Source organism: Lygodium microphyllum, chromosome 5, assembly GCF_053477565.2.
Source record: "Lygodium microphyllum isolate KBCC chromosome 5, Lygodium_microphyllum_v1.1.10, whole genome shotgun sequence".
Lineage (NCBI taxonomy): Eukaryota > Viridiplantae > Streptophyta > Polypodiopsida > Schizaeales > Lygodiaceae > Lygodium > Lygodium microphyllum.
Genome location: NC_141139.1, coordinates 139085006 through 139373363, shown reverse-complemented (window position 1 = coordinate 139373363; position 288358 = coordinate 139085006). Strand labels below are relative to the sequence as shown.

Below are 288358 nucleotides of genomic sequence, written 5' to 3'. Positions count from 1 at the left end.
TCAACTCTGTTTAGTAAATCTTACCATCCTCAAACTAATGGTAAAACGGAGCGAGTCAACTAAGTCATCGAGGATATGCTAAGGGCACACTACTGCCGTGAACCAAAAAGGTGGATTCAATACACCACTGATTGAGTTTGCCTACAATGCTTCTTACCAACAAAGCATTCAGATGACCCCTTTCCAAGCATTGTATGGGCATGACTGTCGAAGTCCTTTAAACTTCTCAAGTCCAACCTTGAGGGTTGAAGCTTCAAGGCAGATGCTGGAAGAGATGGATGACCAAATGAAGTCAATAAGATAGGACATCCAAGCCGCCAAGGATAGACATAAAGCATACGTGGATTTGAAACATCGAGATAGAACCTTCGAGGAAGGAGACATGGTCTTCATTCACGTACGCCCAAAGAAGAGTTCCCTATCCTTAGGAGATTGCAAGAAGCTAAGTCCAAGGTATTGTGGACCATACAAGATCCTCAAGTGCCTAGGACCCAATGCTTATAGACTACAACTCCCTGAGAACCTAAAGGTTCATAATGTATTCCATATCAGCCTACTAAATAAGTATGTACCTAATCCTAGCCATGTACTTGATGACCAACAAGTTGTAATGCCTAGCCAAGGAGTCCTTGAGCTACGTCCTGACAGGATCTTAGATGTTAGGGAGAGACAATTGAGATCTAGAACCTTGAGAGAATGCATCGTCCAGTGGAAAGATTATCCCGAGGAGGATGCCACTTGGATGGAGGAAAGTACTCTCAACCAATAATACCCCAGTTCTTCTCGAGATGAGGACATCTCGATTCCTCCAAGGGGGAGAGAATGTAATATTTTCACTTAAAAATATTACTAAACCCAACTTTCCGCACACCATGTAAAACTCGTGCCAAGAAGACCATGTATTGCATGGATTAGAATGACCTATCCATTTTAGGCCAAGAGGGCCAGTTAGTTTGCAGTGAAATGTGCTATTTCTTTAGGCCAAGAGGGCCATATGTCTGTTTGGTGTAGGTACGTTTAATGGTGTTCTGTTTTAGTGATTGCATCATATAGGTTGATGAAGTCACTGGAGGGAGCCTTGGCTACAAAGGAGCCTCTTGTGGCCATTCTAGGTGGTTTCATCCCCTTTCCGAGTTTTTTTGCCTTAAGCAAATAACGATACATATGTGAGGGTGCTTTCTTCTTATTTGATTGGGGACGACAATCAAGGCATAAAGTCCCACATTTAGGTTGGTATGTCTGTGGGAGGTCTGAGTAGTCATTGCCTCCTGCAAAGGCATTGTCAAGCACTGAAAGATCTATTTTCGATGGGAGTTCTAGTGACCCTGTTTTATTGACCTGCTAGGCAGCTGATCTAGGAGTTCCTATTAGTGTGAGGTAGTTAGAGAAGCCTACTAAAAATACCCAAAATGAAAAACCCTAAATATCTGAAAAATTATACGAATATACGGAGGTGTGTAAAAAGGGGTTTTAACCCCTAAAACAATAAAATAGAAAAGAAAGAAAAATATTTGAGCAGTTGTTCATTTCCTCACGAAGGCCTGGTAGGTTCCTAGGGACGAGACAAGACCCGGTGCCGATACCTTGTCTTCCTAGGGGTGGCAACTAGCTGAAAAGCAAAGGAATAAGAATAAGAGAAGGTTGGAGAAAAAATAAAAGTGCGTGTTAGAAAAGGATTAAGTGTTTCCTCACAAGGGCTTAGTAGGTTCTTGGGTACTGAGACAAGTCCTGAGGCCGATGACTTGTTCTCCTTGGGTCACTACGCTCAGGTCCCTCCTTTTTACATGCCCGAGTATGGAAAAGAAAAGCCTGAAGGGACAATGTGCTAAAAGAAAATATTTCTTGATCAAGCTATAGGTCCTCACCTCATAGGAGCTCCTAGTTAAGTTGTCCTGAGTTAGAAAGATACTTCAAACCACCACTTAGGATGACCTCTTTGATAGTTGTTTTTAGCTTGGCCGTGTTAGAGCAACACGTTAATGACTAGCTCTGGCCTCTTTCTCTTGGTACGTCCTACACTTAAATCCTGTAAATAAAAATATGTACCAATTTTAACTTGGATTAACAGTTTGTGCTAGGCCTACTCCTTGTGGATTTCATGCCTTGGTTTTGTCAAGGGGTAGGGTGAGAGCTGTGAGGTGTTTTGTTGTGTATCTATTTTGTATAAGCTTGATGCTCTTTGTGGTTATGTTTATGTGCTGATTCATTCATGGGATTCGAAGGGTTGAGTCACCCTATCCCGTGGTTGCCAATGACAAATGATTTTTGACACCGAGAAGTGCTAAAAAATAGCCAAAATTTTCAAATTTTAGGAAAAAAATAGACTTTGTCGAAGGTGGCAGCTACAATCGGTATGATTTTAAGCGGAAAAGCCCCAAAAGTGCTTTAAAGATCCAGCGAGCTACGGTTTGGGAGTTTATATAATTTCTCGGCATGTTAAATGAGACTCCTGGAAGTGGGAGACTCCAAGACGGACTGCCAGAGATTTCCAGACCTCAAATCAGACGCGGGATAGTCGAATAGTAGTGTCCGAGAGGCGTCAAAGAGCCAATTTTCATGAAAAATCAAATGGTGTCGGATGGCTGAGCTAGAGTTTTCCTAGATGCATTTCAACATCACGAATCCAACACAAGTTTCGGTTCATCAATCGGAACCCATTTGACCCTCATTTAATTCCCGGCAAGGTTCGGCGTTATAAAGCAGCTACCGAATTGGAAAGCCATAAAGTGCATCGGAGAGGCTAGCTTGATGGACTTCGACGCCACGAAGTCGCTTGTCCAGTCGGATTGCAAATCGAAGTTTGTTTGAGCCTTTAAAATCGAAAAATCCACTTGCGAGATAGTGTGAACACAAAAAGATTAACATGTTATTTTAATGTTTTAAACCTTAGGCTTCATAAAAGCCTTGAAACTAATGCAAAAGCTATCGAATAGAGAGGGAAATGTCAATGCGTCTCCTCATTTTTTCTCGATGCCTCTTCGATTCCAACCCGTTTGGAGAGAGAGGGAGGGAGATTCTCGATCAGGGCAGGGAGAGGAAAAGGATGGCCGCAAGCTTGCCCGTTTTAGTGGAGGATTTCAAAATCTCATTTTTTAGTATTTCTCTCTTCTCCCTTTCTCTCCGCTTAAGTGGTAGTTCATGCCCATGAAGAAGAATGAAGACCGATTGAAGGATGCTTGTCCGGCATAGTATCGGATCACTCCTGGATCGATGGAGGGCTAGAGTTGGCCTCAGTTTGCCCTATTTTTTTAATCACAATGTGTGATTTATTGCTTTTTATACACTAAACCATGACAAAACAACCTCTATATACCTATGCAACAAAGCAAAACTTAAACAGTGAGGGAGAGTAGGATTTTGTGCAACAGTTTGAGATTGAAATAATACAAATTCTAATTTTTTTTTCTATGCATAGCATTTAGGAAATGGCCTATTTGGAAATTATAGATCTAGTAGCACAAGGTTTGCCTTGGTACTAGATTCTTGCAACGAAGCATATACGTATTAGTTGGAATACATGGAAAGACTGTTTGCGTACTAGCACATAGGTTGATTTCAAAACATAACTATTTGTGCACCATGAGACATCCACTATTGCATTGATCATACATGTGGTATCAACTCCTGGAAATGCATAGCAATTGTTTGAATTATAGTTGACCCATGCTTGAGAGGAATCTCTGACCCACGCTGGAGAGGGTGAGATTCCCGTTGCTGTAGGTTAGCTACTTGTTTCTTGGGGGAGATTATTAGTGAGGAAACATGGTATCTCTTAGATCTTGTTGACAAAAAGAGGAGTCTTGTGTGAATGTGTTTATATGTAAAAGCAACACATCAAGGGGCCAATCCCCAAGATGTAGGAGAGCTGCAACGGAGCCACGACAATCAGCTAGTGGGGTGCCTCATGTGTCTATGATACATGGCACGTATTGCCAATATGTGTGGGATACCCCTTTGAGGAGTTTTGGGGAAGGTGCCGTTGCACTCTTATTCAGCTACAAATGCAATATTAGATATATCTAGTGTGCATTTAGTTATTACAGACGCTACTGACCCCCGAGGCCGGGTGGTGTTGGAGGTGTCTGTTGTATGCATGAGGTCCGGCTAGTGCCATAGCTAGTGCTGGCCCATTTTTGGTCCCATCAAGTAGCATACCCAGTAACATCAGCCTTGTTTGGGCTAGATTGAAGACCTACAAAAAAATTTGTTTTTTACTTCAGCCCTCCCTTGGCACTCATTGGCATCTTGAAAACACTTCATTTGGCACTTGGGAACACCCCCTTGATGCTCAGCATTGGTGGTTTATCATTGGAATGGATTTATGGACTATCTTAGTCTAGGACTGTTTTCCATAGTCCACAGGTAGCCATAAACAATGTTACATCACCACGTTATGTTTATGCTTGGATAGCATTGATATTTGATGCCCGGTTGTCTGAATGGTCTTGAATAGTCCCTGAATGATAGGAAAATGTATGCCTTTTGATTGGCCATCATTTGGAGTTGATTTAATGGCCTAAAATACTCAATTTTACATAGTAAATCACTATTGTACACTCTAGGACTGAAGCTTATTTAGTCACTTTATGCTGTGCCTATTGGTCAAGGTGCTTCCCGAATGTTTCATATGACTATTAGGATGCAAATGAAGGTTGGAAAATTCTTTGGATGGTTCTCGAATGTATTTTGAGCCTTCTTTGAGCTTAGTATTAGTTGACATTTACTTGACATTGGTCTACAGGGGCATGCTTTGTGGCAGAGGTTATACCTATAGTCTATGTATGACCCGTTGGTACATGCTTGATGCTTATGTTACATACACATGCTAGTTACATTGTTTGGACTTGAATGCAACTAGAGCTTCATTTGGGCTTGACTTTGGATATTTTGGAGCTTATTTTGGTCTTGCTCTGGCTCATCACAGATTGATTGGGATTTTCTTCATGACATTGGATTCTATCATTGGATACTTGACCGCTCATATGCTTTGGATGTCTTACTGATGTATAATCTTGGATATCCGTCATTGGTGCTCTTACATGCTTTGTTTGAGCTTATTTGCTTGATACTTACAGCTTTTGTACCAGCGGTAGCATCTTTGTACACTTATCAAACATTGAGTAGTGTGGGTTGTGCATATTAAGATTTTGGATCTTTGAGATCGGGATCTCCTCGTGGATGATGTATGGTTCATGTGCCTTGGTTCGTGTAGATGTACTTGGGCTGATTCGGCTTTGTATTCACTGAGCAGACACTAACTTTTGTCAGTTCTTGTCAATGGTATGTACATTTTGCCCTGTTGATTGGGGGGTGTACCGACTTTACTGACGGACTTTGTTTGACATGCTTGGGTGTTGGCTCATGTCAAATTGATTGTTACATGCTTCTTTATGCCTGCTTGATGCTGGTTTTGCATTGACAATCAGTGATTGACTTTGAATGTTGGGTTTGCCTACTGTCAGCTCTCATTGTACACTATTGTCATAAATTACAGCAAGCATATATCTCCAAATTATCATGTATTTTTCATGCTGAATCATCCTGGTTTGATGTAATTTTGATGGTACTTGGTGGGAAAAATCATTAAATACTCGTTTCTTGCCATTTTTCCTTGGTTTTGGTGTTTTTTTAAAATCATTTTTTGCAATTTACAGCAAGTAGGTTTGAACTATCTGCACTATTTCAGCTTGCAGTATTGCATCTTCTTCCACTGGCAGTGCTATCTTAAACATCACTAAGCTTGATGGTATGAATTATTCCTATTGGAAGAGCCAAGTTTGGCAGGTATTGGTGCAAAAATTGTAGATAAAGCCACTAAGGTTGAGTGGAGAGTAGCCTAAAGGTATGATTAATGATGAATGGATGGAGCTTGATGAGTTATGCAAGTCCACCCTCATCTTGTCTCTCATTGTAAACAGGTGCATTACAATGTGGTGAGGAAGCAAAGAGTGCTTGGTAGCTTTGGAATAAGATCAAGAACCTCTATGACAAGTAAAGTCGTGCAAGTCAAATGTATTGGCTAAAATAGCTTATGGATCTCTACATGAAAGAGAATGTGACCATGTCAGCTCATCTGAGCTAGTTTCATGCTATTCTTAAGAACTTGGTTTCACAGGGCATTGATTTCAAAGACGATGTCACTTCGTTGTTCTTGCTTGGAACTCTTAATGAGTCTTGGGATTTATTCCGCACTGCCTTATGTGCTTCTGCCACTACTCTGAAGTTATTTGATGTTGAGAGCTCTCTTCTGTAGGAAGAGATAAACCATAAGAATTTGGATGCCTCTCATGTGTCTCATGCTTTGACAGTTAGAGATTGACATGATGGAAATGCAAAGAATGACCGTGGTAATGGCTGTGGAAGGGATTTGCAAAAATCTCAATCCAAGTCGCGTGGCAAGTTGCACAGTAAGTCTCATGGGAGAAATGCAAATCTGACTTGTCATCATTGTGGGAAGAAAGGCCATAGTGTCATGAATTGTGTAATGAAAGGTGCAAAGAAAAGGGGAAAGGGAAAGTGCAAGAAAAGTCTATTGATCAAGGAGCATAGTACCTACTAAGTCAAGTGTTAAAATTGAAGAGATCAATGTTATGCATCCCAAGGATAGTGATGGAGATTATATCCTTCCAGCAGCTTCATCCAGTACTTCACAGATGACAGAGATATACTCTATGTATGCACAATGCTAGCTCTTGGACTCAGGTGTGTCTTTTCATGTGACACCTTGTCGAGAGTGGTTCCATTCATACCGTTTAGTTTCGGGTTCTGTGCACTTGGGTGATGACAGGTCTCTTGAGATTGTTGGCATTGGTGATGTTAGGCTGTAGTTTCCTTCTGGCACCAGTTTTGTTATGCACGATGTACAACATGTACCTACATTGACACGTAGTCTCATGTTCGCTGGTGGACAGCTTGATGACGTAGGATATCATGCATCTTTTGGAGACTCTGCATGGGAGATTACTCGTGGCACGCTTATGCTTGCGAGAGGTGCCAAGGCTGGCACCCTCTACCCCTTAGTTGTTTCTAGATCTATAGTTGATCATGCTTTGTCTCTGGGGTCTTTACCTCATGTATCTCTTTGGCATGCCCGTTTGGGGCACATATCCGTTAAGGGAATGAAAATGCTTTTGCAATACTTACTGCCCCTTGACTATTCTCATTTTGATTCTTGTGATCAATCTCTTCATGGCTGGCAAACTAGGTCTATGCATAAGAAGTCTGGTATGCCATGCTTGAGTGAGCCCTTGATTTTGGTTTTTTATTTGGCTCATTATGATGTCTTTGGGCCCATGCCCTATCAGCCTATGGGTTGTGCGAAGTATTTTGTTACTTTCATAGATGATTTTTCACGTAAAGTATGGGCTTATCCCATAAAGCAGAAGTCCGATGTATTGGAAATTTTCAAATATGGCTTGCTTTTGCAGAAAACTAGTTTGGGCATAGGCTAAAATGCCTAAGGACAGATAATTGGGGTGAGTATATCTCACGTGCTTTTGAGTAGTTATGTGATGAGAGGGATATTAAGCGTTAGTTGACTGCCCCCTACACCCCTTCCCAGAATGGTAGAACTGAGCAAATAAATAGGACCATCCAGGAGAGGGTTCGTAGTATGCTTAGCTATGCAGGCCTACCCCAGCACTTTTGGGCTAAGGCAGTTACGACTCGTGTATATCATTAATAGATCGCCCTATAGTACCATTGCTTTCCAGGTTGCAGAGGAGGTATGGACAGGAAATTCTCCCTCTTATGTGCATTTATGTGTCTTTCGATGTGAGGCATTTTTCCATGTGCCTAAGGAGGACAAGCATAAGAAGCTAGATCCTAAGAGTGTTAAATGCATATTCCTTGGCTACGAACATGTAGGAGAAATGGGTTATTTTCTATGAACATGTAGGAGAGATGGCTACAAACATGTAGGAGAGATGGATTACTGTCTATGGGATCCGTAGGCGTGGAAAGTCATCCACAGCCATGATGTAGTCTTCTATGAAGACAAGATGCATAGACAGCCTGAGAAGATAGTGGAGATAACACAGGGTTATATTTCAAGAGGAGCCACGATCTCCCTTACAGCTAGTTGGACAGCCTACAACAACAGTAGGTACTCATGGCCAGGGTGTTGGACAGAATGTTGGGCAAGCAATAGAGCCTATAGTGCAGCATTCTACTAGAGATAGATGCCTAGATTTCAACCCTTGATGAATTATTTCTTGGTTATAGATGCAAGAGAGCCTTTCACTTATGATGAGGCTATGCGCAGGGGTGACTGTCACTCCTAGGAGAGGGATATGCAGTCCGAGATAGACTCCTTGCATAAGAATGAGACTTGGGATTTGGTTTCCTTGCCTAGCGGTAGGAAGGCTCTACCATGTAAATGGGTGTACAAGTTAAAGAGTATCCCTGGACACCCCAGGCTGGCTTATAAGGCAAGACTTGTTGCTAAGGGTTTTAAACAGGAGCATGGAGTTGGCTTTGATGAAGTTTTTTCTCATGTGGTTAAGTTGACCACGCTTCGCTTGGTTTTGGTCTTAGTCACATAGCTTGACTTGGACCAAATGGATCTCAAGATAACATTTTTACATGGGGATTTGCATGATGAGATTTACATAGAGTAGCCTAAGGGCTTTACAGAGCCTGGCAGGGAGCACCTAGTGTGCAGGTTGAAGAAAAGACTTTATGGCTTGAAGCAGGCATCTAGGGAATGATACCATAAGTTTGATGCTTTTATGCACTCACAGGGCTACAGTTGTAGTGCTATGGATCCGTGCTTGTACACAAAGAAAGCTCGTGATGGATCTTTGCTTATTTTGGTACTCTATGTGGATGACATGCTATTAGCAGGGAAAGCTCATGATGAGCTAGATGCTCTTAAGGCTCAACTCAAGAAGAGCTTTGAGATGAAGGATTTGGGACAATCCTCTCACATACTTGGTATACCCATTAGACACAACAGGCATCAAGGACTCCTCTACTTCTCACAGAGGAAGTACATTCATAAAGTTCTTGAGCACTTTCACATGCAGGACGTGAAGCCTATTGGCTGTCCATTGCCTTCTTATGTGAAGGTACCATAGGCTGATTGTCCACAGAGATAGCAGATGAGCAGAGGGCTAAGATGGCCAAGATTCCCTATGTATCCGTAGTGGGTAGTCTTATGTATGCCATCATAGCCACTCATCCAGATATTGCCTTTGCAATTAGTGTTGTGGCACACTATATGGCTACACCTGGCAAGAAGCATTGGAATGCCGTGAAGGGTATCATGAGGTGCCTAAAGGGCACTTTAGATATGTGCATATACTATGGCAGCAAGGATACATGAGTTGTGGGCTACACTGACTCTAATTATGGAGGACATGCAGATAGTAGGAAGTTCACTTCTAGCTATGTATTCACATTTGTTGGAGGTACTATCTCTTGGATGTTCAAGGTGCAGAAGTGTACGACTCTTTCCACCACTGAGGCTGATTATGTTGCAGCCAACCACTGAGGCTTGCAAGCAGGCCATATGGTTAGGCCATTTGGTTCATGACCTTGGTATTGGTACTATCCCTATACTGTATTCGAATTCTATGAGTGCTATTCAGTTAACCAAGAATTCGGTCTTCCATCCGAAGACAAAACACATTGAGGTGAGGTATCACTTCATATGTGGGGTCGTTGAGGACAAGTTTTTTGACCTTGTCAAGATCTTGAGACCAGCATCCTACAGATTTTGTCACCAAGAGCCTCTCTACAGAGTGCTTCACCTTCCTCAGGAGATTGATGGGCATGGGATGAGATGACATCTTTCCTCATCCTGTTGTACATGTGTACATGTTGTACTATCTTTTCTTTTTCTTTTCGCTCCTCATTAGGGCAGATGCTCCTTTGAGTGGGAGGTTGTTGGGGGTAAAGGCACCTCTACCTAGCCGCCCATGTATTACTACACTAATAGTACCCAAGCAGCATGCACACTCTGCAATAGGCGGCGGTGGGCGCCATCACTATCACTTTATTTTTATTCTTTTAGTGACATATAAATAAAGGGAAGGCTAGTCACACATTGTGACTGTTGGAGTTCCCACATTGTGAGTCTCTCTCTCTCTCTTGCTCTTGCTCTTGCTCTCCCGCCATAGCTCTCCTATGCAAGCTTCAATCCTTCTCACCTTTCAAGAGCCATACATTGACATGCGCACATCTACTGCTAGGGAAAACCCATAGAAGCATGCATAGTCAAGGAATACTAATGAGTGTTGGTTTCGTAACATGACCTAATACTAGAGTTTCTTTGGCCTAAGTTTTATCTATAACAAGACCAATAACTGCAAGTCTAATTGAAGGCTCTTTTCTTCACCTAAAACAATTTTCTAGAGGCTTTTTCCAATAAGGATGTTAGCTACATCAAACATTCATATTGGTAGTGTTTTTGTCCACCTTCTCAATAATTAGATATTACCACTATTCTTAATTGTTATAACAAAATTGAGTACCAAACAACAAGCAATTCTCTTGCAACCTTTGACAAGATATGCATAGTAATAAACTAGGAAACCTTTTTCATTGATTGCTCAATAATAAATATAATATGTATCTTTTCTAAAGCTAAACCTTGGGTTTCCTTCTTGACAAACACTGCAGAATGTACAGATTTGAAATTTGTAACATGTGCACTTGAGAACCACTCCCACAATTAAAGTTACACTATACCCTAAAACTATTGTCCATAACTTCTTTTTAGAGCTAAAATGGGGTTCAAAATAGCCTCAGATGGCCAAGACCACAATGGAGTAGCTCTAAGGGATGCCTTATATAATATAGACTATTTTTCTTAGACACTAAATTTCATAGCAATCTAAGATTTTTGCTCTACCCTGCTTATGGTGCCTCCATAGGCACTATCCATGGAAAAGATGGAGAGGATATGAGGACTTCTTTTACCAATTGCTTATTTGGTTGAATTCTTGCTTCTTCTCCTTCACTTCACCCTTCAAAACTATCATCTCTCAATGGCGCTATTGAGATATCATGTCAGAACCACATAGTAATGAGGATCAAAATGAGTACTAACATAATTAGTGTAAACATGCAAACCCATCTAACCAGATGGTCCATCATCAATTTTTGCACATGTTGAGCTCGCCATCTCAACATCCTTTCTAGTACAAGACCTCTAAGTTTGAGGTGTTTCTTTCATCCTTTGATTAATTATAAGAGTACCAGATCTCCTTGGTTAAAGGATCTCTATTATGCATGCCTATCATCCAAGTTGAGTGAGGCATTGGACCCAAGCTTTGAGACTTTTCCATCATTCTTATGCTATAATCTAAAGGCTAGGGATGATAGACTGAAAACTAGAAGCATACTATTAGCTCCATGAGTGAATCTAAATGGTGTTTATCTTTTAGTTATCTTAGAAGATATTTGATATGTCCATAAAGTTGTTATAAGCTTTTTATCCCAATATAATGAAAATAAAATTAATTAGTAGTGTGTGTATCAAAATATACATCAATATATTCCAGCATGAGTATCCATGCTAATAATAGGTTTTATACCAAAAATCAAACCGATGTGCATATATGTGTATACTTTTTCTATCGTGGATACATCATAAATCTTTGGGAGTACCATCCGCATCGCTTTTAGTGTGTATCTTGCTTATTAGGTCATGTTTGATGTAGATGGTAGCTCAAAGAGCTTCTATTACAAACTTTTGAGATTGCCTATTAGTGCTTAATTCCATACGTATGTTAGACCTACAAGAAAAACGTTTAGGTTCTAGTAGTTGTCATTCATGTAAATGTGGCTTGTGTAAATAACTTACAACTAACTATACTAGTAGATAGAGGTATGGAAAAAAAAACATACACTTGCACATAGAGGATCTCTACCTTAGTAACCATTGTAAAAATTACACGGCGCAGCGAACAGAATCTGAGAAAGAGATAGAGACAGAGAGTACACAACAGATAAGAGGAGAATTAGAAAATTTCTTTAGCTTCAAACAACCGATACAGAGATGGCTTTGTCCACTCGTGCACTTCCACAGTGAAGCTTAGATGGCGATCTAAACAGACGATAAGTGAAGAGCTTAAGGCTAGCTGGAACAACTCTGACTAGGTGAAAGATAGATGATCGATGGCTATGAAGGGGTTTAGCTTTTATAGCCCATGAAGGCGGTTAGGTGGGCATGACCAACCTACCGTATGAGCCTCCACTAGTCAGCCAGGGAATATTCCAACGAATATTCCCTTTACCGACCGTCGGACTAGGGGCGCTGCCCCCAAACCCCCACTAGGGGGGTCGCTGGCCCCCTTGGGACCCTCCAGCTAAGGGCCGCTTCCACGGCCCCCGGACCCCAAAATAGGGGCCCCTTTTAACTCCCTTACCCCGTAACTCGATGCAATGTGCCTCGAGTTGCTACCAGCTTAATTACTCAGTCCAACCTAAGATTGGACCCACAATGGTCACCTTTTTGCCATCCAATCACATATACCTCATTTGATATACAAGTCAGAACTCAACCAATGTCCGGGCTTACATTTGGCTTCTTCTCATAATGGGGGCCTTACAACTTTGAGCACCATGAATCATTGGTGGCACCTTATGAGGGTGGGCATTGAGCATATCCAACACCCCCCTTAATGTCCACCCATAGGTGAACTATCTCCTCGACCCAATGCCGAGTCTCTGAAGATGAACTTGAAGCAAATCCTTTGTAAGTGCTTTGGTGAAGATATCCCCTCCATTCTCCTTTGTTGGATAGTAGACCAATTCCACTATCCCATCCTCCATCAAATCACTCCCATAGTGATGTTGGATCTCTATACGTTTGGTGCGTGCATCAAACACTGGATTTTTTGCAATGACAATGCAACTCTGATTGTCACATCTCAGCACAGTTGGTTCTTGATCCTGCACTCCCATATACCATAGGATCATTCTCAACCATACTACTTCACATGCAGCAAAACAAGTTGCATTGTACTCTCTTCAGTAGAAGACAATGCCACTGTTGGCTACTTCTTACTAATCCAAGAGAAAATTCCTGAACCCAAAGAGAAACAATATTTAGAAACTAACTTCTTGGAATCACTGTCTCCTGCCCAATCTAAGTCACAATTCCCCACAAGAGAAGTTCCAAAACTGTATGTGGTACCATAGTCAAGAGTTTCCTTCAAGTATCTGAGCACCCGCATCCTAGTCAAGAGTTTCCTCCTGCACCTCCCAATGTCTACCAGTGTTGATGTATCCTCAATGGATAACTTTGCATTCACCTTCATAGGTGTAGCTATCTCCTTGCACTCGGTCATGCCAAATGCCTTCAAGATCTTCCATGCATACTTCTTCTGAGAGATGAAGATCTTTCCTGGCTCTTGCCAGACTTCAATTCCCAAAAAATAGTATAGTAAGCCTAGGTCTGTCATTTCAAACTCAGAACTCAAAGCCTTTTGAGTTTGGTTGATCATATCTTCATAGTCACCTCTGTAATAAGAAGGCCGTCCACATATAGGACAATCACTAGAGACTATTCATCATCCCTGTAAACATACAAGTTAGCATCTGAGGCACATCTTTTGAAGTTTAAGCTTAAAAAGAACTTATCTATCTGCTCGTACCATGCTCTAGGGGCTTGTTTCAGCCCATACAATGCCTTCTTCAGCTTACACATTTTGTTCTCAAAATGGGGTGCCTCAAACCATGGTGGCTAAGCCACGTACACCTCCTCCTTGAGGTCACCATTTAAGAACGTTGACTTAAAATCCATTTGGTAAACTGGCCATTACTTGTGGGTGGCCACTGCAAGTACTGTGCGAATAGTGGTCATTTTGGCAGTTGGGGCAAATGACTCTTGAAAATCAAACCCTTCAACTTGTGAAAATCCTTGTGCAACATGTCTAGCTTTGTACTTTTCTAAGGTACCATCAGTCTTGTACTTTACCTTCCAGAGCCACTTGGTGCCAATAACCTTCCGCTTTGCTGGCCGGTCCACTAGCTCCCAAGTGTCATTCTTCATTATGCTGTCATACTCGGCTTGCATAATTTCCTTCCATGATGGATCTGCAAGTGCTTCTTCTAAGTCAGTTGGCTGCTTTACTTCTCTCATAATCTCAACCATCAAGGCCATATTGACTATGTGAGCAGAAGCCCTCCTTTGCTTCTCTATTCTCTGAGACCTCCTTGGTCCGTCTGCCTTCTCCTTGACAGATGTGGGCATGGGATTATTGTGGTCATAGATTTGCTTCACCCAACATGGAAATGGATTTTCTGGTGGGGTGATGTCAGGTTGGTGAACTTTTTCCTCATCATCTAAAGATGATGCTTTCTCCTCCTTAAGGATAGGGATAGCTCTCGGGACAGGTTCATAGTGGACTATTTCTTCGCTTGATGATAAAGTGGAAGAACTTGCCTTCTCCTCCTCCACTGTATGTAGTTGCTCCTTGAACACCACATCACGGCTCGCGATGATCTTCTGTGCCTCTTGGTCATATAATTTGTAAGCCTTCTGCTTGTTACTATAACCCAAGAAGATACATTTTCTATTTTTGGGTTGTAACTTGTTTCTCTTCTCATTTGGAATATGTGCATAACATTCACATCCAAAAATTCTAAAGTGTGAGACAAATGGTTTCTTACCAGTGTAAGCCTCATAACATGTTTTTCCCTTGAGAGCCTTTGTGTAGCTCCGATTTAAAATGTAGACTGCAGTATTAATAACTTCAGCCCAAAAATGGTTAGGCAATCCCTTGCCCTTTAGCATATATCTTGCCATCTCCACAATGGTGCAATTCCTGGGTTCCACAACACCATTCTACTGAGGTGTGCGAGGCGTTGTCAATTGACGCTTAATCCCTTTGCTCTTGCAAAAGTCTTCAAACTCCTTTGAGTTGAACTCACCACCACCATCTGTTCTAAATTTCTTCACACTTTTCCCTGTTTCATTCTCAACAAGTGTTATCCATTCTTTAAACTTACCAAAAGATTGAGCCTTATCATGAAGTACACCCACATCTTTCTACTGTAGTCGTCGACAATCAACATAAAATAAGAAGATCCCCCCAAGGCCCGTGTAGGCATCTTTCCGCACAAGTCAGCATGCACCAACTCTAGAGAAGCTTGTGCTCTATTCTTGCTTTCTTGTGGAAATGCCTTTCTCTGTTGCTTGCCCATCATACAAGCTTCACATGATTCCTTCAATTCAATCATTGCAGGTAGGTGAGCAACTATACCTTGCTTGTGCATCTCCTTCAACACTAGAAATCCAATGTGTCCAAACCTTTCATGCCAAAGCTTAGTTGTGTCCCCCTCCAACGATGGCTGTAAGAGTACTTAGCTTATATAAGTTGTTCCTTCTTTCTCCTTTGCCAACAACTTTGCCATCACTGTCAAGAATTTCTGCACTTGTCTTCTTGAACCTCACTTCATGACCAAGATCAATTATGGCAGCAAACTGATAACAAATTTCTCCTACTTTCGGGAACATACAACACATTTGAAAGCTTTTTCACATCACCATTTGCAGTAACACATGAAATAGTACCTATGCCTACAGCAAGGCATTTTGCATCATTTCCAACCGTCACTGTGATGGATTCTTGTAGAGGTTGCATAGAACTGTATAGACCTTTCTTGTTGTCGGAGGCCCCACTATCCAACACCCATGAGTTAGTGGTAGATTCTTCTTGCGTCGAGGAGCACATCTCCTCAATGGTCGTCATGAATAACTCCAACTCTGCTTCAGCCGTCTTGGCTGTCTCTTTCCCTTTACTTTTAAGGGTGCCATTCTTTTCATCTGCCTTCTTGATATGACAATCTACGATTATATGTCCTTTCTTCTTGCAGTAGAAGGACTCTCCTTGAAACTTCTTCTTACCGCCCTTCTTCTTTTTGTCACCATCATTTTTGGTGGAGGAACCACCTTTGCCTTTTGTATTGGCAAAGAATACAACATCTCCATTGTTGCTTCCTTCTTCGGCTTTCAGCCTCAACTCCCCCCTCCAACAATAATGCACAAAACTCCTCAAAACTCAAAGCTTGAGGTCTCACCTGAGTATTAAGGGTAGTTACTAGTCCATCAAACTTTTGTGGACAAATCTAAAGACACCTCCAAGCTAGCTCCTTACTAGTCTTTTGTATCCTAGCACCAGCCATCTGGTCATTCAGATTCTTAATCCGAGTGATGAATGCTTCAGCTATCTCTCCTTCAGCAAACTTCTCCGCTGCTAGTTGATTCTCCAAGTTTTGAATCCTTTTTTGGTTTCGCGTTTCATACTGACTCCTCAATACATTCCAAGCCTCTAATGCTTTGGTTGTATACTGAATCAAAGTCAGAACATGGTCAAAATAGCTTGCAACTAAGGTACACAATGCATTTTCATTCATTCATTTCCAAGCTCGTAGAAGATCTGCATTCGAAGAAATCATCACACTAGGATTTGATGGGTCAGGGGTAGGCTGTGGTTCTACATCAATCCCCAGCACAGTCTCCAAAAGATCATAAGAATCAAGGATAGTTGTAATTTTGAACATCCACAAGGTATAGTTGTTGAGATATCGAGCTCCACTCGTGATACGCTAGGGTGACCGTTGTGTATTTATGTCACCGACTTGTCAGTTGCAGACGCGGTTGGTACACCGCCCGTGAATAATAGCTACATGATAGCTATCCTTATCTACTCTAGTTCGTGGCTCAGTTAGTATGCCACCTTAGTTAGTTGAGTTTGGTTTGAGACCCATATTTAGGGTTCTTCTATTTCTTTGTAAGTGAGTTCTTTTGGCTTACACAACTAAGAAGAGGAAAGACGCGGTTGGTACACCGCCGTGAATAATAGCTACATGATAGCTATCCTTATCTACTCTAGTTTGCGGCTCAGTTAGTATGCCACCTTAGTTAGTTGAGTTTGGTTTGAGACCCATATTTAGGGTTCTTCTATTTCTTTGTAAGTGAGTTCTTTTGGCTTACACAACTAAGAAGAGGAAAACTGTTTTCAGCCTCCACCCTTGTGTGTCTTCCCCCATTGTGCAAGCAAGAAAGCTTCAAGCGAGACTCCTTCCTTCTCTCCCACAATCTTGACATGGTATCAGAGCCTTGTTCGTGGTAAGGAGCTCAAGAAAGCAAGCCAAGCTCGCGGAGTTTTGGTAAGAGGAGCAGTGTTGCTTTCATTTTCTATTTTGGGAGCAAATCTCTGCAGGTAGCGCAGCCGGAAATTGCAGGAGTGCATTGTCTCAGGTTGAGACGCCCTTCGCGATGAAGCAAGAGGGCAGTATATGCTGCGGGCGATAAAGCCCTCGGAGACCTTGTTTTTTTGATTTGAGGCCATTTCAGGGCCTGTTTCACAAACGGAAGTTTTCTGCACGCACTTAGGAAAAGGCTCAGTTTTATGTTGTGCAGCCACTGTTCTACAGGTCGGTGAAAAGTTACTGTAGAAATTGCATCGTATGCTTGTGCGCAGAGACATTGGGAGTTTCAGAATCATCCTTGGTTCTTGTTTATGCAAAATCGTCACTAGGAAGTGACTGTGTGGTCAAATACCACTTTCGCCAGTTTTGCAGATTTGCCCTTGTGAGGGTGAAGCTGTGTTTTTTGGCAGTGACAGAATTTCTTGCAGTATTCTGTAATGGCGTCTGATTCTCTTTCACAGATTGTCACTGAAAAGCTTGACAAGAATAACTTCCAGGCATGGAAGTTTAGAATGACGAATTTCCTTATGGGAAAAGGATATTGGGAATTTGTTGCAGGAAATGAAGAAGAACCAGTTCTTCCTGATGTTCCCAATCAACAGCAAATGCAGGCATTCAAAGCATGACATGAGAGAGCCAGGAAAGTTATGTATTGGCTGTCTATCAGCATTTCAGACTCTATGATTGTGCATATTCAGGATGCAAGTACGCCAAAGGAGGCATGGGATACTCTGTCAAAGATGTATAGCACAAATACGCAAGCCAGGAAAATGCAGCTCAAGCAAGAGTTGCACAATGTGCAAAGAGAAAATATGAGCATCAATGACTACCACATGAAGGTGAAGAAGATTGCAGATACACTTGCTTCCATTGGGTCGCCAGTGGAAGATGATGATTTAGTTTCTGTGACCTTGAATGGTCTAGGAAAGGATTATGCACAGTTTCGGACATCCATTTCAGTTCGTGAAAGATTTCCTGATTTTGAGGAGTTGATTGCTCTTCTAATTTCTGAGGAACAGAGAAATGGTGGTGCATCTTCTTCAGGAGGAACTTCAAAAGAAGCTGTCTTCTACTCAAATGCTGGAAGAGGTAGAGGCAGAGGTAGAGGAGGCCGATTTGGAGGCCGTGGCAGAAATCAGAATATGCAGCAGACTCAAGAAAACGAGTCCTATGGAGGAGGACGTGGTAACTCTAGAGGCAGGGGGAGCCAAAGAGGTCGTGGTGGATGGCAAAGAGGCCAAAATGCAAACAGTAATGTTGAATGCTACTACTGTGGTAAAATGGGTCATATGGCTAAAGACTGCTATAAAAAGCAGAATGACATCATGAATGGAAAACTGCAACAAGGGAATTATGCATCTTCTAGTAGACAGGGTGATGACAGAAATGAGCACTTGTTTATGGTGCAGCACATGAACAATTCTGTGACAAGTGCAGAAGAAAGCAATGATGTATGGTATGTTGACTCAGGTGCATCAAACCACATGACAGGTCATGCAGAATGGATGGAGGATGCAAGGAAAATGAAAAAACCAGGATTTGTGGAGACTGGTGATGATACTGCACATCCTATTGTGCAGATTGGAAAAATTCCCTTGTCTATGCAGGATGGGAAAAAGAAATACCTGTCCGATGTATTTCATGTCCCGAATATCACCAAGAATCTGGCTTCTGTTGGTCAAATGGTTGAACAGGGCTTGCAGGTCAGATTTAATCCTCATGGATGCTTTGTTGAGGATATGAAAAATAAAGGTCGCTTGATAGCAAAAGGAAAGAAGAAGGGTAGAATGTTTACATTGGATGCAGACATGTCTGAATTGAGTGCAGCAATGTTTGCACATGGGACCGGTGTAGTTGCAGATATTGATATCTGGCATAAACGCATTGGTCATGTTAATGTACAGTGACTTAAATCAATGCAGGCCCAAAATATTGTTGCAGGTTTGCCAAAATTCAAGGTTGCAGAAATGCATAAGGTATGTGAAGCCTGTCAGTTTGGAAAACAGGCAAGGAAACCATTTCCTAGACATGTTCAAGAGAGTGAAAAGCCATTGGAATTAATCCACTCTGATGTGTGGACTACTAAAGCTGCATCTCTTGGAGGCTATCATTATTTTGTCACTTTTATTGATGACTATAGCAGAAAATTTTGGGTGTATTTTATGAAAAAGAAAAGTGAAGTTTTTGGGCATTTCAAAACCCTTAAAGCTATGGCTGAAAAAGAAACAGGTCTGCAAATAAAATGCCTAAGGTCAGATGGAGGGGGAGAGTACCTCTCAAATGAGTTTGCAAAGTTCTTGCAGGAGCATGGCATAAAGCAGCAATATTCATGCAGTTATACCCCACAACAAAATGGAATTGCAGAAAGGAAAAACAGGCATATTGGAGAGGTATCTCGTGCCATGCTCAATGAAAAAGACTTGCCAGATTTTTATTGGGCTGAAGCAGTGGCTACAGCAGTCTACATAATGAACAGGACTCCCACTGCAGTAATACATGGAATGACTCCAGAGGAGAGGTATACTGGTAGGAAACCAGATATTTCTCATTTGAAAATTTTTGGTTGCATTGCCTATGTACATGTGCCAGATGAGCTGAGATCCAAGTTGGATCCAAAAGCTGAGAAGTGCATCTTTATTGGTTATTCTCTGCAGCAAAAAGGGTATAGATGCTATAACCCTTCTACTCGTAAGTTTACAGTGAGCAGAGATGTTGTTTTTGATGAGATGAGTAGCTGGTATAAACCAGTAAATGTGATTGATGATGTAGATGCACAAAATGGTAATGCTGCACAAAATTCACAGCAGCAGTAACAAAATATTAGTGGACCTGGAGCGTCCTCTAGTAGTGGTTCACATTCTTCGCCATGGACAGGCAGATTGAGATCAGGAGAATCTTCTCAAGGCAGTGCAAATAGTGGTATGCAAGTGTCACGAAAAGGAAAAGAGAAGGTAGATCAGCCCATGTTTGATGTGAATGCAGGTCACTCTTATGTAGATGGTGAATCCAGTGGCTCAGAACAGAGCATTGATGATGAGTTGGGTATTCCTTCTATTGTTACACCTGGAGTAAGGAAGACCAGGGATGTTTTGAGAGCACCTGGGAGTGAACCTACTTTGCGCAGGTCTACGAGAGCTAGGTATCCTGTGGATAGGCTGAAATATGATGGATTTACAGCCATTCACTATGCATATATGGTTAAAGTGATACAAGAACCAGAACCCACTTCTTTTGAGGAAGCCATGGGAAAAGAAAAATGGGAGAAAGCCATGGATGAAGAAATGGATGCCTTGGAAGAAAATGCTACATGGGAATTGGTACCTTTGCCTAAAGGTAAAAATGCAATTGGCTGTAAGTGGGTTTATAAGGTGAAGCACAATGCAGATGGTTCTGTGAACAGATACAAGGCAAGATTAGTAGTCAAGGGGTATGCACAAACATATGGCATTGACTATGAAGAAACATTCAGTCCAGTTGCAAGGATGGCAACTGTAAGAGCAGTCATTGCTATGGCTGCATCAAAGGGATGGTCTTTACATCAGATGGATGTAAAGAATGCCTTCTTGCATGGTGATTTGCAAGAAGAGGTCTATATGGAGCAGCCACCAGGTTATGTGCATGCTGTTCATCCTGAGTTTGTTTGCAGGTTGAAGAAAGCCTTGTATGGCTTGAAGCAAGCACCTAGAGCATGGTCTGACAAGATAGGACAATATCTTGTCACTATTGGCTTTTCAGATTTCCAAGGCAGATTTCTCACTTTATGTGAGAAAAACAGAGAAAGGTATTATGCTACTTGTCATTTATGTTGATGATTTGATTATGACAGGTGACAGTGATGAAGATATCCTTCATGTGAAAATGCTATTGAAGCAGAAGTTTGAGATGAAGGATTTGGGAGAGCTGCGTTATTTCTTGGGCATTGAGGTGATTAGATCACCAAGTGGGATACAGCTCTTGCAGAGGCAGTATGGATTGGACATGCTGTCCAAATATGGGATGACAGGCTGTAAGCCTATTTCAGTTCCTTTGGAGCAGAATGTGAAGCTGAGCACAGATACATGTGAGCTTCTAGAAGACCCTACTATGTACAGACGCATAGTAGGAAGTTTGATTTATATGACTATTACCAGGCCAGATTTGAGCTATGCTGTTGGATTGGTAAGTCAGTTTATGCAGGCTCCAAGGAAACCACATTTGGATGCGGCTAGACGCATACTCAGGTATGTGAAGTCCACATTGCAGTATGGACTATTTTATGAGACTGGGGTTCAGATACAGTTGCATGGATACACTGATGCTGATTGGGCTGGTAGTATTTCTGATAGACGATCTACCAGTGGATATGTGTTCTCTTTTGGGAGTGCTGCAGTCACTTGGAGCAGCAAGAAATAGCCTACAGTTGCCTTGTCGAGCACAGAGGCTGAGTACAGGGGTGCAGTAATGGCTGCATGTGAGGTAGCTTGGTTGCGTAAGCTACTTTATGATATGCATCAGTCTACAGATGGGCCAGTTGTCATTTATTGTGACAACATGAGTAGTATACACTTGGCAAATAACCCAGTCTATCATGCTAGAATAAAGCACATTGAGGTGCACTATCACTATGTGCGAGAGAGGGTTTTACTAGGTCTTATTGATCTAGTTTATGTCAGCACAGAGGATCAGGTAGCTGACATATTCACGAAGGCATTGGGCGCAGAGAAGCTGCGCAAGTTCAGAGACCTGCTTGGTATGCAGGAATTGGGATTGAGCTCGAGGGGGAGTGTTGAGATATCGAGCTCCACTCGTGATATGCCAGGGTGACTGTTGTGTATTTATGTCACCGACTTGTCAGTTGCAGACGCGGTTGGTACACCGCCCGTGAATAATAGCTACATGATAGCTATCCTTATCTACTCTAGTTCGTGGCTCAGTTAGTATGCCACCTTAGTTAGTTGAGTTTGGTTTGAGACCCATATTTAGGGTTCTTCTATTTCTTTGTAAGTGAGTTCTTTTGGCTTACACAACTAAGAAGAGGAAAACTGTTTTCAGCCTCCACCCTTGTGTGTCTTCCCCCATTGTGCAAGCAAGAAAGCTTCAAGCGAGACTCCTTCCTTCTCTCCCACAATCTTGACAATAGTTTGTACCATCTACCTTTCCTTCATTGAAGGTTGGTCGAGGAATCCTCAGTGTTTGAATAGTTGGTACAGCATCACCACCTCCTGCACCGCTTCCTGATGCGCCAGAACCACTTCTAAAAGACAACATTGTTCCTCTTTGCTATTGAAGCCTTTGTCTCTTGCACACTCTTCGATCTGTAGAGCCCCTTGGGCTCTGATACCATGTAAAAATTACACGGCGCAATGAACAAAATCTAAGAAAGAGATAGAGATAGAGAGTACACAACAGATAAGAGAATAATTAGAAAATTTCTTTAGCTCCAAACAACTGATACAGAGATGGCTCTATCCATTCATGCACTTCCACAACGAAGCTTAGATGGCGATCTAGACAGAAGGTAGGTGAAGAGCTTCAGGCTAGATGGAACAACTCTAACTGGGTGAAAGATAGATGATCGATAGCTGTGAAGGGGTTTAGCTTTTATAGCCCGTGAAGGTGGTTAGGTCAACATGACCGACCTACCATATGAGCCTCCACTAGTCGGCCAAGGAATATTCTAAGGAATAGGGGCCCCTTTTAACTCCCTTACCCCACAACTTGATGCATTGTGCCTCGAGTTGCTACCAGCTTAACTACTTAGTCCAACCTAAAGATTAGATCCACAATGGCCACCTTTTTGCCATCCAATCACATATACCTCATCTGATATACAAGTCAGGACTCAACCAATGTCCGGGCTCACATTTGGCTTCTCCTCATAATGGGGGCCTTACAACTTTGAGCACCATGGATCATTGGTGGCACCTTATGAGGGTGGGGCATTGAGCATATCTAATAACCATGTTATTGTATGTCACTACAATAACATCTTCATAATTTTCATGTTTTACCCAATTATTTAGTTAAAAGTGATAGAGAGAGGTATTCCATTGATTCCACTCTTGAGAAAACAAGATATAGTAGTTTTCCATTAGTAAAACATTGGCCATTATGATGCTTTGAGGTTATAGTAGATTATATTTTCTACACACTATCGAACACTTTGTGGGGATTGCCACATGTCACCCTCTCATCTTTTACAAAACATGGCTCCATCCCCATGCATACTTGTACAAGTGGTCCGTTTGCACTTACCAATCCATAGTTTAGGTTCTCTTGTGAGTTATATTAGGTTTTTTGTGAAACAGGCCCTCTTGAAAATGAGGACAACTACAAAAGGCTAGCCATGGTCTCTCTCTCTTTAGCCATCTCTCTCATGTTGCACAAATAGTACTCTATGTGCATGTGTGTGTGCGAGCGTGTGCATGTGCATGTGCATGTGCATTTGTGCATGTGTGTGTGTGTGTGTGTTCTCTCCTTGGAGTCTATTTCCTTGTTGATACGTTGTAAAACTTTGTGGATACTCCCCTCATCCCTTATAGTGTGACGGTACCTCACCCATCAAATCATGCTTGATCTAGATGGTAGCTCAAAGAACTTCTATTGTAAACTTTCAAGATTGCCTATTAGTGCTTGATTCCATAAGTATGTCACACCTACAAGAAAAACATTTAGATTCTAGTAGTCACCATTCATGCAAATGTGACTCGTGCAAAGAACTTGCAACTAGCTATACTAGTTGATAGAGGTAGGAAATATGGCACCTCTCACGTCCTACAAAACATGGCTTCACCCCCATGTGTGCCTATCCAACTGGTCCGTTTTCACCTATCAACCCAAATTCAAACTCTCTTGCATTCTTATAGGTCCATTGTAAAGCATGTCCTCCTAGAAATGAGGCCACCCATGGTTTCTCTAGCTATCGCTCTCTCATGTCACAAGAATAGTTCTCTCTCTCTCTCTCTCTCTCTCTCTCTATATATATATATATATATATATATATATATATATATATATATATATATATATATATATATATATATATATATATATATATATATATATATATATATATATATATATGACACTACAATATATAGACCTAATACGAATGCTTACAGTGATTGAATTATTCATGGAAAAATTGCCCCCATCATCACTATTTGTATCAATATTAGCATCACTAGAGATCCATCCGACTATTTGTATCACTATTAACATTAAATAGCAATGCTAATAGCGATGCAAGTAGAGATGTATATAGCGATGGTTGTAGTAAATTTACGATGCTAAAAGCAATGGATGTAGAGTAAATTTCTAATACAGATAGCAATAATTCTAGAGGAAAAACAAAATTGGGTGGTAGGGTATGTAACCTTGCCACCTTCTAGTTGCATATACTAAATATTCTCACACAATTCATTTACCAATGTAACACACAATGTAAATTATGACTCACCAAAAATAAGAAATTGAATGATTACAAAAGCTAGATACAATCAATTTGAAAAAGTATATATGGAGCACAAGGTAAAAAACAAGAGGGATACTCCATAAATTCAAGCTCATCTGAATGCAACCAACCATCCAAAGGAGCATATAATATAACCAAAACTCAATCCAAAGTAGGCAATATATCAAAAAAAGTAAAAATTAGAAACATTAAAGATGCTTGACTTACTGGACTGTCGTGCACATATAACTTGTCTATAAGTGCAAACAAACTATTTCTTACTACATATCCTGCAATAGAATAAGGGAAGGTAGGTCATATATTGTGATTGTTGGAGTTCCTATATATTGGCCTCTCTCTTCTTGCTTGAACCTCCATAGCTCTTGATCCCTTCTTGATTCCACTCATACTTCCACCTTTTGCTCCATTTTCTAACTAGTATTAGAGCAGGCACTCAAGGAGCTTCATCATCACTTGCTTTAACCCAAGAAGAAGAGCTTCACTTCAACATTTCATGGAAAAATCTTTTTCTTACTCCAACTTATTCCAAACTTGTTTGAGACTTTTTGAGGGAGTGTTTGGGAATTGTTAAGGGCCCCATAGTGCCTCAATCCATTAGCCACATTAGTAAAAGCTCGAGGATAGCTAGCATGATTTATGCCGAATGACTTGGCTATTCTTGTTGCTCCCATTCAGCTTCCAACAATCATCTCTGACTCCCAACTTTTTTTGATAGTGCTTCAGATACTCTGCATGCTTATATGGATACTTTAGATACTCCACATGAACATATGGATACTTGGCATTAATCTATGTGTTTGATATGCTTACGATGCACTTTGAGCTTTGCATTGGAGCTCCATTGGACATATTTGGGCGTTGGACATTTTCTTCAATGATTATTTACTTGTAGCTTGAAGACATACTGGATGTATATACTCCCAAATATATTTATGAAGTACTTGGGCTTCCATGTGTCATGATGTTGTAAAAACCTTCAAGAAGGGCTTCATATGTCAAGCACTTTTCTCAGAAACTCTATTTATACTAAATAAGGTGGAAAACAACTCCCCTTAGATAGGGCAATGATGGCAAATAGAGGTATGGGAGCAATTACATATAGCAATAAATCAAAAACATAATATGCAAGGTTAATGTACTACATCAATGTGTTGTATGATGAGAAACATTAAAATTTCCACTATGAGCTTCTAAGTGCTAATGGATTATCCTTAAATTAGTGTGAAGCCAAATATTGTCATCAGCCATGGCTTGAGAATCAAGGAAAATTAGGGTGGCATCCTATGGTCAACTTGGATATAATGTAACCCCTATTTAACATGCATGAACTTAGAGAAGGACTTGTGGTAAATTTTGGGAGATGCTATATGTGTAAAGGTAGCTTGTGTTTTTGGAGGGATCAACATGCTTTCAAGAGGCTCATATTGTAGCCTACATATTGGTAGATATTATAGTAATGTTGAGAAGTTGACAATCAACATGTTTGAGGAGCAAGAGCTATGTTTGTTGGGGAACTATATGAGCTTCGTAGAAGACCATCATCAACATGAGAGAGATAAGCTTTGTAGTGTATATCTCTATGGAAATCAGGACAATCATCTTCTGCAATGAGCCAGGCAACGTGTATGGACTATTTTTCAAGTTGTGATTCTTGGAATGATTGTTGCAAATTTTTATGAATAAATGTGGAAGAAGAAAATTTCTTCAAGGAGTCCCTAGTAGAGTGGTCCATTTGCTCCATGACTTCCTTGGTTTGGGTATTGGATTGAACCATCTTCTCAACCACTTGATCTAATTTTGTAACAAGATCATTATGTCTAATGGAATGCCTAGTTTCATGATGACAAAGTGTGGCATTTAGCATGCTATATGTATCATATTCATGCGATTTCTCTTAATCATGATGTGGCCCAAGTATCACTTCACATCCTCCTTTGATTTGTTGATGGACATCCTCATTGGCTTTGTTCTTTCCTTTTCTTCCAACAATTCTACTCACTATCAACCAAGTATACCTTGTGTCACAAACATGGCTATAACTTTTTACCATGATAAGGAAATGAGGAGATTTTTGGTTTAAAATGAAGCTAACAAATAGCTCTTTGAGATGGGCTATCACACTTACTTTAGAATTGAATCATAATAGTTTGATAATATTCTCTCTACTATGCATAATACACCAACACCTTGTAAATTTATCATGTTGGCCTCTCAAGCACCTATGGGTTCAAAGTAAGATCTCTAAATCTTGTATCAACCTCAATATTACCTATAGGTAATGAATACCATCAACAAGCACTTGTATAAGCCCTATAAAAACTCTGAGATATCCCACAACATTTGTAACCAAGTGAATAATACTACCAAAATGACCTCTAGTACCTTGTTTCTATGTAATAATCTATAAGCAACCTGTAGATGGATTGGAATAACCTAAAGCACCTTTAAATGACTGAAAATCTACCACAATAAATATCCAAGTATCATGTTACTCCTATAAGTTCTTGTACCCTACTAATAAAGGCCAAAAGAGCCTAGAAATAACTTATAATCCATGTAATCTAGTTAATAAAGGCCATATTTGAATGCTCTTCACCTAAAATCTTCAAGTCTTCAATTTCTCCACTTGTGGTACCTGTGTGAGAAATAACCTACTGGGATGGCCTTTTTACATGAGCTTTGAATCACTAAAAGGAGGGTAAAGTTTCTCCCAAGTTGGTTGAACATCTATCTTTTATTGTATTTTTCTCTCTCTATTAACTAGAGATTAATAAAGTTCTCCAATTTTATACCCTTCTATTTCCTTCCCCTCCCATCTCTCTCTTTCCATCTCCCTTTCCCTCATTCACTACTTCCAAAACCTCTCTCTCTCTCTTTCTTCCCTTGCCTCATTCCCTTTCATTTCCCTATCTCTCTCTCTCCTCTCTCTATTTCTCTCTCCCTATCTATTTCTTTCTCTCTCCCCCCATCTATCTCTCTCTCTTTCTATTTTTCTATTTCCTCTCTCTCAGGCACACTCTTTCTCTATTTCTCTACCCCTCCCCTTTCTCTCTATTTCTCTCTCTTTCTTCCTCTCTCTCTCTCTCTCTCTCTCTCTCTCTCTCTCTCTCTCTCTATTTCTCTCTCTCCCTCTACCTCTCTATCTATTTATCTATCTATCTCTGTTTATCTCTCTCTCTCTCTCTCTCTCTCTCTCTCTCTCTCTCTCTCTCTCTCTTTCTCTCTCTTTGTTTTTTTACACACACACACACACACACACACACACACACATTGCTCCTTCTCTCTTTCTATTTCTCCCTCGCTCTCCATTTCTCGTCTTCCCTCTCTCTTTCAATTTCTCCCTCTCCCTCTCCCTCTCCCCCTCTCTCTATCTATTTATCTCACCATCTTCATCTCCTTTCCTTCTCTCATTCCAATAGCGATGCTATATTGCAGAAAAAAAGTTCCAAATGCAAAGCATGGTTGTTTTATCATTATAAATGAGCATGAAGAAATAAAGAAAGAGGGAGAGAGCATGAATGAGAGAGAGAGAGAGAGAGAGAGGCATCCATGAAGAAGGAGAAGATGACCGCAAAAGAGAAGAAGAAAAAAAGGACGAGAAAGGACACAAAGGAGTGCTTCTTTAAGCTTTGAGGTAGGTCTTTTCCTCTCTTCTTTCTTTATTTTTCTTCATGCATTGTTCTTTAGAGAGGGAGGAGAAAGAGAGAGGGAAAAGGGGATGGAGCTGGAGAAAGGAATAAATATAGGGTTATGACTTTATTTTATTTTTTCTTTATTTTTTTGGCATTATGCTTGTGAGGACTTATATATTTATGTTTGCTTTAAGAACATGATTAGTAGATTATGATGATGCAACTATGTATATAAAAATAAGGACGAACATTAGCTTTGATAATGTTGAGATGTTAAGTAGAACTCATAGGATACATGAAAATTTTGTATATTCACAATTTTTATATAGCTATATCTACTTTATTTAACAAAAGAGAGAAATTTTACATAGATAAAAACATAAAAGAACATGTTTTTGATTACATCTTAATGCAAATGATTTTGGAATTTAGTTGTGGTTTGTAAAAAATGAATATGCTTGCTTCTTCAATATAGATATCTCATATTCTTTGCCTTTTGTTATGAAAAGATTTCAACCATGTGAAAAATTTTAAGTATTTGTCTCTTATTATCTCTAGAATGTGTGTGTGTGTGTGTGTGTGTGTGTGTGTGTGTGTGATGATGGTCTCCCACAAAGCTCATATAGTTCCCCAACAAACATAGCTCTTGCTCCTCAAGCACACTAATTTTTAGCTTCTCAATGTCGCTATAATATCTAACAATATGTAGGTTACAACATGAGCCTCCTAAAAGCATGGTGATCCCTCCAAACACACAAGCCACCTTCACAAAGATAGCATCTCCCAAAATTCACCCCAAGTCCTTCTCTAAGTTCATGCAAGTTAAATAGGGATTATAGCATATCCAACTAGACCATAGGATGCCACCTTACTCTTCCTTGATTCTCAAGCCAAGATTGCCAAAAACATTTCATTTCACACTAATTTTAGGATAATACCTTAGCACTTAGAATCTCATAGTGAAACCTCAAAGTGGAAATTTCAATGTTGCTCACCATATAACACATTGATGATGTAGTATACTAGCATTGTATATGATGTTTTTGATTTATTGCTATATGTACTTGCTTCCATACCTCTATTTGCAATCATTGCCCTACCTAAGAGGAGTTTTTTCCCCCTTATTTATTATAAATAGAGTTTGCAAGTAAATACTTCATATATATAGCCCTACCCCAAGGTTTTTACAAGTGAATGCACAGCGTCATGACACATGGAAGCTCAAGTCCTTCATAAATATATTTGGAAGTATATATAGCCAATATGTCTTCAAGCTACAAGTAAATAATCATTGAAGAAAATTTCAAAGCCTAAATATGTCCAACGGAGCTCAAATGCAAAGCTCAAAGTGCATCGTAAGCATATCCAAACACATAGATTAATGCCAAGTATCCATATGTTCATGTAGAGTACCTAGAGCATCCATGTAAGCATGTAGAGTATCTGAAGCAATCTCGAAACAAGTTGGGAGTTGGAGATGATTGCTGGAAGTTGAATGGGAGCAGCAAGAATAGCCAATTCATTTTGCATAAATCGTGCTAGCTATCCTGGGGCTTTTATTGATGTAGCTACTAGATTGAGGCATAATGGGACCCTTACCAACATTCCCTCGAAAAGGCTTTAACAAGTTTGGAATAAGCTAGAATAAGAAAAAGATTCATGGGACTAATGCATACCTTAGGAATGCCTACCATGAAATCTTGAAGTAAAGCTCTTCTTCTTGGATTGAAGCAAGTGATGACGAAACTCCTTAAGTACTTGTTCTAATACCATTTAAAAATGGAGCACAAGGTTGAAATACGAGTGAAACCAAGAAGGGAGCATCAACTATGGAGGTTCAAGCAAAAAGAGAGAGAATAGTATATGGGAACTCCAATGATCACAATATATGACCTACCTTCCCTTATTCTATTGCATCATATGTAGAAAGCAATAGTTTGATTGCACTTATAGACAAGTTATGTGTGCAAAACAGTCCGGTAAGTCAAGCCTCTTTAGTGTTTCTAATCTTTACTTCTAAATGATGCAATGTCTACTCTGGATTGGTTTTTGGTTATATTAAAGGCTCCTTTCCCGATTGCATTGGAACAAGCTTGAATTGATGGATCACCCCTCTCTATTTTGACCTTACGCTCCATACATACTTTTCAAATTGATTTTATCTAGCTTTTGTAATCAATGGATTTCTTCTTTTTGCTGAGTCATGATGTACATTGTGTGTTACATTGGTAAATGAATTATGTGAGAATATTTAGTCTATGTGGCTAGGAGGTGGCAAGGTTGCATGCCTTGCCCCCCAATTTTGTTTTTCCTTTGTAATTGTTTGTGTTGGAAATTTACTCTATAAAATTATTGCTATTAGCATCGTAAATTTATTACAAATATCACTATATATGTCGCTATAATCATCGCTATTAGTGTTGCTATTTAATGCTAATAACAATGCAAATAGTGATGGATATCTAGCAATGCTAATATCAATGCAAATAGTGCTGATTGAAATATTTTTATCTATGAATAATTCCATTACTTTAAACATTGGTATTAGGGCTATATATTGTAGTGACACACACACACACACACACACACACACACACACACACACACACACACACACACACACACACACACACACACACACACACACACACACACACACACACACACACACACACACACACACACACACACACACACACACACACACACACACACACACACACACACACACACACACACACACACACACACACACACACACACACACACACACAACTATTCTTGTAGCATGAGAGAGAGATGGCTAGAGAATTACCATGGGTGGCCTCATTTCTAGGAGGATATGTTTCACAATGGACCTAGGACAAGTCAAGAGTCTAAATTCTGGGTTGATAGGTGCAAATGAACCAGTTGGATAGGCACACATGGGGGTGCATCCATGTTTTGCAGGAGGTGAGAGCTAACATGTAGCAATCCCCACAAAGCATTGGATAGTGTGTAGACAAGATAACCTACCATAACCTCAACACATCATCACAATAGTTAATATTTTACTAATGCAAAACTATTATATGTTGTTTGTTCAAGGGTGGAATCAATGAAATAAAATAGCTTGGATATGGGATAAAATAGCTCCATGTGGGCTATGGCTTCCAATTTGGTTACCTTAAGTTTAATATTGACTATGAATTTAAGGCCACTTTCTTGCTATGCACTTTTCTTGAAAGTTGGAATACACTCAGAACAAATATGAGCAACTCAAATGCGATGCTTATGTACTCTGATGTGGAAAGCTCTTTGCTTATGGAAGAGTTGAATCACCAAAATATTTCACCAAAACAAGTCATCCAATGCATTGGATATTAGAGGCAAGTCTCAACAAAAGGGAAAATCTGGCAATAAAGGATGTAGTAAATCTCATGGGAAAGATGTTGAGTGCGACCATTGTGGTGAAAGGACACTTTAAGTGGAGAAAGGGAAAGGCAAGGGTAAAAAGATTGATGATAACAAGGATGAGAAGAAGGACAGCTAGTCTGCAAAGAATAGCAATGTCAAGATAGAGGATGTCAATGTGGTTAGCCCCATGAGAGAAGTGGTAGTAGTGATGTACTCTTTGTCTCTTCTTGCTTTAGTACACACTCATTGGTCTCACAGATTCTGATGGTGACATGCATACTTCGATCTTGGATTCGGGTGCTTCTTTTCATGTCACACCCCATTGTGAGTGATTCTCTGACTGCAATGGTGGCAAACATGGTGTTGTCGGACAACTATGCATGTGATATTGCAAGCGGCTGGCACTGCATAGTTGAAATTTCAGCATGGTTTAGTGTTTACCCTCCATCATGTGAGGCATGTACCCTAGATCAAGAAGAGCTTGATAATCACAGGGCATCTAGATGACGAGGACTATCACATTACTTTTGGAGATGGAAAATGGAAGATATGTAAGGGATCTAGAATAGTTGCTTGTTGTTCTAAGAGTGATAACCTCTATCCATTGCATGTATCTAGTGCATGTGACCTTGCCATTACCGAGTAGCCAAGTGTTTCCTTGCAACATGGTTAGTTGGGACAAAAGAGTCAAACTAGAATGGAAGTGTTTTCTCCTTTGGATTACTTGTCGTGTTTGAGATATGCTCATTTTTTACCATTGTGATCATTCTGTCGATGGTAAACATGCTAAAACATCACATAAGAAGTCTCTTTTATTGAAATCTTCTCCTTTAGAGTTGGTACATTTAGATGTATGTCAAATTCCAGAGGGTTGTCTCTAGGGGGAAATAAGTACTTTATCACTTTTGTTGATGATGCTGCATGCAAAGCCTGGGTGTATCCTATCCATCATAAGGATAAGGCTTTGGATAAATTTAAGAAATTATTGGCATTGGCAAAAAATATGACATGTAAGACACTCAAGCGTCTTTGCTCTGAAAATGGTGGAAAACACATGTCTAAAATCTTTCAGGACTTTTGTGACAGTAAAGGGATAAAGAGGGAACTCATTGCCCCTCATAATCCGCCCCAAAATGGAGTCATAGAGCATATGAATTGGACCATTTAGGAATAGGTCGGCACTATGCTGTCTCATGTTGCATTACCCCATGGTTTTTGAGCAAAAGCTATTATGATAGCCATTCATTTGATTAATTAGTCTCCGAACAGGTCTTTAGGGGGGAGAGTTCCTCAAGAAGTGTGGTTGAGAAAGCAATCTTCGTATGCTCATCTGAGAGTATTTGGTTATGAGGTATTTGTGCATATCCATAAGGAAGAATGTAGCAAACTTGAGTCAAAGTCCTATAAATGTATTTTCCCAGGATATGGTGATGAGGATGAAATGGTGATGAGGACTCCAAGAAAAGAAAAGTAGTACACATCAATGATGTTATCTTCTGAGAAGATCACATGCACAAACAACCTGAAAAGATAGAGGAGGTCAGAAGGGTTGTTTCCAAAAAGATGTACTGATTGGATAACAAAGAATGCCCACTGGACAATTGCAAATACGTGATGTAAATAACCTTGAAAATGTAGAAAATAATGTTGGAAATGATCAACAAGAAATTGCCCATAATGTCCCACATTCTCAGTATGATAACACGCAGAATAGTTGGAACTAATAAGACAACATGTTGAAATTTCAGGACATAGATTGAGACCCGACCTTCAAGGCAGCCATATAGATTTCTTATTGGTGCTCAATATGTTGTAGATTATGTCATGTTGACTAATTCTGGTGAACCGTTATGCTTCAAGGAAGCACAACACAAATGGCATTAGGCTATGCTATCAGAGATGGAATCTATTGAAAAGAATGGTACTTGGGACTTGGTGCATTTGCCTAAAGGGCACAAGATACTGCCATGAATATGGGTTTATAAGATAAAAGTCACTTATGGTTCCTCGCCAAAGTACAAAAAATAGCTTGTTGCAAAAGGGTACAAGCAAGAACATGGGATTGATTTTGATAAAATCCTTTGTCCTGTAGTCATAATGACTACTTTGCGGACCATCTTGGGCTTGGTTGCATTTGAGGATATGAAACTCATGCAGATAGATGTAAAGACTCCATTCTTACGTGATGTTGATCTACATGAGGACATCTATATGTAGTAGCCAAAGGGTAAACTCAAAATGGTATGTAAACTCAAAATGAGTTTGTATGGGCTGAAACAAGCACCTCAAGAGTGGCATCACAAGTTTGATACATTTATGCAGTCTCAAAGCTACAAATCAAGTCAAATGGATCACTCTATGTACACAAAGAAGAGAGCAGATGGCAGCCTGATTCTCTTAGTTTTGTATGTGGATAACATGATGATTGCAAGGAGGGATGTCAATGCCTTGAACACCCTGAAGCAAAGCCTACATAGCAGTTTTGACATGAAGAATATTGGTGAGGAGAATCATATCCTTGGATGCAGATACTTAGGGATAGATCAAAGGGCCTTCTCTATCTGTCATAGCAGGAGTATGTATCCAAGATTTGGCGGTACTTCAATATGGAGGGGCGAAAAGCGATTGGTTTTCCATTGCCTCAATATGTGAAACTCGGTGCAGAGGAAAACCCTACATCTGATGATAAAAAGACCAAAGTGGCCAAGATTTTGTATGCTTTGGCTATTGGCAACTTGATGTATACTATGGTTGCTACATGTCTTGAAATTGCATTTGCGGTGGGAGTGGTTAGCAATACACGGCGCACACCTTAGCAAGAGGCATTAGGAAGCAATGAATGGTATCATGAAATACCTTAAGGGCACAAAGGATTTTTGCATCTACTTGGGGAAGTAGAAGGCATATGTGGTTGGCTTTACGAATGCAAACTATGCTGGTCATTCAGACTACATGAAGTCTACTTCAAGGTATGTATTCACTTCACAAGAGAAGCAATCTCGTGGATATCTAGGCTATAGAAGTATATTGCATTCTCTACTACAAAGGCACAGTGTGTGACTACCCAACTAAGGTGTGCAAGGAGGCTTAATGGCTCTCACGTCTGGTGGGAGAGCTTGGCATTACAAAGGTTCTTGTTCTCCCTTGTGATAGTCAAAGTGCTATCATATTATCATGAAATCCTGTCTTTCATGCAAAGACAAAACACATATAGGTGAAGTAACATTTCATCAGAGAGGTACTTGGAAACAAGAGCATTGAACTTGTCAAGGTACATATAGATGATAACCCTGCAAACGTTCTCATGAAGGGTCTTCCAGCAAAGCAATTTGCTCATTGCTACTAGATAATGGGAGTTGGATAGGTATGAGTTTTCATCCTTGTATATACTTAGACTTGGTTGATTCTTTCACTACCTTCAAGCACATTGCCTTTAGGTGGGAGGTTGTTGGGAATAAAGGGCCACTATGCCCGCACCCATAGAACAAAAGATAATTGTGTCTATGTCTCTCTCTCAACCTGCATCTCCATTGATACACCTATGCATGCACCTGCATTGGGTGTGAATGTCCCTTTACAAGACATTGTTCTATATACCCATATGAAATGAATAAGTGATAAACATTGAAGTACCCAAAATATAATTATGTCTATGTCTCTCTTTGCATCTCCATTCATACACCTTTGAAGCTCCATCAAAGATAAGTCTACAATCCTCTAATTGAACCAGAGGGTTTCTTTGATTCAGTTACCTCTTATAGCCCTCTTATAGGTCTCTAACCAATTTTTCTCCTAATCCAAAAGCTGGAACTTCAAGATTTGGAGGTTTACATCTAGTTCAACAATTTTTGAAATGATGGACCTCAAGGTTTTTTAGGTACCTTTGAGGATCCTCCCCTAGTTTTCCATGAAAATTAAGAAACAAGTTTCCATCTTGTCTAGACAAGTGTGACAATTTTTCTACACTAAGTATCACTTCACAACACTCCTGAGACTGCACTTGTCCAAATAATGTAGTTGGTTTATACTTGACTTCTACAAGAAAGACTAGCAACAAAATCTGAAGTCTCATGGAGTTAATACTCTATTAATCAAATCTCAAAGGATTGACTCATGTATGCCTCTATAGCCCTTCTTAATGGTTGGGTTCTAATATTACTTCTCATTTTTGAAACTTTGTATTTCATAACAAAAGTTTGGATGGCATTACTACATAATGTCATGAGCATGCATCCTCTTTCTCAAAGCAGAAAAGTTTCTAGTGTGTCAATTTAAGGCATTTTTCTCTCTTTCATGGATCTTTTTTAAATTATGGTTGAAGGATTATCAAACAACAACATCTAGAGCTAACAACACAAGCTCTCAACATAAATTATTGACTTTAAAGCATAAAAAAGAACCATATTCATCAGGACATGTTTTTACAAGTTCAACAACTCTCAAACATCTTATCCATTTTACAAGAAGAACCATATTCATCTGGACATGCTTTACAAGTTCAACAACTCTCAAACTTCATACCCATCTTAAGTCTATAAACATCAAGAATTCAAGTGATGTATTCATAATTTTTTTCCATAGAAAAGATCCCACATTCCATCTTTAGTAATATATAAGTGAAGGTATCCACAAGTCTAAGAAAGGTATACTTGAGATTATCATAACCTTAGCAAATCTCCTAGTTTTGAGAAACTCTGTGTAATCTAACTTAGTCACAAAATAAATAAGAACTCATAGAATCTCAATGTTTATCCAAGGATTATATGAGGAAGCTTTAAAAACTTAGGACTTGTTAAAAGTAAAAGTCAACATGGGAGCCCTACTTTATCCTTGAGCATGACAACAAGGTTGCAAAGGACACCACTTATATAATCTTTAGCTTGCAAGTAGGGAATTATTCTATAGCACATAGCACATAGAAACTAATAATATCGAACATTCCCATGGGTATCAATAAGCATCTAGATTATGTTTCATCATGCCTATCTCAATTGTAACACATAGGGCCTTTATCACATGAATGCATCTATTTATCAAGGATTGAATACCATAAGCTAGGGAGTATTTTGTATGTTCAAAAAATCCAAATTTTATCATGACTTTAATTCCCACCAAGCACAAAGAAACTTGATGTTTGGAGCTTCTCTTGTATGGATTTACAACACAATTAAGAGCCGTTGTATGAAAAATATACAATAGCTCTTAATAATCAACCTATTGCCAACTAGAGCATGTTGTTGACCCTTCCCAAGACATTGAATCCCACTCTAATACCAACTATTGGATTTAAGGTTGCAAAAGTGCAAGTACACATCTTGGAGAAGAAGCTTCAAAGAAAACAGCGCAAAGTGTATTGAGAGGTATCATTAGACAATATTTAAAAGATGAGGTATGCCCTGGAAATGAATAGGTATATATTCAAGGTCAAGTGAAAAATACCTCCAGAGGAAAAAAATGCACTAATTGTCCTTATTGTGTTTACACATATTGCTACCAAAATATTGCAACATCTATTCTACATGCCTTATTGATCCTCTTTCCATTATCTATTACATGTATGTATGTTTGTGTGTGTGTGTGTGTGTGTATGTGTGTGTGACACATAGAGAGAGAGAGAGAGAGAGAGTTTTAAATCATGTATTTATCTTAAAATAAGGTAATAAAATAAATATGCAAGTAGCATGGATACAAGTCCTAGTGCTTGCTCCTCATTCATTGAAAGAGAAAGTAAATAAGAGAGGTGGTGATGATAGTGATGTTCATTATTGTTGTGGTGGTGGTTGGCACATATATGTGTGCATACATGTACACACACACACACAGACACTTACATTTTAAAGAAAGAATGTATTTATCTTATAATAATCTAATAAAATAAACATGTAATTAGCATGGACAAGATTTTGAATGCTTGCAACTCATGGATGAGAAAGAGCGACCAAGGGGGTGGTAGTAGCAATGGTGTTTCCACCAACTACTTATTGTGATAGTCGTGGTGGTGGTGCACATGCGTGCGCACACACACACATACATACAAATACAATGGGAGGAGGGGGGAGGGAGAGAGGGAGGGAGAAAGCATGTATAAGGAAGGTAGTGAGAATGATGATAAGGTAGTAGTAGTGGTGGTAGTGAGGCAACAAAGGTGTTACTGATGATGGTGGCCATGTTGGAACGAGTGGAATATATGAAATAAATAATGGTGGGTTGTTATAAAAGTTTTCTCCCACTCTAGTTGAAAAAGCTCACTTCTTGCCCCTTCCTAAAAAAATGGCTCTCTTCATTTGTCATGGAGTCAAAGAAGTAACTCCCCTTGTGCCTACACCAAATGCTAAATTTTGATGAGAACTGATAGACTTCGAAGGTCAAAGAGGATATAGAAGAAAAAAAACACATTGTAAAAAAAAGGTGAAGTAAAGTGTACCACATAGTGCACACATGTAAAGTCTGGGTTGTATGGTGCTACATGGAGACACACATGGAAAGTGTGAGGGATTGTTGATGGAGCATATACTCCTTTATGTATATGACCAATTTATATAATCATAGATAAGAGAACATTTGAGTGGACATCACTACAAGGATACAGAGGCATAGCGATAACGCTTTCTGACGCAAAATAACGATGTCGCTATTTGCGTCGATGCAAATAGCGACACAAATAGCGACGTTGCTCAGATGAAAAAACGCGGATTGAAACTCGAGCATGTTATTTTGCGTGAATGAACAAAAGGGAGAGCGAACTCCATCTTGCATTTGAGAGGGAGAGGAAGAGAAAGAGAGAAAGAGGGAGAATGAAAGCTTCTCACCACTGCCGCCATCGTTTGTGAAGAAGAGGAGGAAGTGTACGGAGGGCGAAGAGGAGCTGCCGTCGTGAAGAGGAGCCGCCGAATCCATTCTTAGGTCTTTGTGGTGAGTGCATTGTTCCATCTTGCTTTGTTTTTATTTTTTCTCATTTTTTAAATTTTTTTTTGTTAAAAATTAAATGTATTTGAGAGAGAAAGAGAGGAAATGAAAGAGAGAGAGAGGAAATGAGAGAGGAAGAGAAAGAGAGAAAAGGAAAGAAGGAACAAGAGAGAGTTGGAGAAAACATTAAACATAATAGGGAAAGAGAGAAAGAGAGGGAGAGGGAGGAAGGGAGGGAGAGAGAGGAGGGAGAGATTATTGTTATTATTGATGTTGTTTTATTTCTTCTTTTATTTATTTATTGTTTGTTGTTGCTGTGATAGTGGTAGTAGTGGTAGTGGTAGTGGTAGTGATAATGGTAGTGGTACTGGTAGCGGTAGTGGTAGTTGTTATTTAATTTCTTATTTTCTTGTTTGTTATTATTGTGATAGTCGTAGTAGTAGTGATAGTAGTGGTTGTTATTTAATTTCTTCTTTTTTTGTTTGTTATTGTTGTGGTAGTCGTAGTCGTGATTGTAGTAGTAGTACTAGTAGTAGTAATAATAGTTTTCTTATTTGTTGTTGTAGTAGCAGCAGTAGGTTTTTTTTTCCTTGTTTATTGTTGTTTAGTTTTCTTGTTTGTTATTTTGTTATTGTAGTAGTAGTAGTAGTAGTTTTTTCTTCTTTTCTTGTTTATTGTAGTGGTAGTGGTAGTGGTTTGTTGTTGTGGTAGTCGTAGTCGTCGTAGTTGTCATAGTCGTGGTTGTAGTAGTAGTAGTGGTCGTGGTGGTGGTAGTTTTCTTGTTTGTTGTTGTTATTGTTGTTGTAGTAGTAGTTTTTTTTCTTTTCTTGTTTATTGTTATTTAGCTTTCTTGTTTGTTGTTGTTGTTGTAGTAGTGGTAGTAGTAGTAGTTTTTTTTGTTGTTGTTGTTGTTTTTTCTTCTTTTCTTGTTTATTGTAGTGGTAGTGGTAGTGGTTTGTTGTTTGTTGTTTGTTATGGTAGTCGTAGTCGTCATAGTCGTGGTTGTAGTAGTACTAGTAGTGGTAGTGGTAGTGGTAGTGGTAGTGGTAGTGGTGGTGGTGGTGGTGGTTTTCTTATTTGTTGTTGTTGTTATTGTTGTTGTTGTAGTAGTAGTAGTTTTTTTTCTTTTCTTGTTTATTGTTGTTTAGTTTTCTTGTTTGTTGTTGTTGTTGTTGTTGTTGTAGTAGTAGTGGTAGTAGTAGTAGTTTTTTCTTCTTTTCTTGTTTGTAGTAGTAGTAGTAGTAGTAGTAGTAGTAGCTATTGTTGTTTTTTTAATCTTCTTTTCTTGTTTATTGTAGTAGTAGTAGTAGTAGTAGTTATTGTTGTTGTTTTCTCTTCTTTTCTTGTTTATTGTAGTGGTAGTGGTAGTAGGAGAGAGAGAGATATGTTTTGTTAAAGGAAATGAGAGAGGGAGAGGAAGAGAAAAAGAAAGAAGGAACGGCAGAGAGGGAATAAACATACAACATAATAAAGAAAGAGAAAAAGAAAGAGAGATGAAAGGAGAGAAGAGAATGAATGGATAAAAAACAAAGAGAGTGGTGGCGAGGTCTAGTGAGGTTCGGTGCAATACCACGAGACGGGGAAACACTCCGATATACGTTAATTTGTGGGTGGGTGGAGACTTTACATACGTTAATTTTGCTGAGTTATAATAGAAGAAATCCCTTCTCAAACAATTTAAGAAAGAAAAAAAGAATGATAACAAAAACAAGTTGTTTGTCGTAACGTAGGCCAAATGGAAAATGATGAAGATCGCGAGGCGTATCTTAATCAGCGTGTCCCATGTCCTTCCTCTCAATGTAAGCTGGCAATTAGACGAAAACGTCGATTGTCTATAGAACACGTACGACACTTGGGCGAGTTTCTATCTGAGATCATTGATTAGGCAATCTCAGATTTTGAGCAAACGGTAAGAAAAGTGTATATCAATCATGCATTGTATTCGCAAGCTAATTGAATACCATATACAAAAACATTGGGTGTGGGTGGTAAATTTTATATCCAGGGAGATGACGTCTCATTCCAAGGAGGAGTACACCCTTTGCGGCCAGTTAGAAGAGTTTGTGGGCGTGCGATGGATGGAGTGCCTGAGCCAATCCACCACTTGGAATATACTACCCAATCTATACCATCAATACCAGAGGAGACAGGTAGCCTTCCAGACTTACCTACAATCTTGGAGCCTAAGATGATAGAGGTGATGATCGATGCATTGATGCCCATGGATGTCGAGACTTCTGATCCGCTTAGAGAGGAAGCATCCACACCATTATATGATGGGTGCCCAGTATCTCGCCTGAAGACACTGCTTGCACTTCTAAGTGTGCAAGCAAAATACGGGTGGAGCGATGCGAGTGTGACCGAGTTGTTCAAGTACCTTATACATACGCCTTGTTGATTTCTTTTCGGCACTATCATTAAAAACATTTGTGCTTTTTCAAGGTGTTTTATGATATTTTTTCAGGTTATTGAAGTAAACACAATATTAGTGAGTTTGGGAATCTCCTAATTCCTATTTTTTGAATACTAAAAAGGCAGCACTCGGATAACATCCCCATAAGTTTCTCAAAACCCTATGATGTGACCTATCATTAGAAAAAGCTTGAAAAATGGAATCTATTGAGCTATAGAGCGCTTGATTTGGAGTTATAGTATCCAAGTTATGACAAATCCAAAGATTTGACCACGTGTTCCAAACTTATGGAAAATTTCTATATTCCCCAATATGGTATTAGTATCATATATTACCACTTGCAAATAGCATGCCTGAGTCTCATGATGATGCGCAACATGTTTTATGAAAGCTTGGCATGGACTACAATAGCATCCATGCATATATCAACGATTGCATACGAGGGGGAATATGAGACTATGGAGATATGTCCAAAGTGTGGTGCTCACAGGTATCGACAGGACTTGCAAGGGAAAACCATCCCTCAAAATTTTCTTAGACACTTTTCGCTTATCCCCTGCATAAACCACATGTTTTTACGTCCGGCATGGTAAGCATGACAACGTGGCATGTGCAGAATAGGTCCATAGATGGAGTTCAACGAATATCAGTGGATTCACACGCATCAAGCCACATTGACTCTACCTTCCAAAGCTTTGCCCGAGAGCCAAGAAATCTTCGGCTCGGTCTTACTATGGATGGCGTGAATCCATTCGGTCTATGCTCAACTTCTTACAGTGTGTAGTCTATAGTCCTTGTCAACTACAATATTCCTTCATGGCTTTCTACGAAGAAAGGACATCTCATCCTTAGCTTGCTCGTTTCCGACCGCTACAAAGTCAAAAATATGGACGTGTATCTTCATTCATTAGTCGATGAGCTTAAGATTTTGTGGAAGGAGGGGATCACCATGCAAGATATGAGCAAGTGCGATGGTTGATGGTCCGCCAATATTCGAGTCACTCTCATGTGGACCATGCATGACTTTCCAGGATTCAAAGAGTGCTCAAGTAAGTAGGCTTCCGTTCTAGTTGGTAATATCTATCATAGCTCATTCAAGTTTGTATTTGGGACAGGTCTGGTTACCTCAGGCTATCATGCATGTCCATTGTATAGGCCATAGTTAGACTCCCGAAGGTCACAAACCATGAAGAAGATGGCATATCAAGGACACGCTGCTTTCTTGCCAAAGGGTCATGAACTCAGGGAAGGTTTTCTTACACAACCTCTAGCACATATGAATGCCCAAAGCTAGAACGAGCTGAAAATGGTCCACACGGAGTCACATCCAAATGGAATGCGACGGTTCTCAGTTTTCTACAAGTTGTCATATTGGACCCACTTACAAATCAACCACTTATTGGATCCCATGCATATTTTCAAGAACGTAGGCAGCTTGTTATGGGACCACATCAAAGGAAAGAGAGACACTGTAGAGGCATGAATGGATTTGAAGGAGGTAGGTAAGATGAATGTGCTTTGGTAGTCGAGTGCTGATGGTCGCTTGCAACTACCTCACGCTCCTTGGCACATTGTGAAGCAAATAGTCAAGTCTATTCGCACTTCGACGGGTATGATGTGTTCTCTTAAGTTTGCATTTTTTAAAGACGACCAATTATTAGGGCTAAAATCCCATGATTTGCATAAGATATGTCAGGTTTGCACTACGAATGGATTATAAGTGGCTTGTGTATTTTGTTATTTGGAGTGTAGTCGTTCACAATGTTTCCTCATTTGTGGCAGTTTGTACTACCGATCGCGATCACATGATGTCTTACTCCAGAAATACGTGGGGCGATTTACAAGTTGTCGACTTTAGTGCAATGGATCTCATAGAAGGAGATTAAGACGATCTAGATACAGTGAACCCGCAGTCTCGGCTCTAGATACAGGTGCTACTCCTTGCTCTCATGGCGGTTCGAGAGAGCGCGGCTCAGGTGATTGCTGTGGAGATACCGACGTAGTGTCTTTGTCTCGTCGTTCTGTTGGAGTTGCGTCAGCTCCGGGATTTCTCACACCTGTGGGGACGTATACTCTATCACTTCGGCTTTTGCTCAGTCGTCTGCAGGTGGCACCCCTGTGGGTATTACTCCGAGAGATACTACCCCGATAGGTACACCAAACGTACAGGGGTCTCCTGGATATGCCTAAGAGCGTGGTCGTAGATGGGAGAGGACCCATCTTAGGCATACCCGAGACGGGTATGCCTACCTTGTAGATGATAGGTCAGGAGCCATCATCATGAATGATGAGGGGAGGAGGGTGATGGCTCGCATGAGAGAGTTTTGCCAACAAGTTTTTCGACCCAACACGTCTTGGATTATTGGAAGAACATATGGGAGGGGAGCAAGGACTACATAGTAGCATCCTTGCATGAGGAGTTTTCGATACTAGCCGCAGCAGATAGGTTTTCTACGGGCTGAATGATGCAGTGCATGCTTGCATACATGTCACACAGACGATCGGACACACGCAAGGCACTCAAGAGTGGGGCTTCAAAGTTCGAGTGGCTAGACGCGCGGACGACTGGCGCCGGCTTAGGGAGAAGGCTACAGATTCTCTAGGACATTGGAGACAGCAGCGTGAGGCGGCGAGGGCACGCCTAGAGGCTGGAGTGATCCATCATCTTGGGAGTGGCCACCACAGGACATATCTGGAGACTTTATAAGTTTTTCTTTTATTATGCTTGCTTATTTTTTTGCAATATCCTTGTATTGACAATCGTGTTTCTAACAGTTGTATTTTGTTTTCTTTGCAGCATTCCATTACAAACCGCGATCCCACCAGCCTTGAGACTCGATATAGAGAGAGGTATGATCTCACTACATTAATGATCGACCGATTGTATGGACGCAGCGGCCCTATAAGTCACTCATCTTTATTGTCCGTAGTTACTAAGTTTAATTAAAATACATTATTGTATGGTGGATTGATGTGTAGTTTTTTTTTTTGCAGAGTCCATTCGATGCTCCTTTGTGGCGAGACGAGGTTTCGGATGGTGAGGATCTATAGCTCGCCCTTGGATCCCTAGAGCTCACATACTCTTCTTTTTTGGTCACATGATTTATGTAGACATTTTCTATATAGTAGTAGTATCTTGCCATGATTGTACCGGTCACTTTCATTACGCGATTATGTATTTATTTCATGTATCAATGTTATGATTTAAGTACAATTTGCCTTTATTTACACGAGCATTATACACATTACTGAAACTATTTTGTATAGCCCAAATAAATCACATAGTGTTATATGTGCTGCCCTACCACAAATTTTTTTCCCTGTTACCGTCGCTATTAGTGTCACAAATTTACTGCACGCGTCGCTATTAGTGTCATTATCAGCGTCGCTATTAGCGTCGTTATCAGTGTCACTATTTACGTCACTATTAGCGTCGCAAATTTACTATACGCGTCGCTCTATTAGCATCGCAAAGCGTCGTTATTAGCGTCGCTATTTGCATCGGTATCGCTACCATCTCTATTAGCATCGTAAATTTACTGCACGCGTCACTATTAGCGTCGCAAAGCACTGTTATCAGCGTCGCTATTTGTGTCTGTATTAGCTGCACGTGTCGCTATTAGCGTCACAAAGTACAGTTATCAGCGTCGCTTTGCGACGCTAATAGCGACGCGTGCAGTAAATTTACGACGCTAATAGCAATGCTAATAGCGACGCTAATAATGGTACTTTGCGATACTAATAGCGACGCACACAGTAAATTTGCGACGCTAATAGCGACGATAACAGGGAAAAAAATTTGTGGCCGGACAGCACATATAACACTATGTGATTTATTTGGGCCATACAAAATAGTTTCAGTAATATGTACAATGCTCGTGTAAATAAATGCAAAGTGTACTTAAATCATAACACTGATACATAAAATAAATACATGATCGCGTAATGAAAGCGACCGGTACAATCATGGCAAGAGCAGGATGAGGTTTCAGATGGCGAGGATCTATAGCTCGCTCTTGGATCCCTGAAGCTCACATACTTTTCTTTTTTGGTCACGTAATCTATGTAGTAGTAGTATTTTGCCATGATTGTACCGGCTGCTTTCATTATGCGATCCACTACAACAAAAAGACCTCTTAGACGCACTTTTAGACGAGATTTTTAAATATAGAGAAAATCTTACGAGTGCGTCTATCCGCCCGTCTATTTGCGCGTCTATAGATTTGCGTCTATAATCGCATGTATAAAGAAATTTACACGCAAAAATAGACGCACAACAGACGCACATATACACGCGTGAATAAAAGCGCATTAAAAAATCAAAATTGTTATTTATTTAATTTATTGTGTGCGTCTACTGGCGCGTCTATCGGCCAAATTAGACGGGCATATAGACACGCCTGTAGACGCACTTTTACAAGCACCCATAGATACGAACGAAAAATAAAAAATCTCAATTTTTTAAAAAATATATATAAATTTTTTAAAAATTTTGAATTATCTAGCGAGTGTTTAAGCGCGTGTACTCTATATTTTAGACGCGCTTATGAACGCGCGTTTTCTGCAATTTAGACGCGCGGATAGACGTGCAAAACAGAATTGGAAAAAAAACCCCTCTCCCATACATCAGATTGTGCATTTGGAAAAAAGACAATGGATCTAAAAGCACGAGAATTGAAAATAAAAGTCTATGTATTCATTATAGATCAAAAGCATTTACATGGAGAGTTTAAGTGCTTGCGACCTAAAGCATGGCCGCAAGCAGTAGGCTCAAAGATGGATAATACATATATATACAAGAAAACAAGACCATAGAGGAGGTATGGTGCTCCTCTACGAATCTGAAGAAGAAACATCTTCGCTAGTACCACAATGGCTACTAGCGTTGCTATCCCTCTCCTCGCTATGCTCCACATCCGGGTTTGCCTACACATACAAAAGATCAAGGTTGCTTACGTAGACATGATGGAGAAAAAGTTATAATTAGCTATACTTTTAATAGGAAAGTAAGAGAAACATACCTCCTCTGGCTATCGAACCTCATAGAAGTGAAGCCATGTGGCTGTGCGGTTATGGCCTCGATGGTAACCTACCTCTCTAGGAGTAAGTATCCTACCAACGATAGTAGTCTGCAAAACAATCATGATATATACAAACAATTATGAGACACAATGTATTAGAACAAATTATATAAAAAATTGAAAGAAATATAAATTTTAAAAAACTAGAAATCAAAATATACTTACAAACTCTGCCTCCCATGACTCTCTGCCGCCCGATCCGTAATGCGACGATCCCATGGTTTCCATTTGGATGCGTCGCGCCTCTGCGTGCTGGCGACTCTTCACTTTCTCTGCTGCTTTCTTCTTGGCTTTCTTTCACTCTATGCGGTGGCACATAGATGGTTGGCTATAGGCTCCACGTCTCTCCTCCTGCCTCCACAGTAAGTCCCTGGTGTATGTCATGAGGTGGGATCTTTTGTTGTGAAGCAAATCCCTCACTTTTGTGCATCCCCAATCATCCGAGAATCGCTGACCCTCAAGATTTGGGTACCTCCTATGGATTGCCCTCAACACCTTCTACCACAAGCCACTTTTCTGATTTTTGAAGTAGACGAAACAATCTTTATACGTTGCATGCACGACGCTCCTCATGTATGCCATTACATCCCTTCCTTCATCATCATGGAAGATGCCACCAGTATCTGTAACTCTATAGTATTAGCGTACATGCTCATCTACGTGATCTACTGGTGAGGGTGATCGCTCGCCACCTCCTAGGCAATCCCCACACAAGCCTCGTCCCCCCCCTCGACTCTCCCTCCTCCCTCTCTGTCGACTACCCTCTGCCTCGCTAGATGCACGTGCTTCTGCAGATGCATGTGCGTCGGCTAACGCTTGTGCTTCAACCGATGCATGTACAAGTGCTGCACGTGGAGTACCTGCAATTGGAGTTTGGGAAGTAGTGCCAGGCAAAGACGTCAGAGGCGTTCCAGACATGACGCTGAATGTCTCGTCTGCTGTGGGAGAGCAGCCAAAGTGTCTGGTTATCTCTCCCATGAAGTCTTCCTTACTAGGAAAACCTCCAAAAAATGTATTGACCCCCCTGCCGAACAAGGCCATTCATGCGATCCAAATCCGAGTCATTGCTAGATGAACCAGGATGCGGTATCTGTAAAAAAAACACAGGAAAAAGATAAATTTATTTGTATACAAAAAATCATATATTACCTTCATCCACACCTAAACATTTTCAAAGAGCCATAATCCTTGATCCAATCCAACATTAATTATGAAAAATCATTCAGTGAGCCTAGAATCATTATGTAAGAGAAAACTTTTGATGCTCATACATTTTCATTTTCTTCAAGTGTATTTTGCAAGCACTTACTAAGGTCCATTTAAGTAAAACAAAGGTGTGAAAATCCCATAGAAAAAATACATGGATGCTCATGGCACTTGAAAGTGCTAATAATCTAGCTTTCTTTAGACATTGAGCATAAAACTTAAGTGCTAATGCTTCTCATAAATAAGAAAATTGATAAACACAAACATGGGATTGGTCACATTTATCATTACAAAAATATATTGTTTAGGTAATGAAAATTATTTTTTATCAGAGCTGGCATTGGCGCGTGTATAACCGCGTCTAAAATGCAGGATAGACGTACTCTCAGACGCGTCCTTAAAGTCAACCCTCTGTCCAGAGCGCGTCTATATCCGCATCTAAGATGCAGTATAGATGCGCTGTCAGACGCAGTTTCTAGGTCAATGCTTCTGGCGCGCGCATGTATCCTCGTGTGTAGACTGCAGAATACACGCGCCTGGAGATGCGACTGTGAAGTCAAAGCCTCTGTGCAGAGTGCGTGTATTCTCGCATCTTCGACGGAGAATACACGCGCTCTGAGACGCACCCTCAGACGCAATGAGAGAAAACATTTCTTCGCGTCTATCCCTACGTCTGCATTGAAATGTAGACGCGCTCAGTCGGCTGATTTCAGTCCGACTAACTACCATTCATGATTTACAAAATGCAATACATAATGCAATTAGAAATCCTAATACATAGAGAGAGAGAGAGAGAGAGAGAGAGAGAGAGAAAGAGAGAGAGAGAGAGAGAGAGAAAGAGGACTCACCTTGGGTGTTTGGTGTGGCAGGTGGTGGCGCTTCTTCCTACTCCTTCTTCCTCTCCTTGGTAAGTAACTCTCCCTTGATGCTTGCTTGTTGCTTGTTATCTTTTCCCTTTGCTTCTTCTTCCTCTTGTTATCCTCTCTCTTGTTCTCTCTTTCTTCCTCTCCTTGGCTTTCCTTTTTTCCTTCTTTTGTGTTTGAAATGAAAAAAGATGTGAGTCATAAGGAGGTGAGGCATGAAGAGACTGTATGTCGGCTAGACTCGAGCTTCAGAACCGCAAAAAATGCAGGAAAGGAAAGGCGCTGTTTGAAAATAAATGATTTAAGTATGTTTTGAATTTTGATGTGTGCGTCTATTTTGGCGTGTATATGTGCATCTAAGTTTACGTAAACGCGCGTATAGACACGAACTTAGACGCGCAAATAGACGCTAATTTAGACGCGTACGTAAACATAGATATAGATGCGCATTTAGGTTTTATCATAATTTTTTGTTTTTAAGATAAGTTTGATAGTGAATTCTTATCATAAGTTTTAATGTATTTATGATGAGTTTTGTGTATTTAAAATTGAGATCTTAGAATAATTAATACGTCAGCTTGAAGTTTTTATGTAAATATATGAATGATAAATATTTTGATGTTGTCATGAATTAGGTTTAATCATGTCGTCGTCATTACCTAGTGCGGTGCATGCTGATGAGTCAACGAGCACATCCTCAAGTGATGATGAAATATTACGTCTTCATAATCGAGATGCATGGCTACGACGAAAAATTAAATGCATGTGCGATCGTTGTCGAGGGTGTATTTTTCGAGCACGTCGAGTTGCAATGTCACACCTCAGCTTGTATGGAGAATGGGACCGAGAAAAATCACCGGTATTCATTGTTTTTTTAAACACTGAGATTGCTAGTCTATGTTACTCAATATATATCAACGTACATGAAACTTCCTTTTGTGGTTGAGCAGGATGCAGTGCCACATCCTCAGATGCTCCCTCCCGGACGTCGAGAGGCTGCAAAATGTCGACGTGAGGAGGCAGAGTCTTCAAGAAGAGTGGAGACTGACGACCATGATAGTAGCTCTCATGAAATGCTCCATCAAGTCGTAGAGGATGCGATTTTGGACAACATGGTACACCATCTATTTTCGCAACCGGTTGAGGGAGAAGGTCACTCTACGAAGCCAGATGATCCACTATACGTAGCGTCATCTACTCCGTTGTATGAAGGTTGTATGTACTCCGTTTTTCGTGCGTCCCTCGAGATACTTAACTTGCAAACAATTTATGGATGGAGTAATGTCAGTTTGGATGCGTTATTGAAGAATGTATCAATTCAGTTTGGCTTATGAATCATAATATAAATTGTTCTATTTTGAAATCAGACAGAAATATATGTTGGTGACTTTTTAGCTCACTTTTAAAAATATATGTAGGTTATTATCACAAATGTTTCCAAAAGGAAATAAATTGCCAACTAAGAGAGAGCAAGCAAGACATTACTTGACATCTCTGGGAGGCCTCGATTATGTCAAGATCCATGCATGTATCAATGATTGTGTCTTATTTCGTGGGATTCATGAGTTCGCACGAGAGTGTCATGTTTGTGGCGAATCAAGATACAAAGTGGAGATAAAGTCAATGGATGTGTCTCGTAAGGTTTTGCGACATTTTCCGATTGTTCCACGTATAAAACTTATGTTCAAGTGTAAGTCTATTGGAAAGCTCATGTCATGGCATGCTAGTCATCGTTCAAGTGATGGAAAATGGAGGATCCCTGCAGACACATCGGCATGGCAATATATAGATAATTTGTGGCCCATTTTCAAAGAAGAGCCAAGAAATTTGAGATTTGGTTTAGGTATGAATGGGATCAATCCATTTGGTATCAAAAGCACATCATACAGTGTATGGCCAGTGGTATTGGTGAACTATAATATTCCTCCATCCATGGCAATTAAAAAGGGACATGTAATGTTGTCCCTTCTGATTCCTGAAAAGCACAAGGTAAAAAACATGGACATTTACTTAGAGCCTTTGATTGAATAGTTAGAAATGTTATGGGAAGGTATTGAGGTGTAAGATACAAGCACATCTGCATCATCTAGAGATTTTACATTGAAGGCCATGTTGTTGTGGACCATGCATGACTTTCCAGGATAGGGAAAGTGTTCAGGTACATGTATATAACTCTATATTTGAAATTCACGACTTGAATCAATTACATTTTATTAATTCACTTGTTTGTTCAGGTTTAACCACATCACGATATCATACATGTCCTGTTTGCGGTCCCTCTCTAGTTTTCTCTAGGCCGGCACGTTTAAAGAAGGTTATCTATGACAATCATCATCGATTTCTTCATATTGATTATCCCAAATATGTTCTCCCTACTAATGGAATGACTCCACAATCTCTAACCATTCGAGATTGGAAGGAGAGATGGATTAATGCCGACAGCCACCCTCCACTCGGCATGAGTCGGTAAAAAGTGTATTTCTCTCGATTGACTTTAAAGTATTTAGCATGATGAGTTGTTTACATAATATATTGTTTGTTTGTTAGGTTCTCTATATTTTTTCGTCTTCCGTACTGGACTGAACTCAAGATCAATCACCTGTTGGACCCCGTGCACATATTCAAAAATGTTGTATCTACATTATGGGATCACTTGATAGGGGCTCGTGATTCAGTCAATGTAAGGGAGGATTTACGAAACATTGGTCGCATGAGACGAGCCTGGCCACGCATTGGACCCAGAGGAAAGATTGAGCTACCCCATGCACCTTGGATGTTGTTAAATAACGAGGAAAAAATAGTGAAGGAACAAAAGCAACTATCTGGTTTCAAGTCCCACGATTAGCACAAAATGATTCAAGTAAGAGTATCTCTAACCATGAATATAGTAATTAGTGGAGTAACTATGTGTAAACTTTAGGGTATTATGACTTTTTTCTCAACTAATCATTTGATCTATGAATATTGTTTACATTTAGTTCGTACTTCCTACTAGCATATCCCATTGTGTATCCAAAGATGTACATGATATTATTTACAAGATGGGAGAGCTTGTGAGGTGTGTATACATTGTATTTTTTCATTATATATCTTTGAATTTCTACAGAAAAATAAATAATTTTCAAATACATCCTGATAGTTACGTGAGCTCGAAGGAAATTGATCCAAACACATTGCAAGATGCTCGAGTATTATCTGTTGAGGTGGTTTGTTTGGTGGAGGAAATTTTTTCTCGATCAATTTTGACTACTCAATTACATTTACTCGTACATTTGATTAATGAGATCGTACATTTGATTAATGAGATCGCACTTTGTGGGGCAGTTCTGCAAGGTGGATGTTTTTTCTTGAGCGTTTCATGAAAACCTTGAAAGATTTTGTGAGGCAAAAAGCACGGCCTGAGAGAAGCATGACTGAGGGTTGGTTAGTGCAACCATCCCTTGTTTATATCTTTGAATATCTTACTGAAGTGGACCCCTCTCAACCACGACTATAGAAAGATGATGAAGACTTGAGGATGACCTCTATAATACCTCAACGAAAAGGAATGAGTAAAATGCTAATAAAAGAAGAACTTCGTAGGTTAAATAGTTTTTGTGTGCTCAATAGTGATGTAATGAGCAAATGGGTGACACTATATAATGAAGCAAGGGCAAGAAGAAAAAGCGAAAGGCAAGCATTTCGCACCAGATATGGACGTAATGTCTCATTTTCAGATCATCTAAATGCACTCCCATGTCATATTGATATAGATTGGTTACATGAGGAAATGGAGAGAATGAAAAAAGAGGAGGAAATTAATATATCTCAAGAAGAGTGGGAATATGCACGAGGTTGCTTATCAAAGGTGAGATATACTATCAATTAATTTGTTTCTATAAGTTATATTTTATATAAATAATTGACATGTTTGATCTTAATCTTTTACTACTAGTGCACATTATTCAATGCTATTTGGTGTGAGGGTAAACATCTTCGAACTCAACATATAGATGAAAATAGAAATACCCAAGATTGTGGTGTCCTTTTTCTCTACGAGGATGCCAATGGTACCATGGAAGGTTATTGTGGCTTGATCCAAGATATTCTGAAGCTTGACTTCAGACGATTCTTTATATATGTACTAGATGTGAAGTGGTTTAAAGAAGTGATAATAAATGGTGAGCATTGCACAATCAGACGTCATCCAAGTGGTTTTGTAATCATTGACTCTACAAAATTTCACCAAAACAAGAATGACACATTAGTACTACCTCAACAATGCGAGCAGGTATATATGCAAAAGCTAATTTTTTAATATGTATACATGTGATACATATACACAATATAATAAGTATTTAAGTTTCTTGCTTTTATTTTTCAAATACAAGTTGTGTATCATCCAATGGTAAACAATAACCGATGGTGGTATGTCATCTCTATATCTAATCGTTCAAAACCAATATATAGTAATATTACCGACATGGAGATAGCAATTAATGATGATGTACATGATGACACCATAATGGATGATATGCGTGATATAGTACAAGATGAACCTCGCGAGGATGTTCAAGGAAATGCAGAAGAAGACAATAATGTGATTGTCGATGATATTGATGAAGTTATTGAGCAATACATCAACACATCTGATAGTGGGATAGACTTATTTGTTTCATTACCTCTTGGTAACATAGACCTAGAAGTAGATAGTTTAGCAAGGGTTGATCTCATTAAAGATGAGATGGATCATTCACTGTAACATACTTAATTTGCTTAATGATTCAATGTGTATTCTTAATTCTATGGTTTTTATCATGCGCACACATGCATACTCAAGAATCAATAGTTAAGTTTAAAGCTAAATTGAATTTTCTATAATAAAAAGGAAGTATTTTTTATCATCTTCAAGTAGAGAAATTACGAGATACATATTGCAATGCTTGCTACTAATTGTATAATAAGGTTTCTGTCACTTGCCGCTAATTACTTATATCAGGCTTGTCAACTGGAGGAACTGCCATTCATTAGAGAGCAATGCAAAAACTTGCGCGTCTAACATGTGCGTCTATGCCTCGTTTCTGTCGTAGTGATCATGTATTTACTTCATGTATTAGTGTTATGATTTAAGTACACTTTGCCTTTATTTATACGAGCATTGTACACATTACTAAAACTATTTTGTATGGCCCAAATAAAGCACATATGCGTGAAATTGAAGAGAACATAACTATCAGACACAATTTTGAGATGTACAGGAACTGAACACGTTGAAGGGTCATCTTTCCAATATCAGCCATCAGTGAAGGGGTGGATCAAAGACCAGCAAAGAGACGCAGATGCAGTCCAGCGCTGCTAATGGAGACGTGAGCTAGAGACCTGGCAGGCAATGGATTAGAAGCATCAGGAAGAAGTCGCCTTGCTCCTCTCACACTCCTTGTGTTGGGGCTCCAGAGTTGGAAGATATTGTCTAGGGATATAAGCCTGAGCATACATGGTGACGGAGATCATGAAGTTGGAGGCTCAAAACTGCAGCCAACAGTGAGGCAGCTCGATAGCTGCACTGATGTTAGTGGCACAGGTTGTGAAGAAAGCCAGAGAGATTAATAATGGAGCTGAAGCTGCAGCGAAGGACATCAGAAGCACAGATGAGAATCATTCAGTAACTGGTTTTGAAGAGAGCCATTTTTTAGTTGAGCGACCTGGAAGCAGCAAGGCGACGGCTGGTTGCACTTGTAAGCTGGTGGTTCTTGAAGAAATGGAAGTAAGCAAGTTGCATGGTGCTTCTATGGAATCTGTCTGCTGCTCAACCTCTACTCACTGGTCCGATCGTTCCAAGTACTTGGGCGCATTCTCTACCCAGAACTCATCCTCCTTGACGGGTGCAGAATTCTCAAGAGACTATGGTTAGGATACTGCACGTCTCTCTACGGATCTGGAGGCCTTTGGGAAGAATCATGCAGTGGAAATGACCCGTGAGAGGTGGGCAATGCTGTAGGACGCATCGATATGCGCCATAACCCAAAGCTTCTGGCCAAGAACGATGTGGAATCAGCATATGTTGTGTGATCAGAAGACTGACATGTGATAAAGAGAGAGACGGAGAGATGCTAAGCTGCCACCTCTTTAAATGATAAACACTTCTTAGTTTTTTGTGAAAATAAAACTTGTGTAAGTAGTCATTCACACCGCATAAACCATAGCCACCTTGTATTCATACCCGATCATATATGCTTGAAAGCATGCAATTGTCTTCACCCACAGTGAGGATACTCTTACCAAGCTACCTAGAGGTTCAAAATGAATGTATGTGCATGTGTGTCTTACTAGAGTCTATTCGAGACAAGGCACATGAATTGGCTTGTGTGGGGTTCTCTACTCGAGATTGAGATCTCCAAAAGGACTTGTGAATGTGTGGTGTGTGCACATGGTTGTTGCACATGTGGGTTTGTCATACCTTTCTAATTGAACATTGCAATTGTTCAAAAGAATGGGGTAGGTTCACCCCAAGCAAGTGGTGCTCAAATGAACGTTGGTACATGCACATGAAGCATACATATGGCAGACTAGATGTCTCTAGTTATGTAAACACTCCACTATAGCATTGAGGGGGAGGAGATATTGAGAGGTAGCAATTGTGGTTGTGCAATACTACACTTGATGGGTGAAAAGATAAAAAATAGCACCTCACTTAAGAGTGGGTGTTGAGAATGTAAGCTCGACATGTATGTATATGTGTATGAAAGCACTCTATGTTAATATTGTACAGGGCATCAATATGGATGAGAGATGTGGAGTAAAGTGTGCCACACATGGCACACATGTAAAGTGTCAATTGTATGGTGTCACATAGGACACACATGGAAAGTGTAAGGGATCATTGATGGAGCATCTCCTCCTTTATATATGTAACAAGTTTATACAATGATAGATAAGAGAACATTTGAGCATGCATATTGTGTATCTCCTCCATCTTTAGCCATGGAGTTCCTTGACATCTATTACAATCCATTATAATTATGTGACAATCATTTTGTACACACCATGATTAACCCCACATTGGGATTGTTAACAATGCTTACTCCAGAGAACAAGGTTTGTAGGCTAAGGAAGGCACTATATGATGGGTTTTCTCAAAGCATTAAGTTTATTGATGCTCAGTTGTATGTGCCTATTTGAAAAAAGAAAAATATTCATTGAAAAGTTAAACTATATCAATGATAATAAGCACCTACAAAAATACGAGAGTATACACATGGCATCCACATTTGGCTACATGAATATCAATATTATCAAGCAAGGGAATCTGAACTAAAAATAGAAGTACATATGTTGATTAGCACCACTCAAACTATTAGCCAACAAAACTAGCTTTGAAAATTGATGTACATGGTAATTAACACTAATAACACTACCAACCTAGAGGTATATGGTAACAATTACAACTTGTCATATTATAGACTAACTCATGAACTCAAAGACATATAATATCTTGACTAAGTACTTCATATCAACACATTTATAGCACAAACATCCAACTCGCCAACAGACACTTGTACATTGATGTTAATCATAACATATGCCTAGAATATATCAAATCTTATTTGACTCTTACACACTAGTTTGATTTTAGAAAATACTACATATTTAGAATATTATGAAGTTCTAAAAAGTAATCACTATTGTATACATCTCACATATGCTAATAGGAAGCAAACCTTTGCCCATAGCTAACAGAAGGTTTGCAAAATAAGGATAAATTACATTGGTTGCAATATTGCAAAAAATTAGTTATTTGTAATACTTGGATGGTTTTCTATAGGTTGCAAAATTTAATACAAAATAAAACATTGCAACAAGTATTATGATGTATTGTTTGACCCTAATAGTAAATAGTGAAGCATAATAATAAGATATGACAAAAGTGAACATTGCGTAGGATAACACCTAGCCTGAAAGTATTGTAAAATTGAGTGGAGATAAACACACATGGTTTTTACAAGGTTTCTCCTTAGGATTACTCCTAAAGTACTTTGTCATAAAAGCCAATATTTATTCTCATAAGGTGATTTTACATATTGTGAGTGACCTGCAAAGTTATGAGGCAAATATGAATATTGTAACAAAAGCTCTGGATGTTCTTATTTCCAATCAAAATGACCACAATCAACCAAAAGATAATATTGTGAAGCATATGGTTAATGCTATATGATCATTAAGGATAATTGGATCAATAGAATTCTATATTGAGGCTCATACTACATGATTAAGGATCAATTTTGATGCTCTTACATGTATTGCCAATACTCCATGATCAAGCATAACTCTATAGGTAAGAAATGAAAAAAATGTGATTGTAACAACGTAGAGAATTTTTCATATAATGATTTTCATATCACTTTTGGCAATTACAATTTTATAATATCAAGATAAGCTATTAAAGAATTACACATGTATACAAAAGCAGGTTTTAAAGCCCTATAAGAACCATATTTTGAGAATCAAATTGGTATGTGAGGGATATGGTAATACCTAAATCTATTTTTATAATGAACCTCCTTGCTAATATACCCAAATACCATCTCAAGGAATAGGGAGGTGGTTGATGTGTAGAGGCCTTGGATGCTTATTGACTAGTTTAGAGAGGCATTTGCCATTAGAATGGAACCTCCATTGGCCCAAGGCTTGAAATAGCCAAGGATCTAGTGAGACTAACAAATAGAATTATTTATACCTTATTTTCTAATAAGAGTCGCTTAGGTATGCCAATATTCTACAAGTTAAGAGTCTCCCCTTTAGCCTTCACAAAAAATAAAGTTATATGGAAAGAGCCACCTATTGACACGGCTTGAATATTATGAAATTTCAATTATGCATTATTTACATATAATGCAAGTAGTGGATTCACTTTTATCTTGTAACATATTTCTTCATTGTTGATGGAAATCATCATGCATGGTAAATTATAATGCATGCACAAAGAATTTTCATTCATTCTTTGTTTGCATATTTTGTAATGGATAACAATTCATTATTTACAATTCATTTGTTATAAGCTCCTCCTTTTCACATTCCTAGTCATAGGGGCTCACGTTCTATAAATATCATTCGCTAATACACTGTCCTTTAATCCAACTTTAGGTAACTAGATAATGCATAGCACTCTAGGAGGTCCTCTAAAGTTTTGGCCAAAACAACTACTGAATGCAACAGGCCAATAACTAGAACTATCAACTATTCTTTGTATCAATCATTTTATTTTTTGCTTTCTTCCATGTGAAGGTTTCAAATGGATTTCTAGTTTACCTCCATTAATGTCTATAGAGATTTAAATATATGACCTACCTTGTGGATCTCAATTACATTTACATATACCCTTACTAAAGCTATTCATTTTTCTCCATAGATTCATTCTCTAAGATACTTTCCCATGACATTGTTAATTACATGACAAACAAAACTCATTGATATAATTGGGGATTTCAACAAATCTCTTCATGTTGTTAGGGATCTCAATGTGAAAAAAAATTGTCAAGTTCCAAAGTCTTAATCATTTGTATCCAAACCTTTATTAATGTTCAGTGTAAGCTATCCAAGGACTCCGTGATCTTGTGGGTATTCATTCTATTTATTTTAGACATAAAAGAGTATAGCATCATGATTCCAAAATTCCATCCTTTACTTTTTATTTTTTAAATCAACAAAAAAGTGTTTTTTTAGAATTATGGATTTGTGTTTCTATCATATGCACCAATTTAGCTTAACCAACTTAATGGCCTGGTTAGTCATACTTCATCAAATTCCTTAGAAAATTTACACAATGTCTTCTTTACTATTATAATGACTTCCTCATGGCCCATTGCAAATCTTCTAGAGACATGACTAAGGGTTCCGACTTTATTAGCTAAAATATTATAATATTATGCAATAAATTTGAAATTATAACTTCTAGAGCTCTTTACTTTTTCAAATCCCAACAAGGCTAGTTAATCAAGTAATCAAAATTTTCAAAATGCAATAGAAATTTAAAGAAGAGTAAACCACACACACCTCAAGGGATGATTTAAGAAAAATGAAAATTAAAAAGAAGAATAGGCTCAATGTTGCATTTGGAGATGTACAAGATATGGACTTAGCTTTATCTTCAATTGAAACTCACCTTTCCTTCTCCTTCGCAACATAGTGTGAAATTGAGTATTTACATTGGCATAGTCTAGATGTGGGAAAAATAAAAGTGAAAAATGAGAGAGAGGAACCTTCTATATATTGTTTCTAGCCATTGGCCAATATATTTATCAAGCAATCAAAACATCCTACACCCATTTTTTGGGTTGATTTAAGACTCAAAGTTAGCAACTTAGGCAATATTTCACTCTCAGAAAACTACCTTCCAAGTTACTTGGTTAATTGTCCATAATGGGGTTGATTTTTCTATCATTTCTATCCATATCTTGAAAATTTGTTTTTGAGTATGCATATTTCTCATAAGGTATTGTTAAATAGTCTAAAGATCACTTAGGAGTGTTCCCTAATCTCTTGTAATTATTTTGATTTGTTGGGATTTAAAGTAAGTCTAGTTTATTATTTAATATCTAAAAAATTAAAAACAATTTATTTGTAACACATCATTCAATAATTATTCAAAGTTAACAACCCTAGAGTTTCTATGGCTTAAAATTTGAATGTAATTTTCAAAATGATTTTCCAAGTAATTAGTTGAGTTAACAATTCTATCCCTACATGAAAATTTTTCATCTTTAAAAAAATTCTTCTCAACCAAATCATAGTTTTAGAAGTTTGTAGATTAAGACTCAATCATAACTTTGTCCTTCAAGGGTAATATCAAGATTATTTAGTTCATGGTGTATAATTTTGTATTTAAGGAAACAAAGACGTGCCTTATAAAATGAGTGGTCAATTCTTTAGAAAAGCAAGGAACTTAAATTTTTTGTTTAGGTGAATTGAAGCTTTGATAGATATGGATAATTGACCATGAAAGTATAAACTTTGCCCTTTAAAAGTAGAGCCACTATATTCACTTCCTCTTGAAAAAACACAAGATGTCATCATTTTGTCAAGGACAGAGGGTAGTGATTCTTTAAGCGAATCTTCAAGTTGTCATGAGGCCTCATTGAGTCAATCATAGTAAATCTCTTCCACTTTTTTAAGGAACTCTAAAAAATTCTCAATTTCTCAATTTTCTCTATTCAATAGTAATGATTTGATTAGAATCTTACTCTAGTGCACCTTGCAATGGCATTACTATTTCGTTGTCTTTAGATCCACAAGAGTCCACATTACCAAGGAATTGACTTTTTGGTTGATGACATAGTCCACATTACCTAGGACTTAATTTCTTGAATCTTCGCAATGTTAAAGAGCTCTTTTAGTTCATAACATGGAGCAAAGGATGTTACTTAGAAGAGTTCAAAATACAAATTTTGATCAATAAATTTGACAATATTGAATGCCCATAATTGCCCTTCCTAATACTACAAATGACTTTGCATATATTTACTATGACTGGCTTAGATACTTCTATCTTGATCTATGAGTCACAAGGTTTAAAGGGGTGTTGCATTTTTCTCCATTTATGTCATTTTGCAAGACATGAAATATATTCTTTATTGATGGATTTAGTGGATATGATTATGCTTGGATGGCTTTGAAGCATTGACCCAAGACAATTTATCATAGCACGAGAGTCATGCTTTGATCTAAAGAATGTGCCTTCATCTTTTCAATGTGACATGTAGGAGATCTTTGGCCCTCAAATTAGGGATTTCATGAAGGTATTTCTTGATGACTTTAGTGTGTCTCGGTGGATCATTCTGGATTTGCAACATCTCCACTTGTGCCTAGCTAGGTGTTGGGAGGCCCCTCTTAGTCCTAATCTAATGAAGAGTGTGTTTGTTATCAAAGGGAAAATGCTCCCAGGACACATCATTTCTCAAGTTAGTAATGCGGTGGATCTATAAAAGGTGTTTTCCTTACAAAGGTGGAGGTGTTAGGCCAATCCAAATGTTGTTCTAAGATTTCTAAGTCAAGTGAGATAGCACTGTTGATATCATTGACTTTTGGAGCATATCACAATTCTATTAAATTGTGTGGCATGTGTACCTAAGGTAGATTTTACTTGGAAAATTTAGTTGGGATGCAAATTGTGATATTGCCTTTCATCAAGTGCACTTGATATTGTCTAAGGCCTATTTTGATTCTCCTTGACTGGAACAAGGAGTTCTCCGCTTCTACTCTCATTAACAACTATTAAATAAATGCAATGCCCTTTAAATAGGGCTATCTAAAATAATATATACATCACCTTTATAATGTTGGTATGTCATTTAGCAAACCAACATATGCATCCATTGACCAATGCCATGACTGCTTCAGGCTGTGATCTTTCAGTTATGAAAAGATAGAGTATGTGACTTATACCATCTCACGAAAGTCATTTTTACATTTAAGAGGGTTTAAGCCTCTAGTATTTAGGGTTTATAATTATTGATGATTTTGTTGCATTAACTTATGATTTAATCTTCTTAAAATAGCTCCAAAATGCAATTAATGAAAAGTTATTACAATATAAATGGATTATTTTTTACATTAGGACAAATGTACCCCCAATCCTCTGTAAACAAGAGTCTCCTTATGTACCTAGAGGTCACAAAAAGTAATAACATATTAGTTGTTCAATGACATGACATAATGAAGTGATTATCGAGAGGGGGTCGGAACAGTAAGGGGAAGAAGGAGGGTGAGGGGAGAGTGCAAAATTCAAGTCTCACACTCTCCCCTAGGTCTCTTCCTTGCATTGAAGTGGGATTGGATTGAGAAGCTTGAAAATTTTCAAGAAAGAAGGCCTATATGTGAACTAGAGCTTAAGCTTGACTTTTATTGTCGATTCGAGTAGCTTACTAAGGGATGGATGGAGTAATAGGGGATACATGGAGACTATGATATCGAATTGTCTACTCAACTATTGGGGGGATGAACACACCCACATGGATGGTAAGATGCTCATTTCACAACACGACACTAATTTAGGTTTGAAGGTGGTTTATTTTGAGAGGCATGACTAGATTGCATCCTTAACTCATCACTAATTTGTAACAATTTATCTTTGGAAAGGAGAATAACAAGTTCCCATAGGTGCATAGTTTTTAATGGTCCAAACATGTTGAACATATTCATATAAAAAATTTACTTGGATGTAATATCTATGTTTTTCTTGTCATAAAAAAGATACTAAGAAACATCCTATGGTTTGAAATAGGATGATTGCATAGTACTAAAAAGAAATGAGCATGTAACGAAGTTATAATATATTTGAAAAGCATGTCGAATACTCTGTTCTATAAAAGCTTTCAAATTTAGATGTTGTAAATACCTCTTGTATGGAGTCAAGAATGTTTTGATCAACATAGGCACCCACCAAAAGATTGTGTGCTTTCATTGATATTATAGTTTTGTAAGCCTACATACAAAAAATAGAAAGGTCTTTGTATTTTTGTTGTTTAAAAAAACAAGTGCAAGAACAAGTTGTCAATGGGAATGAATAGCACCATCAAATTTTTATCTACCATAATGCACAAAAGGAACATTCAATTCAAACACACCAAGGATGTGCATGTCCATCATATAAGCATTAAGAATTATCAACTCACCACCTTTTTCTTTTCCAATAGAAACTCCATTGTTCCACATATTTTCGTGACATGCGATAATCTCAATCAAATAATAATTTTGAAGGACAATAGCATTGCCAATCAATTCCCTCTTCACCCAAACCAAACTTTCTAGCGATCAACTTTAAGATTTGAGCTCTTTCTTGCACTATATATATCATGATATGTGCTTTGATCAACATAACTTATTTGGAAGGATCTTTGTGTTGTAACTTAGAAGCATCAAGCTCTCATATCATGAACATGGATACCTTCAAAGGTCTAAGAACCATAAAAACAAAGGTGCCCTTGAATTTTTAATGTGATGATCTTTATCAGTTATACTTGAAACCTATTTTAAATCATGAAATAAGGATAAATAGAGAATGTCTTTCAACAATAACAACAAGGTTACGTTGGAATACCGTGTTTCTTTTTAAACTTGCCACATTTTCTCGAAGAAACAGATAGGTTTGATAAAGTACAAGTTGAAGCAAGTTAGTTTTTGAAAACTATCACTGTATTCTCTAAGGAGATCAACATAGTAAATATTATTTTTGAAGGGAGAAAAGTGGAAGGGAAAGATAATTAACCATTGGTTTGAACTTAGGATTGAAAAGGGTGTCAGATATACTCAATGACCCATGGTGCTTTAAGTCGCAAGGCCCCCCATTATGAGGAGAAGCCATGTGTGAGCACGGACATTCGATGGGTCTAAACTTGTATGTCAAATAAAGTCTATGTGACCAAATGGCAAAAAGATTACCTTTGTGGATCTAGTCTTTGGGTTAGATAGAGTAGTTATGCTAATAGCAACTCGAGGCACAATGCATCGAGTTGCAGGGTGTGGGAGTTATTAGGGGGTCCTATTTTGGGGTTTCATGGCCCCTAGCTGGGGGGTCTTAGGGGGGTCAACGGCCCATCAAATGAAGGTCCGGAGAGGTAGCACTGTTGGCCCGCGATGGTAAAGGGAATATTTTCTGAAATATTCCTTGGCCAACTAGGGAAGGTTCATAATATAGTTGAAAATACCAACCAAACTACCTTCTTAGGCTAAAAAATGAAGACTCCTCTAAATCCACCGTCAATCTATCTTTCACCCAGTTAGAGTTCTTCTAGCTACCCTTAAGCTCTTCGCCTATCCTCTGTTTGGATCGCCATCTAAGCTTCACAATGAAAGTGCACGGGTGGACAGAGCCATCTTTGTATCAGTTTGTTTGAAATTAAAGCAATCCCTCTTCTTCTCATATTTGCTACATATTCTTTACTCCTTGCTTTGATTATGTCTATTGTGCCATGTAATTTCTACAATGACAATAGGCCTAATGTGGTACACATGGTATCAATTTGCTTATAGATTATAGTTTTTTGCAAGGTTTTCTATTTGGTCAAACTTTTTGACAACTTCAATCACATTGTCAATGCGAAGCTTGATAAGAATATTTATCATGCATGGAGGTTTAGGATTAAAAATTTCTTCAAGGGTAAAGATGTTTGGAATTACATTGAAGGAGACATGGTACTAGCACCTAAATTTCTTGTAGGAAATGCTACTATAGAACAGGTAAAAGCTAAGAAAGATTGGGAGCACACACAGAGTAAAGTCATTTATTGGTTGTCTGTCAATGTCACAAATAGCATAATGGGCTATTTGGAAAAATTTAAAACTCTCCTTTCTATTGCATAGAAGAATTTCTTAAGGCTATTCAAAGTAAATACAAAGGCCAGAAAGTTACAACTCAAGACAAAGATGAACCAAGTGAAAGTGAGAGCTTTTCCATTAATGATAGTTGGACCTCAAATACACCCCCACAACCTCATGAGAATGGATGTCAAGGATATGCTGGCCTATTTAGCTTTCGCAGTCAAGTAATTGCCCCTCTAGGACTCCAAGCATAGGAGCCACACTATGGTGACACACTAGGGCCTCTCTTTAAGCCTAACAATATCATCTACTACACATATGCATGTCACTACTTCATCATTTCTCCCATGCCTTTAGGTATTGTATCAAGACTTAGCTCTAGGGTGCACCACTTTTTCAAGCCTTGTTTTCTTGCAATACAAACTTCCATATTTCTTCCTCAATCCCCAAAACCCCGCTAGTCCTCTTGCTTGGTTGCCTCACTGCACTCAGTCATGAAGCAAACGAGTGTGACTCATTCTACAACATTGAATTAACATACCATGTGATGAGCTAAGTCTATGTATGTGATGAGCTACTCTTGTACTGTTGCAATGCCATATAAGCAAACATAACACTTAAAGTGTCTCTACTACCTTGTACTATGTAGGCATAACCATCCCTATTTTTACATTATCTTTTTTTAACATCATATTTTCTTTACTTTTTTTCTTACATTTTCATGTACTTAGTCTTGTAAATCTTCTCCATTCATACATATCAATACGTTTTGTGATGTGCTCTCTCTAATCTATTTTATCCCAAGGGAAGATCATTACTATCAAATTTGCATGCTTTTTCGAATTCTGATTGGGTTGGTGCTACAACTCTCGTTTATCCAAAAGTGGTTTTTTATTCATGCTCAGTAGCTCATGCATATCTTTATCAAGTAAGAAGCAGCTCACTATGGCCGCTTCTAATTTGAAGCTACGTACACAACAACTTTCATAACTAGAATTAAGTGTGTTTGCCTCAAACCCCTTTTAGTTAATTTGGGAGTTGGACAATCATGTGCCACCAGCATCTTCAATTGATTGTTAGAGTACATTGATAGATGCATAGAACCCAATGTTCCATGCTCGTACTAAGCACATTGAGGTTCTTCCGCAGTGGCCCATGGTCCTACCTGCGAGTTGCGGAGCGCGGAGAGTTCCCACTACCTCTAAAGGTGGGGATCTTCGTGGTTCGTAAGTCAAGGAGGGGCAAGATCCACCTACTAGCACCACCGGATGGACCAAACTACACCTTTTTCCTTCAATCATCTTACTCAGAGGAGTGGACAACTGCACAGATTGAGGAGGTTTTGAAGAGTCAGGTGGCCGATCACATCTCCCAGTGGATGGGTGATGAAGGATTAGCATTGTTTGCACAACAGTGGCTAGGTTGCATGATGGACATTAACTAGTGGGCTGGCGCTGAGGTCCCACACTTGAGCATTATCTTTCGAGCCCCTCCAAAGTGGAGAGCTCCAAGGGACATGATCGAGTGGCCCCCGACACAGGCGGCCTGCTTCTACCAATGTACAGAGTCGCGATTTTCAGCATGGCTGATAGATGCATTGATAGTGCCACCTAGAGCATCTATCACCCCTATTGTCCGGCTGAGGGCCACCATGGGGGACTGGATTTTACCATCTAGAACGGCGGCAAAGTGCACTTGCATGCCTCACAATCTCTTCTCCTCATCTGTAGCATCTACACCATACAGATGCCTATTCGGTCAGTCACAGGTTTCCCCATGAGCTTACATCTTGCATCCTGAAATGTGAACAGTCTCAACTACAGTGGGGCACATGGCTCCAAGAAGTTGATTGTTCGGTAGAAGTTGCAGCCTGCCCTTGTCGGACGGATCGACATCTTGCTTCTACAGGAGCATAAGCTCACTCTCGCCCAGGCTCAACAGGTAGGCAAGGTACTTTCGGGCAGCTCGCACGCTTACTGGGAGCACACCATAGGGGCCCATGGTAGGAGTGGAGGCATATGCACCTCTATTGGCCCGAGTCTCACCACTTGTGTACGAGACCACGCGACGATAGTGGCAGGAAGGGTTCTATGGATCAGATTGGATATTGGGGACTCGTGTATTGGAGTCCTCAATGTCTATGCCCCTACGGAGGTTAGGGCTCGCAGCAGGTTTTGGGTGGAGATTGAAGTTGGACTCCCACTGGTGGACTCCTGGATTGTTGGAGGAGACTTCAACAACCTGGAGGCTTTGGAGGACCAGCAGGGCAGAGGAAGAAACTACCAGGGCATGGCTGGGGAGGAGCAGGAGGCATGGGAGGTCTTTTTGCTTGCAGTCGGAGCACGTGATGCCTGGAAAGACCCTGCCTTCCACAGGAGAGCGAGGTCATTGGACTTCTCCTAGGGATATAGGTGGCTAGGTGGAGCCATGCAGGAGCGGTTGGACAGGTTTTATATGGGAGAGTGGGGAGGCTCTCGTGGAGGCCAGATTGACAGGCACCACGTTATCCTACTGAGGGCTTTCCAGGAGATCTTCACCTCAAGACAGATGCCAGGGAGTCACCTCAGGACAGATGCCAGGGAGTCTCTCGGCAGAAGGCGAGGGGAGGAGTTTCGGCTGGAGAGATCGGTTCGACAGGGCTGTCCCTTGGCCCCATACTTGTTCCTACTCTTTGGAGAGGCGATGTCTCACTTCCTTAGGTCACGTGTGAGCGGATTATGCGACCTCCGACTTCCCGTGAGAGAGGGGACTGAGTTGTTAAACTCAGAGTACGCAGATGACACAGGCCTCTACATAGAGGACGATGAGGTGATGCTGGAGAGAATGAGGCTGGCTCTTGACATGTTCTGCGTTGCAGTGGGAGCGAAAATCAACTGGCGAAAGTCAATTGGTTTCCTCACAGACCCAAACTCCAACACGGGGCGTCCACTTAGGATTTAGATGGGTGAGCCAGTGCAGACCGTCTGATACCTAGGGTTCCAGGTGGAACTCGACATCACTCCTACCCATCAGTTTCTTCATGTCCTTGATTCTATTTGGAGGAAACTGACCTACTAAAGCACGGTTCGCCTCTCACTAGCCGGTCGAGCCCTGGTGGTTAACCAAGTCCTCCTAGCGACGGCCTGGTACATCGCCTCGTGTTGGTGCTTCTCATCATGCGTAGAGCAACTTCGCCGCCTAGTGCGGAATTTCCTTTGGTCTCGGTCTGATGGCTCCAGGGACTCTAAGGCCAAGGTGGTGTGGGCAACCATCATACGACATCGATCAGAGGAAGGGCTTGGGATCATAGACCCAAAGTATCAGAGTATGGCCCTCTTGGGCAAGCTAGTTGTCCGCAGTCTCACACCAGGTGAGCAGACACAGAAGATCTTACTGCAGGAGGGCCTTCAAGACTATAAACCGAGGCTTGGTGGTGAGTGGAGGCCGTCCCTGAGATGGATCTTCACGTCAGCCCAAATCACCCCCTCGAGATCACCTTTCCTTCGTAGCCTACTCCGCGTGTGGCAGGGCCTCCATAAGGCCCTAATCCAGAGCCCCCGAGGTTGCCAGGAGGGAATAGACCGTTAGCCCGGTGATCTGGAACCTCTAGGTCAAAGATCGGGAAGGGGCACAGTTAGGTGAGCGCCCCCACATCCAGTGGACTGGGTAGGAGGTCGGCTTGGCTTGTTCCATTAGGACATGGCAGGAGGTGTATAGGATGGCGGACGAGGAGGTGCTGCAGTGAGTATCAGGTTGCCCGAGAGGAGTGGAGTTGAGGAGAAGAGAGATAGACGCAGCAATATCTCCGGAGTGGCTTGCCCCCCCTCATATGAGAGCCGATAGAGCCCGAGGAGGTATGGGCAGCTAGATTCTCTCCAGCAGGCATCCCCCTTCAGGTGGCAGGTAGAGTGGGTGGCACCCCGCAGGGAATCTTCTTCACCGTTTAGGAGGGGGGACGTCTGGCCCTTGGTAGAGGGCATTAAGATGAGGGGATTGCCACCCTTTCATGGAGGAGGATTCGGGTGGTGGGTCTTTAGGGGAAGACTTGGCGACTGGACTGCTATGTTTTCTGGAAGGAGCTCAAGGAGTGGCGCCTTTGGATCTGGGAGGGCAGACCACTTGATGAGCTGGAGTGGAATCTAGGAGAATGGCTATGGCCGGCCTCTACAGTCGCCAAAAAGCCACCCAGGTTCCTAGAATACACTTCCAAGATTGGCAAACATGTACTGATGTAGGAGGATATGGACTGGCCGCCGTCACATAGTAGGCACTAGGCGGAGCACAGCATCACGAAGCCCTTCCAATGGACCTTCTGGTGCCGCCTATGGGATAGCTGGAGGCCGAGGAGGGTGTCGTATTTTTTATGGCTAGTGGCACATGGAGGCTTGGCAGTGAGAAGCTGGCTTGCCAAGATGTAGGAGGGAGGTTGTAAGCGCTACACACAGCAGCTTCTGGAAACCCCAAAGCACTGCCTTTGGTCTTGTGAGGAGGTGCAGCTCATGTGGAGAGGAGCATGCCGTATCCTTCGACGTGTAGCACCCAGCCTAAGATATATCTCATGGGGAGCTTTCTGTTGGCAGGCAGTCAGCTAGGGCCGTCACCTTTTGTATGAGGCCAGGATGTAGGACACGATATTCATAATCGAGGCAAGGTCATGCACAATGGTCGGTCTAGAGGCTCTACCCATCCGCCAGGTATTGGAGCCCACAGCAGACCGCTTGGAGGTATGGGAGATCATAGGGAGTCTTACTAGATGGCATATTTGGAAGGCGCGATGACAGGCGGCTTTCAGCGGAGAGAGACTTTCAACACATGCGACCTTAGCAGAGCTATGGACCTCCATCATCCATTCCCTCCGCAGCCGATGGGATCAGGTGCAGGGCGAGTTCAGGGCTCATCAGGAGCTCCGTGGTCACTTCATGCATACCTGGGGCGGCCAGGGTTTGTTCTTTGTGATGCAGGCAGGTAGCCCCATTTGGCAATATATCCCCCCCTGTCAAGAATCGCGTGGTGGAGGGGGTTGCTCAAGATGCTGCGCCGAACACACACAGAATGCACAAGGAGAAGCTCACTCAAGAGACAAGAAGAGAGATGGAGGCCAAAAAACGTTTTCTTGCTGGTTTCTTCTTCTTCTTCCACACACTTTACAATGTACACAAAGTATAGATAAGATACAACATAAAAGGAAAGTGACCTACTAAGTCAAACAATGTATAACCGACTACACTAGTCGACTGGCGCTATAACTATGCCAGCTGTAAATAGGTGTAACGACCTGAATATAATAAGTAATGAGTTAGTGGCCATGTGAGATGCATAATGACCACCGACGTGCTAAGTGTAGACGTGTTGATCCATCTAACCAGGCGGTCCATCGTCCATGTCCACATGTGTTGAGCTTGCCATCTCAACACTCCCCCTCAAGCTCAACTGCATCTCTGCAACTCCAAGTAAGCTTCGAAACTTTTGAAGCTTCTCTGTACCCAATGCCTTCGTGAAGATGTCAGCTATCTGATCCTATGTGCTGACATACACCAAGTCAATCTCACCTGCTAGTACCTTCTCTCTCACAAAATGGTAGTGTACCTCAATATGTTTGTTCCTGGCATGGAACACAGGGTTCCTAGCCAACTGTATACTGCTCATGTTGTCACAATAAATGACAACTGGACCTTCCACCTGGACATCCAAATCAGCCAATAGCTTTTGCAGCCATACTACCTCACATGCTGCAACAGCAGCACCTCTATACTCAGCCTTTGTACTCGACAAAGCAACTGTAGATTGCTTTTTGCTGCTCCATGCAACTGCTGCACTACCAAGAGAGAACATGTATCCGCTGATAGATCTTCTATCAGACATACTACCAGCCCAATCTACATCTGTGTATCCAAACACCTGTACATCTGTACCTGCCTCATAGAAAAGTCCATAATGTAATGTGGACTTCACATATCTCAATATGCGTCTGACTGCATCCAAATGTGGCTTTCTAGGTACTTGCATAAACTGACTCACAAGACCAACAGCGTAGCTCAAGTCTGGCCTTGTAATGGTCATGTAGATCAAACTCCCCACTATCCTCCTGAACATAGTAGGGTCTTCTATCTCATCCCCAACATCAGCACTTAGCTTTACATTCTGCTCCAACGGGACTGAAAGTGGTTTGCGTGGAGTCATACCATACTTGGACAACATATCCAAGCCATATTGTCTTTGGGACAGCCATATACCATCATCACATCTGATCACCTCAATGCCAAGGAAGTACCTTAGCTCACCTAAATCCTTCATCTCAAACTTCATCTTCAAATAGCCCTTGACTTCAGCAATCCCACTATCACTATCACTTGTAATAATCAAGTCATCCACATAGATGACTATGATGACCAAACCTGCATCTCCCTTTCTCACATAAAGTGAGTGATCAGCATCAGAAATATAAAAGCCAATATTAACAAGATACTCTCTAATCTTGTCAGACCATGCTCTAGGTGCTTGCTTGAGCCCATAGAGTGCCTTCTTCAACCTGCACACATACGTGGGATGCTCTAAATCTTCATAACCTGCTGGCTGATCCATATACACTTCTTCCTGCAAATCACCATGCAAGAAGGCATTCTTTACATCCATTTGCTGCAACCTCCAACCTTTGGCTGCTGCCAAAGCAATCACACATCTGACAGTTGTCATCCTAGCAACTGGACTGAAGGTTTCATCATAATCTATGCCATATGTCTAGGCATAGCCTTTTGCAACCAGCCTAGCTTTGTACCTGCTAATAGAACCATCTGCATTGTGCTTAATCTTATAAACCCACTTACATCCAATAGCTTTCTTTCCCTTCGGCAATGATACTAGATCCCAAGTCTTATTGGCCTCTAATGCAGCCATCTTCTCATCCATTGCTGCATCCCAATGAGCATGACCAACAGCCTCCTCAAAACATGTGGGCTCAACATCCTCAACTAGTTTCACCATATAAGCATAATGGTGAGCTGCATAACCTTCAAAACCAAATCTTTTAACAGGTTATCTCACCCTGCTAGACCTGCGTACCACTGGATCACTCAATGGAGTCTTTGCATTAACGCGTGCTCTCTGCACACCTAGAGTCCTCACTGAAGGAATGCCAAGCTCATCAGAGCCATTGGAGTCTCCATCAAGAAATGCATCAATGCCTTCTGACACTTTATTCTTTCCTTTGTCTTTACCTATAGTGCTACTAGATGCACCCGAAGATGTAGAGGTACTCCTTAGTCTGATCCCAGACCAAGGACTACGAGATGATGTCTCTGGTCTACTAAGAGTTCGTGATTCTTGCTTTTCAGCTTGCACATGAGTTTCATGATCATCATCATCATCCAATGCATCACCACTAGATGCATACCAACTGCTCATTTCATCAAAGATGACATCCCTGCTCACTCTGAACTTACATGTGACAGGGTTGTAACAGCGATACCCTTTCTGCTCTAAAGAGTATCCAATAAAGACACACTTTTCAGCCTTTGGATCCAGTTTCTTCTGCAACTCATCTGGCACATGAACATACGCAATGCAGCCAAACACTTTCAAGTGTGAAACATCAGGCTTCTTACCTGTAAAACATTCTTCGGAGGTCATACCATGAACTGCAGCTGTGGGAGTTCTGTTCATAATATAAACAGCAGTATGAACAGCCTCAGACAAAAAATGCTTAGGCATATTCTTTTCAGCCATCAAGGCGCGTGCAACTTCTGCAATATGCCTGTTTTTCCTTTCTGCAACCCCATTTTGCTGTGGGGTATACCTGCATATGAACTGTCTCTTTATCCCATGAGACCTCAGAAAATCACTGAACTCATTAGAGAGGTACTCTCCCCCTCCATCTGACCTCAAGCACTTTACTTTCAAGCCTGTTTCTCTTTCAACTGCAACCTTGAAAGTTCTAAAGTGCTCAAAAGCTTCACTCTTTTCCTTCATAAAATATACCCACAGCTTTCTAGAACAATCATCAATGAATGTGACGAAGTATGAACTATCTCCAAGAGATACATTTTGTGTAGGCCCCCAAATGTCTGTATGCACAACATCAAGGATATTTCTGCTTACATCTTTGTCATGTGAAAAGGGTTGTTTTGCCTGCTTACCAAACTGACATGCTTCACATACCTTCTGAAATTCTGCAACTTTAAATGTAGGCAATCATGTAACCAACCCTTTGGACTGCATTAATTTCAGCCTTTGTATATTTGGATGTCCAATGCGTTTGTGCCAAATTTCAATGTCTGCAACAACATCTTTTCCTTTGGCATACATAGCAGCATTCATAGTAGGAATTCCAGCATCTAGAGTGAATATACGTCCAACTCTACTTCCCTTTGCTACCAATCTGCACTTGTCATTGAAGTCTTCTACAAAGCAGCCCTTTGCATTAAATCTGACTTGCAGCCCTTGCTCTACCATTTGACCGACTGACACCAAGTTCTTTGTAATAGATGACACATGTAATACATCTGAGAGACTCTTTGTCTTACTATCATGCAAGGACAGGGGAACTTTTCCAATGTGTGAAATTGGGTGGCATGAGTCATCACCCGTCTGCACATAACCTGCATTCTGCAAATCCTGCATCTCTCCAAACCATTCTGCATGGCTGGTCATATGATTGGATGCACCTGAATCAACATACCAAACATCTTCATGTGTTCCCTTTCCTGTAATAGCATTCAGCATATGCTGCATAACGAACAAACGTTCATTTTTGTCTTCATTCTGTCGTGAAGACGATGCATAGTTTCCTTGCTGCAACTTACCACTGCGGATATCATCTTTCTTAGCATAACATTGGGTTGCAATATGACCTGTTTTGCCACAGTAGTGGCACACAATACCAGAGTTGTTAGAACCTTTGTTCTGCCATCCACCTCTTCCTCTAAAGCTCCCCCTGCCTCTAAAGTTACCACGACCTCCTGAAACCTGCATATCGCCAAATTGCTGATTCAATCTATTTTACTGGTTATCACTACCACATCCTGTACCACGGCCTCTTGAAGAGAACCTACCACGTCCCCTTCCTGAACTGGAGTAGAAAGCCTAGACCTGTTCACCACTTCTTTCAGATGTCTCACTCTGCATGTTGATTTCTTCAGTGATCATTAGAGAGACCAACTCATCGAAATCTGGAAATGGCTTTCTGATATATACGGAAGTTACAAAAGACTTCCAAGCCTTTTCATTGTTAAGTCCACCCAAGGTAGACGACACCAAATCATCATCATCGGGCATTGCATCAATCGCTGCCAATGCATCTGCAATGCTCCTTACCTTCAATGCATACTCATTGATAGACATCTTCCCTTTCTTTAATGTATTCAACTCTTGCTTGAGTTGAATCTTTCGTGCCTTTGTATTTACAGAAAACATACTTTCAAGTATGGTCCAAGCTGCATATGAATTCTCTGCATTTCTAATGTGTCCCAGCATATTATTGTCAATTACTGCAGACAACCAATACATGACCTTTTTATCCTTTGCATTCCATTCCTTCCGTGCCTTTGTCTTTTCTGCAGTTGGAGGATCACTCATCTCCGGCTCCTTTTATTCACCTGAAACGAACTCGTAGAGGCCTTTTCCAATAAGGAAGTTCGTGACACGGAACTTCCATGAAGGATAGTTGTTCTTGTCGAGCTTCTCAATGATGGAGCTTCCACTGTTCTCTGCCATTATCACAAAATTAATACCAACAGCAAGCAAATCTTCTGCAACCCTGGACCTGTAGTGCACCGCAATACACCAAACATCCTTTTTAACTGTCTGCTCAACAATACATGCAATCTGCAACCTGTTTGCAGATATACCTTGTGTTTACTCACTGGTAAACACCTTTGAACTTATAGATCTGAAATCTGTAACCTGCGCACCCACTTTCGGTCAATACAGTCGAAGTCACAGCGTACCCTGAAACTACTGTCCGCAACCTTGCGGCTCTAAAACGGGCCCTGAAACGCCCTCAAATGCCCAAAATAACTGCGGGAAAGTCCTAAAGGGCTTGTCTGCAGAATACACAACGCTCTTCACGCACACCAAATCTCACTGCAATCTGAGATTTTTGCTCTGCTCTGCTTCCGGTGCCTCCACAGGCACTATCCAAGAGAAAGAGTTGAAGGATGGGAGAGCTTCTTACCCGTGGCTTGCTTGCTCGAACCTTGCTTCTTCTCCTTTGCTTCAACCTTCGAAATCAGCCTCTCTCAATGGCGCGGCTCTGATACCATGTCAAGAATCGCGTGGTGGAGGGGGTTGCTCAAGATGCTGCGCCGAACACACAGAATGCACAAGGAGAAGCTCACTCAAGAGACAAGAAGAGAGATGGAGGCCAAAAAACGTTTTCTTGCTGGTTTTTTCTTCTTCTTCCACACACTTTACAATGTACACAAAGTATATATAAGATACAACATAAAAGGAAAGTGACCTACTAAGTCAAACAATGCATAACCGACTACACTAGTCGACTGGCGCTATAACTATGCCAGTTGTAAATAGGTGTAACGACCTGAATATAATAAGTAATGAGTCAGTGGCCATGTGAGATGCATAATGACCACCGACGTGCTAAGTGTAGACGTGTGGACCCATCTAACCAAGCGGTCCATCATCCATGTCCACATGTGTTGAGCTTGCCATCTCAACACCCCCCCCATGGCTTCTTTTCCCCCATCCCCCCTAGACTGCCTTGAGAGGCTTGTATACATGACGTACTGGTGACTTTACTTCAGCTCCAGCTAGTGTGTTGAGCATGAACACTGTTGTAATCAGCTTTTTGAGTAATATAATCAGCCACATTTTACTTGCAAAAAAAAAAGAAGGGATACTCATCTAGGATTCCTCCTAGTCATGTACTCATATTTAGGGGTGAACTCATGAGGCACTTATTAGAATAAACTATGTAGCACACACTTGGTCAATGACACCTTGACATGTAGGATAGATAAAAAATGCATTGTCCTATTTGGATGTCCTCCCATAATCATGGGATTTAGGCTATGCAACTATATAGGTGAAAAGGAAATGGTGTTGAATTTGATTTTTATTATTTGTATTGTCATTGTTTTGATACTATTCTTTCATGTTGTCTTGTTTCTTGGGAGGTATAACACAAGCATTTTGCATGGATATGACAAGCTACCTCACCTATCTGATGGTCGCCAATGATATGATTACTTCTGTCATTACTTTTAAATCTCTCATGTGCACTAATGGGTAACTTTGATGATTCCATGTGCAATTTGGCAAAATATTAATGTACCAAAAGTTTGTATTGTTGAGCCCCAAGACTCTAATTGAAGGTGAAGAGGTTAGAAAAAAGAAAAACTTTCATGTGATTTTATCTAAGGTTTTTAAACCTTCATGAGCCTTTATAAGGCTATAGTATGCTTGAACTATATGTGATGCTTCATATTTTTTATATATAATGTTTTTGAAATGCATGGCACCAAAAATGTCTAAAATAGTTTATTTTGCTATTTTAGATGTTTTGACAATGTTTCATGTTGCATGAAATTTTTACAATGTGAATCTCTCAAGCCTTAGTTTCTTGATTTGGAAATAAGGTCCGAAACTACATATGTGAAGATGTATCCTTACAACACTTTCCTTGCATCCCTAATATCTACCCATCGAGATCACTAAGTGATTCCTTACAACACTTACCTTGCATCCCAAATATTTGTTGATCAATATACACCCTTAAACACCAAACAATTGACTAAATTTTATTCATCTATAAGTGTTGCCATTAGCCCCTCAAAGGCTTCAAGAGTGAGCCAAACAAGTGCAAAAAATTATTACAACCAACCCACCAACAATCACTTAACACATTATACCACTCTAGAACTAGAACCTTGGTGGCTTCTGAGTTTTTCTTGTTGGGGGTGGGGGTGTTCTCGAAACAGTTTCCAATGGTTTTAGGCAAAAACTAGAAACCCCTCGGTGTCATGTGGAGTGGTTTTTTGTTTTTGGTGAAAACCCTATGCCCTCTAGAGAAAATAGCTCAAGTTGTTTCTTAGTAGTAAACCACATTTTATTTTAGGAAAGGTCTAGAATTAAAAACTTAGTCAAACCTTATTCTAGATTAAGGTCCCTTTTTCTCTTTGTTTTAATATATGAGTTTTCCAAGCCACCCATCATGTGAACAAAAGAGGTACCCTGAAAAACCACAAACCACTCAAAAATTTGAATTCAAAGAAACCCCCTCTCATATGAACAAAGGAGTTTTCTTGGAAACTAAAAACCACTCAAAAACCTAGTTTTGAAGAGGCCCCCTTATAAAATCAACTCCCATGCCCTCCCACCAGCTGAACTATTGGATATCTCTATGGAATTGTATGAGAAACCCAAGTACTAGAGACCATGGATGCTCCTCATCTATTCTTCTTAATAGTGAAAGAACGTCCTACAGGTTGTGTCTCTGAATCGCTCAATCCTAGACCATCCTCTCCAACAAAAGTTACTATTTCCAAGACATGGAGTTGGGAATTTATTTTCTTCCACAGTAAGGCCCACTGTAACATGTCAACCTATTCCCATGGAGATTTATTGAAGGAAAATAACATGCCTATGAAAACTAAGAAGACAGAAAGAACCTAATCAACAATGATCAACTTATTTTGCAAGGCTCAAGGTCACCCAGGACTATCTCCGTAGCCCAAACTCCTACATCCAAACAAATGTTACAAGGTTGCAATGTTGATCCCCGTAAGTATGAAATGTTCATCTCAGTCAAATCTCTTGAAGTTATACCTCCTCATCCAAGAGTAGACAAGGATGATCCCTTCCTCTTTAGAATGCTTGTGTTGTCATATGCAAGCATTTGCTCTCAACGTTGTTGGAGCGTTTGGGGTTGAAAGTCTACTGCAGGGGTAAGAGACTGTAGGGTGAAGGGGAATTCAGGGAGAGAAGTAGATGGAAGAGAAGGGGTTCAAAGAAATAGAAGATGTAGAAGAATACTCACAGAGATGAAGCTTGACAATTTATTTCTACATCTTGAGAAGATAAATCTCTTGTAGACAAAAGCGTGCATAAAACAATACATTCCTCTATGCTGCTCAAACAACTAATCTGATGCTTCCATTGGCTCCAAAAAGGGGGGAAATACTAGGACACCTGACCAGAATTCTGTTAGATCACTCCTTCTTCAACTCCCAGTTCGGACTGTTGTTTATTGCCTGAAAACTACGATCGCACGTCGAGTGATTTCGTCAATCTTTCTTTTTACATAAAATTCTGCCAAAATGGTTGAAAGCTACTTGCTTTCTTTTACATGTCAACTTATTCCAGAAGTTGTCTCCAGATTTTGGATATTTACAAGAGATAATATCTAAAATATCAAAAATTAGCTAAACTTGTCTAAAAATCTAGTATTTTTAAACCATCTACACTACGAACACTGACATTAATGACTAATATGGCATTGGCTCTCTCGATCAATAAGAAAGCTGAACTCTAGAGGTTTTCACACTATGTCCGCGTAGCGCCACGGTGTCCAATGTCTTCATATTCTACTTTTTATTCCATATTCTCATGTTTATGCTGAGCAAACTCTTGAATGGCTTCATACGTCTCTAAAGTGTCAACATAAATAACCTCCTTTTTACCATGTTTTCAACATTAATTGTTGCAAAAATTTCAACCACTATATCAACAACAACCAACCCTGAAAACAGTCCTGAAATACCTTCATTTGCAACCATCAAACCATATGTCTTCAGCTCTTTTTCAGTCCATCCTACAAATTTCTTTTCAGCCTTGCACATGGCTGAAATATTCTTAAAACTACCAAGATTACATGCTAGCCATTCCTGCAATCCAGACACAAACAGTTTTCCCCTTTCTTGGAGGAATAATTATCTTCCTAGAGTCACTGCCATAGCCTCCACTTATAGTAGTGCTGTCTAAAAACCCTTAAACTCTAGTGCATTAGGTCGCATGGGATAATTGCGCAGCCTATCCCGATTGTGGGGATGATTCACACAAACAGTGAGAAACTTGACTGCCTTTGTATTGTCTTTACTCCAAACCCGAGCATATGAAGAACCATCTTCCAAGGCTTTTGTTTCTAACCTTGATTCTGAAATATAGGGCTGCCCCAAAATCACTAATAACTACAAGAATCGTGCACAAAAAAATGATATTCATCTCTAACATCTCCAATAGTCACGAGTACATTTAAACAAGCCACATAAAGATCCCCTCACGAATCTACATCAATCGGCCAACCTGCATTCTCATACAAGCTACATGCCATAGCATTGATTTCGGAACCATGATCCAAGAGAGCTATGCAAGGCATCTCTCTTTCTCCCACTTTAACAATTGTCTCTTTTGTAGCACGAGCCCAATGCGTTCATGAATAATGACTGCTTGGAATAAATTGAGCATCTTCTTCATATGCTTGTTGATGGACATTCCCATTATACATAGCCTTCTCTCTATGCTTGGTGCTTCCCATAATACTATTTTCAGCCACAAGCTTGCTATCTATACTTCCATTTAGCCCATTTTCAACATTAGCCTATTCCAAAACAGCATTACATGCATCATCATATTCCCTCTGAAAATATTTCTCTCTGTCTTTGTCAACTTGCATCAATGCTTCGTGCTATGCATTTAGATGGGCTTGAAGAGGAAGGACTGGTAGTGTCTTCATCTCTTCTTCTCTTTTCTTCCACAAGAGCTTCTTGATTATGAACCTCAGTCAAATAAGCATAGGCTGAAAATGAATCCTCTAGTGCACTCCATCCAGTTCTCCCTCGTATACAGTGACTTGCATCAGCCAATTCAAACTTTACTATTATTTCCCTTTCCATACAATCTAATGCTTGCATCCAAACGCAATATTTTGCTTCAACCATGCCTCCTTTACGAGCTTCATTAGTCCTTTCAATTCTCAACCCATATGTGGCTGCATCTATGGCAACAAATGATGTCCTTGCAGCCTTATCTTTCAACCTCTTCTGCATGCCACCATTTCCAAAATTTGACTCTATTGGAAGACCAGTTTTTGTTGCATGTATTTCGCCATCTTTCCAAAAGACTAATCTTTTTGCTTCCGCTTCACGGTAGGCTGTACAATCTTGCTTTTCATGCTGTAAACTATCACACCAAATGCATCTCCTCTTGTATCCTTCTCTATACGGCCTTTAGATTGTTGCTCGAGCCTTCTCTTCTACCTTACTATCCAACTTTTCGACCTTTGCTTAGATTTATGTTAGATTCAACCTCAAATCACGCATGTCTTTGATTAATTCATCCACATCATCACCTTTAAGAGCTGGACCAATAAGTATAGCTGGCTGCTCCACCATAGCTACAAGCGCCTTGGCTGCAATTTCAATCCCCTTCTAAGAGTTGGTAGGTGTGGTGCATGTACCCCATCTGAATTTCATCCGCTCTCTCTTTACCAATATATGCATTGTCTCAGTTACATTAGCCCAATCTGATTTCAGTCCCGTTTCAGAAGATGCATATTCTAAATGATTAGTCAACTTCTCTTGCAAAATAAGATCTACAACCTTAAAAAACAAATCAATTTTCTAACTCTCCAATGATTGCTACTCATTGGCATCCAATTGCGCATACCGAATTTCAAATTCATGAAGCAAAGCTATATCAGTCAATCCTTTATTGAGCTTTTCAATCCAATCTATAAATTTTATGACTCTCTCATGATTGCTGCTCATCGGCATCTAATTGTACATACCGACTTTCAAATTCACGGAGCAAAGCTATAGCAGCGAACCCTTTATTGAGCTTTTCAATCCAATCTATAAATGTCTTTTTAGTTACTAATCTTGCATCTTCCAAGAAAAACTCTTTTCTCAAAGCTTTCTTAAAAGCTGCCCAATTAGCATCTCTTCTATGTAACTCATCAATCCGATCATGCAATGCATGCATGGCCGAATGGGAGAAATACCGACTCCATGCATACTGCGGTATCTCATGAAACATATTTTCTTCATACAACCGAATGAAGATTGAAACATTTTGACCTTTAAACTACTTCAATTCATGTCCTACTGCCTGCAATGCATTCACAGATAAGGAATCAATTCGTTATACTTCATGCTGAGTTTGCATCTATTGTTGTAACAATAATTGTTGCTGTTGTTGTTGCTGCAACAAAGTAATCATCTATTATAAAGCATCATCACTACTTGAACATGTAGAATCTCCCATATTTACACACATGTTGTCGCCTTTCATGTCGAGTTCACCACTTTCAGAGTGTTTAGGGTCGAAAGTCTATCGCAGGAATAAGAGACAGTAGGGTGAGGGGGATTTATGGAGAGGAGTAGACGAAAGAGAAGGGGTTCAAAGAAATAGAAGATGTAGAAGAATACTCACAAAAGTGAAGCCTAATAATTTATGTTTGCATCCTAAGAAGATAAATCTCTTATAGACAAAAACGTGCATAAAACAATGTCTTCCTCTATGCAGCTCAAACCGCTAATCTGGTGTTTTCATTGGCTCCAAAAGGAGAGTAAAATACTAGGATACAAATCACTCCTTCATCTCCTAGTTCTCGGAGTACTATTTACTACTTGAAAACTGCAATCACGCGTCGCACGATTTCGCAATCCTTCTTTTTACATAAAATCCTCCCAAAATGATTGAAAGCTACCTACTTTCTTTTACATGTCATCTTATTCTTGAAGTTATCTCGAGCTTTTGGATATTTACAAGAGATAATATCTAAATTATCAAAAATTGACTAAACTTATCCAAAAATCTAGTATTTTTGAACCATCTACACTACGAACACTGACATTAATGACTAGTATCGCATTGGCTCTCTAGATCAATAAGAAAGCCACTCTAGAGTTTGTCACACTGTGTCCATGTAGCGCCATGACAACATGCAAATGCCTTAGAAGTGATTGTTCTCTCACTCTACAAGGCACACAATGGTCTCGTTTTTTTCCAGTTGAATTTGGGGCATTAAAATAAAACTTACAAGGCTATCTCAACTCTTGGACATCCTCCAACCTTCCATACTAAACAACACAAGTCCTTTTTTTTAATTGGGTAGCTCCTTTATTTGATTGAGTATATATAACCCATCCAAGAGCCCCCCAGCAAGGGTGTATGCTTCATCACCTATCCAATTTTAATATCCTTGGAGTATAATCATATTTAATAATATATAGATAAAGATGACTACATGGATAATATTTTGATAAAGACAAGATATAAGGAGCAGTTGATTGTTACACATCAAATTTTGCAAGATGATTCACTGGTGCAAATAGTTCTATGTTGTCTTTCTAATTCTTGTCAGGATTTTATATCTATTCTTTTTTTGATGATGAAAGAAAATTCAAATGCTTTGTCATTAGGTGAACTAATTTTCATTTTATTGCAAAAAGAATAATCTTGATAAAACAAATCCATTATGCACGTTGTAAGTAAAGTTTTTGTGGCTAGTTAAGAAAGTGGAGAAAATTTTGCATTTTCTACTAGCAAAAATTTACAGATGTTGCTCAAACAAAGAAGGCTAATAACATTAAGACAAAATAATAGTAAAATCTATTATTGGTATTATAAGGCAAAAGTTCACGTCATTCAAGATTATCCTAGATTAGCTACAAAGAGGATAAGAAGAAAAGTACTAGTATGGTTTGTTGAAGATGCTTTTCATTCCAAGTCACAATTTACAAATGTTGTGAAAGATATAGAGTAGGCATTTAGTACACGATGCAATTATGACCCTTCTTTACATGGTTTGTGTATATTTTTGTGGATTCACATTTATGGTACTTTATCAATGGTGTTACTATGCATATTACTTATTTACACAATTTTTGCACTTCTCTTGAATTTGCCCCTACGGGCATGTGCCCATAATTTCTCTTATCTTATGAAAGGAGTTGAAAAACTTGTATTGATTGATGCTTTAAATGGCAATATATTCACACTAAAAGATGCTTTGTATGTATCAAAGATCAAGAAGAATTTGCTTGGCTTGATCATGAAGTTTGTTTATGTGGCACATGTATAATTCATGATCTCCCTTGTGGCGATACAATTATTGCATTTGGTCTATTGTGTCATGTACTATACAAGCTCAATAATTATAGTAAATATGTGAAAGATATATCATATGCAATTGAACATTAATAAATTATTTCAAATGAAAAAGTTTGGTATGCAAGTTTTTTGCTACTTTGTTTTGCCTATAGAAATATAATGTGATGTCTTTGTTTCTACTCTTAAACCATATATAGCTCAATGTGGGATAAAATACTGATATACAATGTTGTATATAACACAAAAAAATGGTGTAACTAGAAGTAATAATAGATATCTCATGTAGATAATTCGATGCATGATTAAAATTTAAGCTTTGCCATATAGTTTGTTACTTGAGAGTTGTATACAATTTATACACTTAGTAGGTGTCCCATTGTATACACTTAATAGGTGTCCCACGAAGGCATTGAAGTCTATCACTTCATATGAGGCTTAATATTATAAAAAGCCATTCGTTTCTCATTTTTGTGTTTTTAATTTACCTAGCTTATGCATTAATACTAGTGGACAATTCAAAAAGTTGGACAATCAGGCTGTAAAATGCATCTTTGATGATTACAATACGGAAAGCAAATATCATAAGTTATGTAACCCAAAACCTAAGTGTACTTTGGTCAACCATGATGTTATCTTTGTGGAAGATGCTATTTCGCCTTTAGTTTCTTATACAAAAGAGACAAATGTGTGCTTACAAGATATCTCTGACATTTTATTGCCTCTTTTCACTCCTTTCCCTTGAATGGTGCATAGTCACATGTAGCACCAAAATGATATAGTTTTCCAAACTACATAGAATTCTCATGAATCTAAAGACCAATCTATTTCTAATGCAAATGTGAATGACATATTTCTTGATGAAAGCGTAGAGATTGAGTAGTCTAGGACTATGCCAAAATGATTGCTCGAAACATTGTGTAAACGAAGCTAGATGCTTCTTTATTTAGCCACACTTGTTCCGGCTTTCATGGTGCCGGCACATCACCTTCATGTCTACTATATAAGGTGCTCCTAGTTGGACTATTTTGGAAACCGTGTAGTCAAGTATACATGTAACTTCTCATACCAAGCCCAAGCTACTTGCTTTAGACCACACAATCTCCTTTCCCAGACTCCGATTTGATATTTGCTACAATACTTGTGCATTTGGAACCAGCTTTTGCTTCATGCTTGGTAGCTTATGCATATCATGGTTGAGCAAGAAGCAACCCACTATGGCCACTTCTAGTTATGAAACTGAGTACACACCACTTCCATAACTACAAATGACTTGTATGTTCTTTGGGTGTTAAACAATTATCTGTTACCATCATCTTCAATTTAGTCAAAGCACATTAGTAGATGCACGAAATCCATTGTTCAATACTCGTACTAAGCATATTGAGGTGCATTATCATTATGTCAAGGAGAGACTCTCTGTAACAAGAGAGATAAGCTTCATGTACCAACACACAATAAGCTTGCAAATCCTTTCACAAAGGCTTGGCCTCGTGAGAAGTTCGAAGCTTTTTGCAAAGCTTCTGGCTTAATCCCCTTTATGGATTGATCATAGTTCACATGACGTGGCATTTCCCTATACATGAGCACTAGCTCTTATTCAACACATCACTCCCATGGGGGATTTATCAATGATTTATTCCTACATTTTCATAGTGATATGTGTGAATACACTTACAACCACCGAGAGCTTTTTTCCCTCTCTAAAAGGTTATTTTCTCCTTGCCTTATATATATTCACTTTAGGATATACATAGTCTTGAAAATTGTCTCCATTGATACCTCTCAATACACCTTGTTTTCTGCTCTCTCGAGCTTCTTTTTCTTCAAGCTGTACATCTATTCTTACACCTCTAAATCCATCACCCTCCTAGAGACATGCCTCTTTGGGATACACAATGCTAGAGCATACCTTGCCTTTTGAAACATATCAAAGCTTGGGAAATCGATAAGACAATATGTCTAAAGAACCATGGTCTCAAAAGAAAATCTTACGAATCATGCCTATCATAAAATACAAGGTTCTAAGAGGAGACCACCTTATTCTTCATATAGATTTTCATTGGGAGACAATGTGTTGTTGAGATCCTAAGGAGCGATTATATTGGGCCAAGTTAAGAGCCTCCATGTATGAAAGTTCGTAGTTTGTGGAAGGAAGCAATCCCTAAGTGGCATTGGAAGCAAAGACCTTGATATAAGGGCCATTTCTTTACATGAAAACATGAATTAAAGACTACACATTGTGAATCCAAGGATAAAGAGCCATTAGATGAAATAAAGTGAGTCTATGTGGAAGCTTCTTTTTTTCAATCCCAAGACTATAATTATAGTTGAATAGATAAAAGGACAAAAAAAAAGATTCATGCAATTTTATCTAAGGTTTTTAAACCTTCACGAGCCTTTGTAAGGCTATAATGTACTTGAGCTATATGTGATGCTTCATATTTTATATATATGAATTTTTGAAGTTCATGACATAAAAAATGTCTCTAATAGTTTAATTTGTTGTTTCAAAATTTTAAACAAAGTTTCATGTTGCATGAACATTTTTGGCAATTACATGTAAAGCTGTCGAGCTTTTAATTTTGTAATTTGGGGGAAAGTTTTAAAGCTACTTATGTGAAAGTCCTCTCAAACTCACAAGTCACTAAGGTATATCCTTACAACACTTGCCTTGCATCTCAAATATTTGCCAAGATGTATCCTTACAACACTTGCATTGCATCTCAAATATCTACCCATTGGTAGGAAAGGTCCCAAAATAAGACCTTACTCAAACCTTATTTTGGGTTAAGATCCCAATGTTTGTATATTTTAATATGTGAGATTTTCAAGCTACCCCTCATGTGAACAAAAGAGGTTCCTAGGAAACTAGAGCAATATAAAAAGTGGTTTCCAAGAAATCCCCTCACAAGAACAGCTCCCATGCCCTCCCACTAGTTGAACTATTGAATACCTCCACAGAATTCTATGAAGAATTGAAGCAACAGAGACCATGGATGCTCCTCATCTATTCCCCTTAGCCACCAAAGGCTCATCCTGTTGGCCTTGTCTCTGATTGAATCAAGCCCTAGACCATCCTCTACTCTAACAGGAGTTACTAGCTTCTAAGAGATGGAGTGGGCAATTGGTTTTCTTTCAAAGGACCAAAGGAAGGCCCAAAGTAACCTGTCAACCTATTCCCATGGAAATTTGTTGAAGGGAAATACCGCGGCTATGGAGACTAAGGAGGCAAAAGGACCCAATCTAACATGATCAACTTACGTGTGCAAGGCTCAAGGGCACCTTGAACTACTTCTATAGCTCACACTTGAGCTTCTCCTACATCGAAAGGAGCCTTGCATGGTTGTAATATTGATATCCAAAAGTTTAAAATGTTTGTCTTGACCAATTCCCTTGAGGTTATACCTCCTCAACCATGTTTCCTTCTCATCCTCACCATTGATATAAGAAGAAACTTAGCCTCCACCAAGCCTCAAAGTCTCACAAATACAACAGAAACTTCCATCAGAGCACACAAGGAAGACTCCTTGTGTGCATTGTCATTTGCAAGCATTTGCTTTAAGCATTATGTCACTTACCAAGGGTGGTTGTCCTTTGAGTCTTTAGGGCATGCAGTGGTCTCCTTTTTCTTTTGAATTCAAGGAATTGAAGTACTCCTAAGGCTATCTCGATCTTGTCCACATCAAAGAGCTCCAAGACTCTTGGACACCCTCAAACTTTCCATATCAAACAAGACAAAGGACTACATATGCATCAACATCCACACTTTCATCTTAATCATGCACTAGTACGTATGAAACACACAACTCGAGGAGAAAAACCATTTTCTCTAGTATTGAGGGAATGGATATCCTCTATGAGCAATAAAATCTTGGAGAGAATGCCACTTCCTCTTTACTAAGAGTTGAGTCGGGGTACATTTGTTGAGTTGTCAACTTGATGTATTAACAACTAATGATATGTGCTATCCATCAATGGAGACAAAAAAGTGAGATCCCAAAACAAGGCCTAGTTTCCCCATTGAAAGGCCCATAGAATTACATGGAAGAATGGGGCAGTCTTTCACAATCGGAACCCGCCCATCTCAGCTTAGAGGCCTAATAATAGAAAGGGTCGGTGCTTTTAGTGACTGGCCTTTTCGGTCACACATGTCAATATGGGGCATGTACGCCTTAATGTACCTTGAGAAACTGCAAATCAACAATGTCAAGGGCTTGCATGCATCCAAGTAGATCGGTAGCTTTATCATGGATGCTTGCAGAATTTTGATGGGGTTTTATAAGCAAGCAAATGCTTATATTCGTGGTCCATATGATCGACTTCTTGTCCACTGATGGAGCCTTTCTTTTTATACAAGGCCATGAGTGAAGGTCTCTTACAAAAGAGAGAGAGTAAGTTTGCACAGACTGTGCATTACCTCAGTACTCCTCTTTTACATTCCCTATCTATGTTTAGCTTTTGCAAGATGTGCATAATATGTGGGGTGGCTGGTTGAGTACTTTTGACTCAGCTAGCAGATTTTCTAGTTCTTAGCTCAAAAGTTAACAACATGTGAAACTTAATGTCTGGTTCAGCATAACAGAACATGCTTACGAGTTTCATGTTTCCTTGTTTGTAATAGAATTCGATCAGCAATGCATATAGATCTCCAATTTGTAGAGCTGCCTGGAGTATTTCAAGCAGCTGAGTTCAAATGCTATTATTTCCAAAGTTTTCATGATTGATATCTCATGTTTACATGGTTGAATAAGGCTAATAGATTTTACCTGCCCAGTCCTGTCTTCCAAGCTCAACTCAGAAAGTAGTTGAGTACATGCAGAAATCATCCCGTTTGGGTCAGTTTTTGCCAGCCTTCTTGCCTGAAAGTCCAAATTGGTAACATCTTCACTTCTTTTCATTAAAAATGTCAAGTTTATGCTGGAATACTCTGTGCAATGGCCATAGCCAGCAGCACTGTAAGGGACAATATGAATAGCTGAGAGATGTACAAAACCCAAGAGAGAATATGACTTGAATGATAATCTGATTCTTTATGTGCAATCCACAAGCGCAATGACCCCTAGCAAAAAGGTAAAACCCTGTGGAGTCTGCATATTTCCTACACCAGAGCTCTCAGCACTGGACACTCATTAAAGATGGGATATTAGTAACAGTATCCCTTCCTAGCATATATTGGACTGCTGGATATCACACGTCATTGATCCTGGCCCATACCACCAGCAAAATACTGTGTCAAGTATCTATCTTACTATTGTCCATACGTTGGGGGACTTACAGGGATCTTCTGATCCAGCAGCAGCCCACAGACAGTCTTTTCATAAGCTCTCCACTGTACACATACTGCAACTGATCCCTGTAGTTGCTACATCAAGGGGGGACTTACAGGGAGCTTCTGATCCAGAAGCAACCCACAGACAATCTTTTCATAAGCTCTCCACTGTACACATACTGCAACTGATCCCTGTAGTTGCTACATCAAGGCTACTAAATGGCAGTACTCAGGATTATGAATCTAGGATGTGGTGTCTAGGCATAGAGATCACACTCAAGAAGGATGAATGATCAAGTAATCGACCTGCTACAAATTTGGGGCTTCAGTGGATGACTTTTCAGGCAGGGCTAGAGCCTCATGAGACATGACCTATACAAAACATCAGCATGAGGACCAATGGATTTCCTCATGTGACACGAGCACCACTTATCAGCAGAGAGGATATTCTGTGCATGCATTGTGTCTATGCCTAGTTTTCTAGCACACCTTGGTGATACGAATGAATGTGTGCTTCCACAATCAATTGAAAATATTCTGCCCAAGTGCCACAAAGATTGGGGCATCCCGATTTAGGTAGTGTAGGACTAGGGCACCCTGATTCTAGGGAGAGTCATGTGGGTCTTAGTGAGAATGGATAATGCACTCATTATCATGCTGGTCATTTATACCCCAAATGCCAGAGCCATGAGATTTTCTATTTTTTATTTTTTTTGCAAATAAAAAGTGGCTAATTATATTACTTCAGAAAAACCTTTGAATACAAGGAAGTGCTCGTGCTCAACAAACTAGTTGGAGCTGATGCCATGGACCGGGAGGGTAACGCCATTTGGGGCTGCCTGAGTGCATCTCGAAAAACAGGTCTTGGCCGTCCCAAGTGCGCATGAAATGACAACGGAGCTCCTGACGAGCCTTAGACTCGCCCTGCACCTGATCCCATCGGCCATGGAGGAGTGGATGATGGAGGTCCAAAGCCTTGATAAGGTCGTCTGTATTGAAAGTTTCTCTCCGCCAAAAACCTCATGACACCGTGCCTTCTAGATATGCCATCCAATAAGACTCCCTATGATCTCCCATACTTTAGAACGGTCTGTTGTGGGCTCCAATACTTGGCGGATGGGTAGAGCCTCCAAACTGACCACTGCGCACGACCCTGCCTCGATAATGAATATCGTGTCTTGCATCCCGGCCTCATAAGAAGGTGACAGCCCTAGCTGACAGCCTGCCAACAAAAAGCTCCCCAAGAGATACATCCAAGGTTGGGGGCCATGCGGCGAAGGATGTGGCATGCTCCTCTCTACACTAGTTGTGCCGCCTTGCACGACCAAAGGTAGTGTTTTGGGTTTTCCAGAGGCTGCTGTGTGTAGTGCTTACAACCTCCTTCCTGCATCTGGCAAGCCAACTTCCCACCGCCAAGTCTCCATGTGCCACCAGCCATAAGAAATATGATACCCTCCTCGGTCTCGACCTATCCCATAGGTAGCGCCAGAAGGTCCGTCGGAAAGACTCTATGATGCCGTGGCTCTGCCCAGTACCTACTACGCGACGGCATCCAATCCATATCGTCCTGCATCAGTACGTGTTTGCCAATCCTGGCAGTGTATTCCAGGAGCCTCGGTGGCTTCTTGGCAACTGCAGTGGCCGGCCATAGCCACTCGGCTCGATCCCACTCCAGCTCATCAAGTGGCTTGCCCTCCCAGATCCAAAGGTGCCACTCCCTAAACTCCTCCCAGAAGACAAAAGGGTCCAGCCACCATGTCTTCCCCTGAAGGCCAATCACTCAGTTCCTCCTTCATGAAAGAACAATCTCCTCATCCTGCTGCGCCTTGTCAAGAGCCAGACGCCCCCCCTCCTGCACGGTGAAGGTCCCAGGTGGAGCGCCGCCCACTCTACCTGCCGCCTCGAGGGCTGCTGGTGAAAACCTAGCAGTCCATACCTCGCCGGGCTCTATCAGCTCTCATATCAAAGGAGCAAGCCATTCCTCAGGTATTGCTGCATTTATCTCCCTTTTTCTTAGCTCCACTCCTCTCTGGCAGCCTAATACTCGTTTTGCAGCACCTCCTCCTCCACCAACCTGTACACCTTCTGCCATGTCTTGATGGTACGAGCCGGGCCAGCCTCCAACCTAGCCCACTGGATGTAGGGGCACTCACCAATCTGTGTCCCATCCTGATCTTTGACCTGGGGGTTCCAGATCACCGGCTGACAGTCTATTTCCTCCTGGCAGCCTGGGGAGCTTTGGATTAGGGCCTTACGGAGGCCCTGCCACACGCGGAGCAAGCTGTGTAGGAAAGGTGATCTTGGGGTGGGGGGGGGGGGGGGTGATCTGGGCTGACGTGAAGATCCATCTCAGGGACGGCCTCCACTCATCATCGAGCCTCGGTCTACACTCCTGAAGACCCTCCTGCAATAGGACCTTCTAGGTCTGCCCTCTTGGTGTGAGGCCACGAACAACTAGCTTGCCCAAGAGGGCCATACTCTCATACTCTAGGTCTATGATCCCGAGCCCTCCCTCTGATCGATGCCGTATGATGGTCACCCGCGCCACCTTGTGTCAAAAGATGATATACCAGTGAGAGTAGGGTTTGCGGGGAGGAACACGGAGTAAACTTGACAAACATGGAGAAGAGAAGAGAAGAGAGAAGAAATTGTGATGGATGGAACGATGAAGATTTGAATCATGGAGTGAATGTGATACAAGGGAATAAGGGTGCCGTAGCACAAGGAAGATGATGAAGACAGGCACGAACCACGAACCGCAATGTCGTCCTGAAGGGGTGTGAGGGTAGTGGAGAGGCTGGAGAGAAGAGGTGACAGACTGAATAAATCAGCCGTAAGGAATGAATGAGAGAGTGGCCTAAAAATAGGCACAATCAGTCTAGAATGGTGCCCCTTTTTGGGGCTGCAAACCCTAAATGCAAAATGCAGAAACACAAAGACGCAAACTACAGGTGAAGGGTGAAGGATTTCTCAACATCCCCTCTCAAGTCCAAAAAGGGGAACAAGAGAAGAGTGAGGTGGAGATGCAATGCTACATGCTAAAGAATGCGCATGCAGCAGGTGCCACTTGGACAATGTCTCTCATGGGAAAATTGTTCACTTGCCCAAGTGCCCTAGTACAAAGATAATGAAAACATGCAATGTATAGGAGGAATATCAGACTTTGAGTGGTGCCAAGAACCATAAGGATATGCCTGTACTCGATCTCTGGAGGTGGCTCCATGCTAACCAAGTGACCAAGGTAAGAAGAGAAGAGAAGGAAGAAGTTGTAGAGGATCCCTAATCCAAGATTTCCACTGGAAAGGGAACCTGCAATAAAGAACAGTAGACAAAGTGAATTGGAGAGCCCGAAACTCAACCTTCGGAGAGAAGCCACTAGCTGCGTGCATCCATGCTAGAAGGAATACGAAGGCCTCGTTACCAAGTTGCGGTTGAACCTCCGAGGTCTCGATCTAGATAGTACCTGAAGATCCTGGGTATCAGTAGAAGAGATGATTGGTCGAAGACAACCACCCCAAGAAAGTAGAGGATGGGTGAAGAACTTCATGTGGAGTGGGTCCCCCCTCTGAGTTGGGAGGTGGAGAGGCCCCCACTGAAGTCCAAGAAGTAGATGCCCCCTCTGAGAGCAAAGAAATAACATCCCCCTCTGAAGTAGATAAGGAATCCAAAAACTCATGGATCACGAACTCCGAAATGTCTGATGACAAAGGAAGTGCTGCCGGTGGTGCCTAAGAAGGTATCTGGGATGCCGAAGAGCTCCGAGAGGTGGCCTCTCGACCCTGAGTAGGCAAGGGTGAAAGGTGGTGCTCAAATTGAGCAAGAGGTGGGCAACAGTCATTGTTGTCTCTCAATGGAGAAGACTGGGTAGCTGAAGAAGAGAAAGGAGTCGAGCAACCACAGTCTCTCGAAGGAGCGGATTGGCGAGGAGACGGTATTAAACAATCACTGTCTCTCGATGGAGCGGACGGCAAAGCCATAGGTCGTGGAGGCCACTGTACGTGAAAATAAGTGGGAAAAGACTGCCGCTGGCATTGCGACAATCTCCAGGAGGTCGTAGCACCAATCAATCCTCCATGTGCTCGAAAGGACTTGGTGCACATCGGATGCGTCTTATTGCCTTGAGTATAGTACTCTGATAGCCGATGTAGAATGATCTCTGTGGCCAAGAAAGGAGAGGTGGCATAAGGAGTGCCTGGTGGAAGATGCATATACTCCGGGGGGGTGGGGAGCAAAGGTCAATGTCGACAAGCATCGGTGGTATATTCGGTGATGCCACAGTAGGAGCACCCAGTAGTCTAGTCATCTGTTGGTAAAGAAGCCATGGATACCAGTGTGCCTTGCTAAAGAAGGAAGAGGTTAGCCACCATGAACCACGAACCGCAATGTCCGCCTCAAGGGGTGGGAGGGTAGTGGAAGGGCTGGAAGTGAGCTGCGAGTGGGAGGAGGATGCGAGCAGGACAGCTTGCAGGAGAGAGAAAGACTACGAGTAGAAAAACGCAAGTGAGGAGAGAGAAAGACTAAAAATGCAAGCAAGATAGCTTGCAGGAGAGAGAAATACTAAAAACGTAGACAGCAGGTGAGAGAAAGACTAAAAACGCAAGCAGGACAATCTGCAGGAGACAAAAAGACTAAAATCGCAGAAAAAAGCAGCAGCAGTAATCAATATGCTGAAATCAGCTCCGAACACTGTGTGATAGGCTGAAAACAGGCGCCAGACTGTTGTAGACAGTAATGGCCAGCTTAGACTCTGATGTCCTCCGCGTTTGGGGTGTGGGCAGCAAGCTGAAAACACCTGAAACCTGCAAAAACGAGATTTTGATGCAACGGAAGAAGAGAAGTGAAAGCAGAACCCACCACTGGTCTTTGTAGTCATTGGAGTGGAGGATCTTTGCCAGTGTTTGAGAAAAACCGGCTGTGATACCATGTCAAAAGATAACATACCAACAAGACAGTAGGGTTTGCGGGGAGGAACACGGAGTGAACTCCGCAAACATGGAGAAGAGAAGAGAAGAGAGAAGAAACTGTGATGAATGGAATGATGAAGATTTGAATCATGGAGTAAATGTGATACAAGGGAACAAGGGTGCCGTAGCACAAGGAAGATGATAAAGACAGCCATGAACCACGGACCACAATGTTCTCCTGAAGGGGTGTGAGGGTAGTGAAGAGGTTGGAGAGAAGAGGCGATGGACTGAATGAATCAGCCGTAAGAAATGAATAAGAGAGTGGCCTATAAATAGGCACAGTCAATTTAGAATGGTGCCCCTTTTTGGGGCTACAAATCCTAAACGTAAAACGCAAAAACGCAAAAACACAAACTGCAGGTGAAGGATGAAGGGTTTCTCAACACCTTGGCTCTGGAATCCGTGGAGTCATTTGACCCAGACCAAAGGAAGTTCCGCACTAGGCGGCGAAGCTTCACTGCATAGAATGAGGAGAAGCACCAACACGAGGTGATGTACGAGGCCGTCGCTAGGAGGACCTGGTTAACCACCACGGCTCGACCTGGTAGTGAGAGGCGAGCCGTGCTCCAATAGATCAGCTTCCTCCAAATAGAATCGAGGACTGGAAGAAATTACTGGGCAGGAGTGATGTCGAGTCCCACCTGGAACCCTAGATAACGGACGGTTTGCCCTCTGCTCACCTATCTAAATCCTAGGTGGACGTCCCACTCCGTGCTAGAGTCCAGGTCTATGAGGAAACCAATTGACTTTCGCCGGTTGATTTTTTCTCTCGCTACAGACCAGAACATCTTAAGAGTCAGCCTCACTCTCTCCAGCATCAACTCATCGTCCTCTATGTAGTGTTCTATCATTTGCATACTCTGAGTCTAGCAACTCAGTCTCCTCCCTCACGGAAGTCGAAGGCCGCGTAATCCGCTCACTCGAGACCTGAGAAAATGAGACATTGCCTCTGCAAAGAGTAGGAACACGTACGGGGCCAGGGTGCAGCCCTGCCGGACCGATCTCTCCTCGCCTACCACCTAAGAGAATCCTGTTGGTGGCTGATCTGTAAAGTGCGGAGACCCCGCAAATCCAAGCCTGTGGGAAACCCAACCTCACCATGGTGCCCTCTAGGAAATCCCAATCCACCCTGTCATAAGCTTTCTCGAAATCCAAGAGTAGTACGGCCAGTCTCTGCCCACTGTACTGAGCCCACTCTGTCACCTCAAAGAAGGTGAATACATTGTCCAGGATGCTGCTATCCTGAACAAAGCCTGTCTGTGTGTCATGGATAATGTCTAGAAGCACAGGGCGTAGTCGCCTACCAATCATCTTTGCCAGTGCCTTGTAGGCCACTGACAATAATGTGAGATGGACGGATCGAGGTGCAGCTGAGATTCAGTAGACAGTGTGAGAGTGAGAGACAGAGTGAAGCACGACACCCAAGAGAATAGACTGAAAGAGTGTAACCAGAAAAGTACAAAGTACAACCCTTAAACCTTAGGGTTGTAGGGGGTGTTCACACCCGACACACACTAAGTGCCCATAAGTGTGTAACATAAGCACATAAGTACATACGACAATAAGACCATAAGTCTGGGGGAAAAAACCTCTCCTACCGAGAGTAAAAAGTGCCCCAGTGTCCTATTGATCACTGACACTCCCATATGAGCGTAGGCGTAAGTGAGGCGTGAGTCAAATACCCAACAAACCCCCCTGGAGTGAAGAGTGATCAAGAGTATAAGGATCATCCGCCACCAAAGGATATCAAATTTAAAGCATCGCGAAACGTGTATCATAATCACCAGCCCAATCAGAATCACTATAAGCATGTAACTGCAGTGGTCCCCCCTTGGCATAAAGCAACCCAAGAGATCGAGTACCTTGCAAGTAGCGAAAAACACGCTTGACAGCTTGCCAATCTGACATACATGGCTGATGCATATACCTGCTCAAAGCTGAAACTGCAAACTGTATGTCCGGCCTAGTGTTGCATAGATAGATAAGACATCCAACTGCAGGAGCATATGTATGTATATCAAACAAATCACTGTCATCATGTAATGACAGTTTCAGTCCAGGTTCCATGGGGGTACAAACTGGCTTGCAATCCTGTAAGCCAAACTTCTCAAGAAGCTGCCCAATATACCTTGACTGTGATAGCCCAATACCTCGAGCATCATGTATGAACTGGATGCCCAAGTAGTAATGCAAAACTCCCAAGTCAGACATGTCAAAAGTTTGCTGCAAATTTTGTTTGAATGCTGAAATCTGATCAGCATGTGTTCCAGTGAGCAAAAGGTCATCAACATAAAGACATATAATCAGCATAGATCCCCCTTCTTTACATACGTAAAGGGTAGACTCAGATGAGCTGTTTAAAAACCCCTGACCAAGCAAGAAAGCATCTATTTTTGCATACCAAGCTCTAGGAGCTTGTTTCAAACCATATAGTGCCTTTTTGAGCTTGCATACCAAATGTTCTGAGCCTTCAACTGCAAAACCAATGGATTGCTGTACATAAACTTCCTCCTGAAGTTCCCCATGTAAAAATGCAGTCTTGATATCTAGCTGATGCACTGTCCAACCATAATGTGCAGCCAAAGCAATCATAAACCTGATGGTCGTCATACGGGAAGTAGGAGCAAATGTCTCCTCATAATCAATGCCCTTTTTCTGTGCATAGCCTTTAGCTACAAGCCGTGCTTTGTATTTATCAATGGATCCATCTGCTTTCCTTTTCAGTTTGTAGACCCATTTCGTTCCAATGGCTTTCTTTCCAAATGGCAAGGACACCAAATCCCAAGTTTGATTCTTAGTAATAGAATCTAATTCAACTTGCATAGCTGCCATCCACTGCACACTGTATTGTGCATCCTCATAACATTCAGGCTCTTCATTATCAAAAGTACTTGCTGCCATAATAAACTCCATGGTATGTGCTGAATCATGCAAACGAGTTTGCCTTCTAGTACGACCAGCCATGGGTGCATCCAAAGGACTATCTTGCATAGTCTGCAAATACCATCTAGGTAGCTGTCTAGCATCCTGACTGTGTGCAAGCTCTTGCTGAATTTCAGTTTCAGCATGATGCTGAATATTCTGATCAGCCAAAATTTCTGCACTTTCCATAGGAGCAGCTGGCTGGACATTAGGTTCATTTTCTGAAGCTCCAGCTGAATCACCAAAAGTAATGGGCAGCAGCCCTTCAAAAACATCACGGGCAGCCTGATATGTGTCCAAACCAGTCAAGGATAATTCTGATTTTTCATCAAAAACATCCCTGCTGACAAAAACCTTCTTTGTAACGGGATCATAGAGTCTGTAGCCTTTGCTCTCATTGCTATATCCCATAAAAATGCACTTAACAGCCTTGTTGTCCAACTTTTTTCTAAGTACCTGTGGAATATGGGCATAGGCAAGACACCCCAAGGTACGAAAGTGACCAACAGAAGGTTTACGGTTGTTCCAAGCCTCAAAAGGTGTGATGGTCTTCAAGGCTTTGGTAGGGCATCTGTTCAAAATATGGCAAGCACACATGACTGCTTCCATCCAAAAACTATGAGGCAAGCTTTTTGCCTTTAGCATACATCTGGCCATCTCCATGAGTGACCGATTCTTCCTCTCTGCTACCCCATTCTACTGTGGAGTATAGGCTGTAGTATACTGATGGACTATGCCTTTGTGCTGCAAAAAGGAATTCAGCATAGAGGACATGTATTCCCCCCCTCGGTCCGAACGGAGAGCCTTAATCTTGCATCCAGATTGATTTTCAACAACAAGTGCACGGAAAGCCAAAAATGCATCATACACTTCTGACTTCTTTTTCAAACAGTAGACCCAGCAAAAACGTGTAAAGTCATCAATGAATGTCACAAAATAATAACAACTGCCCAATGACATGGTTTGCATAGGCCCACAAACATCTGAATGCACCAACTGCAATCTGGTTGTTGCTCTGAAAGCAACATCACGAGGAAATGAGAAACGATGCATTTTCCCTAAAATGCATCCCTCGCATAAGTGCTCAGGAGGTCTCTCCATAACTCCGCCTGTATCATAGCAGGAGTAAGAGTGGATGTCAAGTATGCCGACTGATCTATTGAAAGAGCATCCAACTCATATAAACCATGACACAAAGATCCTGTCAAGACCAAAGTCATGCGTTCTTTATCTCTAACCATGCAACCGTCATCATCAAATGTGACCTGCAAACCACAACGTGCCAAAGAAGAAATAGAAAGCAAATTCTTCTTGATTCCAGGCACAAACAAAGCATCCTGCATATAAACTCCAGTCATTGCTACAACAAACCAGTTTTCAATCAGCCAATGATCTCACTGTTTCGTCTCTTCAAACATTCTAACTTTGCTTATTAGCGCTTTGCCTTAAGTTGCTTTGAGAAACTATGGCAATTGTGTGCAAAAAAACTCTCCTGTAAGCTCTAGCACAAATTTTCATCTTTACATGCGATGCTCTTGTCCATGTGGACAAGTAGAAGAGACAAAGCAAACTCCACTCCAAGTTGAGGAAGCTTATCTTCATGGGCTATAGTAGGACCACAAAATTTTATGAGCTATACGACCCAAAGACACGAAAGATTGAGGAGGTAAGCAGGACCACGAAAGGTTAGACCCCACTCCACCCAACCCCAAGAAACCCACTCCTCCACAACATGGCACACACCCTCTCTCCCTTCCCAAAAACCCCGTTCCATCCAACCCCCAAGAACCCCACTCCGCCCAACCCCAAAAAACCCCACATTGCGCCACGACATGGCACACCATCCCCCTCCCTCCCAAAAATCCCGCTTCACCTAATCCCAAAAAACCTCAGTCCCCTATCACAACATGGCACGTCGTTCCCCCCTTTCAAAAAACCTTGCTTCGCACAACCCCCCAAAACTTATCTTACTCCTCCACGATATGGCACACACACCCTCTCCTAAAAACTGCGGTGGAATCGCTACACCCAACCTCCACTCTGCAAAGGCACCACCCATCCAATCCCCCACCATGACATGGCACAGGCTCTCTCTCCCTTTCCAAAAACCTTTCACCACCCAACCACGAAAAACCCCACACTGCCCCACGACATGGCACACCCTCTCCCCCCCCCCTTTCCAAGAATCTCGCTCCGTCCAACCCCAAAAGACCTCGCTTTCCCACCACCATATGGCACATTTTCCCACCTGCCCCCGCTAAAAAAACCTGCTTCGCCCAACCCCAAAAAACCCCACTTCCCCACAATGTGGCACACACACCCTCTCTCCCAAAAACTGCAGCACAACCTCTATACCCAACCTCCACTCCGCCACGACATGGTGCACACACACACACACACACACACACACACACACACACACACATCCATGTCTCCTCCCAACTCTCTTTTCTAAAAAACACCGCTTCTTTCTACGTAAAAAACCCACTCTCCTAGGAGGATATGCACACCTTCCCCCCTCTTCCCAAGAACCCCTCTCCACCCAAACACAAAAAACCTCACACTGTGCCACGACATGGCACACCACCCCCCTCGTTCCCAAAAGGCCCCGCTCCACCCAATCCCCAAAAACCCCACTCCCATACCACAACATGGGACGTCGTCCCAACTTCAAAAAATCCCGCTTCACCCAACCCCAAAAACCCCACTCCCCCACGATATGGCACACACACCCTCTCCCAAAATCGGCAGCACAACCCCTACACCCAACCTCAAAATAAGTAGATGATGGTAATGAAGAAAAAACGATACTGGACCTAATGATTCTTAACTACTGTATAATCTTGCAAATGATAGAATGAGGGAGGCTAATTTACTAGATCCAAGAGCGTATGCTCTGATACCATGTTATACTTTTAGGTATCCACACAAGTTGAGCTCGACAACATGGCTATGGCGGATGATAACAAAGTGTGCTCATGGTGTGTGGATGAAAGAAATATGTATGTCTGGAGAGAAAAGAAAGAAAGATAGACACAAGCTAAATGAAAAGTAGAAGAATGATAATCATATTGATCTAATGTGTCTTGTTATAAAGAGAATGAGCCTCTTATATAGGCTGATACAAGAATCTTTTGCTAACCTCATTGATGACCTCACAACACATAAAGTAGGTTCACCTAACATTCTCTCATGGGTGTAAATACATCTCCCTTTCTCCACCAAACACAGGGGCATTCATATGAGCCTAGTTGAAAAGCCTATTTATAACAGGATGGAGCGGGGTTCTTAGGGAAGTTGTGCCATGTCGTGGGAGAGTGGGTTTTTTTGGGGTTGGGTGGAGCACGGTTTTTGAGAAAAGAGAGTTGGGAGGAGAGAGGGATGTGTATATATGCCATGTTGTGGTGGAGTAGAGGTTGGGTATAGGGGTTGTGCCATGGTTTTTGGGAGAGAGGGTGCGTGTGCTATATCTTGGGGCAGTGGGTTTTTTTGGGATTGGGCAAAGCAGGGTTTTTTGAACAGGGGAGGGGGGTTGACATACCATGATGTGGTGGGGGATTCGGGTTTATTGTGGTTAGGTGGAGCGGGGTTTTGGGGAAGGAGGGGGGATGGTGTGCCATCTATGGCGTGATATGTAGGGTTTTTTGGGGTTGGGTGAAAGGGGGTTTTTGGAAAGTTGTGGGAGGTCCACTGCTTGTCTTAGAGCATAATGAGTGAACTAGAGAGGTGGGAGCCAATGGACACACCCTCTCTCCCTTCTCAAACCCCGCCTGATGATGTCCCTCGATGGTGTCTGTCAGTAGGAGATGTAGTGTCTAAGGTGGCAGTGGCCGGGGGGTAAGCTATATTGAAAAAGTCTGTAACTGTTCTCTGGAGGGGTGGACGTGGCTGGGATTGGCTCCGATCCCGTAACAATGCTACTCTGCGCCGTTGGAGCTCCAATAAGGAAAGACCCAGACATCTTTGGTCCTCATAGTCCATCACCTGTCTCAATGGTCCAAAGCCCTCCTTAAAGAGGCAGTGGTAGTGGCCTCGGATATCATAGTATACAGCACATCTACAAATGTAGTGTTCCTCAGTCTCTGGCTCCCATCCACAAGGCTGGCACATCCTCTCATTTGCCACAACATGGCTCCATCGACCTGTCTCAATCATTAGCTGATGTGATGAGGTGCGGATCTGTCCAATTGCAACTCGAAGCCCATGAGAGAGTTGAGCATCCATATACCTCGGCCTCACTATGAAACCATCATGGGAAAGCTGTAAGAAGTGACACTGGTATTGTGCCATCTTCGTGCCTAATGGGAAAGGGGGCTTGGACCAAGTCCTCTCTGTCTCCACTTTAGTGATATCTGCTCTGATCACTCTGTTCAACTCTAAACGGCTGAGACTCAAAGTGGGACAATCAAAGCTGTAATCAAACGGTGGCAATCTGTCTATATTCATGCCATGCAAGTTCAGCCACGTGCTCATATGTGCGTACCGACACTGTCTATCTCCCTCTGCTGCAAGCTGTCTTACAGACTCCAAAGCTAGCCTAGGGTCTCGATCTTTAGGTAGCTGCCATATCCTCTGCAAGAAAGTGATTGCCTGGAATAGTGCCTCCACTACCATGGGTGCTGCATTTTCACGAGCTCTCCTTTCGTTTTGTCTATAGTAAAAGTTTTCAGGCTTCAAGAATCATCCTAAATCCAAGAAACAAGATTTCGGTAGGTAAATCCCACCATCTGGGCATAGTAGCAACTGGTAGAATGCATACAAGATGGAAAATGCCCTATATGTGGCTTATTTTGTATTTCAGCCCTGTTATGACAGTTTAATGCCCCAGCGCACTCCCCATACGCACCCCAGGGAGGAGAGTCACCATACCTACCACTATATGAGGACATCATGCACTACTCTAGCATCGGAGATATACTGCTGATGACTGGAGACTTCAATGCACGCACGGCACAGAGACAGACCCCCTTCTATGAGAGTGAGGACCACATGTATAGAGAGATAGCACCGGAGGAGATAGGGCTCAGCCGAACATCACAGGACATAGCCGAATGCACTGAATATGGTGACCACTTACTAGCGCTGGGGGGGGGGGGGCACATGGATTAGCGGTCCTCAATGGCCTGGACAGGTGGCCAGGATCGAACACCCTCACATGCTTCCCACACAAGCACGCATCCAAACACACAGGAAGGGGGACATGAGGTGAACACATACAAAGACTGGGAGCGAGCATAGTGGATTATGTCCTAGGACCCTTATCCCTTATCCCGGACATACAGTCCTTCCGAATATCACCCTGGCCACTAGTAGTAGCAGCCGACCATGCTTATCTACAGTTCAACATCGTCTGTAAATACGATACAGCCCCCCCAATGAGCACCCCCCTAGATTCCCCAACTACCACTTCACCAGATTGACTGCGAACGCCTACTCTGACCACCTATACTGGAGCCTGCAGGAACTCGACCCCTATATACCCCTGGACGAGATTACAGCCCAGTTGGCTGGAACACTTTACACCTCGGCTGCCATGTACTTTCCCCATACATCCCCCCCACCCCACCCCTCTGAGCAGGACTGTCCCCCAGAATAGCTGGTATGATGCAGAGTTCAAGGAAACCCGACTTCGCCTTCAACAGGATGAAGCACAGGGGACACACACACACAAACAGGCACGCTTGGTCTTCCGCCGCCTAGTGCGACGAAAAAAAGAGCCTATCTATCTTGGTTGGAGCACGAGTTCTACCAGCTATTCTTAGGACAGGACAACAAGGAGGCGTGAAAGGCATTCCAAGAGCCCCGAGCCCAGACGCCCATCACCTCGCCAACTACATGGCACACATACGCTACCTCTCTGTACCAGGTACAAGGACAGCCCCAGCTACCCCGACCAGCAGAGGATAGACCCAAGTCCACACTCTTCAGTACAGAGCGATTACGCGACGCCGTCGATAGACTACTTTATGGGCGAGCCCAGGATCATGATGGCCTCGTAGCAGAGCATGTGACCCATGCCAGGGACGTGCTCGCCCCCCTTCTAGCTCACTTGTTCAAGAGGGCCATGTGTGAGGACTTCCCTGCCAGCTGGTCAGCCAACACAATAGTACCTATCTTGAAGGCAGGAGACCCCACAGACCCTACAAATAATAGGACGGTTATGGTCGGCCATGCCCTAGCCAAACTATACGGGTCTATCCTAGAACATAAGCTGAGCAAATGGGCAGAGACACACCATCACCGAGCGCCCGGGCAAGCTGGGTTCAAAAGGGGATACTTCACCCTCGACCACATCCTCACACTCAGGGCCATCATCGAGGAGGGCAGGGCAAACGAAAGGCCGGTGTACTGCTGCTTCGTGGATTTCCGCAAGGCCTTCGACACCGTACCATGAGCTAGGCTCATGAAACGGCTACAAGAACTAAAGGTCCCGACGGAAATGCAATGGGGGATATTGGCCTTGTACGAATCTGTCACACAGGACGAGTTCGAACACGAGGGGGGCTGTCTGAGGAGATAACCAGCACCATCGGAGTAAAGCAGGGGTGCCCACTCTCTCCCATCCTCTTCGGCCTTTACATTGATGAGATATCGGGATACATGGATGGATGGGAAGTTCTCGTCTTCTTCGCTTGCGGGAGCACATCAACAAACTGAGACAGCTTTAGATGCAGATTTAGAATGCGGGGAAGCCGATTCCCTCCGAAGACATGGCGATTACTTTACTGTCCCAGTTGCCGCCCACGATTCGGTGCCTTTTATTCCGCTCTTATTGCTTCAAGGCGGGAGTCGACTCTTCGGTGGGAAGAGTTAGTTCCTATGGTCTTGGACCAAGAGGAACAATTGAAGGGACAGAATGCTTCCAAATCGGAAGCATTGACAGGTCAAGCCTCTTAGAAGAAGGGGTCAGCTACTTTTCTACACTTAGCAGTCGTTGAGGACTCTACACCGAAGGCTTCTGATGCTGTGATGACGGCCCCCAAGGCTCGAGAGTGGATCGTGGACAGTGGTGCCTCACGACACATGCCTCCTTCTACTGTTGGTGTTGCCGATTTGTGATCTTTGCATGGCAGATTCTCATAGGAGACAGCTCTTCAGTGTCTATTGTTGCACGGGGTGAGATGCAGCTGATTCCAAATGGACATGGTGGTACCCATACTTCCGAAATGTTGCATGTGCCAGGTTTAGGGTATCATTTACTTTCGGTACATAAGATTTGTTCTCTTGGTCTTTTGGTGGAGTTTGACAATGATGCTGTACGGGTACTTGATTGTGGATCGAGGAAGGTTCTCTCTTCAGGGTATGAGGAGAACGGCATCTACAAATTGAAGTCTTTTTCTGCACTTACCTCTCTTCTTCTTACCTCTCAGACTACATCCGAGCTATGGCATGCTCGGTTTGGCCACCTGAACTATGATTATCTTCAGAGGGCGTTGCGTGGACAGCTTGTTCGAGGGTTGCTGGACATAGTGGTGAGCTAGAAGCCATGTGTCTCTTGCATTCGTGGGAAGCAGCATAGGGATGAGATTCCCAACAAAGCTTTGCGGCGGTCTACTTCACCCGATGGAGCTTGTATCTACGGATCTTTGTGGCCCTATGAGGAACGACTCCTTGAAGGGGAGCTCGTACTTCATGTTGATCGTAGATGACTCCAACAGGATGACTTGGGCCTATTTCTTGCAGCTGAAGTCAGAGGCTTTCTCCCACTTCAAGGATTGGCTTGTCTTTGAGGAGAACCGGTCGGGTCGGCAATTGAAGACCTTGCGATCCGACAAGGGTGGTGAATTTGTTTCTAATGAGTTTGCTCGTTTTTGTGCAGATAGAGGCATTCACTAGGAGTTTGCTAATACCAACACTCCTCAAGAAAATGGCATCCTTGAACGGAAGAACCGAAGTGTGATCGAGATGGCACGCACCATGATGGAGCACCGAGACACACACCTCAGTTTCTGTGGACCGAGGTTGTGGCTACAACAATCCACATCCTAAATCAATCCCCCACTTCGGCCGTTGACGGGATGACACCTTTTGAGGCTTACTTTGGGACTATGCCTGATGTTTCTTATTTCAGGGTTTTTGGGTGTGACGCATATGTGCACATCCCCAAGACTCAGTGTGACAAATTTGAAGCGGCTTCCCGAAGGCAGGTGTTCGTTGGCTAGGTTATCCCCTGTATGATCCTGTGAAGCGGGATGTCTACACGAGCCGAGATGTGCGGTTTGTGGAAGGTCCGGCCACAGCAGGGGGTGAGGAGCACCCCGTACTTGGAGATCCAGGGGAGAGTTGGGCAGTTCCTTTGGAGCCTGAGTCTCTTGATGATGATTCTTCGTCAGACACAAAGGCTACTCTTCCACCGGCCTCCCTGGAGGCGCTACCACCGGTGGATCTTCCAGAGTCTTCAGCAGATGGCGAGCGACGAGAGATCCGGCCTCCTCCTGGTCAGGCCCGTGACACACTCCGAGATTCAGGGATCGAGGGGGTCCCTGAGGAGTGGGAACCGCATGATGGACCGCGGAGGTCACGGAGGCACGAGGCACATACTACGGAGCTTGTTTGCTCTAACTATTGTTTGATGACCCGTGTTATGCAGGATCGAGAGCCCACCTCCGTGAAGGAGGCTTTGGAGTCAGACCATTGGTGGAAAGCTATGGAAGCCGAGCTGGAGGCTATCGAGAGGAATGGCACTTGGTACCTTGTGCCTCGTCCCTCTCATAAGAAGGTGATTGGTGTCAAGTGGGTCTACAAGACCAAGTACCTTAGCGATGGCTCTTTGGACAAGCACAAGGGCCACCAGGCGGAGAATAGAGCCATCAATGGCTGTGAGCTGAATCTCCCCAATACCACGAACAGGGTATGATGCATTATTGGCACACTGTACTGATTTCCCAACGGGAGGTGCACTAACTAAAGCAAACAAATCTCTGCGAGATGTAATATGCCTAGAAGCACCACTGTCAAAGAACCAAGTGTCAGCATCCTCTGTAGAGCTAAGTGCTCTATCGGCCCAAGAGATGTCATAACTGCAAGTGTAAAAACAATAGTCCCTGTCCACAACAAAGGACGCGGACTCACTAGCAGTGGAAGGAGTAGTAGAAACAGACATTCCTGACTCCTTCTTCTCTTTGGCAATACGCTTCCTGTACTCAATGATATAGTGGCCGGGTTACAATCGTGACATTTTCCTTTTTTAGCTTGCGTCCCCCCTTGTGTCTGATTCTGCAATGTGCCCGAAGTGCGAGAACTCTGTGGAGCATTTTTCACCTTGCTGTTTTTGCCTTTCTGTCTTGCCACAAAAGCCTGCTCAGAGACTATAGCATCCATACCACTATTTTTTCTTGTTTGCTCCTCCTCTAGAAGCAAACTAACCAGCTGAATAAAAGTGAGTGGGTGCTCAGCAATCCTCATGGTGAGATTCAATGCAGTATGAAAAGACAAGTACGAAGGAGGTAAGGAATTCAAGGTGGTGGATATCAACTGTGCATCCGAAAAATACTCATCTACATTCATGAGCTGCTCTCTCAAGTCCTGAATCTTATTTAAGTGATCCTGCATATAATCACCCTCATGCATCTTCAAAGTTTCCAACTCTTTCTTCAAGAAAGAGATCCGAGTCTCATTCTTTCCTGCAAACATATGCTCCAAAGTCAACCATGCGTCTCGTGAAGAAGATGCCGAACGAATGTGAGGGATGATGGACCGCTGAACTGCCAGAGCAATCAGCGACAAGGCCTGTGCATCACATGTATCCCAAGCTTTTTAAGCTGCAGTTCTTGGAGAAAGTGGCTGAGGTGGAGCGGGCTAAGGTCCCCGTTGTCCACGTGCGCCATGGGGAGGAGGAGTAACGGGAGCTACAACTCCCAGTCGAGTTTCCTCTCCACTGACATAATCCCATAAATTCTTGACCACTAATACATTCTTCATCATGAATGACCATAGCAAATAATTGTTTCCGTCCAATCTGTCTTCCTTGGATACATACGTAAAGACATCACCTCCCTGATTTGCCATGATGACAAATTTCCAAAGACAAAATGAGCAATGTTAAAGCAGTATGGACTGGAAATCTGCAAATTTTCAGAAATTGCAGCAAACACACTTCTGCAATTAATGTGCAAGGGCGTACGCTATAAAAAACTGTCTTTTAATGCACGCTTCCCAAGGTGCACACAGTGCTCAGCAACACTGTTATATCAAAATCCCCAAAATTTTTGCCAAAATGTTTGTCAAAACAGTCTTTTTGTGACTGTATCAGCAGTTCATATGCAACTGTCCTCAAAATACACAAAAGCCCCAAAATTTCTAATGATCCAGTCCAGAAATTTGCATCAAATTTATCGCATGTATCCTGTGCTGTGCCTGCTGCGTATGAACCTCCTCTTCCAGAACTTTGTTCTGGGCTAAAATTAAAAATTTTTGTTTAAAATGTACCTGACGTGGAGCAGGCTGACGTGCTGGTCAGACGGTGTGGGCGGACTGCTGGTTGCTGGTCAGACGTAGGCGACAGTGCTGACGTGTAGCGGGCAGGCGGCGCAGGAAACGGGTAGCCCTGGCGTTTGACGACGTCGAGCCCTGACGTCTGATGATGTGGAGCCCTGGCGTCTGACGGCGAGGAGGCTGGCGACTGACGAGCGGGAAGCTGTCGACTGACCGTGCTGGCGACTGACGAGCGGGAGGCGACGTCTGAACTTGCGCGCTGGCAGACGGACAGGCGCAGAGACAGGTGGCGTGCCACAGGCAGGCGGCCACAGACAGGCTGCGCTTGGATACCACAGGCGGTGCTAGCGAGCCAAATGTGAGATGGACGGATCGAGGTGCAGCTGAGATTCAGTAGACAGTGTGAGAGTGAGAGACAGAGTGAAGCACGACACCAAGAGAATAGACTGAAAGAGTGTAACCAGAAAAGTACAAAGTACAATCCTTAAACCTTAGGGTTGTAGGGGGTGTTCACACCCGACACACACTAAGTGCCCATAAGTGTGTAACATAAGCACATAAGTACATACGACAATAAGACCATAAGTTTGGGGGGAAAAACCTCTCCTACCGAGAGTAAAAAGTGCCCCAGTGTCCTACTGATCACCGACACTCCCATATGAGCGTAGGCGTAAGTGAAGCGTGAGTCAAATACCCAACAAATAAGGTGATCGCTCTCCACTAGGAAAGCTCCAACCGGTCTCCCCCTTTGGGGAGAAAACTGATAAGGCCTGTCGAGAGACTCCCTAGCATCTGTCGTCTTGAAGTGAAAAATCTCCTGGAATGCCATCAGTGGAGGGTCCTTCACCACCTCCCAATAGGTAGTGAAGAAACCCTTAGATAGGCCATTGTCTCTCGGGAATTTCTGCCCGTCCTGTGTATGGAAGGCCTCCTCTAGTTCCTTCTCTGTGAAGGGGGCTAGGAGGGAGCATCCCATTTCCTCTGTGACAAGGGACGGGATGTTATCCCAGACCTGTTGTCTACATCGTTGTCCTTTGGCTGAGGCTGTCTCCTGCTAGAACAGGTGCCTGTAGTAGTCGGTGGCAATCTCCATCACCTCATTTGGGCTAGAACGAGTCCTCCCATACTGATCTCGAAGGCTGCGTATCTGTTCTCTTGAGGTGCGAGGCTGGTGCACCTGGAAAAACTCCCTGCAAATTGTGTCCCCTTTCCGCGCCCAAAAAACTGCTGAGGTGCGGAAAGAGAACTCCGAGCACCTCCCCTCAATGCAAGCAATGAATGCTCGCGCGCACACCTCTTGTGCATGGGGGTGGGATCCCCTAGTACCTCCTGTAATAATCTCTACATGGCTGCAAGGTCCCGCCAAAGTGCTCTCTCCTCCTCCCAGCTTTGTTGCCTGACCTGTATGGCTGCCTCTTGGCAGATACTGCTCGACTCGGCTAGGACCTCTACAACCTCCTCTACGATCCGGTTCCTTCTGCCCCGCTCCATAGTCCAATCTGCTCAATCTGTCTTGCCACCTCCTCTCTCCTATAGATCGAGTTCGGGATCCGATAGGATCGTGCGTCAAGGGCAGATGCTAGAGGATCAAGTGTCAGGAGAACCGAGCAATGATCAAACAACGTAGTGCCCGCAAACTGCCCAATCTGGCCTCTATGAGAGCATCCCCACTCTCCCACATAAAACCTGTCCAACCGCTCCAACAAGACTTCACCTAGCCGTTTGTATCCCCAAGAGAAATCCAGCGACCTTTACCTCCTTTGGAAGGCAGGATCTCTTTTTTGTTTCCCAAGTGAAATGTGGCTGATTATATTACTCAGAAAAACTGATTACGACGGAGTGCTCATGCTCAATAGACTTATTGGAGCTGATGAAAGTCACAAGTAATCATGTATACAAGCCTCTCAAGGCGGTCTGGGGGGGATGGGAGTAAGAAGCCATGGAGGGGGGATATATCGTTAGATATGCAACTTGTTCTCTAATGGGAGAGAAAGGAGGGTCCCATACACGAGTATGGTTTTTTGTGAGAGTTTGTCGAACCTTGTGAGAGTTTTAGATGCTGCTAAGATGACGCGTTGTGTATCGAATATTAAAGAGGTATGAAGTGATTATTTGTTTCTGGACTTAAGATTTCATGTTTGAATGTTTATGTATACTCTACCTAGTGTCTATCTTCGATGTCTTTTTAGAGCTACAAGAGGCATTGTTGGTCGGTTTGGATTCGTATGTGGGTTTTGTAGTGTTCGTAAAACATAAAAAGTTTTTGTTTTGAGTTGTTTGTCAACAAAGTCCATTTCCTACCATTACTCCTTAATGTCTCATTATCGAGTAGTGAGTGAGGCTTTTTTTCGATCACTGCTCGTTTAACAGCAGCAATGAATTCAAAGTAGTAGATATCAACTACGCATTTGAGTAATACTCATCTACATTCATAAAGTCTTGAATTTTATTGAGATAATCTTGCATAGAATCACCTTCATCCATCTCCACAGTCTCAAGCTCTTTCTTAAAAAAAAAGATGCATGTCTCATTTTTTCCAGCAAGCATCTGCTCAAGGATCAACCATGCTTCTTGTGAAGAAGTTGCAGACCGAATGCAGGGGATGATAGACCATTGAATTGCCAATGCAATCAACGACAATGCCTAAGCATCCCATGTGTCCCATGCCTTTTGTGTTGTTGATCTCTAGGAAAGTGGCTGAGCTAGAGCAAGCTAAATAGGCTGAGCAGGTTGAGTTTCCCTTTGTCCACATCCTCTTGGAGGAGGTGTAGCAGGAGCCATAAGTCCAGGCCTTACTTCTTCACCATTGACATAATCCCAAAGATTCTTTGCAATCAACACATTTTTCATCATAAAAGACCATAGAATAGTTCTTGCCATCCAACCTATCCTCCTTGGGTACGTAAGTAAATACATCACCTTCGTGATTAGCCATGGTAAATGTCACTGATCAAGAAGCACAAGAGCAATACTTCAAGCTAGACTAATTTCGAAATCTCAGAATTTTCACAAATTACAGCAAGCACTTTGCTGTGATTAGCAAATCTAATCACATTTTGTCAAAAATTGTCTAAAGTGCACACTGTCCAAAGCATAAACAATGCTCATCAACACAAAAATTGCAAAAGCCCCAAAATTTTTCTTGTCCCTAAATATACAAATTCATTCTATTTCAGACTGTCACTGATGTCGTGTTCCAATGATTGAGCTGACAACAAAGCCCCAAATTTTTTATTCAAAACGCACAAAATCTCTATAAGAAATGTGTCCCAGACACTTGCAAGAGAAGAGAGATGCTGCTTGGACACAAGCTCTTTCCAGTAAATGAAACCTGAATTAGAAAATGAGAGAATTTTATTTTACCTTCAATTAAGCAACTAGAGGTCAAGCTAGAGTGGGGAGCACAGCTGGTGGATTTGGCGAGTACTGGTGGGCCTATGGCGACCGCCACTGGTGGCGCATTGCTCATACGACAGGAGGTGGAGAAACTGCAGGGCACTTGCTTATGTGGCACAGAGCAGAGGAAGGGCAGGTGCCTACAGCGTTGGTGGTGCCTCCAAAATGGGGTGTAGGGAGCAGTGGCAGATAGGCAGCGCTGCCTAGACTGGCGGCACAAATAGAGGGCTGGCACAGGCTGAGGGGCTAGGCGTTGGAAGTGTAGGTGAGTGAGGCGAGGTAGATTGGCTGATGAGCTAGAGCTGCTGGTGCCGGCAGCAGCTCTGCAAAGGGAGTAGGAGCTACGAGCTGATGGACAATGGCTGAGGAGCTCAACTAGAGATGGTAGCCACTGGTTGAGCTGAGCTAAGGGCCAACTCTCATACCAAATGTGAGAGGTGGAGAATGCACAAAGATTGAAGCTCAAGCTCAACTGAGAATACAATTCATAGTGAAGAGAGTATATGCACAACACCCAATGCAATAATTTGAAGTGTGTGTGATGCAAGTACAACGTACAACCCTTAAACCTTAGGGTCGCTAGAGTGTGTTCACACCCGAAAGTTGTAAAACATGACAAGTACCCAATTTTGTAACACAAGTACATAAAATAAAAGAGAATAAATTTGGGGGGGGAAACCTCTCATAAGGAGAGTAAAAGGTGCCCCAATGTCCTACAAAGGATCACTGACACTCCTCTGTGAGCATAGGTGTAAGTCAAACCTAACAATTTGGGGCACCAAAATTAGAATTCGGTATGCGCAACACAATAACTCTCTAAAATTGCTTTTCTTTTTAAAATAAAAAGATTTCTTCATTAATTAAGCATGTTTTGAGACTGTTTAAGTTAGACTAATGCAATTTTAGCTCAGCAGTAACAAACAATTTCCAGGCCTTCTCACTATTAAGACTATCAAAAGTAGATAAAACCAAATCATCGTAATCAAACATTGCATTAATAGTTGCCAAGGCATTTGCAATACTCCTCACCTTCAAAACATACTCATTTATAGATATCTTTCCTTTCTTCAAAGTATTCAACTTAAGTACGAGTTAAATCTTCCGTGTCATTGTATTTACTAAACATATTCTCGAAGGTTGTCCAAGCTGCATGCAAACTTTTTTCATTTTTTATATGCCCTAGCATAGTGTTATATACATAGCCAATACATTACCCTTTCGTTTTTTACATTCCATTCTTTCCATGCCTTTAATTCTTCTGTAGTTGCAAGATCACTTAGCTCTAGTTCCTTTTCTTCACTTGAAACAAACTCAAAGAGGCCTTTTCCAATAAGGAAGTTTGCCACATGAAACTTCCATGATGGATAGTTTTTGTTATCTAGCTTCTCAACAACAGCATTTCCACTATTCTCAGTCATTATGACACAAGTGAGTACCAAACAGCAAGCAAAACTTCTACAACCCTTTACAAGATGTCCATAACAATAAACCGGATAGCCTTTTTCACAAACTACTCAATAATACATACAATCTACAATCTATTTACAAATAAACCTTGTGTTTACTTCTTGACAAACACCTCAAAACCTACAGATTTGAAATTTGTAACCTATACACCAAAGAACGGCCGACACAACTGAAATTACACTATGCCTTGAAACTGATGTCTGCAACCCTACGGAGCTAAAATGGGGCCCAGAATGGCCAAAAACACAGTGGGATAGCGAATACAATATACATCATTCTGCTTACACACCAAATCTCATAACAATTTGAGATTTTTGCTATGCCCTACTTCCGGTGTCTCCATATGTACTATCCAAGAGAAAGAGAGAGAGAATGTGACAGCTTCTTACCGATTGCTTGCTTACTTGAATCCTTTACTTCAGCCTTCAAAACCAACTTCTGTCAGTGATACTACTCTGATACCATGTCACAAATCGCGTGGTGGGGAGACTTGCTTGAGCTACTACGTCAAACACACACAATACGCACAAGAGAAAGCTCACTCAAGAACGCAAGAAAAGAGATGGAGGCCAAAATGTTTTCTTGTTAGTTTTTCTTCTTTCTCCCTCACACAATACAATGAATACAAAGTATAAATAAGATACAATATTTAAAAAAAGTGACCTATAAAGTCAAAGAGTGCGTTACTAGCTATACTAATCAACTAGCATTATAACTATGCCAACTATAGGTAGGTGTAACAAACCAAATATAATAAGTGATAAGTAAGTGGCCATGTGAAGATCATAATGACCACCAATATGCTAAGTGTAGATATACGGACCCATCTATCCAAGCGTTGCATCATCAATTTTTGCACATGTTTAGCTTGCCATCTCAACAATGTAGAGGCCTAGCATGTATATATGAGAATTTTCAAGAGAGCAACTCCTTTCTCGTCATTGGCCACCACTTGACTATGATTCCCACTCCAAACTACTCACAGACGCACTAGACTAGGGACATTGTCACAAATGGGAGCTGATTGCTAGCATTATTTCCTGGTACACATGGATTGCAAGGTGTAGCCATGCCATAGACCTGTAGGACATATTTGCTGCAAAGACTCTCTCAAGCATTTGGATAGAGATCATCCATACTCTACTTGGAAGATGGAAGAGGCTATAGGATTTTCTTAGAGAGGGATGAGGCAGAGGAGAGATGCCTACTTGCGGATCTTGGACTCTAGCACCTTTCACCTAGCCCCTCAAATGGTTTGGCATTGTTGCCCACCAGATTGGTTATTTACATAACCATTCTATTTATGTAGTTAGCCACTCTACACAAAGTCCTTTACACTTTGTATTTTACCTCATGGGGTAGATCAATAAACCCAAGAATGATAGTTCCAACTTGCATCAAACATAGTTTCTGTATATTAGCTGCGTCAACATCTTACAGGTCAAGGATTTATTTTTCTCCCTTAAACTATTGCGTCTTTTTGCATGGAGAAGACATGAACTAGTGTATTTAAATTTACACACAATTTGAAACTTGTCGGAGCATTTCTTCCCTCTATGTTAAGTTGAAAGTTTTACCTGCACAAAACGCTCCACCTCTTCAATGCGCACCTTCATGGAGCTCATTTTAACATCACAACGAGGGCTTCTTCCCTTTGTTAGAAACTTCCATGCCTCCTTCATCGCTCCTAAAGCCTGCCCAAGACAATGCAATGAGATGGCTTTAGCTAGAGTCCTGATCAAAACAGTGAAATATTCAAATGGTAAGATATCACCTTCTCATAGTCTCTAAATCCATCTATCTCAACCTTTGCACAGGCTTCATAAAATGATGCTAACAATTCCATTTCTCCTGCTTTGGTATACATCTGAAAAAGACAATGAAAGAGGCGAACATTATCTTTATGATGTGGGGCAAAAATGTCAAGCCAGTTATATCATTACCAGAAAATGCTCTGGCCAACTAAACAACACTGAGAAGCCATACTTGAACAATTCTCCCCATGATATTTGCATCATTAGGCCAGTTTAACGTTTGCAAGTAGCTGGCTGCCAGAACATACAGTTGCTTTTGCCTGCGCAATGTTTAATTCCATTCCATCATTCACTGGTTTCTCTCCAAAATAAATAAGCTTGGTTACTGTGTAAAATATTACTTATAAAAGCATATGAAGATAGTACTAAGACTGCAACAGTTGATTCAAACTTGCGATACTTCAAACAGACATTATTGTGATAGACCAGCATACATATTGTAATTGTAGCAAACATGGGTCAATGGAATAAGAAATATGGTATAGGAAAAAACCATCTTTACTCCAAAAATGCCAAGAATGAACACCACAGGTTGAATGTATCAAAACAATTGGTTTATGCATAGATTTATGTTGTTTAAGACATGGACAAATGCGCTCATTTCAGCTATTGTCACCCAATCTCATCATTAAAAAGAAATAGCCTGCCATATCACTCACTTTGTTTGCTCTCAGCCAAAATGGTGAACTAGGATAGCCTTATCAGACCCGAAGGTCTCAGTGAGTTTCTCCTCCTACACCACCTGGCACACAAGCACATTCTGATGTTACTTGGTGACCCAGGAATGTATCCTCTTTGTATGGCTCATTTGCACATGGCAGAGACCAGTAGTTGGCAGTTCTTTGGCACTAGAAGCACATGTGGAATACTTGGTGACCCAGGAAGGTATCCTCTTTCTATGGCTCATTTGCACATGGCAGACTAGTAGTTGGCAGTTGGTTGGCACAAGACAGGGCTCTCAGATTTGTCCACAAGAACAATTGGAGACTTTGAAGCACTCTCCTTAGGTCCCTACATCAACCAGCAGGCAGACACATTCTGATGAAGGGTGATGATGAGTGGACCCTCACTACAAGCTGGCATTGATGGAGTAGAACATTACTGGGCCTTTCTAGAAGCTCATGTGGAACATTCAACAGCAAACAAAGACGTCCTTTTCATATGGCTCATTTGCACAATGGTGGACTAGCAGTATGCACTAAATTGGCACAAGACAAGGCTTGTCAGACATGTCCATGACAGTGATTGGAGACTCTAAAGCATGTCTCTTGGTATGTGCAAAAGGCATCCCAGTTAGTCTGGAGGGGGGCATGCAGGATTCTTCATTGTGCAAAGCCAAGCTTGGGGTGTATTACCTTGGGGCCTTTTTGGCAGCAGTTGGTAAGCCAAGCATATCATTACTAGTGTTACCAAATACATTTCATTTTGTTTTGTGTTTTGAGGTTTCAAGGTTTCATTTTGTTGGCTATATTGAGGTTTTGAAAAATATTAGTTAAAAATTAAGGTTGTCACATATTAGTTATATTAGAGGAAGAAAATAGATCCATAAATGAAAATGGTCATTCCATCTAGATCCTGGAGTCAAACCCATTTCATGTACCCATTTAGAATTAGCATTCATGATTTCCAAATCGTGAACAAGTAATGGAGAAGGAGGAGCATATAGGGGAGGAGGAGGTGATGGTGCACATGAGGAGGATGTGGATAAAATGTGGGCTGTAAAAGAAAAACAGCTTGCACTTTTTTTAAAAACCCTACATATTTTTTCCATTTCGCAACACTTGTGTAAAATGAAACAAAACTTTTCTGGCTTTCAAGGTTTCATGAATTTGGTTACTATTAGAGTCATTACTTCATAAGGCTGAAATGCAGACCTCTTTATTTTTGAGGTTGGTCTTATCATATCATCAATTAAGAGGTCTTGCCGGACTGGCAGGTCATGCAACATTTAGCCTCCTAGTCAAAGATTTAGGAGCTTATACAGGGAGCCTTAAAGAATGGAGAACTTGGAAGTCCTGTTTTCCATTGACCTTGTGAAGAGTGCTCTTCTGTGTACACCAACCTTGCAAGTTCGTCTTCCATCATCCACTCAATTCAAGAATGCAGAGAGCAGTTTCAGGGCGATGGGCACAACTAGCAAGAGCTCAAACAACAACACACACACACACACACACACACCCCCCTGCCACCCCCTGCTTTTCGTAAATCATACTGTGATTGTTGGAGTTCCTACATCTTGTGTCTCTCTCTCTTGCTTGCTCTTGCTCCTTCAACGCTCAACTACAGAAAATTGGTAATAAGCTAAGGTGGTTAGAAGTTAGAGGTGGCGCTTCTCACTAGTGGGACATGGAGGGAGATGAAAGAAAAATGTAAGATGGGATTTCAAACTTGAAGACAAATCCTTCGACCTCTAAGGCATTGGAGGTTTAGATATTGAGCTTTATATGTACTTTTGAGGATGCACATGATCTTTGGTTCATGCAAGATTTATGTTTCCTAAGATCCTTTTGATCACACCTAGTATACTTTCTTACAAGGGTTTGTAGGGTATCGTACATTCATGCCAAAGACCATAAATATTTACCATTCATGCTAGTTTTAATGCGGAGATGTTCTTAATGAATGGTCTGGGTGCCTTGATGTATCACTATGGTGGATTAAAGAGTTTTTTTGAAAGATGCTGACTTGATATACAAGTCTCGATGCTTAAGGCTTCTCTATTCTAGACAACTTTTACTATCCTTGCTTGCTTTGATATTATGGTATCTTGATGTTTTGATTGTTCATGGGATTGAGATATCCCATTAGTGTGTGGTAGTCTTCTTTCATTGGGAAAGGTTTGGAACTCTTCAATACAACAAAGTAGTGAAAGAGGTTGAAGGAATCAACTTGTTCTTGTTTGCCACATCAGATATAGTGGTACTCTTTGAATCTTAGATCATTGTGTTTTCTTGGGTGGTTGGGTGCATCTTTAGGGTAGATTTTGTTAGTTGCCTTGAATTTATACATTGCTCGAAGTTACTTGAGAAAGTACTGTGGCCAGAACCTACATCTATTTGAGCTTAGCACCACCAGAACACATTTACTGGTGTTGCTTGTCTCTTCTCATTGGGTTGTGTCTAGGGTTTGCCCCATTCACTGCTCGCATGACAACGATATAAAATTTCATCATCTTGGACATGAGGTCACACAACAACCTGCTGTGGCGGACTATAAATTTTATCATCTTGGACATGAGGTCACACCACAAGCTGCTGTTTCATGCTCCACGTTTACTCCATCTCTGAGGTTCGGACCTTCTTGTGGCCAGTCTTATTGCTTGGCATATCATAAATACCTATTCCCAGGCAATGATTCATAACCAGGATATATCTTTATTGGGCCACAGGGACAAGATACAGGCTGCATAACGTCATACCATGGAGCATTCTAGGGCCTTCCTTGCTGCCTGAACCCAAGCCCCTTTCCAGGGAGCATGATTTTGGGAGTAATGTCCCGCACAATGGTGATATCATCATATTCTATGGTCTTTTGATTTTATATATACTGGTTATTTCTTAGACTGTCTTGCCTTATGACAGGACTTATATTAGGAAAGTAAGAACAAAGAGTGTGCAACTCTTGATGTCTTTCCTCCGAGAAAATTAAACATTCTTTTAACACTCCGCAGAACAAAGTATCCCACAGCAAAAAGAAAAATACAAAGAAGTCTTGTAAGGGACTTCCATATCAAGTATTATGTAACAAGGGGAGGCCTATTCCAAAGCTTGAATAAACAAGGGGAGGTCTATTCCAAAGCTTGAGTAATATGTAACAAGGGAAGGTCTATTCCAAAGCTTGAATAAACAGGCAGTCAGGAGGCCTATACTGCCAGACCATGTGGGTCTGCAAAAGAAAAAAAGTGCCAGAATCCCATGTCCTGAGAAAGCATCTCTCCTCCTCATAGTCTTCAAATGACCCTGTATTCCCTCCCATCTCCTCTGGAGAGTATGCACAATCTCTGTCCAGACCCCGGAGAGATGTCCAAAAAATCAACAGCCTAGCTACATCTGGCTGTCCATATATACCAAGCAATAATGATAGCTATGAGCTCCCATCTTTGACAATGCCCTTGAATCCACACTGTCTATGAAAAATTTGGTATGATAATCCTGCTCACAAGCTTCCCTGGAATTAGATAGGCATGAGAACCCTGCACATCCTCATATCCACAAGGTGTGGGCCTTTGTCTGTGACACAAGCAACCGTCCCCCACAGCAATCAGAGTCTACAGTGCCATGAAACACCATCCTAAATGCTCTCCTCCAGATCTCCTGAACCCTTGGGCAATCACATATGCAATGCCTCTGAGTCTCCCCATGCTCTGCACATCTAGTGCAAGGGACAAGATCTCTACAATAGCCATGAATCACCTGCTAAAATGTGTCTCAATATTATCTTATGGGACTCTTGATATCAAAAACTTGATGTAACCATATTTCCCCAAAGTGTAAACTTTGTAAGAAGAAAACAAAGGGATCGTTACAAGATGAAGTGTGCGAGGAATTAACGTTATGAAAGTGATCACTACAAGTGTGGAGAGTGCAATGAACAAGATTATTTGTCATGTAGGAAGAAGGAAGCGTTGGTTCTACAAGTCTCTCAAGTGGACAACTTCTCTAAGTTCATTATTGTACCTACTTGTAACAAACAGCATGTGATAATCAAGGTCCTGTCCTTATCACAACTTTGTATCAAGGGGGGTGGTTGTATAGTTGTGTGTCCAATGTATACCATGTTCAATGGAGTCTTACTATGGATACATTGGAGGTGGGGTGTTGAGGTCTAGAACATATTTCATGTATAACGATAGAAAATCATTGCACATGTGACAAGCCTTCAAGAGAATAAAAACCCTGATTCCTAACTCTAACCCTAGGCTTTAACTCTTCATTGAACCTTGCTTGTGTCTTATCATTCCAAGTTTTCAAGCTGGGTAGCTCATCTGCAAGAGGTGAAGTGGTTCATAGTAATTCATATGCATTTCCCCACAAGTCCAGCGCTCCCTTATTGCCTCCTATGCTCTGTTCATTTTACCCATATTATACAACCAAAATATCAACTTATTGTGATTATCAATGTTCCTATGATCAGGATATAATATTGTGAGATGAGACTCATTTCTTTTAACATAAATGTATTTCTTTAACTCACAAGTATGTTTATCTTTCTAGTACCTTGAAGCATTTGCAAAAAGAATAATCTTTTCAGTGTCCCCTGATTTCATCAAAGCCTGCAGAAGAACAGTATTTCATGGTTACCCGATGGTTGAACAGATGAAAGATATTCATCCTCAGATGCTAAAAAATTGTCAGTCATATTGTAGATGATGCTGACCCTCAAATGAAACAAGGGATGTCAACAAAAATCTGTCTCACAAAATTATTATGTTGTTCAAAAGACAAATATACAGCAAACATTCTTGCTAAAACTATCAAACGAAAATCGCTACATATTTCAGGACAGACTAGTATTACAGTTTCCTTCAAGGAATCTTGCATCAAAAACACAAAGTCCTAAGCCAAATATTAGCAGTTTACATAAACTTACACATTTAATGAAGTGCTTTCATAGATGCTACCTTGGTCAAGATTAAGTACAACATTAACATTTGCGTTTGGAAGAACAAGTCAATAGTAGTTCATATTAGTCAGCTTCCTTGCACAAAAGCATCTACAGCCATCCTTGGTTCAACATCCTACTAGCATGGGAAGAAGTAGCTTGGATGCCCCTTATTTTTAACTCTGTCCACTCTATTTGTAGAAGTCCAATGTGGGAATAATAATAAAGTAATGACCAAAAATGAGAAAGGATCAACTTCCCTAAAAATCCTGATATCCACATGCAGAGCCTTTGTCCATGACCCAAGCTATTGTCCCCAAGTCACTATCATAATCTCAGTTGTGCCATGCAAGACCACATAGAGGGCTCTTCTCCGCACCTCCTGGGCCTTGTGGGAGTCCCACAAGCAGTGACTTGGTCTCTATTCTCTACATTTGATGCAGTCTACTGGGAGTCCACCAGCAGAAAGCCATGTGCCAACAGCCAAGCTCCTATGTACAACTGACCATAGGAGGAATGTGTTTCTTTCTAGGTCTACAGCTGTCATCCAATCTCCTCCAAAACTTAGCCTAGAAGGCCAAAGAAACGCCCCCATCTATACAAATGCTGGGTAGCAGGTGGCATTCCTTTGATCCTACTCATCTGCATACTGCTCCCCATTCTAGTGGTATGTCCAAAAAGGGGCATTAGTAGGGTCTTTCCTGAAAGATATTTCTCCATACCACACTCATGGATCCCACTTTAACCTCTACAGAGACCTCTTGTGATAGGCCAAGTGTCTCCATTCATCCATTGTGCAGGTAACCAGACCTAGATTTGCGTATCATCTCCTATCATTGTGAATAACCACCCTGATCCTCAGACAAGAATATCCTGTATACTTTGACTGATCCAAGTCACTTTTCACAAGGCTGCCAATATCCTCTACTACAACAGTAAAAACTATATCTGCTGGCACTGAGATAGACCTTCTTGGTCATCTACTTGTAGCTGTGGTGTGTGGCAAAGTGATGACTTCTTGTATATAGGGATGTAGCCAGCTACACTATCAGCTCGTCAAGGGAATATGAGGGGTGAAATCAAAGAGTGTAATAAACTTGGCTACAACATATGGCAAATGTCTCTCCAATAAAGTGGTAGCATGGGTGGCAAGGTAATGACTTCAGTCAATCGCAAAGTGATTCTCCAGAAATTGGCTATACCACTTGTCCACAGTGTCCTCTAGGGTAGAGGGGAAGAGTATGAGAAAAGTATCCTCCCTATCTACCCCTCTACTTTGACATAAACTGGAACTGGCAGAAATAGTCTTTAGGATCTTCAATGGCTAGCCCCTTGAAGGGGGGTAGCTTTATATTTATTCTACCTAATACCTTTTGAAGAGGCTCAAGGGCATCACTGGCTTCCATGCCCATGCTAGTCATTTCAGTCTTGCTTATGTTTTGGTGCAGAGGAGAGCTTCGCAGGACTTGATGCCTTTAAAAACTTGAACAGGAGTTTCAAGAGTGGAAATGGAAGTTAGCTAGAAGGATTTACCAGAGCAGCCTATAGGCATACACTTGGGAACTTCAAAAGATTAGCAACTTGCACAGCCGTCCCACTGTGATCGCCAAATTGTAGAGCAGCCATCATGTCAATGTAGGTATGCAGTGTGAGGGGTTTCTTATAGTATGCTCGCTTTGCAACAATCAATGTATATGCCTCATAATTCCTTGATATTTCTTGTGAATGCTAATGTGAATAGGACTGAAGGGAGAAGGCCTATTAAAAGAGAGGAGAGAACACTAGGAAGGGAAAGGGAAGTCCAAGGGGAAGAGGGAGAATGTTGCAGAGAATTCAGACAGAGTAGTGTGGATGCAAGAAGTCTGAAGACAGAGAACTCTGGGGAAGAGGAGAAGTCATGCAGAGAGTCTGGAGACAGGGGAAGACGAAAAGTCTGGTGGAGAAATCTAGAGGCAAGAAGTCTAGAGACAGAGAAGTCTGGGGAGAGGAGAGATTGGGGATCTGGAGAGGAGACCAGAGAGAGAAGTAAAATCTAGAGATAGAGGTCCAAGTCTGGAGAGAAGTGTAGAAGCAGAGAGGTGAAGTCTAGAGACAGAGGTCTAAGTCTAGAGTGAAGTATAGAGGTAGAGAGGTCTCAAGATGAGAGGTTGAAGACAGAAGTATGGAGGAAAGAGGAGAGAGAGAAAGAGAAGCATTGGGAGAAGAGAGGCAAGATCAAAGTTTGGCAACAAGGACGAAGACAAAAGAAGTCTTGGAGAGAAGAGGGGAGAGAAAGAGAAGCCTCTGGAGGAAAGAGAAGAGACCAAGAGAAGTCTAAAGAGAAGAGAGAGAAGTTTGGAGACGAGTGTTAGAGTGAGATGGTTACGCCTAGAGTGGAGAGAGACAAAAGTACACAGATTTACAAAGAGCACACTTCTATTGACACAATATGATTGCTTCATACAATAGTCACCTCCAGTCTCTTTTTACAGCTGAAGAGGGGAGGGCAAAAGATCTTCATACAATATCTAGAGACCTTGGAGTTGTGGGAGGAGATATTCTCCTTGAATATTATGTTGAACTCATTGAGGTGGGAGGCAATATTGGTACCCTCATGCATCTCCAACTCAAACATTCACATTCATGGCATAATTGGTTGGGAATCGCCGGTAGATGCATATTGAGTGTATGTATATTTAGCAAAGGTACAAAACACGGATGTACTTGTGGAAGAAAAAAGAAAAAGAGATGAAGATATTGCAGGGACATCTAAAAGAATGACAAGAAGAAGTATGGATCAGCCTAAAGCTGCAAATCAGCCACCTCCCGAGCATGTTATGGAAGAGGTTAGTCAAAAGCAAAAAAAGGATAACAAACAAGTGGGAAAAAAGAAGGGCAAGCAGCCAGGATATAAGTTGCAATCTGACATTGAGACAGCCACAGATCTTAAGAAGGTTCTTGAAGAACGGATCTTAAACGAAACGGTCCGTACGGTATGATCCATACGGTACCGTACGGTACGATTTCGTACGATAAAACTGGTCTCTTTCAGCCACCTGGCCTGCGCGTGCTCTTTCCGCATTTCCTGCGCCCCCGCGTCCCGCATTTTGCACTTTTCCTACACTTTGTGCTTTTTGGGGGTGGGAAGCCTTGGATACCTCACCTCACCCCCCTTTTCCAAATTCCAGCCATCATCCATGCAAAACTTAATGCTTCTCTTTGGATTCCTTCCAGGCTCCAGCTTGCAGCCCTCTCTTTAGACTTTGGATTCCTTCTCTCTTTAGACTTTGACTGTTTGAACTTTGAACTTTGACCCTTCTCTCATCTACAAAAGGTGCTCCTCTCCTCCATGCTTCCACACCAATTCAGCAAGCACTTATAAGTTGCCATTCTCATCTTCCTCTTTCCCGCACCCTATCAAAGCATTTGCCATTCTCAAAGAGTCAAATTTCATCTCCCATCCCCTCTATCCCATACCCTATCAAAGCATTTGCCATTCTCATCTCCCATTCCCTCTCTCTCACTATTGCTCTTCAACTTTACCCCAACCCTCGGGCCTCTCGAGTCTCCCTCCCTTTCAACTTTCAAGACTCAAGTTTCAACTTTCAAGAGTCGAGAGTCGAGACTCAAGCATCTCTCTCTCTCTCTCTCTCTCTCTCTCTGGCCTCTTATTCGTCATCGGCACCATGACTCCTGAGAAGCACGAGGCCTTCAATTTGCATGCGACACAAAGGAGTCCAACTCCCACCATTGGACATGCAAGTATTGTGGAAAGTGCTATACAAGTGGTGCAACTCGGCTTTTCCAACATCTTTCCAAGAGGGGGAGGCAAGTTGCTCCATGCAAGGAGATCCCTCCAAACATTGCGGAGGAGATTCTTGCCAAGATGAGAGGGGGATCCACAAGAGGAGGAGGAAGTGGCTTATCGACACCAACTCCTATGCCTACTAACGAGGAAGAATCCAATGTGGGCGTATCTTCAACCGATGCAGGAGAGGCCTCTACCATTGGTGGTGGGGGCTCCACATCCGCATCCGGCTCCGGCAAAAGACAAAAAGTGGATGCTCATGCGGTGCCGGAGAGACAATCATCTCTCTCTCAAGCACCCGGTCATGTGCGTGGATCGGTTGCCTTCCTTAGAGAAAGACAACGACTTGTGGACATTGAAATTGCACGCACGGTGATTAAGTGCAATCTTGCATTCAATGTCCTAAAGCAAGAGCAATGGAAGAAGATGGTAAAAGCAATTGCCAATGTGGGTCCATGTGAAGGATGGACCGGTGTCACATACAACGGCATGAGAACAAGAAAGATTGATGAAGAGAAGGAGAGGATTGATAGAGCCCTTGATCCTATTCGGGCCGTATGGATAAAATATGGTTGCTCCATTCTCACCAACGGATGGAGTGATCGTAAGAAACAGGGCATCACCAACATACTCGTCTCATGTCCACTCGGCACTTACTTTTTGCGGGCCATCGATACCGGCAAGAGGGGGAGAAAAACGATGGGCGCATTCATCTACCGCCACATTCGACAAGCTATCATTGAGGTATACATTGCAATTTGCGTTTTAAATTTGTTTCACTTTCTTTCATTATGATAATATCATGATTCATAATTGAAATTTGATTTATACATAACTTGTAATTTGTAAATTGTAGTTGTAGGTGGGCCCCTCAAATGTAGTGCAAGTTGTTACCGACAATGCATTGAATTGTCGGCGCATGGGCCGTTTGCTTGAGGCCGAGTTCCCTACCATTGTGTGGACTCCATGTGTAAGTCATTGTTTGGACTTGCTCATGGAGGACATTGGGAAGCTCAAGTGGGTGAAGAGGGTAGTCCGTAAAGCTACATCAATTGTCACATTCTTCACGGTAAAGGTAAAGGTGCTTGCGATGTATCGTGAGCATAGCACACTTGAGTTTAAGAAGTCTTCTTCAACTCGCTTTGCTTACATGTGGTTATTGCCGGAGCGCCTTTATGAGGTGCGGTCCACCTTGCGCCAAACAATGGTGTCCACTCTATGGAATGAGTGGGATGAGCATAAGACAGAGGAGGCCAAAGCTATGTAACGCTTGTGCCTTAATGAGCAGTTTTGGCAAAAAGTCCATGCCGTTATCATTGTTGTGACTCCCTTTTATAGAGTGTTACGTATGAGTGATTGCGAGGGGTCCACTTCTAATTCACTTCTTTAGAGCGGCAATGGCGGAGGCATGTGCTTGTACAGTGATCACAGAGACACAGCATGCACATGTTTTAGAGATAGCAGAGAGGAGATGGGCATAGATGCGTAAGCCCATCTATGGTTTTACCGCATTGGTACATCCAGCCTACAAGTCACCGGTGATCATGGATGATAGAGAGTTTCGTTCAGAACAGCTTGCTTATTTGACTTCTCGTGTGGTCCCTGTTAATGACCACAATGCAGTGCTAGAGGAGCTAGGATGCTATGCATATCAGAGAGGGCATGTGGCTTTTGCTTCTCCCACTTGTTGGAAAAGAGAGTCACTTGTGAAGCCTTTATTTTGGTGGCAAAACTTTGGATACGCACTGGAGACCCTTCAGCCCTTAGCCATGAGGGTCCTTGCCTAGGATTGCTCTTCGGGTGCATGTGAGAGAAACTGGAGTACCTATTCTCTCATTCACAAAAAGATTCGTAATCGTCTTAACACACGACAATTAGAGCGGCCAGTCTATTGCCGCACTAACTTACGCATGACGAGGGCTATGATGAGCATGGGTAGTCCGAAGCAAGTAAAGTTTAAACACTTAACCATAACATTTAAAATTTGTTGTTTTAACTTTAGACTTTGAACTTTGAAGTTTAAACTTTATACTTTACAATTTAGACTTTAGCATTTAGCATTTACAATGAATCATGATCAATCTTACGTGCATCATTGCATTGATGATTGTGTAGGTAAATGTTGATACATTCAAGTTGACGGGCGACACTCTTTCGAGTGTACATAAGGAGGTGGACGAGGAGGAGGAGATGATTTTTACAGAGCTCTATAGAGAGCTTATAGCAGCAAATACTCGTGACACTCGCAGTCAGCGTGCTCATGGACGAGGAGTTCGACTAGGCGGTAGCAGGGGCATGGTCATTCGATGCCCTCCATCATCGATGAGGGGTGGTTCGAGTGGCTTGCAAACATATGTAGGGCGGGGCTCTAGCAGTCACATCCTGTGCCTCATGATGACATCCCCCCCTTGCCTACACAGTCACCATCTAGGGAGCCATCATTTGATGATGATGGTAACCTCATCAGTGAGGATGAGTATGAGTCTGTCTCATCATCAGATGTCGAGGAGTCATCTTTAGACTCTCTTGATGAGCACTCAGATGGTTCTGATGATGATGATGATGATGATGATAGTGATGCCTCATCATAGAGATGCAATCTAATAGTGGACTTAGCCAATGTATCCAACTCCTTCTAGTCCTCTTCAAACATATTTGCAAGTTTTGTATCTATACTTCTTATTGGCTTCAATTGCTTCTTTTGTATTATGACATCGTTTTCTCTTTCTGCCAACCATCGAATTTTATGATGTTATAGAGTTCCCTATCCACTACAGATGCTAAAGCCATTCACAAACAACTACGAAGTAGAAGAGCACAAAAACTTTTATCAAAAAAATTGCGCCAATGATTGGCAAAATTTTTGTAGCAACTACTCAATATATCCTGAACCGATAATAAGCCAAATGAACCAATGATGAGCAATAAGGCATATAATAATGTCTAGCAGCTATGCAAATCAATGCATAGAATCAACACACTATATCACTGTTTCAATGAGTCTTCATGAACATAACTGTACATTACATGGGAACACCACACATGAGCTCTTTTGTATAGCATGAAAAAGCTTTGAGTTGTATTTCACAATTGTATGCAATAGCAAGTGTTCGAGTTGTCTTCACTTTGTATATAGTGCAAGGATAATATTTTATCATGTACAAGGTAGTTTAGTGGTTTACTTTTTGTTGCTATGCTTGGTGACTTATGATTTTTCTCCAAATAGATTTTTGACTTTTCTCTAGACTAGACTTTTTCTAGAGACTTCTTGGACCTTGTGAAGGCTTTGGATTGAGGCTAGCTTGGACCGACCTCAAAGACTGGCCCACCAGAGATTTTTCCTCAAAAAATTCTGTTTGGAGACTTTCTGAATAGACTAGACCTACTCTATAAGGGCTCCCCTGACCTAAAGATTTTTTGGGCGACAAAGACACCTTAAGAACAGTTGTCATTATTTCAACTTTAGATGGTAAGCTAAAGTTTGATATGTGGTGGGTAGTTTAATGGTTAAAGAGATATGTAGGAAATCCATGGACCAATGCACAAATGGTTAGGCATTGGCAACTCGCGAAAAAAAAGAGAAAAAACAATGTAAAGGCAAGAACTAGGATCAAGAGTGGTCACGAAGAAAATCCAACTCCGAGAAAGACATTGAAAGCTTCCATTGTGGTAAAAGATGTCATATCAAGGAGGACTCCTATAAATGGAAGCGAAAGCACAAACATAAGAAGGATGACAAGGATGCTGACAAGAAAGAGGGCAAAGGCAAAGTGAAGGTTGAGGAAGTGATTGCACTAACTACACATGAAGATGATGCTAAAGTGTTGTTTACGTCTAGTCTTTGTTAAAATATTGAGAATGCATGCTAAGGTGGATCACTGATGAGCAAATAGACAATCATAATGAGGCATAAGTAATGACAAAGAAGAACAATTGATATTATCCCAGCATAATGCAAGTACAACTCAATGATAATGATAGATGAAATGAGTATGGGGATGAGTGCCTTTTATAGGCTTACAATAGGTGGTATTGGTTGAAGTTCCCCATGTAAAAAAGCAGTTTTAATATCCAACTAATGCACACTCCATCCATAATGGGCAGCCAAAGCAACCATAGACCTGATGGTCGTCATGTGGGAAGTAGGAGCAAATGTCTCCTCAGAGTCAATGCCTTTCTTTTGTGCATAGCCTTTAGCTACAAGCCTTGCCTTGTATTTTCAATGGATCCATCTGCATTCCGTTTCAGCTTGTAGACCCATTTTATTCCAATGGCTTTCTTCCCAAAGGGAAAAGACACTAAATCCCACGTTTGATTCTTAGTGATAGAATCCAATTCAACTTGCATTGCTGCCATCCAATGCACACTCTGTTTTGCATCCTCAAAACATTCAAGCTCCTCATCATCAAGGGTGCTTGCTGCCATAATAAACTCCATGGTATGTGCAGTATCATGCATACGAGCTTTTCTTCTAGTACGACCGGCCATGGGTGCATCCAGATGACTATCTTTCACAGTCTGTAAATACCATCTAGGCATTTGTCTTGCCTCCTGACTGTGCATAAGCTCTTGCTAAATTTCAGTTTGAGCACTTTGCTAAATATTCAGATCAGCCAATGGCTGATTTTTTTCATTTTCCAATGGAGCAATTGGCTGAACATTGAGTTCACTTGCTGAAACTCTAGCTGAATCACCAAATGTAATGACCAGCAGCCCTTCAAATACATCATGGGCAGCCTGATATGTATCTAAACCAGCAAGGAACAATTTCTGATTTTTCATCAAATAATGCATCCCTACTGACAAACACCTTTTAAGAGACAAGATCATAGAGTCTGTAGCCTTTGCTTTCACTACTGTATTCCAAAAAAATGCATTTGACAGCCTTGTTATCCAACTTTTTTCTGAGTACCTGTGGAATGTGTGCATATGCAAGGCACCCAAAGGTACAAAAGTGTCCAACAGAAGGTTTTCGGCTATTCCAAGCCTCAAAAGGTATAATTTTCTTCAATGCTTTGGTGGGGCATCTATTCAAAACATAGCAAGCACACATAACAGCTTCCATCCAAAAACTGTGTGGCAAGCTCTTTGCTTTCATGGCCATCTCCATGAGTGATCGATTTTTCCTCTCTGCAACCCCATTCTGCTGTGGAGTATAAGCAATAGTATACCGATGGACAATGCCCTTCTACTTCAAAAAAGAATTCAACATAGAGGACATGTATTTCCCCCCTCCGTCCAAACGGAGAGTCTTAATTTTACAACTAGACTCGTTTTCAACAAGTGCAACAAAAGCCAAGAATGCATCATACACTTCTGACTTTTTGACCAAAGAGTAGACCCAGCAAAATTGAGTAAAGTCATCAATAAAAGTCACAAAATAGTAACATCCTCCCAATGACTTTGTCTATATAGGCCCACATACATCTGAATGCACTAACTGCAACCTGACTGTTGCTCTAAAAGCAACATTGCGGGGAAACGAAAAACGATGCATTTTTCCCAAAATACATCCTTCGCACAAGTGCTCAGGAGGTCTCTCCAATATAGGTAATCCATCTAGCATATGTGTACGTTGTAAGAGGATCAAGCTGCCAAAGTTCACATGCCCCATCCTAGCATGCCATAACTCTACCTGTATCATAGTAAGAGTAAGAGTGGATGCCAAGTATACTGACTGATCAACTGAAAGAGCATCCAACTCATATAGCCCATGACATAAAGTGCTTGTCAAGACCAAAGTCATGTGTTCTTTGTCTCTCACCATGCATCTGTCATCCTTAAATGTGACCTGCAATCCACAACGTGCCAAAGAAGAAATAGAGAGCAAATTCTTCTTTATGCTTGGCACAAACAAAGCATCCGGTAGGTGGAGAATAGAGCATCCACCTATTGTGAAGGCATTGGCAAAAGCATGTGGAGAGAAGGTAAAAGAGTGGCCACGATTGCTCCCTTACGCTTTGTGGGCTGACAGAACAACTCATAGTGCTATTACAGGATATATGCCTGCAGAATTGATGTATGGTCAAAAACTTATCATGCCAATAGAAGAGATGACAGTCACATGGAGTTTGCTACCTTGGGAGGAGGAGTTGAATCGAGAGGAGTTGTTGACCTTGCACATTAGACAATTGGAAAGGAAGTCAGAAGACATAGAGGCAGCAGTTGCAAAATTAAGGGCAGCAAGGATACAGAACAAGAAACGGTTTGACAAAAAACATAGACTAAGACCAAGAACCATTCAAGATGGGGATTGGGTATTGGTTAATGATAGCAGTTTAGACAACCAGCATGGTGCCATGCGTAAAGTTTCCAAAATATGGTTTCGACCCTATGTGATAAGCCATGTGTTTGATAATGCTACTTATGCATTAAATGAACTGGATGGGACAGCCATAAAACTTTTGGTAGCATGGAAAATGATCAAATTATTCAAGAGGCGGGAATCTACTACCTACGAGTTGCCAGAATTGGAAGAAAATGGTGGCCATGATACAGGGGATAGCCAGGAAGATATGGAACATAAAGAAGCAAAGGATATGGTTATAGAGGATGAGGAAGACTCAGAATCCGGTGACAACTAGGATTTTGGCACATACCAGAGGATGTGCAGGTTCAGAGGGGGTGGATGTCATGATGCTATGCAGACATAGTGTGAAAAAGCATGGAATGCATCATCATTCAACTTCTTTATTGATCTAGAGAGTCAATGTGAGCTGTGAGCACAATCTCCCCAATACCTCTAACAGGGTATGATGCATTTTTGGCACACCGTATAGACTTGCCAACTGGAGCTGCACCAACAGAAGCAAATAAATCTCTACGAGATGTAATATGCCTAGAAGCACCACTCTCAAAAAACCAAGTGCTTGCATCCTCAGTAGAGCTCAATGCTCGATCAACCCAAGAAGTGTCATAACTACATGTGTAAAAGCAATAGTCCCTGTCTGCAACAAAGAACACGGACTCAGTAGCAGTAGAAGGAGCATTAGAAACAAACATTCTTGACTCCTACTTGGCAATGCGCTTTCTGCACTCAATGATGTAGTGGCCTAGCTTCTTACAATAATGGCATTTTTCCTTTTTGGCTTGCGTGCCCCCTTGTTTTTTACTTGCCTATGATGTGCGAGAAGTCCCAAAACTCTGTGGAGCATTCTTTACTTGGCTACCTTTGCCCTTCTGTCTAGCCATAAAAGCCTGCTCAGAGCCTATGGCATCCACACCACTATTTCGTCTCGTTTGCTCCTCCTCTAGAAGCAAACTGACTAACTGAAGAAAAGTGATCGGCTATGCGGCAAGCTATGCGGCAATCCTCATGGTGAGGTTTAAGGCTGTACGAGAGGCGGCGCTTCAGACAAACGGGTGGGCAGCGCTCAGCAGGCGAGCGGCTCTCTAACGACAGACAGGGGGTTCTTAGGTGACGAGCGGGCGTGGCTAGAGGCAGCGAGTTTGGCGGGCGTTCAGTCTGGCGAGTGGTGCTGCCAAGACAAGGCCAGGTAGGTGCAGGACGAAGTGCTGCACGACAGGGGGCACTGGTCAAGCTGCTGTAGTATAGGAGGCAGGTCGAGCTGCTGCAGGACAGGGCGCATATGTGGTGGTCTTGGGGCTGTGGCGACAGGGAGTAGAATTGGACTTGAGCACAAGACTCAACTAAGCTGAACAGAGCCAATGCTCTGATACCAAATGTGAGATGAAGATAGGATCGAAGCTCAGGACAGAAATCAGTAGATAGTACGAGAGTGAAGCACGACACCCAATGCAATAGACAAAAAGAGTGTGTAGTGAAAGTACAAGGTACAACCCTTAAACCTTAGGATTGCAGGGGGTGTTCACACCCGAACACGATAAGTGCTCGTAAGTGTGTGACATAAGCACATACGAAATAAGACCATAAGTCTGGGGAAAAAAAACCTCTCCTACCGAGAGTAAAAAGTGCCCCAATGTCCTACTGATCACCGACACTCCTATGTGAGTGTAGGCATAAGTGAGGCGTAAGTGAAATACCCAACAATTTCAGCAACAGAAAAGTTGAGCACAAGTGCCAAGAAGCACTAGGTGATTAGTATCAAGAGATACTAAGTGACTAGTATTCCCTTTGAACTTGAAATCTTCAAAGATATTTGAGGCCTTTAAGATCTTGCAGGTCCAAGTCTTCCCCTCCTTGATTTGATGCTGGAGTAGCACAAAAACTCAGATTTGATCAGAGGCAAAGCTGATTGTGTCAGATGACACAATGACAAGAGTCACTAGATCAGTGTCAAGAGACACTATGCTTGACTATGCTTCAATCTTGCCAAAAAAAAAAACACCGAGATCTCCCCCCCTCAATGATCTATTGTGAGAATGTATGCCAAATCCAATGATATTTGAGTGGTAACACTGTGGCTTGAGTGGCAGAGGAGAAAAATGAAGTGAAATAGAAGCTTGAAGTTGAAAGAGCTATGGCTTCTCTGTTAGGGTTACAACAAGCGACTGATTTTTTGCTGATTGCAGCACGTATAGGTGATTATATAGCAAGAGATTTGATGGGGAGGTAGATTAGATAGTAGGCTTCAAAATCCCTATGGAAATCGTCAGCATTGTTGCATGCATGGACTGCGCAGGCTATATAAACGGACTACAAGCGCGAACAGGTAGCGACTATGAAAACACGCAATACTGGAGAGGAGAGACACCAATGTCACACTGTAAAGTGATAGGAAGGAGTGCCCTGAGTCAAGGAAGAGTTCCCCAGAAGAAAGTACGAGCTAGAAGGGCTTGGTTTGAAAGATTCAAGCCCTCCATTGAAGGTGGATGGCTATGGAGGTAGGTGAGAGATTCATGGGAAAGTGGAGGGAGCCAGAAATGCAAATTAGAATGACCCAATCAATGGCCTAATGACTCATTAGCTTAAAACCCGCTTTGATACCATGTTAAAATATTGAGAATGCATGCTAAGGTGGATCATTGATGAGCAAATAGATAATCATAATGAGGCATAAGTAATGACAAAGAAGAACAACTGATATTATCCAAGCATAATGCAAGTACAACTGAATGATAATGATAGATGAAATGAGTATGGGGATGAGTGCCTTTTATAGGCTTACAGTAGGTGGTATTGGTAGGTAGAAAAAGGTGGAAAGTAACCATGGTATTCACCAACTGTGGTTTTAATCAACCATGCATACATGACCTTGTCTAAGGCTTTATTTGCAATGTATTTCTTTTCCTTGTTGTTCCTTACAAAGAGGCTATAGTGGATGTGATTGCACATTTCTCAACGATTTTCCTACAGATGTGAATCAAAACTGGATACTTCTGGTGCCTATTTTCGTTTAGCTTCTCATAGGCACTCGTTCTATTCACATGACAATAGCAGACATGGATCTTTTCACCTTGTCAAAAATGGCACCAGCTATGGAGGAGAGACAAATGAGAGACAATGACAGTGAGTGAGGTGAAGCAAGAGAGTATACTTGCTGAACTAAAAGATTCAATCATAGTTAGATTCAAACACATATGATTCAGCATATCCTTTAGTCTCTTGGGTTGTCTACAAAGTACTATGATGTAGTATGAGTCATGACATTTTGTGATCTTAATGGGCTAATTATAATATTAAAATTCATATAAGCCCCTTGTAAAATTTCAATGTTTTTGTGCTTGTTTATTGAAGTGTAAGCTTTGTTGGAATGTTTACAAATCATATTAGGGTTCCACTTATCATTCTTATACGTTTCTAGTTTTTTAAGAAAAAAATTAGGGCACCATATGATTCAGCCCACGGGTCTCAATCATACTTTCATCCGTAACGTATATTATCAACTATGGATTCAATGAAAATACAACTCCAGTTTAGGTCATAGGTTGACCTATCCAACCTTCCACGAACTAGCTAGAGTTTGGTTTACTTACTCTAGACCCTAGTATCAGTACTTAAATGTCCTAAAACACTCGCTGTACACACACTACATTGACACTTTAATAGGTGTTCACAACACACGAATTACATGAGTACTACCTAGAATTGGCAAATTCTAACACCCTCCTACAATGCCAATGTGATGAAGTACAAGGATGATTAATCACCAAAGGGACAATAAGTTCAAGGACATTCGAAAAGCTTCAAACTTCTCACATGGTGATGCTTTGGTGAAAATGTCTGCAACATTGTCCTGTGTGGATACGTACATCAAGTTGATCTCTCCTACATAGTATCTCTCTCTGATATAATGGTAATGCATCTCAATGTGTTTCATGTGAGCATGAAACAAATGATTTCATGCCACTGCAATAGCACTCTGACTATCAAAAAGAATGGGTGTAGGACCCCTCTAATAATATATCTAGATCAGCCAACAATCTACATGGCCATACACATTCCATTGTTGTTGTAAAGACTGCCCTATTCTTAGCCTCACAAGATGAGGTAGCCAATCTAGGTTGTTTCTTACTTACCTATGAAATGCATGAATGGCCCAAAAACAAAAAATGTCCACTACTAAATTGCCTAGCATCTAAGATAAATAAGATAGCCAACGACCTGGCTGTAAATTGCAACATCATGCGTCTCTTCACCATCATGCATAGACAGCTTTAGACCTGGCTCCATAGGAATGCACATAGGTTTGCAATCTCGCATGTATAACCCATGTAAAAGCTTGTCCACATACTGTGACAATGACATGATGATGCCATGCTGATTTTGGGTGAATTGAATCCCCAAATAGTAGTGTAGGCAGCACATATCAGACATAGCAAATGCATGTTTCAATTCAGACTTGAAATCTACAATTTTATCCTCTTTAGTTCCATCGAGCAGCATATCATCAACATAAACAATGATAACCAGAGTCCCTCCCTTCATTCTTAATGTATAGAGTGGGAGCAGTTGGAAACATCAAGTGCTTGCTGTTCGAGAGTATGTAGTGCACCAACAGCTTGCTGTAATATGTCTACCTGGCCATTTACAGCAGCCACGGACTCCAAAGAAAGTGATAGAAGACCCTCAAAGACATCACCAATGCCATTGGTGGATGGCATCTCAAATTGATAATGTGAGAATTTAGCATTTTCAGTAAATATAGCATTCCAACTGACAAATATTTATTTTGCGTGTGAATCGTACAAACAATAGCCCTTGCTCTCCCAACTATAGCCAATAAAAATTCATTTTACAGCTTTGTCATCAAGCTTTCGACAAAGTTCCGTTGGAACATGTACATATGCTATGCATCCAAACACTCGAAATAATCAACCTTTGGTTTCTTGCCATGCCATGCTTCAAATGGTCAGATCGTCTTTAGCGCTTTGATGGATGCATGATTTCAGACATGATTTACACAATAAAGGCCTTCAAGCCAAAATTTGTGTAGCATCCCTTTGCTCTTAAGCATACAATGAGTCATCTCCATGAGTGTCTAATTCTTCCTTTCAGCAATACCATTTTGTTGAGGTGTCGTTCTAATAGTGGCTTGATGCGTAATGCCATTTTCAAGCAAAAATGTCTCAAAAGCACAAGACATGTATTCCCCCTATCTATCCATGTGAAGTGTTTGCACTTTCAAGCCAATTTCAGCCTCAAGCTTTGCAACAAGATGTTTAAAATACATAAACACATTAATTTTTCCTTTCGGCCCATACACCCATGTATACCGAAAGTAATCATTAATAAAAGTGACAAAATAAAGATGATCGCTAGGTGCACGTGTTCTCATGGGAGCATAAACATCTAAGTGTACAAGCTGCATTTTCCAAACAACATGTACTGAGCTATCCTTCTTTTTTCTTTTTTGCAAGTTAAATGTGGCTAAATATATTACTCGGACGGCTGATTACAACAACGGAATGCTCATGCTCAAGAGACTAGTTGGAGCTGATGCAAATCACAAATACATCATGTATACAAGCCTCTCAAGGCGGTCTGGGGGGGATGGGGGCAAGAAGCCATGGAGGGGGGGTGTAGCGCAATTTGGGGCTGCCTGCCTGCATCATGAAGAACAGGTCCTAGCCACCCCAGGTGCGAGTCTCGCCTTGCACCTAGTCCCACTAGCCGGAGGGAGTGGATGATTGAAGTTCAAAGCTCTGCCAAAGTCGCATATACTGAAAGGCACTCCCCGCCAAAAACCTCCTAACAGTGTGCCTTCCAGATGTACCATCCTGTAAGACTCCCTACGATCTCCCATACCTCTGAGCGGTCTGCTCTCGTTGTGTACTCCAAGAACCTCAGTGGTTTCTTGGCGACCACAGTGGCCAGTCATAGCCACTCTCCAAGGTCCCACTCCAGCTCATCAAGTGGCCTACTCTCCCATATCCAGAGGCGCCACTCCCACGACTCCTCCCAGAACACATAAGGGTCCAAACGCCAGGTCTTTCCCTGGAGACCAACCACACGAATCCTCCTTCAAGGAAGAACAACGATCTCCTCATCCTGCTGCCCTCTGTCAAGGACCAAACACCCCCCATCCTACACGGTGAAGAAAATCTTGTGTAGGGGGCACCGCCCACTCTACCTATCACCTATAGGGGGATTCTTGCCGGTGAGAATCTAGCGGCCCACACCTCGCCAGGCTCCAGCGGCTCTCGGATCCAGGGGTCAAGCCACTCCTGAGGGATCGTAGAGTCAATCTCCCTTCTCCTCAACTCAACTCCTGGCTGACAACCTGATGCCTACTGCAACACCTCCTGATCCACCATCTTGTACACCTCCCACCACGTCCTGATAGTACAAGCAAGACCAACCTCCCATCCAACCCACTGGATGTGGAGGCACTCGCCAACCTGTATTCCGTCGCAATCTCTGACCTGGGGGTTCCAGACCACCGGCTGGTGGTCTATCTTCTCTTGACATCTTGGGGGCTTTTGAATTAAGGCCTTGCGGAGGCCTTGCCACGCATGAAGTAGACTGCAAAGGAAGGAGGTTCTGGGTGGCATGATCTAGGCAGTCGTGAAGATCCATCTCAAGGATGGCCTCCAGTCACCACCAAGCCTCAATCTGCACTCCTAGAGACCCTCCTACAGAAGGACCTTTCAGGCTTGCCCTCCCTGGTGTGAGCTCACAGACTATTAGCTTGCCCAAAAGGACCGGGCTCTGAAACTCTAGGTCTATGATTCCAAGCCCTCCCTCAAACCAATACTAGATGATGGTCGCCCACGCCACCTTGGCCCGAGAGTCCCTGGAACAGTCTAAGCCGGGCCCAGAGGAAGTTTCGCACTAGGCGGCAAAGCTGAACCACACAAGACGAGAAGCATCAACACAAGACAATGTACCAAGTCGTTGTTAGGAGGACCTGGTTGACTACCAAGGGCCCGCTAAGAAGAGGCAAATAGTATTCTAGTAGGTCAGCTCTTGCCTGATAGAGTCGAGAACTAGAAGAAACTACTGCGGGCAGGAGTGATGTCGAGTTCCACTTGGAACCCTAGGTATCCGACGGTCTGTTCCCTACACACCTATCCGAACCCCAAGTGGACGTCCCACTCCGTACTAGTATCCGGGTTTGTAAGAAAACCAACCAACTTTTACCAGTTAATTTTCGCTCCCACTACAGTGCAAAACACCTCTAGAGCTAGTCTCACTCTCTCCAACATCAGCACATCATCCTCCATATAAAGGGTAGTATTATTTGCATATTCTAAATCAAGCAGCTCCGTCTCCTCCCTCACCAGAAGTCGAAGGCTAGGTAGCCTGCTCACATGTGAACGGAGGAAGTAGGACATCGCCTCTGCAAAGAGTAAGAACAGAGATACGGGGCAAGAGGGCAGCTCTGCCCCGAATAGATCTCTCGAGACGAAACTCCTCCCCCCTCCTGCCACCTATGAGAACCCTCCTAGTGGCTGATCTATAGAGTGCAGAGATCCCGCAAATCCATGCCTGGGGGAAACCCAACCTCACCATGGTGCCCTCTAAGAAGTCCCAGTCAACCCTATCATAGGCCTTCTCGAAGTCCACGAGTAGTAGAGCCAAACCTTGGCCACTGTGCTGGGCCCACTCGGTCGCCTCGAAGAAGATCAAAACATTGTCTAGGATACTTCTATCCTGGACAAAACCTGTCTGCATGTCATGAATAATGTTTGGAAGAATGGGGCAAAGTCGCCTACCGATTATCTTGGCCAGTGCCTTATAGGCCACTAACAAGAAGGTGATCGGTCTCCACTAGGATAGCTCCAACCGGTCTCCCCCTTTGGGGAAGAGGCTGACAAGACCTACCGATAGACCCCTAGGCATCCGCCCTCAACTGAAAATCTCCTAAAAGGCTAGCAGGAGGAGGTCCTTCACCACCTCGTAGTGGAAAGTCTCTGCTAATTCCTTCTTTATGAAGGGTTCTAGGAGGGAGTGACCCATCTCCTCTGTGACGAGGGACGAAATGCGGTCCCAAACCTACTGTCTACAATGCTATCCCCTAGCCGAGCTTGCCTCCTGCTTAAAAGGGTATATGTAGTAGTCAGTGGCAATCTCCATCACCTCATCTGGACTAGAGCGAATCCTCCCATACTGATCACGGAGGCTACGAATCTGGTCTCTACTGCCTCTTGTGGCAGATCTTGCTCGACTCCGCTAAGACCTCTCCAACTTCCTCTGCAATCTGGTCTCTCCTGTCCCACTCCCTAGTCCAGAGCTGCTCAATCTGCCTCCTCGCCTCCTCCGACAAGATCACATATCGAGGGCTAAAGCTGGGGCATCGAGTGTGAGGAGAATTGGGCAGTGGTTAGACAAGGTGGTGCCAACCAGCTACCCTACCTGGCCTCCTTGAGAGCACCCCCACTCTCCCACATAAAACTGGTCCAACCGCTCCAAAAGAGCTCTGCCCACCCGCCTCTACCCCCAAGAGAAGTCTAGCAACCTCTCCCTCCTGTGAAAAGTTGAGTCCCGCCAGGCATCACATACTCCTACCACCAAGAGGAAGGCCTCCATGCCTGCTGCTCCTCCCCTGCCATAACCCTGGTAGTCTCTGCCTCTACTCTACTGGTCCTCTAGGGTTTCCAGGTTGTTGAAATGTCCTCCAACAATCTAGGAGTCCACCTCTAGAAATCCTGCTGCAATCTCCATCCAAAACATGTTGCGTGCCCTAACCTCCGTAGGAGCGTAGACATTGAGGACTCCAAGGCATGAGTCTCCCATGTCTAGTCTGATCCATAGGACCCTCCCTTCTACTATCGTCCCGTGGTCACGTACACAAGCGGTAAGCCTCGGGCAAATAGAAGTGCATACGCCTCCACTGCTGTCATGGGCTCTGAAAGAGTACTCCTAGTAGGTGTGTGAGCTGCCTCAAAGTACCTTCCCTACCTGTTGGACCTGGGCAAGCGTGAGCTTGTGCTCCGGCAGAAGTAAGATGTTGATCCGTCTGGCAAGGGCAAGCTACAACTCCTGCCAAACAATCAACTTCCTGGAACAAGGTGCCCCACTATAGTGGAGGTTGTTCACATTCCAAGATGCTAGATGTTAACTCGTGGGGAAGCCTGTGACTGATCAAACAAGCATCTATTCGGTGTGGAAGCTAGTGATAAAGAAGAAGAGTTGTGGGGCATGCGCATGTGCTTTGCCGCAAGCTTGGAAGGTGAACTCCATTCCCCCATGGTGGCTGTCGAGCAGACCATTGGGTTAATAGATGCTCTAGGTGGTACCACCAGGGCATCTATCAGCTAGGCTGAAAGGCGTGACTCTATACACTGGTAGAAGCGGGCAGCCTGTGCGAGGGGCCACTCAATCACGCCCATCCGTTCTCTCCATTGTGCAGGGGCTCGAAAAATAATGGTTAGATGTGGGAGCTCACGGCTCTAGCCCACCAATTAATTTCCATCATGCACCCTGGCCACTACTAGGAAAAGATTGCTAGTCCTCCTCCTCCCATCCACTCGGAGATGTGATCTGCAACCTGCCCCTTCACTTCTTTATCTATCTATGTCATCATCCATTCGCATGAATGAGAGGTCTGAAGGAAGAAGGCATAGTTTGATCCATCCATTGGTGCTAGTAAATGGACCTTGCCACTCCTTGACTTGCAAACCATGAAGATCCCCTCCTCCATAGATAGTGGAAACTCTTCATGCCCCGCAACTCTCAAGTTGGGGGGGGGGGGGGGGGGGGGCGGGCGGCCAGGGCTAGGTGGCCCTGGAAGGGGGGTTTATGGGATGGGGTTGGGGGGTGGGGGGGGATCCCTAAGGAGGGGGTGGGTGTGGGGACTGTGGGATCTCTGGTGGGGGGGTCCGTGACACCTCCGTGGGCGATGGAGGTGGAGGTCTGTGATCCTGCTAGGTGGGATGAGCTGGGGGGTGCTTTGCCAAGGGGCCGTCACATGCCCTCCTGCTCTTTGCTATTGTGACTGAGTCTGAGCGACTGAACAAGGCCCCCCCTGCCATCTCCCTCTCTGTCATCACTGGACCCGTGTAAAACCGTCAGCATCCACCTGCGGGCCTCGATGGAGCCGCCTTGGCTCCGAAGCATGTACAATCTACTATCTGATGCCCAAAGTCAAGGCGTCGCAGGCACTACCCTGGCTGCCTAGTCACAATAACCTACTCCATGAAGGAGTGTCTGCCTGCCTCAATCTCCAGAAACTTTGGTATGTTCTTTGTAACTTTCACAGCCACCCATACCTTCGGGACTCCTACGGCTGTCACTACATCTGCGAAGGAGGCAGGCATCATTGTGTCGAAGACCCGTCCAAATTCCACTAACTGGCAATACTCTACCGCCAGTCCGGGGAATAGAAGGGTGACTAGGTGTCTGAGAAACCTATTGTGGAGCGCGAATTCCTCCACTGTAAAGCCACTGTACCAGGGAACCACATAAATGAACCCCTTCATGGAAGGCATAAGGTGAGCTATCCACTAGCTCAGGGGCCATGTCCGCAGAGGTGAGTCGACCAACCATGAAGATCCCTTGACCCATGAGAACTGCCTTCGTGATCTGCACTGTGACAATGCATAGCATGGAGTGAATCCAATCCCGAAGCTGGGTCCTGAATGTGGGGAGAAGATTGTTGTTTCTTTCAGTTGCACCTCTGTGGCCCAGACAGCTGAGAGCTATTCCTCAAAGAGGACGATGTGCAAGGTGTTTGGACTTAGGGGCACTCGCAAAATGCACCAACGTCCACAGGTTTCTATTGCGCATCCCTGCTGAGGACCTACTGATCAAGCTACTTTACTATGGGGAGGGGGGGGATGTTGCTACAGATGGGAGGGAGCAACTAGGGGGGGGTAGTCAAGGGAACGAGGAGATATCGTGTTGTACGTGGAGGGTTGGGGGGGGGGGGGGGGAGGGGGGGGGGGGGGCAGGCGAGGAGGGAGAGATGTTGTTTCCTGGTGGTGAAGAATGCATTGGACGCCACAGATGACGGCCTCAATAGATTGGAGTTGTGCCGAGGGGGAGGGGGGCCCGGCAGGCCGGTGGTCGAAAGATGGAGATGGGTGATAGTGCGGGGGAGGTACCAGGGCAAGGGGAGCGGTAACGCAAAGGAGACCACTAGCAGGAGGGTAACCGGGGGAGGTAGCGCAATGGAAAGGGTGTCTGGTAGGAGGGAGAGGCGTAGCATGCCACGGGAGGGGGAACATGCGAGAGGAGCGGGGGGCGCGATGGCAGCTCAACAACGTGACAGGCATGAAAAAGTGTCCTGTATTGCACTATCCTTCTTGAAAGCAGACCTGTGCATTTTGCCTAAAATATATCCCTTACATGCATGGGCAGATGGGGTGTAACGTACCGCCTGTCCACGCACGCTTTTAGCGGTCCATCGAGACACAAATCTAAGCGATGTTGCCCGGCACTCCCATGGAATGTTACGGGGTTTGTCACCTAGGGTTTCTCGTGTCCACCTCGCAACGAAACAATCGCGGCCCAACGTACTGTAATCGAACTAAAATTAGGATTCCTAGTCGACAACGTCTCCTAACAACATTCTAGCGCCGGGACTTGGATATCCTACTTTACGCAAAGGTACCTAAGCCAAAGCAAATCCATGCCACAGATGGTTTAAAGAGAATGGAAAACGAGAGGGATGCGCTGCTCAACCTCTCTGCTCATAGGGCATAGTCCCTTTCCGGTCCTCTAAAATGGCATGAATCGGGTCCTAACCGAACAATACCTAAAGGTCGTACAACTGTAGAATCTTGCTTCAATCCAACATCCATTTAAGGCTCTTATGGTGCGTGACCAAAGAGAACTTGTTACCAAGCAAATAGTATCGCCAAAGTTTGAGAGCATGAATAACTGCTAGTAGTTCCAGGTCATGGGTGGCGTAATCCCTTTCATGGGTTTTTAGCTTCCTCGAGAAATAGGCTATAGAATGGCCTTCTTCCATTAGTACGTAGCCTAGTGCAAGTGAGGTAGCATCCCTGACAACTTCAAATTCCTTGCTCAAGTCAGGGAGTTTTAGAATCGGTGCTGTCACTAAGTTATGCTTGAGTTGATCAAAATTTGATTGTTCGGTGGACATCCACACTATGGCAACCTACTTTTTCAGCAAATTTGTGAGGGGTGCTGCAATTAATGTAGATCCTGTACCAACCTGTTAATCCAAGAAAGCTACGCACTTCTTTAACTGTAGTTGGTGAAGGCCAATCTTGGACATCCTCAACCTTTGTAGGATCTACAGAGATTCCTTCATTTGACACAATAAATCCAAGATATTTGATCTGCCTCTTGATGAAGACACACTTTTTCTTCTTAGCATAGAGCTTATGAGTCCTTATGGTCTCAAGGACGATTCGAACTTAGGATTCATGATCCTCCTCTTCCTTGGAATAAACCAAGGTATCATCAAAGAAGACAAGTACAAAATCATCGAGATATGGTCTAAAAATGTCCTGCATTAGCCTGTTAAAGGTGACAGGGGCATTAGTCAATCCAAAAGACATTACTGTGAATTCAAAATGACCATATCTGGTGTTAAATGCCGTCTTAGGAATATCCTCTTCCTTGACGCGGATTTGATAGTATCTTGACCTCAAGTCAATCTTGGAGAATATTTTTGCTCCCTGCAATCGATCAAGTAACTTGTCTATCCTTGGGATAGGATATTTATTATTGATGGTTACTTGGTTCGGGCCTCTATAATCGATGCAAAGGCAAAGTGTACCATCCTTCTTCTTTTGGAACAAGACTGGAGCCCCCCAAGGAGAACTGCTGGGGCGTATGTATCCTTGGTCCAATAGCTATTTGAGTTGTTCCTTTAACTCAATAGCTTCAGGAATGGACATCTTGTAGGGCCTTTTTGGGACTGGTGCAACTCCTGGTATTATCTTAATCTTATGATCCACTTCCCTAGGCGGTGATATTTCTATCAATTCTTCTGGGAATACATCCGCATACTGTTTTAGCCATGATGGTTCTTCATTGGAGTCCTCTACCTATTCTGGTTTGTTTCGCTTGATCAAATAGATGGGTAATCCTTTTCTTATTCCCTGAGCTATTTGCGTTGCCATAGCTAGCTGGATCTTTGGTTTACCTGCTTCTCCTGTAACCTGCTCACCCTTAGGATTCCGAAAGGAGACTTGACCCCTTCCGCAATGGATGTGAGCATCATTGGTGATTAGCCAATCCATCCCAAGCAAGCACTCATAGACTCCTAGATTCATTACCCTGAACTTAACGGATGTGGGCTCATTTCCGAGTAGGAGTTCCACCTTAGCAATTTGTCTAGTGCAAGTGATTTCTTACCCATTCGCTAGTTCGACAAGCAAAGTAGGTGCAACTACAATGGCTATCCCTAACCTTCTTGCACAAGCTAGTGAAATGAAAGAATGAGTGTTGCCGCAGTCAATCAGGGTTTTGAATTTCTTACCTTGGTAATCCGATGGTGTTTGGATCACTGAGAATTGGCGGTTCAGTCCTTTTTTATGGAGAGCTGCACGAACAGATGCCCTCTCAATCTCAACTTCCATGGACGGGTCTTCTTCTTCGTTGATTCCCTTAGTGGAGATATTGGAAGTTTTTTCCCTTCCCATTGCTGCACGACCACGGCCACAGGTAGCTCTAGCTTGGCCACATAATTTTCCTTGATGACAATCTCGCCAAGTTTGGGGCATTCCCTTTTGAAGTGCCGAAGTTCATTGCAGTGAAAACATCGCAAGCTTTGGTCACTTCTTTAAGTGGGGACAAAGTCACTAATAGCATTTGCTCTCGGCTTCTTCCGTTGGCCTTGACTCTGTCCTTGCACCCTTTTAAATTGAGCTTTCAACATCCCTGGATTCTCGTCTTTGTGAGACCAGGGTCTATTATTCCTGGACTTTGGCAACTTCTTGGGTGATAGGTCCCGCTCTTATCAATGCATCTTGTAAATCCGAAGGACACGTTGATTCCAACCGAGTGTTCATTGGTGGATTCAGCCCATCACAGAACTTCGAGACTTGTTTGGGAATACTCATTGTCGAGGCGTATTTCAACAAGGAGACAAATCTCGAGTAGTACACTTCTAGAGACAAGCCCAACTGTTTTAACTTGAAGAACTCATTCATCTTCTGAGTTTTGAATGCAGGTGGCATGTGCCTTCTCTGCACTACTTCCTTTAGCTTATCCCAAGTATTGTGCTTTCCGTGACTGCTTGGCCTTTACACCATTGCTTCCACCAGAGCCTAGCTTTGCCGGTAAGTTTGAGCTTGGCAATCATAGCCTGGTTTACAGGTGTTGTTCCTGCTGTACTGAAGTAATCCTCCATGGATTCAATCCATACTTTGGCATCAACTTCAACAGTCTTCCCTTTTCCATCAAATTCTCGTAGTTTAATCTGTTTGAGAAGAAACTTCTTATCTTCTACCTCCGCTGGGCTTAGTGCGGACACAAGATTCTGGTTCTACGCTTGGGGTTGTATCTGGTTTTCAATTAAAACCTTCGCATAAAGATTGCCTTTACATATCTCTTCACAACTTATCTCAATGCGTAGATTATTTTTCATCAATACTATGCAACAAATCAAATGAACATAAAATTCATATTTGTCCATAAAGAAGCATAAGTCTCAAGTACAATTATTCGGGAATAGATAGAAATTGGCTGGAATGATTTTATTTTTTTTCAAGAAATACATCCATGCCACGTTAATAGTTCCCTATTGGATTCAGACACAAGGACAGAATAGTAATATGGATTATGGAAATGGATTCTCAGGAAGCGGTAAGTCATGGGAAGTTCAGGAAATCCCCGTTTTTGATAGCCATGATGTTCGTTTCGCCCCATTACTTTAATTCTGTCTGCTGGCAAGACTTTCACCACCTCCTCATAGATATAGCGAGTCTGTTCTGCTTGCCGGCACCCGATGTGTAGGATCGAGCTCACACGTGTCTCATGGAAGATGAATAACTTGATGATCTTCAAGTCCTCCAACCATTTTAGCCTCTTCAGATTGTTTTACAAATAGGCGAGTCAGTTGGCATCTATGTAGCAGTAACCCGCGCTCCAAGTCTCTTGATTCCTCTCAACCTCAATCTAGCTCAATGTCAGATTCATCTCCCAACTCTACTCTCACTGAAGCTTTCCACATACAACGCTGAAGGATTGTAGAGTCGATCTAGGATCCCCATCATGTCGGATCGTATGCCATAACTTGAAGAGTTCATAGCTATCCTGAACATTATATGAAATACGAGGAATCTACTCCATGCCTCATAGGTCTAGAAGCAGTCACAATCCACGAGTGAGAGAAAAAAAAATTCTTCCTAGTGAAAACATCACTTCACTCTTCCCGAATTATTCCTATCCTGATTGTTTTATTCGTTCGTTTGCTTTGATACCAACTGTAACGTGCGGCCTATCGATTGTCCAAGCACGTTTTTAGCAATCCATCGAGAGAGGAATTTAAGAGACGATGTACGGCAATCCCATGGAATGTTACAGGGTTTGTCACCTAGGGTTTCTCAAGTCCGCCTTGCAACAAAACGTTCGTGGTCGAACCTACTGAGATCGACCTGAAATTAGGGTTCCTAGTGGACAAGGTCTCCTAACAGCATTCTAGCGCCGGAACTTGGATATTCTACTTTACGCAAAGGTACCCAAGCCGAAGCAAACCCATGCCGCACTTGGTTCAAAGAAAATGGGAAATGAGAGGGATGCACCGCTCAACCTCTCTACCCGCAGGGCATAGTTCCATTCCGATCCTCTTAACACGGCATGAATCGGGTTCTAAACTGACAATACCTAAAGGTCGTATAACTATTGAGCCTTGTAAGAAGCCTCTGAGTCCTCTAAGACCACCCTTCCATAGAACGAACCCGTTCGGGGTAATGTCCATCCCCTTCCCTCAATAGACATTCTTTAGTTATCTAATTAGGTCCTATCACATTTATGTGTGACATTTAAAATCAGTTTCCTTAATTAAGTCTTTTAGGGAATAGGGTTCGTTCGCATAACTTATGACACTGACACGAAAACAGTTCAGATAGGTTCCTCGAAAGTAAACTTTATATTAGCATTTCAACTGAGATACAAGTCTTGTCCAAAAAGGAAAATTCCCACAATTCGTGAGAATGCGTCTTATTTCCTCCAAGTTTTCGCCCTTGCACTAGTAACACGGCCTCGAGAATCCATCTTGAGTCACGTAGATTGTTTGAGTAGGATCCAAAGGCAGGAAATTTACAGCTAGAGCCCCCCCTGCATCGAAGCATCCTCCTACATTCAAACTAACCCACGGAGAGACCTCTCGTGGCGGGTTCAGTCCACGTCCCCGTCACAGTTATTTAGAACCCCCTTGGATAGGGTTGGCGGCCAGCTAGAGGGTAGTCTAGCGCGCCCTCCATGCATTCAACCTGATTTATTATTCCAATTTCTTTTGTGAGTTTAAGGTCATACAATCCTTTCATAAAGGGCGTTCCTAAATTTACAACCACAATCAATAATGAAGGCGAGTGCTCAGGACATCTGCTAAGCTGGAGTTCCTATTTTTTAACGCTTCGCATTCACCCCTTTTTGGGATTTTTCATGCCTTAATATCAACTTCCATAACCTTCTAAGGAATAGAGAATACCCTCATTCCGACCTCAATCCTATGTGATAGGAGTGAGCAATTACGTTATTAGATTTGTATCGGATGGTAGTTCCCCTAATTTGCTAACCCTTTAGTCCGGGGTTCTTATCTTAAGGTCACAGGTCTTAGATGAATCAAACTAGGATTTCAACTCGTCAGTTGGTAACCCTTTTCCCACCTTACAACTTTATCGAGGTTTCTAAGTTTACCCTAGGGTATCATTCCCTCAAGATAATATGAAGTTTTGTTCATTCCTCTCGCAAGTCAAGAGTAAACTAAGCCCTTTTGCACTCCTTAAATAGTTGCGAGCATCAAACGTCACGTGACAAATGGTCGTTCTTTCTTGTGGATAGACATTCAAGCTTTCTTGTATTGGCTTCGAGTTGTATCATATTTTAAAAATGGTATCTCCAAGGGTGTTTTGAACTCATCGCGGCTAGTTGTTAGGATAGAGACCAAAGAGCGTGTTTACTTGACTCTAAGTCAATATATAATCATAACAATAATTTGACTTATTTACAATTAAATCCTAACTGAGTCGAATTAAACCCTCGCCTTTCTTATCATATAGGGTTTCATTTATCAAACTGCCTCTTGCAATTAAGCGTAGCAATTCACATCCACATCTTAAATCTATCTTTTAAGATGAATCCCTATTACGTAGTGCAATCCAAACTTTCCATGATGCCACGCAAATCCAAATGCAAGTCTTTCCTAAGTTGATGATGCAGTGCGGAGTTTTCATTCTTGGAAATTCATCTCAATGAACTTATGCAATTCACAAATTGTGACTTATATATTTTCTTTATGCGAGGTACATGAGCCTAATACTCAGCTTAGTACTGCAACAACCCCTAAATGCTTAATCGATTCATGGCAAATCATTGTCATTAAGCCTTTACAACTACCTTTCCAGTTAAGCAATTTGCGCGATGCAAAAGTATGATTTATTTTTTCGATGATTATGGTTTAGTATTCCCTTCATAGGGCTAGACATTGTAATGGTACCTGGTTTTGGAGTGTCGAATTAGCGTTTAGACCCAAAAACCCATTCGTGTTAGTAGTGATATCCTTGCCCAATCCTCCTTTCGTGGTTGCGGCTTTTCCGGTTACTTGGGAGAGTTTGCGCTTCAGGGCCATTTCGGAGCTTGGAATGCGGCCCTCCTCTTCTCCGAGAGCACTCCTTTGTGCCCAAGTTTCCTACGCTTTCTTGACTTCCGCAACCTTCTACCACGTAGAGGGGTAGCTAATGGAGAGATAACGGGAATCACAAGGGAGAGAGGGTAGTTGTAGCCTCTTCTCAAGAGAGGGAAGGAAGGAGATTTCCTAAGCCCTCTCTCTCTCTCTCTCTCTCTCTTTCACAAGTTGGCAGCGGGGGGGGGGAATGCTGTGCTAAGGGGTCCTTAACTTCACAGAACCCCCAGATTACCCGTTGCTCTGTGGCTATTAAGGGGAAGGAAGGAATGGGGGGGGGGGGGGGGGGGGTGTTGGAGGTGGCACACGTGTGCCACCCCCACCCATCAAAATCGTCATCATGTCCTCGACAGCTCCACCACCGCCACGTCATCTCCCCCTTGTCACGTTGATATGTTGTCATTACGACTATCTTTCAACTGCAGCCCCCCCTCTGTCCGCCAGAGAGGGGGGTTTCACACGGCAGGATATTACATGGGGTCTCCATTGGAGACAATGCATCTACCATTTGACACCGTTGAAGGGTCATTAGATTGCCAACACTCATGTCCATAGCCGGCATGCCATAGCTCTGCATTTTGCATTACGGACAAAAGAGTATTAATTGTCAGAGCACCATAAGACCATCTATCATACGTATCCAACAAAAAGATAGTCTTTGTCTTTGACAATGCATTTTTCATCTTCACAGATGAGTTAAAAGCCATGCTTATTGAAAGCAAATATAGACAACAAACTTTTTGTGATGCTAGGCATAAACAAAACATCTAGAAGCATGAAATCGGAACCATCTATAGCAGTAATCATGATTGAACCAATGCCACATACATCATAAGTGTTGTTGTTCACATGTAACACACTTCCCTGCAAGTGCTGAATCAAAGATGTAAAGATACACTTCCTAGAAGTGATATTCCTCCATGCCCCGCTGTCAAAATACCATGTATGTTGCATTTCAACAACATTAAATGCTGAATCAGCCATTGAAGAATCAAAATTGCATGAAAGAAATGCATAGTCCTTCACAAAGTTGCCTAAAACATCACCAATAGAAGATTTTTTGGCTGATGTCTTTTTGACAACCAAACTGGAGTCTTTTTTTTTTGCTAATTGCTTCTTGTATTCATTAATACAATGACCAAGCTTCTTGCAATAATGACATTTCCCCTTTTTCTTGGACTTTTTTGTGTCTTGGGCAGCCTTATTTGAGGGCTGTCCCACATCACCCTTTAGTTGATTTCTGTTTGGCTTTCCCTTTGCCTTTGTACTTTGAAAGCATAGCCACATCACCTGTACGGAATGCAACATTCTTCCGAGTTTGTTCCTCTTGCAGCAAGAGCTTTCCAATTCAACAGATGTAAGGGGCTACTACCCTCCTCCTTCAAAGAGAACATCAATGAGGTGTGAAATCCAAGATACCACTAAAAAAATGATTTCATCCTCAATGACCTCATCAACATCAAGCAACTGCTCATGCAAATCTTGTATGTGTGTGAGGTAATTTGTCATATTGTCACCCTCATCCATATTTACATGAGCCAGCTCTCTACGGAGATAAGATATCCTCACTTCATTACATACTGCAAACATATGCTCTAGCACATCCCAAGTTTCTTTTGAGGTCTTACAAGACCAAGAATGCAGAATAATAGCTCTTCTTAATGAGAATGCAATCAAAGCTAGGGTCTGTGCATCCTTCAAGTCCCACCTCCGTTAATCCTCTGTAGGGGGGGAAGGGGAAAAAAAGCAAGCATCTCAATTCCTCTACAGAGGGATCTCTCTATATGGACTCCCTTAGGTTCCACTATATATAGAGTATATCCAACGATCCATCATGCATATCACTTGACTAGGTTTAAGTAGCCAATTCTTATCACAATAAACTAGTACTCTAGTCCTTTGGTGATAGCATCTTGCAAGCTTTAACTAATCCAAATCCTCTCTCATGAGTCGGCCATTCTCTTGCATAGAAAAAGTAAAGATGCTCTACGCTGGTAGTACTGCATGAAGAACATCTCCTTTGGTAAAGAGATTGAGTAAGGTTTATAAAGTGTCTATACCTATCCCCCACTCCAATGCTCATGGCCACTTGAATACCCTTGAGACTTTGTCTCTAAATACTACCTACTAAAATCTAGAAAAGTGAACCACTATCCCATTGTAGAAGCTACGTCAATAGAGAACATCCCTCATGAGAGATGTATCCTTTATCCAATGGTGCAGCCTATTGTCCTCAAGATATGGTTGAAGAGAAGAGACTATCTCATCTTCTCTTCAACTTTGTGCTACCACCCTAATCAGTCTATCCAATATCATGAAGTTTCTAATGTCCTGTATCAAAGCAACTTACCCTATTAGGTGGTCAATTATGCTAGCTCCTCTTTTAATATTCAATCAAGTGAGAGCATCTAAGTTTGACTACCTTGCTGAAACATTATAAATAACCATCCTGTGTACTTTCCTAGGCCAAAATCTATGTCTTAGAGAGTTGTCATCCCTTGCACTAGCATTTCTCAGGTTACCATGGGTGCAATCAGTTCTCTCGAAGGTACTCTTGGAGGGCATTATTCATTGGGTATCTCACCCTCTGCAACATTCATTGAGTATAGATTTCTGCACTCTTATGTCTCTTTTCTCTCTCCCTTTCTCTCATGTTCATTTTCTTTCAATCTTGTCCATATGCTTCCGCATTTCCGCACTGTGACATGGTATCAGAACAATGTAGAAGGGCTGATTGATCATTGGAAGGACTTGATCGGGAGGATTCTTCACGACAAAAGTTTGGGTTTTCAGTCTTTGGAGGCCTCTCTTTTCTTCCTCAGGAAAGCCTCTCTTTTCTTCCTCATCCTCTCAGAGCTGCCCTGCAACCTCTCCCATCTCCCATGGAGAGTATAGACTATCTCTATCGTCCAAATCCTCAATAAAGATTCCCCAGTGGGTATATCCTGAAGATCAATGACCTAGCTAGATCTCGTAGTCCATATGTACCAAGCTATAATGCTGGAAATCAGCTCCCATCTGCGACAATGTCCCTGAGTCCATTGTGTCTGTGAGTAGTCTGGGGTAGGGATCTTGCTCAGATGCTGCTCCTCATAGCCGCGAGCTGGACCTCTATCTGTGACCCAAGCTGCAGCCCCCCATGTCGCCACTATGGACTCTGTTGTACCATGGAATACTATCCTAAGAGCTCTCCTCCAAATCTCTTGGGCTCTAGGACAATCCCAGAGGCAATGTCTCTGTGTCTCCTCTCCAAATGTAAATCTTTTGCGAGCTTGGAAACGAAGAAACACAAATACATTGTGTGCCTTAGTTGTTCTAATAGTATTTTGGCCTTGATTCACCACAACTAAGGCATCAGAGGCTTGGAACCCTTGCTAGGGGGTCTCAAGGGGGTGAGCACCCACCCATGGCCCCAACTATAAAGGGAATATTCCCTTTACAATATTTTGACCTTGATTTAATATACAACTAAGACATCAAAGGCTTGGAATCCTGGTTGGGGAGTCTCAAGGGGGCTACCCGTGGCCCCAACTGTAAACCTTGATTCAACATGTAACTAAGGCATCAAAGGCTTGGAACCCTAGTTGGGGAGTCTTAGGGGGGGCTATCCGTGGTCCTGACTGTAAAGTGGAATATTCCCCCACCGACAAGAAAAGGTTCATAATATGGTCGAACATACCAACCAGACTACCTTTCTAGGCTATAAAAGAAAGACCTCTCTAAAGCCATTGTTAATCTAACTTTCATCCATTCAGATTTCTTCCAGCTACCCTTAAGCTCTTCACCTATCATCTGCCTGCATCACCATCTAAGCTTCACATTGGAAGTTCCCAAGTGGACAGATCCATCTTTGTATCATCTCCTTTGAAATAAAAGTAGTTTCTGTTCTTCTCATATTTGTTGCATGCTCTCTACTACTTGCTCAGACTCTGCCGTGTAATATCTACATGGTATCAAAGCCAAGGGGGCTCTAAGGAGTGAAGAGTACTTGAGAGGCAAGGGCTTCAATGGCGAAGAGAAGAAATGGCATTTGCTACATCAAGTAGCAGTGCTCGCGTATGAGGTGATGGTGCTACTGTACTAACAATTCAAACATTGAGGATTTGTCCACTAACCTTCAGCAAAGGCAAGTTAGATGGTACAATCTACACTTTGTGGAAGTTTAAAATTAGAACTATCCTTCATTCTTATGAACTTCTGAAGAATATGTTGGGGACTAACCCAAAACCACAACACATCCCTAACCCATCAAATTCAGGTGTCATGATTTCTCCAAATGCAAATCTTCTGTGAGCTTGGAAATAAAGGAACACAGATGCATTGAGTGCCGTATTTACAAGCTAATTTGATAGTGTTTTGACCTTGATTCAACATAGGATGTCTCGCCTTGTGATGCATAGCGTGAACCAGCTTCTGAAAAATAGCATATTGCAATAAAATATCCCTCTGTGTATGTGTGCATAGTCTAACATATATATACGGCCTCTTGAGTTTCCATCCTTTTGGAGTATTAAGAGTACAGCCACAAGCTCTTCCATTAAAAATATTGCCACTCCTCCGAAACCTCCGGTAACCCTTGTGGTCCTTGGTTATGGAAAAAATTGAAACTCCGATCTATATCCATGCACCGCTATGAGTCTACTATGTGTGCATTGGTGTGTCTCTCTATATAAGGCAATGTCCTTATCCTTGAAGATGTCTTCCAAGTAGCTTGTATCAAGTCATTGGCTCCCGTAACAGTTTCATATAAAGATCTTTCAAGATCGCATAGGTTGTGTACTATCATGTGGTCCTATGCTCCATAATGATGAGCTTCCCATCTCTATACATAGTCCATTGTATTGCCTCCTTCCTTTCTACATGTGTGGCATTTATTCCTTCCTTTGTGCCACCTAAACCGATGTAAGATCTTGCCTAAGTAAACATTTTCCCCTTTTTTTCACAAGAAAATTCTATTGCTAACACCTTGGAGAAAAACCCAAGGCAAAATACAAAGTACAAGAACTTTGTAAAGAGTAACTAGGTAAATCACAAATAGAATGGTTGTGTGAACAATCAATTCGGTGGGCTAAAACACCAAACCATCTAAGGGGCAGTGTGGAGGAAAGTGCCAGAGTTCCATATTCAACTTTTTCCCCTTTTAGACCACCCTCTTGAATTTAAAAATATATAATTTTTTCCAATGTACAAATTTAGTGGTGTCCTTGTCCACTCACCATGTACTCGATATCGATGCCTCTCTAGCACCAATCCTTGAAGATAGTGAGTTTGTGTCTTCTTGGGGGACTGCCTCTCTCTTCCCAAATCCTGACCTATGACCCTTACATGTAGGGATCTACTTCTTCTAACCACACCACTTCCTATTAATAACACCTTCGAGAAAACCTGAAGTGGGATATTAAGTACAAGAAACTCTATAAACAGTAACCAAGTATATCACAAATACAATGTTTGTGTAAACAACCAATCTGATGGGCTATAATACCAAACCACCAGGGGGAGTGATATAGTATGAAAGAAAGTGCCAAAGTCTCATGTCTGTAACAAGGAGACCTCTTCTCTTCCTCATCCTCTAAGAGCTACGCCACATCCTCTCCCATCTCCTTTGGAGAGTGTGGATTGGTAACTTGATGCCTCTTATACATCTAGAACTGTCTCTCAACTCTACTACAAATAACAACAAGAAGGGAGCTAGTGGCCAAACATGCCTAAATGTTGAATTGATGTCCTCCCACTCCATCAGGGTCATAATCTAGCTATTTTGAGAAGTGAAGATTCATTATTGCTCTAACCCACTCCTTTGGAAATCCAATCCTCCGCATGGTGCCCCCAAGAACTCCTTATCCTCTTGGTCGTATGCCTTCTCAAAGTTGAGAAGGCACACGATAAGGTCTTGGTTGTTCCTGGATTGGGACCAAGCAATGGAATCCTAGAAAGTGAAGATGTTGTCCAAGCTAGTACGTTCTTGGAAAAAACATGTCTGGATGGGGTGCATAATATCTAACATCAATGGGGCTAATCTGAGAGTAATCATCTTTGCAAGGAACTTATAGATAGTTCCAAGCAAAGTGATCAATCTTCATTGTGTGATCTTCGATCTCTCTCCACTTCCTTTGGAAATGAGGTGAATCAACCCCTCAAAAAGTCTCTTTCGAATACCCCCTAATGCCACAATCTCCTGAAAAGCTGAGATGAGGCCTATGCTGATAAGATCCCAATAGCTCAAAAAGGACTTATCTAGTCCATCTTCTCCTAGACACTTGCTTGAGGGCAGTGGTTGAAGTGCCTTCTCTAGCTCCTCTGTCAAATTGAAAAGGACTCCTTGAAAAGGAACTGATCTCTTGTAGCCTCTCATCCAAGTCACTAGTTTATCATCCCACTAAGAAGGGTCTAGACCTCAAAATCTATGTGACTGTCTCTCTAAGATCATCCTCATTGAATAGTGCTCTAGAATCCCAACACTAAAGTGAGGTCCTCCAAATCTCTCAAAGATAAGTAGCTGAATCGGTGAGTTGTTCGAGATGGTCATGCCATGTATGATGCTTGTTCGGCCAACCTTGTCATAGGCCAAAATCATTGAATCGGTCGATTATAAAGAAAGTCCTAGCCCCTACTACCGTGTCTCTCCTAGAGAACTATAGCAAGCTTGTGGACTTTCCAAACTCTTCTGTGAACCATAGATCCTGACCTCTTATTTGAAATAAGAGCTCCTCCAAGGAAATCTAGTCTCCTCCTCTAATAGTGTCTATGCTTGTGCCTCTCCTATCCTGTAGAGCTGCCACCACCATATTAAAGTCATCTCGTACTATCTATGGTAAAAACTCAGTGTAGTCCAAAACCATCTCCTATCTCGTTGACCATTTGCAGCATAAATGACCAATACACTAATAAGCAGCAACTTCACTCTTATAGAGACCCACATGGCTCTCCCTAGAATCACGATACCCAAATGTCATACCAACTAGGTCCATTTCTCCCCAAGATGCATACTCCATCCCCTGTGACTCCCATAGTTGCTACCAAGTAAGCATGGTTGTGGCCTGTAGCATCGAGATATCCTCTCTGTTGAGGGATGGTGCTCCTGCAACATGAGAAAATCAATGGATCCTCCCACTAATTCTCTTTGCAAATCCTACCTCATCAAGCTCCATCCTTGCCTCATGTGTTGTCCTCCACATTTGCGTACATTCCATGAGATAATTCTCATGGGTTGCGTTTAAGCCTCTTAGACTAGCATGGCTCTATAGCCCACACCTGTCTCCATTGCCTCCTAGTATACACTCTCTCATGCATCCTCTTTGCTAGCTCTCTTGAAGCATTTAATGAGGAGAAGTTCTCAAGAGTATGTGTCTAAGTCCTCTACCTCTTGCTCACTCTCGCGAGTCCTGGGTCTCGGATCCCTCATTTGTTGGGTCTCGGGTACCTAAGATAGGATCAACTTTGAATCTCTCCTAGTGAGGAGAGAGTCTAGGAGATGGGGGTGCATGTGTAACCTATTGCATCCTTTGCGGGGTTGTTGTGTCATTGCCTCTGTGGGTTGTGTCACATCTGTTTGCACTGCTACTACAATCAGGGGCTATGGATCTTTGGCTCCTAGGTAACTAGGGGAATGTCTATGGTAGGAGACTAATGGGACATTGTACAAGCTCACCGTCTGAGATCCTTGACCACTCTCTAGCTCATACTCTCTATGCTAGTCCTCAAGACATGGAAGTTTCAGGGGCAGCACTCACTTTGCGTATTACTGCATTGAGCATCATACATATTCATTCATTCAGTATTCATATTCAATGTTCATTGTCTCTAAGTTACCCTAACCCTAATTGTGTTCTTTATCAATTTGTGCTTTGTCATATGATCACGTTTCTTATCTGTAGACCAGTATTTCTTTACAAGGATTAGCGTGGTAACTTGTCTGGGCTCATGGATCTGCTCCATCTAATGCAGCTAATCATCTGGAATAGACTATCCACTACAATGGGGAGTGCTGCAAACTCTACTCTAATGATCTCCTTTGCCACTTAGGATTTACTAGGAATAATCTTGCAGATCATAAGGATCTGAAGTCCCTCCATTTGTCATCAATCATCAATCGAAGGCTAGGAGCCTATGTATGTGTTGCATACATCATTGTTTGGGCAACTAATGTATCAAAAAGCCATCCTTTGTGTAGGGATCCTAAAAATGGATTTAATGATATAATTGATCCATTTTTGCAAAAGCAGCATACCCTTACATGCCCTATGATGTCTGTCTCAGGGAAAACTAACTCTGCAAGTAAAATCCATTCCCAAGTATACATAAAGACCTTGTCACCTCCACTTGGTTGTCTCTATATGTAATCACTCTCTCTCAAGACCATGATCGAGGAGGATGTAAAACATTTGAATCAGAGCCATCATTACGGGACATCGAAGACTCACCACCAAGCACATCAGTTGAGTGGCTAGGGACCGCATCATAGCTGACATCATCCATAGATCTTGAGATCAACTACAACTTATAGCCTCTAGCATAGCAGCACTAGTGTTAGATTAGGACGACTTTTTCATTCTATGGATGAGATGACACTAGGCATGCTTGTTACTCTAGCATTGTCACTCATTGTACATTTATTTGGAGCATTTTTTTATAGGCCACTTATTTTATTGTTATATTCACTATACAGATGAGATGACATTAAACATGGATGTACCCTAGATATTGTCTCATGGGCCACATTGGCCATATATAGACGTTAGCATATCTTTCTTTCTTTCTTTCTTTCTTTCTTTCTTTCTTTCTTCCTTCCTTTCTTTCTATCTAGAAAACAACCTTCATGTGTGAACGACCATGACCCTGGTTTTTCAAAGTTTCACTGAGAGCCCTCTCTAAACCATCAAGTGTATCCATGTGATGTTGTAATCCTCCTCTGTGGGTTATATGTCAAGATAATGTCATCGGAATTCATGTCTACCATGGGTTTTGGAGCTCAAAGAATGGCGAATGTCATTGATAAAATCAGCGACAATGGAGTTGCTTGCACAATGCTGAATGGGGAAGTTTCTAAACAAATTGATCATTTTCCCTTAGATAGGGATGCCCTCTTAGCCTTGTGATGTTTCTTTTCTCATATAATAAGGTGTGGCCAATTATATTGCTCTGAACAAAGAAGTCAAATATATACAAGGCCTCTCAAGGCAATTTAGGGGAGGAGCCCTTTGGTGTTTGCATTGGTGACTCATCAGATGTTATTGTTGGTGCATAAGCTTGCAAGAAATGGTGGGCTATTTATGATCCTTAAGGTAAAGAACCTCAATTGTCAACAAATCAATTGCATTTGTGGGGATTGTTGGATTTAGCATCAACTCCATATATTAATGCCCAAAAGTCTCTTTGCCTATGATACAAGGAAAGACTTGACTAATATCAATTGGCTAGGTACAATGTTTTCAAATGTTGCAATTATTAGGCATTTGGGCATGTGGTTCCTAAAACTTTGTAGGATTGAATCAGTTCATGTAGTTAATTATTCTCTCTGTTCTTGGGCTCTTCTATAGCCAAACACAAAAGATTTAGTGTGTTAGCAAGTCTAGAGACATGGAATATCATTGGTTTCAAGGCTTTGGTGAATCAAATGAGGAGTCTATCATACTCCCTCTAAAAGGCGGCATGATCATCACAAAGATCGGAGATCAAAGCCCTATTCTGAATAGGAAACCTCTCTTGCCAAGTTACATAGAATGAAGCAGCCATCTCCTCCCCCCTCTCTTCATGTCTCCCATAGGACCCATCCTTCTAGCCCTAGGATGCCTATGATGGCACCATCAGAGTAGATGCCCATTCTTCCTTCTTTTCCCAAAGAAGACCAGCTAGATGGATCAAATTATTTGCTTTGGTCTTACAAGGTGGAGTGTATTCTTGACACCTTCGATCTTTGGGAGTTTGCTACCCACTCTATTTTGCATCCCATTGAGGATCCTCCACAAAGGCTTTCACAGTAGGTACCAAAGGGGAGAAGAAGAAGGAGAAATCTAAGGCCAAGCACAAGAAGGAGAAACAAGAGAGTTTTTCAAGATCTGACATAGATTTAGAGAAGCCTAAATGCCCACACTGTGGGATTGGGAGACATCTTGAGGAGAAATGTTGGAAGAAGCACCCTCACCTTCGTCCAAGAGAGAAGGATGGAGCTAAATCATTTGAATCTTTCTCCACCTCTACACTAGCCATTACCCGTGAGTCTATGTTCCTTCATATCCATGCGCTAGTGGAGCCTTCTTCAATGAATGCCACACCTTTTGAGAGGCCTTGGCCTATTGACAGCAGTGTTTTAAGTCATATGACTCCACAAGGAGATTTGCTACACGATCTTCATCCATTTGCCATTGTTGGTGACATTTGTTTGGTGCCTATTAGTGGTGTTGGCACTTTGCCATTATTTCCAACCCATTCCTCGAGCTCCATTTTGGAAGTCCTACATGTTCCAGACTTGGGCTTTCCAATCCATCTCTATTCACAACCTTCTTACTAGACTTGATACCCAAGTTGTCTTCACTGAGCAAGTCGTTTTTGTTGAGAATTCTTTTACACAAGCTGTTTTAGCAACAAGTTGCTAGGAGAGAGGGCTTTACAAGCTCCATTCCCCTTCCCTTTTGCAAAGTCCTGAAAAAAAATTGTCTATTGCTACACCAATTCCCGGTTGTGCACCATCTATTCCACAGTTTCCATCCCATCCCCCACTATTTCCTCCAATGGTTCCCTCATACCTCCATCGCTTTTAGAGGGGAACGATATGAGTGATGCGGCTGTGGACTTCCTAGTCCCTAGTGTTTCAAAGGCGGCTCCCCGGGATCATGAGGAGCTTCTTCATCAGCAGTCTACATCGACAAAATTCATTGGCATTGGCACTCTTCTTGTAACCCTCGGATCCTCATCTTCTTCGGCCTGGGTGTTAATAGTCATGTTTATCATGCACTATCATCTCGTACCTATGAACCTAAACTTGAGTTGGACAAGCAGGAACATTAGGAGCTCTAGCATGTCTGTCATGTGCTTTGACAGAGGAGGCAACTCTATTTAGAGCATGCACTTCTTTTCTTAGTCAGGTTAGTGTGCATTTTCGGGCACCAATCAGCTTGTGCAGCCCCTACAAATTGGGATTTTCTGTGTGTGTCTCTATGGGCATTTTCCCCCTGCCACATCAGCATTTTCTGCTGCTGGTCATCCATGACACATTTAGCAGGTCAGCTGGCTGGTCGGCCAGTTTAGAGGCATTTCAGCTATATATAGGTGGTCCCACTTTGGGGCAGATCATTCATTCTTCTTCCTCTTCTGCAGGTGCACACTTGGAGTTTGGCATACGTCTCCATCTTTGGCAGGGGCTGCTGGCTGCATTCTCCATCTCCGTCTCCCTCACCATCTCCTATGCTATCATCATTTTCTAGCTTGATCTAGTGTCCTCACAGATGCTATTGTGTGCATGCACGGACTGATCAGTCCATCATTTTATTCAACATTCTTTCCAGATTCAGTGCAGATTTCCCTTCCATTCCTGTACAGTAATGGATAATTGTCTCTCTTTGCCGCTACATTCACCTTTTTGTAATTCACGCACACTCCAATCTTCCCATTCTTCTTCAAGGCAATTACGATGGGTGATACCCACTCCATGTGCTCAATCATGTAAATGAATCCAGTATTCAACAGCTTGTCTATTTTGTCCTTCATAGCATGAGCATGCTTTGGACTCATTGCATGCAGTGGTCTTTGTTTGACTCGCGTTGTGTTAGGGGTCATAGGAATGTTGTGAGTCACAATACTCGGATCGATTCCTTTCAGCTCTTCTAAGGACCAAGCGAATACATCTACATATTCTCATAAGAGATTAATGAGATTGGCCTCCTCTTACTCAGTTAAGTCATCGACCATGTACACGGGTCAAGGCTTGTCCCCTTCCCTTGCCAAGTTGACTTCCTTAACTTCAGCATGTCCTTCAATGGATTCACTAACCTATCCACTTTTCTCTTCTCCCTTTCTCTCTGTGTTGTGTTTCTCTTCCATTGCATACCCTCACACCACTCAGCATCCATCACATTTTATGTAGCTCTTTCACATACTCCAATATTAGGACTATGACACAATTGGACTATGTGAGATGCCTTTATTTTTCAGGCCAAAAGTAGATTGAAGGAATACAATCAACTGTTGCAAGGCAAGCTACTTTGGCAAGTGTCTTCATATGTCACTATTGGTATTTTAACCATGGAGTATGATGGCCCTTGGATTGGGGCTCTTTCTTTAGTTCCTCTTGAGTTTTAAGTCCTTGTTCTTTGTGATGAGGCACACCCTTCATCTTAGCATGCTTATGTAAAAAATTAATACATAATCAATAAATTTCCCCTAGATGGGTAACTAAAAAGCAAGCAAAGTTTGGTCATGCAAGAATAGTAAAGGTAAGTGCAGCAACACTCTTAAACATGAAGTCAAAGATTCCTTGCTAGGGTACAGCCTTTGTCTAAAGCGATTCTAATAGATGGTCTGTCTATCAGTGATGATATTGTGACACTGTAAGATTCATCATGGTGGATGTGCTTCTTTTACCACATCTAATAAGACTGCCCCTCAGCTTTTCATTTTATGCCAATGGCCAATCATGTGTGGGGTTTTATGTCCCAAGTGTGCACTTTTGTGATTCACCAACAAATCACCAATTGTTCTTGGATGTTGGTAAGATGCTATCAACCACCAATTAGCACTCTTGGGATACATCAACAAATCACCAATTGTTCTTGGATGTTGGTAAAATGCTATCAACTACCAGTTTGCACCTGAATATCCCCATCTTTTCCACTTCCTTCCTGAACAAAATTCAGCATGTGTGTTCATTCCACCAGTTTCCATGTGGCATAGTAGATGTATATAAAGATTACTTTCTGGCAAAAATATCCCTTTGTACGTGTCAATATTTTTAACAATTCAACAACCTTCATGAAAAAAGCATAGAGAAAACCTTTTGTGAATTTGATTCTTTTTTCTCATACATTAAATATTACCCAAATGAAAGAATCCTTAAGTAAATACCAAATAAAGGAGGAGAGAGAGACCTTCATGGCTTTGACTTTGTCCCCAGCTTGAATGTATATTTTACATGCAAGGTGATAAGATCCTTGTACCTCACAAAATTCTCCTAGACCATTCAAGAACTGTTTTGAGTCCTCCGAATTTTCCTTTAAGATGTGCTTTGAGAACAACTCCATCATCTTTTCCGTGATAGTCACATTTTGAGTCATGCACTGTTCAGCATGAAAACCAAGTAAGAAAAGAGAGTTTTGCAGTAAGATATTGTCTTTTGGGAAACACAATAGGAACTGTGACTTCTTGGTAGCTAAATTATAGATTGAAAGAACATTATGCATAAAAGAAAAATGCTATTTATAGTTCCCCTATTTTTATATTCAACCACATCATTCTTCTATGTTTTCTTTCTTTAAAGGAAAGAGCATTGTAACAATAAGTCCCCTCAACACAATGTGTCCTAAGGCAAAGTACAAAACTAACCCAGCATCCTTGTTCAATCATGAAGCAAAGCTTAAAGGTAGAACAGTCAAACTGCAGGAACAAAGAGGCACCCTAATTTACACAAGAAGCTGAGCTCTTTAAACAGAAAGCAGAGCTCATAGGGGTGCAAAACCTACCCCTTTAGGACGAAAAAACCAGCTTTTGGGGTTTTGGGTGGGGTGGGTAGTTTTTGCGCTGAAGGTTTAGACATTTCACTCTCCTCGACACATCCTCATGCCACTGCATTTCAAGGTATCATAGTGACAGGAAACGGCTGGAACGGCCCCCCGGCACGCAGAATCACCGTCCCCGGCATGTTTCCGGCTCGGACCGCGTTTCCAAAAAATGGAACGTTCCCTGTCCCGTCGCGTTCCCTGCTGCGTTCCCTGTCTGAAACGGGACAGGGAACGCCACGTGGCAAGTGACCTGCGCCCAGTTTTCGCCCGCGCCCAGTTTTCGTTTTCGCCCTGTTCTGTTTCGTTCCGCCTGCTCCTGCCTGCATCCCGTCTGCTCCCGCCTGCTCCCGCGTGCACCCGCCTGGCCCATTTCTCCTGCTCCCGCCTCAGCCTGGCCCAGTTCTCCTGCCCCTAGGCCCAGCCACCTTCTTCCTTCTCTTCCCTCTCTTCCATTCTTTCTCTTCTTTCTCCTCCCACCTCCAACCTCTTCCTTCTCTTCCTTCTTTTTCTTTCTCTTCTTATTCTTTCTTCTCTTCCTTCTCTTCTTCCTTCTACCTTCTCTTCACTTCTCCCTTCTCTTCTTTCTTCTTCCATGAATCTTCTTCTTCTTCTCCCTTCTCTCCCTTTCCCTTCTCTCTCGACTCTTGAGTGAGTCTTGACTCTTGAGCCTTCTCCCTTCTCTCGAGCCTTCAATAATCAATTTTCAGCCTTCAAATTTTCCTTCTCTCGACTCAGCCTGAAATCATAAATGGCTTCATCTTCCCGCCCTGCTCGTCGGGTTGGTGGTCGAGGAAGAAGGTCTGATGATTGGTCATGGTGGGAAGAAGTAAATGCTGACCGCCCTTTGAGTGGTGGAGGATCTCGACCATGGACTTGCAAGCTTTGCCCATACAAGCGAACTAGTGGAGCAAACAAGGTAATCCATTGAGCCGAGCACTTGTATTTCATATTTTTATTGATTTTAATTTTTCAAAGTTACTTAAATATTAGAATATTCAATATGGACTACCAATTGCCACTTGTTCCATTTTAAATTTTAATATTTATGCATAATCAGGTCCGAGCTCATCTCCTACATGAGCCAAATTCAGAGGTGCAGTTTTGTCCAAATGTGACCTTGGAGAAGCAAAGGGAGCTTCGTGACCGTGTAGCAGGTCAACAAGCTTATCTTGCATCTAGACCACGACGTGTTGCAGTTGACCCTGCAACTTTTGTGACACCATCCCCATCAGATGTATCTAGAGCAGGGTCAGTATCAGGAAGTGCTACCTCCACACCTACTACAGGTATTGCATCGGCCATGGCATCAACAACGCCACATGTTGCACGTAGACAAAGCACACTTAATGCTAGTTGGGATCCCAAGAAGAAGGAAGAGGTGGATACATCAGTGGCACGCTTTTTTTATCATGACCACATTCAATTTCGTGCAGCCAGGTCAGAGTATTTTAAATTGATGTGCAAGAAGATTGGTGAGTATGGCCCTTCGTATGTACCTCCATCATCAGAGACCTTACGCACCACTTTGCTCGACAAGGAAAAGCGCCTTATTGAGCAAGCAGCAGTGACTAGAAAGAGCATGTGGGCTAAAAATGGAGTTTCCTTGATTGCTGATGGTTGGAGTGATACACGCAAGCAATCCATTCATGGTATGGTTGCTTATTCTCGTGGGGAAATGTATTTTATATCTTCACATGATGCATCGAGGACAGGAAAGTCAGCAAATGTACTTGCAGCAGAGTGGGTTACAGGTGTTGAGCTTATTGGCCCAGAGCATGTTGTGGGATTTGTTGCAGATGGAGAGCCTGCAAATAGGGCAGCAGGTGCTATTATTCAGGGATATTATCCACATATCACAGTTTCATATTGTATGGCTCATTGCTTGAACAACCTACTAAAGGATATTGGTAACCTGTCATGGATTGCACCTGTCATAGAGCAAGGAGCTCAAATGGTTAGCTTTGTTTTGAATCACCAATTTCTTCGCCATCACTTTTCTTTGCGGTCGAAGAAGACACTTTTAAAATACTCTGATACCAGATTTGCCTTTAACTTCTTGATGCTAGGCAGGTTAAGAGAATGCAGTGGTGCCTTGAGGCAGTTATTTCTTAGTGATGAGTTTACCTCATCAACATTGGCAGATACTCCTACAGGTATCTTATGCTTGGAGAAAGCAAATAACTCCACTTTTTGGGATGATGTAAAGCTGATAGATGCTATGGTATCACCCATTGTACATTTATTGAGGGTTATGGATGCTATGCAACCTTGCATTGGCAAGGTATATGAGGCTATGGACAGGTTGAATGAAAAGTTGCAGGAGTTGGCACCAAATGATGAGGCGTATGAGAAAATACACCATTTAGTTGTGACGACGTGGAACTCCTATAGCTCACCCATGCATGCAACTGCATTTATTGTGGATCCTGAGTTCCAGGGCAAGGGTCAAGAGAATGACAGTGAGGTTATGGATGCATGGAGACTTATATTGTCTCGTCTAGTGCCTGATCATGGCACTAGACGAAAGATCAGAGATCAGCTTTCATGTTATAGGACCTTTCGGGGTTCTTTTGGTTGTGGGGATGCACAGGAGGATCGCTGTAAGATTGGGGCAGCTTTGTGGTGGGAGGACTATGGTTCGGATGGTCCTGAGTTGCAGCAACTAGCCATCCGTATTTTGAGTCAGTCAATTAGCTCCTCTTGTTTGGAGCAATTGTGGAGTACCTACGCTCACATTGCTTCAAAGAAGAGGAACCGTCTTGGTGTGGAGAGGGCAAACGATCTAGTATTCGTTAGTGCTAATTTGAGGATGTTATGTAACAGTATGACAACAAAGCGTGATCCATTCACAGAGTGGGAGATGCAGCAAGAAGAGGAGACACATGCTGATGTTGAGGGAGATGCAGCAATTCATGGTACACATGATGATGAGGCTGGCACTTCAGGAGTGGCTAGAGCAGCCTCAGAGCCCCATCATGATCTTTGATTTAGCTTACTTATCACGAGTCTCATGATACATGACACATTTACATTATATATGATATTATGATCATTGATGACACTGTGACACTTGGGTTGTTGACAGTTGTGCCATGTCGATATTATACTTGTACTTGAGTCTTGCAGTCTTGCAGTTGCCCTTTGGGCTATTTTGGCATGTGGCATGCCGCATTTTGCTTTAGTCTAGAGATTAGACTTTATATTTGCAGTCTTTTTTGGGGCAATGAGCATGTTCTTTCAAAGATTAGACTTCAATTTCATATTTGTAATCTTTTAAGTTTTTTGACAATGGTACCATAGGCATGCTCTTTTAGCTTAGACTTTTAAGTTTAGTTCATTGTTCATTGTTTTATCATTTATGATTTTTGGCATATGTATTATGGATTTTATTATTTATAATTGAATAGCTTACCTCTTGAGCCTTGTAAGTTGCAATTCAATTTCTAATGAGTAGTTTTAGAATAATGCATGATATCTTAAAGTTAAAACTCAAAATGATTTGTCCTTGTGGATTATATACCTTGGTTTTAAGTTTTAACACTCCAGACTCCCAGAGTCCACATGGATTATCAGTGAAATATTAATTTTTTTTCATGAATTTTGATTTTTTAAATGCCGTTCCCGTTCCCACGTCCCCGTTCCCTAGGTTTGGCGTTCCCGTCTCCGTCCCCGTTCCCGTTCCCCGTTCCCGTTCCCCGTTTCATGTTTCTATACAAGGTATGCTTGTCCACATGTGTGGGTTCTATAGACACTGGATATTATGCCACTGCATAATATCCCAAGTTGGAGTTTCAAGGTATGCTTGTCCACATGTATGGGTTCTACAGACACTGGATATATGATTGGGATATAAGGCAGAGATGCGATATGAGGATGTCCTGCATGCAAATCTCTATTTCAAGCGCAACGGAATATACAATTGCTTTTGGGATAAAATCTATTTCCAACTCTGCTCTCTTACATTGTGTCACCTCCATATGCTTATCCCTTGTGTTCCATTTTTGTCAATGCACTCACACTAGTCAATGTTAGAGAGTCAAGTTGGAGATAGAATTTAGCCCAAGTCTCTGCATGTTGTGAGTACATGCTCCTCTACCTATTGAATACATTGAGATACCTCCATATGCTTTTCTCTTGTGCTCCACTTGTCAATGTACTCACAACAGGGAGAGAAAAATGTCGTGCAGTGGCTCAATTATAAAAAGAAATATCATCACAAGACAATCAAGCTCCATCATAGGATGAGAATTAGGTTGCCACAACAGTAGGAGGTGAAGAAACGATGCAGGGTTGCTACATGAAAGAATCACACAACTCAAGGTGTCTTCAGAGACATTCATCGCGATCAGCACCCATTTGGGAGCTATTTGCAGCAGCAATTCATGATCATTTTGTGGCAATCTGATCATAGCACTTTCATGACAACCCAATGCATCAATCAGCATTCATCATTTCACGTTTGTATGATATAGCAAATTGCACGTCATGCCACAATTTGATGTAGCAGATTACTAGCAATTGGCATGGTTTTGGGAATACAATGTTAGTAGAAAGGTGCATAAAAATTAGGAATTGTGGTTATAATGTCCCCATTACTTAGTTAATAAACAATGTGCGTATACATTCCAAAAATTGATTTATGTTGAAAAACAAAATTGCACATTTTTAAAACTAGCTCTAAGTATGAAGATAATTGTTATTATTAATGAGGTATTATATGCTAGTTCATGGAAGGAAAGCTTGGGAAACCCTCCCAAGACAAGCTTATTAAAACTATATTTGTAGTATAGAACAACAAAAAGAACTAGCCTAGTGGATAGTCACTTGGCAGTTAAGTGCACTTGGGTGACGACACTGCCAGGATGGGTGACCTCCCGAGAAGCTTTTCCTACAACTAGTGGGAGCTTCTCACGCACAGCTAACAACGCCAACAAAGCCTTCATAGCCTGTTGCCAAGTATGCCAAGGCCAAGATGCCAAGGTCTATGCCTTGGTCGCCGCCTTAGCCGTGAGCCTTGAAGTGATGCCCGCCCGACGCTAAAAAGAAAGTGTTCCCTCTTTCCCCCTCCCCCCCCCCCCCCCCCCCGATTACTATATAAAAAGGGGTAGAGTGTCACATTAGAACAAACAACCCTTGCAAAAGTCTTTCTGTTGTTGACGCAACAAAGCTCTGTTGCAATCAGCCGAGCCTCTCTCTCCACACCTACGCGAAAGCGCTACTCAAATACATCAAGCTTCTTCCATGGCTCCCAAGAGACGTCGAGATACTAAGGGAGGTCATGCTCGGAGAGCTCCCCAACGCAAGGAAGTGGCCCCTGCAAAGAGAACTCAACACAAAGTTGAAGCACAAGCAGAAGTTATCCCTAAATCCATTCAACCTGAAGGACCGGTTATTCCAAAACAAACCGAGGTTGCGGCCATAACCCATAATCATGACGGATGGCCGAATGGAGATAATCAAGCTTAGTACATTAAAAAATGATTACTTTTAAGCTATCTACAATTTTCTAAATTTTCTATTGTTTTTTTGCATCTTACGATAAAATGAGGGATAAGTCAGTAACGTTAGAAAAACCCATAGGATAAGTCTGTTACATAGATTACGATTAGTTAGAACGTACTTAAACTTACAAAAGCATGTTAGTTTTTTTTTTCCCAAGAAAAGAGAACTCTATTAATAACACCTCGGAGAAAGTCTCCCTAAGGTAAATACAAAGTACAAGAAACTCTATGAAGAGTAACTAAGTACATCACAGATACAATGGTTGTGTAAACAATTAAACTGGTGGGCTAAAGTGCCAGACCATGTGAGGGGTAGTGTGAAAGGTGTCTGAATCCCAAATCCTCATGAAAGCCTCTATTTTCTTCCTCATCCTCTCAGAGCTGCCCTGCAACCCCTCCCATCTCCCACGGAGAGTATGGACTATCTCTGTCGTCCAAATCCTCGATAAAGACTTCCCAGTGGGTATATCCTGAAGATCAATGACATAGCTACATCTCACAGCTCATATGTACCAAGCTATAATGCTGGAAATCAGCTCCCATCTGTGACAATGTCCCTAAGTCCACTGTGTTTGTGAGTAGTCTAGGGTAGGGATCTTGCTCAGATGCTGTCCAATGATGAGAAAAGAAATGCTCCCCTGAGTGTCTTCATAGCCGCAAGCTGGACCTCTGTTTGTGACCCAAGCTGCAGCCCCCCATGTTGCCACCATGGACTCTGCCGTAGCATGGAATACTATCCTAAGAGCTCTCCTCCAAATCTCTTGTGCTCTAGGGCAGTCCCAGAGGTAATGTCTTTGTGTCTCCTCTGGCTCACCACATCACACGCAAGCCACTAGGTCTCTGCCATATCCAAGCCAAGTGTCAACTGCTAAACTCCTATGGGCTAGAAGCCATAGAAAGAGAGATATCTTCCTGGGCCTGAAGCTATCATGTAGCCGCCTCCAAAAGTCGTATAGAAACTCATCCAAGACTCCCTCTCTATGCCAATGAGGGATGGCTGCAAGCTGTGATCTAATCTTGCTCATCTGTATCCTCCGTCCCAATCTTAGTGTAGCCAAAGAAGGGGATGTCGGATGGCCTATCAAGGAAGGATCCCTCCACACCCACTCTCCTGGATCCCACTCAAGTCTCTGTAGAGGCCTCCTCTGGTATGCCCAATATCTCCATCCATCTATAAGACAAGAGGTTGGGTCTAGGTCTATGTGCCATTTTCTTTGAAAGTGTGCCACTACTCTGATTCTCTGCCTCGAGCAGCCACTAAGTGTTGTAAGGTCAAGGTCCTCTCGCTGGAGACGGCCATCCTCCTCAACTGTGAAAGTGAATGTCCTATCTCTGCTAGATGCAATGACTGCTAGAAGGATATTCCCCCCTAGAGAAAAGACCAATCCAAGTCTGAGAGAAAGCTGTTTCAGTTTGCCAATCCGGTGGAACCCCTTCCATCATGGCCTCAATCATAGCCCTAGCTCCCCTAAGACCATGTAATCTCTGCTTTTGGGTCTCGTGTGGTAACTCCTAAAATGCAAACCACTCCCCCACTGATGTAGCGACCTATAAAGAGAATCTCCCCCATGATAAGTGTGTCCGCTGCCCAATGGTGTGGCCTGACTCTTATCTCAAATAATGATTAAAGAGAAGAGGCTGTCTCCTCTTCTCTTCAATAGTAGTCGAGGGGAGCTGGTGGAGCCCTGGAGATACAGATCTCCAAGCTCTAATAATGGCAGCTGCAAATCTGACCTCGAAGCTCCTCCCTAAATCTCTGGTGCTGATCTCCTGAAATATCCAGTGAATGTTGGGCTGCCATGGTCCTCCATGTATAGGTGTCAAGTCCTCTAGCCTCCCCATCAGAATTTTTTTTCCAGGGCTCCTCTCTTGGAAGCAGACCCCTAACAATGAGCTTAACCAATAAGGATTTGCTCTAACTATCTAGGTCTATGATCCCCAATCCTCCTCTGGATCTAGGCTATATGATGACATCCCTAGCCACCTTTGCTCTGGCTGGACTCCCATCTCCTCCTAACCAAATGAAGTTCCTGATGAGGCGTTTCACCTAGCCAATACACGACCTAGAGAATGCCCAACAAGAAGTGATATACCACATGGTTGCAAGAAGAACTTGCTTGGCAACCACTACTCTTCCTGCCAACGAGAGTCTCCTCGAGCTCCAATGCAAAAGCTTCTGTCTGATGCTCAAAAGAAGGGGTGCCAACTGCTGCTCTGAGGTAATGTCAATCCCCACATGGCATTCGAGATATCTCACAGCGGTCCTGCAGGGAACCCATGTGAAATCCTCATGTGGTCGCCACTCTGGCTGTCTGGTGTCGCATATCCAAAATCCAAAGGATTTGTGCCAATTAATTAGTGCTCGTGATGCTCTGCAAAATGTCTCCATGGCTGTTACAAAGGCTCTAAAGTTGCCCTCATTCCCATCCAAGTAAACCGATGTATCATCAGCAAACTCCACATCAAGAAGCTCCTCAAATTCAAGGATGGGTAGCCTGATGCCTCTGATACCTGTAGATCTGTCTCTCAAGAAGGAACTCATGGCCTCTGCTACAAATAGAAACAAGAATGGAGCAAGTGGACATCCCTGTCTAACTAATCTATGGATGCTGAATCTATCTCCTCTTGCCCCTCCAATCATGACCTGGCTATGTGCTGAAGAACACTACACCCTTGACCCCTTGCTCTGGAAAGCCCATCCTCAGCATTGTGCCCTCCAGGAACTCCCAATCCACGTGATCATATGCCTTCTCAAAGTCCAGAAGGAGCACAATAAGGTCTTGCCTCCTGGATCTAGCCAAAGCTGTGGTCTCCCAGAAGGTGAAGATGTTGTCCAGAGTCTCTCTGGCATAGTCCCTGATGCTATAATCTCCTAAAAGGCTGAGTGAAGGCCTTTTTTTATAAGATCCCAGTAGATCACAAAGAAGGATTTATCTAGTCCATCTTCCCTTGGACACTTGCCTAAGGGTAGTGCCTGAAGTGCCTCCTCCAACTCCTCTCTAAAATGGGCCATCAGATTTATGCTCATCTTGTCTGTAACTACCCTCTGCGAGCTCTACCAAACTACTTCTCTATCTCTCTCATATTCAGGGGATCTAGAGGTGGATCCTAGTAGGGATATATAGTATTGTGTGGCCACCTATCTCGCCTCTAGAGGGCCCTCTGCAATGGATCCATCAGCTCTCCTGAGTCTCCGAACACCCTATCTAGAGTGTTTAGGCACTGTGGTGCGGAAAAAATCCCTATTAACCCTGTCCCTAGATTGAGTCCAAAAAGAGGCTCTCGCATGAAATATGTACTCTGATCTAGCTTCCTTCATGGAATCAATCTCTACCCTTGTGGTATGCATCCTCTCAACTATCCATCTACATCCTGGCCGTCTCTCCTCCTCCCTCTATAAGGCAACCAATGATGCCCTAGCAGCTCTTTCCTTCTCTAGAAGGCTCTGTCTCCTCCTTGTGGCCTCCTCTCTGAAGAGGGAACTAATCTCCTATAGGCTCTCATCTAAGTCACTAGCTGCCCGTCCGGCTGAGAAGGGTCGAGATCTCCAACACTGTGTGACTGTTTCTCTAAGATCATCCTCATAAAACAAGTGCTCTAGAATCCTGACACTGGAATGGGGTCCCCCTACTCTCTCAAGAAGAAGTATCTCAATCGGTGAGTGGTCTGAGAGGGTCGTGCCAAGTATGATACCTGTAAGGCCGCCTCTGTCACAGGCCCAATCATCCACATAAAATCGATCAATCTTGGAGAAAGTCCTGGCTCCTATCACCCTGTCTCTCCTAGAGAACTGAAGTGAGCCTATGGTCCTGCCAAACTCTACTGTGAACCATGGGTCGTGGCCTCTAATCTGAAATAAGAACTCCTCCCAAGCAGCTTGCTCTCCTCCCCTAATGATTTCTGTGCATCTGCCTCTCCTGTCCTCAAGAGCCTCCATCATGTTAAAGTCACCCCCTACCATCCAGTGATCAACCTATGGTAGAGACTGATTGAGGGTGGTCCAAAATTGTCTCCTGGTTCGTTGGCCATTTGGGGCATAAATGGCCAACAAACCAATGAGTGCCTCCTCCACTCTCACCGAGACCCAAAGTCACCCTGGAATGAGATTACCCCAGCCTTGTACCGACTGAGTCCACTGCTCCCCAACACATATACATACTCCAGTCTGTATCTCGATAGCACCTACAGCTACTGCCCAGTAAGTGTGACTCTGACCTAGCAATAGCTTCCCACAACATCGGGATATTCTATCTGCTGAAAGATGGTGCTCCTATAACATAAGAATCAATGGATCCTCCTACTAGAGCTCTGTGCAATCCTGTCGCATGAGGCTCCGGCCCTGCCTAAAGTGACGACCTCCAAAGCCTTGTACATTCCATGAGAGTATCCTCATGGAGTGTGTCTCAACCTCTCGAACCGGCGTGGCTGTACAGCCAATGCCTGTCTCTTCTACCTCCTAGTATATACCCGATCATGTATCCTCTCCGCTATCTCTGCTGCGGGGTGTAATGGGGGGAAGTCCTCAGAGTAGGCATCTGAGTCCTCTACCTTCTGCTCACTGTCCTGGGCTATCACGGCCTCCTCTACCTGCTGTGTGTCAGGTACCTAAGATGGGCTAAGCTCGGGAAGCTCAACCTGATGGAGCAATGGTCTAGGGGACAGAGACGTATCTGAAGCCTGTTGTAGCTCCTGAGAAGCTACTGATGTCGCTGCCTCTATGGGCTGAATCACATCCATCTGCAGTGCTGCCCCTATCAATGGCTGTGGGACCTCTAGCTCTTGGGCATCCATAAAAGCGTCTATGGGAGCACTAGGGGGCTGCAATGGCTCTGCATGAGTTGACGGCCTGAGGTCCCTGATCACTCTCCACCGTCTCGGCTCTAGGCCCTCGTGCCTCTGCCTCTCATCAGCCCGCTCTCTTTGTTGGCGTTGTCTCCTCCTCTGTCTAGCCTTGCGCCATCTCTAGCGCTCTGCATCACTCCTCTGACGCGTCTCAGGTCTACCACCTCCCTCATCCCTGAAGGAGGTCCGACGTCGCCGTGTCCTAGGGCATTCAACTGCAAGATGTCCAATCATCCTGCAAGCAAAGCACTGACCAGGTAGGCCTGTATAAGAGACTGGCTAGATAAGAAAGCCCCCATGAATGGAGGGAATTCTAATATTCTAGGGAAGGCATTGCAAAGACTCTGTGGGTATTATCACTCGGACCGATGGGTATCTATGTGGGCCTTCTGAGACTACGTCAACAAAAGTCCTATCCCTCTGTATGACGTGGCCAAATGCACTGTCAATCTCAAAAAGGTATGGCGTAAAATACTCATCAAGGCCAGGAAAAGAGATGGTGATGGCAGTGCCATCTCCAAGCAATGAATAGTCTCGGCCCTCGATCCATCTATCAAAAGTATGCTACTGAGGTCCTGACATCAAGCAGGATGGTAGCAAGCACTGCCTCCATCTACTCGGGTGAGATGAAGTGGAGTCTGAAGCATCCCTTTCCAAGGGGCACCACTTGCGTGATCCTGGCTAGGGTGCCGGTAAGAGCAGACTAGATGGAGTCCTTAAGATTGTGGATAGGCGGACAATCTCCAACCATTCTGCAAGCCAAGGATGATACTTCTATGGTTGTCACTCTCTCCCTGAGTGCCAGCTCTGTGTCCGAAGCAAAGCGGATCAGTGGGAAGGCATCGGCTGAGTGTATGCGTAGGGCTGCACTGGAACCCCTTGGGGATGGTGGAGGACCGGCTGCAATCTCGGGCGATACGCTAGCTCCATGTGTCAATGGTGCGGGTGCTTCCTGATCTGTTGGCGCACGGTATAGCCGTTGGTCTGCCTGTTGGGGTTGTGCAAGGGAAGGGGAGATGGATGTTGCTTGTGCAAGGAATCTTACGAAGGTTGCAAGGGTGGATGATGAGGTTGAGGAAGTATCCATGGGGGTTGTTGTGCCAACAATCTAGTCCCCCCTGCAATTCTGCACAGAAGAAGTCGTTTGCTGGGCCGAGGGCGGTGTGTACCCTGGCAGGGCAACCAGACAGGAGGGGCACAGGGCAAACAGGACACGTGCAGCAAGAAGGGGCGCAGGCACAGCAACATCAAGGTAGTTCTTGCAGGTTGTGCCTTGTCATTGACGTCCTTCTCTCAGGTGCATGCTCTCTCTCTGATGTGGGCACTCTGCAGACAACAGAAGACTGTAGGTGCACAGATAAGGGGTGTAGCTACGGCATGCAAACAAGAAGCGTGGGGTTTGTGGCATTCAGGAAGAGGACGAAAGCAGTTAAGCATTACTGATTCTAAACGACTTTACAAGAGCTCTGTCGTATCTACGTCATTACTGAAGCCTACGCTTCTTGGTAAGGAAGCTGGAATAGAGATCACACCTAACAATCCAAACCCTAATCCGCAGGTCTAATGCTTGACACCTAATGGGATGCTAACACTTGATGCTCACTTGATGCCTGATGCGTGACGGGATGCCGACGCCTGACTCCTGACACTTGATGCATGACGCCTCTTTTGCCTCTTCTTTCTGTATAGTATCACAAACTTCTACATTATCCAATCAAAAGCATGTTAGTATTATCAATTGCTTTTTAGGAAAGAACACGGGAATTGATGAGAGGGATAGATTCTATGCATTGCATACATTGACAAGTGTATTAAAAATGTCTTATGGTTATGATTGCTTTTGGATTTATGAATGATGAATTATGGCTCTTATGATTTCATGCTTGCACAAACAGACGAATTATGGATTGTGGTGGTTCGGGACGTTGGGGTCCCCAACCCAATGCTCCCTAACACTCTGCGGAGTGTGGAAAAGCTCACCTTGGGTGGGGGTCCTATGCTTCCAAGGGAGGTAGGTGTTTTTGGTATTTGATTTCCAAATTGTTTGTTATGTGCTAAAGATTGAGTTTAACGAATCCAGTTTAACTGAGTAATAAAAGAAAGTTGTTTTTTATATGTCCAAACAGTGTGGTAGTATACCTTGCTAATTAGAAAACTAAAGCAAACCCAATCAAGGAAAGTGGGAGGCTTCAATCCTAAGAATCGAACGCCTATGGCTGGGTGAACCCGATAAGTCGGGTAACTTTCCAACACTGGATAGAGTTGATTAAATCGTGACCCTCCCAATCTCGGTAGGATTAGTTACCAAGTTTAACACCGTTTTAGGGGGCCGGAGCTGAGATTTTACCTTATGGGTAGGGGGTTCGAGTTACACTCTCCCCCCGTCTCTCACTCTCGTTGAAACAAGTGTGGTGTTAGCCTCACTCCTGCCTTTCATTGATTACAAAGTGGCCTTTCTTAGGTGGGTGTTAGACTATTGTTAGGGGTGACTTGTCCACACTTCCCTTGTGAAGTAGAACTAAGATTCCCATGTTCAACTAAGTCCGAGGTTTCCCATGGGGAGATGAGATGGTGATGTGCATGAATTTCGCTCCACTACTAAGAGGACTCCTCCAAGTCTATTGGAGGGGGCACCTCACAGTAGTGAAAACCAGTTAAAGAGGGCTAGCAGCTTGTGCTGCATGTTTTGTTTTTCATATTTTTTTATTTTTTTCCTTTTGGGGTGTTTTTTTTCACATTTTTTTTCATTTTCCCAAAAATAAAAACTACAAAAACTACAAGATCCCACATTATAAGGAAAAAAAGGAGCTGTGAGGGGGCACATAGGGGGAGGGGAGGAAGAACCATGGGACGACATCTCCTTATCTATTTGCTCTAGGGTAGATGCCAAGGCTAATGAAATAGCTCCCTGAAAGTGACAATCTTGTCCACGATGCTACGCTCTTGAACAAAACATGTCTAGGTGGGGTGTATAATATCTAGCATCAATAGAGCAAATCTGAGACTAATCGCCTTTGCAAAGATCTTATAGGTAGTTCCAAGCAAAGTGATTAATCTCCATTGTGTGATCTCCACTTTATCTCCACTTCCTTTGGAAATGAGGTGAATCAATCCCTTGGAAGGTCTCTTTGGCATAATGCTTGATGCCATAAGCTCCTAGAAAGCTGAGATGAGGCCTGCACTGATAAGATGCTAGTAGCTCAAAAAGGACTTATCCAGTCCATCTTCTCATGGACACTTGCTTGAGGTCAGTGCCAAATTTTCCTTCTCCATCTCCTCCTCTATAAAATGGGTCAATAAGTATCTGCTCATCCTGTCCATAGCCACTCTTCCAGTTCTTTGCCATAGCAGGGACTAGACATTTACTTTTGTGGTTGAGAAGGATGGTTGTCTCTCGTGACAGACCATGACAAATAGCATTCATTGGATACTCTAGATAGAAGATCAAAGTGGTGGCACACTTCAAGAGGAAGTGGCACATTGACCAAGACCCAACTACCTATCTTGTAGATAGATGAAGACATGGGGCTTATCAAAGGAGGCCTCTATAGAGATTGTGGGATCTATAGAGATTGTGGCCTCTATAGAGATTGTAGGATGAGGAAGAGAAGAGGGACTTTCTTGGGGACATGAAACTCAAGCACTTTCTTCCATACCACCCCTCATATGGTCTCGCATTATAGCCCAGCGAATTGGTTGATCACACAATCATTGAATTAGTGATGTTAAATTGTACTTTGTATTTTACGCAGGTCTTTCGCCAAGGTGTTATTAATAGATAATTCTTTTCTTGAAAAAAACAAGGCTAACAAAATAACCACTCTAGCAAGTTGTAATTGTTGAGTGTTGAAATGACTTGTTTTTTGGCTGATTTTTGTTGTTTTTGAGAGCTGAATGGTTGCTTTTATGGGATGATTGGTTGATTTGGAAGTGGATTGAGAGTGTTTTGGATGATATTGATTGTGTTTTGGAAGTTCATGATGTTTGTTGATGGTTCTGTGATGTTCTGATAGGTTCTGAATGGTTCTGTATACCTTCTGTTTTGTTCTGTTTTGGTCTGTTTTGTTCTGATTGTCTTCTGTAAGGAGGGAAGGAGTATTGATTGATGAAGAATGAGATATTGTGAAAGCTTATTGAGTGTTTTGTGAGAGTTTGGAATGGATTGAGAATGAGTTATGTAGTTTTGATAACCTTCTGTAGGTCTTCTGTAGAGCTTCTGCTTCTGTTCTGCTTCTGTTCTGTTCTGTACTGTCTCTGTTCTGGTACTGTTCTGTAGACTGTTCTGTATGCTTTTGTAAGTGTTCTGTGGAATGTATGTGTGACTTTTGGGAAAGTTTTCTAGCCTTGGAAAGAGGTGAATACAAGTGCAAAAGAGCTGAAAGAAGTGGAAGAAGTAGCTGCTGAAGACTCAAGTGAAGACTAGAGTGAAGTGACAGTAGTGAGCTGTGAAGAGACACTGTAGTGGCTCTGGTGACTCTTCATATCAGACATACCTCTTGGGAGGGGTATCCACGACCTAAGAGTGATTATTGAGAGTAATTTTGAGAGATTGTAGTGAGGATATGAGGTATTATTGATGGAGTGAGAGAGAGAGTCAGATATAGCCAATTCTACTCAAACAGAGTGATTGTATATGAGAGATTGAGAGAGAAGACTATGAAAATATTGAAGATGAATACTATGTGATGTATTTCCATTCAAAGATGGTGTACTTCTTTGCTTTCTTTGTTCTATTGATGGATTTTATGAAGATATTGAAGAATATGGTTGATTCTATTAAAAACCGTGGGAGATTTACATGATGCTGTATGAAGATTTGTTGTGCCTGGTGTTCTTTTCTTCATTGTGATCCTATGAAACATGATAAACAAGCTTGTTGATGTTACAAGATAGATTTTCTTGCAAGAGAATTCCCTTTTCCTTTGTGTTCCTCTCGGGGCTCCATGTTTTTGGTGTGCAGCCGGGGAAACTTGCCATGAACAAGCACCAAAAGAGGTTGAAAATGAAGGAAATGGCATTGCCAAGAAGAGAAGAATTCAATGGATGTTTGTAAAGTTCCTTCTTCCACTGAAGAGTTGGAATTTCTCATAATCAAAGCCACTTTTCACAAGAAGTTCATCCCACAATGGCGGAAACACATCACCATCATGATGCATGCTCTATGTGGTGGACAGTTTCCTCTTCCTATTGAAGCAGCAGAAACTTGCATCTTGGTGGCAAACTGTTTGGGAACAAACTGAAGAGCAGAAACAGAGAGAATGAACATCCATGGAAGATTTGGCATTCATTGAGAAGTTTCCAGACAACATCAAGTGGGAGATTGTGAAGAAGCTTCAGGAGTCTTGGTCTGTAGAGGTTCACAGGGACAAGAAGGAAAAGAGTTGGAATTTGTTCGTGGATGCTCAACAGCAAGATACATGGGATGCTTGGTGTACTGATAATCTTCTGTTTGTTCAATTAGCAACCCACTGGAAGTTGGTAGACAGAGTGTTTTTCACAACATACACTGTTGAAACCATCAGAAGCTGGCATTACTATGATGATGGCACCACCACAATGCTCAGACGTATGCATTTTGACACCTTCAGAACCGAATACCTTCCCCTGTGTAGTGGCATGAAAGCAGAATTCAGGGACGTTGAAAAGAAAGAAGTAGAAGAAATGTTGGCAAGAGAGTCCTCAAGAGACTGAAGCCTTCTGTTAACCCTCTATGGAGCACTAACAACATAGTGGAGCCAACCCCCTGATGAATGACGCAATAAAAAGGCAAGCGTTAGAACGAGTCCAGAGGTACGTGAGAAGAGAGAAAGTAAAAATCAAGGCTGAGAACGAGCTAGTAGCAGAAGCCGCCTTTGACGCCCTTGCGGAACTCTTTACAGAAGTCCCAATGGCACATCAAGTCCTTCCTCCTCCTGCTGGAGGTCCACTTCCAAGCCAGATCCGTCCTGGAAATATTGATGACAGACCAGCGAATGTAGTCCCATTGCCAGTTTTTAAGGGAGAGTACAATGAAGACCCCGATCTTCATGTAGCAGAGTTTATGGTAGCGTGTGTGGCTAACAATGCCAGAACCCCTGAGCATTGGTTAGCAATATTCCCCGCCACTTTCAAGGGCGCGGCGTTTCAGTGGTATGAGAGACAAGCAGCAGGAACTTTTGGCACATGGGACGACCTGAAGTTGGCCTTCCTTACTAAATTCAGGCGTGAAGGTTTTGAAGAGCGGATGAGAGAGGAATTCATGAACCTAAGTCAGTCCTCTGGAGAAAGAGTAGAAGCCTATGTCTCACGAATGGAATCCATCCTGAAGAGATGGACTAACCATAATCTAGATGATGGCATTCAAAAGGGGGTATTTCTCAGAGGATTACAACCAGAAGTCCGTAAGTTTGTGGAGCTGCAAAGACCAGCCACCCTGCAAGCTGCAACAGAAGGTGCAAGACTGTACGATAAAGTGGAAGCTAGATTGGCGATGAATACAGGAAGAGGAGTCCTACCTCCTCAGGTGCCAGGAATGATGTACCCACCAAATGCAGTTCCAGGGACTGTTCCCTATCCCTATCAACAGATGCCCCCGGTATCACAATACAGTGCACCAAATCCACAGTGGCCACAATCCATGCCTCAAATGATGGCTCAACCACAACAACAATGGTCCCAACCAGTTTCCTCAATGCCAAATCAGCAGCAACAGTGGAACCCTACCAACTGGAGCCAACAGTCAACAGTTCAAACAGGAGCTCTGAATCAGAACCAGAACAGAGACCCCTCTGTACCAGCCCAACCCGTTTATGCAGTAATTACAGAGACTCCTCAAAACCCTCCTGCCAGTACGTCAGGAGGAGAAAGCTTAAAGGATTATTTATCCAATTCAGTTGCAAACATAAAAAAGGAGTTGATGGATGTGATTACAGAGCAGCTACAGACGTTGAAAGTGAATACCGCAAGCATATCCAATGTTGCGGGAGCAGGAAGAGATGTGATGCGGTCAAATACTTGGTGTGGTAAGTGTCATCAAGCAGGCCATTTAGCCACTGAATGTACACGAAAACCAACTATCCCTGGAGCCTTTTGTTCCTACTGTTTGCGGAAGAACCATACAGAGGACATTTGCTCTCTGAAGGAGATGCATGATAGGAGAAGAAAGGAAGAAGACGCAAGATTCAACCTGCTGGAATCCAAAATGACCACACAAGATATTGGACCCAAGCCTAGAGAGTTTGGTCCTAATTTCGGATCCAGAAGATTTCCCTCTCAAAGTTACAGAGGAAGACAGTCTGGCGGTGGTCAGAGATCAGAAGTGGAGTGTTACAGATGCGGAGAAAAGGGCCACATCTCACCAAATTGTCCAAATCCTCGAAGGTCAGTGGATTACAAGCCCTTATGCAGTCGATGCAAAGGAGAAGGCCACACTGCAAAAGACTGTCCAAGCCCAGCCCCAGCGAAAAACAGTGCTACTGATAGTCCGTCCAAGGCCCAAGAGCCTACCTCCAATTTAGTGGAATTGGAAGTTGCTGCCATCACGCGTGCAAAGCAGAAGGAACCACCTATCCAGAAAGAAAATAACCCTCCTGCCAGAACAGTGAAGTTCAATCTTCCACCAGAAGAACAGAACAGAACAGAGCCTAACAGTGCCGTACAGAGCACTACAGTGCCACAGAGAGTTACAGAGACAGTTACAGAGGCAGGACCAGAGGTCCAGGATACAGAAGAGGAGGAAGTGCCACAAGTGGCAGAAGAAGCTCCTGTAATTCCTCTGATGGAAGAAAGAGGGAAAATGAAAATGGGTGTTGCCCCATTCCCTAATCGATTAGAAAAGCCAGTGGATCCTATTAAGGAATACGATCTGGTCAGAGATCTAGATACCTTTAGACCAAACCTTACATTCCGACAATTATTGATGTTGTCTCCCAGTTGCCGGAAAAGGTTCAAAAGTATACTGACAAAAAGACGTGGTTTAAGGATTGCTCCCTCAACAGTAACAAAGTCCAACAAGGCTCCAGAGCCTGTAAAAGAAGTGGACGTGGCTAATGCTTTTCTAGATCCGGGTACTCTAGAGACTGGCGTACGGATAGAAGGTTGCTTTATTTCAAATGCACTGATTGATGGAGGCTCATCAGTGAACATTATGACGGATGTGACAATGAAGGATCTAGGCTTACAAGGTGTGCAACCCACCCAATGGCTCATCAGACTGGCGGATCAGAGTAGAATCAAGCCTTTGGGCATTCTTCCATATGTGAAGACTACAGTGGCTGGAAAAGATTATTGGCTGACCTATCTGGTGGTGAAGCCAAACTCTTATGGTACATCCTATCCTCTGTTACTGGGCAGACCATGGCTTTTTGAAGCCCGAGCAAGGACGGATTGGTTCAAAGGAACTTTGACCTTGGGTAGAGGAACCAACAAAGTGGTGCTGAAACTGTATGGTTCTCAAAAAGGACATGGATCCACCTCCTTGGAATTATCTTCTGACTCCCCTAATGAGGTTGCAGATGGAACGTCAGCAGACGAAGATGTTGTCAAACAGATCCTTCCCAAGAAAACAATGGCACATTCTTTAACAGTGGATACTGTAAGCCGACTTCCAAAAGATGCAAAGCCATTATCAATGGGTGAATACTTCCTGCCTGAACCAGAAATGACTTCGGAAATCACTTCTGACAGTGAGATAGAAGCATGGATGTACTGCTCTCCCTGTTACATGGTCACAGCAGAAGCTGAAGCAGAGACAGAGGCAGGACAGGAACCAGAGAATCTATTCTTCTGTTACAGAGCTCCTACAGAAGCAGAAGCAGAAGCAGAAGCAGAGACAGAGACAGAAGGGGTTGGGTTTGATATGGACGAAGAAGATTATGAAAGTGAGCCAGAAGAGTCTATCCCACCTGAAGAGGATACATTTGAGGAAGAAGTTCCAGAAGCATCAGAAGCTGATGAGCTCATACTATGGGACAGAATGATGATGGTACCATTTGGTCTGGTACATGGATCTTCTATGCAAAACCTTTATAAGAAATGGATTAAGAAGAGCAAGCCGTCTTTTAGCAGTGGCTCCTGCCGTCCTAACCCATCCTTGCCAAAGAAAGATAATGATGATGCACCGTGCCAACAAGCACCAGTCCCACAAACCCAACAGGCATCAGAGGGTCCCTGTTATGTGACGTTCTTGGATGTGTCATCATCAGAAGATGAGTCTTCAAGCCAAGAGGTAATTAATTTTGAAACCAAACCCGAAACAGCGCTAATCCCATTCCAATATCTTAAAGAGCAACCTAAGTCTCCACCAAAAGAAGAAATTGGTTCTAGTGGAACATCAGAAGAGGATACCATTCCCTTGAAGGAGTCGGATCTCTACCCAGAAGCAGTCCGCGGGACCTTTATCCGTGAAGTAGAAGGTGAAAGGTAGTTAACCTTTGTGGATGCAGAAGGCACTGAACGCCACTTGAAGGTGGGTAGCAGTCTCCCAGAAGAGGAGTTGTCAACCTTGTACAACTTGTTGAAAGAAAATTTGGACGTGTTTGCATGGTCCTACAAAGACCTAAAGGGGATTGATCCCACAATATGTCAACATCATATTGACTTGGAGCCTGATGCCAAGCCAGTACGGCAACGACAGAGGCGAATGAATCCGAATTATTCCACATTGGTGAAAGTGGAGCTGCTCAAGCTTCTAGAAGCCGAGTTCATCTATCCAGTGGCAAATAGTGAATGGGTTTCACCCATCGTGGTTGTACCCAAGAAGAATGGCAAATTGCGAATATGTGTGGATTTTCGAAAGCTTAATTCCAAGACAAAGAAGGATCACTTTCCAATCCCTTTCACAGACCAACTGTCGGACACAGTGGCAGGACATGAGCTTTATTCCCTTCTGGATGGATTCAGTGGATACAACCAAGTCCAAATCGTAGAAGAAGACCAATCCAAAACAACCTTCACCACAGAATGGGGGACCTACGCTTACCGAGTGATGCCATTTGGGCTCTGCAATGCCCCTGCTACTTTCCAACGAGTCATGATGGCTGCATTTCAAAATCATCTGCACGACTTTATTGAGGTATATTTGGATGACTTCTGTGTCTATAGTTTGATCAGTGAACACTGGGGACATTTGGAACAATGCTTTGACCGATGCCGGGAGTATGGGATTTCCCTCAACCCCGACAAATGCATCTTTGGGGTCTCTTCTGGAGTCCTGTTGGACCACATTGTCTCTGCACAAGGGATATCAACAGACCCTGCAAAGATCGAAAAGATCGCAGCTCTGACAGCACCCACCAACCTCAAACAGTTGAGGGGATTCCTAGGCCATGTGGGTTACTACAGAAGGTTCATAGCCCATTTTGCGACAAAGGCAACTTCCTTGCACAAGCTCCTGAGGAAAGATGCAGAGTTTACTTGGACGGAAGAATGTGACAAAGCCTTTTACACTCTGAAGCAGTGTTTGATAGAAGCACCCATTCTGCAACCTCCTGATTGGACGAAAGAGTTCCATGTACACACTGATGCATCAATTGAAGGCTTAGGTGCTGTCCTCTGCCAAAAGGGCTCCTCAAAGTTAGATTAACCGATCTATTATGCAAGCCGAAAAGTCACTGATAGGGAACGAAACTATACAGTGACAGAGCTGGAGTGCTTGGCAATGGTATTTGCCCTAGAGAAGTTTCGCCATTACCTCCTATCTACCCACTTTAAATTTTATGTGGATCATGAGGCCCTGTCCTTCTTGATGAACAAAGCAGATGTGAAAGGACGAATGATGAGATGACTCCTTTTATTCCAGGAGTTCGACTTTGAGGTGATTACTAAGCCTGGTCGTTCTCATGTTCTGGCTGATCATCTGTCGCGTATCCCACAAACTGCAGACGAGGAGCAGGATGATCCAGACCTCCCTGATGCTTCCCTATTCTTGGTAGAAACTGTCACTCCCTGGTATGCAGACATTGCCAATCTGCTGGCAACCCAACAGTACCCTCCTGGTATCTCTAGTCGGGAAAGGAAAAAGCTCATGCTAGAATCAGCCCCCTACACCCTGCTAGGCAGTGCACTGTACAAGAAGGGCAAAGATGAAGTGCTCAGAAGATGTGTTGCAGGAGATGAGATTGGGATTGTTCTGAAGGCTTGCCACGACGAGCCATGTGGAGGTCACTTTGCAGGAGAAGCTACAGCCAGGAAGGCTCTGCTAGCGGGATATTGGTGGCCTACCATCCACAAAGATTCCTATGATTACTGTAAAAGATGTGATGCTTGTCAAAGAATGGGGAAACCCACCAAGTCAAGTGCCATGCCATTGCAACCTATCCTTCCGTTGAAGCCGTTTGAGAAGTGGGGCATTGACTTCGTAGGTCCAATCGATCCTCCTACCAGAAGGAAACAGAACCGATACATCCTCGTATGTACGGATTATGTCACAAAGTGGTGTGAAGCTAAAGCCCTAAAGCGGGACGATGGTAACAGCGTGGCCCTATTCATGTACGAGAATATCATCACCCGTTTTGGCAGTCCCTTAGAGCTGGTAAGTGACAGAGGCACTCATTTCCTCAACAAAGTCATGGAAGAGTTGACAGAGTTGTATAAGATCCGCCATCGCAAGTCCACTCCTTATTACCCCAGAGCCAACGGCCAAGTCGAAGTCACCAATCGCATCCTCTGCTCGATTCTGACAAGAACAATTGCCGCACATCGTCGTGATTGGGATGATCGACTTACAGAGGCCCTCTGGGCGTACAGAACCTCCCATAAAGCAGCAACGGGACAGACACCTTTCCACTTGGTGTATGGAACAGAAGCTATTTTTCCTGTTGAACTAGAATTACCCTCTTTGAGAGTGGCTATCAAAGAGCGTTTGGGAGATGATGATTCACTGCAACACCGTCTCCTGCACTTGGAATGTTTGGATGAAATTCGTCGGATGGCTCTACAGTGCATGGAAGCCACGCAAGCTCGACGTAAGGCTTACCATGACAGTTTCATCAAGCACAAGGAGTTCAAAGAAGGTGATTTGGTCCTAGCCTATGATTCACAATTTGGCAAGTTTCCTGGCAAGCTCCAACAGCGGTGGATGGGCCCCTATAAGGTACTTGCAGTCAACCCTAATGGTTCTGTCCAAGTGCAGACCGTTGATGCCTCTGATGATCCCTTTCTGATTAATGGATATCGCTTGAAGAAGTACTTCCCTCCTTGGGGATCTTGACAATTACGGCCACTTGATCTTTTCCCTCGTTGGCGCGGCACTGTACTTGTTATAATGCTACTTCTGATAGCCGTTCTTCAATCACTCCTGATGAAGTGGACGCAACCCTCTATCCCCTCAAACCCCCCTTCCAGCCTTGATCTCTTATCCTCTATTTTCCACCAGCGACAATGGCAAGGTGGGTTCTGACACATGGTCTTTCTACCATTCCCTTGTTCAATTTGAAGAAAAGAGAAAAAGAAAAAAAAAAACAAAACATATCGGTCATGGGAGAAAAGGACTTAGATCCCTGTCATGCCGACCTATCCTTCGAGAAAAGGTGGAAACACCCTCGGGAATAGGGAAAAAAGAAAAGAAGAAAAAAAAAACAAGAAAAAAAAAACAAACAAACAAATCTGTTATGAGAGAAAAGGAAGCAATTCCCTGTCATAGCAGGCCTCGTTCCAAGAAAAGGTGATAAACACCCTTGGGCGGGAAGCTGGCTGTGGAAAAGGTGGTAACACCCAGCAGTCCAGAAAGTGGATTCATTAATTGATATCCCTAGGATCCAATTCCGATGCTGCCTCCCTTGGTACGCTGTGTCATGGGTCTCTTTGCAAAGTGACTAACTGTCCTCTAGCAGACGACATGTTCCTTTCATTAATTGATATCCCTAGGATCCAATTCCGATGCTGCCTCCCTTGGTACGCTGTGTCATGGGTCTCTTTGCAAAGTGACTAACTGTCCTCTAGCAGACGACATGTTCCTATCCAACACAATGTTCGATTTGATGGCTACCTCCCTGGGTACGCCTCTTCAACAATTGATGACACGATCTTCATCGACAACCCCTTGAGTGATGTGAGCTTTCATCCTAACCGGATGGGGAAGTGAGTATAGGCTGCCCCTCTGTATCTATCAACAGAGAGTGAGACAGAGGGTGGGGCGAGAGACCAGTCTTTTCCCTTCAAATCAAATGAGAGGTGAGAAGTGTGAATGAAGTGTTGCACGCACGGGATGGGCCTCTCAAAGCACAAAGCACGATTTGTTTCTGTGCACTACACCATAAGGCTCCCTGGCCTTCCTTCTCGCACCGTATGCCGGCACAGGGCGGGATGCACTGTTGCACCATCAACTGCGCACAAGGCATACACCCTTTACACAAGTGATTGTGAGGATTACATCAATGGGTTTTAGGAAAAGGCTGCCCTCCTGTAATTATCAACAGAGCGTGAGACAGAGGGTGGGTTGAGTGTGACTGGAGTTTCTTCAATCAATTACCAAGAGGTGAGATTGAGAGACGTTACGACACTTGGAGTCAGGTATGTTCCCGTTTCCCTATGTACCCACGGGATGGGTCTTTACCGTCAACACAAAACACATCACCCTGTTCTGTACACTGCACTGTAAGGCTCCCTTGCCTTCCTCCTTGCACCTTTGCCAGACGGGTTGGACGCACTAATGCACCATCAACTGTGCACCCTGGCATACTCCTTCCGCACCATTTCTCCCTTGTCGATTCCTAAACCGGGTATGAGATATGGGTTTTAATCATTCTTCCTCAAGTGATATCAGTCATGGGGCGAGTGACTGTTCTTTCATTCCAATTGAGTGACTGTGAGTTGAGTGTAGTATCCCTCATCGTCGACGAATTTCCTGCGATTCCTTCCATCAGTTACCTCCCTGGGTGCTGCCGCTTGGTCCCTGCCATGACGAACGTGTGCCGAGAAGATGCCTTGGTCCCTCCAGCGCCGACAACCACACTGGACGTGCCGTGGATACTCAACCTTGATTCTTGATGAAACGGGCCAAGTTTTTCTAACCCTACAACTTCTGTTTCTTCGTGACGGTCATGTTTTAAGTGTGGGGAAGTTAGTGGATGGTCTGTGGCATGGTCCTAGGTCCCTGTTGCTCGGTTAACCCTATCCGTTAAGGTCTTAAGTGTGGGCACGCGTCCCTGCGCGTCTACATTGCATACTCATCTGCATATGCCTTATCTTGCTCATGCATGTATACCATGACTTGCTTTTACCCTCCTGGGGTCCCTTCCCACCCACCCGGTTATGTTCCACCCACCCTTGGGGCTATTCCCTTGCAGTTTTCCTTCATTCCCTGATTTTGCGGTTCTGTCCTGTGAATGCATCCTACGTTCATCAAAGTCCCAATCCAACCTTATAGCCCTGTTCCTCTCTTTGAACTGATCATTTTTCCTTTTTACCTACCCCTGTTCCGGTGCACAGTTTTTGAGTTATTAATTTTTGAAGCATTTTATGCAATTTAGCCGGTTTTCCATGTGAACGCGCTTTTCTTGCTTCGGAACCGTGATCTGATGTCATAGCCCTGACAACCGCTTTTCCCCTAACATTTTTCCTTTTTATTCTGCATCATTCCGATACACGGTTTGTCCGTTATTAATTTTCCAGTTTTTTAAGACTTTTTCGTGTGTATTTTTGACATCTTTCCATGTGAACCTGCCCTATTTGCATCGGAATTCCAATTTGATTTGACAACCGTGTCCCCTGTGCCTTCCCCTACCTTTTTCCTTTTTCCTCCACCCTTTTTCGACTTCTGGATTTTTACTTATTAATTTTTAAATGAGTTTTCGGGAGTATTTTTGGAGTTTTTCACATGTGAACCCCTCCTATTCCCGCCGGAACTGCGGTTTAACGTGATAACCCTGTGCCACTCCTTTCTGTGGACATTTTTCCTTCTTACTGCATGTCATTCCGGTGAATGGTTTGTCCGATATTAATTTCCGATCCCATTTTCGGGTTTGTTTTTTGGGTTTTTCCCATGTGAACGCATCTTACCTTAGTCGGAATTATGTTTTGACGTGATAGGATTGTCGGGCACATCTTTCTGCACAGTTTTTCTTTTTTCTGTACTTCATTCCGATGCACGGATCTTTCGATATTAATTTTTAAATTGCGTTTTTTATTTGTTTTTTGTGTTTTTTGCACGTGACCGCCCTTTATCCCTCCCGGAACCCCCGTCCCGTATTTTGCTTGTTTCCCCCCTGTCGTCCTACCCACTTTTCGTTTTTACGATATTTCGTTTTGACGTCCGGATTGGGAGTTATTAATTTTTCTTTATTTTTCCGTTTTTCTCGCGCTCGTTTTGCGCGTGAACGCGCCCTTTTTCGATTTTACGAATCTCCACGCGCCTCGGTCGTGTCCGTGAAACCCGTACCGTCTTCCCGGTGCCATTTCAATCCCGTCACGGCAAATTTTTTTACCCCGTCCCGCGCATGTGCGCGGGACGGGGGTACCTACCCTTGTCCCCATCCTGCCCACCCCCTGTCCCTACCCTTCCCCCCCACCTGCCCACCCCATGGCCCCTCCCATGGGCCCCCCCACCCTTCCCCCCCAACTGCCCATCCCTTCCCCCCAACCGCCCTTCCCCCACTCGTTCTCTCTCCCTTTCTTTCCCTTCTTCTCCCTCCACTCCTTCTCCTCCCCCCACTCCTTCTCCTCCTCCCTGCGTCCCCCCCACTCCTTCTTCCTCCACCGTCTCTTCCCTCCTCCCTGCATTCCCCCCACTCCTTCTCCTCCTCCCTACGTCCCCCCCACTCCTTCTCCTCCCCCCACTCCTTCTCCTCCTCCCTGCGTTCCCCCCACCCCTTCTCCTCCCCCCAGTCCGCCGTCTCCGCCCGCGGCCTTCCACAGCGCCCGCCCGCAGCCTTCTCCAGCGCCCGCCCGCGGCCTCTACCTCCTCCACCCTCGCCTCCTCCAGCGGTTTCCTCCCCCTCTACGACCTCCTCCAGCGGCTTCCTCCCCCTCCAGCGGCCTCCTCCAGCGGCCTCCTCCACCCTCGCCTCCTCCAGCGGCTTCCTCCCCCTCTACCACCTCCGCCCGCGGCTGCCTCTACCCCCTCCACCCTCCACCCTCCACCCTCCTCCTCCTCCTCCTCCTCCTCCCCCACCCACCACCTCCACCTCCAACCCACCTCCTAGTTAGTTCTTAACTCTAGTTAGTTAGAATTAACTCTAGTATGGTTAATTAACCCCCCATTAACTGCACCATGGTTACTAAAACCCCCACCATTTAACCCGAGTTAGTAATAACCTAACCTTAGTTAGTCATTACCTAACCCTAGTTAGTTATTCATTAACTATACTTAGTCCCACTAACCTAACTAAGGTTAGTTCCCTACCCACTAACCTCCCTAGGGTTAGTTTACCCCTACCCACTAACCTAACCCCTAGTTAGTTTACACCCTACTAACTTAACCATGATTAGTTGACTACCCCCACTAACTTACCCACAGTTAGTTGACCCTCCCGCTAACTTAACCAAACTCAGTTAACCCCCCCACCCATTGACCCTAGTTACTTTAACCCCCTAACCTAGTTACCGTAGTTAGCTTTGACCTAACTAACCAGCCTTAACTAACCAAACTTGGTTAGACTTTGACCTAACAACCCTGACTAGACTAACCACCCTAGACTAACCTAACTTACCTACATTCCCTAGCCTACACTAACTCAGACTAACCTATTCAACATTGACTAAACTAACTAGACTTAGGTAGACTAACCTGACTTAATTGACTTATGTTTAATTGACTTATGTGATTAATGTGATTTAGGTGACTTAATTAATCACTACATTAATTTTTCTATAAAAAATTTTCAGAAAAATTTCTAAATATTCCTTTTGCCAGTTGTCAATTTTTGGAAATTTGTCTGCTGGAAATTGTCTACCCTATAATTTCTGAAAATTTCACATTTCCTAAATTTACCCCTAAATTGCCAATAAATATAGAAAATTCATTTAAAAAATTGTATAAAATCCTTCAAAAATTCTAAAAACATTCTAAAAATTTCCCCTCACCTCCCTTGCTCATTTTCCATTTATTCAAACATAAAAAATCACAACTAAAAATTAAAAAAAATAAAAAATAAAAAACCCACACAAACCAACTTAACACATTTGCTAAGGTGTTGTCATTGTTGTTTCACCAGTGTTCTTTACTTTTCCTTTACTGGAACTCTTCCGTGCGCATTCTTGCATTACATACATACTCCTTCCAGGTATTTATTTTATGTGCTTTATTTTTATTTTCCCCCTTAATCACAAATTAATTGTTAAAATGAACCCTTTAATTCACCCATAGTTTCCACGCGCATTCGCGCTAAACACACATACTTTTTAAATTAAAATCAACCAGTCGTTCACTTAGCACGCGCTACGTGCGCTACAGAGGCACTTTAAATTTTTAATTCAAAAAGAACCAGCCGTCACATGAGCACGCGCTGGCAAAAAAAGTGCTCCACATCACCTTAAATTGTAATCAATGAATTGCATTTAGAGACCCAGTCGGGAATCGAAGTCCGGGAATCGCATAACTGCACCGTTTAACCTAATAATTGGTAATTAAATTTATAATAAGAAACCGCCGTTTTCTTGTTAAGGTTTATCACCTAATAAAAATTCACCCATTTTTAATAATTGATTAAAATCAACCCTTCATTAAATTAATTCCCCCCTCACTGCACTTAATTCCCCTTTTTAATGAAGCGTTTCGTGGGATGGGTATACACAGTTCTTAGTGTTATTTTCCATGGTCCAGTCTTGGTTCTATCACAGATGTCGTATTGATATGTGTCGGATATGGTATGGTTTTGGTTTCCTGTCTTAGTTACGGTTACGGGTACGGTATGCAGTTTTTTTTCTTTTATTGCCTATTACGGGTTCAGGGTGTTTGTCTGATGTATCACATGAAGCTTTCGGTCGCATTTGTCTCAAGGTCATGTCAAATTTTTTCTAGGATGTGGTTTGCTTGGGGTTAGTAGGTCGAGTCACGTTTTGATTGGTAATTCTCTTATCCTTGGTTTTTGTCTGTTGCTTTGCAGGCATTCTCTTTGATTGTCTGTGTTTGTGGTGTGTGTGTAACCATCTGAATGGCGCCTTCTCATGCTCCTCCCTCTATCCAGTACCTCCCATTAGTTAGTAGGGATTACTCGTCCCTACTTACTTTTGAGCCTCTCACGAAGGCAGGACTTGCTGCTTTTGTGGCCACTCCTTTTCCATTACTTCCAGAGGATCCGTCCTTATGTGATGAGTTCCTGGCCTCTTAGAGCAAGAAGACAGAAGTAGTCCAAGGCATGTCTATGACATTGACGTCTCGAGGCTTAGGGAAGGCTCTGTCTTTACCCTTCAAAGGAGAACCTTTTGTGACCACTCGTCAGCTCTTCTCTAATGAAGAGATTCTCAAACTGTTGCAGAAGCAGACAAGGGAAGTCCTTGATGTTAAAAAAGTGATAAACTCTTCAGGAGTTTCGTTTTCTATGATCACTGATCCCGTATGGAAGACAATGTGTCAGTTCCTTCAGGACAGGTTCATGCCTGCCAAAACCAAAAACATGGAGCCCCGAGAGGAACACCAAGGAAAAGGGAATTCTCTTGTAAGAAAATCTATCTTATAACATCAACAAGCTTGTTTATCATGTTTCATATGATCACAATGAAGAAAAGAACACCAGGCACAACAAATCTTCATGCAGCATCATGTAGATCTCCCACGGTTTTTAATAGAATCAACCATATTCTTCAATATCTTCACAAAATCCATCAATAGAACAAAGAAAACAAAGAAGTACACCATCTTAGAATGGAAATACATCACATAGTATTCATCTTCAATATCTTCATAGTCTTCTCTCTCAATCTCTCATATACAATCACTTTGTTTGAGTAGAATTGGCTATCTCTGACTCTCTCTCTCTCACTCCATCAATAATACATCATATCCTCACTACAATCTCTCAAAATTACACTCAATAATCACTCTTAGGTCGTGGATACCCCTCCCAAGAGGTATGTCTGATATGAAGGGTCACCAGAGCCACTACAGTGTCTCTTCACAGCTCACTACTGTCACTTCACTCTAGTTTTCTCTTGAGTCTTCAGCAGCTACTTCTTCCACTTCTTTCAGCTCTTTTGCACTTGTATTCACCTTTTTCCAAGGCTAGAAAACTTTCCCAAAGTCACACATACATTTCACAGAACACTTACAGAAGCATACAGAACAGTACCAGAACAGGGACAGTACAGAATAGAACAGAAGCAGAACAGAAGCAGAAGCTCTACAGAAGATCTACAGAAGGTTACAGAAGGTTATCAAAACCTCGTAACTCACTCTCAAACCATTCCAAACTCTCACAAAACATTCAATAAGTTTTCACAATATCTCATTCTTCATCAATCAATACTCCTTCCCTCCTTACAGAAGACAATCAGAACAAAACAGACCAAAACAGAACAAAACAGAAGGTATACAGAACCATTCAGAACCTATCAGAACATCACAGAACCACCAACAAACATCATGATATTCCAAAACACAATCAATTAGGGTTAATTTAGGGTTAGTTGAACCTAGTTAGGTTAGTTAGGTTTGAACTAACTAAGGTTAGTTTAGGTTAAACTAGTGAGGGTTAGTGACTAATCGTAGGCAGTTAGGGTTAGTGGTGGTGGTGGGGAGAGGAGGTGGTGGTGGCGGCAGATTCGGCGGCGGCAGCGTAGGCGAGAGCTGCGGCGGCGAATCCGAGGCGATGGCGAAGACTGCTGCTGGAGACGCGACGGCCTGGAGCGACGGCGGCGTCTGCGCTGGAGGCGGGGAGACTGGAGGATACAGGGCGGGCAGAGGCGTAGAGGAGGGAGACAGAAGGGCGGGAGGGCGGCGCTGGCGGGAGGCAGAAGGGCGGGGGGAAGGGGGAGAAGCACGGCGGGGGCTAGCGCTGCTGGCGGGGGGCAGGAGGGCGGGGGGTTAGGGAGGAAGGCGGAGACGGGCTGGGGGAAGACGGGGAGGAGCAGGAGGGCGGGGGGGTAGGGAGGCAGAAGGGCGGGGGCGCGCTGCTGGCGGGAGGAGGACGACGAGGAGGGAGGGTGCGGCTGGCGGGAGGAGGAAGGGAGGGAGGGTGCTGCTGGCGGGAGAAGGGAGACGAGGAGGGAGGGTGCTGCTGGCGGGAGGAGGACGACGAGGAGGAAGGGTGCTGCTGGCGGGAGGAGGAAGGGAGGGAGGGTGCTGCTGGCGGGAGGAGGGAGACGAGGAGGGAGGGTGCAGGAGGATAGAGAGAGAGAGAGAGAGAGAGAGATGGATGGGCGGTTGGGGGAAAGGGGTGGGCAGTTAGGAGAAAGGGATGGGGAGTTAGGGGAAAGGGGTGGGGAGTTAGGGGAAAGAGGTGGGGGGGCCATGGGTTGGGCAGGTGGGGGAAAGGGTAGGGGGCAAGAGGGTAAGGGGTGGGTAGGGACACGGGCGCGTACCCCCGTCCCGTGCATGTGCGCAGGGCGGGGTAAAAAAATTTACCGTGACGGGATTGAAATGACGCTGGGATGACGGGACGGGTTATGCGGACACGACCGGGGTGCGTGGAGACTCGTAAAATCGAAAAAGAGCGCGTTCATGCGCAAAACGGGCGCGAGAAAAACGTAAAAATAAAGAAAAATTATTAACTCCCAATCCGGACGTCAAAACGACATAGCGTAAAAACAAAAAGTGGACAGGACAACAGAGGGAAAACAAGAAAAATATATGAAGGAGGTTCCGGGAGGGGTAAAGGCGGTCACGTGCAAAAAACACAAAAAACGAACCAAAAAACGCAATTAAAAATTAATAGCGAAAAATTCGTGCATCGGAATGAGGTGCAGACAAAAGGAAAACTGGGCAAAAAGATGTGCCCGACAATCCTATCATATCAAAACATAATTCCGACTGAGAGAAGACGCGTTCACATGGGAAAAACCCAAAAAATAAATCCAAAAATGGGATTGGAAATTAATATCGGACGAACCGTTTACCGGAATAACATGCAGTAAGAAGGAAAAATGTCCGCAGAAAGGAGTGGCACAGGGTGATCACGTTAAAACGCAGTTCCGGCGGAAATAGGAGGGGTTCACATGTGAAAAACTCCAAAAATACTCCCGAAAACTTATTTAAAAATTAATAAGTAAAAATCCGGAAGTCGAAAAAGGGTGGAGGAAAAAGGAAAAAGGTAGGGGAAGGCACAGGGGACATGGCTGTCAAATCAAATTGGAATTCCGATACAAACAGGGTAGGTTCACATGGAAAAATGTCAAAAATACACACGAAAAAGTCGTGAAAACCCGGAAAATTAATAACGGACAAACCATGTATCGAAATGATGTGGAATAAAAAGGAAAAATGTTAGGGAAAAAGCGCTAGTCAGGGCTATGACATCAGAGCATGATTCGGAAGCAAGAAAAGCGCGTTCACATGGAAAACCGTCTAAATTGCGTAAAATGCTTCAAAAATTAATAACTCAAAGACCGTGCACCGGAACAGGGGTAGGTAAAAAGAAAAAATGATCAGTTCAATGGGGGGAATAGGGCTATGAGGTTGGATGAGGACTTTGGTGAACGTAGGGTGCATTCACATGGAAAAATCTCAAAATCAGGGAATGAAGGAAAACTGCAGGGGAATAGCCCCAAGGGTGGGTGGAACATAAACGGGTGGGTGGAAAGGGATCCCATTAGGGTAAAAGCAAGTCATGGCATACATGCATGAACAGGTTAAGGCATATGCAGAGGGGTATGCAACATAGACGCGCAGGGACGCGTCCCCACACTTAAGACCTTAACGGATAGGGTTAACCGAGCAACAAGGACCTAGGACCACGCCACAGACCATCCACTAACTTCCCCACACTTAAAACATGACCATCACTAAGAAACAGAAGTTGTAGGGTTAGAAAAACTTGGCCCGTTTCGTCAAGAATCAAGGTTGAGTATCGATGGCACGTCCAGTGTTGTTGTCGGTGCTGGAGGGACCAAGGCATCTTTACAGCACACGTCCGTCATGGCAGGGACCACGCCGCAGCATCCAGGGAGGTAGCTGATGGAAGGAATCGCAGGAAATTCGTCGATGATGATGAGGGATACTACACTCAACTCACAGTCACTCAATTGGAATGAAAGATCAATCACTCGCCCCATGAATAATATCACTTGAGGAAGAATGATTAAAACCCATAACTCATACCCGGTTGAGGAATCAACAAGGGGGAAATAGTGCAAAAAGAGTATACCAGGGTGCACACTTGATGGTGCATTAGTGCATCCAACCCGTCTGGCATAGGTGCAAGGAGGAAGGCAAGGGAGCCTTACAGTGCAGTGTACAGAACAGGGTAATGTGTCTTGTGATGATGGCAAAAACCCATCCCGTGGGTGCATAGGGAAAGTGGAACATACCTGACTCCAAGTGTCGTAACGTCCCTCAATCTCACCTCTCGGTAATTGATTAAAGAAACTCCAGTCACACTCATCCCACCCTCTGTCTCACGCTCTGTTGAGAGATACAAGAGGGCAGCCTTTTCCTGAAACCCATTGATGTAATCCTCACAGTCACTTGTGCAAAGATTGTATGCCTTGTGCGCAGTTGATGGTGCAACAGTGCATCCCGCCCTGTGTCGGCATATGGTGCAAGAAGGAAGGCAAGGGAGCCTTATGGTGCAGTGCACAGAAACAAATTGTGCTTTGTGCATTGAGAGGCCCATCCCGTGCGTGCAACACTTTATTCACACTTCTCACCTCTCATTTGATTTGAAGGGAAAAGATTGGTATCTCGACCCACCCTCTGTCTCACTCTCTGTTGATAGATACAGAGAGCAACCCATACGCACTTCCCCATCCGGTTAGGATGAAAGCTCACATCACTCAAGGGGTTGTCGATGAAGATCGCGTCATCAGTTGTTGAAGAGGCGTACCCAGGGAGGTAGCCATCAAATCGAACGTTGTGTTGGATAGGAACATGTCGTCTGCTAGAGGACAGTTAGTCACTTTGCAAAGAGACCCAGGACACAGCGTACCAAGGGAGGCAGCTTCGGAATTGGATCCGAGGGATATCAATCAATGAATCCACTTTCTGGACTGCTGGGTGTTACCACATTTTCCACAGCCAGCTTCTCACCCAAGGGTGTTTATCACCTTTTCTTGGAACGAGGCCTGCTATGACAGGGAATTGCTTCCTTTTCTCTCATAACAGATTTGTTTATTTGTTTTTTTTTCTTTCTTCTTTGGTTTTTTTTTTCTTTTTCTTATTTTCCCCTATTCCCGAGGGTGTTTCCACCTTTTCTCGAAGAATAGGTCGGCATGACAGGGACCTTAGTCCTTTTCTCCCATGACCGATATGTTTTGTTTTGTTTTTTTCTCTTTTTGTTTTTCTGCAAATTGAGCAAGGGAATGGTAGAAAAACCATGTGTCAAGACCAACCTCGCCACTGTCGCTGGTGGAAAATAGAGGATAAGAAATCAAGACTAGAAGGGGGTTTGGAGGGGACAGAGGGTTGCACCCTCTTCATCAGAAGTGATTGAAGAACGGCTATCAAAAGTAGCATCATAACAAGTACAGTGCCGCGCCAACGAGGGAAAGGATCAAGTGTCCGTAATTGTCAAGATCCCAAAGGAGGGAAGTACTTCTTCAGGCGATATCCATTAATCAGAAAGGGATCATCAGAGGCATCAACGGTCTGCACTTGAACAGAACCATTAGGGTTGACTGCAAGTACCTTATAGGGGCCCATCCACCGCTGTTGGAGCTTGCCAGGAAACTTGCCAAAGCGTGAATCATAGGCTAGGACCAAATCACCTTCTTTGAACTCCTTGTGCTTGATGAAACTATCATGGTAAGCCTTACGTCGAACTTGCGTGGCTTCCATGCACTGTAGAGCCATCCTGCGAATTTCGTCCAAACATTCCAAGTGCAGGAGACGGCGTTGCAGTGAATCATCATCCCCCAAACGCTCTTTGATAGCCACTCTCAAAGAGGGTAGTTCCAATTCAACAGGAAAAACAGCTTCTGTACCATACACCAGCTGGAAAGGTGTCTGTCCCGTTGCTGCTTTATGGGAGGTTCTGTGCGCCCAGAGGGCCTCTATAAGTCGATCATCCCAATCACGACGATGTGCGGCGATTGTTCTTGTCAGAATCGAGCAGAGGATGCGATTGGTGACTTCGACTTGGCCGTTAGCTCTGGGGTAATAAGGAGTAGACTTGCGATGGCGGATCTTATACAACTCTGTCAACTCTTCCATGACTTTGTTAAGGAAATGAGTGCCTCTGTCACTTACCAGCTCTAAGGGACTGCCAAAACGGGTGATGATATTCTCGTACATGAACAGGGCCACGCTGTTACCACCGTCCCGCTTTAGGGCTTTAGCTTCACACCACTTTGTGACATAATCCGTACATACGAGGATGTATCTGTTCTGTTTCCTTCTGGTGGGAGGGTCGATCGGACCTACGAAGTCAATGCCCCACTTCTCAAACGGCTTCAAAGGAAGGATAGGTTGCAATGGCATGGCACTTGTCCTCGTGGGTTTCCCCATTCTTTGACAAGCATCACATCTTTTACAGTAATCATAGGAATCTTTGTGAATTGGAAAAGGCCACCAATAACCTGCTAGCAGAGCCTTCCTGGCCGTAGCTTCTCCTGCAAAGTGACCTCCACATGGCTCGTCGTGGCAAGCCTTCAGAACAATCCCAATCTCATCTCCTGCAACACATCTTCTGAGTACTTCATCTTTGCCTTTCTTGTACAGTGCACCGCCTAGCAGGGTGTATGGGGCTGATTCTAACATGAGCTTCTTCCTTTCCCGACTAGAAATACCAGGAGGGTACTGTTGGGTTGCCAGCAGATTGGCAATGTCCGCATACCAGGGAGTGACAGTTTCTACCAAGAATAGGGAAGCATCAGGGAGGTCTGGATCATCCTACTCCTCGTCTGCAGTTTGTGGGATACGCGACAGATGATCAGCCAGAACATGGGAACGACCAGGCTTAGTAATCACCTCAAAGTCGAACTCCTGGAATAAAAGAAGCCATCTCATCAATCGTCCTTTCACATCTGCTTTGTTCATCAAGAAGGACAGGGCCTCATGATCCACATAAAATTTAAAGTGGGTGGATAGGAGATAGTGGCGAAACTTCTCCAGGGCAAACACCATTGCCAAGCACTCCAGCTCTGTCACTGTATAGTTCCGTTCCCTATCAGTGACTTTTCGGCTTGCATAATAGATCGGTTGATCCAACTTTGAGGAGCCCTTTTGGCAGAGGACAGTACCTAAGCCTTCAATTGATGCATCAGTGTGTACATGGAACTCTTTCGTCCAATCAGGAGGTTGCAGAATGGGTGCCTCTATCAGACACTGCTTCAGAGTGTGGAAGGCTTTGTCACATTCGTCCATCCAAGTAAACTCTGCATCTTTCCTCAGAAGCTTGTGCAAGGAAGTTGCCTTTGTTGCAAAATGGGCTATAAACCTTCTGTAGTAACCCACATGGCCTAAGAATCCCCTCAACTGTTTGAGGTTTATGGGTGCTGCCAGAGCTGCGATCTTTTCAATCTTTGCAGGGTCTGTTGATATCCCTTATGCAGAGACAATGTGGCCCAACAGAACTCCAGAAGAGACCCCAAAGATGCATTTGTCGGGGTTGAGGGAAATCCCATACTCCCGGCATCGATCAAAGCATTGCTCCAAATGTCCCCAGTGTTCACTGATCAAACTATAGACACAGAAGTCATCCAAATATACCTCAATAAAGTCATGCAGATGATTTTGAAATGCGGCCATCATGACTCGTTGGAAAGTAGCAGGGGCATTGCAAAGCCCAAATGGCATCACTCGGTAAGCGTAGGTCCCCCATTCTGTGGTGAAGGTTGTTTTGGATTGGTCTTCTTCTGCGATTTGGACTTGGTTGTATCCACTAAATCCATCCAGAAGGGAATAAAGCTCATGTCCTGCCACTGTGTCCAACAGTTGGTCTGTGAAAGGGATAGGAAAATGATCCTTCTTCGTCTTGGAATTAAGCTTTCGGAAATCCACACATATTCGCAATTTTCCATTCTTCTTGGGTACAACCACGATGGGTGAAACCCATTCACTATTTACCACTGGATAGATGAACTCGGCTTCCAGAAGCTTCAGCAGCTCCGCTTTCACCAATGTGGAATAATTCGGGTTCATTCGCCTCTGTCGTTGCCGTACTGGCTTGGCATCAGGCTCCAAGTCAATATGATGTTGACATATTGTGGGATCAATCCCCTTTAGGTCTTTGTAAGACCATGCAAACACATCCAAATTTTCTTTCAACAAATTGTACAAGGTTGACAACTCCTCTTCTGGGAGACTGCTACCCACCTTCAAGTGGCGTTCAGTGCCTTCTGAATCCACAAAGGTTAACTGCCTTTCACCTTCTACTTCACGAATGAAGGTCCCACAGACTGCTTCTGGATACAGATCCGACTCCTTCAAGGGAGTGATGTCCTCTTCTGATGTCCCACTAGAACCAACTTCTTCTTTTGGTGGAGACTTAGGTTGCTTCTTAAGATGTTGAAATGGGATAAGAGCCGTTTCGGGTTTGGTTTCAAAATTAATTACCTCTTGGCTTGAAGACTCATCTTCTGATGATACATCCAGGAACGTCACATAACAGGGACCCTCTGATGCTTGTTGGGATAGTTGGATTGGTGCTTGTTGGCACGGTGCATCATCATCATCTTTCTTTGGCAAGGATGGGTTAGGACGGCAGGAGCCACACTTAAAAGACGGCTTGCTCTTCTTAATCCATTTCTTATAAAGGTTTTGCATATGAGAAGATCCATTTACCAGACCAAATGGTACCATCGCCATTCTGTCCCACAGCATGAGCTCGTCTGCTTCTGGAACTTCTTCCTCGAATGTATCCTCTTCAGGTGGGATAGATTCTTCTGGCTCACTTTCATAATCTTCTTCGTCCATATCATATCCATCCTCTTCTGTCTCTGTCTCTGCTTCTGCTTCTGCTTCTGCTTCTGCTTCTGTCTCTGTCTCTGCTTCTGCTTCTGCTTCTGTAGGAGCTCTGTAACAGAAGAACAGATTCTCTGTTTCCTCTCCTGCCTCTGTCTCTGCTTCTGCTTCTGCTGTGACCATGTAACAGGGAGAGCAGTACATCCATGCTTCTATCTCACTGTCAGAAGTGATTTCCAAAGTCATTTCTGGTTCAGGCAGGAAGTATTCACCCATTGATAATGGCTTTGCATCTTTTGGAAGTCGGCTTACAGTATCCACTGTTAAAGAATGTGCCATTGTTTTCTTGGGAAGGATCTGTTTGACAGCATCTTCGTCTGCTGACGTTCCATCTGCAACCTCATTAGGGGAGTCAGAAGATAATTCCAAGGAGGTGGATCCATGTCCTTTTTGAGAACCATACAGTTTCAGCACCACTTTGTTGGGTCCTCTACCCAAGGTCAAAGTTCCTTTGAACCAATCCGTCCTTGCTCGGGCTTCAAAAAGCCATGGTCTGCCCAGTAACAGAGGATAGGATGTGCCATAAGAGTTTGGCTTCACCACCAGATAGGTTAGCCAATAATCTTTTCCAGCCACTGTAGTCTTCACATATGGAAGAATGCCCAAAGGCTTGATTCTACTCTGATCCGCCAGTCTGATGAGCCATTGGGTGGGTTGCACACCTTGTAGGCCTAGATCCTTCATCGTCACATCCGTCATAATGTTCACTGATGAGCCTCCATCAATTAGTGCATTTGCAATGAAGCAGCCTTCTATCCACACACCAGTCTCTGGAGTACCCGGATCTAGGAAAGCATTAGCCACATCCACTTCTTTTACAGGCTCTGGAGCCTTGTTGGACTTTGTCACTGTTGAGGGAGCAATCCTTAAGCCACGTCTTCTTGTCAGTATACTTTTGAACCTTTTCCGGCAACTGGGAGACAACATCAATAATTGTCGAAATGTGAGGTTTGGTCTAAAGGTATCTAGATCTCTAACCAGATCGTATTCCTTAATAGGATCCACTGGCTTTTCTAATCGGTTAGGGAATGGGGCAACACCCATTTTCATTTTCCCTCTTTTTTCCAACAGAGGAATTACAGGAGCTTCTTCTGCCACTTGTGGCACTTCCTCCTCTTCTGTATCCTGGACCTCTGGTCCTGTCTCTGTAACTCTCTGTGGCACTGTAGGGCTCTGTACGGCACTGTTAGGCTCTGTTCTGTTCTGTTCTTCTGGTGGAAGATTGAACTTCACTGTTCTGGCAGGAGGGTTATTTTCTTTCTGGATAGGTGGTTCCTTCTGCTTTGCACGCGTGATGGCAGCAACTTCCAATTCCACCAAATTGGAGGTAGGCTCTTGGGCCTTGGCTGGACTATCAGTAGCACTGTTTTTCACTGGGGCTGGGCTTGGGCAGTCTTTTGCAGTGTGGCCTTCTCCTTTGCATCGACTGCATAAGGGCTTGTAATCCACTGACCTTCGAGGATTTGGACAATTTGGTGAGATGTGTCCCTTTTCCCCGCATCTGTAACACTCCACTTCTGATCTCTGACCACCGCCAGACTGTCTTCCTCTGTAACTTTGGGAAGGAAATCTTCTGGGTCCGAAATTAGGACCAAACTCTCTAGGCTTGGGTCCAATATCTTGTGTTGTCATTTTGGATTCCAGCAAGTTAAATCTTGCGTCTTCTTCCTTCCTTCTCCTATCATGCATCTCCTTCAGGGAGCAAATGTCCTCTGTATGATTCTTCCGCAAACAGTAGGAACAGAAGGCTCCAGGAATGGTTGGTTTCCGTGTACATTCAGTGGCTAAATGGCCTGCTTGATGACACTTACCACACCAAGTGTTTGACCGCATCACATCTCTTCCTGCTCCTGCAACGTTCGATATACTTGTGGTATTCACTTTCAACGTCTGTAGTTGTTCTGTAATCACATCCATCAACTCCTTTTTGATGTTTGCAACTGAGTTGGATAAATAATCCTTCAAGCTTTCTCCTCCGGACGTACTGGCAGAAGGGTTTTGAGGAGTTTCTGTAATCACTGCATAAACGGGTTGGGCTGGTACAGAGGGGTCTCTGTTCTGGTTCTGATTCAGTGCTCCTGTTTGAACTGTTGGCTGTTGGCTCCAGTTGGTAGGGTTCCACTGTTGCTGCTGATTTGGCATTGAGGAAATTGGTTGGGACCACTGTTGTTGTGGTTGAGCCATCATTTGAGGCATGGATTGTGGCCACTGTGGATTTGGTGCACTGTACTGTGATACCGGGGGCATCTGTTGGTAGGAATAGAGAACAGTCCCTGGAACTGCATTTGGTGGGTACATCATTCCTGGCATCAGAGGAGGTAAGACTCCTCTTCCTGTATTCATCGCCAATCTAGCTTCCACTTCATCGTACAGTCTTGCACCTTCTGTTGCAGCTTGCAGTGTGGCTGGTCTTTGCAGCTCCACAAACTTACGAACTTCTGGTTGTAATCCTCTGAGAAACACTCCCTTCTGAATGCCATCATCTAGATTATGGTTAGTCCATCTCTTCAGGATGGATTCCATTCGTGAGACATAAGCTTCTACTCTTTCTCCAGAGGACTGACTTAGGTTCATAAATTCCTCTCTCATCCGCTCTTCAAAACCTTCACGCCTGAATTTAGTAAGGAAGGCCAACTTCAGGTCGTCCCATGTGCCAAAAGTTCCTGCTGCTTGTCTCTCATACCACTGAAACGCCGCGCCCTTGAAAGTGGCGGGGAATATTGCTAACCAATGCTCAGGGGTTCTGGCATTGTTAGCCACACATGCTACCATAAACTCTGCTACATGAAGATCGGGGTCTTCATTGTACTCTCCCTTAAAAACTGGCAATGGGACTACATTCGCTGGTCTGTCATCAATATTTCCAGGACGGATCTGGCTTGGAAGTGGACCTCCAGCAGGAGGAGGAAGGGCTTGATGTGCCATTGGGACTTCTGCAAAGAGTTCCGCAAGGGCGTCAAAGGCGGCTTCTGCTGCGAGCTCGCTCTCGGCTCTGATTCTTGCTTTCTCTCTTCTCACGTACCTCTGGACTCGTTCCAACGCTTGCCTTTTTATTGCATCATTCATCAGGGGGTTGACTCCACTATGTTGTTAGTGCTCCACAGAGGGTTAACAGAAGGCTTCAGTCTCTGTAGGACTCTCTTGCCAACATTTCTTCTACTTCTTTCTTTTCAACGTCCCTGAATTCTGCTTTCATGCCACTACACAGAGGAAGGTATTCGGTTCTGAAGGTGTCAAAATGCATACGTCTGAGCATTGTGGTGGTACCATCATCATAGTAATGCCAGCTTCTGATGGTTTCAATAGTGTATGTTGTGAAAAACACTCTGTCTACCAACTTCCAGTGGGTTGCTAATTGAACAAACAGAAGATTATCAGTACACCAAGCATCCCATGTATCTTGCTGTTGAGCATCCACGAACAAATTCCAACTCTTTTCCTTCTTGTCTTTGTGAACCTCTACAGACCAAGACTCCTGAAGCTTCTTCACAATCTCCCACTTGATGTTGTCTGGAAACTTCTCAATGAATGCCAAATCTTCCATGGATGTTCATTCTCTCTGTTTCTGCTCTTCAGTTTGTTCCCAAACAGTTTGCCACCAAGATGCAAGTTTCTGCTGCTTCAATAGGAAGAGGAAACTGTCCACCACATAGAGCATGCATCATGATGGTGATGTGTTTCCGCCATTGTGGGATGAACTTCTTGTGGAAAGTGGCTTTGATTATGAGAAATTCCAACTCTTCATTGGAAGAAGGAACTTTACAAACATCCATTGAATTCTTCTCTTCTTGGCAATGCCATTTCCTTCATTTTCAGCCTCTTTTGGTGCTTGTTGATGGCAAGTTTCCCCGGCTGCGCACCAAAAACATGGAGCCCCGAGAGGAACACCAAGGAAAAGGGAATTCTCTTGCAAGAAAATCTATCTTATAACATCAACAAGCTTGTTTATCATGTTTCATATGATCACAATGAAGAAAAGAACACCAGGCACAACAAATCTTCATGCAGCATCATGTAGATCTCCCACGGTTTTTAATAGAATCAACCATATTCTTCAATATCTTCACAAAATCCATCAATAGAACAAAGAAAACAAAGAAGTACACCATCTTAGAATGGAAATACATCACATAGTATTCATCTTCAATATCTTCATAGTCTTCTCTCTCAATCTCTCATATACAATCACTCTGTTTGAGTAGAATTGCCTATCTCTGACTCTCTCTCTCACTCCATCAATAATACCTCATATCCTCATTACAATCTCTCAAAATTACTCTCAATAATCACTCTTAGGTCGTGGATACCCCTCCCAAGAGGTATGTCTGATATGAAGGGTCACCAGAGCCACTACAGTGTCTCTTCACAGCTCACTACTGTCACTTCACTCTAGTCTTCACTTCAGTCTTCAGCAGCTACTTCTTCCAGTTCTTTCAGCTCTTTTGCACTTGTATTCACCTCTTTTCAAGGCTAGAAAACTTTCCCAAAGTCACACATACATTCCACAGAACACTTACAGAAGCATACAAAACAGTCTACAGAACAGTACCAGAACAGAGACAGTACAGAACAGAACAGAAACAGAACAGTCTACAGAAGCTCTACAGAAGACCTACAGAAGGTTATCAAAACTACATAACTCATTCTCAACCCATTCCAAACTCTCACAAAACATTCAATAAGCTTTCACAATATCTCATTCTTCATCAATCAATACTCCTTCCCTCCTTACAGAAGACAATCAGAACAAAACAGACCAAAACAGAACAAAACAGAAGGTATACAGAACCAATCAGAACCTATCAGAACATCACAGAACCACCAACAAACATCATGATCTTCCAAAACACAATCAATATCATCCAAAACATTCTCAATCCACTTCCAAATCAATCAATCATCTCATAAAATCAACCATTCAGCTCTCAAAAACAACAAAAATCAGCCAAAAAACAAGTCATTTCAACACTCAACATGAGATTGTAGTGAGGATATGAGGTATTATTGATGGAGTGAGAGAGAGAGTCAGATATAGCCAATTCTACTCAAACAGAGTGATTGTATATGAGAGATTGAGAGAGAAGACTATGAAGATATTGAAGATGAATACTATGTGATGTATTTCCATTCAAAGATGGTGTACTTCTTTGCTTTCTTTGTTCTATTGATGGATTTTATGAAGATATTGAAGAATATGGTTAATTCTATTAAAAACCGTGGGAGATTTACATGATGTTGTATGAAGATTTGTTGTGCCTGGTGTTCTTTTCTTCATTGTGATCCTATGAAACATGATAAACAAGCTTGTTGATGTTACAAGATAGATTTTCTTGCAAGAGAATTCCCTTTTCCTTGGTGTTCCTCTCGGGGCTCCAGTAATACAAAATCACATGATAATCCCAGGCTAAATGAGAGTGAATGATCTTCATCCAAATGCTCAAAAGGATGGTGTCTGTCCTATTTTCTCCATTTGTTTTTCATTTATACAATCATCATTTGACTAGGGACCAAGGCAACACTATGGGCTCATTGTGTAAAAGCTAAATATCCGTGGAGGCAGAGACCATGCTTGCATATGAGCGAGCCTGATAATATGTATTTAAGTGAGTCGGGGTACAACTTACAAGTATGATTGATCCATCAGTTTGTTTTGTAAAATAGTTGTGTTTGAGTACACTGCATGTGCATGTGGCTAATCAGTCGATTCATTTTGTAAAAACGTGTTGAATGAAACAACTTAAACCAATAATGTTCTAGGTTGCCCTCGAATAAATCTTAGCTTCTACCTATTTTTTGTTGAGCTAAAAATGCATTAGCTTGACTTAACCAGCCCCAAAACATACTTAATTAATGAAGACAACCTTTTGTTTTAAAAAGAAACGTGATCCTAGAGAGTTACTGTGTCCCACATGCAAAACCCTAATTTGGGTGTCCCAAACTTTCTATAAATATGCATGCAGCCCACCACTCTCCCTCAATCTCGTTTTCGCAAGTTTTAAGAGCCATAACTCTGTTGCCCACACCTAGTTCGCGGAGGACATCGCGATCAGACCTTCCACTAGCCACTAACTACCATCTGGTGCCTAATTCCAACCTTCTTCGCACGTTTGCTGTTGTCACCAGATCTCAAGAGTTGTTGCCTATAATTGATTGCTATCACCATCAGCTAGCAATTGCCGCCAAGATCTTCTCTCTCCTCTAAATGTTGTGTTTGCAATTTTTGGCTGCCACCCTAACACTCTCATCTCTATCTGCTGCATTTGCACCTATCAACTATCACGCAATTTTTCTCTCCCCTCAGGTACCTACGTTTTAGTCTTTCTCTCTGACAACTGTCGAACTTAGGGTTTACAGCAGATCTTCTATCTAACAACAGATCCGTTGGCAGGCGAGTCAAGACGCTGCCTCTCTGACAACTGTCGGACTTAGGGTTTACAGCAGTTGGGCGTCTCTCTCTCTCTCTCTCTCTCTCTCTCTCTCTCTCTCTCTCTCTCTCTCTCTCTCTCTCTCTCTCTCTCTCTCTCTCTCTCTGACGGGCGAATGCTGACGAATACTGACGAACGCTGACGGGCGTGTGCTGACGGGCGTCTGACGGGCGTGGATGAATGCTGATGAATGCTGACGGCGGGCGTGTGACGGGCGTGTGCTGACAGGCGTCTAACGGGCGAATGCTGACGAGCGTGTGACGGACGAATGCTAACGGGCGTGTGACGAGCGAATGCTGACGGACGTGACGGTTTCTGTGTGACGCTGACATGACGGACGTGTGCCTGGCGTGACGTGTGATGCTGACGTGACGGCTGCTGTGTGATGCTCTGACATGACGGGTTGTCAAGTCTGATGCAGGACAGGTCATCAATAATGCAAGCGTGATGCAAGACAGTAATGCTCTGACGAATGAGTGTTGTGGCAGCAGTGACGAATGAGCACTAAATGAACAGTGACGGGATGTGCCTGCAGTAAACAGTGGTGGGTCTTGTGAGTAGTATCTGCAGAGATACGCAAGGACTGATGGGACAGTTTTGGGTCGTGATTGTGACTGTATAAAAAATCTGTAGACTCTCTCAGACTGACATGAATGCAGACACCGTGAATGTACTGAGATTGCAAATGTACTCAGACTGATGTGAACCTTGCATGCTATGTGGATTGGAGACCTGCGTGATTTCATACTGACGCACATTAACATTTCATGCTACAGTGGCAGTTTTATGTGAGATTGATAGTTTTATGCTACATTGACAGTTCATGCTACAGTCATATCTTATGATGCAATCACATTGACAGTTTATGATATACTGACAGTTCATGCTAGAGTGATAGTTTATGTTACTGGTTTACTACTCCACTCAGACTGTAAACAGTTTTATGCTATAGCACATACTATAATCATGATGGAAGAAACTGACAATGAAGGAATCACAAAACCAACCATGGAGACAATGTTTCATACACCGCCAAAGAACACGAGATACAAAACCTATGGGCGTAAAACCCGAGATTGGAATGTCTCTCCAGGGTCGAGTAGATATGGGAAACACTATATGAGGAGATGTTGACCATACTCCGTGCTGAAATGCGTACCATGAGGAAAGAAATGGAAAAGGATATACAAGAGCGGGTTCGAGTTGAAATGATGGAAGAACTAAAAAAGGAGATGCAACAAACATTGAATGCACACATGGCAGAGAAAGACTCAATGATCTCTAATCTACAAGAAGAACTTGAGGAATGCAAAAAGAAACTAGATGCACAAAAGGAACCACAAACCACACCGGAACTACAAAAAGAAATGGATGTTTGAAAAAAGGATATGCACACCTATGCAAGTGTGGTGGAAGGCACCCAAAAGAAAATGGAGAATGTTGAGAATACCGTCAAAGAAAATGCAGAATGGATAGATGTGGCAAAAAAGAACAAAGGAATGCATGGCAACAAAGTGGAAGTTATGAATGCCACCCTGGAAGAAGAGGCAAAAAGACCGGCACGCACACTCCACGTAAGAGTGGTTGGACTAGATGAGAAAAGCTCCCCAATTGAAGATGCTACAGCTCTTGCCACCAAAATTGGGGCTACAGATGTACCCATCATTGGGGCTTGGCGAGTCGGGAAAGCTGACACAAAAACAAAATTCCTCATCTTGAAGTTTGGAGACTTGGAAAAGAAGAGAGCCTTCCTCTCCAAGAGGATCGCTCTGAAAGGAGAAAAGATCTACCTAGATGAAGACCTCACCCCAGCCCAATTAGCCCACAGGAGGGAAAATATGCCACGTGTTCTAGAGGCACGGAAAGCAGGTAAATGGGCTGTATACAGAGATGGAAGAGTCATCATCACAGAGAAAAGGACAGCATGACGATGCACGGCCTATAAGACCCTGAAGTTCACACTGTGGAATTGCAATGGCTCCCTTAAGACAGATGCAGGTTATTTTGAGGATACTTTCAAAGGAATAGACATTGCTATGTATACTGAGACACATCAATGTAAAGACAGCCGTCTACCTGATGTATATGGATATAGATGGGAAAGTGTATATCGCCCTCAGCCTAGGTGGCCTGGAGGGACGAGGGGATGAGGAGGTGTGGCAATTCTATTTAGGGAAGAGCTCTGAGATATAGTCCAAGTGGTACATAGAGATGTAGAGGCAAGATACATGTGCATCAGGTTACGTACAAGCAGAACTCGAGACATGTATGTTGCCATATGCTATTTTCCCCTTGCATACTCTAAGTTTGTCCCTAAAGAGGCATCCCCGTATACACCACTATATGAGGACATAATGGGATACATGAGAATTGGGGATGTTCTACTAGTAGGAACTTTAATGCACGCACAGGAAGCAACCAATCTACTTTCTTTGACACTAGTGATGAGATGTTCAGAGATATTGCATTAGATGAAGTGGGATTAGTTAGATCAGCCCAAAATAGAGAGATAACAGAATATGGAACACACCTACTGGCATTGGGAAGTGCACATGGTTTGGCCATCCTTAACGGGCTACCACAGTGGCCAAGATCTAATGGCTTCACATGTTGGAATAACAAGAAAGGGTCAAGCACAGTGGACTATTTGATTGGATCACCCAACTTGCTACCTGACATAAAAAGCTTTGAAATCTCAGACAGACCAATTGGATTAGTAGCAAACCATGCTATTCTAGCTTTCACAATGCAATATGGGCATATACACGAAGCACAGTCACACATACCAAAATTACCACGCTATGATTTTGTGGAAGCGACCTCACACATATACAGCACTACTGTGCGAGATACATTGAGGGAGCTAGACACACAGGCCTCTCTGGATGAGTTTACAGGACAGTTGGCCGAGATAATACACACTTCAGTAGCATACGCTTTCCCACACACTATACCGTCAGATAAACCTCCACGAGGTAATGCCCCACAAAATGGCTGGTATGATGATGAGTGCAGAGAGACACGAGCACGTTTTCAGCGAGAGATGGCACTTGGCATATGTACACATAAGCATGCTCGAACACTCTTCAGACGGTTGGTACGCAAAAAGAAGCGGGAATACCTGAGCAGACTAGAAACAGAAATGTATTCCATGTTCTTGGGGCGGGACAGCAAGAGAGCATGGAAAAAGATGCACGAGAACCAGCCACCCCTACAAATTACTAGACCGGATGATTGGCATGGATATGCTTGCACACTCTATGATATTCCTGGCCAAGAGCCTATGCCACTCCCCTCAACCTCAAGACCAACAAATTGCAGATTTTTCACAGAAAAAAAAGTGAGGAATGCCATATGGAAACTGAAAAATGGAAGAGCCCAAGATCATGATGGTTTAGTGGTGGCTGAACACTTCACACATGCCTGTGATATTCTGGCACCAACGCTGGCTCACATCTTTAATAGGGCAGTTTGTGAGGGATTTCCAACTTGTTGGTCAAACCATATTATCGTACCGCTCTTTAAGAGTGGAGACCCCGCGCTACCTAGTAACTACCGAACTGTCATGATTGGGCCAAGATATATGGCTCTACCATGGAACAGGCATTGAGTGAATGGACCGAGATGCATGGCCTGAGATCAAAAGGCCAGGCTGGCTTCAGGAGGGGATATACAACTCTAGACCATATCTTTACATTGAGCGCAATTATCGAAGAAGGCAAGGCATTCAAGAAAAAGATTTATTGTTGTTTTGTGGACTTCCGCAAGGCCTTTGACACAGTGCCACATGCTAGACTCATGAGAAGAATGCAAAACATTGATGTGCCCGTAGAGATACAGTGGAGTATCTATGCCTTGTATGAGACGGTGATAGGTAGAGTACGAACACCTGAGGGCATCTCAAATATAGTCAGTAGCACCATTGGGGTGAAACAAGGCTGTCCACTTTCACCGACACTATTTGGGCTGTATATAGATGAAATTTCAGAATATGTGGATAGGACTGGTAGGGCCGGAGCCAGCCTAGCTGGAGTGCTGATATCATTACTGCTTTATGCCGATGATATTGTTCTTATATCTGACTCACCTGAGGGACTAAATAGACACTTGGATGCATTATTAGCCTTTTGCAGAGATAGAGATCTTAAGGTGAACCTTGGGAAAACTAAAGTTATGGTATTTAACACTTCAGCTGCTTGGGTGACAAGAGCTGAGCACCAATTTACTTTTGATCGAGAGCCAGTGGAGATGGTTAGGCAGTATGTCTATTTGGGGGGTCACATTGAAGGGACCACAGTTCTCTTGGAGAGAGACATCAGAGGCTCGTTTGGCAAAAGCATATGCAGCCTTAGGTGCATTGGAGAGGCAATGTGCTCACATACAATTTCATGAGCCGCGCACCAAACTGTGGCTTTTTGACACCCTGGTTACACCCACACTCTTATATGGGGCAACTATTTGGGGTCCGAGTCTCTTTCACACGAGGAGACAGCCTTTGGGAGACCATGATGGACCAGAGAAGGCATACTATGATGGATGGGAGCATATGGAAAGACCACTGGTCATGATGATCTCACGTATGATACGAGCGAAGAGCTCGACCCCACATGAGATTATCAGAGCTGAGTTGGGAGCATCACCCATGGTGGCTGAGGCCTTGGTCCAGGCAGCGACTTTCATACATAGACTATGGGAGCTCCCCCAAGACAGATACCCACGGCTAGCCCTAGCCTCTTCTAGACAACTAGCAGCAGATGGTGACAGACACGATTGGTATGCTCAGATGAGTACATGGATGAGTCTACATGGGCTGCAGATTGACAGACTACCCCCCTTTGACTATAGCCTGGATTGCCCTATACTTGACCTAAGCCGATCAAAGCTAAACCATGTGATCAGAGCAGACATACTGAAGTTAGATACGGAGAAGACCTGGATCCGACCCCCCTCCCCCCATGGCACGAGGATGGCACACTACCAGACCCACTTCCTTCAGGTATCTGAGGATGGTTTCATCACCGACCCAATGACATGGACACACAGCTGCCTCATGGACTACGCACAGTTATTGGTCAGATCCGCACCTCATCCCACCACCTGAGGATTGAGACAGGCAGATGGGAGGGTATACAGACAGAAGAACGCATATGCCCACTATGCGATAGAGAGCCAGAGACAGAGGAACACTACATCTACTGATGCACTATATATTACGACATATGAGGTAGATACCACTGTCTGTTTCGAGAGGGTTTTAAACCCCTGAGACGGATCATGCAGTTTGAGGATCAGAGATGCTTGGGATTTTTCCTCTTGGAGCTCCAGATGCGCAGAGCAACAATTCTACGGAGTAGGAGGCCCCCACATCTCGGCTCACATAGACAGAGAGCAGTCACTAACTTTTTCATTGATACACGACAGAGTATGGCAGATACCACTACTACTGCCACACAGCTTACAGGAGTACATCATCATTGGACCTCATCTTCTGTAGGTGTCCCTTTGGATAGAGCAGTGGCACTTAGCCGGTCTAGGCGCCCACGTCCACCCGGATGAAGGCCTAGACATCCACACCACAGACAAATTAAAGCCATCATTGAGCGCCACAGGAGACAGATGCCGAGACGCCTCAGCCATGCAGAGATACACCTCCCTAGAGAACAGACATATCATTGATGGAGAGTTTTCCTTTCTCTACTCTCACTTTCAGATCACTGACATGTTTCCCTTTTATAGGACACTATTTCATTCTTTTTCAGTCTTATAGGCATGTTTTTCATCTTTTTCTCATTCCAGATGAGAAACACACCATCATTGTATGTACTGCTTTGGTCTCATAGGCCACATTGGCCTTTTAGAGACGTTAATATACTCTCTCTCTCTCTCTCTCTCTCTCTCTCTCTCTCCAACACTATTGCCTACATCAGATCTACCCTTCCTTGGCTGCCCTTACTGGTTTTCGACACTCGGAGACTGCCTTTGCTACGATTCAGGACCCGTTCGGAGTACGGAACACTCTACAACTCATAACCTCTGCCTTGATCCCAAAGATACAAGAGTTCCACATTCAATATTCATTGCATAGTGTGTTTGCTTCATGAGCACTGTATATTCATTATTCGTTCACTTTATTATTCATTGTGTTCAATGTCTCTGAGTTACCCTAACCCTAACCCTAACTGTGTTTTGAGTTTATCAATCTATGCTTTGTTGTACGATTGGTTGATAGTGATATTTATATGATGAAGTCTATAACAAGGAAACATTTAGATGACAGCTCACAAAATTTCTAGAGACTTATCCAGTGCTTTGTAATTGCAGTGCACCCATCAAGAGACTTCCAACCTCTAGAGAGATGGCTGACATTTTGAAGCAAGAGGAGACCAAGAAAAGCAATCGAAGGAAAGATAATATGTATTTTGATTCAAAGAGAAAAAGGTTGTGACATGTCACGGGCCAGCTACCAAGAATTCAATCAAAAGAGTTGTAAGTTCACAGATCAAGTCCTTGAGTGAATAGAAAGATTTTTAGTTTGTGTGTCAAAGCTATTGCTGCCTAAGCAACTACTCAATCCTTTGAAAAGTATATCATTAAATTCCAACAGACAATGAGAAGAATCATACAGAAATGCATTTGCTGGGAATAAAAACACTCAATACCCACACCTCAACAATTTCTAGGAGACCTTGATGTCTACATACTAGTCTAGCACCCATTTTGGCATTGGAGCTTAAGAATCTTACAAGGTAGCAGGTATGAATAATGACCATTGCAAAGCAACTTAAGTGTACAGCTTTCAACATGGCCTCATTAAAAAGAAATCTGGATTTTCACATTTTTATGTTGATACAAAGGTTTGCTGCTTCCCACATCCTATTTCAGTCAATGAAGCACGAAAGTTAGACTCTACCAAGTCAAATGCTCGTTTGTGTTGACCTGCACCAATAAAAAGGAATGCTGCCTTTTCAAATTGTTTATGTACTAAAAGACTCTCCCCACACCTGCACAAAGCCCAGTATATTACTGTCTTTTTCCAAGGAGAGATGTATCAAGCATGATATATGACTATGCTAGCTAAGCAACAAGGATTCTATGCCTAGTGAAATTTCAATTGTGGTAGAAGCAAGTGACATCAGGCAGATACTAACCGTGCTTCTTATTATTATTTTCAAGAAAGGAAAGAGCGGAGATTACAAATAATGGCCATCTAGATTGGTTATTTCATGTTAGTTATTGGACATTAGACATAAGAAAACAGAGCCAAACATAACTGGATCTAAAGAACGGCTATTTACTCAAAGAAAGAGGGAAGGGAAAGAAAAAGACTTTCTAGTGGTTATGCTAATAAATATAAATCAGTTATGAAGGCCCTATAAGAAGGGACTACTAAGGGCCCATGCGGATATGAGGATGTTCAAGGGAGCCTGTCTTTCCTCATTATTGGACAGCATTTGAGCAAGACTCCCATTCCAGACTACTCGCAGGCACACTTAACTCAGGGACAATATCACAGATGGGAGCTGATTGCTAGTATTACAGCCTAGTACATCTGGACCACGAGGTGTAGCAGTGTTATTGACCTTCAGGATGTATCCATAGCTGAGACTCTTTTGAGGATTTGGACAGTGATCATCCACACTCTCCAGAGGAGATAAGAGAGGATGTACTTTTTTCCATATGACCCCAGAGATGATCTGGCATTATAGCCCACCAGATTGGTTGTTCACACAACCATTGTACTTGTAATGTACTCAGACAATCTCTTGAAAGTTACCTTGTACTTTGTATTTTACCTCAAGGGGATTTTCTCCAAGGTGTTATTAATAGATCTTTTCTCAGGAAAAAAAAGGACTGCTAAGTGAATCATAAAAACAATGCCCAGGAAGACAACCAATCTAATGGGTTCTAATGCCAGACCATATGTGGCTGTGAATGGAAGAAGGTGCTAGAGTTCTGTGTCCACATAAAAGTATCTCTCTATTGTGCAATCTCTCCTGTCTCCCATGGTATGTATGGATAGTCTCTATCCAAATTCTAGAGGATAGAGTTCCCAAAATGGAATTATCATATCGATCTATTGTGTGACTGCACCTCACAGTCCAAATTCAAATGAACAAGCAATAATACCAGCAATCAACTTGCATTTGTGGGAATGCCCCTTTGTCCACCCTTATCTCCAAGTAGTCTGGAGTGCGACTGATCCTAAAGTGTTGGCCATTGTGTCTAGAATGAGACTGATGCTGAAGTGCTAGCCAACAATGGGAAAGGAGAGTACACATTGGCCCTCTTTCCATGACCCAAGCTACTACTCCCTAGCTCAATATCAGTCTCAGATGTACCATGCAAGACCATCTTGAGGACCCTCCTATGTTGAGCTAAAAATTCATTACCCACTGATTAGCTCTTTAAAACAGCCCCAAAACAACAAATTACCAAAAGTTTCATTAAACGGGGAGCAGTTTCTAGAAAGTGTGTCCCACATGCAAAACCCTAATTTGGAAGGATCCTTCCACATCCACAAATAGACAAGCTACCCACCATTCAGCAATTCCTTGTCTTGCAAGTTTCAGCCATCAGCCCTCTTCCACTAGCTATCCAACCCCTAGTGATTGCTGCTACGCAGGCGCCCAACCTCCCACTATTGCCAATGATCAGCTTCCATCATCTACATTAGGTCATTTTGGTGTTTTCAGCACTTTTCTTCATAAGCCACTGCTCCAACTAGTGGTTACTGCACTCAAGATCCATCTCCAGTGCACGACACCTCCCTCAGCCCACTCCCATGAGAACCACCAGCTATTGGACATCTCAGCCCTTGAGCATCTTGTGCATTCTTTCCTTCATTTACAGCATTGATTCATTCACTTCAAAGTTCTCTTCCTTCTTTGCTTGTTTTTACGTTTTTGTGTTTTTTGCGTTTAGGGTTTGAGTTTTGCATGCCATTGTTTGAGTCTTTGTATTTTAGTCGTGGCCATATTTTCTATGTTTCCTCAATGCAAACCCTAGCATATCTTCACATCCTCCACTCCCTCATTGACAGTGTCTCTAAGTCTCCTCTAGCTCTCCACATCTTGCACATGCTATAGGAACTCATACCATAGCCAAATCAAGTGCCAAGTTCCTATATGCTACAAGCCACATGAAGGGTGAGATCTTTCTAGATCTAGAGCTATCAACCAATCTCATCTATAAATCTAACCAAAAAGGCATTGAGATACCTTGTATGTGTCAATGCTAAATAGAAATTAACTTTGCTCTAATCCTACTCATCCGTATCCTCCTCCCCTACCTAGTATCTAGCCAGAAAAGTCTATGTATGTGCCAATGCTAAGAAGCAATTGGGTTTGCTCTAATCCTACTCATCCATATCCTCCTACCCAACCTAGTGTCTAACCAAAAAAGGCTACGTCACATGGTCTATTGGCAATGGGTCTCTCCAAATCCACTCTCCTAGATCCCATTGTAATCTTATAGGGGCTTCCTCTAGTAGTGTCTCCATCCCTCTATCCTGTAAGTAGCTCAGTCCTACCCTCTGTAGAGATAATGTCCAACTTCTTCCAATTCAGAGTCAACGGTCTGAGAGAACTCAGGCTACTAATGTGGACAGAGGGAGAGTTGCTAGATTCAAAGTATGCAAATGGCACAACACTCTATGTGAGGATGATGAGGTGATGTTGGAGAGAGTGAGACTGGCTAGAGGTGTTCTACATGACATGTGTGAATCAATTGGTGTAAGTTAGTTAGCATTGATTGGGGTATCCACTTGGGATTCAAATGGGTGGCCAAGAACAAGTAATCATGCAACTTGGATTCGATGTGGGACTAGATATCACAACCACCCACCTATTGAGATTTATGCAATCACACTCCTGCTGTCTAAATCCCATAGGCATAGTGAGAAAAGGAGAACCATCCTACAACTATAAAAGCATGTACTTGGCATTGAGTTAAATGATGAATGCTATTGTACTCTGTACTTTCACTCTTATCTCTCTCTACTCAAGATTGTGTTTATGAGTCCAAGTTAATCTATCTTGGAATTCATCATGCATCTTGTTATTGATTTCCGTCCTCCATAGCTAAACCTTGCTCAAGGATCCGTGTTTCTTAACATGGTATCAGAGCCATGGTGAGCTCGTTTTAGCTTGGTTCAGTGTTCTTCCAACCTTCCTCAATCTCATTCTAGCTCAAGTTCAATAGATGACTTCATCTCTCACTCAATTTCCACTCTACCCTTCTTGGCAGCCTTAGCTGGCCGCACCTGCCTCACTTGGAGCTCCTAGATCTCTCTGTTCAAGCCATATCTTGACTAGGTCTCTTCTTGGGATATCCTCCCTGACTCACGCACAATCCTCCATCACACAAATTCATGACATTAAGCTCTCATCTACCTGGCATTGCACACTGATCAGTTCATTGCTAGAATTGCACCCTGTTGCTGTCGAATAGCTCACGCCAATAGCATCGACCACGATCAGCCTTGTAACCACAAGGCAATCAAAGAGTATGACCTAAGCCTCCTACCCACCAGAGATCTCGCAAAATGATCACCTACGCACACTGCTACAAACAACGATGTTGCCTACTAACCCTAATTCCACCATAACTCCTTTGAGCTTCAAGCTCTTAAAACTCTTCATTTCTCTCATCTGCTTGGTGGATTGAAGTCCTAGCCGCTCAGATTTGCTCGGTTTCTAGCAAATGCAACCCTCAAACTCAGCAAGAAGAAGGTTCAAGAAGATCAAGCATCAACACCCAGCATTAAGCCTCAAGATAGTATCTCATGATACTAAATAGTGTTGTTTAAACACTAATAGTTATTGTGTCTTTTAGCATAATTTTTTTCCAACTCTCTTGTTGGATTTACCTCAGTTGTTGAAGCTGATTTGCTGCTGCTCCTACCATCCACTAAGGGGAAAGATTCACCGTCATGCCACTTCAAAGGAATGGGCTTCCACACTTGGTAGACAAGGATCAAGTTGTGATCCTGATGAAGAAGTGCCTTTGATCAATAACCAATGGCCAAGAAAAGAAACCCAAAGATGCTGCCCTTGCAATAGTATGGCAAAAGAATGGTGACAAAGCCCAAGCCATCATCAAGCTTGAGCTTGATGACAATTATATCCACCATGTAGACACATGTGATACATCTCATGCCACTTGGGAACAATTGGACACACTGTTTAGTGCCCAATCTAAATCTTCAAAATATGGATTGTTGATTCAATTTTTCAAGTTGGATATGAAGGCTAATACATTCCTTGCAACCCACTGGAAAGTCTACTAACTCAACTTGCAGGGATTAAGTTAAAAATGGATAATGATGTATGCATTGGAGTTCTACTGAAGAGTCTTCCTCTAGAGTTTGGTAATGTCTCCACCACACTAATTAATATGCCAAATCCAAAGCTAGTAGATATCAAAGCATCACTTCTAGAAGAAGAGAAAAAGCTCAAAGGAAAAGAAGAAGCAAGCACTTCAAGAAAGAACAAGTTCTCTATGTCAATAACAAGTACCAAGGAAAGAAAGACATTGTCTGTGACTTCTGCAAAAAAATGGGACACATTGAAAAGTTATGTTATACCAGGAAAATATCACAAAAGGCCAACCTAGCAACTGCCAAAGAAGAGGAAGACCATGAAAAAAGAAGAAAAAGAAGACACTTAAGAGAAAAAGCACAAGCTTCACCAGTCATTCTATTCCCTCTATTCAAACGGACTTTTTTAAGCCTTGTATGTACTTGCAAACTGTATGTCCGGCCTTGTGTTGCATAGGAAGATAAGTCATCCAACCACTTGAGCATATGTATAGATATCAAACATGTCACTGTCATCATGCAATGACAACTTCAGTCCAGGTTCCATTGGTATACAAACTAGCTTGCAATCTTGTAAGACAAACCTCACAAGAAGTTTACCAATGTATCTCGACTGTGACAATCCATTGCCTCTAGCATCATGAATGAACTAAATGCCAAAGTAATAGTGCAAAGGCTCCAAATCTACATCTCAAAAGTTTACTACAAATTTTGTTTGAATGCTGAAATCTGATTAGCATTGTGTCCCTGTAAGCAAAAGATCATCAACATATAGACATATGACCAACAAGGATCCTTGCTCTTTACATACGTAAAGAGTAGACTCTGATGAGCTGTTTATGAATCCTTGGCTGAGTAAAAAAGCATCAATCTTTGCATATCAAGCTCGAGGAGCTTGTTTCAAACCATATAAAGCCTTTTTCAACTTAAAGACCAAGTGTTCAGATCCCTCAACACAATGGGCTGCTATACATATACTTCTTCTTGAAGTTCCCCGTGTAAAAATGCAGACTTTATATCAAGTTGATACATAGTCCATCCATAATGGACAGCCAAAGCAACCACACAGCTAATGGTAGTCATGCGGGAGGTAGGAGCAAATGTCTCCTCATAATCAATGCCTTTCTTTTGTGTGAAGCCCTTGGCCACAAGCCTGGCCTTATATTTGTCAATGGATCCATCTACATTCCTTTTCAGCTTATAGACCCACTTTGTACCAATGGCTTTCTTCCCAACAGGCAAAGACACTAAATCCCATGTTTGATTCTTTATGATGGAATCAAACTCGGCTTGTATTGCTGTCATCCAGTGCACACTATGTTGTGCATCCTCGAAACATTCATGCTCTTCATCATCAAAGTATATCTGCTGCCATAAAAAACCATGGTATGTGCATCATCATGCATATGAGCTTGCCTTCTAGTACGACCAGCAATAGGAGCATCCAAATGACTGTCTATCATACTCTACAAATACCATCTAGGCATTTGTCTAGCCTCCTAATTGTGTACAAGCTCTTGCTAAATTTGAAATTCAGCACCTTGCTTAATATTCAGATCAGCCTTGGGCTGATTTTTGGCATTACCCAATGGAGAAACTGGCTGAACATTACGTTCACTTGCTGAAGCTCTAGTTGTATCACCGAAAGAAATGGGAAGCAGCCCCTCAAATACATCATTTAACAATTTTCTTTCTGTTTACCTCTGATAATGTTGAAATTTGTGCAGATCTGACAGTCCTAGCGAGCCTGGGGCAGGAACAGGGAGCGCTGAGCTGGAGGTCAAACAAGGAGGCTGCATGCTCATCAGGACCAAGTGGGCGGCTCTCTAGGTGGCGGGCACTGCTTGAAGTAGCGCTAGAAACTGGCGCTAAGGGTGGCCAGACCAGGAGCAGAGAGCAGCAGGGAGTGTGCACTGTGCAGAATGGCGAACACGAGTAGAGGCAGAAGCACTGCCTGCTTGGGTGGAGCAGAGTGCCAAACAGGTGCTACACAGGCAAACTTGGCAGGTTACCAGGAGCAGGGGCCAGACAGGCCCAGGAGCACAGGTGAAGGGGCAAACAGGGAGCGTTGCCCAGTCTAGCCGCGCAACTGGTGGAGGCACTGCCTGGGGCAGCACTGCAGGATCAGGCATACTCAGCAGACTTGTAATGCAGGTGCAGGAGCAGAATGACTGCAGATTGGAACAAGTGATGCCTACAGTATCTTAGATGATGGCTGCTGCAGGTCTGGTGGTGGAGCAGACTTTTGGATTGAATGCCGAGGACCTAGAGCGTGGTAGCTCAGCTTGCGATGGCCATGAGCTGGGCTGGGCAAAGGGCTGCTCTGATACCAAATGTGAGAGGTGAGTGAATGCACAAAGATCAAAGCTCAAGCTCAGCTGCAAATACTGTTGATAGTGAAGAGAGTGTGTGAGTGTGATAGCACAACACCAAATGCAATAATCTAAAGAGCGCGAGATGCAAGTACAAAGTACAAGAAAGATCTGAAGCCCCAGCTCGAACCTGTCACACCTCTACTGCCATCGCGCCCACCCAGAGCCACCCCCCCTCCCCCCCCCGGCCTCCCACAACATTCACCTCCCCCTCCTCCTGCCGCCCAGCCTTCCCTCCCCTCGGTCCAGTCGCAATGCACTGCCCTAAAGTAGGCGCGTTGCACCTGTTGAGCTAAAATATGCATTACTTGTTGCTGATTAGCCTCTTAAACAGCCCCAAAACACAGAAAAAATGCTCTTTTAGAGTAAAACCTTAAAACGGGGAGCGGTTCGAGAGAGTTCAATGGAAACCCTAAAACGGGGAGCAGTTCGAAAGAGTTTAGTGGAAACCCTAATTTTTGGGGCGTCCTTCCACATCTATAAATAGACAGGCTTCCCCCATTCAGTGATCATCCTTGTTTGCAGGTTACACCAGCCCACATACCCTCTGCTGTTGTTGGCGCCCAATTTCCAGCCTGCAGCCCGCGTCCATCTGCTGTCCAGCCATCATCGACTGCAGCCACATTATCTTCAGATTGTCCATTGCTGTAGGCGACAACTCTCAGCTGCTGGCAACTGCTCCAGACTGTCGCAGACTGCTGTTCAGCCTGCTGTCCATCATCTCCAAGGTCAGCCAGCCTGCGTTTTCAGCATTGCAAGCCCTGACACTCTCAGACACTATTTCAGCCTGCTGTTTACAACAGACTGCGCACAGTTTCCAGCCTCCGATCAATGGTACACTGTTGCATTTACCAGTTTCCAGCCTCCAAACTGCTGGGTTTTGGTGACCAGCCTGCTGCCATTCACTATTCAGCACTCCTACACTCCAACTGGTGGTCACAAACTTGGGATCCGTCTTCGGTGGACGTCACACTCCAACATTGCTCTGCCCTTGAGTACATTGTACACTCTGACATTCATTTACAGCATTCATTCACTTCACAGTTGTGTTCTCTCTCTCCCTTCTTCTGTTTGTGTTTGAGTTTTTGTCTTTGAGATTTGAGTTTTGCGTTTAGGGTTTGTGTTTTGAGTTTTGCGTTCAGGGTTACAGTTTTGCCCTCTGTGTCTGTGTCTGTCTCTTTGTATTTCTGTCGTGGTCATACACTCTGTGTGTCCTCAGTGCAAAACCTAGCAGTTTCCGTCACAGCGCCCATCCTTCTCCCGCCAGCTCCCCCCTCCTCCGCCAACTCTTCCTCTGTCACCCCCCCCCCTCCCCCCCACAGTGTTGTGCCTCCCCTCCACCCTGACACGCTGCACGATCCCCCCCCTCCCCACCCTGTTGGCCACCAGGGCTTCCTGAGCGGCCCAAAGCTTGTAATTGGCGCCCCCCCTGCAGTGCTCCCGCCTCCATAGGCATGCAGCCCCCGTCCGGCAACCCCCACACACATATTCCGTCGGGATCCGGCCATCGGTGAAGACCAATGACTATCCCACCACCAAAAAGGAGCATTCGCCCTCCCCTCTTCGCCATCAACCACCCCCCATCCCCCCCCCCCCCCCCCGCCCTGTCGTTGCTCCCTCCACTTGCAGCAACAACCCCCCCCCCTTCCGGCGGCACAGTAACGTGATTGGTAGGTCCTCAACAGGATCACGCAATGGAAACCTCTGGTCACAGACGCCGGTGCATTTTGCGAGTGCCCCCCAATCAAACACCTTGCGCGTTGTCCTCTCTGAGGAACAGCTCTTAGCCGTCTGTGCCACAAAGTTGGAGCTTAAAGAAATAGTGATTTTCGGTCAGGTAACAAGACACTATCCATCTAGGGCCCAACTTCGGGATTGACTTCACTCCACACTGCGCATTGGCACAGCGCAGATCGTGGAGGTAGTCCTCATGGATCGAGGGATCTTCATGGTTCGACTCACCTCTGCAGACGCAGCTCGTGAGGTAGTGGAGAGCTTGCCCTATGCCTCCACGAAGGGGGTCATTTACATGGTTCCCTGTTATAGCGGTTTCACAGTGGAGACATTTGCGCTCCACAACAGATCTCTCAGACACTCGGTCACCTTACTCTTCCCTGGACTGGCGGTAGAGTACTGCCAGTTAGTGGAGGACTTTGGACGGCTCTTCGACACAGTGCTTCCTGCCTCCTTCGCGGATGTAGTGAGAGCTGCAGGAGTTCCAAATGTACGAGAGGCCATGAAAGACACAAAAAGTATACCAAAGTTTCTGGAGATTGAGGCAAGAGGTCACTCCTTTGAGCAGCAGGTCATTGTGACTGGGCAACCAGGGCAGTGCCTGCGCTGCCACGACTTTGGGCATCAAGTAGCAAATTGTACGTGTTTCAGAGCCAAGGCGGCTCCACCGACAGGCCCGCAGGTAGACCATGACGGCTTCACACAGGTCCAAAGACGACAAAGAGGGAGATGGCAGGGGGACCACAACCAGCTCCTCAGACACAGCCACGACAACAGGGAGTATGAGAGCGAGCGACGCCCCCTCACCAAAGCACTCCACAGCCCGCCCCACCCGGCAGGACCACAGTCCCCCACATCCACCACCCGTGCCACAAACTACGTCACCTGAGATCCCACAGCCCCCACACCCACCCACCCCCTCCCTCCCATACCCCCACTGACCCTAGCCCACAGCCCCCCCTTCCAGGGCCGCCACCCCCCCCCCCCCCCCCCCACACCCGCTACATACCTTCAACCAACCCACCATCCCTTGATCCTCTTTCCCCCCAGCACCTCCCCTGCCGAGCACCCCCCCCCCCCTTGATCCGCACTCGTTTCAAGTGATCCCCCCTAGACCCACCCCCCTCCTCCCACAGGAGGTGATGAGCCACACACACCTACATCCTCCTCACACCAACAGTTTTCCCCCTCTCACACAACCACTAGCTCATCTGCCCCTACCCCCTGTCACACTTTCCCGAGACATGCATAGCTATTGCCACAGGAGTTCTTCTGTAGTGGCCCATGGTTCTACTTGAGAGTTGTGGAGCGTGGAGAGTCCCTACTACCTCTAGAGGTGGGGATCTTCGTGGTTCGTAAGTCAAGGAGGGGCAAGGTCCATCTACTAGCACAACCGGATGGACCAAACTACGCTTTTTTCCTTCAGTCCTCTCACTCAGGGGATTGGACGGCAACACAAATAGAGGAGGAGTTGAAGAGTTAGCTAGCAGACCACATCTCCCAGCGGATGGGAGAAGGACTAGCATTGTTTGCACAGCAATGGCCAAGTTGCATGATGGACATTAACTGGCGGGCTGGTGCCGAGGTCCCACACTTGAGCATTATCTTTCGAGCCCCTCCACAATGGAGAGCTCCAAGGGATGTGATCAAGTGGCCCCTGGCACAAGCGGTCTATTTCTACTAATGTACAGAGTCACGACTCTCAGCATGGTTGATAGATGCATTGATAGTACCACACCTGGAGCATCCCGAGGGCCACCATGGGGGACTAGAGTTCGCCGTCCAGACTTGCGGCAAAGCATACTTGCATGCCCCATAGTTTCTCCTCCTCATCAACAGTCTTCACACCGAACAGATGCATGTTCGATCAGTCCAGGTTTCCCCATGACCTTACACCTTGCATCCTGGAATGTGAATAGTCTCCACTACAGTGGGGCACATGGTTCCAAGAAGTTGATTGTTCGGCAGGAGTTGCAGCCTGCCCTTGCCAGCCGGATCGACATCTTACTTCTATAGGAGCACAAGCTCACTCCTACCCACACCCAACGGGTAGAAAAGGTACTCACGGCCAACTCGTACACTCACTAGGAGCACGCCATAGGTTCCCACGGCAGGAGAGGAGACGTATGTACCTCTATTGGCCTGAGTCTCACCGCTTGTGTACGAGACCACGGGACCATAGTGGCAAGGAGGGTTCTATGGATCAAATTGGATATTGGGGACTCGTGCCTTGGAGTCCTCAATGTCAATGCCCCTACAGAGGTTAGGGCACCTAGCAGGTTCTGGGTGGAGATCATGGATGGACTCCCAAAGGTGGACTCCTGGATCATTGGAGGAGACTTCAACAACCTGGAAGCTTTGGAGGACCAGCAGGGCAAAGGTAGAAACTACCAGGGCATAGCTGGGGAGGAGCAAGAGGCATGGGAGGTCTTTCTACTAGCAGTAGGAGCACGCGATGCCTGGAGAGACCCTACCTTCCACTGGAGGGAGAGGTCTCTAGACTTCTCTTGGGGATACAGGCGGCTAGGTGGAGTCCTGCTGGAGTGGTTGGACAAGTTTTATATGGAAGAGTGGGCAAGCTCTCGTGGAGGCTAGATTGGGCAGTTGGCCGGGCACCACGTTGTCCCCGACCATTGCCCGGTTCTCTTGACACTTGATTCCCCAGCATCTACCCTAGACACATGATCCTATCAGATTCCTAACTCAATCTATAGGAGGGAGGAGGTAACGAGAGAGATAAGGCAGATTTGGACCAAGGAGTGGGGCAGGAGGGGCTGGATCGCAGAGGAGGTTGCAGAGGTTCTAGCCGAGTTGAGCAGTATCTGCCAAGAGGCAGCCATACAGGCAAGGCAGCAAAGCTGGGAGAAGGAGAGAGCACTCCGGCGAGACCTTGCAGCCATACAGAGATTATTACAAGAGGCACCAAGGGATCCCACCCTCCACCCACAAGAGGTGCGCGCAGGAGCAGCCATTGCTGGCCTAGAGGACAGACACTCGGAGTTCTCTTTCCACACCTCAGCAGCTTTCTGGGCACGGAAGGGGGACACGATGTGCAGGGAGTTTTTCCAAGTGCACCAGCCTCGCACCTCAGAAGAGCAGATACGGAGCCTTCGAGATCAGTATGGGAGGACTCGTTCTAGCCCAGACAAGGTGATGAAGATTGCCACCGACTACTACAAACGCCTTTTCTGGCGAGATAGCCTCAGCTAGAGGACAACGATGTAGACAGCAGGTCTGGGATCACATCCTGTCCCTCGTCACAGAGGAGGTGGGACGCTCCCTCCTAGCCCCCTTCACAGAGAAGGAACTAGAGGAGGCTTTCCATACACACAACAGGGCAGAAATGCCCGAGAGAGGATGGCCTCTCTAAGGCCTTCTTCACTACCTAATGGGAGAGGTGGTGAAGGACCCCCTACTGATGGCCTTCCAGGACATTTTCACTTCAGGACAAATGCGAGAGAGACTTTCGGTAGGCCTTATCAGTCTTCTCCCCAAAGGGGGAGACCAGTTGGAGCTTTCCTAGTGGAGACCGATCACCTTATTGTCAATGGCCTATAAGGCATTGGCAAAGATGATTGGTAGGCGACTACGCCCTGTGCTTGCAGATATCATCCATGACACACAGACAGGCTTTGTCCAGGATAGGAGCATCCTAGACAATGTATTCACCTTCTTTGAGGCAACAGAGTGGGCTCAGCATAGTTGGCAGAGACTGGCCATACTACTCTTGGATTACGCGGGCTCCGACTTCCCGTGAGAGGAGACTGAGTTGTTCGACTCAGAGTATGCAAATGATACAACACTCTATATAGAGGACGATGAGTTGATGCTGGAGAGAGTGAGGCTGGCTCTTGAGGTGTTCTGTTCTACAGCGGGAGCGAAAATCAACTGGCAAAAGTCGGTTGGTTTCCTCACAAACCCAAACTCTAGCACGAAGTGGGGCGTCCACCTGGGATTTAGATGGGTGAGCAGAGGGCAGACCGTCCGTTACCTAGGGTTCCAAGTGGAACTCGACATCACTTCCGCCCACCAGCAGTTTCTTCCAATCCTCAATTCTATTCGGAGGAAGCTGACCTACTGGAGCACGGCTCGCCTCTCACTAGGCAGGCCATACGACGGCCTGGTACATCGCCTCATGTTGGTGCTTCTCTTCATCTTGCGTAGTGCAGCTTCACCGCCTAGTGTGGAACTTCCTTTGGTCCGGGTCAGACGGCTCCAAGGATTCCAAGGCCAAGGTGGCGTCGGTGACCATCATACAACATCAGTCAAAGGGAGGCCCTGGGATTATAGACCCAGAGTCTCAAAGTATGGCCCTCTTGGGCAAGCTAGTTGTCCGCAGCCTCACACTAGGAGGGCAGACATGGAAAGTCCTATTGCAGGAGGGTCTTCAGGATTGTAGACAAAGGCTTGGCAGTAAGTGGAGGCCATCCCTGAGATGGATCTTCACATCAACCCAGATCACCTTTCCTACTACGCAACTTGCTCCGCGTGTGGCAAGGCCTCCATAAGACCCTAATCCAGAGCCCCCCACGCTGCCACAAGGAGATAGACCATCAGCCGATGATCTAGAACCCCCAGGTCAAAGATCGCGAAGGGGCACATATTGGCAAGCACCCCCATATCCAGTGGGCTGGTTGGGAGGCCGGCCCGGCTTGTACCATCAGGACATGGCGGGAGGTGTACAGGATGGTGGACAAGGAGGTGCTACAGCAAGTATCAGGCTGCCAGAGAGGAGTGGAGCTAAGGAGAAGGGAGATAGACACAGCAATACCTCGAGAGGGGCTTGCTCCTTCCATACGAGAGCCGATAGAGCCTGAGGAGGTATGGGCTGCTAGGTTTTCACCAGCAGGCATCCCCCTACAGGTGGCAAGTGGAGTGGGCGGCGCTCCAACTCACCATACTGGAGGGGGGGCATCTGGCTCTTGACAGAGGGCAGCAGGATGAGGAGATAGCTGTCCTTTCATGGAGGAGGATCTGGGTGATTGGCCTTCAGGGGAAAACATGGCGGCTGGACCCTTTTGTCTTCTGGCAGGAGCTCACGGAGTGGCGCCTCTGGATCTAGGAGGGCAGACCACTTGATGAGCTGGAGTGGAATCCAGGAGAGTGGCTATGGCCGGCCACTGCGGTCGCTAAGAAGCCACCGAGGTTCCTGGAGTACACTGCCAGGATTGGCAGACACGTACTGATGCAGGAGGATATGGATTGGGCATCGTCACGTAGCAGGCAGCATTGGGCGGAACATAGCATCACGGAGCCTTTTCGACGGACCTTCTGGCGCCACCTATGGGATAGTTGGAGGCTGAGGAGGGTATCGTATTTCTTATGGCTGGTGGCACATGGAGACTTGGCGGTCGGAAGTTGGCTTGCCCAGATGTAGAAGTAGGGAGATTGTAAGCGCTGCACACAGCAGCCTCTAGAAACCCCAAAGCACTTTGCCTTTCGTCGTGTGAGGCGACGCAGCTCCTGTGGAGAGGAGCATGCCGCATCCTTCGTGTTTCTTAACATCTAGTATTGCTTACTCACGCCACTTGGTTCAGAATGTCTTGTGGTACAGCTTGGGTGGGTCAAGAGACTCCCATGCTAAGGTGGCTTGGCAAACAATCATCCAACCTCGCTAACAGGGGGGGTTTGGGAATCATTGATCCAAATTACCAAAGCTAGGTCCTATTGAGCAAGCTAGTGGTACAAGGTCTCACTCCACACAACTAGACCTAAAAATTTCTCCTATATGAAGGCTTCTAGGAATATGGACCCTACACCATTGTGTTGAAAAACAATTTCTTCAGTTTACACACTTCATTTAGGGTTTTGCACTGATAGCCCCAAAAAGGGCTTGTGTCCACATTTTGGTCACTTTTTCAATGGACATCCACACTATGGTGCGCAACACTAGACAACTTATGCCTATAAATAGGCTGTCACTTCATCCGTTCTTAACACCACTTCAATCATTCTTCACCCCTCTTCATCTGTCACTCTGACACTCTTCCCTCGTCGCTCCACTGATGCCCATACCCCTACTAGAGAACATCACAGTTTGTGGTCACCCTTCCCTTTCTCCTTCAAGCGCCCTATTCCATCACTCAGGTCTTGCTTTTGGAGCTCCCCCACCCTAGCATCATCTTCTCTAGCACTGGCATTAACTTCTTCCACCAAGGCTCTCTCTGGATTTGTGTTATGCTATCTAGAGGCCTTCTCCTTGTTTGGCATCTCCTCCTGCAATCTCATGTCAGCAATTTTGACCATGCCATCAGCACCCACACCCTGGCATTAGCTCCTCTTCCTCTAAGCATCGTCACTTTTTGCGTTTGGCTGCCTACAAAACTTCTTCCACCCTGGCAACCTTTCTTGACATTAGTCGTCAGCATCTGGGCTGATCTCTCACTATGTTTGATAACTCCACACACTCTGGGATTTGCATTTTGCTGCCCAAGCCACTCCTCGGCATCTAAGAACTGTGATTCGCTCTGCAACAAAGTTTTCGCCTATTGGCATTCCAGTGTAGGTGCCCCCCCAAACACTTTCTCTTCTATGTAGGAGGGTGGGGCCAATTAGTTCTAGACAGAGGACAACAAGGTCTTGACTTCCCCGACATCCCTTGAAAGAAGATCAAAGTCATAGGTCTCCAAGGGAAGACATGGGGGTTGGATCCACACATACCTTGGCCAGACATCCTGGAGTGGCACCTCTAGGTGTAGGCCTTTAGATGAGTTGGACAGGGACCCAAGAGAGTGTCTTTAGCCGGCCCTAGCAATCACCCAAAAGCTAGTGAATTTCCTTGCTTACACATCCAAAATTAGCAAACCTATGTTGATGCAAGATGACATGGACTAGGCCCCCTCATGCAATAGAGGCATTGGGTAGAGCATAGCATCATGGATGCTTTCCACAAAACCTTCTAGCTAGGGTGATGCTTACGGGATTTTTGGTGCCCAAGGAAAGTCTCCTACTTTCTATGGTTTGTAGCACGTGGGGTCTAGCATTTGGAAGTTGGTTGGCCAAGATGCAACAGAATAGAGTATGCAAGCACTGCCCACATCAATGTCAAGAGACTCCAAAGCATTGTCTATGGTCATGTGAGGAAGCATAGATGATGTGGAGAGGGGCATACCGCCTACTTTGTTGAGTTGCACCTAGCCTAGGATGCATCTCTTGGGGAGCCTTCTGGTCACAGGTAGTTAGCTATGGCTGCCATTTATTGTATGAGATAGAGGGGCATGACAAGATCTTTATCATCAAGGCCTTTTTCAAAAAGTTAAAAGTTGGGCCACAAACCAGCTATGGCCTCAAAGGAGCTGCAAAGGATAACGGATGATACTCTTCCTCATAAGGAAAGATGCAATCAATTACTCTATAATACCCACTTGCTTCTCTAGGAGATGTCAACGTCCACCTACTAGTCAAGGTACAATTGTCACGTGCCTCTAGGAATTCAAGGAACCCAGCAATCAGTAGCTGTGATTGCACTGTTTAGGAGGCCACACATGAATGAAATAATCATTTGATGTCATAGAAGTCTTATGGAACTATGTGTACAACAGAGCTTACTAACATAGAGCATATTTACACACAACAGATTGGGATTTAAGCAAGTTTTTGAGGACTTGAATAGATCATATACCTTCTACACTTATGAAACCAATACAATTATGTGTCATTAAAAAAATCTAGAGGAAGGTTATCTCTTCTCAGTTTTTGATAAACAAGGATTTTTAAGCCTAGTTGTTTGAAAGGCGTCAAAACACTGACGAGCATGCTGGCAAAGTAGGGTTATACATGTAGACTTTAAAAGGAAATGCGAGAGATCCCACAACCAATTTGGCCTAGAAAGCACTTTTAGTCAAGAGGTTGTCTTGATCTCACAATCAAAACAAGTGATGCAAAGACTACATATGCCTACAGCAAGTAATAATGTCACCTCAGGTAACAAAACCTATTTATGGCCCGAATTGGTAGACATATGTTGATACAAGCTGGCATCTGTTGGCAGCCAAGGAGAGCATCCTACTTCACATGGCTTGTAGCACATGAGGGTCTAGCAATCAAGAGTTCAGCTGGCCCAGATGCAGTAGGATGGAGCCTGCAACTGCTGGCCACAGTAACATCTAGAGACTCCAAAGCACTACCTTTGCTTGTATGAGGCAGTGTAGCTGGTGCGGAGAGGAGCCTTCTGTTGGGTGGAGTGGACAACGGAAGCAACAGGAGACGGAGGCAAGAAGCAAAGCGTGCTGCTGAAGTTGTATTACTGAAGTTATAAAGAATACAAAAAGATACACCTAATATAATGAAACCCTAACCTAACATGATGAAACCCTAGCTGGGTGTCATACATGTACTAGGTGTCCCAACTGGAACTAGTACTAAGTGTACCATAGGTCCTAACTGATAATATCTAGGCCTACAAGGCACATACCAAGGAATGAGTGACACCTATGGATAGCCCATAGAGTGGCCTACAAACCCCCCTCAACGGTATGGGCTGAAGTATCCTGGAAACATCTCAAGATACCTGAAAGACTAAGTCATGGTTGCACAAATTCATCCAATGTGGATATAGCAACCTATGACTGTACAGAGAAGGCAGATCACGTAACAAAAGGGACCAAGTGTAAAGCTTGTCGAAAAGCTTCAAACTTAGGCCGCAGAAGAGCCTTAGTGAATAGATCTGCCAAGTTGTCCTCAGTGGGAACATAAGACAACTTGATGTCACCATCTGACCATCTCTCTCTGACATAATGATAATGAACCTCAATGTGCTTTGTGCGAGCATGCAACACTGGATTTCGTGCTATAGCCAAAGCACTCTAACTGTCAGTATGGATGACGGTAGGAGCTGTCTGACCAACCAGAAGATCTGCAAGTAATTTCCGTAGCCAAACACACTCTACTGTAGCTGTGAAAGCTGCTCTGTACTCAGCTTCACAACTAGATGTGGCAACCCGTTGCCATTTATTGACTAGATTTTGGATCAATTAGCGGGTAGGGAAATATATTCGTTCACTATCAGTGAACCCATGCATGATAAGTGAAGTATCAGCCCTGTAGAGAAGGCCCAAGTATTGCGTGCCTTTGATGTACCTGAAGACACGTTTCACTGCATGCCAATGGTGATGAGTGGGACTGTGCATGTATCTGCTCAACTGAGAAACCACATACTGCAAGTCTGGCCGAGTATGACATAGATAAAGCAAACAACCAACTGCCTGCTGATAGGAGGTAGCATCACATGGACCACTGCCATCTTCAGCAGAGAAATGAAAACCAGTCTCTAATGGGGTGGACTTTGTCAGATGGGAGAGGATCGAGGTGCAGCTGAAGTGCAGTAGACAGTGTGAGAGTGAGAGACAGAGTTGAGCACGACACCCAATGCAATAGTACTGAATAGAGTGTAAGATGAAAGTACAAATGATAACCCTTATACCTTAGGGTTATAAGGGGCTGTTCACACCCGAACACAGTAAGTGCCCGTAAGTGTGCACCACAAGCACATACAAAATAGTACACATAATCTGGGGGAAAAAACCTCTCCTACCGAGAGTAAAAAGTGCCCCAGTGTCCTAGTGATCACCCGCACACTCCCATATGAGCGTAGGCGTAATTAAGGCGTGTGAGATACCCAACAAACCCCCCTGGAGTGAAGAGTGATCAAGTGTACAAGGATCATCCGCCACCAAAGGGCGTCAAATTCAAAGCATCGCGAAATGCTTCAAATTTGTCTCGTGGAAGAGCTTTGGTGAAGATGTCTGCCACATTGCTGGTGGTAGGACAGTAGACAAGGCTGATATCACCTGCATGTAGCCTCTCTCTGACAAAGTGGTAGTGAATCTCTATGTGTTTCGTGCGAGCATGAAACACAGGGTTCCGTGCCACTGCAATGGCACTCTGACTGTCAGTATATAAAGGAGTAGGCTCCGTAACAGATACATCCAAATCAGCAAGTAAGCGTCTAAGCCATACGCACTCAACTGCAGTAGTGAAGGCTGCCTTGTACTCAGCTTCACATGACGACGTGGCAACAGTGGATTGTTTCTTGCTAAGCCAAGAAATGCATGACGAGCCAAGAAAGAAACAATTGCCACTAGTGGAGTGACGAGTATCAAAATCACCAGCCCAATCAGAGTCACTGTAAGCATGTAACTGCAGTGGTCCCCCCTTGGCATAAAGCAATCCAAGAGTTCTAGTACTCTGCAAGTAACGAAACACACGCTTCACAGCTTGCCAATGCGACATACGAGGCTGATGCATGTACCTGCTCAAAACTGAAACGGCAAACTGTATGTCTGGCCGAGTGTGGCATAGATAGATGAGACATCCCACTGCTGGAGCATAAGTATGGATATCAAACAAATCACTGTCATCATGTAATGACAGTTTGAGCCCAGGTTCCATGGGTGTACAAACTGGCTTGCAATCCTGTAAGCCAAACTTCTCAAGAAGTTGCCCAATGTACCTTGACTGACATAATCCAATGCCTCTAGCATCATGTACAAACTGGATGCCCAAGTAATAGTGCAAAATACCCAAGTCAGACATGTCAAAAGTTTGCTGTAAATTATTTTTGAATGCTGAAATCTGATCAGCACGTGTTCCAGTGAGCAAAAGGTCGTCTACATATAGACACAAAATCAGCATGGATACCCCTTCTTTATGTACATAAAGGGTAGACTCAGATGGGCTGTTTACAAACCCCTGACTAAGCAAGAAAGCATCTATCTTTGCGTACCAAGCTCGTGGAGCTTGTTTCAAACCATATAGAGCTTTTTTCAGCTTGCATACTAAATTTTCTGAGCCTTCAACTGCAAAACCAACGGGCTGCTGTACATACACTTCTTCCTGAAGTTCCCCATGTAAGAATGCAGTCTTTATATCCAGCTGATGCACTTTCCAACCAAAATGTGCAGCCAAGGCAATCATAGACCGAATGGTCGTCATACGGGAGGTAGGAGCAAAGGTCTCCTCATAGTCAATGCCCTTTTTCTGTGCGTAGCCTTTAGCTACCAGCCGTGCCTTGTACTTATCTATGGATCCATCTGCATTCCTTTTCAATTTGTAGACCCATTTCGTACCAATGGCACGCTTGCCAACTGGCAAAGACACCAAATCCCAAGTATGATTCTTATGAATAGAATCCAATTCAGCTTGCATGGCTGCCATCCAATGCACACTATGTCGTGCATCCTCAAAACATTCAGGCTCCTCATTATCATGAGTACATGCTGCCATAACAAACTCCATGGAATGTGCTGAATCATGCAGTCGAGTTTGCCTTCGAGTACGACCAGCCAAGGGTGTTTCCAAATGACTATCTCTCATAGTCTGCGTGTACCATCTAGGCACCTGTCTTGCTTCCTGACTATGTACAAGTTCCTGCTGAATTTCAGTTTCAGCAATGTGCTGATTTACTGCATGTTCCATAGGAGCAGCTGGCTGAACATTAGGTTCATTTGCTGAAGTACCAGCTGAATCACCAAATGTGATGGGCAGCAGCCCTTCAAAGACATCACGGGCAGCCTGATATGTATCAAAACCAGCCAAGGATAATTCTGATTTTTCATCAAATACAACATCCCTGCTGACAAAAACCTTCTTGGTCACGGGATCATAGAGTCTGTAGCCTTTGCTTTCGCTGCTATATCCCATAAAGATGCATTTTACAGCCTTGCTGTCCAACTTCTTTCGAAGTACCTGTGGAATATGGGCATATGCAAGACACCCAAAAGTACGGAAGTGGCCAACAGAAGGTTTGCGGCTGTGCCAAGCCTCAAAAGGTGTGACTGTTTTCAAGGCCTTGGTAGGGCATCTGTTCAAAATGTGGCAAGCGCACATGACGGCTTCCATCCAAAAACTATGAGGCAAACTCTTTGCCTTCAGCATACATCTGGCCATCTCCATGAGTGACCGATTTTTCCTCTCTGCTACCCCATTCTGCTGTGGAGTATATGCAGTAGTGTACTGATGGATAATGCCCTTCTGCTGCAAATAAGAATTCAGCATAGAGGACATGTATTCCCCCCCTCGGTCCGAACGGAGAGTCTTAATCTTGCAGCCAGACTGAGTTTCCACAAGTGCACTGAAAGCCAAAAATGCATCATACACTTCTGACTTCTTTTTCAAACAGTAGACCCAGCACAAACGTGTAAAGTCATCAATAAATGTTACAAAATAGTAACAACCACCCAATGACTGTGTCTGCATGGGCCCACAAACATCCGAATGCACAAGCTGCAATCTGGCTGTTGCTCTAAAAGCAACATCACGGGGAAAAGAGAAACGATGCATTTTCCCCAAAATGCAACCCTCGCATAAAAACTCAGGAGGTCTCTCCAAGAGAGGTAATCCATCCAACATCTGAGTACGCTGTAATAGCATCAAGCTCCCATAGTTTACATGCCCCAAACGAGCATGCCATAACTCTGCCTCTAACATAGCAGGAGTAAGAGTGGATGTCAAATATGCAGACTGATCTACCGAAAGAGCATCCAACTCATATAACCCATGACACAAAGAACCTGTCAAGACCAATGTCATGTGTTCCTTGTCACGGACCATGCAACGGTCATCATCAAAGGTGACCTGCAAACCACAACGTGCCATAGAAGAAATGGAAAGCAGATTCTTCTTAATGCCAGGCACATACAAAGCATCCTGTAGGCGGAGAATAGAGCCATCAATGGCTGTAAGCTGAATCTCCCCAATACCACGAACAGGGTATGATGCATTATTAGCACACTGAACAGACTTCCCAACGGGAGGTGCACCAAGAGAAGCAAACAAATCTCTACGAGATGTGATATGCCGTGAAGCACCACTGTCAAAGAACCAAGTGTCAGCATCTTCTGTAGAGCTAAATGCTCTATCAGCCCAAGAGACATCATAACTGCAAGTGTAAAAACAATAGTCCCTGTCTGCAACAAAGGACGCGGACTCACTGGCAGTGGAAGGAGCTGCAGAAACAGACATCCCTGACTCCTTCTTCTTCTCTTTGGCGATGCGCTTCCTGCACTCAGTGATGTAGTGGCCAGGCTTCTTGCAGTAATGGCATTTTCCTTTCTTGGCTTGCGTGCCCCCCTGTTTCTGACTTGTCTGTGAAGTGTTACTACTACCAGAACTCTGCGAAGCATTTTTCCCTTGGCTGTTTTTACCCTTCTGCCTTGACATAAAAGCCTGCTCAGAGGCTATACCATCCACACCACTGTTCCGTCTAGTTTGCTCTTCCTCTAGAAGCAAACTGACAAGCTGAATGAAAGTGATGGGCTCTTTCGAAATCCTCATAGTGAGGTTCAAGGCAGTATGAAAAGCCAAGTAAGAGGGAGCAAGTGAATTCAATGTCGTAGAAATCAGCTGCGCATCTGAGTAGTACTCATCCACATTCATGAGTTGCTCCCGCAAGTCTTGAATTTTGTTGAGATGATCCTGCATAGAATCACCCTCATTCATCTTTAGAGTCTCTAGCTCTTTCTTCAAGAAAGAGATGCGAGTCTCATTCTTTCCTGCAAACATCTGCTCCAATATCAACCAAGCTTCTTGTGAAGAAGCTGCTGAACGAATATGAGGAATGATAGAACGCTGAACTGCCAATGCAATCAACGACATAGCCTGTGCATCCCGTGTATCCCAAGTTTTCTGAGCTGCAGTTCTTGGGGGAAGTGGCTGAGCGGGGTGAGGTGGAGGGGGCTGAGGTTGCCCTCTTGCACGTCCTCCTGGAGGAGGAGTAGCGGGAGCCACAACTCCCGGTCGTGCTTCCTCTCCACTGACATAATCCCACAAATTTTTTGCCACTAATACATTCTTCATCATAAAAGACCAAAGGGAATAATTGTTCCCATCCAATCGGTCTTCCTTGGACACATAGGTGAATACGTCTCCTCCCTGATTTGCCATTATTTCCCAAAAGGCAATAGAGCAATGTCAATGCAGTACTAGCTGGAAATCTGCAAATTTCCAGAAATTGCAGCAAACACAAGTCTGCAATTAATGTGCAAAGGGTACTCTGTCAAAAAAAACTGTCACTGATGCACGCTTCCCAAGGTGCAATTAGTGCTCAGCAGCACTAAAACATCAAAAGCCCCAAAATTTTCTGTCCAAAATTTCTGTCACAAATGTCTGTTACAAAAGCCCCAAAATGTGCATTCAATGTGTCACAGACAGACACAGCACGTTTCCCAATGCTGAAAACTGAACCTGCTGTTCAGCACGTTTCCTAATGCTGAACCTGAATCTGTTGCACGAACTCCTGTGTAACAGAAAAGTGCAAAATGTTACCTCTGCGTGTTGACGACAGGCACGATTCCCGAGGTAATGACTGCTGGGTACAGTCGGGCTGACGCACAGGTACAGTCGTGCAGGATGGCGCGTCAGGACACAGGCGGCACGTCAGGGCACCAGTGGCGGGACAGGGCGTCAGATGGCGGGCAGACGGGAGCAGCTCGTCTGGCGGGACAGGGCGTCAGATGGCGAAGTGGGCAGGACGTTGACTGGCGGGCCAACGTAGAAGGCAGCGACGTGGACAGGGCGGGCGACGGGCTGCTGACGTGGAGTTTTTTAAAAAACGGCGACAGGCGGGCTGTAATGTCAGACTTGCGGGCTGGCGAGGACTGCACTGTTGGACAGCGCGCTGGCATACGTCAGCGCCTGCAGCTGAATGTCAGACGTGGACCTGGTGCTGCTCGCGAGCTGCTGACGGACGACTACAACTGTTGACGTGGACGACTGTTGACGGGCAGGACTGAGCTGCAAGTGACGTGGCTGCTGACTGAGGACAGCTCTGATACCAAATGTCAGATGGGAGAGGATCGAGGTGCAGCTGAAGTGCAGTAGACAGTGTGAGAGTGAGAGACAGAGTTGAGCACGACACCCAATGCAATAGTACTGAATAGAGTGTAAGATGAAAGTACAAATGATAACCCTTATACCTTAGGGTTATAAGGGGCTGTTCACACCCGAACACAGTAAGTGCCCGTAAGTGTGCACCACAAGCACATACAAAATAGTACACATAATCTGGGGGAAAAAACCTCTCCTACCGAGAGTAAAAAGTGCCCCAGTGTCCTAGTGATCACCCGCACACTCCCATATGAGCGTAGGCGTAATTAAGGCGTGTGAGATACCCAACAGACTTCAATGCAAAGATCCAAGTATACCTGGCAAAGTCATCAATGAATGTCACAAAATAATAGAAACCTCCAATTGAAGCAGCCCGCATAGGACCACACACATCACTGTGAATCAAGAATAGCTTGAGTGATGCCCCAACTCTACCATCCTTAGGTATGACAAAGCAGTGCATCTTGCCAAGCAAGCAAGCTTCACAGACATGCTTATGAGGAATCTGCATCTGTGGCATATCTTCAACCATTTTAGGCAACCTTACCATAGTATTAAAGTTAAGATGCCCAAACCTCTCATGCCACAAGTAAGTATCAGGCAAAACATCTGCATCAACTGCATGAGCATCATGAGCTGAACTGTCATATGCATCCAAGCTGTACAAGCCCCCCTGAAGAGTACCAATCAATACAATAGCATCGGCATGACTCAATTCATAGACTGCACACCTATGCCCATCAAAGACAATCCGAAATCCACATGTAGCTATGGCTGAAATAGAAATCAGATTTTTTCGTATGCCTGGTACATACAAAACATTCTCCAGAGTGACAACACTGCTTGTAACTGATGTAACAGCCACCTGCCCAATACCCTTAACCATATAAGATGCATTGTTGGCACATGTCACGGAACCCCCCTTTGGGGCATCAGTAAGAGAATTAAACAAAGTTTTACAGGAGGTAATGTGCTTAGAAGCACCACTGTCAAAGAACCATGTAGAGGCTGAAACTGCCATACAAGCATGTGAACTTGTATCATGCACTGGAGGATTGTAATGGCATTGAACAATGAAGCCCCCATTCTGATCCCTGGCATAATTAGCTTGCTCATTAGCATGCCCATGTGTATTTGCATCAGTGCCAGAGGTAGATGTGACTGAAAGTCCAGCTTCTTTCTTCTTCTTTTCAGAAGCAATCCTCTTCCTACATTCAGCAATTTCATGGCCCGGCTTCCTGCAATAATTGCACCTCTTTTTCTTCTTTTGATCACCCTGAGAGGATGAAGTAGAAGGCTGATTAGTTGCTGTATTTTTGGGGACAGATTTCTGAAATCTCCCCTTATTCCGATCATTGGCTGCAAATGCCTGATCTGAGTGCATACTGGCATTCCAATTCACACGGCTCTGCTCCTCCTGCAGTAAAAGTGCAACCAATTGATCAAAGGAATAATAGTTGGCATTGCCCATGGCAACCAACCTCAAGGTAGTGGCGAAACCTTGGTAAGAGTCAGGCAACCCATCCAATGTGCCTGATACAAGCTGTGAGTCAAGGATGTCCTCATCAATATTAGCCAATTGCTCCTTTAAATCTTGAATAGCTGTAAGATATGCATCCATATTATCACCCTCATTCAAACGAGTATCCTTCAGTTGCTTGCGAAGATAAGCAACATGGGCCTCATTGCGTACCTGATACAAGGAAGCAAGCTTATCCCAAGAGTCCTTAGCCGTAGTGCATGTTCTGATATGAGGAACAATACTTTTTCTGATAGACAGAGCAATAAATGCCTGTGCTTTAGCGTCACGGCCATCCCACTATATCATCTCCTGAGTAGGAGGAATGAAGGCATCACGGGAAGAACCAGTGGATGTAACATCACTGGAAGAAGGTGTAGCCTGCCTAACGGGCCTAGGCTCATTGCCAGATACTAGATTCCACAAGTTCTTGGAAACCAAGAGATGCTTCATCATGAATGACCACATAGGGCAGTTAACCCCATCAAGCTTATCATCAGCACCGAAGGCCCCAAAGAAATCATCTTTGCCACCAGCCATTATGTAGACAAATGCACAAGAATGACAAAAGCAAAGATTAGGAGCCTCAAGCTCTCAACTGCAAATACCAATTACTGACTCCACAAGCCTCAAGGCTTTCCAGGCATAAACCAACTGTATGACCAACTGAAATCTGCCAGCAATATTTGAACGTACCTGATTTTTGCACCAAGTAGGGGCGTCCTGACTTATAGAACACAGCTATGCCAAAAAGTTTGCACTTTGTCAAAACCATTGTGTGCAAGAAGTGGTTTTCTGATGCAGCAGGTGGTTTTGACAGAAAACAGGCGGTTTTGGCCCAAATGAAGGCTGAATAAGCTTGAATGGAGTCCCCCAAGGTTGGAGAAGCCTCAAGAAGGATGGGAGATCAGATTTGAAGCACTTTCCCGCGACGAAACTTCGAGCAATGGCTGGAAACTCCAGAAAATGGCGATGGGAAGCCTCCTGGGAATGATGACCCGCAAGAAGAGGAAGCGGGAGGGTCAGATCTGAAGCAATGAAGTGATGGTAACCCGCTCTGATACCACTGTTGGGTGGAGTGGACAACGGAAGCAACAGGAGACGGAGGCAAGAAGCAAAGCGTGCTGCTGAAGTTGTATTACTGAAGTTATAAAGAATACAAAAAGATACACCTAATATAATGAAACCCTAACCTAACATGATGAAACCCTAACTAGGTGTCATACATGTACTAGGTGTCCCAACTGGAACTAGTACTAAGTGTACCATAGGTCCTAACTGATAATAACTAGGCCTACAAGGCACATACCAAGGAATGAGTGACACCTATGGATAGCCCATAGAGTGGCCTACACCTTCTACCTACTCTGACAAGTTGCCCCTAGCCTAGGGTCCATCTCATGGGGGACCCTCTACTAGAAGTTAGTTAGCCAAGGCCCACACTCATTATATGAGACAAAGGTGCATGATACAATATTCATCATTGAGGCAGGCTCTTGTGCCATCGTTGGTCTAGAGGCTTTGCCCAGCCGCCAAGTACTACAATCTATGATGTCACAATGAGAGGCTTGGTAGATCATTGGGAGCCTCACATAGTGGCATATCTAGAAGGCGTCGTGTCAAATGATTTTCAGCGGCGAGAGCCTCTTGGTGCATGCTACTCTAGCAAAGCTCTGGTCCTCCATCATCCACTCACTTTGTGGCTGCTGGAAGCAGCTATAGGGTGACTCTTGGCACCAACAGGAGCTCCAGAAGTAGTTCATTTGCATCTCGGGTGAACATGGCCTGTTTTTCACATTACAGGCTGGCCGCCCTTGGTGGTGCTACATTCCTTCCCCATTGCTCATTCCCCCTAGACCACCTTGAGAGGCTTGTATATAGTGGTTTTTGATCTACAAATAGCTCCAACTAAACTGTTGAGCACTCGTGCTTCATTGTAAATTTCTTCTGAGTAATATAATCAGCCACACCATTTTTGGAAGAAAAAAAGAACCTATTTATACGCTCTTGGCATAAGGGGAAACATTATAATTCTCTCAAGAATCTTGCTGCAGAAAACTTACATCTTTCAATGTATACTGCCGATCAAATAATGACAACCAATGTACCTTGCAAGGAGAGAAGGATCATCTTCTTCAGTCAAGTTGTCCGCAATAGCTCTTAATGCATCAAAAAGTTGAGAATGCACACAAATATCAATAGCCGTTTCAAGTTCTCCACCCTGCAATGGTTATTAAGATCACTCTCAATTACATAAACAGATTCTGTATGTAAAACTGCCTGTAACAGAAACCTATATAGGAGACCACAGCAATACACTACTTTTTGGTAGAGTAAAACTGCCTCCTCGAAGACTCCCTTTTCTTCAAAAAATTTTGCTGATAAAAGCATTGTCTTCTTTGTACCCTGCTAATTCAAACAGATTATCATGTGATCTCAGTCAATTTTCTCAAGTAGTTCATCTCAGGGCCTAAGAGACTTCATTATCTAGCATTCTTACTAATCCACAAAAACTTTACAATTTTAGCAGTACAACAGGCTTCCATTAAAACATGCGTCACTTTTTAACAGTAGATAACAACAAAGAACGGCGTGTGGATTTAAAAGTTAACAGTACAGATTCAAATGTAAACATCATCATTACTAGCAGGTCCTTGATGGAGAAACTGAATGGGTATTCTAGTGCACATACTTAGCTTCTTAAATCCAGGGGGAGACTTCCCAAGAAATCTCATCAGACCACATTCCTGTAAATCAGGACTGACCTAGGTGTGTCATGAGACAAGTGTAGATAGGATCTGTCAATAAAGCCAACACAACATGGTTGAACACCTTAGTTGAGTCACTAGTAGAGAGGCACCACCGCACGATGGTCTTGACCCTAATTTCCAAGACAACAAGCTTTTTAGGATTACTTGTCAGATGGGAGAGGATCGAGGTGCAGCTGAAGTGCAGTAGACAGTGTGAGAGTGAGAGACAGAGTTGAGCACGATACCCAATGCAATTGTACTGAATAGTGTGTTAACTGAAAGTACAAATGATAACCCTTATACCTTAGAGTTATAAGGGGCTGTTCACACCCGAACACAGTAAGTGCCCGTAAGTGTGCACCACAAGCACATACAAAATAGTACACATAATCTGGGGGAAAAAACCTCTCCTACCGAGAGTAAAAAGTGCCCCAGTGTCCTAGTGATCACCCGCACACTCCCATATGAGCGTAGGCGTAAGTAAGGCGTGTGAGATACCCAACAAACCCCCCTGGAGTGAAGAGTGATCAAGTGTACAAGGATCATCCGCCACCAAAGGGCGTCAAATTCAAAGCATCGCGAAATGCTTCAAATTTGTCTCGTGGAAGAGCTTTGGTGAAGATGTCTGCCACATTGCTGGTGGTAGGACAGTAGACAAGGCTGATATCACCTGCATGTAGCCTCTCTCTGACAAAGTGGTAGTGAATCTCTATGTGTTTCGTGCGAGCATGAAACACAGGGTTCCGTGCCACTGCAATGGCACTCTGACTGTCAGTATATAAAGGAGTAGGCTCCGTAACAGATACATCCAAATCAGCAAGTAAGCGTCTAAGCCATACGCACTCAACTGCAGTAGTGAAGGCTGCCTTGTACTCAGCTTCACATGACGACGTGGCAACAGTGGATTGTTTCTTGCTAAGCCAAGAAATGCATGACGAGCCAAGAAAGAAACAATTGCCACTAGTGGAGTGACGAGTATCAAAATCACCAGCCCAATCAGAGTCACTGTAAGCATGTAACTGCAGTGGTCCCCCCTTGGCATAAAGCAATCCAAGAGCTCTAGTACCCTGCAAGTAACGAAACACACGCTTCACAGCTTGCCAATGCGACATACGAGGCTGATGCATGTACCTGCTCAAAACTGAAACGGCAAACTGTATGTCTGGCCGAGTGTGGCATAGATAGATGAGACATCCCACTGCTGGAGCATAAGTATGGATATCAAACAAATCACTGTCATCATGTAATGACAGTTTGAGCCCAGGTTCCATGGGTGTACAAACTGGCTTGCAATCCTGTAAGCCAAACTTCTCAAGAAGTTGCCCAATGTACCTTGACTGACATAATCCAATGCCTCTAGCATCATGTACGAACTGGATGCCCAAGTAATAGTGCAAAATACCCAAGTCAGACATGTCAAAAGTTTGCTGTAAATTATTTTTGAATGCTGAAATCTGATCAGCATGTGTTCCAGTGAGCAAAAGGTCATCTACATATAGACACAAAATCAGCATGGATCCCCCTTCTTTATGTACATAAAGGGTAGACTCAGATGGGCTGTTTACAAACCCCTGACTAAGCAAGAAAGCATCTATCTTTGCGTACCAAGCTCGTGGAGCTTGTTTCAAACCATATAGAGCTTTTTTCAGCTTGCATACTAAATTTTCTGAGCCTTCAACTGCAAAACCAATGGGCTGCTGTACATACACTTCTTCCTGAAGTTCCCCATGTAAGAATGCAGTCTTGATATCCAGCTGATGCACTTTCCAACCAAAATGTGCAGCCAAGGCAATCATAGACCGAATGGTCGTCATATGGGAGGTAGGAGCAAAGGTCTCCTCATAGTCAATGCCCTTTTTCTGTGCGTAGCCTTTAGCTACCAGCCGTGCCTTGTACTTATCTATGGATCCATCTGCATTCCTTTTCAATTTGTAGACCCATTTCGTACCAATGGCACGCTTGCCAACTGGCAAAGACACCAAATCCCAAGTATGATTCTTATGAATAGAATCCAATTCAGCTTGCATGGCTGCCATCCAATGCACACTATGTCGTGCATCCTCAAAACATTCAGGCTCCTCATTATCATAAGTACATGCTGCCATAACAAACTCCATGGAATGTGCTGAATCATGCAGTCGAGTTTGCCTTCGAGTACGACCAGCCAAGGGTGTTTCCAAATGACTATCTCTCATAGTCTGCGTGTACCATCTAGGCACCTGTCTTGCTTCCTGACTGTGTACAAGTTCCTGCTGAATTTCAGTTTCAGCAATGTGCTGATTTACTGCATGTTCCATAGGAGCAGCTGGCTGAACATTAGGTTCATTTGCTGAAGTACCAACTGAATCACCAAATGTGATGGGCAGCAGCCCTTCAAAGACATCACGGGCAGCCTGATATGTATCAAAACCAGCCAAGGATAATTCTGATTTTTCATCAAATACAACATCCCTGCTGACAAAAACCTTCTTGGTCACGGGATCATAGAGTCTGTAGCCTTTGCTTTCGCTGCTATATCCCATAAAGATGCATTTTACAGCCTTGTTGTCCAACTTCTTTCGAAGTACCTGTGGAATATGGGCATATGCAAGACACCCAAAAGTACGGAAGTGGCCAACAGAAGGTTTGCGGCTGTGCCAAGCCTCAAAAGGTGTGACGGTTTTCAAGGCCTTGGTAGGGCATCTGTTCAAAATGTGGCAAGCGCACATGACGGCTTCCATCCAAAAACTATGAGGCAAACTCTTTGCCTTCAGCATACATCTGGCCATCTCCATGAGTGACCGATTTTTCCTCTCTGCTACCCCATTCTGCTGTGGAGTATATGCAGTAGTGTACTGATGGATAATGCCCTTCTGCTGCAAATAAGAATTCAGCATAGAGGACATGTATTCCCCCCCTCGGTCCGAACGGAGAGTCTTTATCTTGCAACCAGACTGAGTTTCCAGAAGTGCACTGAAAGCCAAAAATGCATCATACACTTCTGACTTCTTTTTCAAGCAGTAGACCCAGCACAAACGTGTAAAGTCATCAATAAATGTTACAAAATAGTAACAACCACCCAATGACTGTGTCTGCATGGGCCCACAAACATCCGAATGCACAAGCTGCAATCTGGCTGTTGCTCTAAAAGCAACATCACGGGGAAAAGAGAAACGATGCATTTTCCCCAAAATGCAACCCTCGCATAAATGCTCAGGAGGTCTCTCCAAGAGAGGTAATCCATCCAACATCTGAGTACGCTGTAATAGCATCAAGCTGCCATAGTTTACATGCCCCAAACGAGCATGCCATAACTCTGCCTCTAACATAGAAGGAGTAAGAGTGGATGTCAAATATGCAGACTGATCTACCGAAAGAGCATCCAACTCATATAACCCATGACACAGAGAACCTATCAAGACCAATGTCATGTGTTCCTTGTCACGGACCATGCAATCAAAGGTGACCTGCAAACCACAACGTGCCATAGAAGAAATGGAAAGCAGATTCTTCTTAATGCCAGGCACATACAAAGCATCCTGTAGGCGGAGAATAGAGCCATCAATGGCTGTAAGCTGAATCTCCCCAATACCACGAACAGGGTATGATGCATTATTAGCACACTGAACAGACTTCCCAACGGGAGGTGCACCAAGAGAAGCAAACAAATCTCTACGAGATGTGATATGCCGTGAAGCACCACTGTCAAAGAACCAAGTGTCAGCATCTTCTGTAGAGCTAAATGCTCTATCAGCCCAAGAGACATCATAACTGCAAGTGTAAAAACAATAGTCCCTGTCTGCAACAAAGGACGCGGACTCACTAGCAGTGGAAGGAGCTGCAGAAACAGACATCCCTGACTCCTTCTTCTTCTCTTTGGCGATGCGCTTCCTGCACTCAGTGATGTAGTGGCCAAGCTTCTTGCAGTAATGGCATTTTCCTTTCTTGGCTTGCGTGCCCCCCTGTTTCTGACTTGTCTGTGAAGTGTTACTACTACCAGAACTCTGCGAAGCATTTTTCCCTTGGCTATTTTTACCCTTCTGCCTTGACATAAAAGCCTGCTCAGAGGCTATACCATCCACACCACTGTTCCGTCTAGTTTGTTCCTCCTCTAGAAGCAAACTGACAAGCTGAATGAAAGTGATGGGCTCTTTCGAAATCCTCATAGTGAGGTTCAAGGCAGTATGAAAAGCCAAGTAAGAGGGAGGCAGTGAATTCAATGTCGTAGAAATCAGCTGCGCATCTGAGTAGTACTCATCCACATTCATGAGTTGCTCCCGCAAGTCCTGAATTTTGTTGAGATGATCCTGCATAGAATCACCCTCATTCATCTTTAGAGTCTCTAGCTCTTTCTTCAAGAAAGAGATGCGAGTCTCATTCTTTCCTGCAAACATCTGCTCCAATATCAACCAAGCTTCTTGTGAAGAAGCTGCTGAACGAATATGAGGAATGATAGAACGCTGAACTGCCAATGCAATCAGCGACATAGCCTGTGCATCCCGTATATCCCAAGTTTTCTGAGCTGCAGTTCTTGGGGGAAGTGGCTGAGCGGGGTGAGGTGGATGGGGCTGAGGTTGCCCTCTTGCACGTCCTCCTGGAGGAGGAGTAGCGGGAGCCACAACTCCCGGTCGTGCTTTCTCTCCACTGACATAATCCCACAAATTTTTGGCCACTAATACATTCTTCATCATGAAAGACCAAAGGGAATAATTGTTCCCATCCAATCGGTCTTCCTTGGACACATAGGTGAATACATCTCCTCCCTGATTTGCCATTATTTCCCAAAAGGTAATAGAGCAATGTCAATGCAGTACGGGCTGGAAATCTGCAAATTTCCAGAAATTGCAGCAAACACAAGTCTGCAATTAATGTGCAAAGGGTACTCTGTCAAAAAAAACTGTCACTGATGCACGCTTCCCAAGGTGCAATTAGTGCTCAGCAGCACTAAAACATCAAAAGCCCCAAAATTTTCTGCCCAAAATTTCTGTCACAAATGTCTGTTACAAAAGCCCCAAAATGTGCATTCAATGTGTCACAGACAGACACAGCACGTTTCCCAATGCTGAAAACTGAACCTGCTGTTCAGCACGTTTCCCAATGCTGAACCTGAACCTGTTGCACGAACTCCTGTGTAAAAGAAAAGTGCAGAATGTTACCTCTGCGTGTTGACGACGGGCACGATTCCCGAGATAATGACTGCTGGGTACAGTCGGACTGACGCACAGGTACAGGCGTGCAGGTCCAGTGACACGCGCAGGCAGGACTGGGCGCGCGCTGGGCAGAGGAGGCGGTACCCAGGACTGGGTGGTGGAGACAGGTGTCGCGCTGGCAGCTGGAGCTGACGGCACAGGCTAGCTCAGCGCAGGGAGGCTGCGCAGGCAGGACTGGGCGAAGGGGCACTCTGGGCAGACACAGGGCAGAGGACTCGCTGGGCAGAAGTGGCAGCACGCAGGTACAGGTGGCGCGCTGATTGTTGGAGCTGCCCGCTGGGCAGAGGAGTCGTCTGGTGCTGCGCGCTGACGGACTGAGCAGGAACAGGCGGCTGGGGCAGAACTGGCGGGGGCTGCAGACTGCAGACTGAAGACTGCTCTGAGCCGAGCTCTGATACCAAATGTCAGATGGGAGAGGATCGAGGTGCAGCTGAAGTGCAGTAGACAGTGTGAGAGTGAGAGACAGAGTTGAGCACGATACCCAATGCAATTGTACTGAATAGTGTGTTAACTGAAAGTACAAATGATAACCCTTATACCTTAGAGTTATAAGGGGCTGTTCACACCCGAACACAGTAAGTGCCCGTAAGTGTGCACCACAAGCACATACAAAATAGTACACATAATCTGGGGGAAAAAACCTCTCCTACCGAGAGTAAAAAGTGCCCCAGTGTCCTAGTGATCACCCGCACACTCCCATATGAGCGTAGGCGTAAGTAAGGCGTGTGAGATACCCAACATTACTTGCTCAATTTTCCAAGTTGATGGAGTATCAACTCGGTATGAGGATATCACAAACTTGTTAGCACATGGCTTGATCTCAACCCAAGCTTCTAATGAGACAAGCGTTGTCTTCTACACAAGACCCGACCATATTAGTTGTGTGGTGGACACCCTTATTGCCAATGCCCAAACATGATTCTTCGAAGACGTGTACCCTCATGAATTTTCAGACATTGCAGCATCCGCCCTAGAGATAACCACTACTTAGCCCATGATATCACCTTTAAAATCTTACAATCCATCTATGCTGGCCCAACTTGTTCCAAGATTGTAAGCAATACATCTAGAGCTGCAATGCCTATCAAAGATGTGGAAGCAAGCCTACCAAAAGTAACCACTACCACTATACAGCTCCACTAGATGACAGCCATTTTCCAAATGGGTTTTTGATTTCATCAGCCCAATCTCACCCAACCACTAAGTTGGGTAACAAGTATATTTTGGTCACCACTGACTTTGGTCCCAAGTGGGCCAAAGCACTTCCCTCCAAGGGCACAACTGCTTCCACAATCACACCACCTTCCTTTACTCTCATATGTTTTTTCGCTATGGCCCCCCTCACAACAATTGGACACATCGTGGCACACATTTCAACAATACCCTCATTTCTAGTGCTGTGCTATCTCTTACTTTTCCTTACAATTGGCACCATCTTTGGTGCTTTCTTTCTCTGCCCTCCTGTGAGGCTATCATCAGCCACCTCCCTTCTGCTAGAAAGAAACATGGCATGTTGTTGAGTCCTAGTGTAGCCTATTATGAGATGCCTAATCATCCTACAAGAGAAGCATTGGCTAAGAAGGACCAAGTAAAAGATTGGCCATATAGGCATGGTGACACAAATAATTGGGTGGCAGCAGCACATGCCTAGGCATCGCTATCAAGGTCAATCATCAACTTCAACTATGGTCTCCTTTAATCAATGTGGGACAGAAAAAAATGTCAAGGTGCCAAACTAGCAATGGGCTCTTCAAGTCAAAGTGCAATTTCCACACCTATCAAGGTGCCTAAACTATCCATGTGTTAGAATGTTGATCATTGCATTTGTTGCATCTCACTTCTCTTGAAAATTGTATCAGTTTGCTTCTTTGTGAAAGCTGTATCCTATAATGACAACCAAAGAAGCTTAGTTATTAAAATGTCATAAATCGACACATAAATTGAGGGATTTAGAATTGACATTACCTTAGAGTAGCAGTTGGCACCTCTCCTTCTGAGCATTAGACAAAAGCTTCTATATTCGATCTTGGCAAGACTCTCGTTATCAGGGAGAGTATTGGTCACCAACCAAGTTGTTCTTGTGACCATGTGGTACATCACTTCTAGCTAGAAATTCTCTAGGTCATGCATCCACTAGGTGCAGCACCTCATCGAGAACTTTATTTGGTCCAGAGGAGATGGGAGCCTGGCCAGAGCAAAGGGGGCTTGGGGCATCATCATACAGCCTAGATCTAGAGGAGGATTAGGGATCATAGACCCAAACAGCTAGAGCAAAGCCTTATTGGTCAGCTCACTGTAAGGGGGCTGCTTCCAAGCAAGGGACCCTAGAAGAAACTCTTGATGGGGAGGCTACAAAAGATATGACACCTACACATGAACATGGCAACTCAACATTCACTAGATCTTTCAGGAGATTAACACTAGAGATTTAGGGAGGAGCTTTGAGGTCAGATTTGTGGCTGCCATTATCAGAGCATGGAGATCTGTATCTTTAGGGCTTCATCAGCTCCCCCAACTGCTATTGAAGAGAACAGGAGGCAGCCTCTTCTCTTCAATTGTTAATCAAGATCAGACTCGAGCCCCAATAATTGGGCAGTGGACATACTTGTCCTGGGGGTGATTCTCTACACAGGTCACTACATCAGCAGGGGATTGGTTTTCATTTCAAGAGTTACTACAAGAGACTCAAAGGTAGAGACTATAGGGTCTTAGGGGAGCTAGAACTATGATTGAGGCTGTGACGGATGGGATTCCACCAGATTTGCAGACAGATACAGCTATCTCCCAGACTTGGACTGGTCTCTTCTCTAGAGGGGACATCCTTCTAGCAATCATTGCATCTAGCATAGACAAGACATTCACTTTCATGGTTAAGGAGATGCCCACCTTCAGCAAGAAGATCTTGACCATACGACACTCAATGGTTGCTCCAGGTAGAGGATTAGAGTAGTGGCACACTTTGAGGAGGAAGTGGCACATAGACCCAACCACTTGTGTTGTAGATGGATGGAGATACTGGGCACACCAAAGGAGGCCTCTATAGAGACTATAGTGGGATCCCGAAGAGTGGGTGTGAGGGGCCCCTTCTTTGATAGTCGATGCAACATACCCTTTTTTGGCCACTGGGCACACCAAAGGAGGCCTCTATAGAGACTACAGTGGGATCCCGAAGAGTGGGTGTGAGGGGCCCCTTCTTTGATAGTCGATGCAACATACCCTTTTTTGGCCACACTACTAGGTTGGGGAGGACACAAATGAGCAGGATTAGAGTACAGCCAGCAGTCAACCCCCATTGGCATACAAAGGGAATCTCACATGAGTTCCTATATTACTTTTGGAGGAGCCTACATGACACCTCCAGGCCTAGGGATACATCTCTCTATGGCTTGTAGCCCATAGGAGTTTAGCAGTTAGCACTTGGCTTGGATATGGTAGGGACCCAGTGCCATGTGTGCAATGTGGTGAGCCAGAGGAGAGACAAAGACATTGCCTATGGGACTGCCCTAGATCCCAAGAGGTTTGGAGGAGAGCTCTCATGATAGTATTCCATGGCACAATGGAATCCATAGTAGCGACATGGGGGCTGTAGCTTGGGCCAGAAACAGAGATCCAATATGCAGCTATGAGGACACTCAAGGAAGAACTTCTTTTCTCATCATTGGACAGCATCTCAGCAGGATCCCTACCCCAGACTACTCGCAAATGCATTGGACTTGGGGACATTGTCATCGATTGGAGCTGATTTCTAGCATTATAATTTGGTACACATGGACTGTGAGATATAGCCAGGTCATTGATTTTCACAATGTATCCACTGGGGAAACTTTATCGAGGATTTAAATAGAGAGGGTCTGTTGGGTTTGACTCCCGCCTACGCTCACAGAGGAGTGTTAGTGATCCTCGATAGGAAACCAGGGCACTTTTTACTCTCTTTACGAGAGGTTTTTTTCCCCAAATTTGTTCTCTTTTATTTTATGTGCCCCTGTTACACAATGTAGCCACTTATCATGTTTTACACCTTTTGGGTGTGAACACACTCTAGCAACCCTAAGGTTTAAGGGTTGTACTTTGTACTTGCATCTTACACTCTTCAGATTATAGCATTGTGTGTCGTGCCTTCACTCTTACACACTCTCTTCACTATCAACTATACTCTCAGCTCAGCTTCAATCTCTGTGCATTCTCTCACCTCTCACATTTGGTATTAGAGTTGGCCCTCAACTCAGCTCAGCCAATGGCCACCATCTCCAACTGAGCTCCTCGGCATTCAGCCCCACCAGCCAATCCAGCTCAAAATGCCAGCCACCTCCAATCGCCACCAGCAGCTCCAGCTCTCGTCCACCAGTTTGCTGGCCTACACAGCCAATGCCAGCAGCGCTGCTCCAGCCTCCAGCTATTCCTTCCTGCGCCAACAGCACTGCCCCAACCTCCAACTGTTCCACCCTGCGCCACCAGTCTGGGCAGCACCTCTGTCTACGCCACCAGTCGTCAATGCTACAGGCGCTAACCAGTCGCCAGCACTACAAGCGCCCACCCCAGCACCTCTCGACGTGCTCCCTGCGCTCCTTCTAGCAATGCCTACCACCTAACCAATCGCCCGCCAACTGCCTGAGCGCTACCACCACAACGCCAATGCCTCTGGCCGTAGTTAGCCACCAGCCCCCAATTCCTATGCCACCTGTCCTGTGAGCCACATGCCACCAGCACCCGCCACCTCAGCCACAAATCAGCCAAGTCCACCAGATCTGCTCGCCGAAGGTCCGCCCGCCTTGCTCTAGCTCCGCTCTGCTCAGTCAGCGTTATCATAGGTAAAAAGAAAAATTTATTACTTTTTTTATTTCCAACTTAATCTTCTGGAAGGGGCTTATGCCTGGGAAGTGTATCTCTGATCCAGCACGTAACTGGGACACATTTCTTGCAGAGATTTTGTGCATTTCGAATTAGACATTTGGGGCTTTTGATGTCTGTTCAAAGATTGGCAAATGTACATAAGTAACAGTCTGTTATAGACTGAATTTGTGCATTTTGGGACACGAAATTTGGGCATTTTGCATTTTTTGTGCTCCTGAGGACTGTTTATGCTTTGAAAAGCGTGTACATTAGACAGTTTTTGATAGAGTGTGATTAGATTTGCTAATTACAACAAAGTGTTTGTTGTAATTTCCAGAAATTCTCAGATTTCCAAGTTGGTCCGGCTTGAAGTATTGCTCTTTTGCTCCTTGATCAGTGACATTTACCATGGCCAATGAGGCAAGTGACGTATTCACATATGTATCTAAGGAGGATAGGTTGGATGGCAACAACTATTCTCTATGGTCTTTTATGATGAAAAATGTGCTGATTGCAAAGAATCTTTGGGATTATGTCAACGGTGAAGAAGTTAGGCCTAGACTTATGGCTCCTGCTACACCTTCTCCAGGAGGATGTGGGCAAAGGGAAACTCAGCCCGCTCAGCCCGCTTAGCTTGTTCAGTCCCCTCCAACTCAGTCACTTTCCTAGAGATTAGCAGCACAAAAGGCATGGGACACATGGGATTCTCAAGCATTGTCGCTAATTGCATAGGCAATTCAACGGTCTATCATCCCCCACATTCCGTCTACAGCTTCTTCACAAGAAGCATGGCTGACCCTTGAGCAAATGTTTGTTGGAAAAATGAGACATGCATCTCTTTCTTGAAGAAAGAACTTGAGACTGTGAAGATGGATGAAGGTGATTCTATGCAGGATCATCTCAATAAAATTCAGGACTTGCGTGAGCAGCTTATGAATGTAGATGAGTATTACTCAGATGTGCAATTGATATCTACTACTTTGAATTCATTGCCGCCCTCGTATTTGGCCTTTCATACCACCATGAGGATTTCCCCGCAGCCACTTTCTTTCCTTCAACTGGTTAGTTTGCTCTTAGAGAAAGAGCAAACAAGAAAGAAGAGTGGGGTGGATGTAATAGCCTCTAAGCATGCTTTTATGGCAAGAAAGAATGGCAAGGGCAGCCAAGCTAAAAATGCTCCGCAAAGCTCTAGGACTTCAAATACTTCACAGAGTAGCAAGAAACAGGAGGCACACAAGCCAAGAAGGGCAAGTGCCGCTATTGCAAGAAGCTAGGTCACTACATCACTAAATATAGAAAGCGCATAGCCAAGGAGAGGAGTCATGGATGTTTGTTTCCGATGCACCTTCTACTACTACTCAGTCCGCATCTTTTGTTGCAAATTGTGACTATCATTTTTACCCATGCAGTTATGACTCTTCTTGGGCCGATAGAGCATTTAACTCTATTGAGGATACAAGCACATGGTTCTTTGGCAGTGGTGCTTCTGGGCATATCACATCCCGCAGAGATTTCTTTTCCTCCGTTATTGCAGCCCTTGTTGGCAAGTCTATACAGTGTGCCAACAATGTATCATACGCTGTTAGAGGTATTGGGAAGATTGTGTTGATAGTCATTGATGGCTCTATTCTCCGTTTGCAAGATGCATTATTTTTGCTAGGCATAAAGAAGATTTTGTTGTCTATTTCTTCTTTGGCAAAGTGTGGTTTGCAAGTCACCTTTGATGATAACAAATGTATGGTCAAAAATAAAGAACACATGACCGTGGTTTTGACTGGCACTTTATGTCATGGGCTATATGAGTTGGATGCTTATTTAGTTGATCAGTTGATCTATCTAGCATCTACACCCGCTCCTGCTATGTCACAGGCAGAGTTATAGCATACTCGCATGGGGCATGTAAACTATGGTAGCTTGATGCTTATGCAACGTACACAGATGCTTGATGGTTTACCTCTCTTGGAGAGACCTCCTAAGCATATATGCAAGGGATGCATTTTGGAAAAAATGCATCATTTTTCATTTCCTCTTGATGTTGCTTTTATATGTGGCCCTATGCAAACAAAGTCCTCTAGTGGTTGTTACTATTTTGTCACTTTCATTGATGACTTTCCTCATTTTTGCTGAGTCTACTCTTCGGTGAAAAAGTCAAAAGTGTATGATGCATTTTTGGCTTTTGTGGCACTTGCTGAAAATCAATCTTGCTGCAGGATTAAGACTATCCGTTCGGACCGAGGGGGAGAATACATGTCTTCTATCCTAAATTCTTTTTTGAAGCAGAAAGGCATTGTCCATCAGTATACTACTGCTTATATTGGTCACTCATGGAGATAGCCAGATATATGCCGAAAGCAAAGAATTTGCCACATAGTTTTTGGATGCAAGCAGCTATGTGTGCTTACCATGTTTTGAACAGGTGCCCTACCAAGTTATTAAAGAATGTCACGCCTTTTGAGGCTTGGAATAGCCAGAAGCCTTCTCTTGGACATTTTCGTACTTTTAAGTGTCTTGCGTATGAACGCATTCCCAAGGTATTCAGAAAAAAGTTGTATAACAAGGCTGTTAAATGCATTTTTGTGGGGTACAGCAATGAGAGCGAAGGATATAGATTATATGATCTTGTCTCTAATAGCTAAAAAGGAATGCAGATGGATCCATTGACAAATATAAGGCCACGCTTATGGATAAAGGCTACACACAAAATAAAGGCATTGACTATGAGGAGACATTTGCTCCTACATCCCACATGACTACCATTCGGTCTATGGTTGCTTTGGCTGCCCATTATGGATGGATTGTGCACCAGCTTGATATAAAGGCTCCATTTTTACATGGGAAACTTCCAAGAAGAAGTGTATGTATAGCAGCCCATTGGTTTTGCAGTTGTAGGATCCGAACACTAGGTGTGCAAACTAAAAAGGCTTTGTATGATTTGAAGCAAGCTCCCCGACTTGGTATGCAAAGATTGATGCCTTTTTACTCAGCCAAGGGTTCACAAATAGCTCATCAAATTCTACACTTTATGTATGTAAAGACGGGGGATCCTTGGTCATCATATGTCTTTATGTTGATGATCTTATGCTTACAGGGACACATGCTGATCAAATTTCAGCATTCAAACAAAATTTGCAATAAACTTTTGAGATATCAGATTTGGGGCCTTTGCACTCTTAATTGGGTATTCAATTCATCCATGATACTAGATGCATTGGATTATCACAATCTAGATATATTGGTAGACTTCTTGAGAGGTTTGGCTTATAGGATTGCAAGCCAATTTGTACACCAATGAAACCTGTACTAAAGTTGTCCTTGCATGATGATAGTAACTTGTTTGATATCCATACGTATGCTCCAGCATACATTGGTAGACTTCTTGAGAGGTTTGGCTTACAGGATTGCAAGCCAATTTGTACACCAATGAAACTTGGACTAAAGCTGTCCTTGCATGATGACAGTGACTTATTTCATATCCATACGTATACTCTAGCAGTTAGATGTCTCATTTACTTATGCAACACAAGGCCAGATATTCAATTTGCAGTTTCAACCCTGATCAGATATATACACTAGCCACGCATGTCAGATTGGCAAGCTGTGAAGTGTGTTTTTTGTTACTTGCAAGGTACTATGACTCTTGGATTGCTTTATGCCAAGGGGGGACCACGGCAACTACATACTTAGAGTGATTTAGATTGGGCTGGTGATTTTGATTCTCGTCACTCTAGTGGTAATTATTTCTTTCTTGGCTCATCTTGCATCTCTTGGCTTAGCAAGAAATAATCCACCGTTGCCACATTCTCATGTGAAGCTGAATACAAGGTGGTTGAGATGTTTGTTGCCTGATTTAGATGTATCTATCACAGAGGCTACTCCTTTGTTTACTGACAGTCAGAGTGCCATTGCAGTGGCACAAAACCCAGTGTTTCATGCATGCACAAAACACATAGAGATTCACTATCACTTTGTCAAAGAGAGGCTACATGCAGGAGATATCAACCATGTCTACTATCCTACCACCACTAATGTGGCAAATATCTTCACCAAAGCTCTTCCTCGTGACAAATTTGAAGCATTCCATAATGCTTTAAATTTGATCTCCTTTGATGGGTGATCCTTGTATATTGATCACTCTTCACTCCAGGGGGGTTTGTTGGGTTTACCTTACATCTATGCTCACAGAGGAGTGACGGTGATCCTCGATAGGACACTAGGGCACATTTAACTCTCCTTACAAGAGGTTTTTTCCCCCAAATTTATTCTCTTCTATTTTATGTGCCTATGTTATACAGCTTAGGCACTTATCATGTTTTACACCTTTCGGGTGTGAACACACTCTAGCAACCCTAAGGTTTAAGGGTTGTGCTTTGTACTTGCATCATATACTCCTCAAATTATAGCATTAGGTGTCGTGCCTTCACTCTTACACAGTCTCTTCACTATCAACTATTCTCTCAACTAAGGTTCGATCTCTGTGCATTCCCTCACCTTTCACACGGTCCACACTCTTTGTGTGAGATGGGAGAGGATGCAGGGCACCTCTGAGAGGATGAGAAAAAAATGAGAGGCTTTCCTGTGAATTTGGGATTTAGACACCTTTCATACCACGCCCAGATGGTCTAGCATTTTAGCCCACCAGATTGGTTGTTCACACAACCATTGTATTTCTTATGTACTTAAGTTACTCATCACAGAGTTCCTTGTGCTTTGTATTTACCTCAGGGGGTTTTTCTCCAAGGTGTTATTAATAGAATTTTCTTTTCGTGGAAAAAAAAAAATTTAAGGGATTCAGTTGACATTTCTCCTTGTGTTTGCACGCAAAATGTCTGTTGAAGTTCGGCATCAGTTCTTCTCAAATTGTGTGTGCTGGTGCTTAATACATCAGTATGGTATGTTCTACAAAACTCATCACAGTAAAAAACCATCGAAACATTGAACACATTTTGAATAGCCAGCCTTGACCAGTTTATTACCTGAAGAGCTAAAGATAATAACTCATTGTCAATTCCGTGTTTCATCGCAAGATGGGCAGCACAATCATTCCTTCCTGCCTTGGCAAAAAGTCGAATAGCCCGAAGAAAGTTTCCTAGTTTTTCATACTTCAACAGATACCTTTCAGAAAAAGAATTCAAATCATTCTATATTCCTGCAAACAACCATTGAAAAGTTTGAATTTTACTATCTTTACTACCTGCTGACCAAGGTGAAAAGTTGCAGATGGGTCTGAAGTTTCTGCAACAACACTTTCTGCCATTTCTAATTCACCAAGGAAGCAGTGGACTCTTACCACTGATGAAACATCACCAGCCTGATAAGAACATGGCATAGCTAATAAAGTCAAACACTGATAGTTCAGAGATAATATACAGAAATGAAAACCAATGTATGCAAAATGGTCCTAAAAATACATTTAAAATATTGTCCTTCTGATGTCACTACTGTAAAATTCCCACTGCACTGAGAAGAACTATCTCCTTAACTAGATGAAACCATTATATTTGTGCAAACATTGGGCCTCTGGATTTGGCCTAAATAAAGTGCAACAAGGTGGAGGACTTTCTTTTACCAATTTGTAATAATCAATAGCATTTTGTAGAAGGTCATTTGCTTCACAGTAACTAGCCCACCATCTGTATAAAACTGGATCTTTCTTATCATCAACATACTTTTTCAGATCCTCAATTCTTCCTACAGAGTGCAACATTCGAGGAACCTCATACCTGCAATCAAAAAAAGGGGGGGAAAAATGATTCTCAAAACCAAGATCTCAAAGTTACAATCACACCACATGAACACAGAATAAATCATATGACATTATAGAAAAAGTGGAGACATGAAATATGCTTATACGCACTGTCTAGCCAGAGTCATACTGCTTAGCATATTTGGACAAAACCCATCGCCATGCAGTAATTTCTTTTTCCCAAGAAACTAAGTTTCTCTTAAAATGACACAATGCGAATCATGAAGGCAAATGTACCACAAGAATGTACCAAATTCATGAAATATACAACTCCAAACTGGCCACTCTTGAAGGATAATGTCCAGGACATGTGCTATCAGAATAATGATTCTGGTGGCCTGAATTGTAATGCCAAACCATATGTGGTCTCCCTATATAAAAGAAGATAACTGAGTCCCACATGCTAGAAGTGAGCTCCAAGCCATGTCAGTCTCTTTGCAGTCCAATTCATCTGTTTTAAGTCTCGGAGTATGTAGTATGCTGCTGGACTGTGATGTCAAAAGATACACCCCCCTAGAATTCCTCATATCAGCATGCTCGTCTTTGTAACCCAGGGCTCTGCTCTCCAAGCCACAATTATATCTCCACAAGTCTCCTGAAAGACCAATTGGAGAGCTTTCCTTCAAATCTCTAGGCTCTGGGGTGATTCAGAATATTTCATCTCTATATCTCACCAATCATCCACATCCCAGGGAGCCACCACTATCATAAACTGACGGGGGCTGTAGACAGTGGGAGCTTCAGTCTGCAAACTGCAGATCGCTCTGATACCAAATGCGAGATGGACGGATCGAGGTGCAGCTGAGATTCAGTAGACAGTGTGAGAGTGAGAGACAGAGTGAAGCACGACACCCAAGAGAATAGACTGAAAGAGTGTAACCAGAAAGTACAAAGTACAACCCTTAAACCTTAGGGTTGTAGGGGGTGTTCACACCCGACACACACTAAGTGCCCATAAGTGTGTAACATAAGCACATAAGTACATACGACAATAAGACCATAAGTCTAGGGGAAAAAACCTCTCCTACCGAGAGTAAAAAGTGCCCCAGTGTCCTACTGATCACCGACACTCCCATATGAGCGTAGGCGTAAGTGAGCCATGAGTCAAATACCCAACAAATTTTCCAAGGTTAGCCATTTACAGGGATTTCCCATGTTGTAACATAGTTCAAACGAAGATCTACTATTTCAAAAATCATTAGCTAGGATGACCAACTGGTCATGTACACTTCTTGATTTGAAGGAAAAATACTGTATTAATCATCAATATACAACTGAGCACCGTGAGGGTGGCCAAGAAAGCTCAAAAGAGCTCATGAAAGAGATTATACTGAAGTCTATACAATCATCAAGTGACAAGGTTTTCAAAGAGAGATTAGTGCAGCGATGTTATAAAGTGCAGCTATCAGAAACAGTAGCTTCAAAGGTAGCCAAATTATAAAGTTTCTATATTGTCCAAACAAAAGCACACCCAGGAAAGGAAAGTGGGATTGGGAAAGTGGCATAAAGGTTCAATCTGACTGGAAAATATCCAAAAAGCCAGAACAGCTTAGCAAATTGAAAAAGAAAGAAACAGAGTCTGAGAGAGCAAGACAACAGATGAATAAGCTCCTGTGAATGAGCACAGATCCTAAAATGTGTAGAATGTTCTTATTTAAAGCACCACATCTATGACACGTAGCAGAAGCAATCTTCTAATTGCAAGCATAGGACCTGAAGGGTCAACACTAGTACCATTATATATATGGCCAGATTAATCTCTCCCATGATGAAGGCACCATCCATATCCAACGTTCCTTGAGAGAATATGAGAATATAATACAAGCATGTCTACTTCCATGATACATTTTTATTTTCTGACACAACTGCTGAACAAGATCCATCATAATTTCTGAGGTTAGTGGTATGTCTTTCTAACTTGGAAGCATGAAGGCGTTCCATGAGGGAGTTTGAATCACATCCTCTATTAGATTTCTCTCCCTTTTGTAAAAGTGTTAGCCAATTCTGAATATCATTCTCATGAATGACGTGCTCACAGCTTGTAAGTTATCTAAATCAGCAGTAGAGAGAAGTTTGCTGCTTTCATCTAAGGCTTGGACCTTTTTTTTTTTGTAAAAATTCTGCCTATTTCTTTAAGGAAAAAAGAGGCCTTATTGCTTCAAAGCTTGCATGAAATTTTTTGTTTTTTGTGCATGGTGTATTCTTCTGTGATCCCCCATGTAGCACTGAAGATAAGGTTGTTTCATGCCACATCACTGACTCCTCACATTTCAGCTCTCATATCTCACATCCTGTGCTATATTTGTAAAGAGAGAATACTGCAAGTACACCCATTTAACAAAGAATTTTTCAAAAGGCAGTTGAGAAACCATATAAGACTTATATGTATTTATTCACAAACCAACAACATAACTATTGATAGCTGTAAAAGTTTTCCCATGTTCTGCATCAAAGATACCATCAACTTTGACAGATGTCATCATCAATGAAAGACTGACACAGTTTGATATTCCCAGCCTAGTATCCAAACAACCAAATCCACAATAGAAAGTTGAATATTGCCTCAAAAATGTACAGAGTAGGCATTGCTTTTGAAATATCAACGCCAGGCAGACAACTGATTTTGAAACAAAGTTGAGTACCTATGTGTGTGTGATAACTCAAAGTGATGTATAGCAGTTTGGATGTCCCCTATGGCCTCCAAATGTCTAGCATAAGAATGATGTATGTTCTTCAAATTGACAAGGTCATATCTTGAGGATTTTTCCAATGATTTCTCCCAATTACCACCCATCTGTGAATTGAAAAGCTAATCCACTAATTTAATTTTCTCAGTCTGTCCGAATACTTTATCTAGCTTGAAAGCTTTCCCTCACAACTCCCCTCCAAAATAATATAATAATTATTACCAAGCAAGTTGTGTGTTACTCACGTAAGAACCAAACTGTACCTGATAGAACTTGGAAAGAAGATCATAGTGCTTGCATCTATTATAAATGTTTTCAGCTTCTTCAATGCAGCCTAGCTGGATTGCCACCGCTGCAGCCTTGGCATCCTTTGCCTACATAATTAGAGAATATTCAGGCATGGTGTGTGACACAGCCCACAACTGATGTCAAGGCTTTATTAAAGCTGAAAGTAGTAACATCTTTCGCAACTTTTTCTTTTGGGAACAACTAGTGGTAAATTAGGGTCATTATATTAGCCAGTAGCTTCACTCCAAGGGTTAGTGACATTATTCACATGGGATGTGCATGAAGGTGGAAGGCCCTTGACATCTGCCTATTTGACCAGAAGGCCATGTTTACACCACATAATTTTTTATACACCGAAACCAATTAGAAAAAATGGAAAGAGAGAATTACTTCTCAAATGTTGTCTAAATTGAAGTTGAAGCAGACGTTTACATAATGAGGTTATAGTGTCTCTTGCAGGAATGGTACTTAATGGTGTTGGCATTAAATGCTCCTGTAGCTCGCCGAACTGGTTAATTTGTTAGCATTGTACTAAACATCTCCCTTGAGCAAATAGACAAGAAGTTGTATGCTTCTTTTCCCTTTCAATTTTATTGTGGATGAACTGTATTATCTTGGTGATTATTATCACTCAGATGTTTTCACTCTGTTACCTTGGTGATGAGTATCACTGAGATGTCTATAATAGAATTCTTTTGGGAAAAATTTTAGCTCTTATAGGATATGGGTGCTTGAACCCATTTTAAATGGTAATTAATCTTTCTCCCTACCTCACAATTTCTTCCCTCGATCTTGCCCCAAATCTTATAAGGGGATACGTTTATTGACATCATTCTCATCATCACCATTTGTGGCTGAGACTGTGTTGTCTTTGTCATTGCAGTGGTTTGTTGATGCTGTCACCATTGTCCTTCCTGCCATCATGTGGTCGTGGTTGTAAATTGTGGTTGTTTTCACTGTATAAAATAATTGTGACATGAACCAACACCCTAAAGACCCTAAAATGTAGGAGTCTTTGGAGGCTACCATCCTCACCCCTTGCCTCCTTTGGAATATTGGCAGACCACTTTAAGTCAGCACTGGATGTTTGCTTCAATAGAATATTTTGGTCTTTTGCCTTGAGCTTAGTAACTTACAAGGTGATAAACTAGTGTTTTCCTGCATCTCACATATAAATGAGGAAAAGGTGACAAGACTCCCTATCCTCTGAGATTAATTTGAAATACAGAACTCATAGTGCATAATTGGCCATTTTGACCCGAAAACTCAGCTTAGAGTTCCAAAACCCTTAAAAACAACCATAAACATGGCCTATTTTGGCCAGAAATCAAGTCTTGGAGAACCATTGTTTGGGCCCAAGGGTGGTTTGCGCTAGTGCAAACATGCACTTGTGGGCTTTACTCCAAGAGATGTGCGCACTGTGTGCACATTACCCTTGAAAAAAAGCTGGTTCTCTACCAAAATAGGTCATCTGTACCATTTTCTTCAAGGTTTTTAGGCCTTCTAACCTCATTTCTTGGATCAAAAATGGCCAAATAATGCATTTCAATGTATGGTCTGCATAGACCCAGATGTTTCAAACAGGTTTCAGCTAGTGAAAATTCCAAGTCATTTTCCCAAAAAGAATGGATTAGATTTTTCTTATTGCAATCTTCCAATAAGCTTTCTTACAAAAGCTTGCCTAAATATACAGTCCCAAAAGCTTGTCTAAAAAATCTCACCAGAAAAAATTCCTCATTGCATGATATCCATCTACAAAGTGTCCTTGTGAATATACTAACTCATCATTTACCATGCTTCACTAATAATGGATACAGCCTTGTGATCAGATCTTTCCTTGACCAAAACCTTTGGGCCTCCTTTAATTAACTTGTATTATCATTTTTTATGGCATCATCTAATCTAACAATATATTTCTTACATGTACAAGTAATTACACTTCTTCCTTGTAACTGGGAGGAGTAAGACAGCAACTAACTTAGATGATGCACATTATTGGAAAATTTGCTTCATCTTTGACTCAGCTAGAAATATTTCTACAAATGACACAGTTTTTACCATCTTATCATCAGCCTGTCTAATGGTTGAAACAGCATATGCACGACCCATTTTTGCAAAGCAATGTGTGGCTGCATCTAAAAACTCATGTTTCATGCAGTAGCGAGCAACTTTTTTCAGTATTGAGTTATCCTTCATATGCTCCAGAACTTTGTAAGCTTCCGCCTCACGGCCACATAGAAATTCATTGCCAAACTTCAATAAATCTTGGCGAGTTTTTCCATTGATAGTTTCCTGGTAAAAATTCAGAATTTAGTGGACAATTGTTTGCATGAATCGAATATAAAGCAAATAAAAATCAGCAAAAGTTTCCCTGGTATAAACTCACCATGCCAGTTAGAACTCCCATAGAAATTTTCTTGATAACAGGAGTCTTTGGTTGGGTTGCTTGCTCGACATCCAACCGCTCATAAAGGTATACAAATGGTTCGTGTTTCCCCAAAAGTCCAACCTCATCGTTGTTAAAACCAATCTGTAGATGCATATACGCACTTTATTTTTGTAAATGTCAAAAGCTTTGTATAAACTTTTTTTCCTCAAGAAGAGTAATTTTGTATTAAGAACTACTTAATTAAAAGCAGCGAAGGTAAAATACACTGTAAGCCTATGTATGGCAGCAATTATATAGCACATAGATAGTCAAATATAAGGGTTATGTGGAAAGCCATCGAGTAGGCACTAGTACTCTCCAACAGGACTTGCAGATGTCTGAGTATGCTGACAATGGCTAAACAACTGTGGAGGAGGGAGGCCAATAAATATGCCACAATAAGCAAAAAGTCAGCTAGCTGAATAATAATAAAATAATTAAGTCAGCCAGCATAAAAATGCCCAGCTGGCCACATTTAGGGAAAATAAATCAAGTGCCAATAAATAATGTGCCCATCCCACTCTCTCATGCACAGACTCACACATGAACTAACTAACTCACTCACATTTAGGGAAAATAAATCAAGCGCCAATAAATAATGTGCCCATCTCGCTCTCTCATGCACAGACTCACACATGAACTAACTAACCTACTAATGCCTTATCTCAGATCATGGGTGATATGGTACAATACAATATACAATGATAATGACTCATCACACAATGACCATCAAAATGCACCATGGATACCCAAGCAATGGGTGATCAAGCCACCACCAAGATGCCTCAAAAGAATTTACATGCAAAGTCTTTCTTTGGTGAATGCTAATTGGTGGCTTGCCCATTGTTTCAACCCTCTCTTGATGAAATATCTCTATTGGATCTTGCTTCTTCTGCACTACAAGTGTGGAGACTTCTCGCCACAGGTTTGTCTTTCCTATCCAGTGGCAACAAGAAAGATTTGGTCTTTTTTGTCAGAGATTTGGTGATGGGTGGTGGGACTGGTTCTATGTCCCTGTGATTGGTGGCTTGTTGGCATAACTAGGTCACCCAGAATGGTTTTATTTTTGACTCCCATTTAGGTGTTCAAAGTCATATTGCTTGATTGAAAGGCCACCTTCACTAGCAACTTGATATTGTGCAACATGCAAGGCTTCCCCACCCGGGAGGATTTGGCATCATGGTATATGACACTTTTCTCATTGCTCTGCTGTCCTTTTACTTCATTTGTGACTCTTGTGCCTTTTTGGTAATAAGTATAATTACCCTTTATGGAGACATATAAGTGTGTGTGTGTGTGTGTGTAAACACATCTCGAAAAGGCCAATGTGGCCTATGAGACGAAAACCAATATATCTATATCCAATATCGTCTCATCACAATAAAGCTGAAGTGAAGTTACATGAAATAAATGTATCCTAATATGAGGCTAAGATTTATTAAAATAAAAATGGTTCTAAAACTGAAGACTACGTGTATATATATATGGTCCCTCTCTAGGTCTCAAGATCAGCATAGAATCTCCATCTTGAAATGGTCCAAGGCCGCCCTGCTAATGTGTCAAGAGGTGAGAATCCTGTGCCTCGCAATGATGGCTCTGATCTAGCTGTGGTATGGGCCTCTCAGCTGTTGTCGGCCAGCCAGTCGGGGTCATCATGCTCTGCAAAGTGTAATGGCCTAGAGCCATCCTGTATCTTGTAACCATGCAATCTTGCACTTTTTTCATAATTAATATAATGATTGTTTACGGAGAGAGAGAGAGAGAGAGAGAGATAGATAGATTCTGCTTCTGGTGTTCATAGACATTATGCTAGGTTCAAGGGCCTCCTACATTGGCAACTGGATCTTATTCAATATATTGATCTTCTTTCTAGGGACGACTTGGTTCCTTAGCATATGGCAATTTTTTGTTGCTTCTTTGCCGTGACTTTTGTAATCTTTTAGTCATGTGACTTTTGTACTCTTTTAGTCTTTTGATATAATATAATTACTCATTACAAAAGAGAGAGAAAGAAAGAAAGAAAGATCTATTAACGTCTCTAGAAGGCCAAAATGGCCTATGAGACCATAACTAATACAATTGGTATCATCATCTCTCATCAAAGAAGAAAAAAGACTTATGTCTAGGTCTACATGATCAATTGAAATGGAAAATGAAAAATATGGAAAACTAAAAAACTGAAAAGAGTATAGAATATCTCCCTCTTAGTGTATGGAATCCACCAAGACTTTGCCAACTACCTCCAATTTAGTCATCGTGGTAATCTTCGTCTGTAACGAGCAATCGTGACGCGAATGTGTCGCATATGAGCATGCCTCACTCTCAGTGTATGAAATCCACCAAGACTTTGCCAACTACCTCCGACTCAGTCATCGTGGTAATCTTCGTCTATAACGAGCAATCGTGACGCGAATGTGTCACATATGAGCATGCCTATGTTGTTGAGTAGGTACCCTAGGGCGTCATGCTCTACATAACATTGTAGCCCTATTTACTGTGATGCCACCTGATGATGACCCTCGATGGCGCCTGTTAGTAGGAGATGTAGTGTCTAAGGTGGCAGTGGCCAGGGGGTTAGCTATACAGAAAAAGTCTGTAACTGCTCTCTGAAGGGGTGAATGTGGTTGAGATTGCCTCCGATCCCATAACAATGCTGCTTTGCATCATTAAAGCTTCAATAAGAAAAGGCCTAAACATCTCTAGTCCTCATAGTCCATCACCCATCTCAATGGTTCAAAGCCCTCCTTAAAGAGGCAATGGTAGTAGCCTCGAATATCATAGTATACAGTGCATCTACAAATGTAGTGTTCCTCCATCTCTGACTCCCATCCACAAAGTTGGCACATCCTCTCATTTGCTGCAATATGGCTCCATCGACGTGTCTCAATCATCAGTTGATGCGATGAGGTGCGGATGTGTCCAATAGCAACTCAAAGCCCATGAGAAAGTTGAGCATCCATATATCTCGGCCTCACTATGAAACCATCATGGGAAAGCTGAAGAAGTAACATTGGTATTGTGCCATCTTCATGCCTTATGGGAAAGGGGGCTTGGACCAAGTCCTCTCTGTCTCCACTTTAGTGATGTCTGGTCTAATCACTCTATACTTCGAATGGCTAAGACTCAAAGTGGGACAATCAAGGCTATAATCGAATGGTGGCAATCTGTATATATTCATGCCATGCAAGTTCAGCCACGTGCTCATATGTGCATACCAACACTATCTATCTTCCTTTGCTACAAGCTGTCGTGAAGACTCCAGAGCTAGCCTAGGGTATCGGTCTTTAGGGAGCTGCCATAACCTCTGGAGTAAGGTGATTGCCTGGAATAGTACCTCCACTACCATGGGTGCTACACCCAACTCTTCTCGGATGATCTCTTGTGGTACTAAGGCTTTCAGCCTTATCATACATGCTATCATCAGGAGACCAGCGGTCTCTCCATATGTTCCCAACCATCATAATGTTGCGCTTCAAGTCTGTTACAGTCCATGAGAGGTGCCCATCTAGTATGATAAAGGCTTGGCCCCAAATGGCTGCTCCATAGAGTAGTGTGGGCATAACTAAAGTGTCAAAGAACCACAATTTGGTATGGGGCTCCTAGAACTGTATGTGTGCACACTGTTACTCTAGAGTGCCCAAAGCTACATATGCCCATGCAAGCTTAGCCTCTGCATGTCACCCAAGCTCCCCAGGTGTTAAAGTCCATAATTTTAGTCTTTCCAAGATTAACCTTGAGGCCTTTCTCTTCACAAAACACATGCAATGCATCCAGATGTCGTTGTAGCCCCTCAGGTGAATTTGAGATGAGCACAATATCGCCTGCATATAACAAAATTGGTATCAATACTCTAGCCAAATTGGCTCCCATACCACCCCACCTTTGTATGTAATCTGAAATCTCATCAATGTACAGTCCAAACAGCAAAGGAGAGAGCAGATAGCCTTGCTTTACACCAACCGTGCTAAACACTAAGTCTGTTGTGCCTCCAAGCACTCGTACTCTACCTGTCACTGTCTCATACAATGTATAGAGAGAGAGAGAGAGAGAGAGAGAGAGAGAGAGAGAGAGAGAGAGAGAGAGAGAGAAAAGGCCCTTTGTCTATTGTGCATCCTCTCCAATATGGTTTCATTAAGGGCCGCAACATTCTGCATAATATCTTAAATGTGCAAATGGCTATTGACTATGCGAGGCACTCCAGTTAGGAAGTGGTATTGATTCAATTGGATTTGGAAAAGGCTTTTGACTATTTAGACTGGTCTTTCATTGCAGAACTCATGTCTGCTATGGGTTTTGGTACTCGGATGTCCCGATTGATCTACACCATTAGTGCTGCCGCTTCTTCACGAGTTATGTTCAATGGTGGGGTTACAGAGCCATTTGTCCTTGCACGCTCAGTCAGACAGGGTTGCCCTTTGAGTCCTCTCTTCTTTGCCCTGGCGACTCACCCGGTTCTTTCAATGTTATCTTCAATGGCAGCTTCTGCTCAGCTGGCCGGATTGTCTCTTCCTTTGGGACAACACTTCATTAGCCAATCTCTAGCTGATGATAGCTTTATGATTTTGCGAGCGGACAAGGACAACATTCGCAAGGCATTAGATGTTTGGACGCTCTTTGGTCATGCTTCTGGTCTTCGCATCAATGCCTTCAAATCAGCCATAAGTCTGATTTACAGTCATTGGGTTGGCAGGGCCAGGTTGTTTCCCGTGGATCCATTGTCAGGCATCTTGGATACCCATTGGGGGTGGATGTGCGGCCAAAGGAGCTACTAGACTGGATTTCACAAAAACTCGCAGTGAAGTTTATGTATTGGAAGACGCAAGCGTGGCCATTCCATGTCTGCCTCAAAGTGGCTCAGACAATTATGCTGCCAATGCTCACATATTTCTTGCTATTGCTGCTGTGGACTCCTACTACTTTGAAGGCTCTCACTCGCCCCATTCGTTTTACGTTATGGAAGGACTCATTGCAAGCAGGTATTTCGTGGATTTCATGGTCACATACATGTACCCCTAAATACATGGGTAGTGGAGCTATTTTGGATGCTGAAACTCATATGCTGGCTCTTCATTGGTCTCTTTTTCGCGCCATGTGTGTGGATCATCACCCGTGGACCATTATAGCCCGTTATTTTCTTGAGGACAGCGGGCTACGCCATGGTAATACACGACTTCGGGGCTCCTGGTGGCATGTCCTTAATGCAGACTCTCGATTTTCCAGTCCCTCTTCCTCTCTGTTACTGCATTTGATCGGCTCCTGGAAGGTGGTGCTCCAAAAGGCACGTTGGCATCCAGTGGGGGACCGCTTGCATACTAACTCCTTTCAACTGGAATTGTTGGCAGTCTCGAGATTACTTTCATGGGAAGACAAACATGAGCTCAGACCAAGATTTAACCGCATGGCCCGTTTGGGTGTGTCTTCAGTTGCGGATGCTACCCTTGCCACTCGCAATGTCTTCGCATCGTTTCGTACTGCCAGGAGACTTTTCAGGATCCCGCGCGGATACCGTGATTTATGGGAACAGCTTTTGTCGGTGCTTCGAGATAGGCAACCCTTTCCTGCCCTGTCCTTGGCAGGACTGGGACCTTGCAGGCCGATTGAGTCTGGAAAACGCCTCTGCTAATCAGGTGTATCATCTTCTCATTAAAGATCATCAATGGTGGCTGGGTGTAAAAGCTAATACTGTATGGGGATTGCGGAAATCTCAGTCATGGTGGAAGGCAGCTGTGATGGAGGGCTGGTTGAATAAGACACCTTTCAAATGCAAGGTCTTTCTTTGGCGGGTGATGATTGGTGGTCTTCCTCTTGCCTCGGCCCTTTCCAAGCGTAGAATCTCGAATGGTAATTGTTTCTTCTGTACCACTACTGTGGAATCGGCCCGACATCGATTTCTTTCTTGCCCGCTCGCCAAGAAGATCTGGTAAGATGATGACCGCCACCTGTGCTTCACAGAGAACAGAGAGCTCGTAGGCTTTCTTGAAGACACCAGTGCGGTGTTTGGAAAAGGTCACCTGCCGCGACTGGTGCTTTTCGATGCGACAGACTGCGCCTCACCAAGACAGGTGCTCCTTTAGTTGGGTTAGAGCGTCTGCTTCAAGCGCGAAGGTCACAAGTTCTGGAGATGGAGGAGAAAACAAGGGAAGGTCATCTACAATATAACTAATTGATTTATTTTGAACAAGTAAAGGAAGTCCTTTAAATCAATGTGATCAATAAAAAATCAACATAACAATAAATAAATTTAGAAGAAACTAAATAGAGTTCTCTTCTCTCTCCCACTCCTTTTTCTCTCCTCACTCCTCTCCCACTTCTTCCCTTCTCTCTCCCACTCCTTCTCTCCTTCTCCTTCTCTCTCCCTCTTCCTCCTCTTCTCTCTCTCCCTCCTTCTTTCTCTTCTTTCCTTATCCTTCTTTCCCTCTTCCTCCTCTTCTCTCTCTCACTCCTACTTTCACTTCTCTCCTCATGGACAAACTGGATGGCAGTCAAGGGGAGGCAGCTTGTTTGGAGGGCCCAGGGAGGGTCCCGTAGTGTTTAGTAAATAGGGGGGGACTATGGTCAAGGTCCGTTTCAGCAGGACGGCGGGGGGGGGGGGGGAGAGCCCCAATCGAAAGGTCCAGGGGAGGAGTATACAACGCCTGACATACCAGGTGGTGGGGGTGGCGTAAGGAAGGGGGCCATAGCCTCTGTCTCCTGCCAAGCGAGGAGGGGGAAAGACTTCAGTCAGAGGCCCCAAGGCCCTGCACAACAGCTGACGGGGGGAGGGTGGCGACGTATGGAAGGGCATAGCCTCGTCTCTCTACCTGGGGAGTGGAGAAGCCTCCCCTATATAAGGGGAGCTTGTCACAAGTTTGGTGCGCAGTGGTGGGGTCCTCTCTAACTCCTTTCGATTGGGTTTTTATGCGCCCAAATTACCCCACACCGCCACAGATGCATATGAAGATCTTATTCCACTTTTTCAGATACTGGGGATGCTGGCACATTTGGACCACGCGGAATGCCTTTCTTTTTGATTCGGCCTCCAATGTACAGAGACACATTGCCCGGCTTAAAGGTCTCTTGCATTGGCAGATAGATCTCATTCGGCACGCGGACTTGCTCCCTCGGGAGGACTTGCTTCCCTGGCATATGGCAATTTTCTCTGGGTCTTTGCCATGATTTGTGTAACTTTTTCGTGGCTTAGTACTGGGATTTTATACACGTTGGCCTAGGGCCCTCGTGTATTTTGTAATCATGTAATCATGTAAACTTGTACCTTTTTTTCGTAATTAATACAATTACCTTTTACGGAAAAAAAAAGGCCCTTTGTAAATATTTCAATTCATTAATTCAAACTTCTTCATAAAAAAAGAGAGCGAGTGAGAGAAATCCTACCTTGTCTTGTTGGACTATACCGAGATTGTGATCGATAAAAAAAGTCAAAATTTCAGATGTGTTTTTTGTTTCTGCCTTGTTGTCAAGCTAGATCAAGAATAGAACATGCTTAGTACACAACATGAGATGTTAAGCACACTTCTCTGCAAAAATGCAAATTCAAAAGTTTTGAAATTCAAATGATCAATTCAATTTTGCATTCACATGGTAAAAGAGACACATTTCCTATGAATTGTATTTAAATTTTCTCTTCAAGCGCTCTCAAAATTCACCATCTGTCCCACTGAAAAAAAAGGTACGAACCTTAGAGCTCATTCCCACATGCCCTCTTCACTATACACATTGCCAAGTGGGGGTTGTTCTATAGTGCCATACACCCCCTCTCTATAACATTAAATGCCCCTCACCCCACAACTTTGGTGGGTATACATAAATGTGGAGGGTCTTTCAACCACCCCCACATCCTCCTCATGAAGAGTTAAGTGCAAAACCTGTATGGTCCTCCTATCAGTCTTTCACTGGTCTTCTTTCTTTAGGAGCATCTCTTTAAATTGAATGTAACTCATTCCTCTCTTTTAATTTTTTGAATGACCCCACATTACCTCCCTTTTCTAGCCCATCAAAGTGAGTTCCTGCCCCCCGCCCCCCGCCCCCCCCAAAATTTTTGCTTTTTTTATTTCATGCTATCTGGCGCTATCACTCACTAAAATAAAGGCCAAAAATCTAGAAGCTTCTAGCATCTAGATTCTAGAATGCCTATGGGCTCGCTGTCACAGCCTCTCTTGCCACATTTGATGGGTAGATAGACATTACTTTAAAAGACAAGTGGAGGCAATTACTGTGCCCATGTATGCACGCACATGACCTACAAACCAAAAAAAAAAGACCTCAGAATACTCAAAATAGACTGAAAGTTGCTCGCTCGCATGTAAATGTGCCAGTAGCAGAAAGCTCCCTACATACATCAAAAATGCTGGAAGTCCAATTCCAAAAGGTCAGTCAAGAAACTCATCATCCTGATTAGAATTTACAGGAGCCTTGATATACACTTACTTGTCTGATCTCACAAGCAAGTTGTTGGAACTCCTCACTGTCCCAACAAAGTGTAACAAGAAGTTTTCCCTCAAGCCTATCGATTCTCCAACAATCATGGTCAAATGTGGAGCATAGATTGATCAGAATTTATGAGAATTTAGTCACTAAAAATAGTATCACATATTTCTTTATGTACCTCACCACATGGGGTGCTGTACCTGAAATTGAGATGGTAAAATTTGTCCAGCTCCATGTCATAGATATGTAGAATAGAGTCCGGGCAGTCACATTGACCACTTTTTGTTAAGAAGCTTACTTTGCTACCATTATAGTTGCACTGAACTGACCAGAGCTTGCATGTCTCTTCAGAAATTATAGCAACCTGTTATTGCAGTCAGCATAAGAATTGAGCATGAAATCAGAAATCCATGACTTTAGCAAAGATATCACATACAATCCTTACTTTCCTTCCTAAACCAGGCAGCTCACTTTTGCTGAATCCATCTCCGATTCTCCACATTTGGATGTACCCATTTTTTGTAGCCTATATTCAGCATAGACCAGCAATGTGATGGCTATTAACACTGTCCTCAACTCTGTAAATTTTTACATGTTTATTAGCTTTAAAGAAAATAAATGCTTGAAACACATGGCCAGCACAAGATGAGAGCCAAATATTATAAATTCACAAGGTAGATGGTCTACTTTTAACCTTTATTTTATTGCATTATAAGTGTTTGCTGTGGTCTGGTTGTTTCTGGACTGACAGAATAATGTCCAACTCAATAGAATCTGGTAAGCAAGCCTTTAAGATCTGTCATAATGGTAGAGTTCATGCTGCTCCCCAATTACATCAACTGCTAGCCCACCTCTACTATCTACGCCACCACCTTTTATCAATATCTAAGGTTTTCTGCTAAAAGGTGGGATCTTGACTTGAATAGACTTTGGAAATACTGGTTCATATTGCAATTTTTACTTCAATCCTGACCCTACCTTGTGGAGGATAATTGCCTTAACCAATGCAGTGGAAGGCCCACTGTGTATCTAAGACCTAACTGGAGGTAGGTTGATATTGTAGCTTGCAAAGGTGCAAGGTCATCTTAGCCTAACAAAGTGGAAGACATGAAATGTATGATTGATATCTTGCCACACATGCCCTTCTAGTAAAATGATTGTTTCATTCAAAGAATCTTTCTGCACATGCACTTAAATTGTGTAGTGTTCTAAGAAGAGAAATTTCTAAAAAGAATGCACCTCAATGAAAATCGTCACTAAGGTCAAATACAAAATATGAGACCCCTCAACATATAAAATAAGAAGGTATTCATGATTATGCATCATGTGAACTTCCAAAATTGCTATTTTGGAAAGAGCATTGAGAAAAGAAACCTCAGATTTCTTCAAAGGTATTGTGGACCATTGAATGCAGTTCTCCAAATCCGGGAACTATCAGAACTCACCTCAATGCACCAACTGATCTAAACTATTTTTCATCTGGCATCCCAGGGTGTAATCCCGTTTTCTGAGTTCTTGGTGTAATCAGATACTCCGTCAGATCTTTGGATCAAAGATAGCTTTAGAATCACAAAAAGTAGTGTTTTCCTGCATCCTTTTACCTTGCTGGTATCAACAGACCCATTACCTCGCTGGTATCAACAAACCATGCAGGATTTGGGGATCCTGTGAGAGGAGAAGATCAAAGCTCAGCTGAGAGTGTAGTAGACAGTGTGGAGAGTGAAGCACGACACCCAATGCAATAGACTGAAGGAGTATAAACTGAAAGTACGAAGTACAACCCTTAAACCTTAGGGTTGTAAGGGATGTTCACACCTGAACATGATAAGTGCCCGTAAATGTGTAACATAGGCAGATATGAAAAAAGAGAACAAGTCTAGGGGAAAAAACCTCTCGTACCGAGAGTAAAAAGTGCCCCAGTGTCCTGATCACTGACACTCCTCTGTGAGCATAGGCATGAGTGAAACCCAACAGCCCCCCTTGGAGTGAAGAGTGATCAAAAGTACAAGGATCATCCGCCAACAAAGGAGATCAAATTTAAAGCATTGCAAAATGCTTCAAATTTGTCACGAGGAAGAGCTTTGGTGAAGATGTCTGCCCCATTACTAGTGGTAGGACAATAGACAAGGCTGATATCGCCTGCATGTAGCCTCTCTTTGACAAAGTGATAATGTATCTCAATGTGTTTTGCGCGTGCATGAAACACTGGGTTCCGTGCCACTGCAATGGCACTCTGACTGTCAGTGAAAAAAGGAGTAGAGTCCGTAACAAATACATCCAGATCAGCTAGCAAGCATCTAATCCATACACATTCAACTATGGTAGTGAAAGCTACCTTGTATTCAGCTTCACATGACGATGTGGCAACAGTGTTTCTTACTAAGCCAAGATATGCAAGATGAGCCAAGAAGGAAACAATTGCCACTAGTGGAGTGACGTGAATCATAAGGCATCCAACTGCTAGAGCATAGGTGTATATCAAACAAATCACTGTCATCATGTAATGACAGCTTTAGTCCAGGTTCCATTGGTGTACAAACTGGCTTGCAATCCTATAAGCCAAATCTCTCAAGGACTTTACCAATGTATCTTGACTGTGATAAACCAATACCTCTAGCATCATATATGAACTGAATGCCCAAGTAATAATGCAAAGACCCCAAGTCTAACATCTCAAAAGTTTACTATAAATTTTGTTTAAATGTTGAAATCTGATCAACATGTATCCCTGTAAGCAAAAGGTCATCAACATATAGATAGATGATCAGCATGGATCCCCCCTCTTCACATACGTAAAGAGTAGACAGATGAATTGTTTATAAACCCTTGGCTGAGTAAAAAAGCATTAATCTTTGCATACCAAGCTCTAGGAAGCCAAGTATTGGGATCCCTCAATTGCAAAACCAATGGGCTACTATACATATACTTCTTCATGAAGTTCCCCGTGTAAAAATGCAGTTTTAACATCTAACTTATGCACAATCCATCCAAAGTGGGCAACCAAAGCAACCATAGACCTGATGGTAGTCATGTAGGAGGTAGAAGCAAATGTCTCCTCGTAGTCAACGCCTTTCTTTTGTGCATAGCCCTTAGCTACAAGCCTTGCCATATATTTGTCAATGGATCTATTGGCATTCCTTTTTAGCTTGTAGACCCATTTTGTTCCAATGGCTTTCTTCCCAATGGGTAAAGACACTAAATCCCAAGTTTGATTCTTGATGATAGAATCAAATTCAGCTTGCATTGCTGCCATCCAATGCACACTATGTTGTGCATCCTCAAAACATTCAGGCTCCTCATCATCAATTGTACTTTGCTACCATAACAAACTCCATGGTACGTGTAGTATCGTGCATATGAGCTTGCCTTCTAGTAGGAGCAGCCATGGGAGCATCCAAATGACTATCTTTTATAGTCTGTAAATACCATCTAGGCATTTGTCTTGCCTCCTGACTATGCACAAGCTCTTGCTGAACTTCAGATTCAGCACTTTTCTGAATATTCAAATCAGCCAATGGCTGATTTCCTGCATTTTCCAATGGAGTAGATGGCAGAACATTAAGTTCACTTGTTGAAACTCCAGCTAAATCACCGAATGAAATGGGTAGCAGCCCTTCAAATACATCACGGGCAGCCTGATATGTGTCAAAACCAGCAAGGGATAATTCTGATTTTTCATCAAAGAGTACATCCCTACTTACAAATACCTTTTTAGAGACAAGATCATATAGTCTGTAGACATTGCTCTCAATACTATATCCCACAAAAATGCATTTGGTAGCCTTGTTATCCAACTTTTTTCTAAGTACCTGGGGAATGCGTGCATATGCAAGACACCCAAAGGTACGAAAGTGCCCAACAAAAGGTTTCCGGTTGTTCCAAGCCTCAAAAGGCATAGCATTCTTTAATGCTTTGGTGGGGCATCTGTTCAAAACATGGCAAGCACACATAACAGCTTCCATCCAAAAACTATGTGGCAAGCTCTTTGCTTTTAACATACATCTGGCTATCTCCATGAGTGATTGATTCTTCCTCTCTACAACCCCATTCTGCTATGGAGTATAAGCAGTAGTAAACTGATGAACAATGCCCTTCTGCTTCAAAAAAGAATTCAGCATAGAGGACATATATTCCCCCCCTCGGTCCGAACGGAGAGTCTTTACTTTACAACCCAGATTAGTTCTAAACAAGTGCTACAAAAGCCAAAAATGCATCATACACTTTCAACTTTTTTACTAAATGATAGACCGAGCAAAAGCGAGTAAAATCATCAATAAAAGTTACAAAATAGTAACATCTACCCAATGACTTTGTCTACATAGGGCCACATACATCTGAGTGAACTAACTATAACCTGGCTGTGGCTCTAAAAGCAACATCACGGAGAAACGAAAAACGATTCATTCCCAAAATACAGCCTTCGCATAAGTGCTCAGGAGATCTCTCTAAAAGAGGTAATCCATCTAGCATCTATGTACGATGTAAGAGCATCAAGCTACCATAGTTCACATGTCCCATGCGAGCATGCCATAACTCCATCTGTAGCATAGCACAAGTAAGAGTAGACGCTAAGTACACTGACTGATCAACTGAAAGAGCATCCAGCTCATATAACCCATGATATAGAGTGCCAATCAAGGCCAAATTTATGTGTTCCTTATCTCTCACCATGAATCTGTCATCATCAAAGGTGACCTACAATCCACATCATGCCAAAGAAAAAATAGAGAGCAAATTCTTCTTTATACCTGGCACAAACAAAGCATCCTGTAGGCAAAGAATAGAGCCATCAATGGCTGTGAGCACAATCTTCCCAATACCTCTAACAAGGTATGATACATTGTTGGCACACTATACAGACTTGCCAACTGGAGCTACACCAACAGAAGCAAATAAATATCTACAAGATGTGATGTGCCTAGAAGCACCACTATCAAAAAACCAAGTGTCTGCATCCTCAGTAGAGCTAAATGCTCTATTAGCCCAAGAAGAGTCATAACTGCATGTATAAAAGCAATAGTCCCTGTCTACAACAAAGAACACTGACTCAATAGAAGTGGAAGGAGCATCAGAAACAGACATCCCCAACTCCTTTTTCTTCTCCTTGGCTATGCGCTTTCTACACTCAGTGATGTAGTGGCCTGGCTTCTTGCAATAATGGCATTTGTCTTTCTTGGCTTGTGTGCCCCCTTGTTTTTTATTATCTGTGAAGTCCCAGAACTTTGTGGAGCATATTTTACTTGGTTGCCCTTACCCTTCTATCGTGCTATAAAAGCCTGCTCATAGGCTATGACATCCACACCACTGTTTCTTCTTGTTTACTTATCTAGAAGCAAACTAACTAACTGAAGAAAAGTAATTGGCTATGGGGCAATCCTCATAGTGAGGTTTAGGGCTGTATGAAAGGCCAAGTACGAAGGCGGTAATGAGTTCAATGTAGTAGATATCAACTGTGCATCTGAGTAATACTCATCGACATTCATAAGCTGCTCACGCAAGTCCTGAATTTTGTTCAAGTGATCATGTATAAAATCACCCTCATCCACCTTCAGTGTCTCAAGCTCTCTCTTTAAGAAAGAGATGTGGGTCTCATTCTTACCAGCATACATCTGCTCCAAAGTTAGCCAAGCTTCTTGTGAAGAAGCTACAGACCGAATGTGAGGAATGATTGACCATTGAACTACCAATGCAATAAGCAACAAAGCCTGTGGCTCCTCACTTTCAAAACATACTCATTTATAGACATCTTTCCTTTCTTCAATGTATTGAGTTCTTACTTGAGCTAAATCTTCCTTACCTTTATGTTTACTGAAAAAGTATTCTCAAAGATGATCCAAGCTATACGGTATTTCTGATACGAACCAATATATTGTTGTCAGTACTTGCAAAAAACCAATGCATTACTTTTTTGTCCTTACAGTCCATTCTTTCCATACCTTCAATTTTTCTACAATCAAATATTCACTTGACTCTAGCTCCTTTTCTTCATTTATAATAAACTTATTTAGGAATTTTCCAATGAGAAAGTTCATCATACGAAACTTCCATGATGGATACTAGTTTTTGTCTAGCTTCTTGATGATTGGGTTTTCATTGTTCTCTAACATTATTACAATTTTGAGTAGCAACCAGTAAGCAAGTCTTTTGCAACATTTCACAAGAGGTGTACAACAATAAATCATGCAATCTTCTTTGCTAATTGCTCAACCGTACATACAATCTACAACCTATTCCCAAATAAACCTTGTGTTTTCTTCCTGGCAAATGTCTCAGAACTTACAAATTTAAAATCTATATCTTGTGCATCCAAGAATAACCAACACAATTGAAATTATAATATATCCTAAAACAACTATCTACAACAATGCAAAGCTAAAATGGGACCCAAAACAACCTCAAATGACCAAAAAAAAAATGGACAAGTCCTTATGTGCTTATTTGCAAAACATATATCATTCTAATTGCACACCAAAGCTCATAACAATATGACTTTTTTTTCTATCTTACTTCTAGTGCCTCCATAGGTACTATCCAAGAGAAAATGAGATGAATGGGAGAGTTTCTTACTCGTTACTTGCTTGCTCAAGTCCTCACTCCTCCACTCCAATCTTCAAAACGGTCTCTAACAATGATACAACTCTAATACCATGTCATGAATCACAGTGAGGACACTTGCTTAAACTAGATGTAGACCAAAAAAAATTCTTGTTGATTTTTCCTTTTTCTTCCATCCACAATACAATGTATACTATGTGTAGATGAGGTACAACATAAAGAAATGTGACCTACCAAGTCAAACAATACAAAACCAACTATACTAATTGATTGGTACTATAACTATGCCACTTATAGATAGATATACTAACCAAACACAATAAGTGAAAAATCAATGCCCATGTAAGGGTCATAATGACCATCAATGTGCTAAGTGTAGACGTGCAAACCCATTTAGCCAAGTAGTCCATCATCAATATCTACCACGTGTTAAGCTTGCCATCTCAACAGCCTCAATACTTCAAACCTCCTTTCCATCCCAAGAGAAGAGGTCTATTCATAGACACCTCACAAATAATCTTCCTAAGGAAAATACTGTGACACAAACCGGTCCGATATAGAACTCCGATGGCAAAATCAATACTCTAGACTTCACCAAGAAAGATGGATTGAAGTATAATCTCTCTCTTTATGTCAAGAATAACTCAATGATTAGAGAGGGTGGAATCGACCTTAGGAAGCCCAAAGGACAATAAACCACAATTTAGCAAACACTTCATTCAACTTTACAATAAATTCAGCAAGAAAGGTTCACATAATTGGAGCTAGAGTGCTCCTACACCACACATGATACATGTTTTACCCCAGAGCTTGGCACCCCTTTCGGTGTTTTTTTAACAGAGTGTTCAAAAATACGAATGAACACTTCAACTTGCCAAAGCCTCCAAATTACAACCAACATTTGATTCCAATTTTGCAGCACATTCGCCCAGACAACTATCTTGCATAATTCCCATACAATTCCATGTTGTTCCTCTTACAAACAGAGGGATTGCTCGAGATGAAACTGTGAGAACATCACTTCTTTGCATATCTTATTATAAATGGTGTTACAAAGCTGTTCAATGGATTCCCCATATGACAAAAGAAGAAGATTGGCTATTTTCCACACTCCATCCATGCTGTCATCTCATATGCCATGACTGAAACCTGCAAATTCTGCAACAAAGAAGAGAACAATAGTTGTCTCCAAACTTAGGCTGCTCAAAGAGAGAGAGAAGGAGCCCCAATAGCTAAGATAAGCTTTTCAAATAAGTAACTAGCTGCTCCTTAATCAAATCTCGTCTTTTATTAAGAGCTAATTAATGACTTAGTCATTAATCATAAGTGCGCGCTCACTGGATAAAACTTTAGCTCAAGGCTTGCTTGAAAACTAAAGTGCTCTAAGTGAGCTGCTTACTAGGCAAAAATTTCAATGTAACTCAATTCTAAGATGCAAACCTTTAATTTAATGAAAGTTTCTCATTGCACCTTGTTACTTTTGCCTTGTTATACCATATAGCCTATACACTTATTCATTGCATGTCCAACGTCAAATCCTCCATTGTCTACACAATGGTCATTATGCCAAGAGCTAGGGGTACCAGAATTAAATTTCATTTTAATTAAAAATATTCATGAAGTTTAATTAAATCATTGAGCTCATTTCGCATTCTAATGATTTACCCCTCTCTTGAAACATCACAGGTGACCCGAATCGCATGCAATTAGAGTCTAACACAACATAGGAAATGACCAATACATGTTTTCTAACAACCAGGCATACTACAGTTACTACACACTTTATAACAAACAAGCATATTGTCGTTACTCCATGTATTGTCAATGTAGAGTTGTTCATACGTGTTTTCAAGTAATCAAGCATGCTATTGTTATTTCATATACTACAAATGTACAATTATCTATAAATGTTTCAAAATTACCAAGCACGCTGTTTTTACTCCATGTTCTGGCAACGTATATTTTTTTCCAAGATGGTGGTTATTAAACTAGTATACAATCAATCACAATTATACAAATCCATAACTATCAAAATGGTACTCACTGCACTAGTAAATAACCAAGCATAATTGTAGAAATACAAGACCTCTCCCTTGAAATTCCTGCAATCATCCTCGATTGCATTGCATTGTGCCAAAGGAAAAACATTACTACACTAGAATTTCCATAAGGCATCATAGTCACAACATTGGCCACTATTGTCTAACTATGCCACATAACCCAAACCTATTGAAATCCACAACTATTGCTAGAAATCCATTGGATGCATCCATAACTCATGTTTCTCAATTGTTCTAACTTCACACCACAATAAAGCATATTCTCAGCACAAACCATGGCTAAAACTATCAATGGCATTTACTAACATGCTTGTCCCAAACCTGCTGAAAATTTCCAACTAGCATAAACATGATATAAATCTGAAAAATGATCTAGAACTCTTGCTAAAAACCCATTGGATGCATCCATAACTCATGTTTCTCAATTATTCTGACTTCACAACCAAACTAAAGCATATTCTCAACATAAACCATGGCTAAAACTATCAATGGCATATACTAGCATGCTACTATCCATGGAACCAGCTATTAACCATTGAAAATTGAGCATAATCTAATCATAAACTGATCATTTACTAATCTGAGAATTGATCACAAACTACTGCAAATGTGATCCTAAACTTATCACAAACTCATTGCAAAAAAACTAGTCAGCAATTGATGCAAAATTGATCCCAAAGTGATCTTAAACGATTCTCAAACTAATCAAAAACTAAACAAAAACTTATCAAAAATTTGACCTCAAAACTAAGGCAAAAGCTCATGCCCTACTAATCATGAACTAATCCCAGACTGATGCAAAAGTATAGTTGCAGAGCCATAATAACAACCATACTCATCTGCATACATCTTACAATGACTAGAACGCTTAGTAGTGACCCCATGGCAGACAAACTGTCAACAAAATACCTCGGATGCATATTGAATACATCTGAAATCCACTATATACGAGAGCTGTCCACAACTGGCGGAGTGAAAATGTACCTCCCCCTTGAGCCAATGCTCCAAAACCCTACTCTGTTAAACTTGATTGAAAGTCGGCTCTAACTGAAATGCATTTTGATAAAGCTGCATCAACTGAGGATGGTCTGCCAAGTCATCCTCTTCCATCTACTTTGCATTTATTGGTGAAACAATGTTTAAGCTTTACCAAGAAGCATATGTAAACTTTACCTCTAACTTTACTTGCCTCGAAACCTCCACGAGGTTGTAGGCCTTTTTTTCTCTTAAGCATTGTGATGCTTTATACTTTCACATTGCTACAATTCCAACTTAACAAATATGCAACATTGCATCGATTTGACAAGCCCCTCATGAGTAGGTAACTGCTAGGAGCACCAGATACATTAAAAAGCATTCTTGTTTGCATACTTTGGACCATTGCAATGTGACTGTGCATGGGAATTCGCATACTATCAACCATACCAATATGCATTTTTTCATGCATTGCATGCATTGCTAGTTGCATTTTTCCTCATGACCAATACTATACGTAGCATTTGCATAACCAGCATTAATACCATGAGTCCCAAACATAGTGGACTGCATGTATCCATTGTCAAACTTGCCACTTTATGCATCATGTCAACATTGCTATACATGGGGTTATGCATATTACCATCCATACCAAGATACATGCCTTGCATACCACGCATTGGTTGCTACATACCATAAGGAGTTATATCATACATCCTCCTATGAGATCCTTGACCCACCATAGCATGGAAACTAGTACCACCACCAAAGTAACCTAGCTGCCCCATAATTGCATGCATGTCCTCTACAAAAAGCATTGAATTAGCACTTCTAAGTTGGCCTTGTATATGCATAGAGCAAAGCTTTTGACCTTCAATCAGGTGCCTCAAGCCCACCAATTCAAGGGAATTGATGGTATCCTCGTAATGAAACCATGAAACCAGCCTTCCTCCTCAGATAGAATGATAAATAACTTGATTAAGCACTAATTACAATAAGCATAAAATTCAAGTAAACTGAAAACGCACACTTTACCACTTTAATCTTGGACAACGGATAGCTTGTTGGCCCCAAAACTAATATCCCTTTCGGTATTTCTTTAACTTTAAGTACTAATGGATTGAGTATAGGTTGAGATTCCATAATCTCCTTTGTTGATCCAAAAGCCCCTTACTGTACATACAATTAGCAAGCAATTTGGGCCAATTGCACCTTGATTTTCACTCAGATCTTGCTCTAATTGGACCCCAACTGGCCACATGCCACCCTAATTCACAATGAATGACCCCGCATCTATAATCCCTGTCAATTCCTCAAATTTCAAGTGTTGATTTCAATGTACAATGCCTTCTCGTATTGGCACGGTCCCAAGGCGTTTGCTAAATCCTAATTTCTACAAAAATTTAGGGCTTACAGCAGAGATCCCTCTATTGTCCACAAAATTTGACTGAGATCTACTCAAAATGGCTGAGATTTATTGAGATCTCTTGAGAAGGGGTTGGAGAAGGTGAGAGAAAGCCAAGATGAGAGAAAAATCTGATTTTCTTTGTGAGAAAACCCTGAGATTTGCTTATTGCTTGCTCCAACATGCATTTAATGCAGTGACTACCTGCTGGCACCTCCAAAATGCTGTCACCTCATCAACAATGCTGTTGCCAGCCCCTGGAAGGTGTCTCCTTGCTATACCCTACCTTTTGAGACCCCCAAATGGTTGTCTTCTACAACAAATTGCTATTCTCTAATCAGAAAATGAACCAACAACTTCCTCTCTCTCTCCCCCAAGTATAAACTAGCTAAATGGCTTAGATCCAGTCCCCCAAAAATGTTTTCTTAGTTTTCATGGGCATTTTTGCCAAGTGGCAGACTTCTAAACCCAATTTTCCGCATTGTCCAGTCACTAAATTAATTTTCAGAATTAAATAATCCTTAAAATTAAATTCAACCCAAAATTAAATGTGCCCATCCATAGTTAAACTGACTAGGCCATTTGCAACCTAGAGTGATCCCCAACCTCTGTTGACCATTAGACTAGCATTAATTAATGCTAGTCCCTAGTGTCACCACTGACACTTATCGGCCAAACAACTGTCCTAGGGTCAAAACTGACACCAACTAACCACCAAAACCCAGTTGGCATAACTTATCACAACTTTTGCCTTTGACACCCATTGCATCCTTGGGATCCTTGGCCTATTACCATGAAATAACTACCACGTGCATCACATGTGCTAAGCAACCTTGCACATTTGATTAATATCTTAATCAAATGTTATCAGCAAGATTAGAGCATCTCAAAATTTCACATCTCCATGATAGCATCCCTCTTTGTACTTGAGGGCACCTCAATACTCTGGACCGCCTTCCACCTTAAGAGAGGAGAAGTCTATTATAAACACCTCCGAATCTTGAGGGAAACTATAGACACAACCGGCCCTCTATAGGATTCCAAGGGTACAGATTGTTACTCCAGACTTCACCAAGATAGAGTGGATTGCAAGACAGTTCCATGGATGTTTGCATCTGGATAGAGATTATGCATTCCCTCAGAGGCAGATGACAGAGACTGCAAGTGTATGAGGAGGTAAGAGTCCTTCTTAGACATTGGAATTTTGGCACCTTCTATTAGGAATCTCTCATATGTTTGGCATTATAGATCACTAGAATAGCTTTTTTAAAGCCCTTGTACTGGACATTCTCCATTGAGAGCACCCAATCTGGCATATGTCTAGTCCCTGTGCTCATATCATTTCACTTATTTAAGTTGTAATTTTTCCTAACCTTAGCAATGATAATCACTGAGGTAATTTAATAAGAATTTCCTTTTTTTGCAAAAGAAACCTCAACTTTAAAGTGCCACCAACCACACTTGCAAAGAGAGCTTTGATGTTCAACCAGATGCTACTAGCTGCTACTTGGTTTGTTGCCTCCATTTGATGTTTTTTCCCAATGACGTTGAGCAAGAGATGTTCTGGAAAATATAGTTCTGGGATCCCTATTATCAAAAATGCCTTCTCCTGATTTCATTAGCAGTGTGTGCAACAATCAGAAAAGTGCACTGCAGACCAACACAAAGTAAAAGCAAGATCTCTACTTTATAAAAAGTGCCTTTGTCCATAAGCATTGAGCATACAAATGCTCAGCAGATGAACAGCAAGAAAAAGCAAAGATCTGAGAGGGACAAAGGATATATAGAGTTGCCCTAATATGATATATTAAGCGGGAAGACATACATCAACCCTCACACATTTGGAAGTTACACAAATTTTAGGGAATAACAAAGAGAGCTAACTCAATCAGTCTTAACTCTTTTATCCCATTCTGAGGATTTGAACTGCATGAAACAATAGAAAGAACCTACATTAACACTATACTTGCAAAGTTAAGTTGGCGTCCACCTACCTACTTCCACTCATCAGATTCCCAATGGAATATGTGATGATGTGTGCATCATGAAACATGATACATTTTTAAACCCCAACACTTGTTCATGAAATGTGCAGATAATTTTCTGAACAATGGCTTGATTCATTCCAAAAGTGTTACTCCTGCATTTGACAGTTAAAGACTGAAACTTTGGAGCCATCATCTGCAGCTCAACAAATACTTTAGACTAAACAAAGAAGGAACAGTAGAATCAAATCTCAAAGTACCACAACAAGGAAGTCATCACAAGCATCCAAATGCACCACACTGCCTTGAGTCTCATCAAGCTGCAATGTATGCTTCAAAACACCCTGCACAGATCCCCACAATACCAGGCAACAGGGTATCAGGTTTGGGGGGGTTCAAGACCAGACTGTGATATTGCTCAAATCAAAGGCACCACACATGCACATACATCAAATGAACACAACGATAGCAACTTATGCGGACACAGAGTCTGTCATGAGAGGCTAACAATCATATGAAACGAAATATACCTGAAAATCAAAAACTTCAATCGTATCTGACTGGGCCTTGAAAAAGATGTTTTGATGCAAAGCATAGCATTCGATTCCCAAGGATGGGATAGAAGTAACTGGGCAGGGACCTGAATCAAAAACCAAGGTGACTAAATTAAGTATGCAAGAAGTCAAAACGAAGGCCACAAAAAAGCCTCCATAGAGCAACACCTGATTCCCCAAGTTCAAAAAGTTCCACTGAATTTGCAGACCAGATCAATGCATGTGTGCTCCAGATGTCAACACCAATAATAGGATTGGAGATAGAAAGCACCTGTACAGTCTGCACAAAACCACAAAAAACTGACAGTATAGCCATAGGCATGCCACGTGAGCAGCTCCATATTTCATCTTTTCCCAGTTAAGCAGATAAGGCTTCTATATTCTCTTTTAAAATTATTCAGTGGTGGCATAGCGGCATGCTACATGACCAGTAGCACATGTCAAAACCAGCATAACATGGCCAGGAACACATGTTTGTTCACATTTTCCAATGGCTAAGCAGATAATTTTCCCCTAGCCATTCCTTTCACGGTCTGGCATGACAGACCACCAGATGGGTTATTTTCATTAGCCTTGTTTTTGACATCTCCCTTAAGCAGATAGCCAGGGAGACATTGAGCCCTTACGTATTATTCTCCCTTTTTATGTAAGCATTTTGTACTGTGCCATTTAATGGAATTTTTACTTCTTCGAAATAGATTTCCGTCATTGTATTTGTTTGGTGGTTTGAAAATGCTTATTGGCAAGGGCAGTTCATTAAACATGGAGGCATCTTTCCTCCTCAAATGAGAAAAGATACATTTGGAAAACAGAGTCACAAATTCTTCAATGGAAGTGCGGTCTGTGACACCTTAGATCAGAACGTGGATGATTGAAAGCAGAACTTACCGAGGCAATGAAGGAGTAGGCAGCTGCCTGGGTGGTAGCAACCTGGATGATGGCTGAGTGTTGGCGGCACCTGATGAGAGGGAAGCGGCCAGCCATAGATGGGTTCTTGGCCATGCACCCCCAAAATGTCAGGTCGGTCGGAACGCTAACAGAAATTTGAAAAAGAAACAGGAGCTCCTGGTAGTATGCTTTCAGTCAAAAATTAATACAATTTGAGTATTAATAAAACCAATCTTCACTATCATCACAAAATCTTCTATATCTATGTCTTCTATGCATATTAATGGAAGGGTTTCCAGGGGCCACGTGGCACACGTGGAGCCCCTCACACCTCCCCCCCCCCAACCAAAAAAAAACCCTTCTACAAGACTGCCACATGGCATGCACGCCCCCACCCGCTCGCTTGTGTGACCCCAACCACCTATGCGACACCGCATGATCACAATGCTCCTTAACTAAAGGTGCTAAGTCATAGCTTAGTGGTTTGAGTGTGGGTTGCGCATTGCGGCTATATGAGTTCAAACCCTAGGTTCCAAGTACCTGACAACACAAATCATTTCGCATCAACAAAGGTGCCAAATTTCTTATTCTACCCTTGAGAAATCTAAGGTAGGAAAATAAATTACTTTGGTGTTAAGGGCCAATACACTCTAGTCCAGACAGCCAAGAGAGCCCCTCAAAAATAGGGTGTTATGGCCTTTATAGAAAAGACCATTAAATGGGCACCTCACTATTAGCATGTGGTGATTTGAATAATAAGGCAAGGAATGAAAATTAGAATCAAGTATGTTTCATGTAGAAGATTTTTCTTTTCCAAGTATGAGTGTGATAACTTGGCACATGTACATGAACAATGACATGCATCCGAGATGCTAATCCATTATATGTAGTAACATTAGCTAGTTCAAGAGTGCAATATGAAAGGGAGAGATATAGGACAACATGATTTGATATGTATCATATCAAGCACTTTGTAAAGCACAATGTCAAAACTAAATAAAGCAACTAATGAACATTAGAAAAAAGAATTCATGTTGTTTCAAACTCTTGGGAATCCTTGAAGAATGTGATGTTCGAATGCTAAACTCATTCAATGGAGCTATTATGTGAAAACATTGAATATATGCCATGTATGGTATCTCTACGTATGCATTTGCTAAGTTACCCAAGCATGCAAACATAGGGAGTCATTCGATGACATGCAAAGCACTTAGCCATGAGCTTCATCCAAAAGGAGAGTTCACATTCTCAAGCTTCTTTTTTGTTGCTATCCCCAACCAATGATCTAAAGGAAAACATACTCTCAAAGTAAACCTTATCACTATTACTAGCATGTTCCACCCTTTGAGAGACTTTATGTCTAAATCACAAGCATCACTAAACAATGCAATATTGCAATTCAGGTTGTCACCAAAACCAACATTCTCATCCAAGCTTGAATCTTCTTCCAGAGTCTTTGACTCTCAAGGCAATTCTTGAATAGATGGTAGACATTCTCCTCCTCTCTATTACAAGGTGAGGACATTCGTAAGCATCCAAAGGCCTTCCTCACTCTGTCCATAGTGAGAAACTTATTCATTGCTAACTTCTATAATAGAAGGTTTAATCTTGCTCAAAGAGGTAACATCAGATTCCTACATAAATGTAAATAAATATCTAAGAATGTGAAAATACCCATGTATGGCTCAAAGTATAAAAATGACTACAACACACAAACATATCATACACATACCATATTATCAGACTTCAAATTCAAAGAGGCAATAGGACACAATCTACATGGATTAAGAGTGAATTTATGTAAATCGGCATCGCCATCTGAAACATGATCTAGACTTACCCACAATTAGCAATATTGTGAGAGGACACTTACATGAGGCAACAAAACAATAGTATGAAAAATAAGTCTAAGAGCTTTGGACAATATAACGGAAAGTTAATTACAATTCTACTAACAAAGAGCTATTACAGCTAACAATCGGTTGTGGTTGTTGAGACTAGGAGAAAAGGTTTCAAGGTGAGGCAAAAGAGTGCCTATTTACTCGTGTTTAAGTGTGGTAGCCATGTACACTAACTTAGTTAATGTGCCTCCTGGCATAAATATATCTATGCAAATTGTTGTAGACAAGCATGAGAGAGGCGATGAGATGAATTGTAAGTAGCAAACCCCCTCATGGCATCATTGCTTGATAGGGCCAAGCAAAGGTATGCAACTCTACCCTTGGTTGATGTCTTTCTTTATTTCTTGGGGGGAATCCCCTCTCGAGGATGACTTTGGTCTACTAATTAGTGGGAGTTTGAGGTCATTTTTTGGCCTTTTAGCGAGAGGAGAGAGAGTGCGCTCCACAACGAAGAGAAGGCTTCCATTATGTAACTTTTTTTTTCAAAAATCATTTTGGCAGTTTTGAAATTGTTTGTTTTATTGAAGTGGCTTGAGTAATTGTCACCTTCCAGTAGTAGTAAAGTGGAGTAATTTACAGTTTCACTAGTGAGATGGGCTGGGGTGATTGTCATTTTCCAATACTAATGTTTTGCTATCGCATTTCTACCATTTCTCTTATCGAGACAAAAAGATGGTGGTGAAATCCTCCTATTTGAAATCTTTCAATATTCATTTCCTCCTCTCTTCACTTTGCTCGACAGCCCTAGGAGTTCCTCTGTGTTTTCTATCCACTCCACCACTGCATGTTTCTCCTCTCCATCTTCTCACTCCATGGAGGTGTGCTCAGTGCCGAAGGCCCAATGCTTCCATTGAGTCCATACTCACTTATAATGTGCTCAATGAGCAATACACGTGGGTTCCCTTAACCATAACAAAGGGAAGTTGGATAATCATGCAACAAAAAGCGCAGAAGAGATCTTCAATAGTCAACCCTATCTTATCATGCTAAAAGGGTAGGGCAATGGATTTTAAGCTCGGCGGCTCCAAGAAGACAATCAAAGAAATGTGTGTGGTGTGTGTTTTCATGCATAAGGAGCTTCATCTTGAATCCAATGCCTTCAATCTCCCTCTACATAGACCCAATTGTAAGTGCAATCTGGTTGAGTTTACTTTTTGGTATGAATGAAGGTTCATGTTTCTTATTCATCTTGTAACTAATAAGACCATTTGATGTTAACATACTTGTATCCATCAAGCCTCAAGGAGTGGCAACTAGCGGAATGTGTGGTAGATGTTCTAGATGTCATCCATGCCTCTGTTGGTGAGGAGTTTTACAAGGGGAGGACCAAAGCGGCACTGATTGAGAGAGGCATATTCTTTTACGATCATTTTTATGTACCACCTCCCTTGAATGAGCAATGGGGAATCTTACCCAACCTTTCCTTTCCAAATTTTAAGAGCAAAGAGTGACCACTAGTAGATTCAACGATAAGTGAGAGTTATAGGTGCAAATTTTTTCGCAAGAAGGCACAAAAACACCTAAATCCCAACATTGCAAGTAGGCAAAGTAAAATATCTACCTTTATGCTTATAACCATTTTTGTGGACTTCTTCTCTAGCATTGAAGTCCGAATCTCAAGAAACATGTCCCTAGTGAAGTGACCAAATATAGATAGCATTCTAGAGTTTATGGACATAGGTTGGGATACAAAGCTACAAGATGAAATCTCTTGCAAGGTACAACTAGATTCTATTGTCTACAGGTATATGATTGCCACTCAAAACTTCTTCAAGACATTCTTGTACAAACGATGGCACCATGTTTGTGGAAAATTGGTGCCACTAGACCAAGACATGAGGGAGTTTTTTGGAGATTCAATACTAGACGCTGATGTTTGACTAAATGGTGAACTATTGATCATTATGAAGCTAGGGTCAACATGCACATTATGACAATTGAGGAGGGACCTACACAACGAAGACATCTAACTTCCTACTTCATTTAACTTTTATGTTAATGATAAAAAGATGTATTGCTATTTGCATTGCCTTTTTTACTTTATATTTACACAATCAAAGGATTTGTTTGCATCACATTATCTCTGATTACTCTCTTTTGATGTTTTCCAGGTCCCAACAACAAGAAAGGAAAATAGTGTAGAAGCTACATGGTGCAACAGATAGAATCTGGGCAAGGAGTAGGGAACACACCACAAATATGAGAAGAACAGAAATTGCTTTAATTTCAAATGAACTAATTCAAAGATGGCACTATCCACTCATGCACTTCCATTGTGAAGCTTAGATGGAGATCCAAACAGATGATAGGTGAAGAGCTTAAGAGTACCTGGAAAAACTTTGATTGGGTGTAAGATAGATTGATGATAGCTTTGGAGGGGTCTTCCTTTTATAGCTCAGAAAGATAATCTAGCCGGCTTGTCTGACCATTTTATGAACCTTTCCTAGTCAACCAGGGAATATTCCCTTTACTGTTGAGTGTGGGACACTACCCATGGACCCTATCAAGGGGGTCATTAGCCCCCTAGAGACCCCCTAGCTAGGGGCCCTAGACCCCAAAATAGGGGTCCTTAATAACTCCCACACCCCACAACTCGATATATTGTGCCTTGAGTTGCTACTAGCATAACTATTCTATCTAACCCAAAGGCTAAATCTACAAAGGTCACCTTTTTGCTATTCGATCACCTAGACCTCATCTAATATACAAGTCAGGACCAACCAATATCCATGCTCACACATGGATTCTTCTCATAATGGGGGCCTTACAACTTAGAGCACCATGGATCATCAATGGCACCTTATGAGGGTGAGACATTGAGCATTAGATAAGTGCATATGATGGTGATGAAAAATGACAAGCATCATCTCCAACAAGACATGACACTGATAGCTAAGTCTATAAAAATACCAAAGATGGAAAATATTGGAAAAATAGCAGTCAAAATTAGGCCTTGGTCTTCATAGGGTAGGGCTAAGAGCTTCAAGGATGCAATCAAGAGCGGTCTTCACCAGCCACAATCGATATGGTAATGTGATAGGAGCAAGAGAGCATGTGGATCATGATCATGCAGCAATAAATAAAATGCAATAAAAAGTATTGCAAGTTGATAATCCCAAGTTCCCTCTCCCAACAAACAAAAAAAGAGAGAAGCTTAGAAAAGTGACCCTTTCATTAATTCTAAATTCCGAAACCTAGGGACTAGCCATGTAACCAAAAGGGATAATCATATTAACTCCATGGAGGGATCATTAACCATACATGTGTATTTTGCACTATCAAGGATTGCCCAAAAAGGGTTTAGGGTTCAAAACTTAGGGAAGATGCTCTCTCCTACTACACTCATGGTCCATTGCTCTCTTGATCTCCTTCAATCACATCAACTCTCTTAATCTCTCTTTGCATCTGCTCTCATTTAGCTCTTTCCTCACCCTTGTTATCTCGTCGTTGTGATAGAGGCATCGTAGATCAAGGATCTTGAATTCAACAATGGACTTGGTTCTTTGTGCAAGTATCATCTAACAATATAGTAGATGTGGGCTATTCCTAACCAAACCAAACCGAATAGCAACTTCATATATCTAGATACTTATCAAAGGGACATGTAGTTTTCTAAAGGGGATGCACTCAATGGTAGTCTAGGGTAGGCTAGCTAAAAAAAAAACTATCCTTTAGTGTATTTTTTCCAAGAAAGATTTTCAAAAAATCTATTGAAACTTAGGCTTGTCTTGATGAAAAGAGGATTTTTTGGGGTATTTTAGTTATAAAATTGACTATTTTTCCCCAAAACTGGCTGGGTTAAGCCTCTTCCTTTTTCCATTAGATAGGCTTGTTCATAACCTTGGTGTAGTGTAAATCTGCAATGGGTCGCCACCAAGTGATAGGTGAGGAAGGGAGGCCCCTCTCTCTTGTGGAGAGAGTCCGTGTTGCTTACTAGTGACTCATGTGCTTGAAGCCCACACAAGTCACCACCAAGTAGGGGAAGGCCCCTTGCTTGTTGCAAAGAGAGCTTGGATTGTTTGGTAGCAACCTTCTTGTGTTGTGAAGCTTGCATGGGTCACCACCAAGTGAGGGAGGCTCCCCCTCCCTCACTTGTAGAGAGAACCCATATCACTTGGTAGTGACCCTTGTGTACAATGAAGCCCACACAGATCACCACCACATGAGGGAGATCTCTCAATCTTGTAGGATATAGGCCATATTGCTTAGTAGTGACCTTTGGTTGTAATGAATGCAAGAAGAACTTGTCGCGGAGTTCCTTTTTCTGAGGTTTCCATGGAAGCCCAAAAACCTTTTTCCCTTAACTCTATTTATTGTGGGTTTCTTAAGAACACTATTCCCATTTTTGGATCTTCAAAAATCTACTTCTTCGATCACAACATTGCCCTTGTGGAGATTGATGTTTCACAAAACCTTCTCAATAGCCATGATAGCATCATCCTTGGCCTTTTGGGGTTGCAATTTCCATCAAAATCCAATCTAGAGATGCATAATTTTCTTTACTATTCTACACAACATGCAATGTGCACGTGTGGACATTTGATAAAGGGATATCTAGAACGGCTTGAAAGTTTGGATCATTGGTGTATCTATTAGGTGCCTTATTCCAACTAGTATCATTGTACTCCTTGGCCATGCCCATACAATAAATCTAAGGACTCTTAGAAGTTGCACCTCTTGATACGTTATACGTACACGTTAGTGTCTTTAAATTTGCAGCCATGTGCCACTCCACTTTATATTGTCCAAACCCTTCAACACTTAGTTTCTTCCTTGTTTGTTTGAGCACTTAACACCTTAGGTATAGAAGTCCATTGAAACACCCAGTACAACATGTTAAAATCTTTTGTGTCAACCTAAAATGCTCCCAATCACCAAATGTCTTGCTCTAATGGCACGATGAAGTGCACTGAGCCCTCTGTGCCTTCATCACCTTTGCAATTTGGCTAAAGAGTCCTATTCATTAGGATGATAGAAACTCTCTCCATCTTTTTACCCTTTACAATCTCTGTTTCATTTAGCTTGATAACAAAAATGGCAACCCCATTTGCTATTGTATGCTCTAGCATGTAAAACATGATCATGGGTCTCTTCAAAGTTCTCATATCAAAGAATATGTTGTTATAACTAATGTACTTTAGCACTCTCTTCTTTCCAAGAATATGTTGTTATAACTGACGTACTTTAGCACTCTCTTCTTTCCAAGATATCTATTTATGATGTGAAAGGGCTCACTAAGGACCCTCAAA

The 288358-nt window shown here is 43.0% G+C and overlaps 3 protein-coding genes across 3 annotated transcripts; 2 read left to right on the top strand and 1 right to left on the bottom strand.

Moving 5' to 3' along the window:
- Positions 1 to 55981: 55981 nt before the first annotated feature.
- On the bottom strand, positions 55982 to 281680 carry LOC148036455 (uncharacterized). Its single transcript, XM_087678435.1, has 26 exons — positions 281604 to 281680; positions 281209 to 281385; positions 280489 to 280600; positions 280297 to 280406; positions 280027 to 280110; positions 267232 to 267312; positions 266987 to 267150; positions 266787 to 266862; positions 265734 to 265820; positions 258321 to 258464; positions 257993 to 258226; positions 255910 to 256020; positions 252408 to 252524; positions 252190 to 252315; positions 236770 to 236853; positions 236556 to 236668; positions 209593 to 209683; positions 158317 to 158505; positions 116935 to 116990; positions 111891 to 111978; positions 111679 to 111771; positions 111482 to 111598; positions 86219 to 86311; positions 86046 to 86117; positions 61486 to 61572; positions 55982 to 56184 (listed from the first exon to the last, which is right to left on the bottom strand). Exons 1-26 carry the CDS (start codon positions 281643 to 281645, stop codon positions 56167 to 56169), a joined length of 2766 nt encoding a protein of 921 aa, XP_087534561.1. The 5' UTR covers positions 281646 to 281680; the 3' UTR covers positions 55982 to 56166.
- Positions 119014 to 121901, top strand: LOC148036457 (uncharacterized). The gene is made up of 2 exons (XM_087678806.1): positions 119014 to 119344; positions 121357 to 121901. Exons 1-2 carry the CDS (start codon positions 119014 to 119016, stop codon positions 121899 to 121901), a joined length of 876 nt encoding a protein of 291 aa, XP_087534932.1.
- Positions 159695 to 162066, top strand: LOC148036456 (uncharacterized). The gene is made up of 2 exons (XM_087678805.1): positions 159695 to 159862; positions 160004 to 162066. Exons 1-2 carry the CDS (start codon positions 159695 to 159697, stop codon positions 161930 to 161932), a joined length of 2097 nt encoding a protein of 698 aa, XP_087534931.1. The 3' UTR covers positions 161933 to 162066.
- Positions 281681 to 288358: the final 6678 nt, after the last annotated feature.

Excerpts from the sequence above, each read along its gene's own strand:
- LOC148036456 (XM_087678805.1), top strand. The coding sequence starts at position 159,695 with ATGGCTTCATCTTCCCGCCCTGCTCGTCGGGTTGGTGGTCGAGGAAGA. Across the intron at positions 159,863-160,003 it reads GAACTAGTGGAGCAAACAAG|GTCCGAGCTCATCTCCTACA; the intron begins GTAATCCATTGA and ends ATGCATAATCAG.
- LOC148036457 (XM_087678806.1), top strand. The coding sequence starts at position 119,014 with ATGCCTCATAATTCCTTGATATTTCTTGTGAATGCTAATGTGAATAGG. Across the intron at positions 119,345-121,356 it reads AGAGGAGACCAGAGAGAGAA|TGGATGCTCATGCGGTGCCG; the intron begins GTAAAATCTAGA and ends AAAGACAAAAAG.
- LOC148036455 (XM_087678435.1), bottom strand. The coding sequence starts at position 281,645 with ATGCGGTGTCGCATAGGTGGTTGGGGTCACACAAGCGAGCGG. Across the intron at positions 158,506-209,592 it reads ACAAACGAGCATTTGACTTG|TGCATGACTCAAAATGTGAC; the intron begins GTAGAGTCTAAC and ends CATGCTGAACAG. Across the intron at positions 111,979-116,934 it reads CTTTTTGCAAATGCTTCAAG|GCAAAAGCAACTGTATGTTC; the intron begins GTACTAGAAAGA and ends AACATTGCGCAG.